Source organism: Triticum urartu, chromosome 7A (genome assembly GCF_056163025.1).
Source record: "Triticum urartu cultivar PI428250 chromosome 7A, HENAU_Tu73, whole genome shotgun sequence".
NCBI lineage: Eukaryota > Viridiplantae > Streptophyta > Magnoliopsida > Poales > Poaceae > Triticum > Triticum urartu.
In genome coordinates this window covers 657516526-657804883 of record NC_141879.1, presented here as the reverse complement: position 1 = coordinate 657804883, position 288358 = coordinate 657516526, and the positions used below count along the sequence as shown (strand labels likewise).

Genomic DNA, 288358 nt, shown 5'->3' with positions numbered 1-288358 from the left:
GTTGCATGTGCCACACTAGCCACGCAAACTGCATGTCTTCTAACTTGCTTGCAACTAGGGCCTTTTTGTGTTGGAGAGGGCGGCGACTAGAGAGAAGGGGCTAGTTGCATGCTCAACTATAGTCATGCAACTGCATGTCTTCCAACATGGTCGCAACTGCATGTCTTCTAACTTGGTTGCAAATAGGGCCTATGTTTTGTCAGAGGAGGAGAGGGGCCAGTTGCATGTCACACTAGCCATGCAATTGCATGTCTTCTAACTTGGTTGCAACTAGAGCCTTTGTTTTGTCAGACGAGGAGAGGGGCAATTGCATGTCCCACACTAGCCACGCAATTGCATGTCTTCTATCTTGCTTGCAACTAGGGCCTTTGTTTGGTCGGACGAGGAGAGGGGCAGTTGCATGTCCCACACTAGCCACGCAACTGCATATCTTCTAACTTGGTCGCAAGTAGGAGCGTTTGTTTGTCGGAGGGGGCAGTGGCACGAGAGAAGGGAGCCAGTTGCATGGTCAACTATAGTCATGCAACTGCGTGTCTTCCAACATGCTCGCAATTGCATGTGCTCTAACTTAGTTGCAACTAGCACCTTTGTTTTGTCGGACGAGGAGAAGGACAGTTGCATGCCCCCACACTAGCCATACAATTGCATGTCTTCCAACTTGGTTGCAGCTGGGGCCTTTGTTTTGCCAGAGCGGGAGGCGGCAAGAGAGATAGGGGCTAGTTGCATGCTCAACCGTAGTCATGCAACTGCATGTCTTCTAGCATGGTCGCAACTTCATGTCTTCTAGCATGGTCGCAACTTCATGTCTTCTAATTTGCTTGCAACTGTGCTTTGATGCTTTTTTCGAAGGGACCGATGAGGGGTGGGGGGGGGGGGGGCGGGGGGCATTTGCATGTCCCACACTAGCCACACAGTTGGACGAGGAGACAACCCTTTGCTTTGTCGAAGGAGCCGGCGGGAAGAGAGAGGGGTCCAATTGCATGTCCCACACTAGGCACACAACTTACATGCCTTCTCAACTTAGTTTGCAACTGAGGGCCATTGTTTTGTCAGAGGGGCGGCGGCAAGAGATAGCGGGGCTAGTTCTCCCAATTCTGAGAGGTAGTTGCAAGTGGAGATGTGGGATTTTTAGGTGCGGTTTCTTTTTGTGCGAAACACGAATCTGAGAGAAGTGAATTAGTGTAGATGGCTCGGAACATGTACTTTTTTGAACGCAATGGGAGAGAATGAGTCGAATAGCCGATGTTGAATGGAGCTAGGTGGCTCGGATCGGAGGGATATCTTCTGTGGGGGGATTTTGGGGACAAGTTTTCATGGCGTCCATGCTTAGAGCTCGAGGTAAATTTGTTTCTTCAAGCATCCGTTCAGGAAGAGAAACAACATCCTCTTTCGCGTGCGGGCATGTATGATGTAGCTAGAGAACTCATGCCAGATTTGAGGCATATATGATGGCCGGTCCATTTCCCTGTTGTATGTAGGTTCTGGTGGCATGAGGATGCCACTGCTGCTTTTTCAATGTTTGAGTTAACTGATGCAAACTGTTGACTATCTTTGTGATAGTCAGAACAAGGCTGTGTTTGATTGATTCAGGTTGGTTTAGTGAGGAGGGTTGATGTTTTTTGTATAGGAATACTTGAAACAGAGGTGATGAAACTGGTGCTTGCTGTGAAATAGAGTTTGTTTATGTATGTACTTTTGTGTATGGATTATTCATCACTGATGGATACGTTTTGCTCTTGTGTGAAACAAATTTAAGCTGGTTTTAAAGCAGAGTACACTTTTGTTAGAGCCTCACATTTCTTTTTGTTTGCTTGACAGCGTCTGTTCATCACGACGCTTTTGCTTGGGCTTAGGCTCTTGTGAACATTTTTTAAATTATCATCATGCCAAAGCCGCTTTGCTTGGGCTTAGTACGTCTCACTCGGCAGGAGCTTTTCAAGCCTGTCGCAGTCACTGAAATCATGTTTGTATGCGTTTTTTGTCAGAACATTTTTTTTGCTTTGTTGAAATTGGGCCTGTTGAAATGCATGGAGTATGGTCATTAGTAAGATCAAACACTGTTATTTGATGTAAATTGGGCAGGAGGATTGGTGAATCTTGTTTGAGTGTGGCCTGCCAAAAAGTGTGCCTCCACTACACTCTCACAGCTTCAACTTCAGTAGCGCTTATGCATAATGGTGCATGTGAATTCAGTTTTTTCTAAAACTACAGATGTACTGTTTGGCATTATCTTTTACTACTAGCAGTTCTGTTTTGAAAATGGGCCCGCTGAAATGCATGGAGCATGGTCTGATTTTTTTTGTACTGTGTTAAATCCATTTGTGGTATATATTTGACATAGGTTAAATCCATTTATGAGCAGGCTCTCATGGATGCCCGCAAGCAGATTGAACGCCAGATCGAAACTAAAACCGAGGCATCCTTGAAACAAGGGTTAGGTCAACAGCCTAAAATTGTACGCACTCGGTCTTTTTCTGTGTTTGATTTAACCACCTTTTTTGCGAAGTTTGTTATGAATCTCATCATCAATTCTTTTTCTCACACAGGATCATATGGAGAAGACTAAAGCTGAAACAAAAGATTGCTTGAACAGTGTGGTACGTTAAATGCAATCACCTTGTATGCTTACAATGTCTGCTGCTTGGCTTTCCGTAAGCATGAGCAAACAAGGAAGTATACCTGCAACATATATGTCGTGTATTGCTGTTTATCTTTTTTGGCCTAGAATATGTTCCAAGAGATATAAGTTTCTTGCAACACTAATGTATCATATACATTTTTATGAATACAGCCGCACACATGTACAGATATTGAAGACAGAGAAAGCAACCCTGGGAGTAACATAAATGAAGAAGGCAGAGACCAGTTTGTTGAAGATACTGATTTAGAATAGAGAGGCCATGATGTTGAGATCGCTGACACTGAAGCATCAGAGGGTTTGCTGTACGAAGAAGTTGCGACACTACTTTTTCTTTTTTTTCATCAGTTGGGGTTCCATTTTTTTTGTAGTTCCGGTTCAAACAAATTCAAACACCTTTTTTACTTTCTATATTTTTTGTGCAGCAGGACCCAACTACAATAAAAGCCATCATTGATGAGATTACAACTAATGCTTACAGCCGGTGCAGGGTTGGGGCATGGTTTTTTTTCCTGGGTTCTAGTAAAAAAGTAGAGCTCATAAAGCATAGCGGGAAGCATCTTTTGTCTCTTTCTATGTTTGTGGGCCCACAAACAAACAAATTGATGGTCCAAACCAACCACAACCGAAAAAGTGAGTAGCCCAGCCCAAAAGTAACAAACAAACAAACAGGAAAAAAGAAATAAGCCCAACTGCTAAGCTGAATTCAACCCAGCAGAAATAGAGCTAGTTAACAGGCTTAATCTACATGTGATGATGACAGCCGATTGAGACTAGTCTCAGTCGACTGATACTTAGACAGACCCTATATAAATTGCACGATGTATTGCTCTTCGTGCATAGGCACGTATATATGATGTACAAAGCTGGGTCACAAACCTCAACTATACGAGAAACTAGGAGGCAGACCCAATACACAATATGCACATAACACATATACTCAACACATCGGACTCTCTGCACCACTATTGTTCTTCGTCGCGTCCTCCACCCCGACACCGTTGTAGCTGTTGCCGTCAGAGAACTGCGGGTAGCCCTTCTCGAAACGGATCTCGAGCACCGTCTTCTGAGCCGGCGCGGCGGCCACCCGCTGGCGGCGGGCAGAAAGATGCGAGGGCGCATATCACTGGCACAGCTCGTCGAACTGCCCGTCGTCTAGCTGCTGCTCGTCGTAATGCTGTGGCTGTGACTCCGTTGGCGCTAACGGGCCGGCTGGCCGCCCCTCGCCTGCCATCTTGGAGGAACTGGTGCGAGTCTGTCCTAGCCGCCGGCTTGCGCGTTCGTGGAGGACTATCGAATCCGCCGAGCAGAGCACACACGTACGTACGTAGGCAAGTCTGTGATCGTGGGTTGAGCAAAGCGGACGGGGTGCTGCGCTATTTGTAGCGCAAAGTCGAGCTACGTAGTGGAGGACTCGGAATCCGGCTCCGGGTCCTGCTTGGCCAAGGCCAGGGCGGCGAGATCTGCACGATTCATAGCAGAGTCCACCTCGGTCCAGGAGAAAATATGCAGAGATCTGGGTAATCAGCGGGAAGCAGCGTCGGCCGCGCATCCGGACGGAGGTGGACCACTCTCGAACCGTATCTTTGAGTGATGCGCGTTGTTCGGTACAAGGAAGAAATGAAATTTTCCTTAGATAGAAGGCTAAAAAAGAACCCGACTAAGAAAACGGCTGATACATAGGATAGTAATCATAGGGAAAATCTGACGGTAAGAAATGTAGGGGAAATGAGCTTGATCTAACGAGGCGCGGTGGATGACACAATGGTTGAAATATGTATTGTTGCCACGATTGCTATAAAAATGCACTTGGGGTGTTTAATGTGTAAGCATTAGTAGTGGCACGATCAACAAAAGTCACAGTGGTAGTGTTCAATATCCAGGAATTGCAACGGCCTAACTATACTGTTTTTTTTTCGGAATAAACTTCCGATCTATTTATTTTCAATCATGGTAATACAACGAACACTAGAAATAATAAAAATTACATCCAGATTCGTAGACCACCTAGCGACGACTACAAGCACTGAAGCGAGCCGAAGGTGCGCCGCTGTCATCGCCCCTCCCTTGCCGGAGCCGCGCAAACATTGTTGTACTAGACAGTTGGGAAGTCGTCGTGCTAAGACCCCATGGAACCAATGCATCAGAACAGCAATCGCCGCAGATGAAGAGTGTAGATCAAAAGAATCCAACCTGAAGACACACGAACTAAGAGGAACGACGAACAGATCCGAGCAAATCCACCAAAGACAGATCTGCCGGAGACGCACCTCCACACGCCCACCGATGATACTAGACGCATCACCGGAACAGGGGCTAGGCGGGAAACCTTTATTCCATCTTCAGGGAGCCGCCGCCGTCTCGCCTTCCTGAGCAGGACACAAACCCTAACAAAGCACAAAAACAGATCTAAAAAACGAAACCCTTTCACCGGCAAGGGCCGAGATCCACTCCGACTCCATGGCCCTAAGGCCACCGGAGACGGGACGGACCGGCACGGGCGCCGACGGGAGGCAAAGAATCTTAGTTTGTTTGGAGGCCGCGGCTTCACGGCAATTGAAATATGTATTGTTGCCACAATTGCTACAAAATGCACTTGGGGTGTTTAATGTGTAAGCATTAGTAGTGGCACGATCAACATAAGTCACAATGGTAGTGCTCAATATCGAGGAATTGTAACGGCCTAACTATACTATTTTTTTTGCGGGATAAACTTTCAATCTATTCATCTTCAATTATGATAATACATCGAACACTAGAAATAATAAAAATTACATCCAGATCCGTAGACCACCTAGCGACGACTACAAACACTGAAGCGAGCCGAAGGCGCGCCGCTGTCATCGCCCCTCCCTTGCCGGAGCCGGGCAAACCTTGTTGTAGTAGAAAGTCGGAAAGTCGTCATGCTAAGGCCCCATAGAACCAACGCACCAGAATAGTAACCACCGCCGATGAAGATTGTAGATAAGAAGGATCCAACCTGAAGACACAAACAAAGACGAAGGACGAACCGATTCGAGCAAATCCACCAAAGACAGATCCACCGAAGACACACCTCCACACACCCACCGATGATGCTAGACGCATTACCGAAATGGGGGCTAGGCGGGGAGACCTTTATTCCATCTTCAGGGAGCCGCCGTCGTCTCGTCTTCCCGAATAGGACACAAACCCTAACAAATATCGAAAAAAGATCTAAAAACGGAGCCCTCCCACCGGCAAGGGCCGGGATCCACTCCGCCCCCATGGCACTAAGGCCACAGGAGACGGGGCGGACCGGCAACAGCGCCGGCAGGAGGCAGAGAAACCCTAGCTTTTTGGGTAGGCGGCGGCTGGCTATGGCGACTTGTTCCTTTTAGTATACACTACGGCCTAACTATACTATTGATAGAGGGGGAATGAGTAGTGGTGGGAGATGTAGGAGAGGAGGAGCACTAGGTGGGACTGGGGGAAGAAAATAGGAAAGGGAATTAGGGACTGATGTATAATTTATGCACACACAAAATTCATATTAATGACATAGTCCCCGCCAATCTTTTTATTACCCACAAACAATTTATTTTCATATTAAGGACAACGACAACCTCGGTAAAAGCACTAATCTTTCATTGATGATTCGTCCATCATATATTGCATGTTCATGCGTTGTTTGGTTCCCCTTGCAGAGGAAGCACTATTTGATCAAATTGAAGTCTTATCATTGCAGTTATAACAATAGCAAAGAGTTTCATCCGGCTTTTCAGTAAAACCGCATGTCCCATTTTGGTACTTATGTTGTATGCAAAAATTCATACATGCTATGCCATGACAAGGATTGGGAAGTTTGTAGCGGTGTTGAGTACACTGAGCTCCTACACCTGTATTAACAGAAATCCATATCAGAACACAAAATATGTTAAGTACAGGTTTGGAATAAAGGTTCCTTACTACATTAGAAGGTGGCCGCTAATATGAACATAGATACAACTACTATTGCCACCTTGCATGCCATGGTGTATACCTGGATTTGTAACTTGAGATGTAGAAGGCCAGAGTTGGATTGATAACTTGAGATGTGTGAGGTAAGAATCGGTTAACAAGTATATTTATAGTGTTAGATTTGTATATGAAAAACTAGAAGTAGGTAATTTTATTTTGTAATATGTTGGCAACCATTAAGTAATAATTAATGAGTTGATAAGGTGGACCTAATCTATCTATCTATATCTATACCTACTAATAAATTGAGGTGGTATTCTTGGTTTCTTCCTGCTTCAGTGATTTTGATGGGTAAAAAAAATTAATTAACCTACTAATAAAGTGAGCTGGCATTCTTACTTTCTTCACAGTGATTTTAATGGGTTAAAAAAATCAATTGGTAGGGCTGTGATAGGAACTCGAGTAAAAATAATAATTTGCCTACTAATGAAGTGAGGTGGTATTCTTGGTTTCTTCCCGCTTTGGTGATTTTGATGGGTTTACCTGGATGTGTAACTTGAGATGTAGAAGGCCAGAGTTGGATTGATAACTTGAGATGTGTGAGGTAAGAATCGGTTAACAAGTATATTTATAGTGTTAGATTTGTATATGAAAGACTAGAAGTAGGTAATTTTATTTTGTAATATGTTGGCAACCATTAAGTAATAATTAATGAGTTGATAAGGTGGACCTAATCTATCTATCTATATCTATACCTACTAATAAATTGAGGTGGTATTCTTGGTTTCTTCCTGCTTCAGTGATTTTGATGGGTAAAAAAAATTAATTAACCTACTAATAAAGTGAGCTGGCATTCTTACTTTCTTCACAGTGATTTTAATGGGTTAAAAAAATCAATTGGTAGGGCTGTGATAGGAACTCGAGTAAAAATAATAATTTGCCTACTAATGAAGTGAGGTGGTATTCTTGGTTTCTTCCCGCTTTGGTGATTTTGATGGGTAAAAAATTTAATTGGCAGGGCTGTGATTGGAACTCAAGACCACACTGTTAATAACACACACAACAACCAACCCACCAGATAGCTCTTTTACTCTTAAGTAGAGATGAAGTCTATATGTAGGTAATAGATGAATGGAGACTATAGGCCGGCCCATCAACGTTGCACGGCTCCTACGTAATACAAAATCCCGCGTTAAGCGTGCTGGCGCCCACTGCAGCGCCTAGTGGGTCAGCCCATGAACGCGCAGCACAGTGCACTGAATTATACGGCGAAAAAACCACGTGAAAAAATTAACAACAGTATGGGGAATCAAACTCGCACCGCACATCCCTGTAATGACTTAGCTATCCACTAGAGCTTTAGAACGCTCTGACCAACTGCAACGCGAATTGTTTTAGAACTAATGCAGCTGCGCTATTTATTACTTGGTCATTTACACAGACATTTTTGAGTTATTTCAAAACAATTTGGAAGAAGTTTAGTTTTTTCTAATGAAAAATAGTTCGTTCAATTTTGAAAAAAGTTCACGTATCTAAAAAATCATCGATTTTGGAAAAAAAGTTCAATTTTTGAAAAAATATACTCCAATTTGAAAAAAGTTCATCGAATTTGAAAAAATATAGGACTTGTCAAAAATCACCATCTTAGAAAAAATTTCATCGAATTGGAAAAAAGTTCACCAATTTTGAAAATAAGTTTATCGGTTTAACAAAAGTTCATTCAATTTTAAAAAAATTCATCAATTCGTAAAAAAGTTCATTGAATTTCAAACAAAGTTCCTCGAAATTGAAAAAAAGTTCATCTAATTTCAAGAAGTTCATTGAATTTCAGAAGAAAAAAAAGTGCATTGATTTGAAGAAAAAGTTCATGTGCGTTACGCAAATATGCGTTAAATTCTTCCTTAATTCCTACTCGATCCATAAAGTCCTCTGAAGGCCATTCACAAGGCCGCACTGGGGCGTCCCTTGGTGGTTCATCATCAGCATCACGCATTGCAAGCCTGAATCCTTGCTTCCTTGAAAGACCACCTTGGTACATTTTCCTAAACATATTTCTTCTTCTGAAAAATTTCTGAAATTTTTAGTAAGTTCAAATAAAAGTGAACCAAGCTCAACAAAATTGGTAGCAACTACTCCTACAAGTGCCTAGGACCTATATCATGCATTAGAACTACTTGGAACCATATAAATTTGACATGCAAGCTCAAGAACATGGTCACGTAGGCAGCACAAATTTACAATGAATAAAGTACTAGAACAAAAACTAATTGGACCAATGGAGGAGTCACATACCAAGGAACAATCCCCCAAAGAAGTTTTGTGAGAGATGCTTTGAGCAAGGAGATCGAAAATCGCAGCAAAATGAGCTAGAACTCGTGCTTGAGCTGGATGGTGATTTTTTTGGGAGGAAGAAGAAGTATGTGGGTGCAAGAATAAGTGGAGGGGAGCCACCATGGGCCCACGAGGCAGGGGGCGCGCCCTGTAGGGGTGGGCACGCCCTAGACCCTCGTGGCCAGGTGCTTGCTCCCCTTGCTGTGTTCTCAGTGCCAGATATTCTCAAATATTCTAAAAAAATCATATTAAATTGGCACGACATTTGGAGAACTTTTATTTTTGGGGTTTTTTTGTATTGCACGGATAATTCAGAAAACTGACAGAAAATACTATTTTTTCTTTATTTCAACTAAATAAAAAAAAGTAAAAGGAGGGTACACAAGGTTGTGCTTTCTAACTTCATCCATCTCATACTCATCAAAAGGAATCCACTAACAAGGTTGATCAAGTCTTGTTAACAAACTCATTTTGAGTAACATGAAACCGGAGAAATTTCGAATGACACTATGTTAGCTCAACGGGGATATGCACATCCCCAATAATAAGAATATCATATTTCTTCTTGACAGTAGGAAGAGGAAATTCAAAACCTCTAAAAATAATCGATGGGAATTTTCCAATAGAATTGATACTATGGACTTGAGGTTGTTTCCTCGGAAAGTGTACCGTATGCTCATTACCACTAACATGAAAAGTGACATTGCCTTTGGTGCAATCAATAACAGCCCCTGCAGTATTCAAAAAGGGTCTTCTAAGAATAATAGACATTCTATCGTCCTTGGGAATATCAAGAATAACAAAGTCCGTTAAAATAGTAACGTTTGCAACCACAACAGGCACATCCTCACAAATACCGACAGGTATAGTAGTTGATTTATCAGCCATTTGTAAAGATATTTCAGTAGGTGTCAACTTATTCAAATCAAGTCTACGATATAAAGAGAGAGGCATAACACTAACATCGGCTCCAAAATCACATAAAGTAGTTTTAACATAGTTTCTTTTAATGGAGCATGGTATAGTGGGTACTCTTGGATCTCCAAGTTTCTTTGGTATTCCACCCTTAAAAAGTGTAATTAGCAAGCATGGTGGAAATTTCAGCTTTCGGTATCTTTCTTTTATTAGTGACGATATCTTTCATATACTTAGCATAAGGATTCATTTTAAGCATATCAGTCAAACACATACGCAAAAATATAGGTCTAATCATTTCAGCAAAGCGCTCAAAATCCTCATCATCCTTTTTCTTGGATAGCTTAGGAGGAAAAGGCATGGGTTTCTGAACCCATGGCTCTCTTTCCTTACCGTGTTTCCTAGCAACAAAGTCTCTCTTATCATAATGTTGATTCTTTGATTGTGGGTTATCAAGATCAACAGCAGGTTCAGCTTCTACATCATTATCATTGCTAGGTTGAGCATCAACATGAACATTATCATTAACATTATCACTAGTTTCATGTTCATTACCAGATTGTGTTTCAGCATCAGAAATAGAGGTATCATTGGGATTCTCAGGTGTGTCAATAATAGGTTCACTAGAAGCATGCAAAGTCCTATCATTTTTCTTTTTCTTCCTCTTAGAAGGACTAGGTGCATCAATATCATTTCTCTGAGAATCTTGCTCAATTCTCTTAGGATGGCCCTCGGGATACAAAGGTTCCTGGGTCATTTTACCACCTCTAGTCATAACTCTAACAACATTATCATTTTTCTTACTATTTAATTCATTGAGCAAATCATTCTGAGCTTTAAGTACTTATTCTACTTGAGTGGTAACCATAGAAGCATGTTTACTAATGAGTTTAAGTTCACCTTTAACTCTAGACATATAATCACCCAAGTGTTCAATCATTTAAGCATTTTGTTTCAATTGTCTACCAAAATAAGCATTGAAGTCTTCTTGCTTAACCATAAAGTTATCAAACTCATCCAAACATTGTCTAGCAAACTTAGTAGGAGGGATTTCAGCCTTATCGTATCTATAGAGAGAATTTACCTTTACTACATGTGTCGGGTTATCAAGACCATGTGTTTCTTCAATAGGTGATGGATTAAAATTATGCATTTCTTCGACAGGCGGTAAATTAAGACCATGTATTTCTTCAATAGGAGGTAAATTCTTAACATCTTCAGCTTTAATACCCTTTTCTTTCATAGATTTCTTTGCCTCTTGCATATCTTCAGGACTGAGAAATAGGACACCTCTTTTCTTCGGAGTTGGTTTAGGAATAGGCTCAGGAGTTGGCTCAGGAGCTGGCTCAGGAAGTGTCTAATTATTTTCATTTTTAAACATATTATTCAATAGAATTTCAGCTTCATCCAGTGTTCTTTCCCTGAAAACAGAACCAGCACAACTATCCAGGTGGTCTCCGGAAGCATCGGTTAGTCTATTATAAAAGATATCAAGTATTTCATTTTTCTTAAGAGGATGATCAGGCAAAGCATTAAGTAATTGGAGAAGCCTCCCCTAAGCTTGTGGGAGACTCTCTTCTTCAATGTGCACAAAATTATATATATCCCTTAAGGCAGCTTGTTTCTTATGAGCAGGGAAATATTTAGCAGAGAAGTAATAAATCATATCCTGGGGACTACGCACACAACCAGGATCAAGAGAATTAAACCATATCTTAGCATCACCCTATAATGAGAACGGAAATATTCTAAGGATATAAAAGTAGCGAGTTCTCTCATCATTAGTGAACAGGGTGGCTATATCATTTAATTTAGTAAGATGTGTCACAACAGTTTCGGATTTATAACCATAAAAAGGATCAGATTTAACCAAAGTAATTATATCAGGATCAATAGAGAATTCATAATCCTTATCAGTAACAAAGATAGGTGAAGTAGCATAAGCAGGATCATATTTCATTCTAGCATTCAGAGTTTTTTGTTTAAGCTTAGCTCATAATTTCTTAAGATCACTTCTATCATTGCATGCAAGAAAGTCTCTTTTAGTTTCTTCATCCATAACATAGCCCTCAGGCACAACATGCAATTCATATTTATTAGGAGAGCCTTCATCATCACTTTCATCAATATTATCTGTTTCAATAATTTCATTCTCTCTAGCCCTAGCAATTTGTTCATCAAGAAATTCACCAAGTGGCACAGTAGTATCAAGCATAGAAGTAGCTTCATCATAAGTATCATGCATAGCAGAAGTGGCATCATCAATAATATGCGACATATCAGAATTAATAGCAGAAGTAGGTTTAGGTGTCGCAAGCTTACTCAAAACAGAAGGTTAATCAAGTGCTGAGCCAGATGGCAGTTCCTTACCTCCCCTCGTAGTTGAGGGATAAATTTTTGTTTTCTCGTCTTTCAAATTCTTCATAATGATAAGCAGATATAAATCCCAAGTGACTCAAAGAATAGAGCTATGCTCCCCGGCAACAGCGTCAGAAAATAGTCTGGATAACCCACAAGTATAGGGGATCGCAACAGTTTTCGAGGGTAGAGTATTCAACCCAAATTTATTGATTCGACACAAGGGGAGCCAAAGAATATTCTCAAGTATTAGCAGCTGAGTTGTCAATTCAACCACACCTGGAAACTTAATATCTGCAGCAAAGTGTTTAGTGGCAAAGTAATGTGATAGTAGTGGTAACGATAGCAAAAGTAACGGTAGCAAAAGTAATATTTTTGGTGTTTTATAGTGATGATAACAATAGCAATGGAAAAGTAAATAAGCGAAGAACAATATATGGAAAGCTCGTAGGCAATGGATCAGTGATGGAGAATTATGCCGGATGTGATTCATCATGTAACAGCCATAACATAGGGTGACACAGAACTAGCTCCAATTCATCAATTTAATGTAGGCATGCATTCCGAATATAGTCATACGTGCTTATGGAAAAGAACTTGCATGACATCTTTCATCCTACCCTCCCGTGGCAGCGGGGTCATAATGGAAACTAAGGGATATTAAGGCCTCCTTTTAATAGAGTACCGGACCAAAGCATTAACACATAGTGAATACATGAACTCCTCAAACTACGGTCATCACCGGGAGTGGTCCCGATTATTGTCACTTCAGGGTTGCCGGATCATAACACATAGTAGGTGACTATAGACTTGCAAGATAGGATCAAGAACTCACATATATTCATGAAAACATAATAGGTTCAGATCTGAAATCATGGCACTCGGGCCCTAGTGACAAGCATTAAGCATAGCAAAGTCATAGCAACACCAATCTCAGAACATAGTGGATACTAGGGATCAAACCCTAACAAAACTAACTCAATTACATGATAAATCACATCCAACCCATCACCGTCCAGCAAGCCTACGATGGAATTACTCACGCACGGCGGTGAGCATCATGAAATTGGTGATGGAGGATGGTTGATGATGACGACGATGGATTCCCCTCTCTGGAGCCCCGAACGGACTCGAGATCAGCCCTCCCGAGAGAGTTTAGGGCTTGGCGGTGGCTCCATATCGTAAAAGGCGATGAATCCTTCTCCCTGATTTTTTTTCTCCCCGAACATGAATATATGGAGTTGGAGTTGATGTCGGTGGAGCTCCAGGGGGCCCACGAGGCAGGGGGCGCGCCCAGGGGGCAGGCGCGCCCCCACCCTCGTGGCTAGGGTGTGTGCCCCCTGGCCTTGATTCTTTGCTAGTATTTTTTATTATTTCCAAAAATAATCTCCGTGGAGTTTTAGGTCGTTCCGAGAACTTTTGTTTCTGCACATAAATAACACCATGGCAATTCTGCTGAAAACAGCGTCAGTCCGGGTTAGTTCCATTCAAATCATGCAAGTTACAGTCCAAAACAAGGGCAAAAGTGTTTGGAAAAGTAGATACGACAGAGACGTATCAAACAAGAGCTTCCTTGTCGTTCTTCTTGAAGTTCCCTTTCTTCCCTTTGCCCTTCTTCTTGAAACTAGTGGTCTTGTTGACCATCAACACTTGATGCTCCTTCTTGATTTCTACCTCGGCAGCATTGCGAAGAGCTCGGGAATTGCCTTATCCATCCCTTGCATATTATAGTTCGTCACGAAGCTTTTGTAGCTTGGTGGCATTGATTGAAGAACTCTATCAATGACACTATCAGCGGGAAGATTAACTCCCAGTTGAGTCAAGTGGTTGTGGTACCCAGACATTCTGAGTATATGTTCACTGACGGAACTATTCTCCTCCATCTTGCAGTTCTAGAACTTATTGGAGACTTCAAAATTTTCAATTTGGGCATTTTCTTGAAATATTAACTTCAACTACTTGAACATCTCATATGCTCCATGACGTTCAAAACGTCGTTTAAGTCCCGATTCTAAGCCGTAAAGCATGGCATACTAAACTATTGAGTAGTCATCAGCTTTGCTCTGCAAGACGTTCATAACATCTACTGTTGCTCCTGCAGCGGGCTTTGCACCTAGCGGTGCTTCCAGGACGTAATTCTTCTGTGCAGCAATGAGGATAACCCTCAAGTTATGGACTCAGTCCGTGTAGTTGCTACCATCATCTCTCAACTTAGCCTTCTCTAGGAACGCATTAAAATTCAACGGAACAACAGCACGGGCCATTTATCTACAACAACATAGACATGCAAAATACTATCAGGTACTACGTTCATGATAAATTAAAGTTCAATTAATCATGTTACTTAAGAACTCCCACTTAGATAGACATCCCTCTTGTCATCTAAATGATCACGTGATCCATATCAACTAAACCATGTCCGATCATCATGTGAGATGGAGAAGTTTTCAATGGTGAATATCACTATGTTGATCATATCTACTATATGATTCACGCTCGACCTTTCGGTCTCAGTGTTCCGAGGCCATATCTGCATATGCTAGGCTCATCAAGTTTAACCTGAGTATTCTACTTGTGGAAAACTGGCTTGCACCCGTTGTATGTGAACGTAGAGCTTATCACACCTGATCATCACGTGGTGTCTCGGCACGACGAACTGTAGCAACGGTGCATACTCAAGGAGAACACTTCTACCTTGAAATTTAGTGAGAGATCATCTTATAATGCTTCCGTCGTACTAAGCAAAATAAGATGCATAAAGGATAAACATCACATGCAATCAATATAAGTGATATGATATGGCCATCATCATCTTGTGCCTTTGATCTCCATCTCCAAAGCACCGTCATGATCACCATCGTCACCGGCTTGACACCTTGATCTCCATCATATCATCGTTGTCATCTCGCCAACTATTGCTTCCACGACTATCGCTACCGCTTAGTGATAAAGTAAAGCAATTACATGGGGATTGCGTTTCATACAATAAAGCGACAACCACATGGCTCATGCCAGTTGCCGATAACTTTGTTACAAAACATGATCATCTCATACAACAATTTATATAATCACGTATGGACCATATCACAACACAACATGCCCTGCAAAAACAAGTTAGACGTCCTCTACTTTGTTGTTGCAAGTTTTACGTGGCTGCTACGGGCTTAGCAAGAACCGTTCTTACCTACGCATCAAAAACCACAACAATTTTACGTCAAGTGTGCTATTTTAACCTTCAACAAGGACCGGGCGTAGTCACACTCGATTCAACTAAAGCTGGAGAAACAGACACCCACTAGCCACCTATGTGCGAAGCACGTCGGTAGAACCAGTCTCATGAACGCGGTCATGTAATGTCGGTCTGGGCTGCTTCATCCAACAATATCGCCGAATCAAAGTATGACGTGCTGGTAAGCATTATGACTATTATCGCCCACAACTCTTTGTGTTCTACTCGTGCATATAACATCTACGCATAGACCTGGCTCGGATGCCACTGTTGGGGAATGTAGTATTTCAAAAAAATTCCTACGATCACGCAAGATCTATCTAGGAGAAGCATAGCAACGAGCGGGGAGAGTGTGTCCACGTACCCTCGTAGACCGAAAGCGGAAGCGTTAAGTAACGCGGTTGATGTAGTCGAACGTCTTCATGATCCAACCGATTAAGTACGGAACGCACGGCACCTGCGTGATCTGCACACGTACAGCTCAGTGACGTCCCTCGAACTCTTGATCCAGCTGAGGCCGAGGGAGAGTTTCGTCAGGACGACGGCATGGTGACGGTGATGATGAAGTTACCGGCGCAGGGCTTCGCCTAAGCACTGCAACGATATGACCGAGGTGTGTTTCTGTGGAGGGGGACACTGCACACGACTAAGAGAAACTTCTTTGTGCCTTTGGGGTGGCCCCCTCCCACGTATATAAAGGGGGGAGGGAGGAGGAGGCCGGCCAAGGTGAGGAGGCACGCCATGGGGGGGGGGGCAATCCTACTCCAAGTAGGATTCGCCCCCCCCCTTTCCTATTCCAACAAGGAGAGGGGGGAGGGAGAGGGAGGAGAGAAGGAAAGGGGGGTCGGCCCCCCTAGTCCAATTCGATTTGGGGTAGGGGGGTGCGCCCCACACTTTGGCCCGCCTGCTCTCTTGCACCAATAGGCCCATGAGGCCCAATAAGCCCCCACGGGGTTCCGGTAACCCCCCCGGTACTCCGGAAAATACCCAATCCACCTCAGAATTATTCCGGTGTCCGAATATAGTCTTCCAATGTATCAATCTTTATGTCTTGACCATTTCGAGACTCCTTGTCATGTCTGTGATCTCATCTGGGACTTCGAACTACCTTCGGCACACCAAAACACATAAACTCGTAATACCGATCGTCATCGAACGTTAAGTGTGCTGACCCTACGGGTTCGAGAACTATGTAGACATGACTGACACTCATCTCTGGTCAATAACCAATAGCGGAACCTGGATGCTCATATTGGCTCCCACATATTCTACGAAGATCTTTATCGGACAAACCGCACAACAACATACGTTGTTCCCTTTGTCATCGGTATGTTACTTGCCTGAGATTCAATTGTCGGTATCACTATACCTAGTTCAATCTCGTTATCGACAAGTATCTTTACTCGTTCCGTAATGCATCATCCTGTAACTAACTCATTAGTTACATTGCTTGCAAGGCTTATAGTGATGTGCATTACCGAGACGGCCCAGAGATACCTCTCCGACAATTGGAGTGAAAAATCCTAATCTCGATCTATGAAAACTCAACAAACACCATTGGAGACACCTATAGAGCATCTTATAATTACCCAGTTACATTATGACGTTTGATATCACACTAAGTGTTCCTCCAGTATTTGGGAGTTACATAATGATACGTCTCCAATGTATCTATAATTTTTGATTGTTCCATGCTATTATATTATCTGCTTTGGATGTTTAATAGGCTTTATTATGTACTTTTACATTATTTTTGGGACTAACCTATTAACCAAAGGCCCAGTGCAAATTGCTTTTTTTGCCTATTTCAGTGTTTCGCAGAAAAGGAATATCAAACGGAATCCAAACGGAATGAAACCTTCGCGAGGATCGCTTTTGGAACAAATGCAATCCAGGAGACTTGGAGTGGACGTCAACAAAGCAGCGAGGAAGCCACGAGGCAGGGAGGCACGCCCCCACCCTCGTGGGCCCTTCGCAGCTCCACCGACCTACTTCTTTCGCCTATATATACTCATATACCCTGAAAACATCCAGGAGCACCAGGAAACCCCATTTCCACCGCCTCAACATTCTGTACCCGTGAGATCCCATCTTGGGGCCTTTTCCGGCGCTCCGCCGAAGGGGGAATCGATCACGGAGGGCTTCTACATCAACACCATAGCCTCTCCGATAATGTGTGAGTAGTTTACCACAGATCTTCGGGTCCATAGTTATTAGCTAGATGGCTTCTCTCTCTTTGGATCTCAATACAAAGTTCTCCTCGGTTCTCTTGGAGATCTATTCGATGTAATTCTTTTTGCGGTGTGTTTCTCGAGATCGATGAATTGTGGGTTTATGATCAAGATTATCTATGAACAATATTTGGTTCTTCTCTGAATTCTTATATGTATGATTTGATATCTTTGCAAGTCTCTTCGAATTATCAGTTTGGTTTGGCGTACTAGATTGATCTTTCTTGCAATGGGAGAACTGCTTAGCTTTGGGTTCAATCTTGCGGTGTCCTTTCCCAGTGACAGCAGGGGCAACAAGGCATGTATTGTATTGTTGCCATCGAGGATAAAAAGATGGGGTTTATATCATATTGCTTGAATTTATCCCTCTACATCATGTCATCTTGCTTAATGCGTTACTCTGTTCTTATGAACTTAATACTCTAGATGCATGCTGGATAGTGGTCGATATGTGTAGTAATAGTAGTAGATGCAGAATCGTTTCGGTCTATTTGCCACGGACATGATGCCTATATACATGATCATGCCTAAATATTCTCATAACTATGCACTTTTCTATCAATTGCTCGACAGTAATTTGTTCACCCATCGTAGATTATACTATCTTGAGAGAAGCCACTAGTGAAACCTATGGCCCCCGGGGTCTATCTTCCATCATATTATTTTGCCATCAATTTGCTATTTCTGCCACCATTTATTTTGCAATCTTTACTTTCCAATCTATATCATAAAAATACCAAAAATATTTATCTTATTATCTCTATCAGATCTCACTTTTGCAAGTGGCCATGAAGGGATTGACAACCCCTTTATCGCGTTGGTTGCAAGGTTCGTATTTGTTTGTGCAGGTACAAGGCGACTTACGTGTAACGTCCTACTGGATTGATACCTTGGTTCTCAAAACTGAGGGAAATACTTATGCTACTTTGTTGCCTCACCCTTTCCTCTTCAAGGGAAAACCAACGCATGCTCAAGAGGTAGCAAGAAGGATTTCTGGCGCCGTTGTCGGGGAGGCTTACGCCAAGTCAAGTCAAGATTTGATCTCCCAGCAACTAGCCATTTCTGGCGCCGTTGCCGGGGAGATCTACGCTCAAGTCAAGACATACCAAGTACCCATCACAAACTCTTATCCCTCGCATTACATTATTTGCCATTTGCCTCTCGCTCCTCTCCCCCACTTCACCTTTCCCGTTTTATTTGCCTCTTCTCCATTCTCCTTTTTGTTCGCCTTCTTCCCGTATGTATCTTTGTTTGTGTTTCCATGTGCCTTCTATTTTCTTGCATCTTTGCTTGCTAAAAATCTATTGATATGGATCCACTTAAAGTGTTCTACTTGGATCATCTTCGATCCTTATGCGCTCGTGCTGAAACCCCAACTAGCCTAGTTGATGGGAAATCTTTAGACGAGCATGCTCATTTTGTGCATCATCGTTTGTCTAAAAAGGGAGACTCTTATGGGATCAAATAAACAGATTGTTGTGTTATGCTTGGAATCTTTGTGAAATTTATGATTTTAGTTGTTGCTCTAAGAACCCTAAAAAACACCTCCCCTACCTATGTGAGTTTAATGATATTGAAATCTTATCTTCTTATGAAAAGGGTGTTTATAGTTACTACGATATCGAACAAATTGAAGAATTTGTTGCTTTTAAGGGTGCTTATGAAGTTGCTTCTTTGATTGAAAACTATGATATTACTCTCTACGAATCTGAAAATTTAGACATACTTAAATATTGCTATGAAAACTATGCTCATAATGTCTATGTCAAAGAATTTATTGAAAGAATGACCATTGCTTTGGAAGAAAATAATGATATGCATGAATCTATAGATAATTATGATTCTGATGATTTGATTGAAATATCTCTTGGTGAACATGATGCTTGCTATTCTTGTGGCCATGATGCCAATATTTATGAAGATGAATTTGCTATAGTTCCTTATGTTAAACATGAGATCATTGCTATCGCACCTATACTTGATAGTTCCTTTGATGTAAAGCATGATTGCAATGATGTTACTATAAATTCTCTTAATGTCAATTGTGTTAATGATATGCAAAACCTCAAGCTTGGGGATGCTAGTTTTGCTATGACTACTATTTTTTTGCAATGATCATGATTGGGGTGATTCTTCTTATGATCTTGAAAATTTATTTAAGTCCCATGATGAATATGAGATTGATAATAATGTTTGCAATAATATTGAAAATGGGTTTGGAAGAGTGTCAACTTTAGATCCCACATATTTGGAGAATGTTCAATCTTATGAAGTTTTTGGTAAAAGTGGGTTCGGAGAGGTCATGACTTTAGTTAATGTTAATCCCACTATTTTGGAAGAGTGTCAACTTCGCATACATGTGGATCGTGTTAAGAATATGTTTTGTGATAGCTATATTGTTGAATTTGCTTATGATCCTACATGTAATTATTATGAGAGAGGAAAATATGGTTGTAGAAATTTTCATGTTACTAAATTACCTCTCGTTATGTTGAGATTGCTATTGTTTCTTTCCGCTTCCTTGCATATGCTAGTCTTTGCTTGCTATGATAGTTTGTTTCCCTATAAGATGCCTATGCATAGGAAGTATGTTCGACTTAGATGTGTTTGTCACGTGTTTCATGATGCTCTCTTTGTGCTTCAATTCTTGTCTTTCGTGTGAGCATCATTGAAATTATCAATGCCTAGCTAGGGGCGTTAAACGATAACGCTTGTTGGGAGGCAACCCAATTTTATTTTTGTTCCTTGCTTTTTGTTTCTATTTAGTAATAAATAATTCATCTATCCTCTGTTATGATTGTGTTTTTTATGTATTAATTAGTGTTTGTGCCAAGTAAAGCCTTTAGGATCTTCTTGGATGATTGTTATTTGATCTTGCGGTAAAAAACAGAAAGTATGTGCTTACGAGAATAATTTTAATTTTTATCAGAGAGAGATAAAATACTGATTCCAATTGTAGTAGATAAATATAAAAAATATTTAGGATTTCCTAATTTCTCAGAATTTTTTGAGTTACAGAAGTATTCGAAACCTATAGATTGCTACAGACTGTTCTGTTTTTGACAGATTCTGTTTTTCGTGTGTTGTTTGCTTATTTTAATGAATTTATGTCCAGTATTGGGGGGGGGGGTACGAACCATAGATAAGTTGGAATACAGTAGGTTTAACACCAATAAAATAAAGAGTTCATTACAATACCTTGAAGTGGTGGTTTGTTTTCTTATACTAACGGAGCTCATGAGATTTTCTGTTGAGTTTTGTGTTGTAAATTTTTCAAGTTTTTGGGTAAAGAGATTTGATGGATTTTGGAATAAGGAGTGGCAAGAGCCTAAGCTTGGGGATTCCCAAGGCACCCCAAGGTAAAATTCAAGGACAACCAAAAGCCTAAGCTTGGGGATTCGTCTTCGTCTATCGGTAACTTTACTTGAGGCTATATTTTTATTCACCACATGATATGTGTTTTGCTTGGATTGTCTTGTATGATTTGAGTCTTTGCTTATTAGTTTACCACAATCATCCTTGCTGTACACACCTTTTGGAGAGACACACATGAGTCATAATTTATTAGAATACTCTATGTTCTTCACTTATATCTTTTGAGCTAGATAATTTTGCTCTGGTGCTTCACTTATATCTTTTAGAGCATGGTGGTGGTTTTATTTTATAGAAATTATTGATTTCTCATGATTCACTTATATTATTTTGAGAGTCCTTTAGAACAGCATGGTACTTTGCTTTGGCTATAAAATTAGTCCTAATATGATAGGCATCCAAGATGGGTATAATAAAAACTTTCATATAGAGTGCATTGAATACTATGAGAAGTTTGATACTTGATGATTGTTTTGAGATATGAAGATGGTAATATTAGAGTCGTGCTAGTTGAGTAGTTGTGAATTTGGGAAATACTTGTGTTGAAGTTTGCAAGTCCCATAGCATGCACGTATGGTAACTGTTGTGTGAAAAATTTGAAACATGAGATGTTCTTTGATTGTCATCCTTATGAGTGGCGGTCGGGGACGGGCGATGGTCTTTCCTACCAATCTATCCCCCTAGGAGCATGCGCGTAATGCTTGGTTTTTGATGACTTGTAGATTTTTGCAATAAGTATGTGAGTTCTTTATGACTAATGTTGAGTCCATGGATTATACGCACTCTCACCTTTCCATCATTGCTAGCCTCTTCGGTGCCGAGCATTGCCCTTTCTCACCTTGAGAGTTGGTGCAAACTTCGCCGGTGCATCCAACCTATGTGATATGATACGCTCTATCACACATAAACCTCCTTATATCTTCCTCAAAACAGCCACCATACCTACCTATTATGGCATTTCCACAGCCATTCCGAGATATATTTCCATGCAACTTTCCACCGTTTCATTTATTATGACACGCTTCATCATTGTCATATTACTTTGCATGATCATGTAGTTGACATCGTATTTGTGGCAAAGCCACCATGCATAATTTATCATACATGTCATTCTTGATTCATCGCCCATCCCGGTACACCGCCGAAGGCACTCATATAGAGTCATATTTTGTTCTAGTATCGAGTTGTAATCATTGAGTTGTAAATAAATAGAAGTGTGATGATCATCATTAATAGAGCATTTTCCTAAAAAAGAGAAAGTCCAAATAAAAAAGGCCCAAAAAAAGAAATAAAAGGGACAATGCTACTATCCTTTTTTCCACACTTGTGCTTCAAAGTAGCACCATGATCTTCATGATAGAGAGTCTCTTATTTTTCACTTTCATATACTAGTGAGAATTTTTCATTATAGAACTTGGCTTGTATATTCCAACAATGGGCTTCCTCAAATGCCCTAGGTCTTCGTGAGCAAGCAAGTTGGATGCACACCCACTTAGTTTCTTTTGTTGAGCTTTCATACATTTATAGCTCTAGTGCATCCGTTGCATGCAGTCCCTACTCCTTGCATTGACATCAATTGATGGGCATCTCCCTAGCCCGTTGATTAGCCGCGTCAATGTGAAACTTTCTCCTTTTTGTCTTCTCCACACAACCCCCACCATTATACTCTATTCCACCCATAGTGCTATGTCCATGGCTCACGCTCATGTATTGCGTGAGAGTTGAAAAAAGTTTGAGATTACTAAAGTATGAAACAATTGCTTGGCTTGTCATCGGGGTTGTGCATGATGAGAGCATTTTTGTGTGACAAAAATGAAGCATAGCCAAACTATATGATTTTGTAGGGATGAGCTTTATTTGGCCATGTTATTTTGAGAAGACATAATTGCTTAGTTAGTATACTTGAAGGATTATTATTTTTATGTCAATATTAAACTTTTATCTTCAATCTTTCGGATCTGAACATTCACGCCACAATAAGAAAATTACATTGAAAATTATGTTAGGTAGCATTCCACATCAAAAATTCTGTTTTCTATAATTTACCTACTCGAGGACGAGCATGAATTAAGCTTGGGGATGCTTGATACGTCTCCAACGTATCTATAATTTTTTATTATTCCATGCTATTATATTATCTGTTTTGGATGTTTAATGGGCTTTATTATGCACTTCTATATTATTCTTGGGACTAACCTATTAACCAAAGGCCCAGTGCAAATTGCTGTTTTTTGTGCCTATTTCAGTGTTTCACAGAAAAGGAATATCAAACGGAATGAAACCTTCGCGAGGATCGTTTTTGGAACAAACGCAATCCAGGAGACTTGGAGTGGACGTCAAGGAAGCAACGAGGAAGCCACGAGGCAGGGAGGCGCGCCCTCCACCCTCGTGGGCCCCTCGCAGCTCCACCGACCTACTTCTTTCGCCTATATATACTCATATACCCTGAAAACATCCAGGAGCACCACGAAACCCTATTTCCACCGCCTCAGCCTTCTGTACCCGTGAGATCCCATCTTGGGGCCTTTTCTAGCGCTCCGCGGGAGGGGGAATCAATCATGGAGGGCTTCTAACACTGGTATAAAAAGGGCTTGTTGTCCCGGTTCTGGAACCGGGACTAAAGGGTCGGTACTAATGCCCTGTCCCTTTATTCCTGGTTCAATTCAGAACCGGGACAGATGGGCCTCCACGTGGCCTGTGCGCGGAGCCCAGGCAGGAGACCCTTTGGTCCCGGTTGGTGGCACCAACCGGGACCAATAGGCATCCACGCGTCAGCATTTCTATGGTTGGGGTTTTTGTTTTTTTTGAAAGGGGGGGGGGGGTTGGGGGGTTTTGGGGGGTTAATTTAGGTGTTTCATATATTATGTTAGCTAGCTATAATTAATAGAGAGAAGTGTCCTCTCTTATGTCCGTGCTTGGTCGACGCTATGTACTATACATACGTATAGAGAGGAATAGACACGCTAGCTAGCTAGTAAGCAAACGAAGGAAACAGAAGATCGTCATGAACATATATGCATACAGAGAGAAGTGATATCGACCACCTCTCCTTCTTCGAGAGATTGGTCGAACAACAAGTTCTCGTATATCTATCCGACACTACCGGCTACATATATTCAATAATTATCTCTTACAAATATAATCATACGGACTCAGGGTCCACATAGTATTCTCCGTCTTCAGGGATCACGTTGTCAAGAAAGAATTCCGCCAATTCCTCTTGAATTGCTCGCATGCGAGCTGGTGCTAGGAGTTCATCCCGCTTCCGAAACATCTAATTTAAAGAAGGGGGTCAATACATATATATATATATATATGAATGAATGAAACTCAACACAAATGATGGTAATAAAATAAAATTGTGAATGTTGTTATTTACGTACTTCATATTGTTCGTCAGTGTAGCCCCGCTCACAGGTCGTGTGGCGGATGGACTCGCAAACGTAGTATCCACAGAAATCATTCCCTTGTTCCTGCCACAACCACTTTACAAGAAATAGAGGTCAATCAAACTGATAAGCAAGAATGTCAAATGGTATTGATGAAACTAGCGCTTGAATGACTAGTAGATGCGCGGAACATGCTACTATAGTACTTACTTTCGGGTGTCTAAATTGCAGCTCCTTCGGCAGTCCCGAAGCTTTTCTGGTGAATTTTCTCCAAACCCTGCCGGACAAAGAAAACAATTACTTGATATATCAGGAAATGAACAAAGTTGCTGATATGGTGGATAATGATCGATTTAACTTACTTCTCGAGTATTTGAGTCATGTCTGCACAGTCCTGGGGATCTTTTCGTCTTGAGTCTAAGACGGTTACTAGTCCCTGCTCAAGCTTAATCTCTAGGAGAATATAGTGGAAACTGCACACGCATGCATAACTCATCAATTACATTACTATAACCTTGACTAATATATAAGGGAAACCGAATACGCACAAGACAGTAACACTCACTTGAAGTTATAAGGAAAGAGTATTATATCTTTGTTTTCATTTATTACCAACGATCATAGCAAGTTGGCCTCGGTAGCCGCGGCATGAAATTTAACCTGAGTTGCATCTATGAGATATGTGTTAATGAACCCAATATCACCGACTTGTCTTTTCTTCAATTCGGTGAGCTTCAATCTGCATAATATAGTGAGGATGATTATAAATACATGCAATGAAAGAGCTGAGCTATATAGAGAGACTTAATGACAGAAGTACTACTACTTACAGACAGTAGCAGGCAACCGTTGTTTTATCGAGGGCCAATTGATTGAAAAACTGATAGAACTCCTCAAATGGAACATGCAACAGTTCAATTCCAATGAGGTCATGCTCCTTTTTTACTTTCACATACAAAGTACTCCTCCCCCCAGAGTCTCTGCAGATTTTCAAGTACCAATCATGCAATCTTCGCATCATCGTTGATAGAGATCTTTCATCTTTGACGAGAGGCTTCCCGTACTCATATCTTTGTATCTGCACCTCCATGGGTTCATAATGTACATCGTCGGGCAGGTAATCTGCAAGATTGCTATAACCGGGCACCATCCTCGGATCATTAGCGACGTTGTGGCTAGGCACCTTGAGCGGGGGGCACGATTGCTTCGCTTGTTCGCCGAGCTGGGAAATTTGTTTCCCAGCTCGTCATTCTTTCAGCCTTTGATCACTCACAGTACTTCCCGACCACTCCGCTTCGACAAATTCCTTTCCAATAATGCGCTCACCTTTCGGCGGAGACTTGGGTGGTTTTGTCAGGGCAGCCAGAGTGCGCTTCGCTTTCACCGGATCTACCTTCTCCTCCGGAAGTGGATGTCTCTTTGCTTTCAACCCTTGAAACCAGTCATCCACTTCGGTTCGTGCGATCTCGGCGTTCTCCTCCGGGGTCCTCTCGTATGGTAACTTCTCTGGAGTCTTCAGAGAAGGACCGAATCTGTATGTCCTCCCGCCTCTGGCTGTACTGCTAGACGCCGGCCGAGCAGACAGAGCGGTTGTCTTCTTTACTTGCTTACGAGGCGGAGGAGAAGGACTACGACGCGCCGGAGTAGCCGGAGCGGCGGCAGGTCTCTTCTGCCCTTGCTGACGAGGCGGAGAAGGAGGAGGCTGGCTGCTCGGGCGCGTCGGCGCAGGCGGAGTGCCGCCACGCGCTGGAGAAGGAGCCGGTCAAGTGCCTTGATCGTCACTCGCCGGAGGAGGAGGCAGTGGAGTAGGCAGAGTGCCCTGACTCGCCGGAGGAGGAGGCGGTGGAGGAGGCGGAGTGCCCTGACTTGCCGGGGGAGGAGGAGGAGGCGGAGGCGTCCAGTTCGGAAGGTTGATGAGCTCCTTCCGCCATAGGCATGGAGTCTTCAGAGCAGACCCCGGCCTAGTCTCCCCTTCACCGGTAGGGTGGTCAAGCTGGAGGTCCTCAAATCCCTCCGTTATTTCATCCACCATCACCCTAGAATATCCTTCTAGAATCGGCCGACAGTAAAAAGTTGCGCCGGGTTCAGTAGGATAAACAGAGCCAACAACCGCCTTGACCTTCAAATTCATCCATTGCGTCATAAGGTGGCAATTTTGAGACTCCGTGATAGCATCCACGGGATAGCTGGCAGGAGCCGTCAAGGCATGCTCCGGCTGAAGCAGCTCGGTGGAAGCCACGCTGCTTCTCCGCTGAGATGGCGGGGTAGCTTCGGGGGAAGCTTCGGCAGTACGTTTGCTACGATTTGCTTCTCGTTCCTCTATCGCTTGTACCCTTGCTTACAGCGCCTGCATTTGGGTCTGCTGCACTTTTTTCCTCCTCTCATGGGATTTGTAACCGCCTGCGTCCGGAAACCCAACCTTCCACGGAATGGAGCCTGGCGTGCCTCGTGTCCGTCCAGGGTGCTCAGGATTCCCGAGGGCCATTGTGAGCTCGTCGTTCTCTCTGTCTGGAAAGAACGTCCCTTGCTGCGCTTTTTCGATATAGTGCTGAAGCTTCCTGACTGGTATGTCCATTTGATCGTTCGTCCAAATGCACTTCCCTGTTACAGGGTCCAAGGTTCCGCCAGCCCCGAAGAACCAAGTCCGGCAATGGTCTGGCCAGTTAATGTCTCTGGTTCGATTCCTTTATCAACCAGATCATTCTCAGTCTTGGCCCACTTAGGCCGGGCTACGAGGTAGCCACCTGACCCCGTGCGATGGTGATGCTTCTTCTTCGCAGCATTTTGCTTGTTTGTCGCCGACATCTTCTTACTCTTTTCCGATGTCTTGTGGGCCACAAATGCGGGCCAGTGATCTCTGATCTTCTTATATCTGCCCTTGAATTCTGGTGTCTCATTATTTTCGACAAACTTATTCAGCTCTTTCTTCCACCTCCTGAATAGTTCTGCCATCCTCTTAAGAGCAAAATACTTGATTAATTGCTCTTTAACTGGCTTCTCTGGATTATCCTCTGGCGGTAGGGTGAAATTTGACTTCAGCTCAGTCCAAAGATCATTTTTCTGCATATCATTGACATAAGACACCTCAGGGTCTTCTGTAGCCGGCTTAAACCATTGCTGGATGCTGATCGGGATCTTGTCCCTAACCAAAACCCCGCACTGAGCAACAAATGCGCTCTTTGTCCGGAGGGGTTCAAACGGTTGGCCGTCGGGCACGATTGCTATGATCTCAAACTTTTCATCCGAGCTCAACTTTTTCTTCGGGCCTCGTCTCTTTACCGAAGTTGTGCTCGATCCGGAGGGCTAGAAAAAAGAACAAAGACTTAATTAATATGTGTACATACCAAAGCAATGAATGCATCAATTAGCTAGTCAGCAGAAGCTTAACTAATATATATACCTGACCGGACTCGGTTCGGTCACCAGAGACGTCATCACGGTCTCCTTCTTGCACCGGCATTGGGTCACCGGAGCCGTCCTCACGGTCTCCTTCTTGCACCGGCATTAGGTCACCGGAGCCATCATAATCAGCTGCTTCCAGACCATCGGTCTCGTTGAGAAACAATGAGCAGATGGCATCACTTCCTCATGCGATTATGTCCCCCAACAACTCTTCTTGTACTTCGTCTCGGGCGGTGTCCATAGTTTCTACAAATATTGACAACATGGCAATTATTATTCAAACATGACAGATGGATATATTAGTGGCAAAAAAGTAGAACTAATATTAATTAGTGGCCTCGACGCTGCTTCTCTAGGGTTTGGGGTGGCCTCGATGCTGTTTCTCTAGGGTTTGGGGTGGCCTCGACAATGCTTCAAGGATAAAAAAAGAAGAGGAAGAAGAAAAAAAGAGGAGAAGAAAGAATAGAGGAGTAAGAACTCCTCTATTCTTTCTTCTCCTCTTTTTTTCTTCTTCTTCCTCTTTTTTTATTGGGAACGAGGGTCGTCGAGGGTCACCGAGCGATAGAGGAAACCCTAAATAGCAAGTATCGTGGGTGTGAGATACATGTGGCCGTCGGTGTCAGACACTACATCCACGTCCCACAAGTGACGTGGGCGTCGAAGCCCGCGCCACTTGTGGGACGTGGATGTAGTGTTTCTATTTAGGGTTTCTCCTCTACCGCTCGGCGACCCTCGACGACCCTCGTTCCCGATAAAATAAACAGGAAGAAGAAGAAAAAAAAGAGGAGAAGAAAGAATAGAGGAGAAGAACTCCTATATTCTTTCTTCTCCTCTTTTTTTCTTCTTCCTCTTCTTTTTTATCCTCTTCTTCCTCTCATGTTCGAGAGGATCGCCGAGGGGTCGGGAGGTTGCCTAGTGTGAAAGAATTCAACAAAACCATGTCTTCATCATTAGGCGAAAGTAACAGGTGCATGATGGTACGAAGCTCTCCAAAGTTATTTTGGAACGGAGTCCCAGATAAGATAATTCGCTTTTTGGTACAAAGTTCAGCAAGAACCTTCCAAATATCGTTATTTGGAAGGCCTTTGCTGAAATTCATACAAAAAGGCAAATTATCCTATCCGGGACACCATTCCAAAATAACTTTGGAGGACTTCGTCATGCCCTGGTTACTTCCGGCTAATGATGAAGCCATGGATTTTTTTAATACTTTGACACTAGGAAACCTCTCTCGACCCCTCGGCGATCCTCGACCCCTCGAACCCTCGATGACCCTGGACCCCTCGAACCCTCGACGACCCTAGACCCCCTCTCGACCCCCTCATGTCAAAGTTATCGGGTAGGGGGTATATCGACAACGACATACCCAATACATGCATACATACATACATATCACATGCATCCATACATATATGAACAAAATTAATATCTACTAATTAACAACCTAAATAAAAAAACTAATACATATAGGAAGAAGAAGAAAAAAGAAGAGAAGAAAGAATAGAGGAGAAGACTTCCTCTTCTTCCTCTCCTCTTCTTCTCCCTCTTCTTCTCCCTCTTCTTCCCCTTCTTCCCTCATCCCCCTAAACTAGTTCTCAACCCTCGACCCCCTAAACTAGTTCTCAACCCTCGACCCCCTAAACTAGTTCTCGACCCCCCTCATGTCGAAGTTATCAGGGAGGGGGTTTATCGACCCCCCCTCATGTCGAAGTTATCGAGGAGGGTTATATCGACCCCCCTCCTGTCGAAGTTAACGGGGAGGGGGTATATCGACAATGACATGCATGCATGGAAAAAATGCTATCCATCTATACATACATAGCCACATACATATATACATGGAAATAATGCTATGAAAAAAAATATGAACAAAAAAATGCTATGAACAAAAAAAATAATACACATAAACAAAAAAATACATATATGAACAAAATATGCTCTGAACAAAAAAAATAATACACATATATGAACATCTATACATACATATAGGCACATACATATATACATTATATATACGTACAAAAAAATGAAAAAATGATAAACAGGTGGCGGCGGCTCACAGCAGCGAGGTTGACTGGCGAGGGCGTCGGCGAGGGCGTCAGATGGCTCGGGGAGGAGGGCGGCGAGGGCGGCACGGGCTCTGGGAGGAGGGCTCGGGGACGACGGCGAGATCGGGGGCGGCGCGGGCTTGGGGACGACGGCGAGCTCGAGGGGCGGCGTGAGCTCGAGGGGCGGTGCGGGCTTGGGGACGACAGCGAGCTCGAGGGGCGGCGCGAGCTCCGGGGCGGTGCGGGCTCGAGGGCGGCGCGGGCTCGTGGGCGGCAAGGGCTCGGGGGCGGCGCGGGCTCGAGGAGCGGGCGGCGGCGGCGACGAGGAGCGGGCGGTGACGGCGACGGTGACCTCGGGGCGGCGACGGCGAGCACGGGCAGCCTGGCGGCGTCGTCGGGGCGGGATCGAAGAAACTGAACCAAAATTTTCACAAGTGTGGCTTATATAGACGGAGCATTGGTCACGGTTCGTGGCACAAACCGTGATCAATGCCCCCCTTTAGTCCCGGTTGGTGCCACCAACCGAGACCAAAGGCCTCTTTTCAGCAGCCCAAAGGGCGGGAAGCGGCGGCCTTTGGTTTCGGTTGGTGGCACCAACCGGGACTAAAGGGGGGCATTCGTCACGATTTGTGCCATGAACCATGACCAGGCATTGGTCACGGTTTGTGCCACGAACAGTGACCAATGGTCCCCTTTAGTCCCGGTTGGTGCCACCAACCGAGACCAAAGGCCTTGTGCGGCTGCTGCGTCGAAAGTTTAGTCCCACCTCGCTAGTTGAGAGGGGTGCGCAGTGGTTTATAAGCCCCACTGCCGCACCCCTCTCGAGCTCCTCTCCATTGCAGGCTTACGGGCCTAATTGTCACTGCTATGCCTGTGGGCCTACTCGGCCTCCTGCGGGCCTGAATCCTGGCCCTTGGATGGGTTTCTAGTCGTATTCAGGACGTGGGAGCCGAGGAGGTGGCATTTTTTTGTTTTTTTGTTGCTTTATTTATTTTCTTTTGTTTTTTGCTTTATTTTTTAATTCTTTATGCTTTTACTTTTAGAAAAATTATAATTTTTTTGTTAATGCCATTAGTTTTCAAATTTGAAAACACTTTTTTTGTTTTTTTGTTTTCTTTGTTGCTTTATTTATTTTATTTTGTTTCTACTTACAACAAAATACTTATTGTTGCTATTTTTTTCCAGTTTTTTTGTTTTGTTTTCTGCATTATTTATTTTCTTTTGTTTTTTGCTTTATTTTTTTATTCTTTTTGCTTTTAGTTTTAGAAAAATTATAAACTTTCTGTTAGTGCCATTAGTTTTCAAATTTGAAAACACTTTTTTAGTTTTTTTTGTTTTCTTTGTTGCTTTATTTATTTTATTTTATGATTAACTTTACTATAAAAATAGTTTTTTCCTGTTTTTTGATTTGTTTTTTGCATTATTTATTTTCTTTTGTTTTTTGCTTTAATTTTTAATTCTGTTTGCTTTTAGGTTAGCAAAATTATAAACTTTCTGTTAGTGCCATTAGTTTTAGAAAAATTATATACTTTCTGTTAGTGCCATTAGTTTTCAAATTTGAATAGTTAAAATTTGAATTCTTTGAAAATTGTTTGAATCACAAGTTTGTGATTAACTTACTAAAAAATGAGAATAGATGTGCTTATAGAGAAAATTCAACCTAAATTCCTAGTAAATTTCTATGAATTTCAGAGAAATTCACTATGAATTTAGGTTAAACTTTTCTCTATTAGGGCATCTATTTTCACTTTGAGAGGAGCTCAACAAGGCAGAGAGGGAAGGGCTTATAAACTGGTGTGAGCCCCCTTCGGTTGGCGAGGTGGGACTAAACTCTGCTCGCAACGAGGACCAACCCTTTAGTCCCGGTTTGTGGCACAAACCGGGACTAATGGTCATGGGCCAGGGGCGAGGAGCAAAATTATAAACTTTCTGTTAGTGCCATTAGTTTTAGAAAGTTGAAAGTTGAAAGTTGGCATGGGCCAGGGACTAATGGTCATGGTATTACGAGGGCCGAACCATAAGACATGAAAGCATTTCAAATGAACTCTGAAAAAGTTGAAAGTTGGCATGGTATCATAATTTCACCCTCATAGCATGTGCATGTACAAAACGGACAATGGTAGCATGTTCGTGTGTTACAAAGTTGGCATGGTATCATCATAATAGTTGCGGGAGAAAGTCTTCACTTTTTCTTCGCTTGTGTCATTTGCTTATTGCGCCGTAACCATGGATAATCTTCATTGTTTATCAGGATGCTTGGGTCAGCCTTGACAATGAAGGGAGGAATTTCATGAAACTTTTCATAATCTTCAGACATGTCTGTCTTGCCGTCCACTCCCAGGATGTCCCTTTTTCCTGAAAGAACTATGTGGCACTTTGGCTCATCGTATGATGTATTCGCTTCCTTATCTTTTCTTTTTCTCGGTTTGGTAGACATGTCCTTCACATAGATAACATGTGCCACATCATTGGCTAGGACGAACGGTTCGTCAGTGTACCCAAGATTTTTCAGATCCACTGTTGTCATTCCGTACTGTGGGTCTACCTGTACCCCGCCGTCTTCCATCATAACCCCTATTTCTCCGTGCCTCATCCAAACATTATAGTGTATCATGAAACCCTTGTAAAGCAGGTGGGAATGAAGGATTTTCCGGTTAGAGTAAGACCTCGTATTCCCACATTCAGTGCATGGACAACACATAAAACCATTCTGCTTGTTTGCCTCAGCTGCATCGAGAAACTCATGCACGCCCTTAATGTACTCGCGGGTGTGTCTGTCACCGTACATCCATTGCCGGTTCATCTGCGTGCATTATATATTATTAAGTGTCCAAATTAATAGAAGTTCATCATCACATTAAAACCAAAGTGCATACATAGTTCTCATCTAACAACATATAGCTCTCCAGAGCATCTAATTAATTAAACCATACATTGAAACTATGTAAAACATTTCAATGCGAAAACAAATGCGATCATAATCGCAACCAAGGTAACAATTGATCCAACGGCATAATGATACCAAGCCTCGGTATGAATGGCATATTTTCTAATCTTTCTAATCTTCAAGCGCATTGCATCCATCTTGATCTTGTGATCATCGACGACATCCGCAACATGCAACTCCAATATCATCTTCTCCTCCTCAATTTATTTTTATTTTTTCCTTCAACAAATTGTTTTCTTCTTCAACTAAATTTAACCTCTCGACAATAGGGTCGGTTGGCATTTCCGATTCACATACATCCTACATAAATAAAATCTATGTCACGTTGGTCGGCATAATTTTCATAAACAATAAATGAACCAATAGTTATAAAGATAATATATATACCACATCCGAATCATAGAGACAGGACGAGGGCCGACGGGGGTGGATACCAAAACCAACGCACTATATAAGATGCGATAATAAAAGTAAGAAAATAATACAAGTATCTATGTAAACATACAAGTAAGAATATTTTTCCTTTCAGAAAGAAGATAAGAACAAGAGGCTCACCACGGTGGTGCCGGCGATGAGCTCGGCGTGGGTGATCGACGGCGGTGAAGACGGGGACGGGGCATGACGGACCGCTCAACCTAGACAAATATTATGGAAAATGGAGCTTGGAGGTCGAGCTTGGAGAGGAGAAAGCTTAAGTAGTGTGGCTCGGGAATTCCATCAAACACCTTGTGTGCATAGGAGGTGAGCTAGAGCACCACCAAGCCCTCTCCCCCTCGGCCAAAGAAAAACAGAGCACTGGGGTGCTCTGCTCGCGAGCGAGGGGTATATATAGGCACCTCATTGGTCCCGGTTGGTGACTTGATCCGGGACTAAAGGGGAGCCTTTGGTCCCGGTTCAAGCCACCAACCGGGACCAATGGTGGTGGGCTAGGAGCGAGGCCCATTGGTCCCGGTTCATCCCACCAACCGGGACCAAAAGGTCCAGATGAACCGGGACCAATGGCCCACGTGGCCCGGCCGGCCCCCTGGGCTCACGAACTGGGACCAATGCCCACATTGGTCCCGGTTCTGGACTGAACCGGGACTAAAGGGCTGACCCGGCCTGGACCAAAGCCCTGTTTTCTACTAGTGTAAATCAACACCATAGCCTCTGATGATGTGTGAGTAGTTTACCACAGACCTTTGGGTCCATAGTTATTAGCTAGATGGCTTCTTCTCTCTCTTTGGATCTCAATACAAAGTTCTCCTTGATTCTCTTGGAGATCTATTCGATGTAATTCTTTTTTGCGGTGTGTTTGTCGAGATCCGATGAATTGTGGGTTTGTGATCAAGATTATCTATGAATAATATTTGGTTCTTCTCTGAATTCTTATATGTATGATTTGATATCTTTGCAAGTCTCTTCGAATTATCAGTTTGGTTTGGCCTACTAGATTGATCTTTCTTGCAATGGGAGAAGTGCTTAGCTTTGGGTTCAATCTTACGGTGTCCTTTCCTAGTGACAACAGGGGCAGCAAGGCACGTATTGTATTGTTGCCATCGAGGATAAAAAAGATGGGGTTTATATCATATTGCTTGAGTTTATCCCTCTACATCATGTCATCTTGCTTAATGTGTTACTCTGTTCTTATGAACTTAATACTCTAGATGCATGTTGGATAGCGGTCGATGTGTGGAGTAATAGTAGGAGATGCAGAATCGTTTCGGTCTACTTGCCGCGGATGTGATGCCTATATACATGATCATGCCTATATATTCTCATAACTATGCTCTTTTCTATGAATTGCTCGACAGTAATTTGTTCACCCGTCGTAGATTATACTATCTTGAGAGAAGCCACAAGTGAAACCTATGGCCCTCGGGTCTATCTTCCATCATATTATTTTGCTATCAATTTGCTATTTCTGCCGCCGTTTATTTTGCAATCTTTACTTTCCAATCTATATCATAAAAATACCAAAAATATTTATCTTGTTATCTCTATCAGATCTCACTTTTGCAAGTGGCAGTGAAGGGATTGACAACCCCTTTATTCGCGTTGGTTGCAAGGTTCTTATTTGTTTGTGCAGGCACAAGGCGACTTGCGTGTAACCTCCTACTGGATTGATACCTTGGTTCTCAAAACTGAGGGAAATACTTACGCTACTTTGTTGCATCACCCTTTCCTCTTCAAGGGAAAACCAACGCATGCTCAAAAGGTAGCACATAATCTCATAGTCATTGGAACATGTATAAGTCATGAAGAAAGCAATAGCAATAAACTAAACGATCATAGTGCTAAGCTAAGCTAACGGATGGGTCATGTCAATCACATCATTCTCTAATGATGTGATCCCGTTCATCAAATGACAACTCATGTCTATGGCTAGAAAACTTAACCATCTTTGATTAACGAGCTAGTCAAATAGAGGCATACTAGTGACACTCTGTTTGTCTATGTATTCACACATGTACTAAGTTTCCGGTTAATGCAATTCTAGCATGAATAATAAAAATTTACCATGATATAAGAAAATATAAATAATAACTTTATTATTGCCTCTCAGGCATATTTACTTCACTCTCCCCCTCGCGCCGCCGCCGGGCCGCTGCCCAAGATTCCGGCGAAAGCAACCGGCAGGAGCTCGCCAAAAGGCCGCCACACGCGCGAGGCCTCCCCTCTCCCTCCCTGCGCCGGCGGGCCGCCGGATTTGCGGACCCGCGAACCTTCATCGCGGGATGCCGGATTTGGCTTTTCCGGCCGCCGGTGGATGCGCCAAGAGATGGAGTAGAGTGGTCGGGGAGCATCTCCCGCAGCCACGGCAAGGGCGCATTGCCGCATGCAGGTACGGGTTCGTTCTCCCGGCGCCGCCGATGATTTGCGGGCATGGATTCCTCCGGCCATCCACCGGGATCGGCGCTCGCGCAGCAGCTCTGTGGCTCGCCGATGCCGCTCATATAGTGCGATGACTGCACGCGGACAGTGCTGCGGCTAACTTCGGGCACGCCGAAGCACCCCAGATGGGTGTTCTTCAAATGCGAAAATGACGGGGTACGTGCACTTGTGGTAGCTCATTTTGATAGCTCATTCTTTGGTTCAATTGCGGTAGCTCATTTCAAACATGCTCATTCATGTGTGTTAGAAGATGGATGCTCATTTTGGTTTTGGGAAGGCGAATACATTGATTTATTGATAGGAAGAAACTTAATAGACGTTGACGCACTCCTTACAAGAATCGAAGGCAATGATGCGACTGCATGTGCAACTAGAGGGGAAGCAACGTCTACTTCTTTCAAACCAAAGATGAAGAAAGAAGAATGCAAAATCAAGAATCTGCAGATAAACAATGAATGTATGGAGAAGATATTAATCCAACTAATGGAAGCAGTTATGGAAGTTAGAAATCTTCTAAAATGTATACTTGTGGTTATTATTTTCTTTGGTCTTACTATTCTATCAAAGATTTGATGATGTCTTATGTATCCAATGTTATTGAAAAAGCAAAGAAATGCATTATGTTGGATCAAATTAAGGTGCAAACTTAGGTTTTCCGGGTTAGGAGGAGCTGCGTCAGATCAGACCCCGCAAAGCCGACCCGTAAAAGAGCATATTCCACGAATATCCTTTTTACGGGTCCGTTATGCGGGGTTTGTAACCGGGGCTGTCCGGCCTTTGCGGCCCGCAAAAACGTTTTTCCGTGATCTACAAACATGTTTTGCGGACCGGCGGGATGCAGAGTCTATTAGAGTTGCTCTAAGCTCTGCCGGTGATAGTGTCTTTGGGTTCCTGCAGCCATTGCATTGTACGAGTACTACATATAGTGGCCCCTGGCCAGGGTGTGGTCTGTGGTGCCGTGGCACGTCGCAGGACGCAAGTTGACGTAGACGTTAACCACTCGGCTTCTTCAGTGCCGTACTACTACTACTACTACTAATGGCCGGCACCACTGAGTGACTAAAGTCATGGAATTCTTCTACTGCCGATCAACAGGCTGTGCGTGAAAATCTTGACAAACTAGGTAGTAGTACAACCATACAAGTCTTTTGGCTCCTCAATGTGCATGTGTGTCTGCATGCGGTCTCGTGATTATGACCTAATGTGTGCGTGCAACACAGCGCGCACGTCTCTTGACATGGGGTCACCTTCCTATGCGTGATCGATCAACAGTGTCATATGGCATAGGATTTCCCAAACTTCACAGGTGTCGGTTCAAGCCCAGTCCTATAGTAACAGCTCCGTCCATGCATGTCTCTCTCTTGCATCGCATGCAGACGTGCCGTGGGAGGCATGGTTGTTTGACAAAACGCGATATTGATCGCTCACTTTCATTAGGAAAACACATTTCTCGTGCGTACCTTTTGGAAGCTAACATGAGTTGTTATTTTTTTGGTTCTAGGCTTCTAGCTAGGTATGTCATTGCATATTATCAATGAAAAAATTTACTACTCCCTACTCATATTGACTACTACGACCCCCTCCGTTTTCTAAATATAAGCATTTTTAGATATTTTAATATAAACTATCCACCTATGTATATAGACATATTTTAGAATATAAATTCACTCATTTTGCCTTGTATGTAGTTCACATTGTAATCTTTAAAAAAACTTATATTTAAGAACGGAGGGAGTACTTTGTTAGCCATGTGTGCACTGAAACAAGGAAATTTTTTTCCCCAAAAACTTGTAGGAGCGTCCACCACGATCTCTCCATCAAGTGATATGTACGTTGCCCCGACGTTCTCTGCATGCATTTCAAACACCGTTTCAACAAACCGGATGAAATTAATGCAAACACAACGGGTTTCATACAAACCGAACAAAAACATTTACATTTGGACATATTTTAACTAAAACAGATAAAACTATATGCACGTCTCGGCCACGCCAAGCTACATTCCCACGACACGGATACACTACGCTAGTCTAGGCCACTGCCCACTGATATCACACACGCACGCACATCACATATAGGTGGTGCTTGGCTAACATTAATTTAGATGTCCTCCGGATCGATTGATCGACTACGCATATAGATAGATAGATAGCATTGGTAAACCTCCTCCATCCCATATTCCCATCCCAGTCGTCAAACTACAATAATCCGGCAGCAATCTCAGCAAGACCTAGGCATTTCTTCTGGAGATTCCAAGCATCCGACTCCGGGTCGGGGCGGTGGCAGTAGACCTTAGGGTCGTAGTCCCCGTACTTGATGGTGGGATACAGAGCCTTCATCTTCTCGACATGGGCGGCGTGGTCTGCCGTGATCCTGGCCATGAACTCGTCATCGTCCCACTCATCGTCTTCGTCCGAGTCCTCCGACGCCACCTTATCGACCTCCTCCGACTTGGCCTTGACGGTGGCGAAAGCTGCCGCCTCCTCCTCCGCGGCCTTCGCCTTGGCCTTGACGGTGACCTCGCCGCCGTCCTCCTCCGCCTTCCTCTTGGAGCCGCACCCCGCCTTGACGATCAACGACGCCTCCTCCGCCAGCACCGCATCCGCCTGTTCCTTGTCCGCCTGGAACGCTGGGACGAGAGGAAAGCCCTCGTAGCCGGCGGCCATCGGCATCTTCTCGACCAACATCTCTCTCGCCGCCTGCTTCGTTAGGATTAGGGTTTGGTGAATTGGATTGGATTGGGGATTTCTCTCTCTCTCTCTCGCTGGATTGGATCTCAAGTTGTTGAAGGGAAACGCGAGGAGGAGGCGGCCGCTGGCGTGGCGTATATATGTCCAGGCCAACCGTAACCAACCTCGGGTCCGACTCGGGCGGGGCTCTTCCATCGTCATACTAGTTCATTGGGCCGGGCTTGGATGGGCTAGGCCCCACCATTTCTTTCTTTCCTTCTGCTAGCCTCTTGGGTAGTAGATAGAAAAAAAGATTCTAAAAAAAAGTAGATACAAGAAAATCTACTGACGCTAAGAAAACCACCCAAGAATTTTCAAAAACTGTGAATCGATAAAATGTTCGTGAATTCAAAATAATGTTCGAAAATTTCAAAAATATATACATGAATTTAAAAAACATTTTTTTAAATATGAATCCAAAAAAACACACATGAATTTCCAAAAAACATTCATGATTTATAAAAATATTTGTGCATCCAAAAAAATGTTCATGATTGAGCTTCAAAAAATATTCATATATTCATGAATTCTAAATTAAAAATAGAACCTATGCTTCAGCCATCGTTGAGTCAGACTCAATGCCCGACCACTGCAGAAGATAGAGGGAAAATGAAAGTCATTCCCTATGCTTCAGCCATAGGCTCTATCATGTATGCAACCAAACCTGATGTGTGTCTTGCTATTAGTTTAGCAGGGAGGTACGGAAGTAATCCAGGAGTGGATCATTGGACAGCGGTCAAGAACATCCTGAAATACCTGAAAAGGACTAAGGATATGTTTCTCATTTATGGAGGTGACAAAGAGCTCGTCGTAAACGATTGTGTCGATGCAAGCTTTGACATTGATCCGGATGACTCTAAGTCACAAACCGGATACGTGTTTATATTGAACGATGGAGTTGTCAGTTGGTGCAGTTCTAAGCAAAGCGTCGTGGCGGGATCTGCGTGCGAAGCGGAGTACATAGTTGCTTCGGAAGCAGCAAATGAAAGAGTCTAGATGAAGGAGTTCATATCCGATCTAGGTGTCATACCTAGTGCATCGGGTCCAATAAAAATCTTTTGTGACAATACTGGTGCAATTGCCTTGGTAAAAGAATCCAGATTTCACAAAAGAACCAAGCACATCAAAAGACGCTTCAATTCCATCCGCGATCAAGTTAAGAAATGAGACATAGAGATTTGCAAGATACATACGGATCTGAGTGTTGCAGACCCGTTGACTAAGCCTCTCTCACGAGCAAAACATGATCAGCACCAAGACTCCATGGGTGTTAGAATCATTACTGTGTAATCTAGATTATTGACTGTAGTGCAAGTGGGAGACTGGAGGAAATATGTCCTAGAGGCAATAATAAAGTTGTTATTTATATTTCCTTATATCGTGATAAATGTTTATTATTCATGCTAGAATTGTATTAACCGGAAACTTAGTTCATATGTGAATATATAGACAAACAAAGTGTCACTAGTATGCCTTTACTTGACTAGCTCGTTGAATCAAAGATGGTTAAGTTTCCTAACCATAGACATGAGTTGTCATTTGATTAACGGGATCACATCATTAGAGAATGATGTGATTGACTTGACCCATTCCGTTATCTTAGCATTCGATCGTTTAGTATATTGCTATTGCTTTCTTCATGACTTATAGATGTTCCTATAACTATGAGATTATGCAACTCCCGAATACCGGAGGAACACTTTCTGTGCTACGAAATGTCACAACGTAACTGGGTGATTATAAAGGTGCTCTACAGGTGTCTCCGATGGTACTTGTTGAGTTGGCATAGATCGTGATTAGGATTTGTCACTTCGATTGTCGGAGAGGTATCTCTGGGCCCTCTCGGGAATGCACATCACTATAAGCCTTGCAAGCAATGCAACTAATGAGTTAGTTGCGGGATGATGTATTACGGAACGAGTAAAGAGACTTGCCGGTAACGAGATTGAACTAGGTATTGAGATACCGACGATCGAATCTCAGGCAAGTAACATACAAATGACAAAGGGAACAACGTATGTTGTTATGCGGTTTGACCGATAAAGATCTTCTTAGAATATGTAGGAACCAATATGAGCATCCAGGTTCCGCTATTGGTTATTGGCCGGAGATGAGTCTCGGTCATGTCTACATAGTTCTCGAACCCGTAGGGTCCGCACGCTTAACGTTCGGTGACGATCGATATTATCAGTTTATGTGTTTTGATGTACCAAAGGTAGTTCAGAGTCCCGGATGTGATCATGGACATGACGAGGAGTCTCGAAATGGCCAAGACATAAAGATTGATATATTGGACGGCTATATTCGGACACCGGAAGGGTTTCGGGTGATCTCGGAGAAAACCGGAGTGCCGGAGGGGTTACCGGAACCCCCCGGGGGCTAATGGGCCTTGATGGGCCCTAGTGGAGAGAGAGAGGGGCCGACCAGGGCAGGCCGCACGCCCCCTCCTCTTGAGTCCAAATAGGACAAGGAAGGGGGGGGGCCCTTGCCTTTCCCCTCTCCCACTCCTTCCTTCCCTCTCCTAGGGGGACTAGGAAAGGGGAGTCCTACTCCCACTAGGAGGATGACTCCTCTTGGCGCGCCCTCCTAGGGCCGGCCGGACTCCCCCCTTGCTCCTTTATATACGGGGGCAGGGGGCACCCCATAGACACACAAGTTGATCATTGATCTTTTAGCCATGTGCGGTGCCCCCCTCCACCATAATCCACATCGGTCATATCGTAGCGGTGCTTAGGCGAAGCCCTATGTCGGTAGCTTCATCAACACCGTCATCACACCGTCGTGCTGACGGAACTCTCCCTCAAAGCTCTACTGGATCGTGAGTTCGTGGGACGTCACCGAGCTGAACATGTGCAGATCGCGGAGGTGCCGTATGTTCGGTACTAGGATCGGTCGATCGTGAAGACGTACGACTACATCAACCGCAGTGTCATAACGCTTCTTCTTACGGTCTACGAGGGTACGTGGACGACACTCTCCCCTCTCGTTGCTATGCATCACCATGATCTTGCGTGTGCGTAGAACTTTTTTTGAAATTACTACGTTCCCCAACTAAACAAACTAGGAGTACTTATGTATCTTCTGATTTTATGAGTACTGTACCGCTTCAGACCATCCACTCGGATGTATGGTGTCCTAGTGGAGTATTATCTCTTAATGGATACTGCTCTTTTGTCACATTCATTGACTATTGCACTAGGACTACTTGGGTCTATGTGTTGAAAAACAAGAGTGATGTATTTGAATGTTTTAAGGATTTTCATGATTTAATCATGACCCAATACAATGCATGCGTGAAAGTACTCCGTACTGACAATGGCACGGAATATGTGAATAAGGAGTTTGACAAATATTTATCAAGCTTTGGAATTATTCATCAAACTACTTGTCCAGGTACCTCTGAACAGAATGGCTTGGCTGAGAGGAAAAATAGGCATCTCTTAGATATTACATGGTGTATCATGATGGCCATGAATGTTCCAAAATTTCTGTGGAGTGAGGCAGTAATGACCGCTGCATACTTGATTAACAGAATGTCGTCTAGAGTTCTTGGTTACAAAACTCCAATAGAGTGTCTGACAGGTAGGACTACATATGTGGTTCCACCAAAGGTGTTTGGGTGTGTGTGTTTTCTGAAAGGTTACATGCCATCTGTTGGAAGGTTAGATCCGAGGGCTATGAAGTGTGTGTTTGTGGGGTATTCTGGGAAGCGGAAAGGCTATAAGTGTTGGTGTCCATCAGAAAAACAAATGTTTGTTAGCATGGATGTAATCTTTAGAGAATAGATACCGTTTTAATGTGAACCTGATGATTTAACTGATGTCTTTCCTGGTCTGTTTTCTGGTGATGTTTCAGTTCTGGGCAGCGAGACAGGGGGAGAAAAAGGAGAAGAGAGCAATTCTACAGCATCAAAGGAAATGGTGGTTGGAGTAATACCATCGGAAGACAGAAATGATGATAGCGATGTGGATCTTATAGAAGGAGAACCAGGGTGAATGCAAGGGGAGAGACAAAATACATCAACTAAAGTTATGCGGTGGGCAAGACCGAATGAAGAACAAAATCTGCACGTGTATATGTAGAGACATCAAATTGAAGAACATGTGCAGGGGACGAAATTAGTCCAGCGGAGGATGATTCAGAAGGTCAAGTTCAATCCGACGGGCATGATTCCGGTTCACAACCATCAGCTTCATATCATACTCCATTACCGGTCTCCACAAGCGATGGTATACCTCCTCTTGCTTATGATGACTTAAATGTTCCCATTGCCCTTAGAAAGCAGCCTCGCACTATTGCTGGAAAATTGCCCTCAGCCCCATATGATGTCTCTAATTATGTTAAGACACTTATAGCTTCCTTGCATTCAACTGTACCTATACCATGTGACTGGCAGGAAGCGAAGCAATACCCAGAATGGAGGGCAGCAATGTTAGAGGAAATGGCAGCACTTGATAAGAACCGAACATGGGTACTTACTTCTCTCCCTGTAGATAAGAAAGTTGTGGGTTGTAAATGGGTATTTATAGTTAAACAAACTCCAGATGGCAAGGTGGAAAGATATAAGGCTAGGCTAGTTGCAAAAGGGTATAGTCAAACTTATGGAGTGGACTATGATGAAACGTTTGCTCTAGTGGCGAAATTGAGTACTGTTAGGACTTTAATCTCGATAGCTGCAAATCAGAAGTGGAAATTGTTCTAGATGGATGTTAAAAATGCTTTTCTCCATGGAGATCTGCAAGAGGAGGTTTACATGGAAATTCCTCCTGGGTTTAGAAGCCGGGAAACAGAGGGTAAAGTGTGTCGGTTAACAAAATCTCTCTATAGACTAAAACAGTCTCCTAGGGCATGGTTTGGATGGTTTCAAATGGAAATCTGTTCCATGGGTTATCGGCAAAGCAATGCAGATCATACCCTGTTCTTTAAATGTTAGTGTGATCACATTACTATACTTCTTGTTTATGTAGATGACATTGTGATTACAGGTAACAATGAAGTGGAGATATCTCAGTTGAAGAAGATGTTAGCAAAGTCGTTTGAAGTCAAGGATATGGGATATCTCCACTACTACTTGGGAATCGAAGTTGCATATGGCCCAAAAGGTATTTATCTCTCACAGAGAAAATATGTGCTTGATTTACTTGAGGAGACAAGGATATTTGGATGCAAACTTGCAGTCACACCAACAGAACAGAATCATCGAATCTCTGCAGATGGTGGTGATCCCTTTGATAGGTACCAATACCAAAGGCTAGTTGGGCGGTTAATCTATATGTCACATAGGAGACCAGATATAGCATATGTTGTTAGTATTGTAAGTAGATACATGCATGACCCTAAAACTAGCCACTTAGATGTTGTGAATAGAATTCTAAGATACTTAAAGAGTTGTCCTAGGAAGGGAATAATGTTCACTTATCATGGACATATGAGAATCAAGGGGTACACCAATGCGGACTGGGCTGGATGCTTAGATGATAGCCGTTTAACTTCAGGCTACTGCATGTTTGTTAGAGGAAATTTGGTTAGTTGGAGAAGTAAGAAGCAGAGTGTGGTAGCTCACTCAACAGCGGAAGCGGAGTTTAGGTCAATGGCTTCAGGGTTGTGTGAACTAATGTGGCTGAAAACATTGCTAACTGAGTTGCAGTTGTGCAGTGGTGCACCTATTCAGGTGTATTGTGATAAGCAGGCCACAATTAACATAGTGAACAACCATGTTTATCATGATAGAACTAAACATATTGAGATAGATAGGCACTTTATCCGAGAGAAATTAGATGAATGGTTATTCCAAATTTCTTATGTTAGATCAGTAGATCAGCTTGCAGATGTATTAACAGAAGGGATAGGTGTTGTATTATTTATGAGGATTTGTAACAACATGGGGCTTATTGACATCTTCCCCCCATCTTGAGGGGGAGTGCCGGTACTTCTTTTGTATAATAGGAAAGCTAGAGGTCTTATGTGTAAAAAAATGGAGCTATGTAAATATCTGTACCTAGGATGAATGGATGAGTTGCCCCGACCAGAAATTACAGAGCCTTCCCCTTCTCCCACCTCCGAATCCTCTCTAGTTAGGTGTGCGCTCTTCAACAAGAAGTGATCTAAATGAATTTTTTACAGATGTAGTACTTTTTTTGGCATGCATGCGCCAAAACTGGGATTTTTTTCCTGGAAAAGAAGTGGGAGCGTCCACCATGATCTCTCCATCAAGTAATAGGTACATTGGTTTTTCCAAAGAAAATTCACTACACCCTCCGTAAACAAAAACAATAAAAAGTAATATAGAATAGAGAGAGTACATAGTATCTTGGTCGGTAAGAACAAAAGTAACATGCATAAATAAAAACCACAACTCATCATATGTCCTGCTAGATGGATGTTCATAACGGATGAAAAAATTCCAAACTATAGTTTCCAAGCGGATGCATTGCTGCCTCCACACGTTATGCCGAGTACTCAATATGAATCTAGTGGGTAGCCCATAAATAAATTTACTTTTTTATGTTGTCAATGAGTATTTACTTTTCACTCGTTGCTTTGCCAAAAAGAATCTAGAGCATTAATATGTATCTTTTCATACCCCTTGAGGTTTTTGAAGGGCATGCACATAAGCATGCTAGTACGAACAACTCAAATGAGCACAAATCATCCCTCATACACACAAATTCTTGTCCTTCGAACCACTACACTTCTCTCTCGAAATGATTGTCACCCCCTTTTCGAAATAAAGGACATTAAGACATATTCTTGTATCTTGAGTGTGTGTCTAGAGATCATATATATATATTTAATGGCTAGAAGATTGTCCGTTGTATGAACATATGTTTTTTACGGAAAAAACATATCTATAAAAGTTCATCGGAAGTACAAAGCATATCAAACATAATAAACAATACATCAAGATACAAATTCCACCGAACGACCGCTATCGCCGCCAGAACGAGCCGCCGACGCGCCGCTGACGCTGCTCCCTTATCAGAGCCAGCTTGACCTTGTAAATGACAACCAGAAAGTATTCGTGCATGTGCCCCTAAGAACCATTTCCATGGAGCCACAGTCGTCACTTTTAACCCTTGCACAGATCTGAAGTTCCTGACACCAAATCTCACCACATGACGAGGAACCCTTACCTCACCGCCCCAAGGAGACATCAGGAATCTACGTCAGAGCTCCGTTGACTGCGTCCAGATGGATGAAATCGAGGAGGGTCGAAGCCCGGAAGATAAATTCAAAGAATAAACGTCGTTATCTGCCCAAGTGCCACACCTACGAGGACAAAATAACCCTATGCTAAACTACTAATCAGAGCGATGTCATTGTGGCTCTCCTCCCCACCACCAGCCGCCGGAGCGGTAGGCAGCGGGGAGGCGAATCTACAGGCTCGTCGATGAAGTATGGAGGGGAGAGTTTGCCCTAGCTGCCTAGGGTTAGGGGAGAAAACAAGAGGAAGATATAAAAACATAGGCTTATTGTGACGCCCCCGATTCAATCATACACTAATCATACACGCAAATGTGTATGATCAAGATCAGGAACTCACGGGAAGATATCACAACACAACTCTAAAAATAAAATAAGTCATACAAGCATCATATTACAAGCCAGGGGCCTCGAGGGCTCGAATATAAGAGCTCGATCATAGACGAGTCAGCGGAATCAACAATATCTGAGTACAAACATAAGTTAAACAAGTTTCCATAAGATGGCTAGCACAAACTAGGACACAGATCGAAAGAGGCGCAGGCCTCCTGCTACCTCTTGAGCACGCGTTGGTTTTCCCTTGAAGAGGAAAGGGTGATGCACTAAAGCATCGTAAGTATTTCCCTCAGTTTTTGAGAACGAAGGTATCAATCCAGTAGGAGATTGATGCGTCTCCGTCGTATTTACTTTTCCAAACACTTTTGCCCTTGTTTTGGACTCTAACTTGCATGATTTGAATGGAACTAACCCGGACTTACGTTGTTTTCAGCAGAATTGCCATGGTGTTATTTTTGTGCAGAAATAAAAGTTCTCGGAATGACCTAAAAATCAACGGAGATTATTTTTGGAATATATAAAAAATACTGGAAGAAGAATCCACGTTAGGGGGCCCACACCCTGTCCACGAGGGTGGGGGCGTGCCTAACCCCCTGGGCGCGCCCCCTGCCTCGTGGGCCCCCTGACGCTCCACCGACCACAACTCCAACTCTATATATTCGTGTTCGGGGAGAAAAAAAAAATCAGAGAGAAGGATTCATCGCATTTTATGATACGAAGCCGCCGCCAAGCCCTAAACTCTCTCGGGAGGGCTGATCCGGAGTCTGTTCGGGGCTCCGGAGAGGGGAATCCGTCGCCATCATCATCGTCATCAACCTTCCTCCATCACCAATTTCATGATGCTCGATACGTCCATTTTGCATCATGCTTTTATATCGATATTTATTGCATTATGGGCTGTTATTACACATTATGTCACAATACTTATGCCTATTCTTTCTTATTTTACAAGGTTTATATGAAGAGGGACAATGTCGGCAGCTGGAATTCTGGGCTGGAAAAGGAGCAAATATTAGAGACCTATTCTGCACAGCTCCAAAAGTCCTAAAACTTCACGGAAGTCATTTTTGGAATTAATAAAAAATACTGAGCGAAGAAAGCACCAGAGGGGGCCCACACCCTGGCCACGAGGGTGGGCGCACCCTACCCCCTGGGCGCGCCCCCTGCCTCGTGGGCCCCTGGCAGGCCTCCGGTGCCCATCTTCTTCTATATGAAGTCTTTTACTCTAGAAAAAAAAATCATAAGAAAGATTTCGGGAAGAAACTCCACTGCCACTAGGTGGAACCTTGGCGGAACCAATCTAGGGCTCCGGCAGTGTTGTTCTGCCGGGGAAACTTCCCTCCGGGAGGGGGAAATCATCACCATCTTCATCACCAACGATCCTCTCATCTGGAGGGGGTCAATTTTCATCAACATCTTCAGCAGCACCATCTCATCTCAAACCCTAGTTCATCTCTTGTATCCAATCTCCATATCCAAATCTCAGATTGGTACCTGTGGGTTGCTGGTAGTGTTGATTACTCCTTGTAGTTGATGCTAGTTGGTTTACTTGGTGGAAGATCATATGTTCAGATCCATTATGCATATTAATACCCCTCTAATTATGAACATGAATATGCTTTGTGAGTAGTTACGTTTGTTCCTGAGGACATGGGAGAAGTCTTGCTATAAGTAGTCATGTGAATTTGGTATTCGTTCGATATTTTGATGAGATGTATGTTGTCATCCCTCTAGTGGTGTCATGTGAACGTCGACTACATGACACTTCACCATTGTTTGGGCCTAGAAGGAGGCATTGGGAAGTAATAAGTAGATGATGGGTTGCTAGAGTGACAGAAGCTTAAACCCTAGTTTATGCTTTGCTTAGTATAGGGGATCGCAACAGTTTTTGAGGGTAGAGTATTCAACCCAAATTTATTGATTCGACACAAGGGGAGCCAAAGAATATTCTCAAGTATTAGCAGCTGAGTTGTCAATTCAACCACACCTGGAAACTTAATCTCTGCAGCAAGGTATTTAGTAGCAAAGTAATATGATAGTAGTGGTAACGGTAGCAAAAGTAATAGTTTTGGGTTTTGTAGTGATTGTAACAGTAGCAACGGAAAAGTAAATAAGTGAAGAACAATATAGGAAAAGCTCATAGGCATTGGATTGGTGATGGAGAATTATGCCGGATGCGATTGATCATGTAACAATTATAACCTAGAGTGACACAGAACTAGCTCCAGTTCATCAATGTAATGTAGGCATGTATTCCGAATATAGTCATACGTGCTTATGGAAAAGAACTTGCATGACATCTTTTGTCCTACCCTCCCGTGGCAGCGGGGTCTTATTGGAAACTAAGGGATATTAAGGCCTCCTATTAATAGAGTACCAGACCAAAACGTTAACACATAGTGAATACATGAACTCCTCAAAATACGGCCATCACACTACAAAAAAATACTCTTCCATGATGATACGTGTTTGTCACAGTAGGTCACGTTTTCTGTCATGCATGTACATCCATGACAAATTTATGACAGAACCAAGATAGTCATACATGTGCTGTCATAGAAGTGTTCCATGACATTACCAAAATTATCATCATGGAAGTGTCCACTTCCATGACGATAAATCACGCATCGCAGAAGTGCTTTCGTCAAGGGTGACCGACACGTGGCATCCACCGTAACGAAACGCCGTTAAGCTATCGGGTCCGGTTTTGGATCCGATAGCCCGTTAACAGCCCCGACCAATGGGGATTTTCCACGTGTAAAATCATCATTGGCTGGAGGAAAAACGTGTCGGCTCACCGTTGGGACAGATGTCATCCACTCATTGGACCCAAAGCGCCTATGATACGTCGACACGTGGCATGGCCCAACAGAGGCCCATTCCTATGAAAAGGCCGGCCCGTTTGACTTGGTCAAAAGGTGGCGGGCCGGCCCACGACAAGCCTGTTACTTAGGCCCAGTAGCGTCATCTGGGTCGTCTAATATAATTCCAGCCTGTTTTAACTTCCGGCCCATGTATGGCCCATGACGTCTTTCGGCCCATATGAGGCCCTTAGTAACCCTCGGCCCCTTAACGGCCCGTGGTAAAACTGGCCCCTAATGAACAGTGTATCACTTTATACCCATTAACGACCCATTATTCCGTTGGGCCGTTTCCAACCCATGATATCTTTCGGCCTTCTCAGGGCCCATTTATTCTTGGGCTCATTTCCAGCATTCGGTTACTTACGGCCCGTTACTGCCATTTTCTGCTTGTGGGCCAAATTCAGCCTGTGGTTACAAACGGCCCGTTTGTGGTCCATTAATATGTTGGGCCGTTTTCATGTCGAAAAAACCCGTTGGACTGTTTTCATAGAGTTATCAAATACGACCAATAAACGGCCCGTTATTGTCCACGAATAGTACGACCCATGATTGGCAAAATGATGATTCGCCCCGTAGAAGGCCCATGGATCCTACGGCCCGTAAAAGGCCCATGGATCGTACGGACCATAGAAGGCCCATGGATCCTACGGCCTGTATAGAAGGCCAATGGATCCTATGGTCCGTAGAAGGCCCATGGATCATACGGCCCGTAGGAGGCCCATGGTTACAACAGTCCGTGTGTTGCCATGATTATTTTGGCCTAGTTTCCAAAAATAGGTTATTGTGGCCACTATAAAAACACAAAAAAAGAACTACTGTGACTACAAGCAAACAACTAAACAAGACAATAAGTAAATAAATAAATAAATAAATACATAAGCAAGCAATTAACGCTAGCCTATTACCGCTATTACACATATTACATCCACTAGGCATCAAAGTTCACCATCAGTGCAAATATAGGGAACAAAGCAGCATATTACATACATTGGCCGTCAAAATTGGCCACCAGTGCAAATAAACGCGATAGCAAAACACGAGCATAACTGAAACAACTTCAGAAGAGCTCAAGAAACATGGTATCCACCATGCTGGCAATAAGCTTAGCAAGCTTATTAGCTTTGTCCTATTTGGCGCTAAAATCCTCCAACGCTTGCTGTTGCACCAGAAAGTATGCATCTGAATGCTCCAGGAACTTCCACAGTCCTTCCACTTCTTGTCGCAGCACAGCTGATCGATGTCTTTCATCTTGTAGTTGAGACTCAAGAAACTGAACTAATTCAGACAGTGAGTTTGAATAGCTTGTGCAAGCGGTAGTGGCCAGTAACTCCAACACTAAACCAAGACATGACTTTGGGGTTGTCTCACTGTCTTCGAGATAGTCTTCCTTAGCTGTTTTATCAGCTTTGTTGGAGATCAACAAGGATGTGTCACTATCCTGAACCTTATCTGCATTACCTCCTTTACCATTGCTTAATAAGGCACTCTTACCCAATATTCTGTCAGCATTCTAAAAGAAGAAACAAGCAGACACATAACAGTTTAGCATGTGTGAAGGCCCTGATTCAATCGTACACTAATCATACACGCAAATGTGTACGATCAAGATCAGAGACTCACGGGAAGATATCACAACACAACTCTACAAATAAAATAAGTCATACAACCATCATATTACAAGCCAGGGGCCTCGAGGGCTCGAATACAAGAGCTCAATCATAGACAAGTCAGCAGAAGCAACAATGTCTGAGTACAGACATAAGTTAAACAAGTTTGCCTTAATAAGCGGAAGCAACTACTCTTGGTCGTCGTCAGCGGGCTGCACGTAGTAGTAGGCACCTCCAGAGTAGTAGTAGTCGTCATCGACAGTGGCGTCTGGCTCCTGGACTCCAACGTCTGGTCGCAACAATCGGGTATAGGAAAGGGGAAAAAGGGGAGCAACGCAACCGTGAGTACTCATCCAAAGTACTCGCAAGCAAGGATCTACACTACATATGTATGCATTGGTATCAAATGGAATAAGGGTATCATATCTGGACTGAACTGCAGAATGCCGGAATAAGAGGGGGATAGCTAGTCCTATCGAAGCCTACGCTTCTGGTAACCTCCATCTTGCAGCAGAAGAAGAGAGTAGATGGTAAGTTCACCAAGCAGCATCGCATAGCATAATCCTAACCGATGATCCTCCCCTCATCGCCCTGTGAGAGAGCGATCACCGGTTGTATCTGGCACTTGGAAGGGTGTGTTTTATTAAGTATCCGGTTCTAGTTGTCATAAGGTCAAGGTACAACTCCAAGTCGTCATGTTACTGAAGATCACGCCTATTCGAATAGATTAACTTCCCTGTAGGGGTGCACCACATTTCCTAACATGCTCGATCCCTTTTGTCCGGACACACTTTCCTGGGTCATGCCTGGCCTCGGAAGATCAACACATCGCAGCCCTACCTAGGCACAACAGAGAGGTCAGCACGCCGGTCTAAATCCTAAGGCGCAGGGGTCTGGGCCCATCGCCCATTGCACACCTGCATGTTGCGAGGGCGGCCGGAAGCAGAACTAGCCCCCTTAATACAAGAGTAGGCTTACGGTCCAATCCGGCGCGCGCCGCTTAGTCGTTGACGTCACGAAGGCTTCGGCTGATACCACGACGTCGAGTGCCCATAACTGTCCCTGCGTAGTTGGTTAGTGCGTATAGGCCCGTGGCCAGAATTAGATCAAATACCAAGATCTCGTTAAACGTGTTATCTTGAAATAACCGCGAACGCCGACCAGGGCCAGGCCCACCTCTCTCCTAGGTGGTCTCAACCTGCCCTGTCGCTTCGTCACAAAGATCCACACAGAGGGCCGTCGGGAAAGTATGTCCTTCTAGCCCCCAATTCGTGAATCAACCGCGGGTACTCCTCGAGCCGACCCGTCTTTAGTCACAACATATATATGTGTAGTAGGTATAGTATATACCCGTGATCAACACTCGACGTGATCACGGCCCGATAGTATAGCATGGCAGACAAACAAGAATGTAGGGCCACTGATGATAATCTAGCATCCTATACTAAGCATTTAGGATTGCAGGTAAGGTATCAACAGTTGTAGCAACAATGACAGGCTATGCATCAGAATATGATTAACGGAAAGCAGTAACATGCTACACTACTCTAATGCAAGAAGTATAGAGGAGAGTAGGCGATATCTGGTGATCAGGGAGGGCTTGCCTGGTTGCTCTGGCAAGAAGGAGGGGTCATCTTCAATGTAGTCGAACCCACGGACATCGGCAGCAGTCTTAGAGTCTACCGGAAAGAAGTAACTAGGGGAACACAATAATTAACAGAGCAATCAAATGTAACACAAAGCAAGACACGGCAATACGTTGTGCTAGGGGTGACCTAACGCAGGGATAGGTGATACTGGCGAAGGGGGGAAACAACCGGGAAGTATTCCCGGTGTTTCGCGTTTTCGGACAGATGAACGGGAGGGGGAAAGTAGTGTGTACGTTATGATAGGGACGTGTGTCGGACGAAAGGGCTACGTATCCGGGTTCGTCTCGTCGTTCTGAGCAACTTTCATGTAGAAAGTTTTTTTATCCGAGTTACGATTATTTTACTATGATTCTCTGAAGTTTTAATAGTAGTTTGGAATTCTTATAATTTGGAAATAAAACAGAAATTAGTTTTGTCACCTAGTGCTATTCTAGCCATAGTTTATCACAGGTGGGGTCAGGGTCAAAGTCAACAGTTGACTAGTCAACATATGAACGGTGTAGGGGCCACATGTCATTGACTTAGACTTTTCTAAAATTTGTTTTTCTTTAAACTAACAATGGGTCCACATGTCATCTACCATTGGACTAATTAACTAGTACTACTAATTTTCCCCTAATAATAAAGCAAATACCGCTTCTGATCGCCCGTCAGAAAAATTGCCCCCGAAGTTCGCATTAATTACCCGTTATGCCACCGGTAAGTGAGAAAAAACATTTCCCGGCCGCATCCACCTTGCATTTGGTTCATATAGCGCAACACTCTCACATATTACAAGAATAGATGCCTAGACTGCTGGTTGCAGCTTGTGACCTGGGTTCGATCCCTGCTCTCTCTTATTTTTTCTTTCTTTTCTTTTGGCTGCACCACAGGTTCGATCCCTTCTCCCCCTTATTTTTTCTTTCTTTTCTTTTGGCTGCACCAGGTAACCGTTGCTCGACCCAATCTGCTTTTTTCTCATTGTTTAATTTCTTTTTTCAAATTCAAATATTTAAAAAATACTGATATTTATCAAATTCTAACTTCAAATCCAACATGCTATATATGAAAAATTCTCAGAAAAATATGTAGATTTTAAATATGCTATTATCTTACATGTTAACCATTTTTAAAATTATGTTTACGATGCATCATAGTTTGATGCTCTCACAAAAGCTATTACAAATGAAACATAATATTCCAAAAAAATGTTAGTCACCACAAAAATGATTCCATTTACAAAATATTCTCAAAAATTAGATAAAACACCTTCTCAAATTAAATATATATTCATGTTTTTCTAAACATCAAAAATAAAAATGATTGAAATATTCTTTCATCGGAGAGCTGAAATGGGTCATGACAGACATTGCTATGATACGTCCAAATTCCATAGGCCAAAAAGAAATACTCAATGTAACTTTATTTTTGATGTTTGCAAAAATTGAATTAAAAATTGTTACATAATTACATTGGAGATTATGATATATTTTTTTTCTCCCGTTGCAACGCACGGGTCCTTTTGCTAGTTACACTAACAAACTAAACTAGTTCCTAAACTAGTATTTGGCCGGCCACACACACAGAACACACACTCACGCACACACACACACAACACACACACGCTGCACGCACACAACACACACCCACGCTGCACGCACACACTCGGCCATGGCCTTTAGCAGCAACTAGCAGCGGCTGGAGTAGAGCAGCGCAGTAGTTGCAGTAAGCAACAGCAGCGACGAAGCAGAGCAGCGCAGTAGCAGGCACGCACAACAGCGGCTACCGGCAGCAGCAAGCAGCGGCCAAGGAGCAAGCAGTGGTGGAAGTAGCAGCGAAGAAACAACGGCGCAAGGAGCAGCTCAGCAGCACGGGAGCTCAGGCGATGACGCGGTCAGGGGCGGCCGAGCGCACGCGGGTGCCAGCGGCAGCGGGTGAGCCTAGCGCAGCCAGCGCGGGGGACCAGGGGCATGGTGCAGGGGAGCGCCCGGGGCAAGGGGAGTGCGGCCATGGGAGGGGCCGGCCGCGACAAGCAGCTGCGGGCGCGGAGGTCCGGCCATGGCGTACAGGGTAGCTACGGCTATCAATTGAAGAAGGGAAAGGAGAGGGATAACGCGTCTGCCTACAGGGAAGTCACGCGGACGGCTCGTGGGCGTCGTGGTGGACGGACGGTGGCGGAGCTCCGGCAGCCGTGGCGAGGAAGACGGTCGCGGGCGTAGTCGTTCGGGCGTCCCGGCTCGATCTGCTGGTTGAAGACGACGAAGCAGTCGACGGCGGAGCCTAAGGACACGACGGCTGGGCGCAGGGTTGTCTGTGGCCACGGGATCTATAGCGGCACGACCATGACGTCTCGAGTGGTTGCTCTGGGCGGAAGAAACGGTGCGGGGGAGGAAGAGAGGGAGGACTAGGGTTCGTCCAGGGGGGTCAATGGGGTCTTGTAGGTGCGCAAGGCGGCTCGGATGCCGACACGTGGCCGGCGGCCATGGAGATGGCGCCACGGCCTCCCCTGCCTCCACTAGCAGTAGAAGGAGACAAGTAGGGGGGTTTGTGGGCTGGTTTTAGTTAGATGGTCCAAGTGGCCCGGTAGGATAGGTTTTATTTTTCTATTTTTAATTTAACTTTCATACTTTGCATTTTATTTGAGCTACTAAAAGAGTTTTATTTAATACAAAACTTGGCACAAAAGTAAAGCACAATATTCTGGGTTGCTACAAAAAGTTTCAAAGCATTTGGGAGTGTTCAACTTTTTTTAGAAATTGAAAAGGTCAAATAATTAGCTATTGGACCAGTGTTATAATTTTCAGGGGTATTTTAAACATCTCCATAATGTTTGTTTAATGCATGGCAATTATGTAATGAAATTTTTCAACCTAAGGAACATTTTTAAATTACTATTTTATAAAAAATATTATTTGACTTGGCATTTGAATCTGGATTTGAGTTTGGTTTGAAACAAAGTGAGGATTAGCAAAATGATTATGATTTCATGGCGTCATTAGGCATGGGATTACTGTAGCAAGATTCTCGTGGTGTTACAAATCTCCTCCACTACAAGAAATCTTGTCCCGAGATTTAAGATGGGAGTAAGGGGAAAGACTAGGTTACGGAATTCTAACGATCCTTCTTGGTCTTGGTTGCTCTTCTCGAAGAGGTCGATCCATTGCACTGACGTATTCATTTTTGTACTTCAGGTCATCATGATGAAGTCGTCATCCTTTCTTCGGGAACTCCATCGTACTTACGAAGGATAAAGGGTGGGTATTCTTGAAGAACGGACCTCTGCAAGGTTGACTATCTGGTCGTTAACATCGAGGAAGGTGGCGGAAAGTAACTCTCGAATTGAAACTTAAGAAGATATCGAGAGCAAATTAAGAAGGTACCATGAGAAGTTTCAAACGGATAGGCAATGGTTCGATGTCTGGAACCAAGTGTGAAAGGGGTCCAAAGCAACGAGATTAAGTATTGCGTCTGTTACGAAAATAGATCACTAGGAAGGTGGCCGTGAATTACATACGAGGCCACGCGCGAGGAACAACCTTGGAAACAAGGGGTATACAGGAGAGTCAGGTTTTGATCCTGTGGAACTGTGGGTTATGGGCCCACCATGTGGGTTAAAACTAGGAAGAGGGGTGACGTCTTGCACGATCATGTAAGCAAGGCATGTCAGAGAATAACCGGTCAGTTATGTTGGCAGCATCGTTGGTACCAAGGGCGAGGGATGAAGAGAACTATTTCCTGCTCGTTAAAACGAGGCGGACCAATAGGCAAAGTTCTCGTCCATCGGTGGTTACCGAAATGTCATCAACAGTAGAAACAAGGTCTCACTGACAAAGTTGTACACATGTGTTTACATAAGCAGTGAATTAGTACTGCTTAGATTATATAGATCACAAGAAAGGTCAAACAAACCAATCGAAAGGAAAAATGTGATCATCAGGTTAAACAGAACAATGGAAAGGAAAATGTGTTTAAACACATATCTCAGGGGGGGTATCCTTCCCAAGGACAAGCAGAGCATGATATCCATGACATGATATAACGTAGAAAACCCTTTAGGAAAGGGGAGAGAAATATCATGACATTACCCATACAACAGTGTTTGGGTAACTAATAAAGAAATTTTAGCATTGTGCTTCAAATGTTCTTATTGAAAATCGGAGTACCACATACATGCTTCGAGATAGCATTGACATGGTCTTTAAGCAAAGGCCAGACTTTGGATACAGAAAGGATCCATCAGGAACCACTCATATAATAAGTATTACAATTTCCTCATCAAAGAATGGATAACCTTGCTAAAAAGGAAACTATAACAATGGTCCCTCCGGCCAGGTGGGCTAGACATGACATCACTTTACCGGGTCTTATAAAGACCAATGTTATCACTTTTGGAAATATGTTCCAACCATCATATCTGACCGAGATTCAGTTCTGATTGGCGTTAGGAGACCTCAGACTTAGGATGCCTGAGAAGAAAAGGTGCAACACAAATTGACGAGATGACATTATAAGATTCTCGGGAGATGAACTATGGAAGCAAGTTCCGAATCATGCATTCATCATTAAACCAAGGAGAGTATGAGGAGGTTGCTGATGATCTCAGCGACAATTCATTGGGATTTCCAAAGATGGATTTACAAAATTATGTGAACAAGGAGATAACATTTGTCGGATCAAATGATATAATGAGGTATGCTCGAGGAAAACATACACAATTAAACATTGGTTGAAAAGTGCACCCAAAATATGGGCTGGGTTGCATGACCAACATCGAAATGGCGATTTAGCAACCAGCACACTAAATTGGAATTATTGTCCATTAACTTTGAAAAAATAGGGTTGCTAGAGATGTTAAATTCTCAGAACATAGTTTACTCAACACGGGTACCAAGAAAAGAATGGTGATGGAAAGAAGCATCATTGTATCAAGAATTTCTTCAGAGGTGGTGAAACTCTCACAACATCCTTGACAAAAAGGCAGTAATACTTCAGGGTAGATCATAATATGAGCTAGATAGCAAGGAACTCAAGGTATAACACAGAACACGAACAAGTTTGTGTTGGAGGGAAGGCAATAAGGTGGCCGATGATAACACCAATCATCGAGGGGCAAGGATGGCATTTCTCATCAAGAATTTAATTGATATCCTAGAAGAGCTCGGAAGGCTGATGATGATCATGACACATTTGTCGAGAGATTTCATGAAGATGTAATCAACCGGTGATGACATCAAGTCAAAGGAATGATGAAGCAAAATGTTATTGGAACCATGGGTAGGACACAAACTCGAAATCAAGTTTGTTGTTCAAGGAGAAATGATATGACGAGGAAGATGGATGCAAGCTTAGCTCATCGTCGAAAATTTTGCTACGGGGAGAAGGGCCATGTAGCACAGTTAAAATTTCGCACGATAATGATATAGCCGATTAGAATAGAATTGACGTGATCAAGTACAAACTCGTAAGTAAAGAAGATTACTAATAGTTGTTTAATCACGATGCGGACTTGATTCAGTTATCAGTGTCCTTGAGCATTTAATGACCCAGAGCCCGTGAAAAAATTGAATCAATGAGAATGTAGAACTTGATGGAGAACTCATAAGAAGTTATGCAATTCCGTGATAATCTCGAGATACCAGTGTGTAATACTCGACGGAAGATCAAAGTAAAGGTTGGACTAGTGTATTGATCCACAGAAGACAAGTGCTTAAACTTTCCTGTGAAATGGGATCAAAGAAGAACATATGGTCGAAACCACGATTGACAAGGATCAATTCACCGATACCAAAGGATATTATATCAAGTAAATAGTTATTATTACAAGAAGCTTCCATGATAGGATCTAGATCGTGTCCATGGGCATGAACACAAAGGTTCAAGGTCGACTCTCACTTCTTCAATGCATAACCTTTCATTTTACTTCTCGCCTTTGATGAAACTGTAGTGTAGAAATTTTATCTGGCGAAACAACAGAAGAGTATGACTCGCGAAAACTTTCGGGTTCATACGGTTTGGGGAAGGCATAAGTTCAACCCATCGGGGCATCTTAGGAGCATATACCACAAATTTCAGGAGCGAATAACTCATGCTCGGGAGCTGAGCATGGTTGACAAAAGCAGGGGATACAATTTACCAAAGGCATTATGTATTCGATGAAAGGCTCACAAGTTTAATGAATATGAAGGACGGTGTTGGACAAAATCCAACAAAGGAGGTGGTGGTCCATAAGGAATCTGATGTGAGTATCTGTACTCAACCAGAGGAATAAAATAATGCAAGGAGTTCAGATTATAGAAACAACTGACTAACTCAAAGCTCAAATGCAAAGGAATTATGAATTCCAAGACAAGGGATCAGAAGCAATGCTCTGATTAGGGATAGATAAGTTGAATAGCCTTAGGGGTACAATCGATGGCAATTTGGTTGGTCGAGATACAACTCATGTTTAAAACGACGTCTGAGCCTGAAGGATAATCCTAGGATTTGACTGATGATTGTGAACGTTTGCAACTTGCTGAATCAATGGACTCAAAAATGATAGTGACCAAGGACGCCACTAAGATTAGTATACTTATGGGATTAACCATAATGCAAGAAAGCAAGAATATCAAGAACAACTGGCGGTTGAGGATTTTCGAAAGATCAAATTGTGTTTTGAAAACCTTTGTGAAACACATGAACAACCGGGGAGAAACAAATCCTTGGTGTATGTGAGGATTAATTAGTAGGTGTATTCAGGTGACAAGGAACTGCAAGGCAGTAGGCACAAGGATTCTCATAACAACAACGAGTATTTCGGGGTATCTTATAATAACAAGAGAAACTAGGGACTAAGGTAAGAATGGCAAGTGCATGTAGTTATCTATAGGGGTTGACGGTGGAAGGGAGTTGCAAACGCAATGAGCACAAGTTCTCGGGATAACATCGGAGAGTATCTTCTGAATCTTCTGGTTCAGCAGGCGATCATCTGTAATAAGAGGCTCTCCGGAAGGAAGTAATTACGAGAACCTAGAGTTAGATTTAGTAAAATCATTTAACCCGAATAGAAGAGAGATCAGAGTCCCAGAGAATAGATCGAGGAGTAAAAGATCCTAATATTACCCAGATGGCGACGTGGGCCCGTAAGGCACACATCCATGTTAGTAAAAGTTTTTGTAATGTCTAGAATCAACTTCGGCCAAGGCTCTGATACCAACTTGTGACGCCCCCGATTCAATCGTACACTAATCATACATGCAAATGTGTATGATCAAGATCAGGGACTAGATACGTCTCCAACGTATCTACTTTTCCAAACACTTTTGCCCTTGTTTTGGACTCTAACTTGCATGATTTGAATGGAACTAACCTAGACTGACGCTGTTTTCAACAGAATTACCATGGTGTTATTTATGTGCAGGAGCAAACGTTCTCGGAATGACCTGAAACTTCACGGAGACACTTTTCAGAAAATAAAAAAATACCTGCCAAAGATGAAGGCCAGGGGGCCACCACTTTGCCACGAGGGTGGGGGGCACGCCTGCCCCCCTAGGGCGCGCCCCCTACCTCGTGGGCCCCCTGTTGCATTAATTACTATTAGTCTACATTGAGTATGACTTGACTGGATCTCTTTTACCATGAATTACAATGTCTAGTCAGTCCTTGGTCTTTAAAGGTGCTTTGCATTTATGTTTTGCGGTCTCAGAAAGGGCTAGCGAGATACCATCCTGTTATATCATATTATCATTGTTTTGAGAAAGTGTTGTCATCCGAGTTTTATTATTATGGCTCGCTAGTTCATTATGCTATTGATATGAGTAAACTTGAGACCTATGCGTTATTGCAAATGTGGTTAGTTATAATCTTTGCTGAAAACTTGAATGCTGGCTTTACATATTTACAACAACAAGAGCAAACAGAGTTTGTAAAAGTTTTTCTTTATCAATTTCAGTTTGTCAACTGAATTGCTTGAGGACGAGCAAAGGTTTAAGCTTGGGGGAGTTGATACGTCTCCAACGTATCTACTTTTCCAAACACTTTTGCCCTTGTTTTGGACTCTAACTTGCATGATTTGAATGGAACTAACCCGGACTGACGATGTTTTCAGCAGAATTACCATGGTGTCGTTTATGTGCAGGAGCAAATGTTCTCGGAATGACCTGAAACTTCATGGAGACACTTTTCAGAAAATAAGAAAAATACCTGCCAAAGATGAAGGCGAGGGGGGCCACCACCTTGCCACGAGGGTGGGGGGCGCGCCTGCCCCCCTAGGGCGCGCCCCTACCTCGTGGGCCCCTTGTTGCCTCTCCGACTCCAACTCCACCTCCATCTACCGAGTTTCGGGGAGAAAAAAATCAGAGAGAAGAAATCATCGCGTTTTATGATACGGAGCCGCCGCCAAGCCCTAAAACCTCTCGGGAGGGCTGATCTAGAGTCCATTCGGGGCTCCGGAGAGGGGAATCCGTCGCCATCGACATCATCAACCATCCTCCATCACCAATTTCATGATGCTCACCGCCGTGCGTGAGTAATTCCATCATAGGCTTGCTGGACGGTGATGGGTTGGATGGGATCTATCATGTAATCGAGTTGGTTTTGTTAGGGTTTGATCCCTAGTGTCCACTATGTTCTGAGATTGATGTTGCTATGACTTTGCTATGCTTAATGCTTGTCACTAGGGCCCGAGTGCCATGATTTCAGATCTGAACCTATTATGTTTTCATCAATATATGAGTGTTCCTAATCCTATCTCGCAAGTCTATTGTCACCTATTATGTGTTATGATCCGTTAACCCCGAAGTGACAATATTTGGGATACTTACCGGTGATGACCGTAGTTTGAGGAGTTCATGTATTCACTATGTGTTAATGCTTTGTTCTGGTTCTCTATTAAAAGGAGACCTTAATATCCCTTAGTTTCCGTAAGGACCCCGCTGCCACGGGAGGGTAGGACAAAAGATGTCATGCAAGTTCTTTTCCATAAGCACGTATGACTATGTTCGAAATACATGCCTACATTATATCAATGAACTGGAGCTAGTTCTGTGTCACCCTAGGTTATGATTGTTACATGATGAACCGCATCCGGCATAATTCTCCATCACCGACCCATTGCCTATGAGCTTTCCATATATTGTTCTTCGCTTATTTACTTTTCCCTTGCTATTGCTATCATCACTACGAAATACAAAAAACATTACTTCTACTACTGTTACCTTTTGCTACCATTATCACCACTATCATATTACTTTGCTATTAAACACTTTGCTGCAGATATTAAGTTTCCAAGTGTGGTTGAATTGACAACTCAGCTGCTAATACTTGAGAATATTCTTTGGCTCCCGTTGTGTCGAATCAATAAATTTGGGTTGAATACTCTACCCTCGAAAACTGTTGCGATCCCCTATACTTGTGGGTTATCAAGACTATTTTCTGGCACCATTGCCAGGGAGCATAGCTCTATTCTTTGAGTCACTTGGGATTTCTTCTTATCATTATGAAGAACTTGAAAGATCAAAGAACCAAGATTTTTCCCTCAACTACGAGGTGAGGTAAGGAACTGCCATCTAGCTCTGCACTCGATTCACCTTCTGTTTTGAGTAAGCTTGCGACACGTACACCTGCTTCTGCTATTCGTTCTGATATGTCGCATGTTATTGATGATGCCACTTCTGCTATGCATGATACTTATGATGAAACTACCTCTATGCCTGATAGTGCTATGCCACTTAGTGCTTTTCTTGATGAACAACTTTCTAGGGCTAGAGAAATTGAAAATATTGAATCTGATGATACTGATGAAAGTGATGATGAAGAACCACTTGCCATTCCTAAGGGCTATGTTTTTGATCAAGATGCTTCTTTAGCTATTTTAGCTTGCAGAAATAGAACTGAACTTAAAAAATTATTAGCTAAATGGAGTAAGCAATCTCTAAATGCTAGAATGAAACCTGAGCCTGCTTTTGCTACTTCACCTATCTTTGTTACTGATAAGGATTATGAATTCTCTATTGATCCTGATATAATTACTTTAGTTGAATCTGATCCTTTTCATGGTTATGAATCTGAAACTGTTGTGGCACATCTTACTAAATTGAATGATATAGCTACCCTGTTTACTAAAGATGAGAGAACTCGTTACTTTTATATCCTCAAAATATTTCCGTTCTCATTAAAGGGTGATGCTAAGATATGGTTTAATTCTCTTGATCCTGGTTGTGTGCGTAGTCCCCAGGATATGATTTATTACTTTTCTGCTAAATATTTCCCTACTCATAAGAAAAAAGCTGCTTTAAGGGATATATATATATATATAATTTTGTGCAAATTGAAGAAGAGAGTCTCCCACAAGCTTGGGGGAGGCTTCTCCAATTACTTAATGCTTTGCCTGATCATCCTCTTAACAAAAATGAAATACTTGATATCTTTTATAATGGACTAATCGATGCCTCGAAAGATTACCTGGATAGTTGTGCTGGTTCTGTTTTCACGGAAAGAACACCGGATGAAGCTGAAATTCTATTGAATAATATGTTGACAAATGAAAATAATTGGGCACCTCCGGAGCCAATTCCTGAGCCTATTCCTAAACCAACTCCGAAGAAGAGGGGTATTCTATTTCTCAGTCCTGAAGATATGCAAGAGGCAAAGAAATCTATGAAAGAAAAGGGTATTAAAGCTAAAGATGTCAAGAATTTACCTCCTATTAAAGAAATACATGGACTTAATTTACCGCCTATTGAAGAAACATATAATCCAAATCCTTTACCTATTGAAGAAACTCATGGTCTTGATAACCCTACACAGGTAGTAAAGGTAAATTCTCTCTACAGATATGATAAAGCTGTAATCCCATTTACTAAAATTGATAGCCCATGCTTAGATGAGTTTGATAAATTTATGGCTAAGAAAGAAGATTTTAATGCTTATTTTGGTAGACAATTAAAATACAATTCAAATATGCTTGGACACTTGGGTGATTATATGGCTAATGTCAAAGGTGAACTTAAACTTATTAGTAAACATGCTTCTATGGTTACCACTCAAGTAGAACAAGTACTTAAAGCTCAAAATGATTTACTCAATGAATTGAATAATAAGAATAATGATAATGTTGTTAGAGTTATGACTAGAGGTGGTAGAATGACTCAGGAACCTTTGTATCCTGAAGGCCATCCTAAGAGAATTGAGCAAGATTCTCAGAGAAATAATTTAGATGCACCTAGTTCTTCTAAAAAGAAGAAAAGGAAAAATGATAGGACTTTGCATGCTTCTAGTGATCCTATTGTTGAAACACCTGAGAATCCAAATGATATTTCTATTTCTGATACTGAAACACAACCTGGTAATGAAACTGAAACTAGTGATACTGTCAATAATAATGTTCATGATGATGCTCAACCTAGTAATGATAATGATATAGAAATTGAACCTGGTGTTGATCTTGATAACCCACAATCAAAGAATCAACGTTATGATAAGAAAGAATTCGTTGCTAGGAAACATGGTAAAGAAAGAGAGCCTTGGGTTCAGAAACCCATGCCGTTTCCTCCCAAACCATCCAAGAAAAAGGATGTCGAGGATTTTGAGCGCTTTGCTGAAATGATTAGACCTATCTTTTTGTGTATGCCGATTAACTGATATGCTCAAAACATATCCTTATGCTAAGTACATGAAAGATATTATTACAAATAAAAGAAAGATACCGGAAGCTGAAATTTCCACCATGCTTGCTAATTATACCTTTAAGGGTGGAATACCAAAGAAACTTGGAGATCCAGGAGTACCCACTATACCATGCTCCATTAAAAGAAACTATGTTAAAACTGCTTTATGTGATCTTGGAGCCGGTGTTAGTGTTATGTGCCTCTCTCTTTATATCGTAGACTTGATTTGAATAAGTTGACACCTACTGAAATATCTTTGCAAATGGCTGATAAATCAACTGCTATACCTGTCGGTATTTGTGAGGATGTGCCTGTTGTAGTTGCAAATGTTACTATTTTAACAGACTTTGTTATTCTTGATATTCCCAAGGACGATAGTATGTCTATTATTCTTGGAAGACCCTTTTTGAATACTGCAAGGGCTGTTATTGATTGCACTAAAGGCAATGTCACTTTTCATGTTAATGGTAATGAGCACACGGTACACTTTCCGAGGAAACAACCTCAAGTTCATAGTATCAACTCTATTGGAAAAATTCCATCGATTATATTTGGAGGTTTTGAATTTCCTCTTCCTACTGTCAAGAAGAAATATGATATTCTTGTCATTGGGGATGTGCATAACCCCGTTGAGGTAACATAGTGTTATTAGAAATTTCTCCGGTTCCATGTTATTCGGAATGAGTTCGTTAACAAGACTTGATCAACCTTGTTAGTGGATTCCTTTTGATGACCATGAGATGGATGAAATTAGAAGGCACACCCTTCTGTACCCCACTTTTACTTTCTATTATTTATGTTAAATAAAATAAAAATAAATATTTGTCTGTCTGTTATGTGATTATCCGTGCAATATAAAAATACCTCGAAAATAAAAGTTCTCCAAATGCCCTGAAAATTAAATATGATTTTTTCTAGAATATTTGAGGATTTATGGAACTGAGAACACACCAGGGGGGCCGGCCACCTGCCCACGAGGGTGGAGGGCGCGCCCCCCTGCCTCGTGGGCCCACGGTGGCCCTCCTCCGCTTATCCCTTCACCCATACACTCCTTCTTCCTCCCCCGAACACGAATAACTAGCTCAAACCCGAGTCCAAGCTCGTTTTGCTGCCATTTTCGATCTCCTTGCTCAAAGCACCTCTCACAAAACTGCTTGGGGAGATTGTTCCTTGGTATGTGACTCCTCCATTGGTCCAATTAATTTTTGTCCTAGTGCTTTATTCTTTGCAAATTTTTGCTGCTTAGGTGACCCTGTTCTTGAGCTTGCATGTCAAATTTATATGGTCAAAAGTAGTTTTGATGCATGATATAGGCCCTAGGCACTTGTAGGAGTAGTTGCTATCAATATTATTGAGTTTGGTTTACTTTTATTTTGAAGTTACTAAAATTTTTAGAATTTTTCAGAAAATGATGAGGAGACTATTGAGGGGCTCATCGAGCCAAAGCTCGAAGGAAAAGGCACCAAAGCCTAAGTATAATTTGCCGTGCACTGTGGAGATTCGGGCGTGTGAATAGCCTTCCGATGAATTCTTGAGAGCAGCTGGGATTTATGAAGATTTTCAAGAATTGGCTCATAATGCAGGCCTCACTGCTTTCCTCCACGACCAATGCGATCAGTATCTCTTGCTCACAAATACCTTTGTGCAAAACTTTCATTTTCATTCTAGGAACTCACCACCTACGGTGGAGTTTCATTTATATGATGAGCATAAGGAGATGTTAGTTTATGATGTTTGTCGAATTTGTCTAGTCCCTTTTGAGGGCAAGACAGAAGAACCACATCGTGATGATGTGGAGGGTTTTATTTATACTATCACTGTAGGGGAAACTAGGAAAGTTTCGAATGCACGAATCACTAGCATACATTTTCCTATTTTACGTTACTTTGCATTATTTGCTAGTCGTTGCTTAATTGGTCGTGGAAACTGTGGAAACCTTAGTATCCCTGATATTATTATTTTTCTTTAAGGTTTATACAGTGATAACACTTTTAGCATGGGCGGTATTATTGCTAAACGGTTAAGTCTGAACCGTACCAAGGGCCCCATCTTTGGAGGCATCTATGCCTCACGCCTAGCTGCACATTTTAACATACCTATTAGGCATGCTGAGAAGGAACAAAAGGTGCTACCCCGTGTTTATCTAGATTATAAAAGTATGGTGGCACATGATTTTATTGTTAAGAATAGGGCAGGAGAGCTTAAATATCAATTGTCTTTAATAAACATCATCCTGAGACTATTACCCTGCCTGCTCCTTCTTTGTTTGATCTATCTTCAGGCACGTACCTTGTTCCGTTGACGACTATTCAAGCCTACCGGAACCCTGCACCAGCAGAGGAGCCAGAGCCGGAACCACAATTTGATCTCTCACGACAGTCTAATTACCAGTGGGATCCGGAGATGATTGCCAGCCAGTGGCAATCGGAGCCCTCTTCTTCCTCATCGCAGTACGACCCCAACTATTATTATGGATATCCGCCAGGCCAGCCGTGGCAATAGACCAACTTAGGCCAAAAGCCTAAGCTTGGGGGAGTACGTATTTCTCACCGACATTACATTTATGTTCACACACTCATTGCTAGATGTCGGTGCTCATACATTTTCATTGCATCATCCATGCTAGTTTATTTTCCTTTTTATGCTTTCTTCTTGTGTGTTTAATAAACCTTAAGAAAAACCAAAAAAATAGTTGTAGCTTTTAATTAGTTTACTTTCTATTCTTGTAGTAGCAATTAAAAAGAAAACCCAAAAATATTTCATGTTCTTCTTTTGCTTGTTGGGAGCTTTCCCGTGTAAATAGTTTTATTTCTTTTCTTTTCTTTGGGGGTTGATAGGAGAAGACCATAATTAAATTGTCAAATAGGCTCTTATATGCATTATTGTTGATCTGACACAAGAGCCCATATTGCCTTGTCTTCTCCTGTTTATTGAATGCTTGCAGATTCCAGCTTAGTCCAATGCACGTGCACTATTATTATTATTCACATCGTTCGGTCGTGCAAGTGAAGGGCAATTATGATGATATATGATGGACTGGCTGAGATGAGAAAAGCTGGTATGAACTCAACCTCTTTTGTTTTTGTAAATATGATTAGTTCATCATTCCTGATTCAGCCTATTATGAATAAACATGTTTGCAATGACAACTAGAGATCATAGTTTCTTGTGCCATGCTTGATTAGCTATGAGTTATAATGGTTTACCTTGCATGCCAATATGCTATTAAAATGGTTATGATGTGGTATGATAGGGTGGTATCCTCCTCTGAATGATTTAAGTGACTTGACTTGGCACATGTTCACACATGTAGTTGAAACAAAATCAACCTAGCCTTCACGATATTTATGTTCATGGTGGATTATATCCTACTCATGCTTGCATTCGGTGTTGATTAATTTTAATGCATGTTCATGATTGTTGTCGCTCTCTAGCTGGTCGCTTCCCAGTCTTTTGCTAGCCTTCACCTGTACTGAGCGGGAATACTGCTTATGCATCCAATCCCTTAAACCCCAAAGTTATTCCACATGAGTCCACTATACCTACCTATATACGGTATCTACCTGCCGTTCCAAGTAAATTTGTATGTGCCAAACTCTAAACCTTCAAATAAATATCTTGTTTTGTATACTCGAATAGCTCATGTATCAACTGGGGCTGTCCGTATCTTCCATGTTAGGCAGGTTATTCTCAAGAGGAGTGGACTCCGCTCCTCACTCACGAGATAAATGGCTGGTCACCAGGATGCCCAGTCCCACGTTTTATGCAAACTAAATCAAAATAATTGCAAACAAAACTCCCCCTGGGACTCTTGTTAGTTGGAGGCACTCGTTGTTTCGAGCAAGCCATGGATTGATGCTTGATTGGTGGAAGGGGGAGTATAAACTTTACCATTCTGTTTGGGAACCGCCTATAATGTGTGTAGCATGGAAGATATCGCCTTCTTGGTTGTTATGTTGACATTGAATGTATACCGCTCAAAATATTATTCACCTCTGTTTCAAAACCGAGCTCTGGCACCTCTACAAAACCCTGCTTCCCTCTGCGAAGGGCCTATCTATTTACTTTTATGCCGAGTCATCATCCTCTTATTAAAAAGCACCAGTTGGAGAGCACCGCTGTCATTTGCATTCATTACTGTTAGTTTACATTGAGTATGACTTGACTGGATCTCTTTTACCATGAATTACAATGTCTAGTCAGTCCTTGGTCTTTAAAGGTGCTCTGCATTAATGTTTTGCGGTCTCAGAAAGGGCTAGCGAGATACCATCTTGTTATATCATATTATGATTGTTTTGAGAAAGTGTTGTCATCCGAGTTTTATTATTATGGCTCGCTAGTTGATTATGCTATTGATATGAGTAAACTTGAGACCTATGCGTTATTGCAAATGTCGTTAGTTATAATCTTTGCTGAAAACTTGAATGCTGGCTTTACATATTTACAACAACAAGAGCAAACAGAGTTTGTAAAAGTTTTTCTTTATCACTTTCAGTTTGTCAACTGAATTGCTTGAGGACAAGCAAAGGTTTAAGCTTGGGGGAGTTGATACGTCTCCAACGTATCTACTTTTCGAAACACTTTTGCCCTTGTTTTGGACTCTAACTTGCATGATTTGAATGGAACTAACCTGGACTGACGCTGTTTTCAGCAGAATTACCATGGTGTTATTTATGTGCAGGAGCAAACGTTCTCGGAATGACCTCAAACTTCACGGAGACACTTTTCAGAAAATAAGAAAAATACCTGCCAAAGATGAAGGCGAGGGGGGCCACCACCTTGCCACGAGGGTCGGGGCGCGCCCCCCTACCTCGTGGGCCCCCTGTTGCCTCTCCGACTCCAACTCTACCTCCATATACTGAGTTTCGGGGAGAAAAAAATCAGAGAGAAGAAATCATCACGTTTTATGATACGGAGCCGCCGCCAAGCCCTAAAACCTCTCGGGAGGGCTGATCTAGAGTCCGTTCGAGGCCTCGGAGAGGGGAATCCGTCGCCATCGACATCATCAACCATCCTCCTTCACCAATTTCATGATGCTCACCGCCGTGCGTGAGTAATTCCATCGTAGGCTTGCTGGACGGTGATGGGTTGGATGGGATCTATCATGTAATCGAGTTAGTTTTATTAGGGTTTGATCCCTAGTGTCCACTATGTTCTGAGATTGATGTTGCTATGACTTTGCTATGCTTAATGCTTGTCACTAGGGCCCGAGTGCCATGATTTCAGATCTGAACCTATTATGTTTTCATCAATATATGAGTGTTCTTGATCCTATCTTGCAAGTCTATAGTCACCTATTATGTGTTATGATCCGTTAACCCCGAAGTGACAATAATCGGGATACTTACCGGTGATGACCGTAGTTTGAGGAGTTCATGTATTCACTATGTGTTAATGCTTTGTTCTGGTTCTCTATTAAAAGGAGACCTTAATATCCCTTAGTTTCCGTAAGGGCCCCGCTGCCACGGGAGGGTAGGACAAAAGATGTCATGCAAGTTATTTTCCATAAGCATGTATGACTATGTTCGGAATACATGGCTACATTATATCAATGAACTGGAGCTAGTTCTGTGTCACCCTAGGTTATGACTGTTACATGATGAACCACATCCGACATAATTCTCCATCACCGATCCATTGCCTACGAGCTTTCCATATATTGTTCTTCGCTTATTTACTTTTCCGTTGCTATTGCTATCATCACTACAAAATACCAAAAACATTACTTCTACTACTGTTACCTTTTGCTACCATTATCACCATTATCATGTTACTTTGCTACTAAACACTTTGCTGAAGATATTAAGTTTCCAGGTGTGGTTGAATTGACAACTCAGCTGCTAATACTTGAGAATATTCTTTGGCTCCCCTTATGTCGAATCAATAAATTTGGGTTGAATACTCTACCCTCGAAAACTGTTGCGATCCCCTATACTTGTGGGTTATCAGGACTCATGGTAAGATATCACAACACAACTCTACAAATAAAATAAGTCATACAAGCATCATATTACAAGCCAGGTGCCTCGAGGGCTCGAATACAAGAGCTCGATCATAGACAAGTCAGCGGAAGCAACAATGTCTGAGTACAGACATAAGTTAAACAAGTTTGCCTTAATAAGCGGAAGCAACTACTCTTGGTCGTCGTCAGCGGGCTGCACGTAGTAGTAGGCACCTCCAGAGTAGTAGTAGTCGTCATCGATAGTGGCGTCTGGCTCCTGGACTCCAACGTCTGGTCGCAGCAATCCGGTATAGGAAAGGGGAAAAGGGGGAGCAACGCAACCGTGAGTACTTATCCAAAGCACTCGCAAGCAAGGATCTACACTACATATGTATGCATTGGTATCAAATGGAATAAGGGTATCATTTGTGGACTGAACTGCAGAATGCCGGAATAAGAGGGGGATAGCTGGTCCTACCGAAGACTACGCTTCTGGTAACCTCCATCTTGCAGCAGAAGAAGAGAGTAGATGGTAAGTTCACCAAGCAGCATCGCATAGCATAATCCTAACCGATGATCCTCCCCTCATCGCCCTGTGAGAGAGCGATCACCGGTTGTATCTGGCACTTAGAAGGGTGTGTTTTATTAAGTATCCGGTTCTAGTTGTCATAAGGTCAAGGTACAACTCCAAGTCGTCCTGTTACCGAAGATCACGGCTATTCGAATAGATTACCTTCCCAGCAGGGGTGCACCACATTTCCCAACACGCTCGATCCCCTTTGTCCAGACACACTTTCCTGGGTCATGCCCGGCCTCGGAAGATCAACACGTCGCAGCTCGACCTAGGCACAACAGAGAGGTCAGCACGCCGGTCTAAATCCTAAGGCGCAGGGGTCTGGGCCCATCGCCCATTGCACACATGCACGTTGCGAGGGCGGCTGGAAGCAGAACGATTCCCCTTAATACAAGAGCAGGCTTATGGTCCAATCAGGCGCGCGCCGCTCAATCACTGACGTCACGAAGGCTTCGGCTGATACCACGACGTCGAGTGCCCATAACTGTCCCCGCGTAGTTGGTTAGTGCATATAGGCCAGTGGCCAGACTTAGATCAAATACCAAGATCTCGTTAAACATGTTATCTTGAAATAAGCGCGAACGCCGACCAGGCCCAGGCCCACTTCTGTCCTAGGTGGTCTCAACCTTCCCTGTCACTTCGCCACAAAGATCCACACAGAGGGCTGTTGGGAAAGTATGTCCTTCCAGCCCCCAATTCGTGAATCAACCGCGGGTACTCCTCGAGCCGGCCCGTCTTTAGTCACAACATATATATGTGTAGTAGGTATAGTATATACCCGTGATCAACACCCGACGTGATCACGGCCCGGTAGTGTAGCATGGCAGACAGACAAGAATGTAGGGCCACTGATGATAATCTAGCATCCTATACTAAGCATTTAGGATTGCAGGTAAGGTATCAACAGTTGCAACAACAATGATAGGCTATGCATCAGGATAGGATTAATGGAAAGCAGTAACATGCCACACTACTCTAATGCAAGCAGTATAGAAGAGAGTAGGCAATATCTGGTGATCAAGGGGGGGGGGCTTGCCTTGTTGCTCTGGCAAGAAGGAGGGGTCATCTTCAATGTAGTCGAACACACGGACATCGGCAGCAGTCTCGGAGTCTACCGGAAAGAAGTAACGGGGGAACACAATAATTAACAGATCAATCAAATGTAACACAAAGCAAGACGCGGCAATACATTGTGCTAGGGGTGATCTAACGTAGGGATAGGTGATACCGACGAAGGGGGGAAACATCCGGGAAGTATTCCCGGTGTTTCGCGTTTTCGGACAGATGAAAGGGAGGGGGAAAGTTGCGTGTACGCTATGCTAGGGATGTGTGGCGGATGAACGGGCTGCATATCCGGATTTGTCTCGTCGTTCTGAGCAACTTTCATGTAGAAAGTTTTTTTATCCGAGTTACGGTTATTTTACTATGATTTTCTGAAGTCTTAATAGTAGTTTGGAATTCTTATAATTTGGAAATAAAACAGAAATTAGTTTTGTCACCTAGTGCTATTCTAGCCATAGTTTATCACAGGTGGGGTCAGGGTCAAAGTCAATAGTTGACTATTCAACATATGAACGGTGTAGGGCAACATGTCATTGACTTAGACTTTTCTAAAATTTGTTTTTCTTTAAACTAACAGTGGGTCCACATGTCATCTACCATTGGACTAATTAACTAGTACTACTAATTACACTAACAAACTAAACTAGTCCCTAAACTAGTATTTGGCCGGCCACACACACAGAACACACACTCAAGCACACACACACAACACACACACACTGCATGCACACAACACACACACACACACACACGCTACACGCACACACTCGGCCATGGCCTTTAGCAGCAACTAGCAACGGCTGGAGTAGAGCAGCGCAGTAGTTGCAGTAAGCAACAACAGCGACGAAGCAGAGCAGCACAGTAGCAGGCACGCACAACAGCGGCTACTGACAGCAGCAAGTAGCAGCCAAGGAGCAAGCAGTGGCGGAAGTAGCAGCGAAGAAACAACGGCGCAAGGAGTAGCTCAGCAGCACGGGAGCTCAGGCGATGACGCGGTCGGGGCGGCCGAGCGCACGCGGGTGCCAGCGGCAGCGGGCAAGCCGAGCGCGGCCAGTGTGCGCGGCCAGGGGCATGGTGCAGGGGAGCGCCCGGGGCAAGGGGAGTGCGGCCATGGGAGGGGCCGGCCGCGGTAAGCAGCTGCGGGCGCGGAGGTCCGGCCATGGCGTATAGGGTAGCTACGACTATCAATTGAAGAAGGGAAAGGAGAGGGATAGCTCGTCTGTTCACAGGGAAGTCACGCGGACGGCTCGTAGGCGTCGTGGTGGACGGACGGTGGCGGATCGAGCGGCGGAGCTCCGGTAGCCATGGCGAGGAAGACGGTCGCGGGCGTAGTCGTTTGGGCATCCTAGCTCAATCTGGTGGTTGAAGACGACGAAGCAGTCGACGGCGGAGCCTAAGGACACGACTGCTGGGCGCGGGGTTGTCTGTGGCCACGAGATCTATAGCGGCACGACCATGATGTCTCAGGTGGTTGCTCTGGGCGGAAGAAATGGTGCAGGGGAGGAAGAGAGGGAGGACTAGGGTTCGTCCAGGGGGTCAAGGGGGTCTTGTAGGTGGGCAAGGTGGCTCGGATGCCGACGCGTGGCCGGCGGCCATGGAGATGGCACCACGGCCTCCCCTGCCTCCACTAGCAGCAGAAGGAGACAAGTAGGGGGGTTTGTGGGCTGGTTTTAGTTAGATGGTCCAAGTGGCCCGGTAGGATAGGTTTTATTTTTCTATTTTTATTTTAACTTTCATAGTTTGCATTTTATTTGAGCTACTAAAAGAGTTTTATTTAATACAAAACTTGGCACAAAAGTAAAGCGCAATATTCCGGGTTGCTACAAAAAGTTTCAAAGCATTTGGGAGTGTTCAACTTTTTTTAGAAATTGAAAAGGTCAAATAATTAGCTATTGGACCAGTGTTATAATTTTCAGGGGTATTTTAAACATCTCCATAATGTTTGTTTAATGCATGGAAATTATGTAATGAAAGTTTTCAACCTAAGGAACATTTTTAAATTACTATTTTATAAAAAATATTATTTGACTTGGCATTTGAATCTGGATTTGAGTTTGGTTTGAAACAAAGTGAGGATTAGCAAAATGATTATGATTTCATGGCGTCATTAGGCATGGGATTACTGTAGCAAGATTATCGGGGTGTTACAACATGTAGAAGTGAAATCATATCAGTTCAAGACAAAGTAGCAGTGAAAGAATACAAAGCGTGGGAAACTACACGTCACAACAAGATTTCAGATGGGTACCACGGGTCTACATGTACAACAACACTATTCGCTCTGTTGTGATGCTAGTAATGTGCATGATATGAGAAGTCAACTGTATACACAATTGAAATTGAAATCAACTGAGCTATTGATAAGAGCAAGCCTCTTAAAGAAACATGCATGAACATACCTGTTGTGCCATTGAAGTTTCGATTGGATCCTTCAATTTAAAAATAAGTTTGTATGAGTAAATACAGTGATACAAGAGCAAAGCAGTATGCACGATAGCAATCATAGTTAAAAAAAGGCGCGCCTAAGCGAGTGCTTAAGCACGCCTAGGCTCTAGGCGTTGGCGAAACACATTGCGCATAACTACGCTTAATCTGTGCATAACTGCGCATAAGCATGCGCTTTGGTCAGTAAAGCACAAGGCGGTGGCAAAACACACAATTAACACCTATCGCTTTTTTCAACTATGATAGCAATGGAATCTTAAATTAGAACAATTGTTCTTCATGTTTAGGCACTTGTTCTACATGAACAAAGTACAGTAAGACATAAGAATATAGTACTTAAAAATAGAAAATGAGCTCATAGACCTTACCACATTATTGGTTCGGGACGAGTACAGAACAAGGCGTTCCCAATCATCGTCCAGTAAATGTGTCTCAGGAGAACGTAAGGGAATTGGATGATTTTCTTTGCCGGTGAAGTACGTTTTCTTCAGGTAATTCCGATACTGCCACCAAGCATTCTTGAAGATAGCAGAGGTATTAGCACAGGTTACCTCATCCTGAGTTTCCAAATCGGTCCTTCTCTATAGAGAAAAATGGGAAAATTTGCGGTATTATAACCATCATGGAGGTAGGATGTATGGGACAAAGCAAAGTAATTGCCATGAATAACATTACTTACACATAACTCCTCGACAAACACCTGCAACTAGAATTTTCCTTCATCTTCAGTATAATATTTCCAAGATGGGAAGATACGCACATACAATTTAACAACATCAAATGCGATAGATGCTAAACTACGAGTAGCTGGTTGTGCTTCCTCCACAGGAATAGGCGTACTAACTGGTGGAGTTGGGGTTCGCCGTGGTAGTACTGGCCCTTTGGGCTCTGGAGCTGCCTTACTAACTGCTCTTGTTTGGGAGCTCTGTGGTGGAGATGGTGCTGTGTCAACATGAACTGGGTTACTATTGCTGGGGTTGGGGTTAGATTGGGTGAAGCTGGTTCTCTGTCCATCGTAGTAGGGGTACAATCTGCGAGAGTTTGGGTTATGTGTGGTAGGGCTGGTTCTCATGCATGTACAACCGGGGTGCTATCTCCACCAAGAGGTAGCACTGTTTTATTTGAAGACCGTGTTTTTAGTCCGCTAGATGCTGTCATCACCCGCTCTAATTCAAATGGCTGATAAACAGGAAACATAGTTGAATGTACAGACATTGTATGAGAGACAGATGCAATATATAGTGTGGAAAAAAGAGGGCATGAAATAGTTGACATGTATATTGTTTAACTAAAATGGATAGCATGACGTAATTTCACATATATGATGTCTATCTAAACTGGATAGCGTAGCACAACATAAATCAAAGATATGATGAATAACTAAATAGGATCGCATAACATAATTCACCTACATGTTATCTAAGTAATCAAGATCACATCATTTAATTCACATATGTGATTTATATGCTAAACAGAGGGCATTAGATATGATGTGTGAACTAAGAACATGGTGTATATGATGTCTAATCTATGCAATGAAAGACACCATATGCATGATATGAGCAGTATAACCGTGCCAAGTTAGAGCATACACCTCGGTGGGGGAATAGGACTGGTCATCTGTTTCTGAATCCATCTCTGAGGAGCTATCGGGACCCAACAAGAGATCTGCTTCGACAGGTAGCACTGTCTGCGCTGAAGGCCTTGTTTTCACTCCAGATTTTTCAATCTCCCACCCAAATGGTTGATTCACAGGAAGAGTAGTTTAATGTACAAACATTATCGACAAATGGAAATGTAATGAAGAAAAGGATGGGTAAGATATCATTCAAATATATGATTCCTGGTTAAACAGGATGGCATTGCACATTTCACGTATATTATGGCTGGCTAAAAGACATGAGACTGCACAATTCCCATATATGATATAGAAACTAAACAGGTGGCATTACAGAACATGTCTAAACTAAGCATATGACATATATAATGTCAAAAGTAGGCACTGCAAGGCAACATATGCATGATATGACTAACATCATCATGCCGAGGTAGAGCAAACACCTTGGGGGGTAAATAGGAGTGGTCAGCGGCGTCTGAATCCGCCTCAGAATAGATATCTTCTTCTGGATTGCAATCTGGAGAGGGGTGGGGAGGGTTTGCCATTGAACCCACCATGGAGCGATGTCTGCATGACATTGTATTGCCGCGCAAAACTCTTCTTTTTTCTCTACATGTTCAACATGACTGTGTACAATATCTGACATGCATACGAAAAAATATGGTGAGATTATGTAAGGAGAGCATGCAGAAATTTAGAGTGATGGTAACAACCAGTGGATGGATCCAAAAATAATGATAGTATGCTGATGATTGCTTTAATTTAATAAAAAGACAAATGATGATTACTTTACTATTTGTTTCCCACCCAAGATGAACAACATAGGCATACCCTAGGTGAACCAGATATTAGACAGAGATACTATTCATTGCTTCCACGATATGTGCCCCACAACTAATTTAGAACTCAATTTTGAACATTAATTTGGACCTGACTTGGAGTCCAAGAGGTGAACAGGACCATAAAGTAGCAGGTAATTTTAAGCAATGCATAACATAAGCAGAAACAAAAGAGTGCGACCTCTATTGTGGACCCGTGTACTCCTCAGGTTCATTTGCTGAGTTGATGATGGTGATGCCGTTGCGGTGGGTGCCGGCGGCAGGGAAGGAGATCCGAGGCGGCGAAAGACGGTCAGGAGTCGTGATGTCTGGTTTGGTGGACGTTTCTGTCGATGGAGCAGCTCAGTTGAGGTGGACGACGTCACGGCAGGAGCGGGACAAACCACACAAAGTTCCCTTCGACACCTACCTGTAACTGAAGTAATTCTGTAAGGGATCATTTGGCTTGCATGATTCTAAAAATGCAGGGATAGGAAAAACACCGGAATAGGATAGGAATGCACATGGTAAATAGAGCATTTGTAAACACAGGATTTCTATCAACTTGAGTGTTTGGTTTACAGGAATTGGAAGAGCAGAGGAATGCAAAGAAACATGGCCAAAATAAAGTGAAACCATATGAAAGCGTGTATAGTTAGAATGTTGTTCTGCCACTAATGCACTTTGTCTTGTTTTCATGCATAGGATTTTGAAAAGTAGGTCCAAGTGGATGTTTTGCTTCATTCCTTTCAACGAAATGCATGAATAATTGAATAGTAGAGTGCCATTGGAAAATTCCCTATTGCTATGTTTTTCCGTTGAACCAAAATAGCCCTAATGGATCGAAATGAATGTATAGTAATAAGTGATGCAACAAGTGTACAACCTATTTGCCGTAGCCGTGTCGACCTCAGCATCATTGGGTTGGTCGCTGAAGCAGTTGAGGCAGAGATGGTTGTCGGAGGTGTGGAGGAAGATTTGAGGCATCTGTAGATGGCGTCCAGGGCACTGCTCTGTTGTGATGCATCGTTCTATCATTGGAGTAGCCCTGGTGAGCCGTAAGACGTCAAGGCTGAAGCAGCACAAGACAGACATCGTCAATCTCAAGTGGGATTCTAATAGCATCTCCAATAGATGATATAAAATAGATGGAAAATTTACATCACCAAAAACCACCTGACTACAACAGATGAGGTAAAAATTGTTGACTCTGAACTTAACTGTCGAGACTGAAATTTACTGTGGAATCTGAATGTTACTGTCGAAACTGAATGCAATGGTAGCAGAGAGGCACTTGACATGTAGTTTAGGGAGGGCCTGCAGTTCATCTTCAACCTGCACCCCCCTGAGCCGCCAGTCACCACCGGCCGAACCGCCGGCCCCAGCGCCGCCTCGCCGCCTCGAAACAACTCCCCACCGCCGGTCTGCCGCCGCCCCGACCAGCCCTATAGCCCCCCTGCCCCTACCCTGAGCCCCCGTCCCCGCTGCGGGTGGTTCTTCCTTAACTCCGGCGAGCCCCCCACCCCCTGAAAATCGACTGATCAAAAAGTCGATTCAGTCGACTGAAGTGTAGCTAAATCGGAACAGAGCAGCAGCATGAGCGAGGGGGAGAGCACCAGCAGCGCGAGAGAGCGAGAGCCAGAGTAGCAGCAGCAGCGCGAGCGAGCGAGAGCCAGAGCAGCAGCAGCAGATCCGGTTGGTATGGACGCTGCCGCTAAAGGGGCCTCGCACTATGGGAGAGCCGCCGTGGAGATGTCGCCCGCGGCGCCGGCTTCAAGGTAGCCGCTCCATGGGGTGCGGGATGGAGCACCGTCGGCACTGGGAGGTCGAGCTAAGGAGAAGGTGCGATGCGATGAGTGTACAACCTCTTTGGTGGCGCCAAGTAGGCCTCGGCTTCGTCCGAGGAGTCGGTGAGGATGTTGTGGTTTCGGTGGAGCAGGTTAAGGCGGCGCTGTGGGGATGGAGCAGCCGCGATAGACGAGGCGATCATCGGAGAAGCTCCTTGGAGGTGGAGGACGGGGCGGCTGAACCGGCGGGACGATGGGATGGACGATGGATCCTCATCCGGCGAGGTGGATGAGGGACGTCGAGCTGTTGCGGTGGACGACGTCGTCCGGGAAGAGGCTCCGGCTGGGCAGCGGTGAGGTGGCGAACGGAGGTGGGTGGGGTTTCGCGGCTGGAGCGGAGAGGTTATGGCGGCCTGGGATTTCAAATGGCAAAAAGGAGGCGATGGGAGAGGGGGTGAACCATGACTTAGGGACGCGCTTGTCCAAAATGTAGGGTGTGTTACAAAAGTACACCGCACCGATTTGAACTAGCGTCCCTTTCGGCTCATGGTTAGAAGGGGGATTTCGTGTGTCGGGATTTGGCAGCTGGAGGGAGTTTTCGCGCGCGTTGTAATTTCGGGATAGAAAGGCGTGGGTTGTGAAGGCGCCAGTTTTGGGAGCATGATATCTGAATTTTCGGGATATAACAAGGCGCAGGTTGAATTTTAGGGACAAGCCTAACGTGTAATATTGTACTTGTACGTACCAAATCAATTCGCACTTCCCTCAACCAAAAAGAAAACAAAAAAAAATAAAACTATTCACACCACACAAAGAGAGAGTCTTGCCCCGTTTTACTATAAAAATGCTATTTAAAGCTACTCATACCAACAATTTAGTGCAATTAAATGCTATTCGGTAGTATGAATCCATGTTATGTCCAATTAATTTTTTTTGCTTGCTGTATAATGCATGTAACCTACTCATACCAACATTTTAGTGCATTCCAATTGTCTATACTACCACTGCAATTCGAACTGAATTTGAATTTGTTTCTCTATTTCAATAACAATCTACAATCATGATTGTTGCCAACTTCAACCATCATTCATGTATTACCTTAATAACACACCACATGATTACTATAGAGATAGATATGAACTATGTGTACTACATGAACTCGAATTCTATTTTTTGAATACACTTGATGTTGATTCCAAATAATAGTACATTTGATGTACTAACTATATATTCATAATCTAAACCATGTTCCATACGTGTGCACCGTGTTTATCACACATAGTATAGTGCCCCGCCCCTACATTATGATAAGTATTTAGACCTGAGCTGCAAAAGCCACACATTAGCCCAAATTATGATCAATGTTCTATATGTTATACATAGTACTAGCAAGATGCCCATGCGTTCCACAGAACATCAACATGATCAAGGGGAGGCCTAATTTGCAAATATGGAGAGGGGTATGGGTATCTTTTTTCAAAATTGCCATAGTTTCCTTCCTATCCGTCAGATTTAAATCGAACGGCCTATATTGCAGGATGGCACCATCATCAACAATTCCTTTTTATAAGAGTAGAGATAAAATATATTATATGTAGTAGAACATGTTCATAACCACACCATGTGTATCACCGTTATATATATTCACACATGCGTCGGTTTAAAACACTATGATAAATTCTTCAAATATCTGAATTCGCTTTTTGTAATGAAGTATGATGCTCTATTTGTCCTTTACACCCACACAATCCTCTTATCTTTGTAGCTAGCTAGGGGTAACTTTCTCTCGTGCATGCAGACGCCCTCATCCCTCTAACCCTCCCTCCGTATTCTCTAGCTCCATCGCGCAAATTCGTCTTTTCACTTTAGGTCATTCACCCATGGTGTGTGTAGGCCCCTTAGCTCCTTCTTTACGACATACATCGATTGATATGCCTCTCTAACCAGGTGTGCCTAGCACAAAACACAAGCTTGCCCTCTTCTCTTATCACCATCCATGCCTCATTCCCACCACTCTTTTCATCGATCTCGTACTCGCACACTTCTCCCCCCTCGATATAGTATGACTCTCGCACCACCTCCTAGATGCATCCCTCTCTCTCTATCCTTCTCCACGTGCCTCATTTTCTTCTAACACACACATGCATGTATACCGATCGATCTCCCAACATATACCTAGGTCGACTATAACTATTCCCCCCCATCGATCGACGTACCTCACAAGTTATGTCTCTCCTTTCTCTGACAAAGGACGATTGATCTTCCTATGTAGTTATGTCTGCTTACCACATCCATATCGCCCCCCGCTCATCATTCGTGCATGCCTCCTGACCCATCTCTCACACGCACGTGCACAGACAGGCAGCCATCCCCTCTCTTATTGATATTGCAGGCGCGCCCTCCGGTTGCCTAGCAAGCCTATCCCACCATTTGTTAGAAGCAACTCCACTGCCACCCCCTCCAACACTCTAGCTCTGTCTCTCTCCCAACCTTAATCCTCTCCTACACATATGCATGGATGCCGATCGATCTCCCTTAATACATGAGGTAGATCGATCTCCCTTAATACATGAGGTAGGCCTCTCTCCTCCTCCACACATATACCAGCCACTGTACCTCTATAGTAAATTAGGCCTCCCTCCCCCCACCACACAGCGATGTAGGTAGGTATCCATGCCACAGAGACAAACTGCACCTGTCCCCTCTCATGTTCCAGTAGGCCAACCACTCTATATCTTTGACGTGGGCACACACAAATTCGATGGCACTCTTTATCGATCACGCGCGCGCACACACACACATCATCCCTCTCTTCGATTCTATGGACACCTCAAGCCGATGATACCTCCACTCTCTTCTCGTGGATCGCCCCCTCTATATATATGATATATCCAGGACTCTATTTCACACACATTGCATATGTTACATTTTTTATTGACCCCACCCCAAAAAAACTCTCACGAACCCACACACTATATCTCTCTACATTTGTATCTCTCTCACAGAACCCCACGTAGGTGGTGTACGTATACAAGAAGAGAATAGGTGCACTGTGCACGTACTCACGCTTCGTGCCCAGCCACACCCGCGCGGGTACATGGTGGAGCTCATTTCTGTATGAAATGGCAATCCACATGCTAATTTGAATGCGTGTAGCGGTTGTTTACCTATGGAGGTCGTGTACCACGCGTGGTTTGTCTCTCTTTAGAGTATCTCACAATGGAGCCTGCCTGCCTGGTTTGTCTCTCTTCAGAGTATCTCACACAAGGCTACGGTGGCCTCTCTCTCTCTCTCACCGATGGTCACTGATTCGGCCGCATCCCGTCCGCCGGCGGAAAGGGAGGACGTCCATCGTTTCTCCGTTCGACGGCGCCGAGGCAGCACGTCCCGATTTGCGGTACACATCGTTCTCTCTGACCAAGCTCCGGTGTGGTAGGGCCTACGCCACCTGCTCGCTGCCGCGGTATGGCCAGATTCCGCCCGCCGCCGCTCACCTAGTATCCCCTCCGTCCTTGCTCCATTGCTCGTCTTCCCACGTCACTGCATGTGGATCTTCCATAGTTCTTTGCCCAAAACGTAGCTCGTCCGGTGTACTTTGCATATTGCAATCTCGTCCTCACACCGTTTTAGACAAACACAACCGTGTTGTTATCTTCCCTTAGGATAAGGAATATGCTTATTTTTTGTCGTCGCATGTGTTATCCACTGTTATTGGCCAGTAATAGTTTCCTTTCTACCTCTTTTTTGCAAACAAGGCTATCCATTTCACCTCATTGCTATTGCGACCTTTTGGTGAACTGCACAAATCACTTTTTTCTTAAGAGTGTTTTGTGCAGTTCTGCCAAAATGTCACACGGGCAACGTCTCTACATTTCATTGCGACTGCACAAAGGGGGATTGGTTTTGCTCTATCCTCCTCATCCAACTCCGAGCCTAATCTTCTCCAACTAGTTAGTCTTAAGAGAGACTGCAAAGGTGACCGGCTTCTATTTGTGTGTTTATTGTTTCATCAGTAGTCCTCTATTATCGTAATCACACTTAATATCTTTGGAACAGGGACGCTCAGCTCTATTTTAGTGGAACTACACAAAATAATCGGAATGTTGCATGCTCCAGACAGCTACTTTTTTCCCAACATGCCTTGTTGATTTAGACAGAGCTGGGGGGGGGGATGTTGCTGCCAATGAAAGCATGGATAAATTTTTATTTAACACCTTCTCACAACTTTGTTTTCAGTTGTGATGTAAATATTAGCTCTAATTAGCAAGGAAGTTAGTTTTTTATTGTTTCCGAAAGAGCATCGATGGCAAGACACACGAAACAAAAGCTGAAAGCTCACACCATTGTACAATTTCATGTCGCTGGAAAATTATTTGTATAGTACGTCAATTATGTAAACAAATGCTGGAAGCTTGATAGCATTGCCAGAAGCCTCTTCGGCATCCGGGTCCATGTGCCATGCACAAAATTATACTCCTTCGTTCCTAAATATTTTTCTTTTTACAAATTTCAAATGGGCATATTTTAGAGTGTAGATTCACTCATTTTGCTTCGTATGTGTACTCCTTCCATTCCTAAATATTGGTCTTTCTAGAGATTTCAACAAGTGACTACATACAGAGCAAAATGAGTGAATCTACACTCTAAAATATGTCTATATACTTTCGTATGTAGTAGTCCATTTGAATCTCTAAAAAGACAAATATTTGAGTAGTCACTCGTTGAAATCTCTAGAAAGACAAATACTCCAGAGTATATTTAAGAACCGAGGGGGTAGTGCACAGCCACATGGGAGACTCAGACCGGTCGTTGCGCCGCATTAATAGTGAGTAATTTGCAGTAAAATCATAAGCCCCACCTTTCCCACTATAAGTTGCTCGGAAGAAGCAACCATCAATACGCTCTTCTTTGAATCCGCTCATACTACTCCATCCGTCACTGTTTATAGAGCGCGCTTCAGAAAAAGAGAAAATCTCTGGGACCAAGGCGACTAGTGATCGGCCTGAAAAATAGCATTGGTAGTTATAGCACGACGTCTATTACTAGAGGAAATAATGCGTACACACATGCATCCAGTGCTTCCACCCTGGGTACACCCATGCATGCACTTACTCCACTCCGTAGTACTACATCGAGAGAAAATTGCGGTTACCACGCCCTAATTAATTAAGCATTAAACAAAACACGTCTAAAGTCTCTCTGGTGGTGGAAATGCATTGAGAGAAATGCATCATAATGAAGTGCGCCCTGTAAACTGTGACGGAGGGAGGAGTAGTATGAAGGTGCAAAACCAAGTACGCGTATGGCCAGTCGGTCAACGCACCTCCTCTTGGCATATCACTGACATGTGGGACGGGAGTGTGAGCAAACCGATCTCAATTGACGGCAAAATGGCCAACCCGCCGTTCCTTGCGAGAGACGAGGAGTGAGAACACACAGACGGGCTCGCACGGAGGCCAAGATATATTCGAGCATGGTTGAACGATATCATCATTACATGTTGGGCTGCCGTTTTCCGCCCTTCTCCGGAATAAATGTGTACTTTATTATATATTTAAAAAATAAGAGTACAGAGGCTCCACCATGCGGTTCTAGTAGTAGTACTACTCGTACTACTAAACCTTGCGCTTGGCTCTTCGCCTCTTTGTGAAGTCGAACAATGATGGTACTCCGCATGTTCGGTACTACAGTGTATGCCTCTGGCAATCTGACACCGAATGAACTGATGCATGTCCACCGCCTGGGCGAGGGTACGTTGCATTAGTCAAAAGTTGTAAGTGAGCTTCACCTTGTCCTGCAGGCTTCTCCTCATTGTGCGAGTTGACGGGACACACCAACAAGTAGTGCTAGTCCATACTCTCTCCTTTCTGGTTAATATGGCTTAATCTTTTTTGCGGGTAAATGAGAGAGCTTTATTCATATATAAGCATTCTTAGGACGATCAGCCAAGACACTGGTCACTAGGAAGCGAGGTACGCCGCAAAAAAAGAAGTAGGAAGCGAGGTGTTTCATCAAGCCAGCTCTTGGCCACATTCAAAGTGCAGCAAGCACGGTTCGCACAAAGATGCGCCGCAAGATTTGCTGACCTGTTTACATGCTGGATAACAAAAAAAGAGAGGAAATATTACTAAGAGCTCCTATTTTTAACAGGATATGAGCCAGAATTAAGCGAGAATTGTGGCCAGTGTTCCATGCAATCAACTTCCATTATCACATGCGAGAACCCTCGAAGATAACCAAATGTGTTGAAGATTGCTTTATCACATTTTAAAAATATAATAAGAGTGCAGACGCTCCTCCATCCGGTTCCGAGTACTACCTCTATAGACTATAGTAGTAGTACTAGTACTAGTAAACTTTGCGCTTGGCTGTTCGCCTCTTTGGGAAGTGCAACAATAATAGTACTACTAGTATAGTGTATGCTTCTGGAAATCTAACACCGAATTAACTATTGCACGTCCACCACCTGAGCGAAGGACAGCTTGCATTAGTCAAAAGTTTCTCCTTGTCCTGTGAGCCACCGCGCGCAAGCTTCTCCCGTCCTGCAAGCTTCCCCTCGTTCGGCAAGTTGACGGGACACAACAAAGTAATGCTAGTCCATACTGCCTCCTCTCCGGTTAATATGGCTTAATTTGAAATGAGATAAATACACTGTCTGTCACTGTATATTTGTAAAAATACAGTCAGTGGACTTCATAATACGCTCATTGCGCTCAATATATACATTTTCCGATGTTTATACAGTGACTAGCTCACCCTGGCTGAGTATGTGTGTGCATGCACGTGTAGGTTGAGCACTTGAGCGTGACCGTGTGTGTTCCGTCGTGTGCTCGGACATGCATGCATTAGGGCGTCGCGCGTGTTTTTGCATCCATGTGTACGTGTGACTATTGCATACACGTAGGGGGAGTACGTGTAGGGGCCACTAAAGGAGCAGTCAAATCACACAGTAAGTTAGTCGGAAGAAGCAACCATCATTTCACTCTTCAATGACACGTACACAATATAAAATGGTTGATATGGAGAGAAAAAGAAAACCACTATATATACACTAGCAGGAGCGTAAGCTACAAGCCTGCTTGCTTGGGTTGCTCTCTTCACAAGCATAGAACGACGGTGGCCACACCGCTGGTCACATATCCGACCTGATCCCGCAGCTGGGGGAAGGGAACAATGTTGTGCATAGACGCGGTCTACATCGGCGAGGGAGAAAATCCACAGTCGGTGCATCCCAGTCGGGGGTCATCGCGGTATGGGCCGATGTCGCGTCCCAACCGCCCTTCTAGCTACAGTCCGACGTCCCAGGTAGTCCATCTTCCTTTTGGAGCCGGCGTGCTCCACTGCCGCGTCTCCACACGTAGCTCCATCTCCATGTCACTTTGTTGGTCGAAAAGGAATGAAAATGGAGTGGAAAGTTTCCGTTTTTCCGGAGAAAAAATGGAAACGGAGAGAAACCAACATTTCGTTTCGTTGGATCGCGCCATCGAGCAAAACCAAGGTTTAAATCATGTATGTCGCGTTCGTGTCTCACCCTCCTCCAGGGTTCGACCCCGCACGGTCGCTCGGCATGCCACTCACCGCAAACCGAGTATACGATAACTTTCCCGCCTGCTTGTCGATGGATCGCGCCATGGAGTACTAGTACTACTGGAAGAGATTGACGAGTTGGGGAGGACAGCTAGCTGTAGCACGGACTCCCAAGAACTCTTTAATGCATGTTGTGGCCAGCTATTGCGACCTTTGAACACGGAGCAGTCGCGTGCACCAGGAAGCGGCACGGGCGACACTCTCTCGACCGACACGCCACTTCAATGCCGGCGCCAGTGAGAGGTCGCGTCCGCTCTGGCCGGGCATGAATGCGGCACTGACCGTTTCGGGCGAGAAGCACACGCGGGTGATGAAGAGGGTTCGGGTTGGTCAGGAACGGCCGTGGCAGCGGTCCGGACGCCCGCAAACAAGAGATGATGTACGTTAATATTGCTGCGTAGATAATTAACAACGTAAATAATGTGCCAGTTGGACAAATATGATTGGAGATGGAGATGGAAATGGAATTTTACGTAAACACGGATATTCTTGTCTATGTCTATGTGTGTGTCCGCGATGACTCTTGCGACCTAGAAGCGGGGGAGTGTTTTTGATCGAGTTTTCGTTCTTGGTACGTTAAAAAATTGTCCGCCAGTTTTCATTTCTTTTTTCCGGGAACGCGCGTATTCTATTTAAAACCACTGCTATGGAGAGATTGTTTTACTCCATTATAGCCTCTTGTTTGATAGAATTTCTCGCGTCTCGCTCTCTCACCCTCTCCATATCAAAACAAGATGACAGTGTCCACACTATCTCCCTCCTCACCGGTGGTCACAGATCCGCCCGAATCCCGTCTGATGCGGGAGGTGAGGAGGTCCAGCGTTGACGTTGTCGCCGTTGGCGATGGAGGAAGCCGATGCGCACCGTCCTATCGAGCCAGCGGTGGTGCAGACGAAGGTCCTCCGTGCCCTTGTTCGCTATCATTGTGTGGGCAGATCCCGCCCGCCCGCCTAAGCGACATCTTGCCCACCTGAGGTATAACTTCTTGTACTTGTCCAGCTCCCCAGATCGCTGCATGCGGGTTTTCTTCTATGCGACTACTCCCCAGCTCCCCATGTATAGTTGCTAGGGTTTGTCGGCTGGTCCAACATCACCTACTATTATAGAGGAAATGCCACTCAAAAAGTTTTCTTGATTTATGCCTCGGTGGAGGTATACATTTTGTTTCGACAAAAAGTGTGGTTGTGCGGTCATTGTCCATGTGCTCCTATTGCTGCTGCTAATCTAATACTATCACTGGTTAAATGAAGAAATGCTTTTTTTCTCGGGTATCCTAGTTTAGTTCCCATTAAGATAATCATGATGCTTCTGTTTGTTGGTGTACTTTTCATAATTTTTATTGACAATTGAGATGTCGTTCTTAATCTTGTAAAACAAAGTAACAACACTATATCCTTTTTTATATTTTTGGAAACATCGGTGCGTATCTCCATACCTGGGCATGTCTTCCTCAATTTTAGTGGAACTGCACAAAATTGGATGGCCATTGTTGTTCCGCCTCACTGTCCTCTGCCACATGGTTCTTCCTTCCTCGAGCTTGACTACTGAGAAGAAAAAGACCAGAGTGAGGATTTGTCGAACTTCATAGGTGCCTCACCCAAACTTGATGCCAAATGGATGATGCATCACCACGATGACCTATCGATGCTCATGGTTGCGTCGGCTGGTGAAGCTGATCGATTTTCAATGAAAAACAAGCTGTCTTCCATCAGTGCTCTTTGCTTGTTACCCACAAACATGATATCCTTCGTCAGTTCACCTTGGTTGCAATCCACTCCCGGTTGCTTTTCTCTTTCACCCAACGCCTGTGCGGGAGGGCCACCGACCCCTTCTTCCCCGCTGTCGTACGTAGTGTGGGCAGATCCAACCTCCCGCCGCATGCCTTGCCACATCCCGACGACCCTAAGGTATAAGTTTCTTTGAAACCATCATTGGTCTAGCTGCATGCCGATATTTTTTGATTCTGTAGTCGAATTTAGGTCTTGGTTCAAAGAGGAAAGAAGGGTGCGGTGGGGTGGAGCATGAATCTAGGACGTGGTTCAATGAGGAAATGAGGGAGGGAAAGTAGTATAGACTAGCTATCCAGCCGCTTTGTTGGTCGAAAAGGGAAAAAGGGGGTAACCCAGTACACACATCTGTAAGGAACCCAACTCTTTGTTAAAAAGGGAAAGAAACTGGGGTGTCGGGTAGTTTCTGCAGGACTAGATTTGCCGCCCACACATCGGAAAAAGTTTCAAAGAGAACAAATATGGGACCAACACAGGTATGCTGCTTGGCTACATACTCTGCATCACCCATTTATACGTGTGGACGCACATGGTGCTGGCATGTCCCATGTCCCATCCACATGATCGTGCAGTGTGTTTTGAGATGTTGTGCTACTTGTATTGGTACTATTTTAAATAAATGTTGAATTGAAGCTATTGTATTTTAAGCAATGCCACTCTCAGAATTAACTACCGAACTATTTTAACAGAATTTCTCTGTTAATATGAATCAATGCAACCGTTTTAGAAATGCTACTGTCCTATACTTTGTTTTCCATCAAGATAAGGTAGAGGATTCTTTTTGTGGCTGTATGTTTCATCCTCCTTTATTGGTTGTCGGGTGGTAGGTGCGACATATGCCAACGGGTGGCTTATCTTTGTTGGAACCAGTAAGACATCGCCGGTGCCTGGAAGCGGGATGAGGCGAAGACATGCACGCCGGCGGATCTTACCCAGCTTCGGGGCTCTCCGAGGAGATAACACCCCTACTGCTGCTCTGCGGGGTCTCCGCATGTTCACTAGATGAATCAAGTGGCTACACAACGCTCCTTGAGCTGGTTGGGGGGAAGGAGGAAGAAGGGCACGGCTAGCCTGCTTCTTCTCCTTGTGTGGTGTATAGAACTAGCCAGGGGTCGAACCCTTTGCATGGGTGCTCCGGGGGGTTTATATAGGCCTACCCCCCGGGGGTACAATGGTAATCCGGCTAGGCGCGGGGCCCAACCGTCTGTGACTGTGCTCGCCGGCTTCCGCGCCAGCTGCTGGGGCCCGCCGACTGGTGGGTCCCGCCGGCTGCCGGTCCCTTGGCCGACAGGCAGGCCCCACTGTCCAGGGCCTGGTCGGCGGCTGGTTACTGTGGCTTCATCTTGTTGGCGTGAGCTTCATCGTGGTAAACGTGGCTACAGTACCGCCGCCTGTCAGGCGATCGCTGTAGCCTTACCGCGTCTTGTCTCCTTAACGGGGCGTCTTCTTCGAGGGAGGTGGCAAGCCGGCTGCGGGGAGCCGGCCCTGTCTTGGGCCGACTGGTGGGAGGTGTGGCCGCCTTCGGGCGTCTCTCTGCTCAAAGGGGCCCACTGCCTGTGGGCCGCGCTGGCGGTCCAGCGTGGGTGACGCCAGGGTCAACATGGCAACAGTGCCGCGCCGGGCGGGTCGTGCCTAGCCCGTACGGCGCACCATGCCAGGCGTGCTCCGGGATTCGGGGGTGGCAGGCTTTACTGTAGCCACGCCCCGTCGCACCGCCGTTAGGTGGGTGCAAACTTTGTGGGTACGGCCTTGACCGCTTTATGGGGAGCCGGCTTCTTAGAGTCGGGCTTCTCACGGCCGGCTCCTTGGAGTCGGCCTTCTCATGAGGGCGGAAGTCGGGCCGCCTTCCGAAAGCCGGCCTGGGTCGCAGCCAGGTAGGGGAAGGCGGCCCCATGTCCTGGATTCTTGAGAGCCAGGCAGGCTCGTAACTTTTTCAGAAGGGCCAGGGGAAGCCGGCTAGGCTACCCATGGCTATTTACTCCGACAGTAGTCCCCGAAGCTGATCGAGCTCCGAGGTGAGCAGGGGGACGAGAAGCTTGGTCAGCTTCCTATCCTGGAGAGCCGGCTTTGCGAGCGTACGCCGACTTTAGAGAGCCCGCGTAGGCGGGAGGAGAGGGGACCTGCATGCTGACCACGGGCCCTTTCGCGGCCACGTGGCGGCAGGATCCTGTGAGCGCACGCGCGCGACGGGACGCCGCCGCAGGCCCGGGCCCGCCACTCGCGAGCCTTGGTCTGGGCGCGGATCTTCCGTGGCCCACAGGGGCCGCTCGCCTCCCCGAGGCGGTTTCGTTTCGCCGTTAAGGCTCGATAATCGCGGGACATGGGGAGTGGGCACGATCGATCCCCACGCTTCCCCACGCCGCGCCTCCTCGGCTCCGCCAGGTGAGCCTATAAGTAGGGGGAGGAGGGAGAGCGACAGAAGTTCGCGCGCTTCTTCCCGCTCCGTCCCTCCTAACCCTCGTCTTCTTCCTTTCGCTGCCGCCGTAGCTTCCCATCTCGGCGCCGTCGCGTCCCCACGCCACCTCGCTCCCATGGCGTTGTCAAGCTCCTGGGACGGCTCCAACGTCCATGAAGACCACGTGGAGTTCCTTCGCCAGACCCGGCGCCTGCCCGGCGCCGACCGCGTACAGGTCCGCCTGGCGCCCGCGAAGGAGATCTCGCCGGCGCCGGAGGAGGGCGAGCGGGTCGTCTTCCGCTCGCACTGCCTGCGCGGCTTCGGCCTTCCGGCGAGCGGGTTTCTGTGCTCTTTCCTGGAGTTCTACAACCTCCAGCCGCATCACCTCACGCCCAATGCGGTGATGCTGCTGTCGGCCTTCGTCTCCCTCTGTGAAGGCTTCTTGGGGCTGCTCCCCACGCTGGAGCTCTGGGGAGAGTTGTTCCAGAGCAAGCTCGGCACGGTCGTCGCCGGCGTGCCCGCCCCCTGCGGAGCCTTCATCGCCATGAGGAGGGCGAGCGAGAACAATCCATTCCCGCACATCCCCCTGATCCAGTCGGTGAAGGTTTGGCAAAGATCTTATTTCTACGTGAAGAACATCGCCGAGCAAGGAGACTACATCAACCTGCCGGATTACGTAGCCGGCCCGCCGGCTGGGAGGCAGCCCTCGTGGAGCTTTCGGTCCCGGTCATTTTCTCCGGCTGGGAACGCTGCCATCTCCCGGCTTCGGGTGTTGATTCAGTCGGAGGGCTTGCGCGGGGCCAACTTGGTGGCCGCCTTCGTGGAGCGCCGGATCCTTCCTCTCCAAATCCGGCCCCATATGATGTGTCAGATGAGTGGACGCTTCGACCCATGCCGGCTGAGCACATGGGAAATGCCCCACGCGGAGGTGGCGCTCATGGTTAACTACATCGCCAACTGCAAGCTCGCCGGGGACTGGCAATACAGCATGTCGCCGTATTCCCGCGCCAATCCTCCGCCCGTGGTAAGCTTCTCTTTCTATCCTCTTTTTGTCGTCGGCCGGCTTCATGATGGCCGGCTTCTGACCAGTCGGTTCTTTTGAGCAGAACCCTCTTCTTGCGCCGCCGGCTGGGGCGGCGGGAATTGAACGCCAGTATACCCCCGACCGCATGGTGGATGATGTTGACGACCCGGACTTGGGGGCGGCCGCCATGGAGGATGCTATTGTGGGGGACAGTGCCGAGCCCAGAGGCTCAAGGTTCACCGCGAGCTTCGAGGACTGGCCGGACGAATTCAAAGCCGAAGTCGCCCCGCGTCGTCAGCCGGCGGCCGACCAACAGGGCGCGGGCTCGTCTGTCGCGCCGGCTGCCGGCGGCGCGCAGAAGCGCCGGGCCGCTCTAGGCCTCTTCGGCAGTCGGCCGAAGAAGTCCAAGCCTTCCGCCGCGGCGACAAAGCGAGATGAGGCGGCCGCGAAGGCGGCCCGCTTCCGCAAGGCTATGAAACAGCCCCAGGCGGTCTCGGCGTAAGTCTTCAATTACCTTGCCGCATTCTCGTTACTGTTCTCTTTTTCTTCGAATGTCTTCTGATCTTTCCCTCGCTTGCTGGACAGGGCGCCGCTTTCCCTTGAGCGGGGCCCAGGCGGCTTCGTCGTGGGGCCGGCTGGAGGGTCTTCGAGCTCCCGCCGCGTGGACCCCCGCGCCGATCTTAGGGAGGCCACAGAGCGGAACGCCCGCGAAGCGTGGGAGGAGCGCGAGGCGGCGGAGAAGGCGGCCGCCCAGGCGGCGAAGGAGCAGGCCGAGGCGGTAGCCAAGGCCCAGAGGGAGGCGGCTACCGCGGAGACGGAGGCGGAAAGCTCGCGCAGCCAGCCTCCGCTGCTCGCCGTTCCTCTCCGAGCCGTAGCCCCCGACACCCTGTTGCCCTTGGCGGAGGAGATCATCCAAGACCTGCCGCTGTTGGAGAGGGAGGAGGACCCCGTGGCCTTGGCGGGGAGAGCGCTGCCTGCGGTGCCAACCGGAGCGGGCCAAGGCGGTCAATCGTCAGCGGCTCCAGAGGAGCCGGCCGGAGGTAAGCCGGAGAGCAGAGCCGTCCTCGAGGTGCAGCTGGCGACGGGCCGGCGTGCTGGGGGAGGCGCCGCCCCGCCGGAGTTGCGCCGAGCCGCGGGCGCAGGCCAGCCGGCAGGAGATCTGGAGGCGGCCAGCACCACCGTGTCCGAGTGGACTCCCAGCGGGGGGACTGGCGAGCTGGATGCGGCGGCTCAAGGGGTCCGGAGCCGGCTACAAGCTCAAGCCGCCCTGCTGCAACAGCTCAACCAAGAGTTCTTGTCAATGCGAACCACTATCCGGGTGAGTCCTTCGCTGTTGGCTGCTTTGCTTTCTTCATTTCTTCCGTGGGGGCGCGTCAGCGCACCCACTGGGTGTAGTCCCCGAGATTCGGGCCGACTGCTGCGCAGTTGGGTCGGATCTTTCTCGACGGCTATCTTACTTTGCTTTTTTCTGAATTTTCAGGAATACCACAACCTTCGTGCTGCCGCCTTCGACTCCCAGGCTCGAGAGTTGAGCCGGCGGACCGACGACCTGGCCGACAGCCGAAGTAAGTACTTGGTTTTTTCTGTCTCCTGTGGGGGCGCGTCAGCGCACCCACTGGGTGGAGTCCCCGAGATTCGGGCCGACTGCTGCGCAGTCGGGTCGGATCTTTCTTGACGACTCTTTCCTTATTGATTTTTCTTTTTCTTTGTCTTCAGGGGCCAACGCCGACTTGAGGAAGGAGCTTGGCGAAGCGAAGGCCGCCCTTCATGCCAAGGAGGCTGAGTGCGCCGCCTTGGTCCAGGAAAGGGATCGCCTAGCCCAGAAGCTGGCCGACCAAGAGGAGAGCCACAAAGCGGCCCTGCAGGCGGCGCGGGAAAGCGAAGACGCCTTGATGGCGGAGTATGAGATGGCGGCGGCGACCTGGTCTGAGACCCGGCGAGGCCTAGACGAGGGCTTCGGCCGGATCGAGGACTTGATCGACGGTAAGCTGCCTTCCTCGGCCCTCCCCTGCCCCTTGCCGCTTGGGTTTTTTGACTTATCTTGAGCTGTTGCAGATTACTTCCCGGGCTACTCCGCCTTTGCCGCCCAAAGCATTGAGGCCCATCGCGAGGCGCGCCGTCAAGCGGGGGCCGACATTGCGCCGGATGCAAACCGGACCCTTGAGGAGCAGCTCCTGGCTGTCCAGGCACGGTTGCAGCCGGCTCATCGGATGCTTCGCCGGTTCCAACGTGCCGGGGCGCAAGTGTTGGCCGCCCTCTGGCCCGGCGAGACGATCCCCCGCTCCCCAAGCCGAACTGCCTACTGGCTGGAAGTCGCGGTTGGTCGCTTCGAGGCTTGGAAAGCGTCAGCGGCCCGCCTCGGAGCTGGGCGGGCGTTGGAATTCGTTCGGGCTTGGTACCCAGGGCTGAGCCTGGACCAGCTGCGCACTTCGCGGATGGAGGCCGACGCGGAGCTGGAGGAGGTGAGGCCGGCTATCGCTCAGCGAGCTTCGACAATCGCCGAGTGCACCGACATCAGCGTTTTCGCACCCGAAATCGATGATGACGGTGTTGCTCAGCCGGAAGAGTGGTTCGGGCTGAACCCGGCTGTGGGCGAGGACTCGGCGGAGGAGATTGCCTCCAGCGACGAGGGCGAAGAAGACTAAGACGAGGACGGCGAAGATGTCGAGCCGGCTGGTGGAACAACCAGCCGACCTCAGGCCAACCGTGCCTCCAGCAACGAGGTGCGTGGAAGCGCGCCCTCTGCGGGAGGCGGCGACCAAGCCGAAGTTCGTCAGCCGGCCGCTCCTTCAGCCGGCACGACCGTCTCCGCCAACCAGTCTGGCTCGTTGGCCGCTCCGCCAGCTTGACCTGCCGTCTTTATCTTTCCTGCTTTGTTGTCTTTGAACAATCTTTGTTAAGTTTTCGCAGTTCCATCCACTGGGGGTGTATCCAAACTATGTTGAATGCTGGCCTCTTGGAGGTCTTTTTATGTAAATATTATCATGTGCATGTTTGGTTTCCATTCGCGTATGCTTGTTTATCCTTAGGCTTTTTCCTTTGCCGCCTTCCCTCTTTGGGGAGGCAAGTACTTGAGCTTTCTTGGATTAAAGTAAAGTAAATGGAAACCGGCCGGCCGGCTACTCTAGTAGCCAGTCGGCGGTGTGAGAAAAACCGGCTTTTGTTATATCAGTCCGTTAGTCCCTAGCCATTTTTCGTGTGGGCGGTCGTTCCTACCTTTAACTCTTGCCAGCCGCACAGCCGGTTCTTCGAACTGCGACTTTTGGCAAGAGAAGGCTTGAGAGCCGGCACACTACTTGTCTGACTGCGGGTAGGACTTCTAACATAACTTCAGTCGGCCAGTCCCCGAGCCGACTAGTCGAACTTGGTGCCGGACAGAATAAGTAAATGATACGACAAGGTCATAAGCATGATACTTTTCATTCATAAATAAGGGATGGCAGTCCCCGAGCCCTCCTCGGGGAGCCTATTGTCTTGTACTTAATACAAAAGTTAGCGTGATACATACTGCCTTTCAACTGTAAAATCTTCGAAGGAGGTTGGCGTTCCATGGCCGTTCCGACTCCTTGCCGGAGTCGTCTCTCTTGCGTGCCTTCGGCTTCTGTGCGTCGATCAGGTAGTAGGATTCGTTGCCTAGAGCTCTGCTGATGATGAAAGGGCCTTCCCAAGGGGCTGAGAGCTTGTGCTGGCCGGCTGTTCGCTGGATCAGCCGGAGCACAAGATCGCCCTCTTGGAAAGATCTTGGCCTGACCTTCCGGCTGTGGTAGCGGCGCAAACCCTGCTGGTAGATGGCAGACCGGCTGAGTGCTAACAGCCGGCTTTCTTCCAGCAGGTCGACGCCGTCCTCGCGTGCTTCCTTGGCCTCCGCTTCCGTGTACATGGTTACTCGAGGCGAGTCGAATTCGATGTCAGTTGGGATGACCGCCTCGGCACCATACACAAGGAAGAAATGGGTGAAGCCGGTTGACTTGTTTGGTGTAGTGCGCAGACTCCAGAGGACAGCCGGCAGCTCGTCGAGCCAACAGCCGGCTGAGCGCTCCGGAGGTACCACCAGTCGGGGCTTGATGCCGGAGAGGATGAGGCCGTTGGCTCGCTCGACCTGGCCGTTTGACTGCGGGTGGGCGACGGATGCTAAGTCTAGCCGGATACCTTGGGCTGCGCAGAAACGTGCCAAGGCTCCTTTGGCGAAATTCGTGCCATTGTCGGTGATGATGCTGTGCGGCACGCTGTACCGAGTTGTTATGTCCGCGATGAACGTCACGGCAGTCAGCCCATTCAGCTGCTTGATCGGCTTTGCCTCAACCCACTTGGTGAATTTGTCCACGGCGACGAGTAAATGCGTCATGCCGCCGCGCGCCGTCTTGAATGGGCCCACCATGTCCAGTCCCCAAACGGCAAAGGGCCAAGTGAGGGGAATGGTCTTGAGTGCCGAAGCCGGCATGTGTTGCTTGGAGCTGAAGAGCTGGCATCCCTTGCAATGCTTGACTAATTCTTTGCCGTCATCCAAAGCAGTCGGCCAGAAGAAACCATGGCGGAAGGCTTTGGCGACAAGTGATCTTGAGGCCGCATGGTGGCCGCATTCACCTTGGTGAATGTCTGTGAGGATTGCAATGCCCTTCTCTTGCTCGACGCACCGTTGGAGGATTCCAGTGACACTACGCTTGAGTAGTTCTCTGTTGACGATTGTGTATGCTCCGGCTCGACGTTGGACTTGTCTTGCTTCTGTTTCGTCAGCCGGCAGGTCTTGGTTTACTAGGAAGTTGAGGATGGAATGAGCCCATGATGGAGCCGCGACTTCTCCTACCGCCAATGTGGCTACTACTACCAGGGTGCGGGCTGGGCGGTGAGGTGCTGGAGTCGACCGCCGGCTGTAGAGCTGGTGCAGTCCCCGGGCCGGCTACCGCAGTCCCCGAGCCGGCTGCCGAAGTCCCCGGGCCGGTTGCCGAAGTCCCCGAGCCGGTTGCCGAAGTCCCCGAGCCGGCCGCCGAAGTCCCCGAGCCGGCTACGGGGGTCTTGGGGTCGCCTACTCGGTTCTTCGAGCCGGACCCAGCCGCATCGGGGTCAGGCGGCACGAAGATGGAATCGGACTCTGGGGATGGCTTGATGGACGGCTTGAGGAGGCGTTGTAGAGCGACGCTGGTTGGAATTGCTTGCCGAGTGGAGCCTATTCGAGCCAGGGCATCGGCTTTCTCGTTGTCGGCTCGTGGTACGTGGAGGAACTCGCATCCTTCAAAGTATCCGCTGAGTTGTTGGACCAGGAAATGGTAGCTCGCATTCGCGTCCTTGGCGTCCCAGTCGCCGGATGATTGCTGGACCACCAGGTCCGAGTCGCCATAACATAGGATCCGGCGAATGCCAAGTTCTTTGGCAAGCCGGAGCCCATGTATGAGCGCCTCGTACTCGGCCACATTGTTGGAGGCGGCAAAGTGGATCTGTAGCGTGTATCTGAGCTTGTCGCCTTTGGGAGAGGTAAGGACGATGTCGGCTCCCAAGCCGGTGCGCATCTTGGACCCGTCGAAGTGCATGCGCCAATGGGTGGAGTCGGGAGCCGGCGGCAGGTACTGGGTCTCGGCCTAGTCGACGAGGAAGTCGGCCAGTGCTTGGGACTTGATGGCAGTGCGGGGCTGGTAGAAGATCGTGTACGGGGCCAGCTTGATGGCCCATTTCGCCACCCGGCCGGATGCGTCCCGGCTGCCTATGATCTCGGCTAGCGGGGCAGTGCATACGACCGTGACGGGATGCTCTTGAAAGTAGGGCTTCAGCTTCTTGGCGGTGAAGTACACGCCATAACACATCTTTTGGTAGTGCGGGTAGTTCTGCTTTGAGGCGGACAGCACCTCGCTCAAATAGTACACCGGCCTCTGGACCGGCTGGGCTCGGCCTTCTTCCGGGCGCTGGACTACGATGACGGTGCTGACCACCCGGCTGGTTGCAGCGATGTAGAGGAGCATGGGCTCTTTCTCAGTCACCGCCGCGAGGATAGGCGGCGTGGTCAGCATCTTCTTCAGCTCGTGAAAAGCTTGGTCGGCCTGGTCGTTCCACTCGAAGTGAGTGCTCTTCTTCATGAGGCGGTAGAGAGGGAGAGCTTTCTCTCCGAGCCGGCTGATGAAACGGTTCAAGGAGGCTAAGCACCCGGTGAACTTCTGAATGTCTCGAAGCTTGGTGGGGACCGCCATTCTCTCGATGGCCTTGATCTTCACCGGGTTGCACTCGATGCCGCGTTCGGAGACCAGGAAACCTAGGAGCTGGCCGGCTGGCACCCCGAACACGCATTTCTCGGGGTTAAGCTTGATTTGGAACCGGCGCAGGTTCTCAAATGTTTCCTTGAGGTCTCCCAGCAAGGTGCCACGCTTCTCCGTCTTCACCACGATGTCGTCCACGTATACGTGAGCGTTTCTACCGAGTTGCTTGAGGAGGCACTTCTGCATGCAACGCTGAAAAGTGGCATCGGCATTTCTCAAGCCGAATGTCATAGTCAGGTAGCAGAAGGCTCCAAATGGCGTGATGAAGGCGGTCTTCAGGCGGTCGTCCGGGTCTAGCTTTATCTGATGGTATCCGGAGTAAGCATCCAAAAAACTCAATAGCTCGCATCCGGCTGTGGAGTCTATCACTTGGTCAATCCTGGGCAGGGCAAAAGGATCTTTGGGGCAGGCCTTGTTGAGGCTCTTGTAGTCTATACACATGCGCCACTTGTTGTTCTTCTTTAGCACAAGGACCGGGTTGGCGAGCCACTCTGGAAAGAAAACTTCCATGATGAAGCCGGCCGCCAAGAGCCGGGCTATCTCCTCCCCTACAATCCTGCGCTTCTCCTCCGACAATCGGCGAAGGGGTTGCCTGACTGGCTTTGCGTCTTCTCGAACGTGTAGTTTGTGCTCGGCGAATTTCCTCGGAACACCCGGCATGTCCTTGGGGGACGATGCAAAGATGTCCCGATTCTCACAGAGGAAATCGGCGAGCTCGCCTTCCTATTTGCTGTTCAGGTTTGCCCCGATGACGGCAAACCTCTCTGGATGCTCGGGGTCAAGAGGTATCTTCTTCGTCTCCTTGGACGGCTGGAAAGATCCTTGAGCATCATGCTCCTTGGGGTCGGGGGACACGGCCGACTGCTTGCCGGCTATGGCCACGACTCGGTCCAGCATCTTCTTCTCTTCGGCAATCACAAGGGACTCGGCCAGCCGGCTGCTGGCCGCTGCGCACTCGGAGGACTTCTTGTAGTCACCGGCTATGGTGATGATGCCTTTGGTGCTTGGTATCTTCATTTTGAGGTATGCATAGTGGGGAACCGCCATGAATTTGGCCAAGGTAGGTCGGCCAAGCAAGGCATGGTAAGGGCTCTCCAGGTCCACCACTTCAAACCAGATCGCTTCCCGGCGGAAATGCTCCTTGTCCCCAAAAAGTACATCAATCTTGATTTTGCCAATGGGGGCGCAGGACAGGCCGGGTACGATGCCATGGAACACTGTCCGCGTAGGCATGAGCTGCTTCGTCTTGACATTTAGCTTCTCCAGGGTGTCACGGTACAGGATGTTGATGCTGCTCCCGCCGTCTATCAACACACGGGAGAAGCGGGCGGCGCATCTGTCTGTTGCAAGGGTGGCTTCCAGGACCAAAGCATAAGAGCCGGGAGACGGCATCACCTCCGGATGGTCGGCCCGGCTCCAGCTGATGGGCTTTTCTGACCAATGCATGTGTCCGGCGGGGTTGGCAGCGACCACGCTGACTTCCTGGTGTTCTCGGCGTTTGCTGCGCCGGTCTTCGGGCTGGCTGGTAAAGACGATATAGGTGGCTTGCTCGTCAGGGAACTCGTCATGCACGGCTCCGACTGTGGGCCGAGCGGCCGGAGGCGGCGGGCCGGCAGGCGGAGGCGGCAAGAGACGCTCGCCCTTAGAGATTCGGGTGAGCCAATTGCACTTCCGGGTCGTGTGGTTGGACGGCTTCGCGCCGCTGTGGAACTTGCAAGGGGCGTCGAGAGTTTGCTCGTAGGAGAAAGCCGGCTGCCAAGCCGGCCTGCCGCCCTTGGGTTTCTTGGGCGCCGGTCGTTCTTCAGGCGGCGCATCTTCGACTGTGGCCACCTGCCGACTGGCGGGAGGCGGCGCGGGGCCCTTGCGCTTGTGGTTGTTCGAGTTGGGGTGTCGGCCGGAATCCCCAGCCGGCGTCTTGGGCGCCGGGTTGAGTACCTTTCCGGACGCGTCTACCCGAAGCTCGGTCTTCATCGAGGAATCGGCGGTGGCGTACTTGTCCGCTATGTCCAGAAGCTCGTCGAGGGTAGCCGGCTCGTCGCAGAGGAGCTTGTGCTTGAGGAGGGTGCCTTCTCGGCATCCGACTGTGAAGTATTCTATGGCTTGCACCTCGTGCACCCCTTCACAGGAGTTGCGGAGCTCGGCCCAATGTGTGAGGTAATCGCGAGTGGACTCGGCGGGGCCTTGTACGCACAAGGAGAGCTGTGTGGGCTTGGGAGCCCGCTTGTAGGTGCTGGTGAAGTTGCGGATGAAGGCTTCCGTGAAATCTAGCCAGCTGTTGATGCTGCGCGGCTTGAGGCTGTTGAGCCAGGTCCGCGCCGTGCCTTGCAGCATGAGGGGCACGTACTTCACGGCAACGCGCCGGTTGCCGTTGGCTATGCTAACCGCCGTGGAGTAGTCGATCAACCAATCTTCCGGCTTCACGGAGCCGTTGTACTTGGGCGTGTCTCTTGGGAGCGAGAACCCTTTGGGAAAGGGCTCGTCGCGGATGCGGGGGCCGAAACAAGGCGGGTCGACATCGTCTTCTTCTTCCAACGCCAGGGATCGCGCCAGGCGGTCGATCCGGTGGCGGGCGTCGTTCTCGCCGATTCCTTCGCGGCGGCCTAGCCGGCCGTTGAGGGTCGGGTGCGCCACTGGCGGCGAGGCGGGATATCTCTCTCCGCGGGGCGGAGGCGGAGGCGGGTCGCCCCGCCATTCCATGGCTCGGGGACGACCGTCCGCATCTCGCTCGATGGAGATCCGGGTCCGGCTGCGGCTGGTAGCCGGCTCCTTCTCGCGTCGCGTGCGGGTATTGCTCGTAGTAGGCGTCCGGGACGTCGCGCCGTGATCTCGGCGCGGGGGAGGGTTTCCCGCGCGGGCGTCTGCTTCGTGCCGCTGCGCGGCTGCGTCGATCAGTTGCTGGATGCGCCGGGTCATGTGGGGGAGGTCTTCAGCCTCCAAGCCGTCCAACTCGTCTACGGCCGCCTGGGCGGCACGCAAGTTCTCGAGCGGCATGGCATAGACCGGGCGGTCGACTCCCAGCGTGTCGGCGATGACGGCGCCGCGTTGCTTGACAAGGCCGGCCCGGCTTGGCCCGCCCGGGGCCAGTGTGCCGAAGGCGGCGCGGTCAGCTTTGCGCTGGTAGGCCTCAGTGAGGCGTCTTACGGAGGCCAGCCTCCAGCCCTCTACGAGGAGGGCGAGGCGGCGTGCTTCCAGTGCTTCGTCACCGGCATCAGCCGGGAGGGGAACGGACAAGTCGTGGGCCGCCGCGCGCGAGGCGTCGCGGGCGCTCTCGTCGGTCAGGCCGCCGTGGCCGACAACCATCACTTCAGTGGTGACAGCATCGCAGCCGTCGGCTCGAGGAAGCGGGTCGTTGTAGATCGCGACGTTGGTGGGGAAGGTGTCGTAGGAGGCCGTGTCGGAGTCGACAGGCATCGGGTCGGTGGGGCCAACCGACTCCAGGTCCGCAGCGGGCTCGCTGGAGACATGGAGCTGGCCGAGAAGGTTAGCGAGGCGGTCGGTGCCCGCATCGGAGGCGAGCTCGTCGGAGATGAGAGTTTTGTCGAGGAGATCGGCGAGGCCGCTTGCCGCGCAGATGCTGGTGACGCCTTGCAGCACGTCGTGGCAAGCGCCATCGGGCGTGCCGGGCTGGCTACGCTCGCTGGCGAGGAAGAGGGTTCCCGTCCAGAACAGGTATCCGGACGACGGTGCGCCTGGCCCCACGGTGGGCGCCAAATGTCGGGTGGTAGGTGTGACATATGCCAACGGGTGGCTTATCTTTGTGGGAACCAGTAAGACATCGCCGGTGCCTGGAAGCGGGATGAGGCGAAGACATGCACACCGGCGGATCTTACCCAGCTTCGGGGCTCTCCGAGGAGAGAACACCCCTACTGCTGCTCTGCGGGATCTCCGCATGTTCACTAGATGAATCAAGTGGCTACACAACGCTCCTTGAGCTGGTTGGGGGGAAGGAGGAAGAAGGGCACGGCTAGCCTGCTTCTTCTCCTTGTGTGGTGTCTAGAACTAGCCAGGGGTCGAACCCTTTGCATGGGTGCTCCGGGGGGTTTATATAGGCCTACCCCCCGGGGGTACAATGGTAATTCGGCTAGGTGCAGGGCCCAGCCGTCTGTGACTACGCTCGCCGGCTTCCGCGCTGGCTGCTGGGGCCCGCCGACTGGTGGGTCCTACCGGCTGCCGGTCCCTTGGCCGACAGGCAGGCCCCACTGTCCAGGGCCTGGTCGGCGGCTGGTTACTGTGGCTTCATCTTGTTGGCGTGAGCTTCATCGTGGTAAACGTGGTTACAGTACCGCCGCCTGTCAGGCGATCGCTGTAGCCTTACCGCGTCTTGTCTCCTTAACGGGGCGTCTTCTTCGAGGGAGGCGGCAAGCCGGCTGCGGGGAGCCGACCCTGTCTTGGGCCGACTGGTGGGAGGTGTGGCCGCCTTCGGGCGTCTCTCTGCTCAAAGGGGCCCACCGCCTGTGGGCTGCGCTGGCGGTCCGTCGTGGGTGACGCCAGGGTCAACATGGCAACAGTGCCGCGCCGGACGGGTCGTGCCTAGCCCGTACGGCGCACCATGCCAGGCGTGCTCCGGGATTCGGGGGTGGCAGGCTTTACTGTAGCCACGCCCCGTCGCACCGCCGTTAGGTGGGTGCAAACTTTGTGGGTACGGCCTTGACCGCTTTATGGGGAGCCGGCTTCTTGGAGTCGGCCTTCTCACGGCCGGCTCCTTGGAGTCGGCCTTCTCATGAGGGCGGAAGTCGGGCCGCCTTCCGAAAGCCGGCCTGGGTCGCAGCCAGCTAGGGGAAGGCGGCCCCATGTCTTGGATTCTTGAGAGCCAGGCAGGCTCGTAACTTTTTCAGAAGGGCCAGGGGAAGCCGGCTAGGCTACCCATGGCTATTTACTCCGACATTGGTAGTAATTGTTTCCTTTTTTGCCTCTATTAAATCAGGGATATCTATTCAACTTGTTGCTATAGCAAACTTAAATGTCTCACCAGCGACTTTACTTGATTTTAGAGTAATTGCACAAAACAAGATTGGATTTCCTATTCGTGTTGGCAGATTCATACGTGATCTTGTGTGCGTCATGACAGGTTGGTACTTGCCTTCATCCACATGATCATGCAGTGTGTTTTGAGATGCTGTGTTACTTGTATTGGTACTGTTTTAAATAAATGTTGAATTGAAGCTATTGTATTGTTGTCTTTTCCCATTAAGTAGTGAACAAAAATGGGACCAACCCAGATATTATGCGTGTTGCTTTGTTACAACAAACTCTGCATCACCCCCTTTATAAGTAGATGGAAGCACATGTTGTTGTTGCGCCCACTCTCCCCTGGAACTGTTTATGATTTTTGTTAATATAATGCTGCTGGTAAAATTAAGCAATGCCACTTTCAGAATTAACTACTGAATCTTATTTCAAAACTGCAACACTTGTTAGGGATTGGCGGGATTACCATTTTTGTGGCCGCATGTTTCATCCTCCTTTATTGGCCAGTAATTGATTCCTTTTTTGCCTCTGTTAAAACAGGGATATCTATTCAACTTGTTGCTATTGCGACATTTTGCTTCGCTTAATTTTGGTGGAACTGCACAAAATGAGACCAGATTTCCATATATGTGTTGAGATCTCTTTTAGATCCACCTCAGGCGTTGTTTCAAATCTTGGTCTTGAAAGGCCAGTACCTACTTTCCTCAGAATTAACTACTGAATCTTAGTTCAAAACTGGAACACTTGTTAGGGATCGGCGGGAGTACCATTTCTGTTAGGGATCGGCCAGAGTACATGTTTAAGAAATGTATTGCTCAGATAATGTCTTTGTTATTATATATCAGTTACATTGTTTTACAAATGGTACTATCCTGCTTTGTAGTTCTTTCTACATGTTTAACCAAGGTATTGTTCAGATAATGTCTCTATTAAAATGAATCAGTCGCATTGTTTTAGGAATGATACTTTTCTGCTTTGTCGTTCTTTATACATGTTGAAACAAGGCATTGTTAAGATAATGTCTCGGTTTATATGAATGAATCACACTGATTGAGAATTGCTACTCTCCTTCTTTGTTTCCCATTAAGATAAGGTAGATCAGTAGATGTTTTTCTTCTAGGAGTACAAGTCATGAACCGTTATTTCTCGGTAATTGTTTCCATTATACCTTTTGCTGCTTATAGGGATATCAAAATTAAAGCTCAGTTTTATTCCGACTTTGATTTTACTTGAACTGCACAAAAGGAGCCAATGTGTCTAAGGCAAACTGCTGCATTAGTGGGTCCAGTTGGTCTTACCACTTTGTAGAAAGAAGCAGTCGCTGTTTGCGCTACATTACACAAGGAATGATCGAGAAGCTTTACAGAGTATTAGTAGACGCTGGTGACATGACTAGTCTTCAGAGATGGCTGCTTTACTTGTGGTTCAGAGGAACACTGGGCAAACAAGTGCCCACACAAGTACCAAGAAGCCAGGACAGGACTCCAAGTCTGTCAATGTCACTCTAAGCAACAATGATGGGGCATCTGGGTATGGTAATCTGTTTACCGTACTTTCAGTTTGTTAGTCCACCGATTGGTGGGTTGACACTGGGGCCAATATTCATGTGTGTGCTGATGTGTCTTTGTTTTCTGGCAGCATAGAAATACGAAATCCACAGGGATGCTCAGCTTGATTTTAGTGGAACTGCACAAAATGTTCAGATGGTTCGTGTCCTCCATAATAATACTTCATCATGCACAATACATCGAATGGTTCTCTAATCATTCGTCGTCACCTTGAGCCACCGGACTATCAGATGACAAACTGATGACAAACCCTGCCTGTTCCACAATCATAGGCATTACATATTTTGAATGGGAAAAGCTTGTCAAAGTTGACAGTAGTTTAATATATTGGAATTGGAAAACCTTGTCAATTTTTGCTGATTGATGTTAGCCAGAAGACATGCATTTGATATTTTTGAGTGGGACGCCCTTTGTTGTGAGCAACGTCGATTGTTTTTCCCTATTCCTGTCTTCAGTTCAGAAGTAAATATTTACTCTGCTGAGATGCATAGTCACATGAATCTTGACTTATGTAAGATATTTTAAGAGTTTGTTCTGAATATTGTCTATGTAATGCCAGGCCTTGTGTTTGATTGCAAAGTTGAGCTTGGAATGTTGTGGCATGCGGCATCACGCGCTGTTCACCGTGCCTCCTGAGAATAACGCTTCGTATTGTTTTGCATGTCGATCTAATGCCGGTGATTTGCTGTTAGGAAGATCATCCTCTTCTGTTGTTTCCGTGCTTAAGAAGGTCATTGTCTTATGTTTCATTCATGGCCTATACAACAAATCGGGTAGGTTAGATGTGAAACCATATGATCTTCCGACCAACTCACCATCTTAGGCCGTGATTGGATCGTCGTTTTCCAACCAAAACCGCTTGTAAAACTGACGCTTGTAAATAAAAGCAGATGGTCTTGGGCGAATGCTTGGTTGGTCGATTTCGACTAGTAAAATATACACCGGTCTCTCAAATTACACGCGTAACCTGCCGGTTTCACTTACAGACCTCGGGCCCTCGGTTTCATTACGCCTGTATTTTACGCGTTGTTTCCAATGACGAGTAAATTAAACTTGTATCTTAATACAGTTGTGAAATAAACTAGAGCTCCCAAGCGCGGCCTTACCATTTCATGCAGTCTCAGTATCTCGAAGGTGCTCATAGGTGTCTGATGATCCTGGCTTCCTGAATGAGCAGCGGGCACTGTATCAGACCATCCGTAGGGCCCGCGAAGCCCTCTCCGTCGTCCTTCGAGTTGTTGCACTCGTCGTGGCGTCGAGCATTGTTAACATGGTCAATGAACATGAGGATTCAGGAGATGACTTTATTTTGACTGGATGACACTAGGGACCCACTAGGGCCATAGCCGTACATACGTAAGTGCCTCCTTATTATGTACAACTATATTTTTTTTGCTTTCTCCTGGTTTCTTGACATCACGGTCCCACACCATTGTCAACCTATGTAGTCAATATAAACGAGAGAATTGCACAAGGTGCGGCCGACAGCTGGGACCAAGCAGCTCGAGCAGTATTTGTGTTTTTGAGGCGTGAGCACTGCAGAGTTTTTCTTAGCGATGATTTTGTTGTTGTTCAGAGGAGAGCAGGGTATTAACTGGGCGGGCTGTGGCCCGTCTAGCCCAGGACAGATATCCAGCCCAGATATTAATTTTTTTCAAGATATTAATTTTTTAAGCCCTAAAAAACAAGATATTAATTTTTTTCAAGATGAAAATGGCTAGCCCAACTATACGTTTTTTTGAGGAATGCCCAGGCAAGGTCAACTTGTTATTCTCCGCCCCGCTGGGCTGCAAATTTTTCCTAGGAGGGATGCATTAGGCTTAACAGGAAAATGGTCTTTAAAAAATAATAAATGGGATGTAATTATAAAAAGTGGGCAGTAACTATAAAAAATACACCAAGCACGGAATTAGTTTATAAAATATTTTTTATGGATTTTGAAAATCTTAATTTTTAATTGTTGCACGCGCAATGTTTCGTTAGATTTTTACGTAATACAAATTTATATTTAATTTGACTAGAAATTTTGGGATAAAAATATTTCGGATCCCATCAAAATGTGGGAAATTTTATTGAGTTCTGTCTTGAACGGTTGGTTGAAATTATTAATCATTGTCCTAGCTATAAAATGGGTTGTACTTTTAACAAACTGAAAATGGGCTGTAGTAAATTCCATTAGAATTCAAAAATGGGCTGTACATTCTTACAAATCGCAAATGGGCTATAAGTTCTCTCCCACACACTTGTGGGCCTACTAAGTTGACGCGTCCCCTAAAAAAGTTGACGCGTATGCAAGTCTTTGTGAACTTATTATAGTGAACACACGGTTCTTGAAGTAGTGGCCGTTGGTTGTCCATCCAACGGATGCCGTGCTTCTTCTTCAATCTCGGATATTCTAGCTTCACATGTCCAAAAAATGATTCCTCCCCCTGACATCTGGGCGCACTGATACATCTCCGTCGTATCTATAATTTTTGATTGTTCCATGCCAATATTTTACAACTTTCATATACTTTTGGCAATTTTTTATATTCTTTTTGGGACTAACATATTGATCCAGTGCCCAGTGCCAGTTCCTGTATGTTGCATGTTTTATGTTTCGCAGAATATCCATATCAAACGGAATCCAAACGGGATAAAAACAGACGGAGCTTATTTTTGGAATATTTGGAAAATCTGGGAGAAAGATCAACGCGAAACGGTGTCCGAGGTGGGCACGAGGTAGGGGGGGGGGCGCCCCACCCCCTGGGCGCGCCCATGACCCTTGTGGTCCACCCGTAAGGTGGTTGATGCCCTTCTTCGGCCGCAAGAAAGCTAATTTTTGGTACAAAAATCACGGCGAAGGTTTCGGTCCAATCGGAGTTACGGATCTCCATATATATACGAAACGGTGAAAGGGCAGCAGGACAAAACGCAGAAACAGAGAGAGACAGATAGAAAGATTCAACCTCAGAGGGGCTCTCGCCCCTACCATGCCATGGAGGCCAAGGACCAGAGGGGAAACCCTTCTCCCATCTAGGGAGGAGGTTAAGGAAGAAGAAGACGAAGGGGCCCCCTCTCCCCTTCTCTTCTGGTGGCGCCGGAATGCTGCCGTGGCCATCATCATCATCACCGCGATCTACACCAACACCTGCTCCATCTTCACCAACATCTCCATCACCTTCCCCCCTCTATCTACAGCGGTCCACTCTCCCGCAACCCGCTGTACCCTCTACTTGAACATGGTGCTTTATGCTTCATATTATTATCCAATGATGTGTTTCCATGCTATGATGTCTGAGTAGATTTTAGTTGTCCTAGCGGTGGTTGATGAATTGCTATGATTGATTTAATTTGCTTGTGGTTATGTTGCTGTCCTTTGGTGCCATCATATGAGTGCGCACGTGGATCACACCATAGGGTTAGTTGTATGTTGATAGGACTATGTATTGGAGGGCAAGAGTGACAGAAGCTTCAACCTAGAATAGAAATTGATGCATACGGGACTGAAGGGGGGCAATATATCTAATGCTATGGTTCGGTTTTGCCTTAATGAATGTTAGTAGTTGCAGATGCTTGCTAATAGTTCCAATCATAAGTGCATAGAATTCCAAGTCAGGGATGACATGCTAGCAGTGGCCTCTCCCACATAAAACTTGCTATCAGTCTAGTAAAGTAGTCAATTGCTTAGGGACAATTTCGCAACTCCTACCACCACTTTTCCACACTCGCTATATTTACTTTATTGCTTCTTTACCTAAACAGCCCCTACTTTTTATTTACGTAATCTTTATTATCTTGCAAACCTATCCAACAACACCTACAAAGTACTTCTAGCTTCATACTTGTTCTAGGTATAGCGAACGTCAAGCGTGCGTAGAGTTGTATATGTGGATGATAGAACTTGAGGGAATATTTGTTCTACCTTTAGCTCCTCGTTGGGTTCGACACTCTTACTTATCGAAAACTATTGCGATCCCCTATACTTGTGGGTTATCAAGACCTTTTTCTGGCGCCGTTGCCGGGGAGCAATAGCGTGGGGTGAATATTCTCGTGTGTGCTTGTTTGCTTTATCACTAATAATTTTTATTTGATGTTCTTAGTTGTTCTCTATCTTTATTTATGGATATGGAACACGAAATACCAAAAAAATTAGGTGTACTTGCTACTCATGGAGATGAGGAACGCCCTAAAACCGTCAATGCTCGTTATGTGACAGAAATTTTGTACTACTTTGATAATCCTGAGAAAACCCCATTCAATCTGGTAATGGGAGTAACGTTGGATCAACGTGAATACTTTAGGGATTATCGCTTGACACAAAAAGGGAAACTATTATGGGATCAAATTTATATATTGAAGTGGTATGCTCGGCAAGTATGCTTGAGTTATGATTATACCTGTTGCTCTAGGATGAAGGCTCCACACCTTCCCTTTTCATGCAAATTTAATGATAATGAAACCTTAGCTTCTTATGCTAATGGTATATATGATTGCTATGATGTGGAACAAATAGAAGAATTTGTTGCTTTTAAGGGTGCTTATGAAATTGAATCTTTGTTTGAAAAGCATGAAACTTATGATGATGATGTTTATAGGCCTGAAAATTTAGCTATCTTAAAATATTGCTATTATAATTATGAATATAATTCGCATATTAATTCTCTTATTGAGAAAGTCTCCGCTGTCCAAGAAGAGACTAATATTTTGCAGGAATCTATGGAAGAAGAAGTTGATGAAATTGTGAGCTCATTGGATGAAAAAGATGAGGAAGAGAGCGAAGAACAAAAGGAGGAAGAGCGGATTTATCACCCATGCCCACCTTCTAATGAGAGTAACTCTTCAACTCATACATTGTTTAATTCCCCTTCGTGCTTACCGAAGGATGGATGCTATGATAATTGCTATGATCCTGTTGATTCTTTTGAAATATCCCTTTTTGAAGATGCTTGCTATGCTTGTGGCCAAGATGCCAATATGAATTATGCTTATGGAGATGAACTTTCTATAGTTCCTTATGTTAAACATGAAATTGTTGCTATTGCACCCATGCATGATAGCCCTATTATCTTTTTGAATTCTCCCGACTACACTATATCGGAGAAGTTTGCACTTATTAAGGATTACATTGATGGGTTGCGTTTTACTATTACACATGATGATTTTGATAGATATAATATGCATGTGCTTGCTTCTCCTACTTGCAATTATTATGAGAGAGGAACTATATCTCCACCTCTCTATGTTTCCCACATGATAAAATTGCAAGAAATTGTTTATACTATGCATTGGCCTTTACTTTGTGTGCATGAATTATTCTTTTATGACATGACGATGCATAGGAAGAGAGTTAGACTTAGTTGTTGCATGATATATGTTACTTTGTGCTCACTACTAAATTATAAATCATTGTTAATTAAAATTGGCTTTGATATACCTTGGGATCCGGGTGGATTCACTACTTGAGCACTATATGCCTAGCTTAATGGCTTTAAAGGAAGCGCTGCCAGAGAGACAACACGGAAGTTTTAGAGAGTCATTTATTTATATTGAGTACTTTCATATAGTTTAAAAACAACAAAAATAAAGAGGGGAACCCAAAACTTTTTCAAAAAGGAAAGTGAAAGTGAGAAAGACAAGCATTGTTGAAGTAGGAGAGCTCCTTGAACTTTGTTCATGCTCACGAAAACTTTGTGAATCTTGATTACAGAAACTTTTCAACAAAAATAATTATCCCCTTGTACAATTCCGTTGTATTATAAAAATAATGTGCCAAGGTTTGCCTTTAGGATGTTTACATTTGCTTGATGGTTTGTACGGTGCAGCACAGAAACTTTGGCTGTAGTGCGTGATTTTACATTTTTTACTGGAACGTCAAACGGTTATGATTATTTTTGAGCTGTATTTATATACAAATTGTTTATTTTTCCGAATTTTGGCAGAATTTTTCAGGTATCAGAAGTATAGTGAATGTTCAGATTATTACAGACTCTTCTGTTTTAGACAGATTCTGTTTTTGATGCATAGTTTGCTTGTTTTGATGAAACTATCGATTCATATCAGTGGATTAAGCCATGAAAAATTTATATTACAGTAGAAACAATGCAAAAACAAAATATGAATTGGTTTGCAACAGTACTTAGAGTAGTGATTTTCTTTATTGTACTAACGGATCTTACCGAGTTTTCTGTTGAAGTTTTGTGTGGATGAAGTGTTCGATGATCGAGAAGGTCTCGATGTGAGAAGAAGGAAGAGAGGCAAGAGCTCAAGCTTGGGGATGCGCAAGGCACCCCAAGTAAATATTCAAGGGTACTCAAGCTTCTAAGCTTGGGGATGCCCCAGAAGGTATCCCCTCTTTCTTCAACAAGTATCGGTATGTTTTCATATTCGTTTCGTTCATGTGATATGTGCAATCTTGGAGCGTCTTTTGCATTTAGTTTTCATTTTTATTTTATGCACCATGCTGGTATGAGGTAGTCCTTGGTTGATTTATAGAATGCTCTATGCACTTCACTTATATCTTTTGAGTATGGCTTTATAGAATGCTTCATGTGCTTCACTTATATCATTTGAAGTTTGGATTGCATGTTTCTCTTCACTTAGAAAACCGCCATTTGTAGAGTGCTCTTTTGGTTCACTTAGATTTGTTAGAGGGTGGGCATATCTTTTTTAGAAAGAATTCAACTCTCTTGCATCACTTATATCTATTTAGAGAGATGACAGGAATTGGTCATTCACATGGTTAGTCATAATATCCTACATAAAACTTGTAGATCACTGAATATGATGTGTTTGATTCCTTGCAATAGTTTTACGATATAAAGATGGTGATATTAGAGTCATGCTAGTGGGTAGTTGTGGATTAGTAGAAATACTTGTGTTGAGGTTTGTAATTCCCATAGCATGCACGTATGGTGAACCGTTATGTAACGAAGTCGGAGCATGAGGTATTTATTGATTGTCTTCCTTATGAGTGGCGGTCGGGGTTGAGCGATGGTCTTTTCCTACCAATATATCCCCCTAGGGGCATGCGTAGTAGTGCTTTGCTTTGAGGGCTAATAAACTTTCGCTGGTACCATAAACCCACCATATACCTTCCTCAAAACAGCCACCATACCTACCTATCATGGCATTTCCATACCATTCCGAGATATATTGCCATGCAACTTCCATCATCATCATCATATACATGACTTGAGCATTCATTGCCATATTGCTTTGCATGATCGTAAGATAGCTAGCATGATATTTTCATGGCTTGTGCGTTTTTTGATTTCATTGCTATGCTAGATCATTGCACATCCCGGTACACCGTCGGAGGCATTCATATAGAGTCATATCTTTGTTCTAGTATCGAGTTGTAATATTGATTTGTAAGTAAATAAAAGTGTGATGATCATCATTATTAGAGCATTGCCCCAAGAAAAAAAGGAGAGGCCAAAGAAGCCTAAATAAAAAAGGGGGGCCAAAGAAGCCCACAAAAAAGGAAAAGGGGGCAATGTTACTATCCTTTTACCGCACTTGTGCTTCAAAGTAGCACCATGTTCTTCATATAGAGAGTCTCTTGAGTTATCACTTTCATATACTAGTGGGAATTTTCATTATAGAACTTGGCTTGTATATTCCAATGATGGGATTCCTCAAATGCCCTAGGTCTTCATGAGCAAGCAAGTTGGATGCACACCCACTTAGTTTCAGTTTGAGCTTTCATATACTTATAGCTCTAGTGCATCCGTTGCATGGCAATCCCTACTCACTCACATTGATATCTATTGATGGGCATCTCCATAGCCCGTTGATACGCCTAGTTGATGTGAGACTATCTTCTCCTTTTTGTCTTCTCCACAACCACCATTCTATTCCACCTATAGTGCTATATCCATGGCTCACGCTCATGTATTGCGTGAGGGTTGAAAATGTTGAAGCGCGTTAAAAAGTATGAACGAATTACTCGTCTTGTCATCGGGGTTGTGCATGCTGTGAATATTTTGTGTGGTGAAGATGGAGCATAGCCAGACTATATGATTTTGTAGGGATAACTTTCTTTGGCCTTGTTATTTTGAAAATGCATGATTGCTGTATTAGTGGGCTTGAAGTATTATTGTTTTATGTCAAATGATAGAATATTGCTTTGAATTACTCGTGTCTTGATATTCATGCCATGATTAGATATGTGATCAAGATTATGCTAGGTAGCATTCCACATCAAAAATTATCTTTTTATCATTTACCTACTCGAGGACGAGCAGGAATTAAGCTTGGGGATGCTGATACGTCTCCGTCGTATCTATAATTTTTGATTCTTCCATGCCAATATTCTACAACTTTCATATACTTTTGGCAACTTTTTAAATTATTTTTGGGACTAACATATTGATCCAGTGCCCAGTGCCAGTTCCTGTCTGTTGCATGTTTTATGTTTTGCAGAATATCCATATCAAACAGAATCCAAACGGGATAAAAACAGACGGAGCTTATTTTTGGAATATTTGGAAAATCTGGGAGAAAGATCAATGCGAAACGGTGTCCGACGTTGGCACGAGGTAGGAGGGCACGCCCCTGACCCTCGTGGTCCACCCGTAAGGCGGTTTATGCCCTTCTTCGGCTGCAAGAAATCTAATTTTTGGTTAAAAAAATCACAGCGAAGGTTTCGGTCCAATCGGAGTTACGGATCTCCATATATATACGAAACGGTGAAAGGGCAGCAGGACAGAACGCAGAAACAGAGAGAGACAGAGAGACAGATCCAATGTTGGAGGGGCTCTCGCCCCTCCCATGCCATGGAGGCCAAGGACCAGAGGGGAAATCCTTCTCCTATCTAGGGAGGAGGTCAAGGAAGAAGAAGACGAAGGGGCCCTGTCGATGTCAAAACCGGCGGATCTCGGGTAGGGGGTCCCGAACTATGCGTCTAGGCCGGATGGTAACAGGAGGCAAGGAACACGATGTTTTATCCAGGTTCGGGCCCTCTTGATGGAGGTAAAACCCTACGTCCTGCTTGATTAATATTGATGATATGGGTAGTACAAGAGTAGATCTACCACGAGATCAAGGAGGCTAAACCCTAGAAGCTAGCCTATGGTATGATTGTTGTATATGAAGTTGTCCTATGGACTAAAACCCTTCGGTTTATATAGACACCGGAGAGGGTTAGGGTTACACAAAGTCGGTTACAATGGTAGGAGATCTTGACTATCCGCATCGCCAAGCTTGCCTTCCACGCCAAGGAAAGTCCCATCCAGACACGGGACGAAGTCTTCAATCTTGTATCTTTATAGTCCTGGAGTCCGGCTGAAGGTATAGTCCGGCTACCCGAACACCCCCTAATCCAGGACTCCCTCAGTAGCCCCTGAACTAGGCTTCAATGACGACGAGTCCGGCGCGTAGATTGTCTTCGACATTGCAAGGCGGGTTCCTCCTCCAAATTCTTCATAAAAGTTTGTAAACACCAAGAGTAGTGTCCGGCTCTGCAAAATAAGTTTCCTCGTATTGCCACAGAGAGAATAATATTAACACAAATCTAATCCACTAACATATTCCGCAGCATGAGATCAAACTACGGCCAAGCCTTTATTCGAATCATTTTCACTTTTCCACCTCAGCGTGTTTTGCGAGGCGGTTTCCTTGGCACGTCTTGTCAAAGCAGAGATCGCGTCCCCTTTATTTACGGGATTCTCATCAATACGGATGTGGGTAACCCAATCGTGCCCATTAGCATGTCTTCTCGATTAAAGGCGAGTCCCAAACGGTTACGGCGAGGGCTCCTGGTATTCAACCTATTATAAAGAGACCAAGGCCTTACTCCTTTTCTCCAATCTCAAAACAAGTTCACCCGTCGCCTCGAGTTCCAACACCCTAGGCTCCAGATTCCAGGCGCTTCAGACCTTCGACAATGTCCGGTTCCGACCTTCAAGGCCGATGGATGCCATGGAGGAGGACGTGCTAAAGTTGAGAGAGGCTAAGTTCTTGACCGCCGAAATTTTGCATAGGTTGCCTGCTCAAAGGTAGGCTATTCCCAGTCCCCAGCCCGGTGAGAGCGTAGTGTTCATGTCTCACTTCCTTCGGGGGTTAGGCTTCCCGATGGATCCCTTTGTGAGTGGGCTGATGTTCTATTATGGGCTGGAATTTCATGACTTAGCTCCGAAGTCCATCCTCCACATTTCCTCATTCATCGTTGTGTGCGAAGCGTTCCTCCGTGTTACTCCTCACTTCGGATTATGGCTCAAGACTTTTGGAGTGGAGCCGAAGATGATCGAGGGACGGCACGCAGAGTGCAGAGGCGCCGTCATAAGTAAGAATGCTGATGCTCCATGGCCCGAGAGCTCCTTTCAAGAGGAGCTCGGCTTGTGGCAACGAGAGTGGTTCTATATCACCGCTCCCAGGAGCACCAAGTGGGTGGCGCCTCCTGGCTTTCGCTCGGGTCCCCCACCACGGCTAGCGTCATGGGTCAACAAAGGATTAGATTGGGGGTTATCCAAAGACGTGCCCTTGTTGCAGGGCCACATTAGGGATCTCTTAGAAAGAGACCTCAACCTGGTCAAGGTGACGCAGGTCATGCTGATTCGCCGAACACTGCCCGGCAAACGTCGCTCCCTTCGTCTGTGGGAGTTTAATCCGGAGGGACCACGAGCTCTCCAGCATTTTATGGGCGCAACGCCCGTGGAGATGTATGAAATGTTCTTCGGATCATAAGCAATGTGTCCGGATTTGACCGAGGATGCAGGTTTAAGCTGCAATCGCCCGGATACTCAAGTAAGTAACCTTGTGCCCGGACTCGCTATCCGTAAAATTGTCATAAATTCGCCCCTAAAAGAGCTGTCCTTTTAAACAGGAGTGGATAGCGAAGGCAAAGCTGATCAGGTGTCCGGCTCCCCTTCCTGAGACCAGGCCGGATCCCGTGCTAGTCAGGATGTTGAAGATCGTGCCTTTGGAGGGAAGTGAGGGGGAGGACAAGGAAACTATGGCCTCCTTGAAGGAGGCTGCTCCGAAGGGAAGAACCGACAATTCCTCTCCTAAGGGGAAGAAGAGGGCCACCTCTGACGACCCGGAGACCATGGCCTCAAAGCGGGGGGAAAAGTCCTCGTCAGAGGGTCCGACGCCGGGGAGATCCTCGGCCGAACTACGCCCTCAAAGGGATCATCCCTCTAGCGAGCCGTAAGTAGAGAAAGATTTTCCTTTAGAGGGATGAGAGAAATCCTTGCTTTTTATCTGAGAAGATTAACCGAATTTTTACTTTGTAGCTCGGACCTCAGCCCTTCTCAGCAGAGCTCGTCTTCGGGGGATCTTCTTCCGGAGATGATGGAGAGTGGAATGCCTCCCCCTGCCGTACCACCTGGCGAGGCGGGCGACCCTGAGGTGTCGTCGCGGAGGGTTTCTCCGAATCCGGCAGGGGTGGAAGGTAGCCATATGTCCCCCAAGGTTCTCCGCGTCCGGCCTTCGATGGAGGTCATAGGACGAGTCCGGCACCGTCTGATGCGCGGTCGGAGGAGCTGATGATTCTGCTGGGGCGAGCTTCTATCTCAGAGGAGCACCGTGCATTGATGGGTACGGTGATTGGAAGGATTTCGTCCGCGGAAAGCGGATTGCATGAGGCCATCAGAAGTTTGCTGACGGGTTTTGAGGTATGTTTGAAAATGTACTTTTTTGTCAGTTGCGCATAAACAAGATGCGCCCTGTGTAGATAGTAGCCCCTGAGACTCTGTGCGTTGTCAAAATTGACGCGCACAGAGGATCATAATCCCAGGTCTAAAATGTCGCCTTTGTATACATGTGGCAAAGTGTCCGGAATCGAGCCGAACTAATGATTTTGCCGAACTAAAGAGGCAACTTGACGTGGTAGATGCCGACATCGTGCTCGTCAACGAGCGGCTTGGTGAGGCGCAAGGTATGCAATTCCTCGGGCAGCATCTGGTAAGAGGAGATTTATGCCAGTATCTTACAATGTGTGTGCTTGACGCAAATGGTGCGGCCGCCGTGGAGAGTCTACGGGCGGAACTTGCCTGAGCTAAACAACAAGCCAGGAAAAGTGCTGCGGCTGCCGAGAAGGCCCTTGAAGAGCTGAGAGCCGAACAGGCTGCTCACTGCCGAAGCAAGAAGGAGATGGCCGTGATGGCCGTGAAGTTAAAAGTGCTGCTGACCGTTGCAAGTTTCTTGAGAAAGAAGACCGGGCGAGACAGACGGACTTAGAGAAGGCCGTTGCTGATGCCAAGGACGCTCACTCTGCGATGAGAGCTGCGAAGGAGGAGCTGTGTCAGGCCGGACAGAGTACGGCTGGAAAGCCCTTTATGCTGCGGAGGAAGTTTTGTGATCCGAAGTTTGCTCCATTGGACCGGATGTGGAGTGCGGAGGACACCTATCTGGATTTGGCAGCGAGTGCTGTTGATGCGACCGAATACTTTCGAGATCAAGAAGATCGCGAAGTGGAAAGGCTTTTCTTTTCGCAGTTCCAGAATCCAGAGCGTCCACTGGCAGTGGACGATCGTCTGGCTCAATGGGCCGAACTGAATAGATTGTCCAGACTCGCCATGAAGTACGTCATGGGTCATCTGTGGCCGGGGAGATCGGAGCCGAAGAGTTATTTCAGCTTGGTGCAGCAATTCCTTGACGCGGTGCCACATATCAATGCGATGAAGAGGTCAGCATGCATAGAGGGCACATGGATGGCTCTTTCCCGTGTCAAGACATACTGGGCAGAGATGGAGACCACCATTGTTGCATCCCGAGATTCGGACAAAAGCCGAGTACCCTCCGAGCACTATTTTCAGGAAGTCCTTGAAGGCGCTCGTGTAATAGAGATGCAGTGCTCGAAGGATGCTATGTTCTGATAGCATATGTAATTATAAAGCAATATTTTGATGAATTGTAGTAGCTTTTTATACTTGTGCCTTCAAGTATTTGGAACACCTCCTGTGCGGCCGTTTTAAGATATATATACAAAATCTGAAAGATTGCAGTCGTTGGCTTCAACCCCCATGCACATAGTGCGGGGGTGCTCGCAGAAGGCGCATTTTCACACTTAATCCAACGTCTTGGTCCTACAAAGGATGTGATAGTGCAGCGAGCTAGGCAACCGGACTATAATGCTTTAACACTTTCACTTAGCCATAGGAGCTTGACAATGGGACTATTTAGGTAGCCCCTAGTGGAGACTGCGCTCGCCCGAATTTGGGACGCGTATGTGCTGGGCCGGGAAACGGCCCTTCGTTAATGCGGAGGAATCCTACAGATTCCGGAGAGTCATCGAGTGGTTGACCAGTCTCACGCCATATCATGACAGTCGGTTTTCGGCTTTCTCTACTGAGGTGCTCGCCTGGCCGAACCAGGGCACAATCGCAGTAGTTCTCCTGGTGCCGCCTTAGCCGACAGAGCGGAACGTAAGGCGGCCGAACACAGGAGCCGGGCAACCCAACATTTGACCAAAATCATGACTCGGAGCTGATGCATATAAGGCCAAACTCGCGACGCCGAACACTCCCTAAGGTATTCGGTCTTTATGAGAGCGGGCGAGGTAACGCTCTGAGGTATAAGCCCCTAGTGTCCAGGTACGCGCAAGAATTCTGACGTGGCCACATGCCAAGACGCCAGCCTCCTCCTTGGTCATAGAACCAGGGGATGTGTATCAACAAGAGACAGTAAAAAAGGTTTACGCAGGGTCTTAATCTGAAAAGAATCCTTGGAACGGGTCCCTACTGCACGTCTGCGCCTGTGTCTCCGTTGTGCCGTATCCTGGACGGGCGCAGCACGACGTTCATCTATAAAAAGAGAGCAACTAAGTTGAAAAAGGGGCGTGCCGAACAAAAGTTAAATGAAATAAACAAAGTGTAAAGTAAAATATGAAAAATTGAGCTTTATTGTCTCTTATTTTATACGTGTGAAGCCCCTAGTGCAGGGGTATATGGCCACTAAGCCTTTATCAATGATACTTTTGTGCCGGACTCGTCTATCCGTGTCCGTGGTCTTAATGACCTGTTCCGATGTTCTGGCTGGTGAAGCCATTGTATTGTGGGGCTGTTAAAGCGGCCGCACAATCCTCCGCTTGGGGGAGGTGTTCTCACTGCTTCCCCTTTAAGGAGATGATGCCGCGTGGACCGGGCATCTTAAGCGTAAGAGATGAATAATGCGGTATTGCATTAAAGCGGGCGAAAGCTTCACGTCCCAGTAGTGCTTGATAGTGACTTGAGAATGGGACGATGTGGAAAGTCAGCTTTTCGCGACGGAAGTTATTGGCAGAGCCGAAAATAACCTCGAGCCGGAGAAAACCCATGCAATGGGTGTTCAGACCTGGCGTTACTCATTGAAAGGAGGTTTTGCTGTGGCGAATTCTTTTTGGGTCGATCCCCATGTGGCGGATTGAGTCCTGATATATCAGGTTGAGTCTGCTGCCACCGTCCATAAGGACATTTGAAAACTGGAGTCCGCCAATTATTGGATCGAGTACCAGGGCAATCCAGCCTGGGTTCCTGACACTTCTAGAATAATCCAGATGATCTAAGATGATTGGTTTTGACAACCAGTGGTGGGATTCCTTTGGGATAGGCCATGGGGCGCGTACCTTTATGGGCGCTGCACGTTTTGTTATGTGGAGTAAGTTTACTGTTTTTACTTCTTGTGGGAAATTCTTTTGTTTCCTGGTACTCTGCTTTTGGGGTTCGTCCTCGTCTTCGCTTGGTGTGTCGAGCCCCTTGTGTTCGGTGTTGAGTCTGCCGGATTGTTTGAAAACCCAACAATCTCTGGGGTATGGTTAGCAGGCTTTCCGGGAGTGCTGTGTATTTGACATATCCTATCCAAGATTTTGTTTAGGTTGGATAGGTCGTCCATGTTATATTGGAGGGGCGGCTTTTTCTGATTCTGTCATGAGCTTTTGAATCCGGCGTTGACTGCCATGCTCTTCGGACTTTTTTCCTTAGTCCGGCGAGGGTCCTTATTGCGTCGCGGTTTTCCGTTTCCATCCCTAGTTTCGGATGTACTTGGGTCACTGGTGCTGCATCTTGCCAACCAGCTGTCCTCTCCTGCGCAAAAGTGGGTCATGAGGCTTGTTAGTGCGGCCATTGTTCTTGGATTTTCTTGGCCGAGGTGTCTGGCGAGCCATTCATCTCGGACATTATGCCTGAAAGCCGCTAAGGCTTCAGCGTCCGAACAGTCGACTATCTGATTCTTTTTAGTAAGAAATCTATTCCAAAATTGCCAAGCTGACTCTCCGGGTTGTTGATTTATGTGACTAAGATCGTCTGCATCCGGAGGGCGGACATAGGTCCCTTGAAAATTTGCTCGAAAAGCGTCCTCGAGCTCTTCCCAACTTCTGATTGTGTTTTCAGGAAGGCTTTTGAGCCAATGCCAGGCTGGCCCTTTAAGCTTGAGGGGTAAGTATTTTATGGCGTGGAGGTCATCTCCTCTAGCCATATGTATGTGGAGGATATAATCCTCGATCAAGACTCCAGGGTCTGTTGTTCCATCATATGCCTCTATGTTTACGGGTTTGAATCCCGCTGGAAATTCATAATCCAGGACCTCATCGGTGAAACATAGGGGGTGTGCGGCACCCCTGTATTTGGGTGTGCCAGATTCTGATAATGGCTTTATTGCATTGCTTACAAGAGCTTGCTTTCTTGGCCCGTAAATGGACCTGGCTGGGCCATGATGCGAATCCTTAAGTGGGTCGCATGCCGGCTTAAGTGCGGCGCTGCTTGCCGCTTTACGCTGGCCATGGGGTCGTCTATCCGAGCGTGTGGCTTTCTCATTTTTGGAATGCGAGGGCTCTAAGGCCTCCTCGTCGAATTCGGGCAGTAGCTTTCTCTTCGGATAGCGTTTAGTGCGGCGACTGTCGCCGTATTTGTCTGTGGTATTGATTACTTTACTCCATCTGATCCTGAGTGCATCTTCCGCAGTTTTTAGCTTCCGCTTCTGCTTTTTCAGGCTGCGTGCAGTTGCAACGAGCCGTTTGTGGAGGTTCTTCTGCTTCGTGGGCTTGTCCGGCGTAGGTTCGTCCGGAATGCCATTTTCGCTGGGGGAGGGATGTTCGGTTTCTCTATCCGGGTTGTCCTGTTGGGACGGTTGCTCTAAGGCATGCTCATCGTCTACCAGCTCATCCTGCTCTATGGCTGGGTCTTTATCGAGGCGGGGCTTGGGTCGGCGTTTACGCTGACGCTTTGATTGTTTTTCGAGAGATCGATCCCTCTTTCCATCCCCGTTTTCCTCGTTGTTGCTTCCTTTAGGGGTATCCACCATGTACACATCGTGAGATGAGGTGGCTGTCCAATGCCCTATAGGCGTTGGTTCTTGGTTTTCTCCTGCATCGTCGTCCATACCGTCGATGTCTTCGGAGTCGAAGTCGAGCATGTCGGTTAAGCCGCCGAAGACGAAGATCTGTCCGGGGAGAAAAATCTCACCCTGGACTGCATCGTTGTTGATGATCGAAGGAGCCATCGGGCCTAAAAGCGACGACACAGAGGAACTCTCAATGAAAGCACCAATCTCGGTGTCAAAACCGGCGGATCTTGGGTAGGGGGTCCCGAACTGTGCGTCTAGGCCGGATGGTAACAGGAGGCAAGGAACACGATGTTTTACCTAGGTTCGAGCCCTCTTGATGGAGGTAAAACCCTACGTCCTGCTTGATTAATATTGATGATATGGGTAGTACAAGAGTAGATCTACCACGAGATCAAGGAGGCTAAACCCTAGAAGCTAGCCTATGGTATGATTGTTGTATATGAAGTTGTCCTACAGACTAAAACCCTCCGGTTTATATAGACACCGGAGAGGGTTAGGGTTACACAAAGTCGGTTACAATGGTAGGAGATCTTGACTATCCGCATCGCCAAGCTTTCCTTCCACGCCAAGGAAAGTCCCATCCGAACACGGGACGAAGTCTTCAATCTTGTATCTTTATAGTCCTGGAGTCCGGCTGAAGGTATAGTCCGGCTACCCGAACACCCCCTAATCCAGGACTCCCTCAGGCCCCCTCTCCCCTTCTCTTCCGGTGCCATCGAAACGCTATCGTGGCCATCATCATCATCACCGCGATCTAGACCAACACCTCCGCCATCTTCACGAACATCTCCATCACCTTCCCCCCTCTATCTACAACGGTCCACTCTCCCGCAACCCACTGTACACTCTACTTGAACATGGTGCTTTATGCTTCATATTATTATCCAATGATGTGTTGTCATCCTATGATGTCTGAGTAGATTTTCGTTGTCTTAGCGGTGGTTGATGAATTGCTATGATTGATTTAATTTGCTTGTGGTAATGTTGCTGTCCTTTGGTGCCCATCATATGAGTTCGCGCGTGGATCACACCATAGGGTTAGTTGTATGTTGATAGGACTATGTATTGGAGGGCAAGAGTGACAGAAGCTTCAACCTAGCATAGAAATTGATGCATACGGGGTTGAAGGGGGACCAATATATCTAATGCTATGGTTGGGTTTTACCTTAATGAACGTTAGTAGTTGCAGATGCTTGCTAATAGTTCCAACCATAAGTGCATAGAATTCCAAGTTAGGGGTGACATGCTAGTAGTGGCCTCTCCCACATAAAACTTGCTATCGGTCTAGTAAAGTAGTCAATTTCTTAGGGACAATTTCGCAACTCCTACCACCACTTTTCCACACTCGCTATATTTACTTTATTGCTTCTTTACCTAAACAGCCCCTACTTTTTATTTACGTAATCTTTATTATCTTGCAAACCTATCCAACAACACCTACAAAGAACTTATAGCCCAAAGCAGCACCGGTCGTGCCGCATGCTCCTGCCTCCCGTGGCCGGCTGTGCTGCCGCGGAAGCCTCACCACCCCCTACTATTCCCACCGCTGGCCAGGCCATCCCTCTACTCACCCACACCCCCTGTTATTCTATGGCATGGCAGCCTCACACCGCAGCGAACCAGTGAACCCTCGTACTCCTCTACGCGTGGGAATCCACTGCCGCGTCTTCCCTGGCTCCGCGTCGTCCCCTTCCTAGGCCTCGCCATCGTCCACGGCCCTGGTGCTCTCGGCGCGGCATGGTCAATGTGGTCAAGGAACGGCTTCCATCGGACGTGGACTGTACGTGGAGAGGCTGACAGCTAGGTCCATGGCCGCAGCAAGGAAGTGCCTACTTATTACGCATAAATTAATTATTCCTCCACCTGGTAGTGGGGACCCACCGGACGGGCCACCGTATTTCGCGAAAAAAACATTTCCCCTGACTGCTGGGACCCACCAGCTACATCTTCGCACGCAAGGAAGTGCCCGGCCAAAAAAAACGATTCGCCCCCTGACTGCTGGGACCCACCAACTACATCTTCATTCATGGCCTATACGACAAGTCGGGTAGGTTAGACGTGAAACCATATGATCTTCCGACCAACTCATCATCTTAGGCCGTGATTGGATCGTCGTTTTCCAACCAAAACCACTTGTAAAACTGACGCTTGTAAATAAAAGTAGATGGTCTCAGGCGAAGTGCTTGGTTGGTCAATTTTGACTAGTAAAATATACACGGGTCTCTCAAATTACACGCGTAACCCATCGGTTTTACTTATAGACCTCGGGCCCTCGGTTTCATTACGCCTGTATTTTACGCGTTGTTTCCAATGATGAGTAAATTACACTTGTATCTTAATACAGTTGTGAAATAAACCAGAGCTCCCAAGCGCGGCCTTACCATTTCATGCAGTCTTAGTCTCTCGAAGGTGCTCATAGGTGTCTGATGATCCTGGCTTCCTGAATGAGCAACGGGCACTGTATCAGACCATCTGTAGGGCCCGCGAAGCCCTCTCCGTCGTCCTTCGAGTTGTTGCACTCGTCGTGGCGTCGAGCATTGTTAACATGGTCAATGAACATGAGGATTCAGGAGATGACTTTATTTTGACTGGATGACACTAGGGACCCACTAGGGCCATAGCCGTACGTACGCAGGTGCCTCCTTATTATGTACAACTATATTTTTTTGCTTTCTCCTGGTTTCCTGACATCACGGTCCCACACCATTGTCAACCTATGTAGTAAATATAAACGAGAGAATTGCACAAGGTGCGGCCGACAGCTGGGACCAAGCAGCTCGAGCAGTATTTGTGTTTTTGAGGCGTGAGCACTGCAGAGTTTTTCTTAGCGATGATTTCATTGTTGTTCAGAGGAGAGCAGGGTATTAACTGGGCGGGCTGTGGCCCGTCTAGCCCAGGACAGATATCCAGCCCAGATATTAATTTTTTCAAGATATTAATTTTTTAAGCCCTAAAAACAAGATATTAATTTTTTTCAAGATGAAAATGGCTAGCCCAGCTATACGTTTTTTTTGAGGAATACCTAGGCAAGGTCAACTCTTATTCTCCGCCCTGCTGGGCTGCAAATTTTTCCTAGGAGGGATGCATTAGGCTTAACAAGAAAATGGTCTTTAAAAATAATAAATGGGATGTAATTATAAAAACAGGGCAGTAACTATAAAAAATACACCAAGCATGGAATTAGTTTATAAAATATTTTTTATGGATTTTGAAAATCTTAATTTTTAATTGATGTGCGCGCAATGTTTCGTTAGATTTTTACGTAATACAAATTTATATTTAATTTGACTAGAAATTTCGGGATAAAAATATTTCGGATCCCATCAAAATGTGGGAAATTTTATTGAGTTCTGTCTTGAACGGTTGGTTGAAATTATTAATCGTTGTCCTAGCTAGAAAATGGGTTGTACTTTTAAGAAACTATAAATGGGCTGTAGTAAATTCCATTAGAATTCAAAAATGGGTTGTACATTCTTACAAATTGCAAATGGGCTATAAGTTCTCTCCCACACACGTGTGGGCCTACTAAGTTGACGCGTCCCCTAAAAAAAGAAGTTGATGCGTATGCAAGGCTTTGTGAACTTATTATAGTCAACACACGGTTCTAGAAGCAGTGGCCGTTGGCTGTCCATCCAACGGATGCCGTGCTTCTTCTTCAATCTCGGATATTCTAGCTTCACCCGTCCAAAAAATGATTCCTCCCACTGACATCTGGGGTGCACTGATACATCTCCATCGTATATATAATTTTTGATTGTTCCATGCCAATATTCTACAACTTTCATATACTTTTGGCAATTTTTTACATTATTTTTGGGACTAACATATTGATCCAGTGCCCAGTGCCAGTTCCTGTATGTTGCATGTTTTATGTTTCGTAGAATATCCATATCAAGCGGAATCCAAACGGGATAAAAACGGACACAGCTTATTTTTAGAATATTTGGAAAATCTGGGAGAAAGATCAATGCGAAACGGTGTCCGAGGTGGGCACGAGGTAGGGTGGCGCGCCCCACCCCCTGGGCGCGCCCCTGACCCTTGTGGTCCACCCGTAAGGTGGTTGATGCCCTTCTTCGGCCGCAAGAAAGCTAATTTTTGGTAAAAAAATCACGGCGAAGGTTTCGGTCCAATCGGAGTTATGAATCTCCATATATATACGAAATGGTGAAAGGGCAGCAGGACAAAACGCAGAAACGGAGAGAGACAGAGAGACAGATTCAACCTTGGAGGGGCTCTCGCCCCTCCCATGCCATGGAGGCCAAGGACCAGAGGGGAAACCCTTCTCCCATCTAGGGAGGAGGTCTAGGAAGAAGAAGACGAAGGGGGCCCCTCTCCCCTTCTCTTCTGGTGGCGCCAGAACGTTGCCGTGGCCATCATCATCATCACCGCGATCTACACCAACACCTCCGCCATCTTCACCAACATCTCCATCACCTTCCCCCCTCTATCTACAGCAGTCCACTCTCCCGCAACCCGCTGTACCCTCTACTTGAACATGGTGCTTTATGCTTCATATTATTATCCAATGATGTGTTTCCATCCTATGATGTCTGAGTAGATTTTCGTTGTCCTAGAGGTGTTTGATGAATTGCTATGATTGATTTAATTTTCTTGTGGTTATGTTGCTGTCCTTTGGTGCCCATCATATGAGTGCGCGCGTGGATCACACCATAGGGTTAGTTGCATATTGATAGGACTATGTATTGGAGGGCAAGAGTGACAGAAGCTTCAACCTAGAATAGAAATTGATGCATGCGGGATTGAAGGGGGCCAATATATCTAATGCTATGGTTGGGTTTTGCCTTAATGAACGTTAGTAGTTGCAGATGCTTGCTAATAGTTCCAATCATAAGTGCATAGAATTCCAAGTCAGGGATGACATGCTAGCAGTGGCCTCTCCCACATAAAACTTGCTATCGGTCTAGTAAAGTAGTCAATTGCTTAGGGACAATTTCGCAACTCCTACCACCACTTTTGCACACTCGCTATATTTACTTTATTGCTTCTTTACCTAAACAGCCCCTACTTTTTATTTACGTAATCTTTATTATCTTGCAAACCTATCCAACAACACCTACAAAGTACTTCTAGCTTCATACTTGTTCTAGGTAAAGCGAACGTCAAGCGTGCGTAGAGTTGTATATGTGGACGATAGAACTTGAGGGAATATTTGTTCTACCTTTAGCTCCTCGTTGGGTTCGACACTCTTACTTATCGAAAACTGTTGCGATCCCCTATACTTGTGGGTTATCAAGACCTTTTTCTGGCGTCGTTGCCGGGGAGCAATAGCGTGGGGTGAATATTCTCGTGTGTGCTTGTTTGCTTTATCACTAATAATTTTTATTTGATGTTCTTAGTTGTTCTCTATCTTTATTTATGGATATGGAACACGAAATACCAAAAAAATTAGGTGTACTTGCTACTCACGGAGATGAGGAACGTCCTAAAACCCTCGATGCTCGTTATGTGACAAAAATTTTGTACTACTTTGATAATCCTGAGAAAACCCCATTCTATCTGGTAATGGGAGTAATGCTGGATCAACGTGAATACTTTTGGGATTATCGCTTGACACAAAAAGGGAAACTATTATGGGATCAAATTTATATATTGAAGTGGTATGCTCGGCAAGTATGCTTGAGTTATGATTATACCTGTTGCTCTAGGATGAAGGCTCCACACCTTCCCTTTTCATGCAAATTTAATGATAATGAAACCTTAGCTTCTTATGCTAATGGTATATATGATTACTATGATGTGGAACAAATAGAAGAATTTGTTGCTTTTAAGGGTGCTTATGAAATTGAATCTTTGTTTGAAAAGCATGAAACTTATGATGATGATGTTTATAGGCCTGAAAATTTAGCTATCTTAAAATATTGCTATGATAATTATGAGTATAATTCCTATATTAATGCGCTTATTGAGAAAGTCTCCGCTGTCCAAGAAGAGACTAATATTTTGCAGGAATCTATGGAAGAAGAAGTTGATGAAACTGTGAGCTCATTGGATGAAAAAGATGAGGAGGAGAGCGAAGAACAAAAGGAGGAAGAGCGGATTTATCACCCATGCCCACCTTATAATGAGAGTAACTCTTCAACTCATACATTGTTTAATTCCCCTTCGTGCTTACCGAAGGATGAATGTTATGATAATTGCTATGATCTCGTTGATTCTTTTGAAATATCCCTTTTTGATGATGCTTGCTATGCTTGTGGCCAAGATGCCAATATGAATTATGCCTATGGAGATGAACTTGCTATAGTTCCTTATGTTAAACATGAAATTGTTGCTATTGCACCCATGCATGATAGCCCTATTATCTTTTTGAATTCTCCCGACTACACTATATCGGAGAAGTTTGCACTTATTAAGGATATCATTGATGGGTTGCGTTTTACTATTACACATGATGATTTTGATAGATATAATATGCATGTGCTTGCTGCTCCTACTTGAAATTATTATGAGAGAGGAACTATATCTCCACCTCTCTATGTTTCCCACATGATAAAATTGCAAGAAATTGTTTATACTATGCATTGGCCTTTACTTTGTGTGCATGAATTGTTCTTTTATGACATGACGATGCATAGGAAGAGAGTTAGACTTCGTTGTTGCATGATATATGTTACTTTGTGCTCACTACTAAATTATAAATCATTGTTAATTAAAATTGGCTTTGATATACCTTGGGATCCGGGTGGATTCACTACTTGAGCACTATATGCCTAGCTTAATGGCTTTAAAGGAAGCGCTGCCAGGGAGACAACCCGGAAGTTTTAGAGAGTCATTTATTTCTATTGAGTGCTTTCATATAGTTTAAAAACAACAAAAATAAAGAGGGGAACCCAAAACTTTTTCAAAAAGGAAAGTGAAAGTGAGAAAGACAAGCATTGTTGAAGTAGGAGAGCTCCTTGAACTTTGTTCATGCTCACGGAAACTTTGTGAATCTTGATTACAGAAACTTTTCAACAAAAATAATTATCCCCTTGTACAATTCCATTGTATTATATTAATAATGTGCCAAGGTTTGCCTTTAGGATGTTTACATTTGCTTGATGGTTTGTACGGTGCAGGACAGAAACTTTGGCTGTAGTGCGCGATTTGACATTTTTTACTGGAACGTCAAATGGTTATGCTTCTTTTTGCACTGTATTTATATACAAATTTATTATTTTTACTAATTTTGGAAGAATTTTTCAAGTACCAGAAGTATGGTGAATGTTCAGATTATTACAGACTGTTCTGTTTTAGACAGATTCTGTTTTTTATGCATAGTTTGCTTGTTTTGATGAAACTATCGATTCATATCAGTGGATTAAGCCATGAAAAAGTTATATTAAAGTAGACACAATGCAAAAACAAAATATGAATTAGTTTGCAACCGTACTTAGAGAAGTGATTTGCTTTATTGTACTAACGAATCTTACCGAGTTTTCTGTTGAAGTTTTGTGTGGATGAAGTGTTCGATGATCGAGAAGGTCTCGATGTGAGAAGAAGGAAGAGAGGCAAGAGCTCAAGCTTGGGGATGCGCAAGGCACCCCAAGTAAATATTCAAGGATACTCAAGCTTCTAAGCTTGGGGATGCCCCGGAAGGTATCCCCACTTTCTTCAACAAGTATCGGTATGTTTTCAGATTCGTTTCGTTCATGTGATATGTGCAATCTTGGAGCGTCTTTTGCATTTAGTTTTCATTTTTATTTTATGCACCATGCTGGTATGAGGTAGTCCTTGGTTGATTTATAGAATGCTCTATGCACTTCACTTATATCTTTTGAGTATGGCTTTATAGAATGCTTCATGTGCTTCACTTAGATCATTTGATGTTTGGATTGCATGTTTCTCTTCACTTAGACAACCGCCATTTGTAGAATGCTCTTTTGCTTCACTTAGATTTTTTAGAGCGTGGGCATATATTTTGTAGAAAGAATTCAACTCTCTTGCTTCACTTATATCTATTTAGAGAGATGACAAGAATTGGTCATACACATGGTTAGTCATAAAATCCTACATAAAACTTGTAGATCACTGAATATGATGTGTTTGATTCCTTGCAATAGTTTTGCGATATAAAGATGGTGATATTAGAGTCATGCTAGTGGGTAGTTGTGGATTAGTATAAATACTTGTGTTGAGGTTTGTAATTCCCGTAGCATGCACGTATGGTGAACCGTTATGTAATGAAGTCGGAGCATGAGGTATTTATTGATTGTCTTTCTTATGAGTGGCGGTCGGAGTTGAGCGATGGTCTTTTCCTACCAATCTATCCCCCTAGGGGCATGCGTAGTAGTGCTTTGCTTCGAGGGCTAATAAACTTTTGCAATAAGTATGTGAGTTCTTTATCACTAATGTTGAGTCCATGGATTATACGCACTCTCACCCTTCCACCATTGCTAGCCTCTCTAGTACCGCACAACTTTCGCCGGTACCGTAAATCCACCATATACCTTCCTCAAAACAACCACCATATCTACCTATCATGGCATTTCCATAGCCATTCCGAGATATATTGCCATGCAACTTCCATCATCATCATATACATGACTTGAGCATTCATTGCGATATTGCTTTGCATGATCGTAAGATAGCTAGCATGATATTTTCATGGCTTGTGCATTTTTTGATTTCATTGCTATGCTAGATCATTGCACATCCCGGTACACCGACGGAGGCATTCATATAGAGTCATATCTTTATTCTAGTATCGAGTTGTAATATTGATTTGTAAGTAAATAAAAGTGTGATGATCATCATTATTAGAGCATTGCCCCAAGAAAAAAAAGGAGAGGCCAAAGAAGCCTAAATAAAAAAAGGGGGGCCAAAGAAGCCCACAAAAAAGGAAAAGGAGGCAATGTTACTATCCTTTTACCGCACTTGTGCTTCAAAGTAGCACCATGTTCTTCATATAGAGAGTCGCTTGAGTTATCACTTTCATATACTAGTGGGAATTTTCATTATAGAACTTGGCTTGTATATTCCAACGACGGGATTCCTAAAATGCCCTAGGTCTTCATGAGCAAGCAAGTTGGATGCACACCCACTTAGTTTCATTTTGAGCTTTCATATACTTATAGCTCTTGTGCATCTGTTGCATGGCAATCCCTACTCACTCACATTGATATCTATTGATGGGCATCTCCATAGCCCGTTGATACGCCTAGTTGATGTGAGACTATCTTCTCCTTTTTGTCTTCTCCACAACCACCATTCTATTCCACCTATAGTGCTATATCCATGGCTCACGCTCATGTATTGCGTGAGGGTTGAAAATGCTTAAGCGCGTTAAAAAGTATGAACCAATTACTCGTCTTGTCATCGGGGTTGTGCATGATGTGAATATTTTGTGCGGTGAAGATGGAGCATAGCCAGACTATATGATTTTGTAGGGATAACTTTCTTTGGCCTTGTTATTTTGAAAATACATGATTGCTTTATTAGTGGGCTTGAAGTATTATTGTTTTTATGTCAAATGATAGACTATTGCTTTGAATTACTCGTGTCTTAATATTCATGCCATGATTAGATATGTGATCAAGATTATGCTAGGTAGCATTCCACATCAAAAAAATATCTTTTTATCATTTACCTACTCGAGGATGAGCAGGAATTAAGCTTGGGGATGCTGATACGTCTCCGTCGTATCTATAATTTTTGATTCTTCCATGCCAATATTCTACAACTTTCATATACTTTTGGCAACTTTTTATATTATTTTTGGGACTAACATATTGATCCAGTGCCCAGTGCCAGTTCCTGTATGTTGTATGTTTTATGTTTTGCAGAATATCCATACCAAACGGAATCCAAACGGGATAAAAACAAACAGAGCTTATTTTTGGAATATTTGGAAAATCTGGGAGAAAGATCAATGCGAAACGGTGTCCGACGTGGGCACGAGGCAGGGGGCGCGCCCCTGACCCTCGTGGTCCACCCGTAAGGCGGTTGATGCCCTTCTTTGGCCGCAAGAAATCTAATATTTTGTAAAAAAATCACGGCGAAGGTTTAAGTTCAATCGGAGTTACGGATCTCCATATATATACGAAACGGTGAAAGGGAAGCAGGACAGAACGCAGAAATAGAGAGAGACAGAGAGACAGATCCAATCTCGGAGGGGCTCTCGCCCCTCCCATTCCATGGAGGCCAAGGACCAGAGGGGAAACCCTTGTCCCATCTAGGGAGGAGGTCAAGGAAGAAGAAGACGAAGGTCCCCCCTCTCCCCTTCTCTTCCGGTGGCACCGGAACGCTACCGTGGCCATCATCATCATCACCGCGATCTACACCAACACCTCCGCCATCTTCACCAACATCTCCATCACCTTCCCCCTCTATCTATAGCGGTCCACTCTCCCGCAACCCACTGTACACTCTACTTGAACATGGTGCTTTATGCTTCATATTATTATCCTATGATGTGTTGTCATCCTATGATGTCTGAGTAGATTTTCGTTGCCTTAGTGGTGGTTGATGAATTGCTATGATTGATTTAATTTGCTTGTGGTTATGTTGTTGTCCTTTGGTGCCCATCATATGAGTGCACGCGTGGATCACACCATAGGGTTAGTTGTACGTTGATAGGACTATGTATTGGAGGGCAAGAGTGACAGAAGCTTCAACCTAACATAGAAGTTGATGCATACGGGATTGAAGGGGACCAATATATCTAATGCTATGGTTGGGTTTTACCTTAATGAATGTTAGTAGTTGCAGATGCTTGCTAATAGTTCCAACCATAAGTGCATAGAATTCCATGTTAGGGGTGACATGCTAGTAGTGGCCTCTCCCACATAAAACTTGCTATCGGTCTAGTAAAGTAGTCAATTTCTTAGGGACAATTTCGCAACTCCTACCACCACTTTTCCACACTCGCTATATTTAATTTATTGCTTCTTTACCTAAACAGCCCCTACTTTTTATTTACGTAATCTTTATTATCTTGCAAACCTATCCATCAACACCTACAAAGAACTTATAGCTTCATACTTGTTCTAGGTAAAGCGAACGCCAAGCGTGCGTAGAGTCGTATCGGTGGACGATAGAACTTGAGGGAATATTTGTTCTACCTTTAGCTCCTCGTTGGGTTCGACACGCTTACTTATCGAAAACTGTTGCGATCCCCTATACTTGTGGGTTATCATGCACCGTTTCGGAAGCTGACCTGTGGGCCTACTAAGTTGACGCGTACCAAGGGCTTTGTCAACCTAGTCAATATGGACGATTCTAGCTGCAGTGACCGTACGATGTCCATCCAACAGCCGTAGGGCTTCTTCAACCTCTGGTCTTCTTGCTCTAGCCGCCCAAAGCAGCGCCGGTTGTGCCGCGTGGTCCTACCTCCCATGGCCGGCTATTATGTCGTGGAGGCCTCACCGCCCCCTATTACTCCCACCGCTGGCCAGGCCATCCCTCTACTCACCCACACCCCTGTTATTCCGCGGCGACGGCAGCCTCACACCGCAGCCGAACCAGTGAACCCTCGTACTCCTCTCCGCGCGGGCTTCCACCGCCGCGTCTTCCTAGGCCTCGCCGTCGTCCACCGCCCTGGTGCTCTCGGTGCGGCGTGGTCAACGTGGTCAAGGAATGGATTCCATCGGACGTGGACTATACGTGGAGAGGCTGACAGCTGGGTCCACGACGGTAGCAAGGAAGTGCCTCCTTATTACACGGAAAATAATGATTCCTCCACCTGACAGCAGGGACCCACCGGATGAGCCACCGTATTTCGTGAAAACACTTTTGCCCCCTGACTGCTGGGACCCACCGGACGGGCCACCGTATTGCACGAAAAAACATCCCCCCCGCTGTCAGCTTGGACCCACCGGAAGTGCCTCCTTATTACGCACAAAAAAAATGAATACTCCCCCTGCTGGTTGGGACCCACCTTGGTGGGAGGCTGACTTGTGGGCCTACTAAGTTGATGGGGACGGAGTGCTTTGTCAACTTAGTCAATATGAACGATTCTAGCTCCAGTGATCATACGATGTCCATCCAACGGCCGTAGTGCTTCTTCAACCTCTGGTCTTGTTGCTCCAGCCGCCCAAAGCAGCACCGATCGTGCCGCATGCTCCTGCCTCCCATGGCCGGCTGTGCTGCCGCGGATGCCTCACCGCCCCCTACTATTCCCACCGCTGGCCAGGCCATCCCTCTACTCACCCAAACCCCCTGTTATTCTATGGCGATGGCAGCCTCACACCGCAGCGAACCAGTGAACCCTCGTACTCCTCTACGCATGGGAATCCACTGCTGCGTCTTCCCTGGCTCCGCGTCGTCCCCTTCCTAGGCCTCGCCGTCGTCCACTGCCCTGGTGCTCTCGGCGCGGCGTGGTCAATGTGGTCAAGGAACGACTTCCATCGAACGTGGACTGTACGTGGAGAGGCTGACAGCTAGGTCCACGGCCGCGGCAAGGAAGTGCCTACTTATTACGCGCAAAATAATTATCCCTCCACCTGATAGCGGGGACCCATCGGATGGGCCACCGTATTTCGTGAAAAAAACATTTCCCCTGACTGCTGGGACCCACCAGCTACATCTTTGCACGCAAGGAAGTGCGTCCGGGCAAAAAAATGATTCGCCCCCCTGACTGCTGGGACCTACCAGCTACATCTTCGCACGCAAGGAAGTGCCTGACAGTCGGGACCCACCTGGTCGAAGCGTACATAGCATTGTCATTCTGGTCACGAACGTGTACGTAGATACTGGTCGATGTAGAGGTGCGCACGTGTCGTAGTAGGGGCGCACATGTAGCATGTACACGTACGTACAGCGGCCAGTGTGCAAGAAAGAAAATACGGCCACGTACATACATACGGGCGGGGTCTCGAACGCCTACTCGCGCGTACGTACGGCCAGGGCTCGTGTACATGGCTGGGTCCGAACGGAGAAACAGCGTCGTCGTCGTGTTCATGGGGAGCCAACCGGCTGGGTCGGAATGGAAAGCGTCGTCGTGTTCATCGGGAGGGCTTGGACGGAACAGCCGATGGAAAGCGTCGTCGTGTTCATCGGGAGGGCCTGGCATACCGCAGAACGGAGGAAACGGCCTTGTGTTCGACCGGCCACGTTCGAAATGGCATCCTGTTCATCGGATGGGGTCTGGCGTACCGCAAAACGGAGGAAACGGACCTCCTACGGTCCAAACGGGGGTCCTGTTGATCGGGAGGGGTGTGGCATACCGCAAAACGAAGGAAACAGACTTGTGTTGGAGCGCTACGATCGAAATGGGGTGTTGTTAATAGGGAGGGGTGTGGCATACCGCAAAACGGGACTCCACGGGATACTGTTCATCTCCACCGTCGACCCCCTCCAGCCTCCACGGCTACTGTTCATCCACCGTCGACCTCCTCCAGCCTCCACCTATGACTGTTCATCCATGGGCTCCTGTTCATCCAGCCTCCACCACACACTACTCCACCGGCTACTGTTCAACCAGCCCTCTCCACGGGCTCCTGTTCAACCACCCCTCCACGGGCTACTGTTCATCCTGCCCTCCACCGTCTATTGTTCATCCTACCCTCCACGGGGTGGTCCTGTTCATCCTGCCCTCCACGGGCTCCTGTTCATCCAGCCCCAACCGGCTCGATCGATCGGGGTACTGTTCATCCAAAGGCAACACCACGGGGTCCTGTTCATCCACCCCCACTAGGAACTATTCATCCAACCCCCCCCCTCGCAACGCTCACTGTTCATCCAGAGGCATCATTGATCGGCTTCATTTAGCAGCAGTAGCGAAGGAATCGCTCGATCGGGTTCAGTTAACAACCATCGATCGATCGCTCGGGTTTAGTAATGCGTAGCCTGCAGTGCAATCGCTCGGGTTTAGTTAGAGCCCAACGCCTCTCTCGGGTTCAGTTAGAGCCCAACGCCTCGCACCCACGCACGTACATACAAGAGAAACGCGCATCGCTCGGCCCCCGACCACCCACCGTAACCGAGGACTCCCCGATATTTTCCGCGCCCTCGCTTCTACCACAGTTTTTTCCGTCATGGACGGCCCAAAGAATGTCATGCAGCTGCGTCTCCGGCCCGCCCAGGACGAAAAGCCCATTTTCTGTCATGATTTTTTGTCATAGAAGTAGGATCCCGCCACATCTATTATGATACCGGGTTTTGTCACAATTATCGTCATAGAAGTGTCATAAGTATGACAAAAAAATTTCATTCGGCCCAAAATGTCACGGATGTGTCTTCTTTTTGTAGTGTCATCGGTAAGTATCCCGATTATTGTCACTTCGGGGTTAACGGATCATAACACATAATAGGTGACTATAGACTTGCAAGATAGGATTAAGAACTCTCATATATTGATGAAAATATAATAGGTTCAGATCTGAAATCATGGCACTCGGGCCCTAGTGACAAGCATTAAGCATAGGAAAGTCATAGCAACATCAATCTCAGAACATAGTGGATACTAGGGATCAAACCCTAACAAAACTAACTCGGTTACATGATAAATCTCATCCAACCCATCACCGTCTAGCAAGCCTACGATGGAATTACTCACGCACGGCGGTGAGCATCATGAAATTGGTGATGGAGGAAGGTTGATGATGATGATGGCGATGGATTCCCCTCTCCGGAGCCCCGAACGGACTCCAGATCAGCCCTCCCGAGAGAGTTTAGGGCTTGGCGGCGGCTCCGTATCGTAAAACGGGATGAATCCTTCTCCCTGATTTTTTTCTCCCCGAAAGTGAATATATGGAGTCAAGGTTGAGGTCGGTGGAGCATCAGGGGGGCCACGAGGTAGAGCTGCGCATCCACGGGGGTAGGGCGCACCCCGACCCTCGTGGACAGGGTGTGGGCCCCCTGACATGGATCTTTCTTCCAGTATTTTTTATATATTCCAAAATAATCTCCATTGATTTTCAGGTCATTACGAGAACTTTTATTTCTGCACAAAAATAACACCATGGTAATTCTGCTCAAAACAGCGCCAGTCCGGGTTAGTTCCATTCAAATCATGCAAGTTAGAGTCCAAAACAAGGGAAAAGTGTTTGGAAAAGTAGATACGACGGGGACGTATCATGCCACTAGGTGAATTTCTTTATGAGCAACTTGCTAGGGCTAGAGAGAATGAAATTTTTGAATCGGATAATATTGATGAAAGTGATGATGAAGATTCTCCACCAAGATATGAATTGCCTGTTTTGCCTGAGGGTTATGTTATGGATGAAGAAACTGCTAGAGACTTCTTACCTTGCAATGATAGATCGGATCTAAAGAAATTATTAGCTAAGCTTAAAGAAAAGTCTTTAAATGCTAGAATGAAATATGACCCTGCTTTTGCTACTTCACCTATCTTTATTACTGATAAGGATTATGATTTATCTGTTGATCCTGAGTTAATTACTTAGGTAGAATCTGATCCTTTCTATGGCTATGAATCTGAAACTGTTGTGGCACATCTTACTAAATTAAATGATATAGCCACCCTGATTACACATTATGAGAAAACTCGCTATTACTTTATCCTTAAGTTGTTTCCGTTCTCATTAAAGGGTGATGCTAAAACATGGTTTAATTCTCTTGATCCTGGTTCTGTGCGTAGTCCTCGGGATATGATTTATTACTTCTCTGCTAAATATTTCCCCGCTCATAAGAAACAAGCTGCTTTAAGGGAAATATATAATTTTGTGCAAATTGAAGAAGAGAGTCTCCCACAAGCTTGGGGGAGGCTTCTCCAATTACTTTATGCTTTGCCTGATCATCCTCTCAACAAAAATGAAATACTTGATATCTTTTATAATGGACTAACCGATACTTCCAGAGACCACATGGATAATTGTGCTGGTTGTGTTTTCAGGGAAAGAACTGTTGATCAAGCTGAATTGCTATTGAATAATATGTTAACTAATGAAAATAATTGGACACTTCCTGTACCAATTCCTAAGCCAACTCCAAAGAAAAGTGGTATTCTATTTCTGAGTCCTGAAGATATGCAAGAGGCAAAGAAATCTATGAAATAAAAAGGTATTAAAGCTGAAGATGTTAAGAATTTACCACCTATTGAAGAAATACATGGTCTTGATAACCCGACACAGGCAGTAAAGGTAAATTCTCTCTATAGATTTGATGAAGGTGATATTCCTTGTAATAAGTCCGCTAGCCAATGCTTAGATGAGTTTCATAATTTTATTGTTAAACAAGAAAACTTTAATGCTTATGTTGGTAGACAATTGAAATACAATGCTGATATGCTTGAACACTTGAGTGATTAGATGTCTAAAGTTAAAGGTGTACTTAAACTTATTAGTAAACATGCTTATATGGTTACCAATCAAGTAGAACAAGTACTTAAGGCTCAGAATGATTTTCTCAATGAATTAAACAATAAGAAAAATTATAATGCTGTTAGAGTTATGACTAGAGGGGGTAAAATGACTCAGGAACCTTTGTATCCTAAAGGCCACCCCAAGAGAATTGAGCAAGATTCACAAAGAACTAATGTTGATGCACCTAGTCCTTCTAAAAGGAAGAAAAAGAAAAATGGCAGGACTTTGCATGCTTCTAGTGAACCTGTTGGTGACACACCCGAGAATCCCAATGATATTTCTATTTCTGATGCTGAAACACAATCTGGTAATGAACATGAACCTAGTGATAATGTTAATGACGATGTTCATGTTGATGCTCAACCTAGCAATGATAATGATGTAGAGATTGAACCTGTTGTTGATCTTGATAACCCAAAATCAAAGAATCAACATTATGATAAGAGACACTTTGTTGCTAGGAAGGACAGTAAAGAAAGAGAACCATGGGTTCAGAAACCTATGTCTTTTCCTCCTAAACCATCCAAGAAAAAGGATGATGAGGATTTTGAGCGCTTTGCTGAAATGATTAGACCCATCTTTTTGCGTATGCATTTGATTAATATGCTTAAAATGAATCCTTATGCCAAGTATATGAAGGATATTGTTACTAATAAAAGAAAGATACCGGAAGCTGAAATTTCCACCATGCTTGGTAATTACACTTTCAAGGGTGGAATACCAAAGAAACTAGGAGATCCAGGAGTACCGACTATACCATGCTCCATTAAAAGAAACTATGTTAAAACTGCTTTATGTGATCTTGGAGCCGGTGTTAGTGTTATGCCTCTCTCTTTATATCGTAGACTTGATTTGAATAAGTTGACACCTACTGAAATATCTTTGCAAATGGCTGATAAATCAACTGCTATACCTGTCGGTATTTGTGAGGATGTGCCTGTTGTGGTTGCAAACGTTACTATTTTAACGGACTTTGTTATTCTTGATATTCCCGAGGACGATATTATGTCTATTATCCTTGGAAGACCCTTTTTGAATACTGCAGGGGCTATTATTGATTGCAATAAAGGCAATGTCACTTTTCATGTTAATGGTAATGAGCATACGGTACACTTTCCAAGGAAACAACCTCAAGTCCACAGTATCAATTCTATTGGAAAAATTTCAACAATCACTATTGGAGGTTTTGAATTTCATCTCCCTACTATCAAGAACAAATATGATATTATTATTGTTGGGGATGTGCATATCCCCGTTGAGGTAACCTAGTGTTATTCGAAATTTCTCCGGTTTCATGTTATTCGAAATGAGTTTGTTAACAAGACCTGATCAACCTTGTTAGCGGATTCATTTTGATGAGCATGAGATGGATGAAGTTAGAAGTCACAACCTTCTGTACCCTCCTTTTACTTTCTGATATTTATATTAAATAAAAATAATATTATTTTCTGTCTGTTTTTTGAATTATCCATGCAATAAAAAATACCCTGAAAATAAAAGTTCTCCAAATGCCCTAAAAATTAAATATGATTTTTTCTAGAATATTTGAGAATATCTGGCACTGAGAACACAACAAGGGAGCAACCACGTGCCCACGAGGGTGGAGGGCGCGCCCACCCCCTGGGCACGCCCCCTACCTCGTGGACCCCACGTGGGTCCCCTCCACTTATCCTTTCACCCACACACTTCGTCTTGCTCCAAAAAAATCACTAGCCAGCTCAAACCCGAGTTCTTGCTCATCTTACTGCCATTTTCGATCTCCTTGCTCAAAGCTCCTCTCACAAAACTGCTTTGGGGGATTGTTCTTTGGTATGTGACTCCTCCAATGGTCTAATTAGTTTTTGTTCAAGTGCTTTATTTGTTGCAAAATTTCGCTGCTTAGGTGACCCTGTTCTTGTGCTTGCATGTCAAATTTATGTGGTCAAAAGTAGTTTTAATGCATGATTTAGCCTATAGGCACTTGTAGGAGTAGTTGCTATCAATTTTGTTGAGTTTGGTTCACTTTTATTTTAAGTTACTAAAAATTTCAGAAATTTTTAGAAAAAGATGAAGAGATTTTTGAGGGGCTCATCGAGCCGAAGCTCGAAGGATAAGCAAAGTGAAGAGAACAAGAAGCCCAAGTATAATCTCCCTCATACTGCGGAGGTTCGGCCATGTGAATGGCCTTGTGATGAGTTCTTGAGAGAAGCTAGGATTCATGAAGATTTTTATCATTTGGCTGAGAATGCAGGCCTCACCGCCTTCCTCCACGACCAGCGTGAATAGTACCTCTTACTCACCAATATCTTTGTGCAAAATTTTCATTTCCATTCTAGGAGATCACCACCTTTGGTGGAATTTTATTTATATGATGAGCATAAGGAGATGTCACTTTATGATTTTTGCCGGGTATGTTTGATACCCTTTGAGGGCATCATAGAGGAACCACATCATATTGATGTGGAGGTATTTATTGATATGATTGTTGTAGGGGAAACGAGGAAAGTTTCTGATGCGAGAATCACTCGCATACATTTTCCTGTTCTACGTTACTTCGCAATATTTGCTAGTAGATTCTTAATTGGTCGCGGGAACTGTGGAAACCTTAGTGCTCCTGATATTGTTATTTTGCGCCATGCCTTGTTTCATGACACTACTTTCAGTTTAGGCGCTATTGTTGCTAAACGGTTAAATCTTAACCGTACTAAGGGCCCCGTCCTCAGAGGCATCTTTGCCTCACGCCTTGCTGCACACTTTAACATACCTATCAGGCATTATGAGAAAGAGGAAAAGTTGTTGCCTTCTATTGCTCTAGGTTATAAGAGTATGGTAGCACATGAGTTTATTGTTAAGGATAAGAATAAGACACTCAAATATAAATTGATATTTAACAAAAAATATTGTGAGTTTATTACCTTCCCTGCACCCTCTTTGTTCAACATATTTTTAGGCATATACCTTGTTTTGCCGGAGGCCATTCATGCCTACCGGAGCCAGATGTCAGACGCAGAGCCGGAGCCACCATCTGACCCTCACCGTCAGTCTGTTTATAAGTGGAATCCGGAGGATATCGCCAGCCAGTGGCAATCTGAGAACCCTTCTCAGTATGACCCCAACTATAGTTTTGATCCATGGGCATAGACCAACTTAGGCCAAAATCCTAAGCTTGGGGGAGTACGTATCTCTCATTGACATTACATTCATGTTCACACACTCATGCCAGTTGTCGGTGCTCATATTTTTTCATTGTATCATCCATGCTAGTTTATTTTCTTTTTAAGCTTTCTTCTTGTGTGTTTGAAAAACCTTAAGAAAAACCAAAAAAATTAGTTGTAGCTTTTAGCTAGTTTACTTTTCATGCCTGTAGTAGTAGTAATTAAAAAGGAAAACCCAAAAAGATTTATCGTTCTTCTTTTGCTTGTTGGGAGCTTTCCCGTGTAAATAGTTTAGTTTTATTTCTTTTCTTTGGGCGTCGAGAGGAGAAGACCATAATGAAAATGTTGAGTGGCTCTTATATGCATTATTGTTGATCTAACAGAGAACCCATATCACCTTGTCTTCTCCTTTGAATTGAATGCTTGCATATTCCAGCTTAGTCCAATGCACGTGCACTATTATTATTATCCACATTATTCGGTCGTGCAAGTGAAAGGCAATAATGACGATATATAATGAACTGATTGAGATGAGAAAAGCTGGTATGAACTTGACAGTTCTTGTTTTTGCAAATATGATTAGGTCATCATTCCTGATTCAGCCTATTATGAAAGAAACATGTTTGCAATGACAATTAGAGATTATAGTTGCTTATGCCATGCTTAATTAGCTAGGAGTTTATAATGGTTTACCTTGCGTGCCAACAAGCTATTAAAATGGTTGTGATGTGGTATGATAGGGTGGTATCCTCCTTTGAACGATTCGAGTGGCTTGACTTGGCACATGTTCACGCATGTAGTTGAAACAAAATCAACATAGCCTCTACGATATTTATGTTCATGGTGCATTATATCCTACTCATGCTTGCATTCGGCATTGATTAATTTTAATGCATGTTCATGACTGTTGTCGCTCTCTAGCTGGTCGCTTCCCAGTCTTTTTCTAGCCTTCACCTGTACTAAGCAGGAATACTGCTTGTGCATCCAATTCCATAAACCCCAAAGTTATTCCATATGAGTCCACCATACCTTCCTATTTACGGTATCTACATGCCGTTCCAAGTAAATTTGTATGTGCCAAACTCTAAACCTTCAAATAAACATTCTGTTTTGTATGCTCGAATAGCTCATGTATCAACGAGGGCTGTCTGTATCCTCCATGCTAGGCGGGTTATTCTCAAGGGAAGTGGACTCCTCTCCTCATTCACGAGAAAATAGCTGGTCACCGGGATGCCCAGTCCCATGCTCAAATCAAATCAAAATAATTGCAAATAAAACTCCCCCAGGATTGTTGTTAGTTGGAGGCACCCGTTGTTTCGGGCAAGCCATGGATTGATGCTTGTTGGTGGTGGGGGAGTATAAACTTTACCATTCTGCTTGGGAACCGCCTATAATGTGTGTAGCATGGAAGATATCGAGATCTCTCGGTTGTTATGTTGACAATGAAAGTATACCACTCAAAATATTATTCATCTCTATTTCAAAACCGAGCTCGGGCACCTCTACAAATCCCTGCTCCCCTCTACGAAGGGCTTATCCATTTACTTTTATGTTGAGTAATCATCGTCTTATTAAAAAGCACCAGTTGGAGAGCACCACTGTCATTTGCATCCATTACTGTTAGTTTACCTTGAATATAACTTGACTGGATCTCTTTTACCATGAATTACAATGTCTAGTCAGTCCTTGATCTTTAAAGGTGCTCTGCATTTATGTTTTGCAGTCTCAGAAAGGGCTAGCGAGACACCACCTTGTTATATCATATCATGATTGTTTTGAGAAAGTGTTGTCATCCGAGATTTGTTATTATTGCTCGCTAGTTGATTATGCCATTGATATGAGTAAACATGAGACCTAAATGTTATTGTGAATATGGTTAGTTCATAATCTTTGCTAAAAACCTGAATGCTGGCTTTACGTATTTACAACAACAAGAGCAAACAGAGTTTGTAAAAGTTTTTCTTTATCACTTTCAGTTGATCAACTAAATTGCTTGAGGACAAGCAAAGGTTTAAGGTTGGGGGAGTTGATACGTCTTCGTCGTATCTACTTTTCCAAACACTTTTGCCCTTGTTTTGGACTCTAACTTGCATGATTTGAATGGAACTAACCCGGACTTACGCTGTTTTTAGCAGAATTGCCATGGTGTTATTTTTGTGCAGAAATAAAAGGACCAGAAAATCAACGGAGATTATTTTTGGGATATATAAAAAAATATTGGAAGAAGAATCCACGTCAGGGGCCCACACCCTGTCCACGAGGGTGGGGGCGCGCCTACCACCCTGGGCGTGCCCCCTGCCTCCTGGGCCCCCCGACTCTCCACCGACATCAACTCCAACTCCATATATTCGTGTTCGGGGAGAAAAAAATCAGAGAGAAGGATTCATTGCGTTTTACGATACGGAGCCGCCGCCAAGCCCTAAACTCTCTCGGGAGGGCTGATCTGGAGTCCGTTCGGGGCTCCGGAGAGGGGAATCCATCGCCATCGTCATCATCAACCTTCCTCCATCACCAATTTCATGATGCTCACCGCCATTCGTGAGTAATTCCATCATAGGCTTGCTGGACGGTGATGGGTTGGATGAGATTTATCATGTAATTGAGTTAGTTTTGTTAGAGTTTAATCCCTAGTATCCACTATGTTCTGAGATTGATGTTGCTATGACTTTGCTATGCATAATGCTTGTCACTAGGGCCCGAGTGCCATGATTTCAGATCTGAACCTATTATGTTTTCATGAATATATGTGAGTTCTTGATCCTATCTTGCAAGTCTATAGTCACCTATTATGTGTTATGATTCGTTAATCCCGAAGTGACAATAATCGGGATACTTACCGGTGATGACTGTAGTTTGAGGAGTTCATGTATTCACTATGTGTTAATGCTTTGGTCCGGTACGCTATTAAAAGGAGGCCTTAATATCCATTTGTTTCCAATAGGACCCCGCTGCCACGGGAGGGTAGGACAAAAGATGTCATGGAAGTTCTTTTCCATAAGCACGCATGACTATATTCGGAATACATGCCTACATTAGTGATGAACTGGAGCTAGTTCTGTGTCACCCTATGTTATAACTGTTGCATGATTGATCGCATCCGACATAATTCTCCATCGCCGATCCATTGCCTATGAGCTTTTCATATATTGTTTTTCGCTTATTTACTTTCCCACTGCTACTGTTACAATCACTATAAAACCAAAAATATTACTTTTGCTACCGTTACCACTACTATCATATTACTTTGCTACTAAATACTTTGCTACAAATATTAAGTTTCCAGGTGTGGTTGAATTGATAACTCAGCTGCTAATACTTGAGAATATTCTTTGGCTCCCCTTGTGTCGAATCAATAAATTTGGGTTGAATACTCTACCCTCGAAAACTGTTGCGATCCCCTATACTTGTGGGTTATCAGAGATCACACACAAGTCGCCTCGTACCTACACAAACAAATAAGAACCTTGCAACCAACGCGATAAAGGGGTTGTCAATCCCTTCACGGACACTTGCAAAAGTGAGATCTAATAGAGATAATATGATACATATTTTTGGTATTTTTATGATATAGATTGGAAAGTAAAGATTGCAAAATAAAAGGTAGATTGAAATAGCAAATTGATATGAAAATAATATGATGGAAGATAGACCCGAGGGGCATAGGTTTCACTAGTGGCTTCTCTCAAGATAGCATAATTTACGGTGGGTGAACGAATTACTGTCGAGCAATTGCTAGAAAAGTGCATAGTTATGAGAATATCTAGGCAGGATCATGTATATAGGCATCACATCCGCAAAAATTAGACCGAAACGATTCTGCATCTACTATTATTACTCCACACATCGACCGACTCCTGCCTGCATCTAGAGTATTAAGTTCATAAGAATAGAGTAACACATTAAGCAAGATGACATGATGTAGAGGGATAAACTCAAGCAATATGATATAAACCCCATCTTTTTATCCTCGATGGCAACAATACAATACGTGCCTTGCTGCCCCTCTTGTCACTCGGAAAGGACACCACAGGATTGAACCTAAAGCTAAGAACTTCTCCCATTGCAAGAAAGATCAATCTAGTAGGCCAAATCAAACCGATAATTTGAAGAGACTTGTAAAGATATTAAATCATACATATAAGAATTCGGAGAAGAACCAAATATTGTTCATAGATAATCTTGATCATAAACCCACAATTCATCGGATCTCGACAAACACACCGCAAAAAGAATTACATTGAATACATCTCTAAGAAGATCGAGGAGAACTTTGTATTGAGATCCAAAGAGAGATAAGAAGACATCTAAATAATAACTATGGACCCGAAGGGCTGTGGTAAACTACTCACACATCATCGGAGAGGCTATGGTGTTGATGTAGAAGCCCTCCGTGATCGATTCCCTCTCCGGCGGAGCTCCGAAAAGGCCCCAAGATGGGATCTCTTGGGTACAGAAAGTTGCGGCGGTGGAAATAGGGTTTCGTGCTGCTCCTGGATGTTTTGGGGGAAGTGGCGAATCCATGAGGGAGGCTTCGATAGGCTCCAGCCTACCCTCCAAATTCGCTAAATTTATTTTTACTACTAGGCTTCAACATATTTGTTAGGCCCAGCAGGAAAACTAACACAGCCAGCCCATCTAAGGAAATTCGGTGACTAACCAGCACGCTCACGAGGCCACGAGCAGGTCGCCACCAGCAGGCCACGACCAGGCGGCCCGGTCGACCGGCACAGGTTGTTTTATTACGTAGCTCAAAAAGAAAAGCTCTGTCTAATTTGTGCGGTTCTGTCTAATTTCTTACGCTCTCCGTTCCTAAATATAAGTCGTTCTAGAGATTTTGAATATGAACTGCATATGACTAAATATAGAAGTATTTTAGAGTGTAGAATTGCTCATTTTCCTCCATATCTAGTCCATATTTTAGAATATCTATAAAAAGACTTATATTTAGAAACGGAGGGAGTAGTTCAGTAGCTATAACCTTACAACTCAATTGCCATTTATAGTCAACAGATTCAAGGTTTCATCTTATTTTGACGAATGTATTTGAAGATAATGGCTATTATAGTCAACAGATCAAAATTTGGTTCAAAATTTTATATTTTTCAAAAAATACAGAAAAATTCTAGCAAATAGTACATGTTTCCATAGTAATTTGGGAAACTTTGAGCTTATTTGGATGAGTGGATTTGAAGATAATGGCTATCTCGCTAAACAAATCCATTTTTTAATTTATTAATTTTTCAAAAACTCCAAAAAAATTCTAGTAAATACTACATGTTTCCAGTAGTGATATGGGACAATTTTACTTCCTTTGCACAAAAGGATTTGTCAAAAACCAATTTTTGTTCTTTAAAAGAGTGTTTAATTTTCTTGGCGTAAACTTTGAGCCCACCCTCCATTTCCTTTCTAGATTCGCCACTGTTTTGGGGTATATGGGTATATATAGGAGGAAGAAGTACGTAGGTGGAGCTGCGAGGGGCCCATGAGGGTGGGGGCGCGCCCAAGGGGCAGGCGTGCCCTCCTGCCTCGTGGCCTCCTCGCTTCTTTCTTGACATCCACTCCAAGTCCTCTGGATCACGTTTGTTCCAAAAATTACTCCCCCGAAGGTTTCATTCCGTTTGATATTCCTTTTCTACGGAACACTGAAATAGGCAAAAAAAACAGCAATTTGCACTGGGCCTTGGGTTAGTAGGTTAGTCCCAAAAATAATATAAAAGTGCTAGTAAAGCCCATTAACCATCCAAAACAGATAATATAATAGCATGGAAGAATAAAAAATTATAGATACGTTGGAGACGTATCAAGCATCCCCAAGCTTAATTCCTGCTTGTCCTCGAGTAGGTAAATGATAAAAATAGATTTTTTTGATGTGGAATGCTACCTAGCATAATTCTCAATGTAATATTCTTTATTGTGGCATGAATGTTCAGATCCGAAAGAATCAAGATAAAAGTTTAATATTGATATAAAATAATAATACTTCAAGCATACTAATCAAAGCAATCATGTCTTCTCAAAATAACATGGCCAAAGAAAGTTATCCCTACAAAATCATATGGTTTGGCTATGCTCTATCTTCATCACATAAAATATTTAAATCATTCACAAGCCCGATGACAAGCCAAGCGATTGTTTCATACTTTTGGTGTTCTCAAACTTTTTTAACTTTCACGCAATACATGAGCGTGAGCCATGGACATAGCACTATAGGTGGAATAGAATGGTGGTTGTGGAGAAGACAAAAAGGGAGAAGATAGTGTCACATAAACTAGGCGTATTAGCGGGCTATGGCGATGCCCATCAATAGATATCAATGTGAGTGAGTAGGGATTGCCAGGCAACGGATGCACTAGAGCTATAAGTGTATGAAAGCTCAACAAAAGAAACTAAGTGGGTGTGCATCCAACTCGCTTGCTCACGAAGACCTAGGGCATTTTGAGGAAGCCCATCATTGGAATATACAAGGAAAGTTATATAATGTAAAATTCCCACTAGTATATGAAAGTGACAACATAGGAGACTCTCTATCATGAAGATCATGGTGCTACTTTGAAGAACAAGTATGGTAAAAGGATACTAACATTGTCCCTTCTCTCTTTTTCTCTCATTTTTTTATTTTTTTATTTGGGCCTTTTCTCTTTTTTATGGCCTCTTTTTTTCTTTTTTCTTTTTTTCGTCCGGAATCTCATCCCGACTTGTGGGGGAATCATAGTCTCCATCATCCTTTCCTCACTTGGACAATGCTCTAATAATGATGATCATCACACTTCTATTTACTTACAACTCAAGAATTACAACTCAATACTTAGAAAAAAAATATGACTCTATGTGAATGCCTCAGGCGGCGTACCGGGATATGCAATGAATCAACAGTGACATGTATGAAAAAATTATGAACGGTGGCTTTGCCACAAATACGATGTCAACCACATGATCATGCAAGGCAGTATGACAATGATGGAGCGTGTCATAATAAACGGAATGGTGGAAAGTTGCATGGCAATATATCTCGGAATGGCTATGGAAATGCCATAATAGTTAGGTATGGTAGCTGTTTTAAGGAAGGTATAAGGTGGGTGTATGATACCGGCGAAAGGTGTGCGGTATTAGAGAGGCTAGCAATGGTGGAAGGGTGAGAGTGCGTATAATCCATGGACTCAACATTATTCATAAAGAACTCACATACTTATTGCAAAAATATATTAGTTATCGAAATGAAGTACCACGCGCATGCTCCTAGGGGGGTAGATTGGTAGGAAAATACCATCGCTCGTCCCCGATCGCCACTCATAAGGAAGACAATCAATACATAAATCATGCTCCAACTTCATCACATAACGGTTCACCATACATACATGCTACGGGAATCACAAACTTTAGCACAAGTATTTCTCAAATTCACAACTACTCAACTAGCATGACTCTAATATCACCATCTCCATATCTCAAAACAATCATCAAGTATCAGAATTATTATAGTATTCAATGCACTTTTTATGAAAGTTTTTATTATACCCTTCTTGGATGCCTATCATATTAGGACTAATTTTATAACCCAAGCAAATTACCATGCTGTTCTAAAGGACTCTCAAAATAATATAAGTGAAGCATGAGAGATCAATAATTTCTATAAAATAAAACCACCACCATGCTCTAAAAGATATAAGTGAAGCACTAGAGCAAAACTATCTAGCTCAAAAGATATAAGTGAAGCACATAGACTATTCTAATAAATTCCAATTCATGTGTGTGTCTCCCAAAGGTGTGTACAGCAAGGATGATTGTGCTAAACTATAAAGCAAAGACTTAAATCATACAAGACGCTCCAAGCAAAACACATATCATGTGGTGAATAAAAATATAGCCTCAAGTAAAGTTACCGATGGATGAAGACAAAAGAGGGGATGCCTTCCGGGGCATCCCCAAGATTAGGCTTTTGGTTGTCCTTGAATTTTACCTTGGGGTGCCTTGGGCATCCCCAATCTTAGGCTCTTGCCACTCCTTATTCCGTAATCCATCAAAGCTTTACCCAAAACTTGAAAACTTCACAACACAAAACTCAACAGAAAATCTCATGAGCTCCGTTAGTATAAGAAAACAAACCACCAGTTTAGGTACTGTAATGAACTCATTATTTATTTATATTGGTGTTAAACCTACTGTATTCCAACTTCTATATGGTTCATACCCTCCGATACTAGCCATAGATTCATCCAAATAAGCAAACAACACACGAAAAACATTATCTGTCAAAAAAAGAACAGTCTGTAGTAATCTGTAGGTTCCAAATACTTCTGTAACTCAAAAATTCTACCAAATTAGGAAGACCTAAAAATTTTGTATATTGATCTACTTCAATTGGAATCAGTATTTTATCGCTCTCTGGTAAAAAACTAAAATTATTCTCGTGAGCGCAAACTTTCTGTTTTTAATAGCAAGATCAAACAACAATCATCCAAGAAGATCCTAAAGGCTTTACTTGGCCCAAACACTAATTGAAACATAAAAAACACAATCATAACAGAAGGTAGATGAATTATTTATTACTAATCAGGAACAAAAAGCAAAAAACAAAAATAAAATTGGGTTGCCTCCCAACAAGCGCTATCGTTTAACGCCCCTAGCTAGGCACAAAGGCAAGATTAGATCTAGGTATTGCCATGATAATGATAAGGTAAATTGCGAAAACTCATCTCATACTCCCTATGTTTAGCAGCAAGCTTTCTTTGTGGAAAGCAAAAGTAATCAAAAGGGATAAATTTAATGGGACAAAATTCCCCAAGATCAAGCTCGGGAGGTATTGGTTCCTCCTTTGGCGCCTCATATTGCACAACCAATTCATCATTATAAGCATTCTATTGATAAAAAGTCATGAGCCTTTGTTCAAGGGAAAAACCTAACCCGTTGTTCTGGATAGAAAAATTATCATTAAGTTCAGAGATCCTGTCAACAAGAACATCGGTAGGAACCTTTTTTCTAAGGTTTTCATTAAAAGCAACATGATCTAAAGATCGTCAGCGCATTATGTCCTCTTGATAAAAAAGGATTGCTTCTATGGGAGGACGGCCGGCATCCACCCTATAATGCGCAAAAATTTCATTGGCCTCTTTTATTATAAATCTGAACTCATGAGCTAAAAAGATGGCAGCTGCTCGATAACAGAAGAATGCTCAATATTAGAAAATTCTAGAAAAATCCTCTGAATGCAAGGATGCATATGGATACATTTTCTTTCAAGTTCAACCACGAGCAAAGATATAGCATCCGCAAGACTACTAGTTTTATGAATAATAGACCCGCTCATGGTGGGCAAAGCACTAGCACAAGTAAAGAAATCTTGAATAACTCCTTTTTCAATAATATTACCACTACCAATCTGAAACTTTTTAGTGTGTATAATAGTAGGATCTTTAAGAGGAACATCAAAAGCATCAAAATTTTCCATATTATTATCCTTAACAACGATAACCTCCCCAGTTTCAGACATGATGCCAGCAAATTGCACAAAGAACGAGCACACAAAAGGCAAGCAAAAAGAGACAGACAGAAAAAGGGCGAATAAAACGGCAAGGGTGAAGTGGGGGAGAGGAAAATGAGAGGGAAATGGCAAATAATGTAATGCGAGGGATAAGAGTTTGTGATGGGTACTCGGTATATCTTGACTTGGCGTAGTTCTTCCCGGCAACGGCGCCAGAAATGGCTAGTTGCTGGGAGATCAAATCTTGACTTGACTTGGCGGAAGCCTCCTCGGCAACGGCGCCAGAAATCCTTCTTGCTAACTCTTGAGCATGCGTTGGTTTTCCCGTGAAGAGGAAAGGGTGATGCAACAAAGCAGCGTAAGTATTTCCCGCAGTTTTTGAGAACCAAGGTATCAATCATGTAGGAGATCACACACAAGTCGCCCCGTACCTACACAAACAAATAAGAACCTTAGAACCAACGCGATAAAGGGGTTGCCAATCCCTTCACAGCCACTTGCAAAAGTGAGATCTGATAGAGATAATAAGATAAATATTTTTGGTATTTTTATGGTATAGATTGGAAAGTAAAGATTGCAAAATAAAAGATAGATTGAAATAGAAAATTGATATGAAAATAATATGATGGAAGATAGATCCGGGGGCCATCGGTTTCACTAGAGGCTTCTCTCAAGATAGCATAATTTACGGTGGGTGAATGAATTACCGTCGAGCAATTGATAGAAAAGTGCATAGTTATGAGAATATCTAGGCATGATCATGTATATAGGCATCACGTCCGCAACAAGTAGACCGAAATGTTTCTGCATCTACTACTATTACTCCACACATCGACTGACTCCTGCCTGCATCTAGAGTATTAAGTTCATAAGAACAGAGTAACGCATTAAGCAAGATGACATGATGTAGAGGGATAAACTCAAGCAATATGATATAAACCCCATCTTTTTATCCTCGAGGGAAACAATACAATACATGCCTTGCTGCCCCTGCTGTCACTCGGAAAGGACACCACAAGATTGAACCCAAAGCTAAGCACTTCTCCCATTGCAAGAAAGATCAATCTAGTGGGCCAAACCAAACTGATAATTCGAAGAGACCTGCAAAGATATGAAATCATACATATAAGAATTCAGAGAAGAACCAAATATTGTTCATAGATAATTTTGATCATAAACCCATAATTCATTGGATCTCGATGCTACCTCTTGAGCACTGCATTGGTTTCCCCTTGAAGGGGAAAGGGTGATGCAGCAAAGTAGCGTAAGTATTTCCCTCAGTTTTTGAGAACCAAGGTATCAATCCAGTAGGAGGCCACACGCAAGTCCCTCGTACCTACACAAACAATTAAGAACCTCGCAACCAACGCGATAAAGGGGTTGTCAATCCCTTCACAGTCACTTAGGAGAGTGAGATTTGATAGAGATAATAATAATAAGCTAAATATTTTTGGTATTTTTAAGATATAGATGGAAAGTAAAGATTGCAAAGTAAAATATATTGGAAACTTATATGATGGAAAATAGACCCGGGGGCCATAGGTTTCACTAGTGGCTTCTCTCAAGATAGCATAAGTATTACGGTGGGTCAACAAATTACTGTCGAGCAATTGATAGAAAAGAGAATAATTATGAGAATATCTACTACTATTACTCCACACATCGACCGCTATCCATCATGCATCTAGAGTATTAAGTTCATAAGAACAGAGTAACGCATTAGGTAAGATGACATGATGTAGAGGGATAAACTCAAGCAATATGATATAAACCCCATCCTTTTATCCTCGATGGCAACAATACAATACGTGTCGTTTCCCTTTCTGTCACTGGGATCGAGCACCGCAAGATTGAACCCAAAGCTAAGCACTTCTCCCATTGCAAGAAAGATCAATCTAGTAGGCCAAACCAAACTGATAATTTGAAGAGACTTGCAAAGATAACCAATCATGCATAAAAGATTTCAGAGAAGAATCAAATATTGTTCATAGATAGACTTGATCATAAACCCACAATTTATCGGATCTCGACAAACACACCGCAAAAAGAGTTACATCGAATAGATCTCCAAGAAGATCGAGGAGAACATTGTATTGAGATTCAAAGGTAGAGAAGAAGCCATCTAGCTAATAATTATGGACCCGAAGGTCTGAAGTAAACTACTCACACATCATCGGAGGGGCCATGGAGTTGATGTAGAGGCCCTCCGTGATCGATGCCCCCTCCGTCAGAGCTCCGGAAAAGGCCCCAAGATGGGATCTCTTGGGTATAGAAGGTTGCGGCGGTGGAAATTGGGTTTCATGGCGCTCCTAGATGTTTTCGGGGTATGTGAACATATATAGGAGGAAGAAGTAGGTCGGTTGAGCCATGAGGGGCCCACAAGGGGGAGGGCGCCAGGGGGTAGGCGCGCCCCCTGCCTCGTGGACACCTCGTTCATTTCCTGACGTCCGCTCCAAGTCCTCTGGATCACGTTTGTTCCAAAAATCTCGCTCCCGAAGGTTTCATTCCGTTTGGACTCCGTTTGATATTCCTTTTCTGCGAAACACTGAAATAGGCAAAAAATAGCAATTTGCACTGGGCCTTGGGTTAATAGGTTAGACCCAAAAATAATATAAAAGTGTAAAATAAAGCACATTAACATCCAAAACAGATAATATAATAGCATGGAACAATCAAAAATTATAGATACGTTGAAGACGTATCAAGCATCCCCAAGCTTAATTCCTGCTCGTCCTCGAGTAGTTAAATGATAAAAACAGAAGTTTTGATGTGGAATGTTTTCTAGCATGTTCTTGAATGTATTTTTCTCTATTGTGGCATGAATGTTCAGATCCAAAAGATTGAAGATACAAATTTATTGTTGACATAAAAATAGTAATACTCCAAGTATGCTAATAAAGCAATTATGTCTTATCAAAATACCATAGCCAAAGAAAACTTATCCCTACAAAATCATATAGTTTGGCCATGCTTCATTTTCATCACACAAAATGCGCTCATCATGCACAACCCCAATGACAAGCCAAGCAATTGTTTCATACTTAGCCTTTTCAAACTGTTTCAATTTTTATGCAATATATGAGCGCGAGCCATGGACATAGCACTATGGGTGGAATAGAATATGATGATTGAGGTTGTGTGAGAAGACAAAAAGGAGGAAAGTCTCGCCTTGACGTGGCTAATCAATGGGCTATGGAGATGCCCACCGATTGATGTCAATGCGAGGAGTAGGGATTGCCATGCAACGGATACACTAGAGCTATAAATATATGAAAGCTCATCAAAGAAACTAAGTGGGTGTGCATCCAACTTGCTTGCTCACAAAGACCTAGGGCATTTGAGGAAGCCCATCATTGGACTATACAAGCCAAGTTCTATAATGAAAAATTCCCACTAGTATATGAAAGTGACAAAATAAGAGACTCTCTATCATGAAGATCATGGTGCTACTTTGAAGCACAAGTGTGGAAAAAGGATAGTAACATTGTCCCTTCTCTCTTTTTCTCTCATTTTTTGGGCCTTTTTTATGGCCTCTTTTTTTATTTATTTTTCGTCCGGAGTCTCATGACGACTTGTGGGGGAATCATAGTCTACATCATCCTTTCCTCACATGGGACAATGCTCTAATGATGATCATGCCACTTTTATTTACTTACAACTCAAGAATTACAACTCGATACTTAGAACAAAATATGACTCTATGTGAATGCCTCCGGCGGTGTACCGGGATTGCGATGAATCAAGAGTGACATGTATGAAAAATTAAGCATGGTGGCTTTGCCACAAATACGATGTCAACTACATGATCATGCAAAGCAATATGACAATGATGATGCGTGTCATAATAAATGGAACGGTGGAAAGTTGCATGGCAATATATCTTGGAATGGCTATGGAAATGCCATAATAGTAGGTATGGTGGCTGTTTTGAGGAAGATATAAGGAGGCTTATGTTTGATAGAGCATATCATATCACGGGGTTTGGATGCACTGGCGAAGTTTGCACCAACTCTCAAGGTGAGAAAGGGCAATGCACGGTACCGAAGAGGCTAGCAATGATGGAAGGGTGAGAGTGTGTATAATCCATGGACTCAACATTAATCATAAAGAACTCACATACTTATTGCAAAAATCTACAAGTCATCAAAACCAAGCACTACGCGCATGCTCCTAGGGGGATAGATTGGTAGGAAAAGACCATCGCCCAACCGCCACTCATAAGGAAAGCAATCAAAGAACACCCCATGCTTCAAATTTGTCACACAACGTTTACCATACGTGCATGCTACGGGACTTGCCAACTTCAACACAAGTATTCGTCAATTTCACAATTACTCAACTAGCACACCTCTAATATTACCACCTTTATATCTCAAAACAACTATCAAGCATCCAAATTCTCTTAGCACTTAAAATTTATAACCAAAGCAAATTACCATGCTGTTCTAAAGGACTCTCAAAATGATATAAGTGAAGCATGAGAGATCAATTATTTCTATAAAATACAACCACCGCCATGCTCTAAAAGATATAAGCGAAGTACTAGAGCAAAAATTATTCAAGTCAAAAGATATAAGTGAAGCACATAGAGTATTCTAATAAATTCCAATTCATGTGTGTCTCTCCCAAAAGGTGTGTACAGCAAGGATGATTGTGGTAAACTAAAAATCAAAGACTCAAATCATACAAGACGCTCCAAGAAAAACACATATCATGTGGCACATAAAAATATAGCTCCAAGTAAAGTTACCGATGGACGAAGACGAAGGAGGGGATGCCTTCCGGGGCATCCCCAAGCTTAGGCTTTTGGTTGTCCTTGGATTTTTACCTTGGGGTGCCTTGGGCATCCCCAAGCTTAGGCTCTTGCCACTCCTTGTTCCATAACCCATCAAATGTTTACCCAAAACATGAAAACTTCACAACACAAAAATTGGTATGTCTTGACTTGTGCATAGACTCCCCGGCAACGGCGCCAGAAATCCTTCTTGCTACCTCTTGAGCACTGCGTTGGTTTTCCCTTGAAGAGGAAAGGGTGATGCAGCAAAGTAGTGTAAGTATTTCCTTCAGTTTTTGAGAACCAAGGTATCAATCCAGTAGGAGGTTGAGGGAGTCCTGGACTAAGGGGTCCTCGGGCGTCCGGCCTGTTATCCATGGGCCGGACTGATGGGCTGTGAAGACATGAAGGCCGAAGACTGTACCTGTGTCCGGATTGGACTCTCCTTGGCATGGAAGGCAAGCTTGGTGACCGACTATGAAGATTCCTTCTTATGTAACCGACTCTATTTAACCCTAGATTCCCCCCCGGTGTCTGTATAAACCGGAGGGATTAGTCCGGAAAGGATATATTCATTATCATAGTCATACAAGTTAGACTTCTAGGGTTTAGCCATTACGATCTCGTGGTAGATCAACTCTTGTAACACTCATATTGATCAAGATCAATCAAGCATGACATAGGGTATTACCTCCATAGAGAGGGCCCGAACCTGGGTAAACATCATTTCCCCCGTCTCCTGTTACCATCGATCCTAGACGCATAGTTTGGGACCCCCTACCCGAGATCCGCCGGTTTTGACACCGGCATTGGTGCTTTCATTGAGAGTTCCACTGTGCCGTCGACGAAAGGTTCGATGGCCCCTTCAATCGTCTATAGCGACGTTGTCCAAGGAGAAACCTTCCTCCCCGGACAGATTTTCGTGTTCGACGGCTTCGTACGGCGGGTCAACTCGCTTGGCCATCTGGAGCAGATCGATAGCTACGCACCTGGCCACCAGGTCAGATTTGGAAGCTTGAACTACGTCACGGATATCCGAGGAGACTTGATCTTCAATGTATTTGAGACCGCAGCGATCACTCCCCCTCGCCCCGATGAACATGACTTAAATCTGTCGTCGGATCACATCCAGGAGATGGTCCCCGTTGCTGCAACGGCCTTAGAACCAGAGCAGATCGTGCCATCCGAGGCCACAGAGTCCGCGGCATTGAAGCCGCACACAGACTCGGCACCCCGCAATATTTACGTCAATGGAACTCCGGACTCGTCTCCGGCTATAAGTCCCGGACCGGGTACGCCTGCGGACACCGAGCTGGATCGGTTATCGATTTTTGAGTTTAGTGCCGCAGACATCTTCCAGCAATCACCTTTGGGTGATGTGCTAAACTCTTTAAAGAACTTGTCCTTGGAGAAGGACTCACAACCGAACTATGTTCGGTTCAAGCGAGAGGCTGATGATGGGAAATTTTTCTTCCCACCTGCCACCCACTTCATAGCTACCGTCGAGGCCTTAATCGATGTGCTAGATTATGACTCCGAAGACATCGATGGCATGGACGACGATGCTGATAAGGAGCAAGGCCAAGACCCGCAATTCACGGGATGTTGGACGGCCACCTCTTCATACGATGTGTACATGGTTGATACACCTAAAGAATCTAGCGTCGATGACAAAGAAGACCCAGATGTGAATAAACCTTCTGAGACACAGTCCAAGCATCGGCACCCTAAATGCCGCTCTAAGCCATGCCACTCAAAAGATGGCAACACTGGCACCGGAGAAAATAGCACTTCGGACGACGCCGAAAACAACGAAGACCCTGTTGGAGCAGCATCCGAACAGGAGGAACAAGACAATGAGCAAGCTAACCCTGATAAACAGGACATGCCGAGTAACCCAGATGACGATAGTTATCGTCCACCCTCCGAGGATGAGGAGAGCCTCGGCAGCGAGGATTTCATCGTGCCTGAGACACCCCTAGAGCAGGAGCGCTTCAAGCGCCAACTAATAGCTACTGCAAGAAGCCTAAAGAAAAAGCAGCAGCAGCTCCAAGTCGATCAAGACCCACTCATTGATAGATGGACCGATGTCCTGGCAGCCGAAGAAAACAGCCTCAAGCGCCCAGCCAAGAGTTACCCAAAGTGTAGACTGCTACCTCAGTTCGATGAGGAGGCACCAAATCCCATACTTCCCTCGCGTAATGTGGAACGACCACCATGTGGTCGGGATAGTGCGGCAGACTGACCACCCCGTGGTCGGGATAAAACGGCAACTCAGGCCAAACAACAAGCGGCCCCACCGCCTTGCAAAAACAGGGACAGTAGAGCAGGACACACCAGATCAATCTACGGATCGCGAGGACGCTTCCCCACTCGGGATGATAGCCACCTACTCGGACGTAAAAACTTAATTACACCCAGGCCGATAACCGCAGCCGGACTTCATTGGAGGTGTGTCATGACACGACCTACTATAGAGGCCACTACTAGGAAAAGTCCTACTAATGGCGCACCAGTTTTGCCTACTTATGGCGCATCACTGGTGCGCCATTAGTATCACGCCACTAGTATTTATTACTAATGGCGCACCACTGGTGCGCCATTAGTATCTGGTATACTAATGGCGCACCACGCAGTGTGCCATTAGTATATAACACCATGCGCCATTAGTATGCCTCCCAGGGGCCATATTTAACCATGTGCTTTGGCACACTAATGGCGCACTCCGGATGGATGCGCCATTAGTATACTTGGCATACTAATGGCGCACTGTTTGGTGATGCGCCATTAGTATACTTTGGCATACTAATGGCGCACTCTGTAGTGATGCGCCATTAGTATGAATATTAGGGTTTTTTTTACTTTTTTGATTTTTGCACAGGTTACAAAATATATTATTTGACAGAATATAGACAGTAGCACACAGCAACGGCAGATTCATCGAATACAATAGAAGATTAGTCTCCGAATACAATTCATCATATTAGTCTCCGAATTCAAAAGACCGAACAAAGATAAAACATTACAAGTCCCGAGACCACGAGTATCGAGTTTGTCTTCACATTACAAGTCGATATCGATCATCTAAACTACCATCACATATAAGAGAGTTGCGGTCATCACGATGAGCATCATCGCGATGAAACTGGTCTTCATCCGGTTCCTCCAACGCTCCCTCCTCTCTCCCGCTAGATAGCGGGCGTATCTAGATTCCACCTCTGCCCTAGTGGTGTACCCTTTGTAAATGTTACCGCTGAAACGGTGAACCTGTCTCCGACACTCCTCCCAGTCGTCGTAGACTCCGGGAACCTTACCCTTGTACACGACATACGACGGCATCTCTATGCACAAGCCAATCAACAGACAATACATACATAAGCAATATATAAGTATGCAACAAAAGGATCGGAAGAGAAAAGCAAGACATTAATAGCATGATTCATGGTCCTACTAATAAATAGCATCGATTACATCTAAGTTGAACGACTGTCCAAACCAAAGAGACATACAATTCATTAAAGTTTAATTACAACATGAGCCAATCAATGTTTCAGAACTACACATCACTACTTTCGACTCGACTCATGGACAGGAGCGTGGATGAAGCCGCCGTCTGTCGTGATGGTCATGAAATCGCGGGCGTTGTCAGCCTGCATTTGTAGGATTCCGTCTATCTCAATGTTGGACGGTTGATATCTGAGGAAGAACTGCCCCGAGGTATGAAGGATATCTTGATGGATGATGTCCTCAAACTCTGACTGGATGCGAAAGAATTCTTGTCTGATGTCTGCGTCCTGGATTGCTGACAAGCTCGCGGCCCAATCTTTGAGATTATTTGGTAGCAGAAGGTGATGATGGTCCCTGACGATCGCCCGCATGTGATGGAGGGCGTAGTAGGCATCCTTCTAACCGCCAGGCGGCTGCTTGACGCAGCAGAACGTCGTATTGTGGGCGAACACGTGCTTGCCGTACTTCCGAACTACCCTGGTGAGGGTGCCTCCAGATTTGGCATAGCCGGGGAGAACATCATCAAGAACTTTCTTGATATTTGTGTAGTCTATCTTGGAGTTACGGTTCAGGTCAAAATACGTGGCCATGGAATATTTCGGGCTTAAGAGGATGAGTGTGCAATGTGTGTCACTGCACAGAACACGGAATGTTAGAAGAAAAAGAACGGTCGAAATCTAAGAAATCATATGTTACGGGGTGGTTAAGGGATGACTTACTCGGGAAAGTAAGCCACAAGGAAGTTATCCTTATCTGGGTTTGCCAGAATGACGTCTTCGAGGTGTGAACTCGCGACTTGGTGGTCCCCAGCGCTGCTCAAGAGCTTGGCACACATGTAGAAGGGGTCGATGATCATGATGTCTGGGGTCTTGTCTCTAATGATCCGCATCTCCATACTCAGCGAAAACAGCCGAACGAAGGTGTAGTGCAGCGGATGAAGGTTAAACATAGCAAAGATGTCATCAAACCGCAAGACGATCGTACCCCCGATGTCGCCATCCACAAAGCCCTTGCCCTCTAGCACCTTGGCCACGAAAACCGGGTATGCCACATCATTCTCTTTGAGACGCCGCTTCTCCAAAGAAAGAACACTGTCGTGCAGACTCCGCATAGCACCGGTTGCAGCATTGAGCATATTTGTCGGTAGCATCGCCCTACCCGCCACATGCACCCTCCTCGAGATATCCTTAGGTGAAGGTGGCCCGTCCTTAGCACGGATCGTGCTCGGTGCCGGCTGGCTTGCACCGACGCCCTTTTTAGTCTGTCGTTCCCGGCCCTTCTTCTTGATCTGCTGTAATGGGACCGAGTTCTGCTCACAGACCGCCTTCTTGAGCGTGTTGGGGCTGATAATATTTGGCACCTCCGCTATCTGAGGCTCGGTGAAGGCGGCAGCTAGAGGCGTCTCCTGAGAAGTGAACGCCAGACGACGCCTGTTGTAATTGGTTTTCTCCGCCGTACCAGCTAGATCGCGGTCGTCTTGTTTGGGTTCTTGAGAAGGAGGTCCGCAGAACTCGTCACCGTAACCATGTTCGGCAAAGTACTTATCGATGTTGGTAAATGTACCATCGTCGTTGTCGTCGTCGACCGGATCCTATGCCATATGCATGTCCGGATCCTATGCCATGGGGATGTCCGACATGTCCGGTAGCGTTGCGGCGTTCTTGCCATGGCTTGACGCTGGCACGACTGGTGGTCTTGTCTGTGGGGTGGTGTCCCCCGCCCCCAAACGAATCTGGCTCTTCGGCCAAAGCAGGGGCCAGCTTACGCAGGCGCTGAGGGTCATCTCATCTTCTTCATCGGCCCCAGCGGGTCGAATCGGAGGTAACAGCTCGTCGCAGCCTGGCAGCACCCGAACCACTTCAACCCTATACATTGTGGGTGGCATCAGATTACCGTGGAACACGAGGTTGCCCGGTTGAACAATTCTGCCCTTGGCGACATCGACCAACTCGCCACCCACGAAGTGCAGGAGAGTGCAAGGAACGTCGGCGGCGCCCTGCGAAAACATGTAGGGCGTCAGGGATGCCCAGTCAAAGGCAAGGAGATGAAGTCCTCGGCCGAGAGGCTTAGTTACCGTGATGCCGTCGAGCTCGGCTAATGTCGAGGCACCGCCAACGGCGGGCGTGCAACTGACAGAGGGGCCGCTTGCTGGCGAGGTGCCGGCCGGCGTACACCCGGGTGCATTAAGCTCCAATGCCGGCGTCGGAGACAGTAATACCGCCGCCGCCGGAGACACCAATGGCTCCGCCGCCATAGACACCAATACCGCCGCCAGAGACACCAATGGCGCCACCTGCGCGTTGTGCGAGTTGCTGGCCGTGAAGCTGGGAATTGGGGGCGGCCCCTGTTGGCCACCCGCAATCCACGTCGTTATCCCAAGAATCAAGGTAGGCATAATGCCGGTGAGCGTCGATCCCAGTTGTTGTTGCACTTGCTCTTGGACCATCTCCGGAATCCGCGCCACTTGCGCCTTGAGTGCTTCAACCTCGCGCAACTGGCTTTCCGAGCTGGTCTTTTTCTCCTTTCGCCCACCAGCGGCATAGTATGACGACCATTTTTTGGACAAGCCTTTGCCGGCCACACGACCAGCTGACGTCGGCTTATTGAGCTTATCCCTGTTTTTCATTACGTTCAACGCCCTATTCAAAGGGGTGTCGAAAGGGGAGCTCTGAGACGACCCCGCGCTACTGCTTTCTTTGTCCTGCGGAAGGAACGTGAACCATTTAGAAATATTGGGGATTAATTAGAATGCAACCATATGGAGCTAATTACGCGGGGGTGTATTCCTTACCAGAACAAGCTCAAGCTCCTTGGTCTTTGGATCCGTGGTAAGCTCTTTTGTTACCGGGTCCTCCTTGTACTGGGCCCTGAGAAAGTTCCTGGTCTGCTTGTCATTGTATTTCTCGAAGCGGGGCGCTAGGCCTTGCTCGGCACGCTCCGCGTCCTCCTTGTACCATACAGGCTCCGCCACTCTGTAACCGCCGGGACCGAGTTGGTGGACCCCTATGTTCAAGTGCCGCATTTCTTTCCCCCACTGACTTGATTCGGAGGTTGCGGGGCTCTTGCACTTGATCTTGAACTCCTTGTAGTCATCTTCGCTAATCAAAGGATATTTCTCCTTGACCTTCTCATAACTATCACCTTTGTCAATCATTGCCTTCACCGTGCTTTTCCAAGTAGACAGGGCCATGCTCATCCTCGTGAGGGCGGCACCGTTCACTTTATTACCAGAGAGGCGTGTTTTTGTGAACTCAGTGGGGAACTTGTATCGTTCGTGCAGGTTCGTGAAGAGGAGGTTGCGCAAATTCCCTCGGTCCTTATGCCTTAGGTTCACAGTGTTGATCGAGGCGGTGCTCCGGAGAATGCACCCGAGCTGAATCGAGTACCCCTTGACTACGTGTTTGGGCGCCGTCGGATGCCCGTCGGAGTTCACTTTAGTAAATTCCTCCCTGACGGTGTCGAGCACGTTCGGGCACCAGTCCTTCCGTTGCCTCTTCGGTTGGCTGCCATCTGTGCGTGCGCCGCCATCATCAGTGGTGGCATCCGCGACGCCATCATCAGTGGTGTCATCCCCGACGCCACTAGGGGTTGTGTAGTCAGGATCGGTGTCTTCCGTGGTGTCCTCATAGCGGTGAGGTTCTTCCTCCAACTCCTGGGACAGCTCCCAGAATTGCTTGCCGCCCGAACCGCCGGCCTCATCGTTGTGGGCCATGTTTCGCTCTAAATAGGAAAAAAGTTTGGTCAAAAAGTCGGTTATTGTCAAGGAACAAGATCATGGTCTCATCATTTAGGGTTTGTCGACACCGAGGCATCCTAAAAGCTAAGCTTTTATCATTTAGGGTTTGTCGACGCCGAGGCACCCTAAAAGCCTAAGCGTACATCATTTAGGTTCTCATCGACACCGAGGCACCCTATAGAAGCCAAGTTAAGTTTTCATCATTTAGGGTTTATCGATGCCGGGGCACCCTAGGTTGGGCCTAATCACTTGGCACTAATCACTTGGCTCTATTGCCACCTATGTTGGGTTTATCATCTAGGGTTTATCGATGCTAAGGAGAATTCTAAGTTGGGCCTAATCACTTGGCTCTATTGCCACCTATGGTTTAATGCAGCAAGAATGGCGGGGCAGTTGATCCTACTTAACTAAGTACCAAGATACCCTGGCCCATGCATTAGTCGCAAGTACCCCATATGTCCTATTTTTAGCAAAGTCATGCTAAAATTCACGGAAAATTTCAGCATGACCTTTGCTAAAAATAGGACATATGGAGTACCCGAATTTGTCGGAACGGAAGTTAATCGACATTCCGGCAAACTCAAGGGCCTCTCGGGGTACCTGCAAATTCATCACGACACAATGGTCGGAGATAAAACCCAGCAACTTTACAAGTCTTTCACAGATTTGTTTGCAAGTTCTGATATGTAATAAAGATGAGCCTCAAGATACAAGACATCAAGCATGGAAAACAAGTCAAACGTTTGAGATATCGAGTTTCAAGACATTATACTGCAATTCACTCATAAAGCCATGATTAAATGTGCATAACTACCACTGAGAAAATAATAGGTCTCATCTTCTCATGCATAAACTGCATATCTAGAAGGCACATAGCTAGAAAGGGTGAAAATTACATGGACATTAACCTGTCCAGTTTTTCATTATGGGATTGCTAAACATCACACATAACAGTACCACCCAAACTTTGAGCTAGCATACAGAGATCAATGCCATTTTTGCAACATGAAAACTGAAAAATCAATACACTTTCTAGCATAAGACTAATCTTTTCACCAATGAGCCAAGAGAAAAAGGAATTAGCCTGTTGTTCTCAGACCTAGATTCTAGATGAATTCTATAAGAAAGTGAATCCAGGAATAAAATCATGTATTCTTTACCTTTGACTACCAAGGTCGAGACTTTCCACAACAAAGGGAGGAGTAGGTCTGGACAAAAGGAGACACGATGCCCAGATGAAGAACAAACCCACGACATGATGGCCAATTGACCCTGCGAAATGAGGTGAACAGAGCAGCAACAGCAGGTCAGCAAGATTTCTACAAGTAGGCAACCTGGAATGACCAAAGAAAAGACTAGCAATTAGTCTGAAACTTTTATGCACAGGGAAGACTACCCTTAGTCTGAAACTGTGAGGAGCAAGAGCAAGTAAATTAAACAGTACTGAAACATGGTCATCTCTCGTACAGAGGTGAATCTAGATATGCGATCTCCCTGTACAGATGTAGAACTTTCTTTCTTTCTCTCATTTACGCCCAGCTTAAGGCCAGCAGTAGCAAGGAACAGCGGCAAGCAGCAGCAAGCGGCAAAGCAATCAGCCTCAGCCAGCAGCGGCAACAAGAGCAAACAACAAAGCATGTTCTGGTTATGTGGGGCTTCTAGGCACATCACTGAGTTTGTTCTAGCAAGCGACAGTTTTATGTGAGCTATATGTGGTTCATAGCTGAATGTGATCATACTTCAAACTTTTAACTGTATGGGTGGGAAATCTGATGGTTGAACAGCGATTGACTTTGGCAAAAATCAGCGACTAGTTGAATTGCTTAATTTTAGAATTGAAGCTAATCTCTCGGCTAACCGAATTGCTTACTGCTACTGTGGATGAAAGATTGCAGCAAGAGAGCAAGCAAGCAACTCAGCACAAAACAGATGCAACCTAACTAGTCTCATGGCAAGTACTTAGTACCAAGCAGCAACAACAAACAGGCACGGCGCAGGGTACAAATTACTACAACAAATTTCCATGAACTGTACTGTCAGCAAAGAAACCCTGCTAGAATTACAACAACTACACTAAACCTATTTCAAAAAGATAGAAAATGAACACATAAAAAGAACACTACATATACTCATCTATTTTCCTCAGTTTTTTTAAAAAAGGGACCAAAAAATGGACAAACATGAATTGCAGCTACTGATATGGTCTACTACCAAACATAAACTGCAGAAAAAAGAAAAAGGAGAGGGAAGTGGTTAGGGTTCAAACCCAATACATTAGGTGTACCTAATGCACATGGAGTACTAATTCTTCATGTTTGCTAGGCACGACTCCCACAATTTTTTGGACCTAATTTGACCTAAATTCGAGAGGGACTTGACCTAAACCTAGCAAAAGAGAGAAGAAGAGGGCATGGCCGGGAGGGAGGAGAGGAGGAAGAGAGGAGAAGAGAGGTAGAGGGAGGAGGGTTACCTGACCACGATGAGGTGGTGGCCGGAGCGGAGACGACGGAGGGCAGAGACGGCGAGCTTGGGGGAGGCGGGGATAGACGGCGGGGATGTCGCAGGCCTCCTCTCCTGGTGGACGTGGGGCCTCCTCTCCTGGTGGACATGGGGCGGCTCCAAGGCGAGGGAGGCGGCGCTCGGGGGCGAGGCGGGGCTCAGGGGGGAGGCGGCGAAGGGGAGAGGGAGGCGGCGGGGGCGCGTGGGCGGCTGCGGCGAGGTTAGGTCGAGTGGGGGATCTGGCGAGGGAGGGGGACAGGCCAGAGGGGAATAGGTGGAGTGGGGGATGGTTAGCAATGGCGCACCTCCCCCTAGTGCGCCATAAGTACGACGACAGCAATGGCGCACCTCCCCCCGGTGCGCCATTAGTAATTTTTTTATTACAGTTCGAGCACTCAGGTTATATTCCACCTAACCGTATCCAAAACAGAACACATACACTAGCCCGACTGGTCAGCACGCAGCACACACATTGGGAGGTCCTGGGTTCGATTCCCAGGCTCCCCAATTTTTGTTTTTATACATTTTTTTCTTTGCACATATCTTTTTATGCATGCATCCAAATATAACATATCACATATGCTAGATGCTCAGAATTTCATGTAGAAAAATAATATGCAGTTTGTTGCCATGTTAACAACACTTAAAATGCGGTTTGATATTTATTTGTGTTTAAATATGTTCAAACTTGTTTAAATCATAAATAAATATCCATAGCTCCAAATTTGACAAACTTTATATGCTTTTGGGAGTAACATATATGTGGTGGGTCGGCGGCAGCGGTGGAGCGGGGGAGGGTGCGGTGGGTGCTCGGCGGCGGTGGAGCGGGTCGGGGATCGAGATCGAGATGGAGGGGGATAGCGATCGAGATTTAAAAATATTCATCAAATTTGAAAAAAAATATTCATGAATTCAAAAAGTGCCCATGAAATTCAAAAATATTCATGAGTTCAAAAATATCTAGCTGGTCCCAGGTTACTAATGGCGCCACCACACAGACATGCGCCATTAGTATTTTTGCAAAAAAGTAAAAAAAATTATACTAATGGTGCACCGTTGCACAGTGCGCCATTACTAGTTTAAACTAGTAATGGCGCACTATGCAACGGTGCGCCATTAGTAGTTTTGCAAAAAAGTAAAAAAAATACAGTAGTGGCGCACTCTATGGCTGGTGCGCCATTAGTAGTTCTAACTACTAATGGCGCACTCTTCCCGGATGTGCCATTAGTATGTTTGAAAAGATGAAAAAAACATTTTGTTACTAGTGGCGCACTGTGTGCCTGGTGCGCCATTAGTGTCTTCCACACTAATGGCGCACCAACACATGGTGCGCCATTAGTATATAGTAGTGGCGCACCACTTCTCTGGTGCGCCATTAGTGTCAATTTCATCTTTAGCCCTTTTCCTAGTAGTGGGCGCCGCACATCCTCTTTGCTTCACAGATGAGGTGCTAGATCATGAATTCCCTGAGGGGTTCAAGCCCGTCAATATTGAATCATGCGATGGAACAACCGATCCCGCAGTGTGGATCAAAGATTTTATTCTCCACATCCACATGGCCTGAGGAGATGGCCTCCACGCTATCAAATACATCCCATTAAAGCTCAAAGGACCAGCTCGACACTGGCTGAACAGCCTGCCTGAAAATTCCATCGACAGCTGGGAGAATCTGGAAGAAGCTTTTCTTGAAAACTTCCAAGGAACTTATGTCCGGCCACCTTACACCGATGACTTAAGTCACATAGTTCAACAACTTGGAGAGTCCGCCAGAAATTCTGGACTAGGTTCCTAATCAAAAAGAACCAGATCGTCGACTGTCCGGATGCCGAAGCCCTAGCGGCCTTTAAACATAGCATCGGCGACGAATGGCTCGCCCTCCACCTCGGCCAAGAAAAGCCAAGGTCCATGGCAGCCCTCATGGCACTTATGACCCGCTTTTGCGCGGGAGAGGATAGTTGGCTAGCTTGCAGTACAAACACAACCAATGACGCAGGCTCCTCCGAGGCCAAAAACAGCATCGGCAAGCTCCGGTGCAACACACACAAACGCCGAAGCAATGGCGATGACACCGATGACACCACAGTTCACGCCAGATTCAGTGGCTCCAAGTCCGGCCAGGGAAAGAAGCCCTATAAAAGGTACGGCGGAGTACCATCCAGCTTGGACCGCATACTCGATCGTCCGTGCCAGATACATGGCACCCCAGACAAACCGGCCAACCATACTAATAGAGATTGTCGGGTCTTTAAACAAGCCAGCAAGGTGAATAGCAGAAATAAGGAAGGGGAATCATAGAGCGAGGACGATGATGAGGAGCCCCAGCAGCCGAACACTGGGGGGTAGAAGAAATTCCCGCATCAAGTCAAAACGGTGAACATGGTATATGCTACACACATCCCCAAAAGGGAGCGCAAGCGCGCACTCAGGGACGTTTATGCGGTAGAGCCATTCGCCCCAAAATTCAACCCATGGTCGTCATTCCCGATCACCTTTGATCGTCATGATCATCCAACTAGTATCCATCATGGCAGTTCAGCCGCATTGGTACTCGACCCAATCATCGATGAATTTCACATGACACGAGTCCTAATGGACGGTGGTAGCAGCCTCAACCTGCTCTATCAGGATACAGTACGCAAAATGGGCATTAAACCCTCACGAATCAAGCCCATGATAACTACCTTTAAAGGAGTTATACCAGGCGTAGAGGCCTGTTGTATGGGCTCGATCACGCTGGAGGTGGTCTTCGGTTCCCCGGATAACTTCCGAAGCGAAGAGCTAATCATCGATATCGTCCCCTTCTGCAACGGCTACCATGCACTGCTCGGATGAAACGCGTTTTCTAGATCCAACGCAGTGCCACATTATGATTATCTCAAGCTCAAGATGCCCGGTCCATGCGGCGTCATTACAGTAAATGGAAACAGGGAATGTTCCCCCCATACAGAGGAGCACACTATAGCCCTAGCAGCAGAAGTACAGAGCGGCCTTCTCAAGCGGCACCATAATTTGGCGCCGAGCCCCTGGACATCGATAAGAAGGTCCGGACTACACTACAACAGGGCAGCTTGATTCGTCAAGAGCTAAATTAGTAAATTCGGCCTCCGTCCCAGCCCCGATGAGGAAATGGCATCCATACCGGGCGTACATAACTACGCACTCAAAACCCCATGGGTACTGAGGGAGGCATAACTCGCTCGCGATCCATAGTGCGGCTTGACCGACCCTGGGATTCGCACGCCTTTATTTTTTCTTTTTATTAGGGGTTTTTTCTCTTTTCGAGGTCTATGCGGACGACCTGTTTGCAGAACACACCAAGGAGGCAAGGAGCTCTGGCATACAAGGGAATCCACAGGTGGTCTCTATTAACCGATTGCCATACTTGTTTTACATACCTGCACGCAGCTCACCCTTGGTTGGGGCATGTTAAATAACCTTACTAACTTATTACATTACTTGCACAAAGTACACCTCAACGTACTAATTACATCACAATGGTGAATAAATGGTGGCGTCAGCTTATTACTTAATTTTCATGTTTCCTCACCTTTGTATATATCACTTATTACACACATACACATGGTACGTATTATTGTGCCAGGGGCTTTATTACACCCCGCATTATGGCAATTAAAGTCCGAATACTTTTCCAGTATAGTTCGGCACCCCGAACATATAGTATTATATGCATCGGCTCCGAATCATGTCTTTGGTCAATAGTTGGGTTACCCGGCTCCTATGCTTACTACCTTACATTATGCTATATCAGCTAAGGTAGTAAAGGGAGAACTACTACGATTGTGTCCTGGTTCTTCCGGACGAGCACCTCAGTAGAGAAAGCCGAAAACTGACTGTCATGATGCGGCGAGAGCTGGTCAGTTGTTCGAGAGGTTCCAAATCGTTAGAGATTTTCCCGCTTCTTGCGAAAAATCGGTTCCTCCGATTAGGCGTGTACAACGCTCCTAGTTCGTCCTTCCGAATACCAGGGGCTTCGCCAACTTTCTTAATTGTCAAACTCCTATGGCTAAGTGAGGGCGGTGAAGGCCGCATAGTCTGATTGCCTTGTTCGTTGTGCTAAACACCTCCTTTAAGGACCAGAATATGGAGTAAAGAGTGTTTAGATTTATCCCGAAGACCCCCGTACTATCTACGTGGGGGCAGAAGCCAACGACTGGTGAACCCACAGATTTCATAAACGGCCGCACAAGAGGTAAAATGTAAATCGCAAGCATTATAATACATAACATAATTGTTCCATATTACAGGACAGGATAATACAAATGTTCTCATGGGAATATGACATCCTTCAAACATTGCTCCGCCACAAGGCGGGACCCCTCCAGGACGCCATCAAAATAGAGCTCGGGTCGACGATGCTCCTTGCCCTCCGGCGGCCCCTCGATCATCAGCTTCTTGGCATCCAGCTTTGCTCAATGCATCTTGACGCGGGCAAAGGCCATACACGCACCTTCAATACAGACCGACCGCTTCACGGCTTCGAGCCGCGGACAGGCACTTACAAGCCTCTTAACAAGTCCGAAGTAGCTACTAGGTATAGGCTCGGCAGGCCACAACCAGACTATCAGGTCCTTCATGGCTATCTCTGTCGATCTGTGTAGCTCGACCAACTGCTTTAGCTGGTCGCTGAAGGGCAACGGATTTTCGGGTCGAAGATATTGGGACCAGAATAGCTTCTCCGTAGACATCCCTTCTTCGGCTCTATAATGCTCGGCAACATCTGATATACTGCGCTGCAGATCCGTAAACGCCCCTGGAAAACCCAAATTTGGATAAGTACAAGGAATGTTTCTTCTACATACTTGCCTTGCATGGTGAAAGAATTACCCGCCGCAATCTCCTTGGCTGCCTGAATTTCCTGGAGGGCGTTCTGGGCTTCGGCTCGTGCATCCTGTGCGCTCTGGCGGGCCTTCACCAGTTCGGACTCTTGCGCCTTACAATCGCGCTCCAAGGACTCAAATCTCTCGATCGCGCCCTAGAGCTGTTGCTGCGCCTCACCAACCTGGGCCTCGTGCTTCTCGCACGCGGCGCGTTCCTTGGCCGCTTTGTCCCCGGCCTCGGCTAACGCCTTCTTGAGGGTTGCCACCTCGGTCGTGGCCCCTAATAAAGTTTACGACACCTCAGTCCGGACGGACTATTCATTTTTTCTTAAAACGTACCCACACGTTACTGCATTCCTTGGCTATCCTCCAGCTGCTTCTTCATGGGGCCGAGCTCTTCCTCGACCCGCTCCAGTTTCCGCTTCAGTCCGGAGACCTCCACAGCATGAGCGGTGGCAGCCTGCAGCAATACCTGCTTATTCACACAGACAACTTATGTTAGACTCCTGCGATATTTCTTCTTGATCCTCTGTTCGGCTTTTTCTTTCCGAACACCAAACAGAGCATCAGGGGCTACTGTCTATACTGTGATATTCTTCCTACAAACGCATTACTTACCTCAAAGCCTGATAGAAGGCTAGCGCAGGCTTCGGTCAGTCCGCTTTTTACAAACTAGACCTTCTCTATTACCGTGCCCATAAGGGCGCGGTGTTCATCCACAATAGAGGCGCCTCAGGAGATTATCCGGTGCCTCTGGTTGGATAGAGTTCACCGACGGAACGAGCACATTCCCTCCTTCTGGGGAATGCTTTTCGCTGGACTCCGGTGCCGCGTAGATCTCCGGAATGGTATCCGGCTCAGGTCCGAAGGGAACTCGGCCCCCGTCACCAGTCCCCATAGGGGATTTTTTCCCCATGTGTCCGGCGATTGAGGAATCGTCTTGGGGTGCCACCCCGACAATCTTCAGAAGCCCCCCCCCCCCCTGGTCAGGGAAGGTCTTTTGCGACACCACCTCGTCGTCACCCTTGGGTGAGACGGAATGAGCAGGTGGCGGAGACATGCTAGCCATCTCCTTTGAGTCTAGCGACCCATTTGTCGAGGATCGCGGGGAGCCATCGCGTGCTGGACTACAATAACAAGGTTTAAGGTATATCAATATTACAAACTGGGAAGGCCAGATGTTTTCGGATTCTGGTACTTACGAGGCGGCCCGAGGCTTGGTCCCGCAAGGTCGCTCCAGACTCCTATCAACATCCCACACGGAGTTATCCGCGAGGGAGCCTCTAACCCTCTTAGGCGCTTTCCCCTTCGGATTTGTGGAGGCCGCTCTCTTCTTCCTCCCCACTTCAGGTGGGGAGTCGCTTTCTTCTTCCTCTTCGTCATCATCGTCAGCAGACGAAGAGGAAGTCTCGTCTTCGGACATCACGTCCGGAGCACCTTTTTGGCGAGGGCCCTTCTTGGCCCCTTTGGCCACTTTCTTGGCCGTCTTCTTTGGCACCTCATAAGGTGCTGGAAAGATCATTTTCGTCAGTAACGGGAATTATTGGTCTTCGGGAAGCGGAGCCGGACAGTTAATCTCCTCGACTATCTTGATCCAGGCCTCAAAACACGGGTAGGAAAGCTTAGGCTTTTTCTCAAAATATGCTAGTAAAGGGTACGCCTTGAAAACATTAAAAGAACTTACCGGGTTAGCCTGGCGTTTTAAGCTAAGCCCGTGATCTTCGGTCGTGGGCGGTGGCATCTCGCTGGCCTTGAAGAGCACTTTCTAGATTTCTTCGTGCGTCATGCCGAAGAGCTCTAGTACCGTCTGGTGCTTGGCCGGATCGTACTCCCACAGATAGCAAGTCCGGCATTGGCACAGAAGGACCTGACGATTGAGCATGACCTAGACCACATTGACAAGCTTGATCTTCCTATCTATCATGTTCTGGATGCACGTCTGGAGCCCAGTCAGCTCGTCCAAGGGATGCCAGGTTAGGCCCCTCTCTTGCGAGGAGGTGAGCCGCATCGGGATTTCGGATCAGAATTTGGGGGCCGCCACCCAGTTGGCATCACGCGGCTCGGTGATATAGAACCACCCCAATTGCCACCCTTTCACCGTCTCTGCGAATGAGCCTTCGGGCCAGGTAATGTTGGGCATCTTGCCCACCATGGTGCCTCCGCACTCTGCTTGTTGGCCGCTCACCACCTTCGGCTTCACATTGAAGGTCTTCAGCCATAGGCCGAAATGAGGCGGGATGCGGAGAAAGGCCTCGCACACGACAATGAATGTTGTGATGTTGAGGATGAAGTTGGGGGCTAGGTCATGGAAGTCTAGCCCATAGTAAAACATCAGCCCACGGACGAAGGGGTGAAGAGGGAAGCCCATCCCATGGACGAAATGTGTGAGAAACACAACCCTCTCGTGGGGCTCTGGAGTAGGGACGATCTGTCCCTTGGCCGGGAGTCGGTGAGCGATCTCCTTGGCCAGATATCCGGCCTCCCGGAGCACCTTGATATCCCTCTTCTTGATGGAAGAGGCCATCCACTTACCCCCAGCTCCGGATCCGGACATCTTTGGAGTGCTTTCTCAGATGAGGGAAAAAGCGAAAAGCTTGGGCGCTGGAGCTTAGGGACGGAAGGACTAAGGAGGAGTCGAGGTGTGGGTGAAGAAAGGGAATCCTTATCCCCTTATAAAGGCCATGAATATCAAGTGTCTCCCCACTCGCCTTAAATTCTCCTATTCCCAAGGGCCGTGAAAGCGGCACGGTTGGGTCACCCATGCCCGTATTGATGAGAATCCCGTAATAAGGGGACACGATCTCTGCTTCGACAGGACGTGCCAATGGCAACCGCGTCTCGAAACATGGAGCGGCAGGCAAAAAATGGTTCGAAATTATGACCGGATAGATGTGAGGTCATCAGAAGATTAGACTCGTATAAAAATATATTCTCTCTGCGGTTATGTATGGTGTGTGTGTGTGTGTGACAGGTCCAGATACTATCATCACATACAAAGACTATCTTGAAGTTTGGATAGAAGGGAACCCGCCTTGCAATGCCGAAGATAGTCTGCGCGCCGGACTCCTCGTAATTGAAGCCAAGTTCAGGGGCTACTGAGGGAGTCCTGGACTAAGGGGTCCTCGGGCGTCCGGCCTGTTATCCATGGGCCGGACTAATGGGCTGTGAAGACATGAAGGCCGAAGACTGTACCTGTGTCCATATTGGACTCTCCTTGGCGTGGAAGGCAAGCATGGCAACCGACTATAAAGGTTCCTTCTTATGTAACCGACTCTATGTAACCCTAGATTCCCCCCTCCCCGGTGTCTATATAAACCGGAGGGGTTAGTCCGGAAAGGATATATTCATTATCATAGTCATATAGGTTAGACTTATAGGGTTTAGCCATTACGATCTCGTGGTAGATCAACTCTTGTAACACTCATATTCATCAAGATCAATCAAGCAGGACATAGGGTATTACCTCCATAGAGAGGGCCCGAACCTGGGTAAACATCGTGTTCCCCGTCTCCTGTTACCATCGATCCTACACGCATAGTTCGGGACCCCCTACCCGAGATCCGCCGGTTTTGACACCGACAAAGGCCACACGCAAGTACTCGTACCTACACAAACAAATAAGAACCTCGCAACCAACGCGATAAAGGGGTTGTCAATCCCTTCACGGTCACTTACGAGAGTGAGATCTGATAGAGATAATAACAATAAGATAAATATTTTTGGTATTTTTATGATATAGATTGAAAGTAAAGATTTCAAAGTAAAATAGATTGGAAAATTATATGATGGAAAATAGACCCGGGGGCCATAGGTTTCACTAGTGGCTTCTCTCAAGATAGCATAAGTATTACGGTGGGTGAACAAATTACTGTCAAGAAATTTATAGAAAAAGCAATAATTATGAGAATCTCTAGGCATGATCATGTATATAGGCATCACATCCGTGACAAGTAGACCGACTCCTGCCTGCATCTACTACTACTACTCCACATATCGACCGCTATCTAGCATGCATCTAGAGTATTAAGTTCATAAGAATAGAGTCACCGCATTAGGTAAGATGACATGATGTAGAGGGATAAACACAAGCAATATGATATAAACTATTGGGTAACATAGTAATTTCAAAAATTTCCTACGCACACGCAAGATCATGGTGATGCCTAGCAACAAGAGGGGAAGAGTGTTGTCCACGTACCCTCATAGACCATAAGCCGAAGTGTTATGAAAACGCGGTTTATATAGTCGTACGTCTTCCCGGTCGACCGATCCTAGTACCGAAAGTACGGCACCTCCGCGATCTGCACACGTTCGGCTCGGGGGCGTCCCACGAACTCTCGATCCAGCTGAGTGTAGAGGGAGAGCTTCGTCAGCACGACAGCGTGATGACGGTGAGGATGATGCTACCGTCGCAGGGCTTCGCCTAAGCACTACGATGATATTACCGAGGTGGATTATGGTGGAGGGGGGCACCGCACATGGCTAAGGGATCAATGATCAACTTGTGTGTTCTAGGGTGCCCCCTGCCCCCGTATATAAAGGAGCAAGAGGGGGAGGCCGGCCGCCCTTGTAGGGCACGCCAGGAGGAGGAGTCCTCCGCCTAGTAGGAGTAGGACTCTCCTTTCCTAGTCCTACTAGGAGGAGGAAAGGAAGGAGGAGAGGCAGAAGGAAGGAGAGGGAGGAAAGGAGGAAAGGGGGGCCGGCCCCCTTGTCCAATTCGATTTGGGCTAGGGGGGCCGCGCGCCCTTCCTTGTCTTGCCTCCTCTCTTCCACCACTTGGCCCATAAGGCCCAATACTTCTTCCCCCGTATTCCCGTAACTCCCCGGTACTCCGAAAAATACCCGAATCACTCAGAACCTTTTCGATGTCCGAATATAGTCGTCCAATATATCGATCTTTATGTCTCTACCATTTCAAGACTCCTCGTCATGTCCCCGATTTCATCCGGGACTCCGAACTACCTTCGGTACATCAAATCACATAAACTCATAATACCAATTGTCACCGAACGTTAAGTGTCCGGACCCTATGGGTTCGAGAACTATGTAGACATGACCGAGACACATCTCCAGTCAATAACCAATAATGGAACCTGGATGCTCATATTGGTTCCTACATATTCTATAAAGATCTTTATCGGTGAAACCGCATAACAACATACGTTGTTCCCTTTGTCATCGGTATGTTACTTGCCCGAGATTCGATCGTCGGTATCTCAATACCTAGCTCAATCTCGTTACTAGCAAGTCTCTTTACTCGTTCCATAATGCATCATCTCGCAACTAACTCATTAGTTGCATTGCTTGCAAGGCTTATAGTGATGTGCATTACCAAGAGGGCCCAGAGATACCTCTCTGACAATCGGAGTGACAAATCCTAATCTTGATCTATGCCAACTCAACAAGCACCATCGGAGACACCTGTAGAGCACCGTTATAATCACCCAGTTACGTGTGACGTTTGGTAGCACACAAAGTGTTCCTCCGGTACTCGGGAGTTGCATAAGCTCATAGTCATAGGAACATGTCTAAGTCATGAAGAAAGCAATAGCAACAAACTAAATGATCATGGTGCTAAGCTAACGGATGGGTCAAGTCAATCACATCATTCTCTAATGATGTGATCCCGTTAATCAAATGACAACTCATGTATATGGTTAGGAAACATAACCATCATTGATTCAACGAGCTGGTCAAGTAGAGGCATACTAGTGACACTTTGTTTGTCTATGTATTCACACATGTACTAAGTTTCCGGTTAATACAATTCTAGCATGAATAATAAACATTTATCATGATATAAGGAAATATAAATAACAACTTTATTATTGCCTCTAGGGCATATTTCCTTCAGTCTCCCAATTGCACTAGAGTCAATAATCTCATTCACATCATCATGCGATTTAACATCAATAGTTCACATCTTTATGTGATTAGTTCACATCTCCATGTGACTAACACCCAAAGGGTTTACTAGAGTCAATAATATAGTTCACGTCGCTATGTGATTAACACCCAAAGAGTGATCATGTTTTGCTTGTGAGAAATTTAGTCAATGGGTCTACCACATTCAGAGCCGTATGTATTTTGCAAATTTTCTATGTCTACAATGCTTTGCACGGAGCTACTCTAGCTAATTGCTCCCACTTTTAATATGTATCTAGATCAAGACTTAGAGTCATCTAGATCGGTGTCAAAAGCTTGCATCGACGTAACTCTTTACGATGAACTCTTTTATCACCTCCATGACCGGTAAATATTTCCTTAGTCCTCTAAGGATAATTTTGACCATTGTCCAGTGATCTATTCCTAGATCACTATTGTACTCCCTTGCCAGAATCATGCTAAGGTATACAATAGGACTTGTAAACATCATAGCATAGTTTATAGAACCTATGACTGATGCACATGGAATGACTTTTCATTCTCTTTCTATTTTCTGCTGTGGTCGGGTTTTGAGTCTTTACTCAACTTCACACCTTGCAACACAGGCAAGAACTCTTTCTCTGACTGTTCCATTTTGAACTACTTCAAAATCTTGTCAAGGTATGTAATCATTGAAAATATATCAAGCGTATTGATCTATCTCTATAGATCTTGATGCTCAATATGTAAGTAGCTTTATCGAGGTATTTCTTTGAAAAACTCTTTTCAAACACTCCTTTATGCTTTCCAGAAAATTCTACATTATTTCCAATCAAAAATATGTCATTCACATATACTTATCAGAAATGTTGTAGTGCGCCCACTCACTTTCTTGTAAATACAGGCTTCACCGCAAGTCTGTATAAAACCATATGCTTTGATCACTTTATCAAACCATATATTCCAACTCCGAGATGCTTGCACCAGTCCATAGATGGATCGCTGGAGCGTGCTCACTTTGTTAGCACCTTTAGTATTGACAAAACCTTCTGGTTGCATCATATACAACTTCTTCTTTAAGAAATCCATTAAGGAATGCAGTTTTGACATCTATTTGCCAAATTTAATAAAATGCGGCAACTACTAACATGATTTGGACAGACTTTTAAGCATTGATACGAGTGAGAAAATCTCATCGTAGTTAACTCCTTGAACTTTTCGAAAACATTTTGCGACAATTCAAGCTTTGTAGATAGTAACACTACTATCAGTGTTCGTCTTCCTCTTGAAGATCCATTTATTCTCAATGACTCATCGGTCATCGGGCAAGTCAATCAAAGTCCATACTTTGTTCTCATACATGGATCCCATCTCAGATTTCATGGCCTCAAGTCATTCCGTGGAATCTGGGCTCATCATCGCTTCCTCATAGTTCATAGGTTTATCATGGTCTAGTAACATGATTTCCAGAAAGGATTACCGTACCACTTTGGTGCGGACCATACTCTGGTTGTCCTACGAGTTTCGGTAGTAACTTGATCTGAAGTTTTATGATCATCATCATTAGCTTCCTCACTAATTGGTGTAGAGATCACTAGAACTGATTTCTATGATGAACTACTTTCCAATTCGGGAGAAGGTACAATTACCTCACCAAGTTCTACATTCCTCCCACTCACTTCTTTCGAGAGAAACTTCTTCTCTAGAAAGGATCCACTCTTTATCAACAAACATATTGCCTTTCGGATCTGTGATAGAAGGTGTACCCAACAGTTTCTTTTGGGTATCCTATGAAGACGCACTTTTTCGATTTAGGTTTGTGCTTATCAGGCTGAAACTTTTTCACATAAGCGTCACAACCCTAAACTCTAAGAAATGACAGCTTAGGTTTCTTGCTAAACCGTAGTTCATACGGTGTCGTCTCAATGGATTTAGATAGTGCCCCTTTTAACATGAATGCAGTTGTCTCTAATGCATAACCCTAAAAACGATAGTGGTAAATCGGTAAGAGACATCATAGATTGCACTATATCCAATAAAGTATGGTTATGATGTTCGGACACACCATTATGGTGTGGTGTTCTAGGTGGCACGAATTTGCGAAACTATTCCACATTGTTTTAATTGAAGACCAAACTCGTAACTCAAATATTCGTCTCCATGATTAGATCATTCAAAATTTATTTTTCGTCACGATGATTTTCCACTTCACTCTGAAATTCTTTGAACTTTTCAAATGTTTCAGACTTATGTTTCATCAAGTAGATATACCCATATCTGCTCAAATCATCTGTGAAGGTTAGAAAATAACGATACCCGCCGCGAGCCTCAACACTCATCGGACTGCATACATCAGTATGTATTATTTCCAACAAGTTTGTTGCTCGCTCCATTGTTCCGGAGAACGGAGTCTTAGTCATCTTTCCCATGAGGCATGGTTCGCAAGCATCAACTGATTCATAATCAAGTGATTCCAAAAGCCCATCAACATGGAGTTTCTTCATGCGCTTTACACCAATATGACCCAAACGGCAGTGCCACAAATAAGTTGCACTATCATTATTAACTTTGCATCTTTTGGCTTCAATATTATGAATATGTGTATCACTACGATCGAGATCCAACAAACCAATTTCATTGGGTGTATAACCATAGAAGGTTTTATTCATGTAAACAGAACAACAATTATTCTCTAACTTAAATGAATAATAGTATTGCAATAAACATGATCAAATCATATGCATGCTCAATGCAAACAACAAATAACATTTATTTAGGTTCAACACTAATCCCGAAAGTATAGGGAGTGTGCGATGACGATCATATCATTCTTGGAACCACTTCCAACACACATCATCACTTCACCCTTTAACTAGTCTCTGTTCATTCTGCAACTCTCGTTTCAGGTTACTACTCTTAGCGATTGAATTAGTATCAAATACCGAGGGGTTGCTATAAACACTAGTAAAGTACACATTAATAACATGTACATCAAATATACCTTTGCTCATGTTTCCATCCTTCTTATCCGCCAAGTATCTAGGGGTAGTTCTGCTTCCAGTGACCAGTCCCTTTGTAGTAGAAGCACTTAGTCTCAGGCTTAGGTCTAGACTTGGGCTTCTTCACTTGAGCAGCAACTTGCTTGCCATTTTTCTTGAAGTTTCCCTTTCTTCCCTTTGCCCTTTTCTTGAAACTAGTGTTCTTGTCAACCATCAACAGTTGATGTTTTTCTTGATTTCTACCTTCGTCGATTTCAGCATCACGAAGAGCATGGGAATCGTTTTCGTTATCCCTTGCATATTATAGTTCATCACAAAGTTCTAGTAACTTGGTGATAGTGCCTAGAGAACTCTGTCAATCACTATCTTATTTGGAAGATTAACTCCCACTAAATTCAAGTGATTGTAGTACTCAGACATTCTGAGCACATGCTCACTAGCTGAGCTATTCTCCTCCATCTTGTAGGTAAAGTACCGTCAGAGGTCTCATACCTCTTGACACGGGCTGATACGTCCATTTTGCATCATGTTTTTATATCGATATTTATTGCATTATGGGCTGTTATTACACATTATGTCACAATACTTATGCCTATTCTCTCTTATTTTACAAGGTTTACATAAAGAGGGAGAATGCCGGCAGCTGGGATTCTGGGCTAGAAAAGGAGCAAATATTAGAGACCTATTCTGCATAGCTCCAAAAGTCCTGAAACTTCACGGAAGACGTTTTCAGAATATATAAAAAATACTGAGCGCAGGAAGTTCACCAGGGGGCCATGCCCCGCCCACGAGGGTGGGGCGCGCCCTACCCCCTGGGCGCGCCCCCTACCTCGTGGGCCCCCTGGTGGCCCTCCGATAGCCATCTTCTGCTATATGGAGTCTTTCGATGAGGAAAAATCATAAGCCATCTTTCCGGACGAGACTCCGCCGCCACGAGGCGGAACCTTGGCGGAACCAATCTAGGGCTCTGGCGGAGCTGTTCTGCCGAGGAAACTTCCCTCCGGGAGGGGGAAATCATCGCCATCGTCATCACCAACGCTCCTCTCATCGGGAGAGGGCAATCTTCATCAACATCTTCACCAGCACCATCTCCTCTCAAAACCCTAGTTCATCTCTTGTATCCAATTCTTGTCTCCAAGTCTGGGATTGGTACCTGTGGGTTGCTAGTAGTGTTAATTACTCCTTGTAGTTGATGCTAGTTGGTTTACTTGGTGGAAGATCATATGTTCTGATCCTATATGCATATTAATAGCCCTCTGATTATGAACATGAATATGCTTTGTGGGTAGTTACATTTGTTCCTGAGGACATGAGAGAAGTCTTGCTATTAGTACTCATGTGAATTTGGTATTCGTTCGATATTTTGATGAGATGTGTGTTGTCTCTCCTCTAGTGGTGTTATGTGAACATCGACTACATGACACTTCACCATTATTTGGGCCTAGAGGAAGGCATTGGGAACTAATAAGTAGATGATGAGTTGCTAGAGTGACAGAAGCTTAAACCCTAGTTTATGCATTGCTTCGTAAGGGGCTGATTTGGATCCATATGTTTCATGCTATGGTTAGGTTTACCTTAATACTTTTGTTGTAGTTGCGGATGCTTGCAATAGAGGTTAATCATAAGTGGGATGCTTGTCCAAGTAAGGGCAGCACCCAAGCACCGGTCCACCCACATACCAAATTATCAAAGTACCGAACGTAAATCATATGAACATGATGAAAACTAGCTTGACGATATTCCCATGTGTCCTCAGGAGCGCTTTCCATCATATAAGAGTTTGTCCAGGCTTGTCCTTTGCTACAAAAAGGATTGGGCCACCTTGCTGCACTTTATTTACTTTTTTTACTTGTTTCCCGTTACAAATTATCCTATCACAAAACTATCTGTTACCTATTATTTCAGTGCTTGCAGAGAATACCTTGCTGAAAATAGCTTATCATTTCCTTCTGCTCCTCGTTGGGTTTGACACTCTTACTTATCCAAAGGACTACGATAGATCCCCTATACTTGTGGGTCATCAAGACTCTTTTCTGGCACCGTTGCTGGGGAGTGAAGCGCCTTTGGTAGGTGGAATTTGGTAAGGAAAATTTATATAGTGTGCTGAAATTTACTGTCACTTGTTACTATGGAAAGTAATCCTCTGAGGGGCTTGTTCGGGGTATCTTCACCCTGACCAGTAGAGCAAAGAGTTGCTCCTCAACCTACTGAACCTACTGAAAATGAAAATGTCTGCTTTGAAATTCCTTCAGGTATGATAGAAAAACTGCTAGCTAATCCTTTTGCAGGAGACGGAACAGTGCATCCTGATGAGCACCAAATATATGTGGATGAAGTTTGTGGATTAGATGTACCTGGAGATGTTATTAAGAAGAAGGTCTTCCCTTTATCTTTGAAGGAAGATGCATTGACATGGTATAGGCTATGTGATGATACGGGGTCATGGAACTACAAACGATTGAAATTGGAATTTCATCAGAAGTTTTATCCTATGCATCTTGTTCATCGTGATCGTAATTATATATATAATTTCTGGCCTCGAGAAGGAGAAAGCATCGCTCAAGCTTGGGGGAGGCTTAAATCAATGTTATATTCATGCCCCAATCATGAGCTCTCAAGAGAAATGATTATTCAAAATTTATATGCTCGGCTTTTTGATAACAATCGCACCATGATCGATACTTCTTGTGCTGGCTCTTTTATGACGAAGACTATTGAATTCAAATGGGGTTTATTGGAAAGAATTAAACGCAACTCTGAAGATTGGGACCTCGACGAAGGTAAGGAGTCAGGTATGACACCTAAGTTTGATTGTGTTAAATCTTTTATGGATACCGGTGTTTTCCGTAAATTTAGCACTAAATATGGACTTGACTCTGAGATAGTAGCTTCTTTCTGTGAATCTTTTGCTACTCGTGTTGATCTCCCTAGGGAGGTGGTTTAAATATCATCCTCCTATAGAAGTAAAAGTAGCTGCACCTATTAAAGTTGAAGAAAAGACTATCACTTATAATGATCCTATTATTCCTACTTCTTATGTTGAGAAACCATCTTTTCTTGTTAGGATAAAGGATCATGCCAAAGCTTCAACTGTGGTTCGTAAAAGCAATATTAGAACTTATACACCTGCTGAGCAAATTAAAGTTGAACCTAATATTGCTATTGTTAAAGATCTCATGTCTGATAATAGTGATGGGCATGTTATTTATTTCTGTAAAGAAACTGCTAGAATTGCTAAACCATGTGCTAAAGATAAGCCTAGATCTTTGGTAGGCATGCCTGTTATTTCTGTTAAAATAGGAGATCATTGTCATCATGGCTTATGTGATATGGGTGCTAGTGCTAGTGCAATACCTTTTGACTTATACAAAGAAATTATGCATGATATTGCACCTGCTGAGATAGAAGATATTGATGTCACAATTAAACTTGCCAATAGGATGCTATTTCGCCAATGGGAATTGTTAGAGATGTTGAAGTATTGTGTGGGAAAACTAAATATCCTGCTGATTTTCTTGTTCTTGGTTCCCTACAAGATAGCTTCTGTCCCATTATATTTGGTAGACCCTTCTTGAACACTGTTAATGCTAAGATAGATTGCAAAAGGATGTTGTTACTATTGGTTTAGGTGATATGTCTCATGAATTTAATTTCTCTAAATTTCGTAGACAACACTATGAAGAGGAATTGCCTAGTAAAGATGAAATTATTGGTCTTGCTTCTATTACCGTGAAGCATGGTCAACTAAAATATTAAGTAGTCATCATACCGAGCTTTGTCAAACGTTCATAATGTGTGCATCTTCTCCTACAATAGGTATGTCACCTAGCGGTGCATCAAGGACATAATTCTTCTGTGCAGCAATGAGGATAATCCTCAGATCACGGATCCAATCCACATCCTTGCTACTAACATCTTTCAACTTTATTTTCTCTAGGAACATATCAAAAATAAATGGGTAGCTACATCGCAAGATATTGATCTACAACATAGATATGCAAATACTATCAGGACTAAGTTCATGATAAATTAAAGTTCAATTAATCATATTACTTAAGAACTCCCACTTAGACAGACATCCATCTAATCATCTAAGTGATCACGTGATCCAAATCAACTATACCATGACCAATCATCACGTGAAATGGAGTGGTTTTCAATGGTGAACATCACTATGTTGATCATATCTACTATATGATTCACGCTCGACCCTTCGGTCTCAGTGTTCCGAGGCCATATCTGCATATGCTAGGCTCGTCAAGTTTAACCTGAGTATTCTGCGTGTGCAAAAACTGTCTTACACCCGTTGTAGATGAACGTTGAGCTTATCACACCCGATCATCACGTGGTGTATCGGCACGACGAACTTTGGAAATGGTGCATACTCAGGGAGAACACTTTTACCTTGAAATTTAGTCAAAGATCATCTTATGATGCTACCGCCGAACTATGCAAAATAAGATGCATAAAGGATAAACATCACATGCAATCAAAATATGTGACATGATATAGCCATGATCATCTTGCGCCTTTGATCTCCATCTCCAAAGTCCAGTCATGATTTCTATCGTCACCGGCATGACACCATGATCTCCATCATCTTGATCTCTATCAACGTGTCATCACATGGTCGTCTCGCCAACTATTGCTATCGCATAGCGATAAAGTAAGCAATTATTTGGCGCTTGCATCTTATGCAATAAAGAGACAACCATAAGGCTCCTACCAGTTGCCGATAACTTTAGCAAAACATGATCATCTCATACAACAATTTATATCTCATCACGTCTTGACCATATCACATCACAACAAGTCCTGCAAAAACAAGTTAGACGTCCTCTACTTTGTTGTTGCAAGTTTTACGTGGCTGCTATGGGTTGAGCAAGAACCGTTCTTACCTATGCATCAAAACAACAACGATAGTTTTTCAAGTTAGTGTTGTTTTAACCTTCTCAAGGATCGGGCGTAGCCGCACTCGGTTCAACTAAAGTTGGAGCAACTGACACCTGCCAGCCACCTGTGTGCAAAGCACATCGGTAGAACCAGTCTCGCGTAAGCGTACGCGTAATGTTGCTCCGGGCCGCTTCATCCAACAATACCGCCGAACCAAAGTAAGACATGTTGGTAAGCAGTATGACTTGTATCGCCCACAACTCACTTGTGTTCTACTCGTGCATATAACATCTACGCATAAACCTGGCTCGGATACCACTATTGGGTAACGTAGTAATTTCAAAATTTTCCTACGCACACGCAAGATCATGGTGATACCTAGCAACGAGAGGGGAAGAGTGTTGTCCACATACCCTCGTAGACCATAAGAGGAAGCGTTATGACAACACGGACGATGTAGTCGTACGTCTTCACGATTGACCGATCCTAGTACCGAAAGTACGGCACCTCCGCGATCTGCACACGTTCGGCTTGGTAACATCCCACGAACTCTCGATCCAGCTGAGTGTCGAGGGAGAGCTTCATCAGCATGATGGCGTGATGACGGTGACGATGATGCTACCGTCGCAGGGCTTCGCCTAAGCACTACGATGATATGACCGAGGTGGATTATGGTGGAGGGGGGCACCGCACACGGCTAAGGGATCAATGATCAACTTGTGTGTTCTAGGGTGCCCCCTGCCCCCGTATATAAAGGAGCAAGAGGGGGAGGCCGGCCGGCCCTGTAGGGCGCGCCAAGAGGAGGAGTCCTACTCCTAGTAGGAGTAGGACTCCCCTTTCCTACTCCTACTAGGAGGAGGAAAGGAAGGAGGAGAGGAAGAAGGAAGAAGGAAGGAGAAGGAGGAAAGGAGGAAAGGTGGGCCGGCCCCCTAATCCAATTCGGTTTGGGCTAGTGGGCCGCGCGCCCTTCCTTGCCTTGCCTCCTCTCTTCCACCACTTGGCCCACGAGGCCCAATACTTCTTCCCCCATATGCCCATAACTCCCCGGTATTCCGAAAAATACCCGAATCACTCAGAACCTTTCCGATGTCCGAATACAGTCGTCCAATATATCGATCTTTACATATCGACCATTTCGAGACTCCTCGACATGTCCCCGATCTTATATGGGACTCCGAACTACCTTCGGTACATCAAATCACATAAACTCATAATACCGATCGTCACCGAACGTTAAGCGTGCGGACCCTAGGGGTTCAAGAACTATGTAGACATGACCGAGACACGTCTCCGGTCAATAACCAATAGCGGAACCTGGATGCTCATATTGGTTCCCACATATTCTACGAAGATCTTTATCGGTCAAACCTCATAACAACATACGTTGTTCCCTTTGTCATCGCTATGCCCGAGATTTGATCGTCGGTATCTCCATACCTAGCTCAATCTCGTTATCGGCAAGTCTCATTACTCGTTCCATAATGCATCATCTCGCAACTAACTCATTATTTGCATTGCTTGCAAGGCTTATAGTGATGTGCATTACCGAGAGGGCCCAGAGATACATCTCCGACAATCGGAGTGACAAATCCTAATCTTGATCTATGCCAACTCAACAAGCACCATCGGAGACACCTGTAGAGCACCTTTATAATCACCCATTTACGTTGTGACGTTTGGTAGCACACAAAGTGTTCCTCTGGTACTCGGGAGTTGCATAATCTCATAGTCATAGGAACATGTATAAGTCATGAAGAAAGCAATAGCAACAAACTAAACGATCATCGTGCTAAGCTAACGAATGGGTCATGTCAATCACATCAATCTCTAATGATGTGATTCCATTAATCAAATGACAACTCATGTCTATGGTTAGGAAACATAACCATCATTGATTCAACGAGCTAGTCAAGTAGAGGCATACTAGTGACACTTTGTTTGTCTATGTATTCACACATGTACTAAGTTTCCGGTTAATACAATTCTGGCATGAATAATAAACATTTATCATGATATAAGGAAATATAAATAACAACTTTATTATTGCCTCTAGGGCATATTTCCTTCATAAACCCCATCTTCTTATCCTCGATGGCAACAATACAATACGTGGTGTTTCCCTTTCTGTCACTAGGATCGAGCACCGCAAGATTGAACCCAAAGCTAAGCACTTCTCCCATTGCAAAAAAGATCAATCTAGTAGGCCAAACCAAACTGATAATTCAAAGAGACTTGCAAAGATAACCAATCATGCATAAAAGATTTCAGATAAGAATCAAATATTGTTCATAGATAGACTTGATCATAAACCCACAATTCATCGGATCTTGACAAACACACCGCAAAAAGAGTTACATCGAATAGATCTCCAAAAGATCGAGGAGAACTTTGTATTGAGATTCAAAGAGAGAGAAGAAGCCATCTAGCTAATAACTATGGACCCGAAGGTCTGAAGTAAACTACTCACACATCATCGGAGGGGCCATGGAGTTGATGTAGAGGCCCTCCGTGATCGATGCCCCCTTCGGCGGAGCTCCGGAAAAGGCCCCAAGATGGGATCTCCTGGGTACAGAAGGTTGCAGCAGGGAAATAGGGTTTCGTGGTGCTCCTGGATGTTTTCAGGGTATGTGAACATATATAGGAGGAAGAAGTAGGTCGGTTGAGCCACGAGGGGGGAGGGCGTGCCCCCTGCCTCGTGGACACCTCGTTCGTTTCTTGACGTCCACTCCAAGTCCTCTGGATCACGTTTGTTCCAAAAATCACGCTCCTGAAGGTTTCATTCCATTTGGACTCCGTTTGATATTCCACTTCTACGGAACACTGAAATAAGCAAAAAAACATCAATTTGCACTGGGCCTTGGGTTAATAGGTTAGTCCCAAAAATAATATAAAAGTGTAAAATAAAGCCCATTAACATCCAAAACAGATAATATAATAGCATGGAACAATCGAAAAATTATAGATACGTTGGAGACGTATCACTCGACAAACACACCGCAAAAAGAATTACATCGAATAGATGCCCAAGAAGTGTTGGGGATCATTGCAGAAATTAAAAAAAATATCTACGCATCACCAAGATCAATCTATGGAGAAACTAGCAATGAGAGAGAGAGGAGTGCATCTTCATACCCTTGAAGATCGCGACACGGAAGTGTTACAAGAACGCGGATGAGGGAGTCATACTCGTGGCGATTCAGATCGCGGTTGATTCTGATCCAAGTGCCGAACAACTGCGCCTCCGCGTTCAACACACGTGCAGCCCGATGACGTCTCCCACACCTCAATCCAGCAAGGAGAGAGGGAGAGGTTGGGGAAGACAACTCCAGCAGCAGCACGATGGCATGGTGGTGTTGGAGCAGAGTGGTACTCCGGCAGGGCTTCGCCAAGCGTCGCGGGAGGAGGAGGTGTTGGGGATGGGGAGGGCTGCGCCTTGGATGTGGTGCGGCTGCCCTCCCACCTCCCCTCTATTTATAGGGGCAAGGGAGAGGGGGCTGGCCCCCTCCAGATCGGTCTAGAGGGGGGGGGCGGCCAAGGGGAGAGGCTTGCCGCCCAAGCCAAGGGGGCGCCCCCTTTAGGGTTCCCCTAAACCCTAGGCGCATGGGCCCTAGGGGGTTTGGCGCCCAGCCCACCTAGGGGCAGGTTCCCCCTCCATATTCAGCCCATAGGGCCCTCCGGGGCAGGTGGACCCTCCCGGTGGACCCCCGGAACCCTTTCGGTGGTCCCGGTACAATACTAATAAACCCCCGAACACTTCCGGCGACCGAATAAGGACTTCCCATATATAAATCTTTGTCTCCGGACCATTCCGGAACTCCTCGTTGCATCCTGGATCTCATCCAGGACTCCAAACAACATTCGGTAACCATGTACAAACTTTCCCTATAACCCTAGCTTCATCGAACCTTAAGTGTGTAGACCCTACGGGTTCGGGAATCATGCAGACATGACCGAGACATCTCTCTAGCCAATAACAAACAGCGGGATCTGGATACCCATGTTGGCTCCCACATGTTCCATGATGATCTCATCGGATGAACCACGATGTCTAGGATTCAGTCAATCTCGTATACAATTCCCTTTGTCAATCGGTGCATGATACGACTCCGTCGTATCTACTTTTCCAAACACTTTTGCCCTTGTTTTGGACTCTAGCTTGCATGATTTGAATGGAACTAACCCGGACTGACGCTGTTTTCAGCAGAATTACCATGGTGTTATTTATGTGCAGAAACAAAAGTTCTTGGAATGACCTGAAACTTCACGGAGCAAATTTTTGGAAAATATAAAAAATACCTGCAAAAGATGAAGGCCAGGGGGCCCACCACCTGTCCAATAGGGTGGGGGATGCGCCTGCCCCCCTAGGGCGCTCCCCCCTACCTCGTGGGCCCCCTGGAGCTCCTCCGACTCCAACTCCAACTCCATATATTGTGTTTCGGGGAGAGAAAAATCAGAGAGAAGAATTCATCGCGTTTTACGATACGGAGCTGCCGCCAAGCCCTAAAACCTCTCGGGAGGGCTGATCTGGAGTCTGTTCGGGGCTCCGGAGAGGGGAATCCGTCGCCATTGTCATCATCAACCATTCTCCATCACCAATTTCATGATGCTCATCGCCGTGCGTGAGTAATTCCATCGTAGCCTTACTGGACGGTGATGGGTTGGATGGGATCTATCATGTAATCGAGTTAGTTTTGTTAGGGTTTGATCCCTAGTATCCACTATGTTCTGAGATTGATGTTGCTATGACTTTGCTATGCTTAATGCTTGTCACTAGGGCCCGAGTGCCATGATTTCATATCTGAACCTATTATGTTTTCATCAATATATGAGAGTTCTTGATCCTATCTTGCAAGTCTATAGTCACCTATTATGTGTTATGATCCGTTAACCCTGAAGTGACAATAATCGGGATACTTACCGGTGATGACCGTAGTTTGAGGAGTTCATGTATTCACTATGTGTTAATGCTTTGTTCCGGTACTGTATTAAAAGGATGCCTTAATATCCCTTAGTTTCCGTAAGGACCCCGCTGCCACGGGAGGGTAGGACAAAAGATGTCATGCAAGTTCTTTTCCATAAGCACGTATGACTATATTCGGAATACATGCCTACATTATACCAATGAACTGGAGCTAGTTCTGTGTCACCCTAGGTTATGATTGTTACATGATGAACCGCATCCGGCATAATTCTCCATCACTGATCCATTGCCTACGAGCTTTCCATATATTGTTCTTCGCTTATTTACTTTTCCATTGCTATTGCTATCATCACTACAAAATACCAAAAACACTACTTTTGCTACCGTTACCTTTTGCTACCGTTACCACTACTATCATATTACTTTGCTACTAAACACTTTACTGCAGATATTAAGTTTCCAGGTGTGGTTGAATTGACAACTAAGCTACTAATACTTGAGAATATTCTTTGGCTCCCCTTCTGTCGAATCAATAAATTTGGGTTGAATACTCTACCCTCGAAAACTATTGCGATCCCCTATACTTGTGGGTTATCAAGACTATTTTCTGGCGCCGTTGCCAGGGAGCATAGCTCTATTTTTTGAGTCACGTGGGATTCATATCTGCTTATCATTATGAAGAACTTGAGAGATCCAAAAACCAAGATTTATCCCTCAACTACGAGGGGGGGTAAGGAACTGCCATCTAGCTCTGCACTTGATTCACCTTCTGTTATGAGTAAGCTTGCGACACCTAAACATGCTTCTGCTATTCGTTCTGATATGTCGCATGTTATTGATGATGCCACTTTTGCTATGCTTGATACTTATGATGAAACTACTTATATGCTTGATACTACTGTGCCACTTAGTGAATTTCTTGATGAACAACTTGCTAGGGCTAGAGAGAATGAAAATACTGATGAAATTGATGATGAAGACTTGCCTGTTATTCCTGAGGGTTATGTTTTTGATAAAGAAGCTTCTTTAGCTATTTTAGCTTGCAAAGATAGATACGAACTTAAGATGTTATTAGCTAAATGGAATCAGCAATCACTAAATGACAGAATGAAACCTGACCCTACTTTTGCTACTTCACCTATATGTGTTACCGATAAGGACTATGAATTCTCTGTTGATCCTGATATAATTACTTTGGTTGAATCTGATCCTTTTCATGGCTATGAATCAGAAACTGTTGTGGCACATCTTACTAAATTAAATGATATAGCTACCCTGTTTACTAAAGATGAGAGAACTCGCTACTTTTATATCCTTAAAATATTTTCGTTCTCATTAAAGGGTGATGCTAAGATATGGTTTAATTCTCTTGATCCTAGTTGTGTGTGTAGTCCCCAGGATATGATTTATTACTTCTCTGCTAAATATTTCCCTGCTCATAAGAAACAAGCTGCTTTGAGGGATATATATATATATATATATATAATTTTGGGCAAATTAAAGAAGAGAGTCTCCCACAAGCTTGGGGGAGTCTTCTCAAGTTACTTAATGCTTTGCCTGATCATCCTCTTAAGAAAAATGAAATACTTGATATCTTTTATAATGGACTAACTGATGCTTCCAGAGATTACCTGGATAGTTGTGTTGGTTCTGTTTTTAGGGAAAGAACACCAGATGAAGCTGAAATCCTATTGAATAATATGTTGACAAATTAAAATAATTGGACACCTCCTGAGCCAGTTCCTGAGCCTATTCCTAAACCAACTCCAAAGAAAAGGGGTATTCTATTTCTCAGTCCTGAAGATATGCAAGAGGCAAAGAAATCTATGAAAGAAAAAGGTATTAAAGCTGAAGATGTTAAGAATTTACCTCCTATTGAATAAATACATGGTCTTAATTTACCGCATGTTGAAGAAACATATGATCTTAATCCATTACCTATTGAAGAAACTCGTGGTCTTGATAACCCGACACAGGCAGTAAAGGTAAATTCTCTCTATAGATATGATAAAGCTGAAATCCCATTTACTAAGTTTGCTAGCCCATGTTTAGATGAGTTTGATAAATTTATGGCTAAGCAAGAAGATTTTAATGCTTATTTTGGTAGACAATTGAAATACAATTCAAATATGCTTGAGCACTTGGGTGATTATATGGCTAACGTCAAAGGTGAACTTAAACTTATCAGCAAACATGCTTCTATGGTTACCACTCAAGTAGAACAAGTACTTAAAGCTCAAAATGATTTGCTCAATGAATTGAATAGTAAGAATAATGACAATGTTGTTAGAGTTATGACTAGAGGTGGTAAAATGACTCAGGAACCTTTATATCCTGAAGGCCACCCTAAGAGAATTGAGCAAGATTCTTAGAGAAATAATGTAGATGCACCTAGTCCTTCTAAAAGGAAGAAAAAGAAAAATGATAGGACTTTGCATGCTTCTAGCGAACCTGTTACTGAAACACCTGAGAATCCAAATGATATTTATATTTATGATGCTGAAACACAATCTGGTAATGAACCTGAAACTAGTGATAATGTTAATGATAATGTTCATGATGATGCTCAACCTAGTAATGATAATGATATAGAAATTGAACTTGCTATTGATCTTGATAACCCACAATCAAAGAATCAACGCTATGATAAGAAATACTTTGTTGCTAGGAAACATGGTAAAGAAAGAGAGCCTTGGGTTCAGAAACCCATGCCTTTTCCTCCCAAACCATCCAAGAAAAAGGATGATGAGGATTTTGAGCGCTTTGCTGAAATGATTAGACCTATCTTTTTGTGTATGCGATTAACTGATATGCTCAAAATGAATCATTATGCTAATTATATGAAAGATATTTTTACAAATAAAAGAAAGATACCAGAAGGTGAAATTTCCACCATGCTTGCTAATTATACTTTTAAGGGTGGAATACCTAAGAAACTAGGAGATCCCGGTGTACCAACTATACCATGCTCCATTAAAAGAAACTATGTTAAAACTGCTTTATGTGATCTTGGAGCCGGTGTTAGTGTTATGCCTCTCTCTTTATATCGTAGACTTGATTTGAATAAGTTGATACCTACTGAAATATCTTTGCAAATGGTCGATAAATCAACTGTATACTTGTCGGTATTTGTGAGGATGTGCCTGTTGTAGTTGCAAACGTTACTATTTTAATGGACTTTGTTATTCTTGATATTCCCGAGGACGATAGTATGTGTATTATTCTTGGAAGACCCTTTTTGAATACTGCAGGGGCTGTTATTGATTGCACTAAAGGCAATGTCACTTTTCATGTTAATGGTGATGAGCATACGGTACACTTTCCGAGGAAACAACCTCAAGTCCACAGTATCAATTCTATTGGAAAAATTCCATCGATTATATTTGGAGGTTTTGAATTTCCTCTTCCTACTGTCAAGAAGAAATATGATATTCTTATTATTGGGGATGTGCATATCCCCGTTGAGGTAACATAGTGTTATTCGAAATTTCTCCGGTTCCATGTTATTCGGAATGAGTTCGTTAACAAGACATGATCAAACATTGTTAGTGGATTCCTTTTGATGAGCATGAGATGGATGAAACTAGAAGGCACAACCTTCTGTACCCCACTTTTACTTTCTGTTAGTTATATTAAATAAAATAAAAATAAGTATTTTCTGTCTGTTATCTGATTATCCGTGCAATATAAAAATACCCCGAAAATAAAAGTTCTCTAAATGCCCTGAAATTTAAATATGATTTTTTCTAGAATATTTGAGAATATTTGGCACTGAGAACACAGCAGGGGGGTCACCCACCTGCCCACGAGGGTGGAGGGCGCGCCCCCTGCCTCGTGGGCCCACGGTGGCCCTCCTCCACTTATCCTTTCACCCACACACTTCTTCTTCCTCCCATAAACACGAATATCCAGTTCATACCCGAGTCCAAGCTCATTTTGCTGCCATTTTTGATCTCCTTGCTCAAAGCACCTCTCACAAAAGTGCTTGGGGAGATTGTTCCTTGGTATGTGACTCCTCCATTGGTCCAATTAGTTTTTGTTCTAGTGCTTTATTCATTGCAAATTTGTGCTGCCTAGGTGACCATGTTCTTGAGCTTGCATGTCAAATTTATATGGTTCCAAGTAGTTTTGATGCATGATATAAGCCCTAGGCACTTGTAGGAGTAGTTGCTATCAATATTATTGAGTTTGGTTTACTTTTATTTTGAAGTTACTAAAAAATTCAGAATTTTTCAGAGGAAGAAATATGCTTAGGAAAATATTCCAAGGTGGTTCTTCAAGGAAGCAAGGACCCAGGCTTGCAATGCATGATGCTGATGATGAGCCACCAAGAGACGCTCCAGTGCGTCCTTGTGAATGGCCTTCTGAGAACTTTATGGATCGAGCGGGAATTAAGGAAGAAGTTAACGCATTTTTGCGTAACACTGATCTTGTGAGCTTCGAGAAAGAGAAGTGCAGCCAGTATCACTAGCTCACTAGTTCCTTTGTGAGGAGGTTTGAATTTTCATCTTCACGTAATTCTCCAACTGTCCTGTTTGATCTCTATGAAAAGTCTTACACTATGGACTTAGAAGATTTTACCACTGCTTGCAAACTTCCACAATGGGGTAGTATCAGGGATCCTTGCAAATCTGAATTTAGAGATTTTCTTTCTAGTATAACTATGGGAGAATCTAGAGATATAACACAAGCTACCATTGGGAGCATTCACTTTCCTGCTATACATTATTTTGCTCTCTTCATAGGTAGATGCATTAATGGTAAAGATGAGGCGTGTCACATGTGTGTCCCCGACCTCAGTATTCTTAGGAGTGCTGAGTTAGGAGACAAATCTTATAATTTGGGTGCCATTGTTGCACATAGGTTGCATCTTAATAGATTTAATGGAGATTTCTTTGGTGGAATTTATGCAACCCGCATAGCTAATTTTCTTGGTGTAGCGATATTGAATTACCTCCTGCTTACCTAGACTTTAATGCTATGGTTCATCACTAGTTTGTTGAGAGGAATGAATCACCTCTCCAGTACCGACTAATCTTTGACAGACGGCGTGTTGTCCATATTACTCTCCCTGCTCCTGCCTTCTTTGATCATCAGGCAAAAGGAAGATATATTATTACCAGAGAGGAGGCAGTTGAGTACAAGAGGAGAGCGGAGGCCACTCATCACCACGCTGCATCTCAGGAGGCGATAGCCGCTGCATCGTAGTACGACCCCAACTACTATTATGGTTATCCGCCAGGCCAGCCGTGGCCATAGACCAACTTAGGCCAAAAGCCTAAGCTTGGGGGAGTACGTATTTCCCACCGACATTACATGTATGTTCACACACTCATTGCTAGATGTCGGTGCTCATACTTTTTCATTGTATCATCCATGCTAGTTTATTTTTCTTTTTATGCTTTCTTCTTGTGTGTTTAATAAACCTTAAGAAAAACCAAAAAAATTAGTTGTAGCTTTTAATTAGTTTACTTTCCATGCTTGTAGCAGTAATTAAAAAGAAAACCCAAAAAGATTTCCTGTTCTTCTTTTTGCTTGTTGGGAGCTTTCCTGTGTAAATAGTTTTTTATTTACTTTTCTTTGGGGGTCGATAGGAAAAGACCATGATAAAATTGTTGAAGTGGCTCTTATATGCATAAATGTTGATCTGACAAAAGAGCCCATATTGCCTTGTCTTCTCCTGTTTATTGAATGCTTGCAGATTCCAGCTTAGTCCAATGCACATGCACAATTATTATTATTCACATCGTTTGGTCGTGCAAGTGAAAGGCAATTATGACGATATATGATGGACTGACTGAGATGAGAAAGGCTGGTATGAACTTGACCTCTTTTGTTTTTGTAAATATGATTAGTTCATCATTCCTGATTCGGCCTATTATGAATAAACATGTTTGCAATGACAACTAGAGATCATAGTTCTTGTGCCATGCTTGATTAGCTATGAGTTATAATGGTTTACCTTGCGTGCCAACATGCTATTAAAATGGTTATGATGTGGTATGATAGGGTGGTATCCTCCTCTGAATGATTTAAGTGAGTTGACTTGGTGCATGTTCACGCATGTAGTTGAAACAAATGAACATAGCCTTCACGATATTTATGTTCATGGTGTATTATATCCTACTCACGCTTGCATTCGGTGTTGATTAATTTTAATGCATGTTCATGACTGTTGTCGCTCTCTAGCTGGTCGCTTCCCAGTATTTTGCTAGCCTTCACCTGTACTAAGAGGGAATACTGCTTGTGCATCCAACTCCATAAACTCCAAAGTTATTCCATAAGAGTCCACCATACCTACCTATTTACGGTATCTACCTGCCGTTCCAAGTAAATTTGTATGTGCCAAACTCTAAACCTTCAAATAAATATCATGTTTTGTATGCTCGAATAGCTCATGTATCAACTAGGGTTGTCCGTATCTTCCATGTTAGGTGGGTTATTCTCAAGAGGAGTGGACTCCGCTCCTCACTCACGAGAAAGTGGCTGGTCACCGGGATGCCCAGTCCCATGCTTTATGCAAATCAAATCAAAATAGTTGCAAACAAAACTCCCCCTGGGACTCTTGTTAGTTGGAGCCACTCGTTGTTTCGAGAAATCCATGGATTGATGCTTGTTGGTGGAGGGGGAGTATAAACTTTACCATTCTGTTTGGGGACCACCTATAATGTGTGTAGCATGGAAGATATCGCCATCTCTTGGTTGTTATGTTGACAATGAAAGTATACCGCTCAAAATATTTTTCACCTCTATTTCAAAACCGAGCTCTAGCACCTCTACCAATCCCTGCTTCCCTCTGCGAAAGGCCTATCTATTTACTTTTATGCTGAGTCATCATCCTCTTATTAAAAAGCACCAGTTGGAGAGCACCGATGTCATTTGCATTCATTATTGTTAGTTTACATTGGGTATGACTTGACTGGATCTCTTTTACCATGAATTACAATGTCTAGTTGGTCATTGATCTTTAAAGGTGCTCTGCATTTATGTTTTGCGGTCTCAGAAAGGGCTAGCGAGATACCATCTTGTTATATCATATTATGATTGTTTTGAGAAAGTGTAGTCATCCGAGATTTATTATTATTGCTCGCTAGTTGATTATGCCATTGATATGAGTAAACTTGAGACCTAAGCGTTATTGAGAATGTGGTTAATTATAATCTTTGCTGAAAACTTGAATGCTAGCTTTACATATTTACAACAACAAGAGCAAACAGAGTTTGTAAAAGTTTTTCTTTATCACTTTCAGTTTGTCAACTGAATTGCTTGAGGACAAGCAAAGGTTTAAGCTTGGGGGAGTTGATACGTCTCCGTCGTATCTACTTTTCCAAACACTTTTGCCCTTGTTTTGGACTCTAACTTGCATGATTTGAATGGAACTAACCCGGACTAACGATGTTTTCAGCAGAATTACCATGGTGTTATTTATGTGCAGAAACAAAAGTTCTCGGAATGACCTGAAACTTCATGGAGCAACTTTTTGGAAAATATAAAAAATACCTGCAAAAGATGAAGGCCAGGGGGCCCACCACCTGTTCACGTCGGTGGGGGCGCGCCTGCCCCCCTAAGGCGCGTCCCCTACCTCGTGGGCCCCCTGGAGCTCCTCCAACTCCAACTCCAACTCTATATATTGTGTTTCGGGGAGAAAAAAATCAGAGAGAAGAATTCATCGCGTTTTACGATACGGAGCCGCCGCCAAGCACTAAAACCTCTCGGGAGGGCTGATCTGGAGTCCGTTCGGGGCTCCGGAGAGGGGAATCCGTCGCCATCGTCATCATCAACCATCCTCCATCACCAATTTCATGATGCTCACCGCCGTGCATGAGTAATTCCATCGTAGGCTTGCTGGACGGTGATGGGTTCGATGGGATCTATCATGTAATCGAGTTAGTTTTGTTAGGGTTTGATCCCTAGTATCCACTATGTTCTGAGATTGATGTTGCTATGACTTTGCTATGCTTAATGCTTGTCACTAGGGCCCGAGTGCCATGATTTCATATCTGAACCTATTATGTTTTCATCAATATATGAGAGTTCTTGATCCTATCTTGCAAGTCTATAGTCACCTATTATGTGTTATGATCCGTTAACCCCGAAGTGAAAATAATCGGGATACTTACCGGTGATGACCGTAGTTTGAGGAGTTCATGTATTCACTATGTGTTAATGCTTTGTTCCGGTACTCTATTAAAAGGAGGCCTTAATATCCCTTAGTTTCCGTAATGACCCCCTGCCACGGGAGGGTAGGACAAAAGATGTCATGCAAGTTCTTTTCCATAAGCATGTATGACTATACTCGGAATACATGACTACATTATATCAATGAACTGGAGCTAGTTCTGTGTCACCCTAGGTTATGATTGTTACATGATGAACCGCATCCGGCATAATTCTCCATCACTGATCCATTGCCTACGAGCTTTCCATATATTGTTCTTCGCTTATTATTTTTCCGTTGGTATTGCTATCATCACTACAAAATACCAAAAACACTACTTTTGCTACTGTTACCACTACTATCATATTACTTTGCTACTAAACACTTTGCTGCAGATATTAAGTTTCCAGGTGTGGTTGAATTGACAACTCAGCTACTAATACTTGAGAATATTCTTTGGCTCCCCTTGTGTCGAATCAATAAATTTGGGTTGAATACTCTACCCCCGAAAACTATTGCGATCCCCTATACTTGTGGGTTATCAGTGCGTTACTTGCCCGAGATTCGATCGTCGGTGTCTCGATACCTTGTTCAATCTCGTTACTGGCACGTCACTTTACTCGTTCCGTAACACATCATCCCGTGACCAACCCCTTAGTCACATTGAGCTCATTATGATGATGTCTTACCGAGTGGGCCCAGAGATACCTCTCCGTCATACGGAGTGACAAATCCCAGTCTCGATTCATGCCAACCCAACAGATACTTTCGGAGATACCCGTAGTGCACCTTTATAGCCACCTAGTTACGTTGTGATGTTTGGCACACCCAAAGCATTCCTACGATATCCGGGAGTTACACAATCTCATGGTCTAAGGAAAAGATACTTGACATTAGAAAAGCTTTAGTATACGAACTACACGATCTTGCGCTATGCTTAGGATTGGGTCTTGTCCATCACATCATTCTCCTAATGATGTGATCCTGTTATCAATGACATCCAATGCCCATGGTTAGGAAACTGTAACCATCTATTGATCAACGAGCTAGTCAACTAGAGGCACACTAGGGACATGTTGTGGTCTATGTATTCACACATGTATTACAATTTTCGGATAACACAATTATAGCATGAACAATAGACAATTATCATGAACAAGGAAATATAATCATAACCATTTTATTATTGTATCTAGGGCATATTTCCAACAGTCTCCCACTTGCACTAGAGTCAATAATCTAGTTACATTGTGATGAATCGAACACCCATAGAGTTCTGGTGTTGATCATGTTTTGCTCGTGGAAGAGGTTTAGTCAACGGATCTGCGACATTCAGGTTCGTATGCACTTTACAAATATCTATGTCTCCATCTTGAACATTTTCACGAATGGAGTTGAAGCGACGCTTGATATGCCTGGTCTTCTTGTGAAACCTGGGCTCCTTGGCAAGGGCAATGGCTCGAGTGTTGTCACAGAAGAGAGTCATTGGGCCCGACGCATTGGGAATAACTCTTAGGTTGGTAATGAACTCCTTCATCCAGATTGCTTCATGTGCTGCCTCCGAGGTTGCCATGTACTCCGCTTCACATGTAGATCCCGCCACGACGCTTTGCTTGCAACTACACCAGTTGACTGCCCCACCATTCAAAATATACACGTACCGGTTTGTGACTTGGAGTCATCTAGATCTGTGTTGAAGCTAGCATCGACGTAACCCTTTATGACGAGCTCTTTGTCACCTCCATAAATGAGAAACATATCCTTAGTCCTTTTTAGGTACTTCAGGATATTCTTGACCGTTGTCCAGTGTTCCATGCCGGGATTACTTTGGTACCTTTCTACCAAACTTACGACAAGGTTTACATCAGGTCTGGTACACAGCATGGCATACATAATAGACCCTATGGCCGAGGCGTAGGGGATGACACTCATCTTTTCTCTATCTTTTTCCGTGGTCGGGCATTGAGCCGTGCTCAATCGCACACCTTGCAATACAGGCAAGAACCCCTTCTTGAACTGATCCATATTGAACTTCTTCAATATCTTGTCAAGGTACGTGCTTTGTGAAAGACCAATGAGGCGTCTCGATCTATCTCTATTGATCTTGATGCCTAATATATAAGCAGCTTCTCCAAGGCCCTTCATTGAAAAACACTTATTCAAGTAGGCCTTCATGCTTTCCAAGAATTCTATATCATTTCCCATCAATAGTATGTCATCCACATATAATATGAGAAATGTTACAGAGCTCCCACTCACTTTCTTGTAAACACGGGCTTCTCCATAAGTCTGCGTAAACCCAAACGCTTTCATCATCTCATCAAATCAATGTTCCAACTCCGAGATGCTTGCACCAGCCCATAGATTGAGCGTTGGAGCTTGCACACCTTGTCAGCATTCTTAGGATCGACAAATCCTTATAGCTGCATCATATACAATTCGTCCTTAAGGAAACCATTATGGAATGCCGTTTTGACGTCCATTTGCCATATCTCATAATCATAGAATGCGGTAATTGCTAACATGATTCGGACGGACTTCAGCTTCGCTAAAGGTGAGGAAGTCTCATCGTAGTCAACCCCTTGAACTTGTCGATAACCCTTAGCGACAAGCCGAGCCTTATAGACGGTCACATTACCATCCGCGTCTGTCTTCTTCTTAAAGATCCATTTATTTTCTATGGCTCCACGATCATCGGGCAAGTCAGTCAAAGTCCATACTTCGTTTTCATACATGGATCCTGAGGGAGTCCTGGATTAGGGGGTGTTCGGATAGCCGGACTATACCTTCAGCCGGACTCCTGGACTATGAAGATACAAGATTGAAAACTTCGTCCCGTGTCTGGGAGGGACTTTCCTTGGCGTGGAAGGCAAGCTTGGCGATATGGATATGTAGATCTCCTACCATTGTAACCGACTCTATGTAACCCTAACCCCATCCGGTGTCTATATAAACTGGAGGGTTTTGGTCCGTAGGACAACATACACATCAACAATCATACCATAGGCTAGCTTCTAGGGTTTAGCCTTTTTGATCTCGTGGTAGATCCACTCTTGTACTACCCATATCATCAATATTAATCAAGCAGGACGTAGGGTTTTATCTCCATCGAGAGGGCCCGAACCTGGGTAAAACTTCGTGTCCCTTGCCTCATGTTACCATCCGGCCTAGACGCACAGTTCGGGACCCCCTACCCGAGATCCACCGGTTTTGACACCGACATTGGTGCTTTTATTGAGAGTTCCTGTGTGTCGTCGCCGTCAGGCTCGATGGCTCCTACGATCATCGATAGCGATGTAGTCCAGGGTGAGACCTTCCTCCCTGGACAGATCTTCGTCTTCGGCGGCTTCGCACTGCAGGCCAATTCGCTTGGCCGTCTGGAGCAGATCGAAAGCTACGCCCCTGGCTATGAGGTCAGATTTGGAAGTTTAAACTACACGGCTGACATCCGCAGGGACTTGATATTCGACGGATTCGAGCCACTGTCGAGCGCGCCACACTGTCATGACGAGCATGATCTAGCTCTGCCGCCGAACAGTGCCCTGGAGACCGACCCTTAATTCGGAGCCAACTGCGCTGATCGAGGATGGGTGGTTGGACGCCGCCTCGAGGGCTGCGATCCCAACGGCGATTGAGCCGAACACCAGCCCCGCACTCCGCGAGACTCGTGACTCCAAGGAGCCGGACTCCTCTCCGGACCCCGAACCCTCCGCGCCCCTGCCGATCGAATCCGATTGGGCGCCGATCATGGAGTTTACTACCGTGAACATCTTCCAGCACTTGCCTTTCGGCGATATTCTGAAGACACTAAAGTCTCTCTCTTTATCAGGAGAGCCCTGGCCGAACTACGGTCAGCAAGGTTGGAGTACGGACGATGAAGAAATTTAAAGCCCACCCACCACCCACTTTGTAGCCACTGTCGACGATTTAACCGACATGCTCGACCTCGACTCTGAAGACATCGACGGTATGGGCGCCGATGAAGGAGACGATGAAGAACTAGCGCCTATTGGGCCCTGGAACGCCACCTCGTTATATGACGTATACATGGTGGACGCACCAAAAGATGACGACGAGGAGCGGAAGGACGCACCGAAGGCTTGTTCCCTCGAAAAGCAGTCAAAGCGGCGACGCAAGCGCCGCCCCAAATCCCGCCTCAACAGAAATAGCGATCACACAGACCCAGCGCTGGAGCAGGGCGAACCACTGCCGCACAACGGCAAGCCGGATAATCAAACCGATCAAACAAATCCTATCAAGGATAATGGTACGGACGACATAATGCCAGACAGGTACCCGGAGCAGCAGACTGCCCGTAAAAGGCTTGTTGCCACCGCGAGGAGTCTGAAAAAACAGAAGCAAAGGCTCAAGGCCATGCAAGACACACTCCAAATCTGATGGAGTAAAATACTCAACACAGCAGCAAGGTACGGCGACAATCGCCCCTACAAGAGCTACCCAAAGCGGAAGCTGCTACCCGAATTCGATGAGGAGGCCTCACACCCCCCACAACCAAATATCAAAGCAGCCATCTGGTCGGATAGACGACCCCTCTACCAACACAGAGCGGCATACAATGCCGCTCACCATACAACACGCAACCAATGCGAGGGCTCGCACCCAAAGGACGGTGCAACAAGATCCATCTATGGACCACGCAAGCGCGCCCCAGCATACAATGCAACACAACAAACATCCGAATAACGTGGTACACCCAGCTACAGGGGGGCTGCACACCCCCTATGTTTCACCGATGAGGTGCTGGACCATGAATTTCCAGAGGGATTCAAGCCCGTAAACGTAGAGGCATACGACGGAACAACAGACCCTGGGGTCTGGATTGAGGACTACATCCTTCATATCCATATGGCTCGAGGAGATGATCTCCACGCCATCAAGTACCTACCCCTCAAGCTCAAAGGGCCAGCTCGTCACTGGCTCAAAGGCCTCCCCGAAACCTCCATTGGAAGTTGGGAAGAGCTCGAAGACGCCTTTCGGGCAAATTTTCAAGGGACGTATGTCCGACCTCCGGATGCGGACGATTTGAGTCATATAACTCAACAGCCCGGAGAGTCAGCCCGAAAGCTTTGGAACAGGTTTCTTACTAAAAAGAACCAGATTGTCGACTGTCCGGACGCTGAAGCCTTAGCAGCTTTCAAGCATAGCGTCCGTGACGAATGGCTCGCCAGACACCTCGGCCAAAATAAGCCGAGAACGATGGCCGCATTAACAAACCTCATGACCCGCTTTTGCGTGGGGGAGGACAGCTGGCTAGCCAGATGCAGCACCAGCGACCCCAGTACATCTGAAGTTAGAGATGGAAACGGGAAATCACGGCGCAACAGCAATAGCAAACGCCGGAATAAAGAAGACAACACGAAGGGCACGGCAGTAAATGCCGGATTCAAAAGCTCTCGGCCAGGCCAAAAGCCGCCCCCTAAAGGCACCAGGGACGAACTGTCCAGCCTCAATAAAATTCTGGACCAAGTATGTCAGATTCATAGTACCCCTGGTAAACCTGCAAATCATACCCACAAAGAATGTTGGGTCTTCAAGCAGTCCGGCAAGCTCAACGCCATACACAAGGGGGAGGATACACCAAGTGAAGACGAGGACGAGCCCCCCAAGCAAGACACGGGGGAACAAAAGCAATTTCCACCAGAAGTCAAAATAGTAAACGTTTTACACGTATCAAGGGAAAAAACAATGCGGCACTCCTAGGAAAGTATACCCAAGTGCCTATCACCACGAAGTCCTGCCACTGGTCATCTCAACCGATCACTTTCGACCATGGCGATTACTCAGCAAGTATCCGACATGCAGGATGGGCCACCCTGGTGTTAGACCCAGTAATTGGCGGATATCACTTCACAACGGTCATGATGGACGGCGGCAGTAGCCTAAACCTAATATATCAGGATACAATCCGCGGGATGGGGCTAGACCCAACACAAATTCGCCATAGCAATACTACCTTTAAAGGAGTAACGCCAGGCCCAGGGGCTCGTTGTACGGGCTCCCTCCTACTACAATTTACATTCGGCTCCCCCGATAACTTCCGTCGCGAGCATTTAACTTTCCACATCACTCCGTTTCAAAGTGGCTATCAAGCACTGCTCGGACGCGAAGCTTTCGCTCGCTTTAATGCAATACCACACTACGCCTCCCTCACACTCAAGATGCCCGGTCCACGTGGCATCATTACAGTGCACGGAAATATCAAGCGATCTCTGCGCGCCGAAGAGATTGAGGCAGCCTTGGCCGCCGCACACTAAAGGCGCCCGGACAAACGAAAGCATCCAATAGGTCGTCAAGACCTCAGATACAACTAATCAAGTCCGGCGCCGCTATTTATACGGAAATAAGTGGTCACACCCCTATTTGTCAATACAAGGGGCTCAATGCGCGCAGACAAGTGGCAATTTCTTATCATCTTGAATTATACATGGTTTCTTTAAAAACTATCCTTTTGCACGACAACTTTTTCACTTAACTTCCTCTCTTTTACAGACGATCTTCGTGCTACACCCATCCAGGATACGGCACAACGGAGACACAGGCGCAGACGTGCAGCAGGGACCCGCTCCAAGGATTCTTTTTATTTTAAGACCCTGCGTAAACCTTTTTTACTGTCTCTTGTTCATACATATCCACCGTTGAGAAGGATGCTGACGTCTTGGCATGTGGCCACGCCAGAACAATGCACGTACCTGGACACACGGGGCTTCTTACAAAGGCCACTATTTAGGCCCGGTTTATACCACAAAGACCGAATACCTTAGGGAGTATTCGGCGTCGCGAGTTTGGCCCTATATGCATCAGCTCCGAATCATTGTCTTTGGTCAAATGTTGGGTTTGCCTGGCTCATGTGTTTTGGTGCCTTACGTTCCGCCTTACCGGCTAAGGAAGCACCAGGAGAACTACTGCGATTGTGCCCTGGTTCAGCCAGACGAGCACCTCAGTAGAGAAAGTCGAAAACTGACTGTCATGATATAGCGTGAGACTGGTCAACCACTCGATGACCTGTGGGAATGTTAGAATTCCTCTGCCTTAATGAAGGGTCGTTTCCCGGCTAGGCATGTACGCACCCCGAGATCAGGAGAGTGCGGAGCCACCAGGGGCTATCTAGTAGCCCCACTGTCAAACTCCTATGGCTAAGTGAAAGTGCTAAAGCATTATAGTCCGGTTGCCTCACTCGCTCCGCTATCACCTCCTTAATAGGACCAAGACATTGGGTTAAGTGTGAATGTGTGTTTTTGCGATCACCTCCGCATTATATGCATGAGGGTTAAAGCCGACGTCTGCAATCTTTCAGGTTATACACATGTATACATAAACGGCCGCCCAGGAAGCATCATATTACTTTCAGGAAAAAGTATAAAAATAGCCTTATAAAAATTTATAAAAGCATTTCGCTTACAATGAGATTACATATCACTCAAGCATAATATTTTTTTAGCACTGGGTCTCTATCAAACGGGCACCCTCAAGAACTTCTTCAAAGTAGTGCTCGGCAGCCTTTCGACCTATAGCCGAATCCCGCGTTGCAACAATGGTAGCATCCATCTCCGCCCAATATGCCTTAACACGGGCAAAGGCCATCCATGCGCCCTCTATGCACGCCGACCTCCTCATCGCATTAATGCGCGGCACCACATCAAGGACCTGCTGCACCAAGCTGAAATAGCTGTTCGGTTTTGACCTTCCCAGCCATAGCTGATCCACAACAAACCTCGTAGAGAGTCCGGACAACCTATTTAGTTTGGCCCATTCGGCTAATTGGTCAGTCAATGAAAGTGGCCGCTCGGGAGAATGGAATTGTCTCCAAAACAGCTGGTCTACTCCACGGTCTGTCTGACCCTGGAAGTACTTGGCCGCATTGGCAGCGCTCGCCGCCAAATCCATATACACATCCTCCGAACTCCACAGCCGATCTAGAGGGGCATACCGTGGATCTTTGAATTTTCTCCGCAACATAAAGGATTTCCCAACTACAATATCCCTGGCTTCCCGCAGCTCCTCCTTCTTTGCCCTCATAGCAGACCGGAGATCCTTTTTCGTCGCAGCAGCCTTTTCAAGGTCCGATGCCTTCGCTTGGTTTTTTTTTCAAGAACCCGGCAACGGTCGGCGGTGGCTTTTAATTCTGTAGCCATCTTGGCCATCTTGTCTCGGGTCTCGCCATGCGCGGCCTTCTCGGCTTGCAACTCTTCGGCCGCCTTCACAGCAGCCGCATTACCCAACCTCGCTTGTTCCTTGGCTCAGGCAAGTTCTGCCCACAAGGCTTCAACAGTGGCAGCTCCATCTGCAGTCACAACATATTAAAGATACTGGCATCATGCTGCTCTTCCTATGTGGCATTTACCAGATATTCACACTTACCCTGTGCCTCGTCAAGCCTTTTGTTCACAAGCTCGATGTCGGCGTGTGCCGCATCCAACTGCCGCTCTAAATGGGCAAACTCGCTTGTCCGGCTAGCCACCGGAGCTTCCATCACCTGCACATAGAGGCAGTATGGTTATTTCCTGGGAATATGATCCTCCGTTCGTCGTCGTTTCCGACAACAACCAGAGTCTCAGGGGCTACTATCTACAGAGGGCACACCTAGCATGTGCAGGATTTTTATACATTCTTTTACGTACCTCAAAGCCTGTCAGTAGACTCATAAAAGCTTCATGCAATCCACTTTTGGCGGAAGATATTCTCTCCATCACCGTATTCATTATCACACGGTGTTCATCTGAGATGGCCGCTCGCCCCACCAACTCCCTCAACTTCTTGATGTCTTCTTCCGGGACGGAGGAAGGCATCCATCGGCCTTGAAGGCTAGATCCGGACATGACTGGAGGTTCGGAGCACCTGACCTGAACTTCGGGCGTTTGAGCTTGAGGTGGGGGAAGGATTCGATTGAGCACGGGAGGGAAAAATAAAAGCCTTGTCCCCTTTATAAAGAGGGTGAATATCAAGCGTCCTCTCCGTGTCCATTTGGACTTGCCTATAATCTAGGAGTCCTAGAAGCGGTTGGGTTACCCACGCCCGTATTGACGAGAATCCCAGGATAAGGGGACATGATCTCTGCTTTAACAAGACGTGCCAAGGAAACCTCCTCGCATAACGCGCTGAGGTGGGATAATGAAACGACTCGGATAAAGGCTTGGCCGTGGTGTGTCACGCTACGGAATACGTCAGCAGATTAGATTGGTGTAAATATTATTCTCTCTATGGCAATATGTGGAAACTTATTTTGCAGAGCCGGGCACTATATTTGTGTTCCAAATATTCTACGGAGTACTTGGAGGAGGAACCCGCCTTACAATGCCGAAGACAATCTGCGCGCCGGACTCGTCATCATTGAAGCCTGGTTCAGGGGCTACTGAGGGAGTCCTGGATTAGGGGGTGTTCGGATAGCCGGACTATACCTTCAGCCGGACTCCTGGACTATGAAGATACAAGATTGAAAACTTTGTCCCGTGTCCGGGAGGGACTTTCCTTGGCGTGGAAGGCAAGCTTGGCGATACGGATATGTAGATCTCCTACCATTGTAACCAATTCTATGTAACCCTAACCCCATCCGGTGTCTATATAAACCGGAGGGTTTTGGTCCGAAGGACATCATACACATCAATAATCATACCATAGGCTAGCTTCTAGGGTTTAGCCTCTTCGATCTCGTGGTAGATCCACTCTTGTACTACCCATATCGTCAATATTAATCAAGCAGGACGTAGGGTTTTACCTCCATCGAGAGGGCCCGAACCTGGGTAAAATTTCGTGTCCCTTACCTCTTGTTACCATCCGACCTAGACGCACAGTTCGGGACCCCCTACCCGAGATCCGCCGGTTTTGACACTGACAGATCCTATCTCGGATTTCATGGCTTCAAGCCATTTGTCGGAATCCGGGCCCGCAATCGCTTCTTCATAGTTTGAAGGTTAACCATTGTCCAACAACATGATTTCCAGGACAGGGTTACCGTACCACTCTGGTGCGGAACATGTCCTTGTGGACCTATGAAATTCAGTAGTAACTTGATCCGAAGTTCCTTGATCATTATCATTAACTTCCTCTCTAGTTGGTGCAGGCACCGCAGAAACATTTTCTTGCGCTGTGCTACTCTCCAGTTCGAGAGGCGGTACTTCATCAAGTTCCACTTTCCTCCCACTTACTTCTTTCGAGAGAAACTCTTTCTCTAGAAAGGATCCATTCTTGGCAACAAAGATCTTGCCTTCGGATCTGAGGTAGAAGGTATACCCAATAGTTTCCTTAGGGTATCCTATGAAGACGCATTTTTCTGACTTGGGTTCAAACTTTTCAGGTTGAAGTTTCTTGACATAAGCATCGCATCCCCAAACTTTTAGAAACGACAGCTTAGGTTTCTTCCCATATCATAATTCATACGGTGTCGTCTCAACGGATTTCGGTGGAGCCCTATTTAAAGTGAATGCAGAAGTCTCTAAAGCATGTCCCCAAAATGATAGCGGTAGGTTGGTAAGAGACATCATAGATCGCACCATGTCCAACAGAGTGTGATTACGACGTTCGGACACACCATTACGCTGAGGTGTTCCAGGCGGCGTGAGTTGTGAAACAATTCCACATTTCCTTAAGTGTGTGCCAAATTCGTGACTCAAATATTCTCCCCCACGATCTGATCGTAAGAACTTTATTTTCCTGTCACGTTGATTCTCAACCTCGCTCTGAAATTCCTTGATCTTTTCAAAGGTCTCAGACTTGTGTTTCATCAAGTAGACATACCCATATCTACTTAAGTCATCAGTGAGGGTGAGAACAAAATGATAACCACCGCGAGCCTCAACGCTCATTGGACCGCACACATCAGTATGTATGATTTCCAATAAGTTGGTTGCTCGCTCCATTGTTCTGGGGAACGGAGTCTTAGTCATTTTGCCCATGAGGCATGGTTCGCACGTGTCAAATGATTCATAATCAAGAGACTCCAAAAGTCCATCTGCATGGAGTTTCTTCATGTGTTTGACACCAATGTGACCAAGGCGGCAGTGCCACAAGTATGTGGGACTATCATTATCAACCTTACATCTTTTGGCATTCACACTATGAATATGTGTACCATCATGTTCGAGATTAAATAAGAATAAACCATTGACCAGTGGGGCATGAGCATAAAACATATCTCTCATATAAATAGAACAACCATTATTCTTAGATTTAAATGAGTAGCCATCTCGCATTAAGTGAGATCCAGATACAATGTTCATGCTCAAAGCTGGCACTAAATAACAATTATTGAGGTTTAAAACTAATCCCGTAGGTAAATGTAGAGGTAGCGTGCCAACGGCGATCACATTGACCTTGGAACCATTCCCCACGCGCATTGTCACCTCGTCTTTCGCTAGTCTCCGCTTATTCCGCAGCTCCTGTTTTGAGTTACAAATATGAGAAACTGCACTGGTATCAAATACCCAGGAGCTACTACGAGCGCTGGTTAGGTACACATCAATAACATGTATATCACATATACCTTTGGTATTGCCGGCCTTCTTATCCGCTAAGTACTTGGGGCAGTTCCGCTTCCAGTGACTGTTTCCCTTGCAATAAAAGCACTCGGTCTTAGGCTTGGGTCCATTCTTTGGCTTCTTCCCGGCAGCTTGCTTACCGGGTGCGGCAACTCCCTTGCCGTCCTTCTAGAAGTTCTTTTTACCCTTGCCTTTCTTGAACTTAGTGGTTTTATTCACCATCAACACTTGATGTTCCTTTCTGATCTCCACCTCCGTTGATTTCAACATTGAATATACCTCAGGAATGGTCTTTTCCATCCCCTGCATATTGAAGTTCATCACAAAGCTCTTGTAGCTAGGTGGAAGTGACTGAAGGATTCTGTCAACGACCGCGTCATCCGGGAGATTGACTCCCAGCTGAGACAAGCGGTTATGCAACCCAGACATTTTGAGTATGTGGTCGCTGACAGAACTGTTCTCCTCCATCTTAAAATTGTAGAACTTTTCAGAGACTTCATAGCTCTCGACTCGGGCATGAGCTTGGAAAACCATTTTCAGCTCTTGGAACATCTCATATGCTCCGTGTTGCTCAAAACGCTTTTGGAGCCCTGGTTCTTAGCTGTAAAGCATGCCGCACTGAACCAGGGAGTAATCATCACTACACGACTGCCAGGCGTTCATAACGTCTTGAGTTGCTGGGAAAACAGGTGCGTCACCTAGCGATGCTTCAAGGACATATGCTTTCTTGGCAGCTATGAGGATAATCCTCAGGTTATGGACCCAGTCCGTGTAGTTGCTACCATTGTCTTTCAGCTTGGTTTTCTCTAGGAACGCGTTGAAGTTGAGGGCAACATTAGCATGGGCCATTTGATCTACAAGACATATTGCAAAGTTTTAGACTATGTTCATGATAATTAAATTCATCTAATCAAATTATTTAATGAACTCCCACTCAGATTGACATCCCTCTAGTCATCTAAGTGATACATGATCCGAGTCATCTAGGCCATGTCTGATCATCATGTGAGACGGACTAGTCATCATCGGTGAACATCTTCATGTTGATCGTATCTTCTATACGACTCATGTTCGACATTTCGGTCTTCCGTGTTCCGAGGCCATGTTTGTACATGCTAGGCTCGTCAAGTCAACCTAAGTGTATTGCGTGTGTAAATCTGGCTTACACCCATTGTATGCAAACGTTAGAACCTATCATACCCGATCATCACGTGGTGCTTCGGAACAATGGACCTTAGCAACGGTGCACAGTTAGGGGGGAACACTTTCTTGAAATTATTGCGAGGGATCATCTTATTTATGCTACCGTCGTTCTAAGAAAATAAGATGTAAAACATGATAAACATCACATGCAATCAAATAGTGACATGATATGGCCAATATCATTTTTCTCCTTTTGATCTCCATCTTCGGGGCACCATGATCATCATCGTCACCGGCATGACACCATGATCTCCATCATCGTGTCTTCATGAAGTTGTCTCGCAAACTATTACTTCTACTACTATGGCTAACGGTTAGCAATAAAGTAAAGTAATTACAAGGCGTTTTCTATGACACGCAGGTCATAAATAATTTTGACAACTCCTATGGCTCCTGCCGGTTGTCATACTCATCGAAATGCAAGTCGTGATTCCTATTACAAGAGCATGATCAATCTCATACATCACATATATCATTCATAACATTCTTTTGTCATATCACATCACATAGCATACCCTGCAAAAACAAGTTAGACGTCCTCTAACTGTTGTTGCATGTTTTTACGTGGCTGCTATGGGTTTCTAGAAAGAACGTTTCTTACCTACACAAAAAACACAACATGATATGCCAATTTCTATTTACCCTTCATAAGGACCCTTTTCATCGAATCCGACCCGACTAAAGTGGGAGAGACAGACACCCACTAGCCACCTTATGCAACTAGTGCATGTCAGTCGGTGGAACCTGTCTCACGTAAGCGTACGTGTAAGATCGGTCCGGGCCGCTTCATCCCACGATGCTGCCGAATCAAGATAAGACTAGTAACGGCAAGTAAATTGACAAAATCAACGCCCACAACAACTTGTGTTCTACTCGTGCATAGAAACTACGCATAAACCTGGCTCATGATGCCACTGTTGGGGATCGTTGCAGAAATTAAAAAAATTCTACGCATCACCAAGATCAATCTATGGAGAAACTAGCAACGAGAGAGAGAGGAGTGCATCTTCATACCCTTGAAGATCGCGACACGGAAGCGTTACAAGAACGCGGATGAGGGAGTCGTACTCGTGGCGATTCAGATCGCGGTAGATTCCCATCCAAGCGCAGAACAACGGCGCCTCCGCGTTCAACACACGTGCAGCCCGATGATGTTTCCCACACCTTGATCCAGCAAGGAGAGAGGGGTAGGTTGTGGAAGACAACTCCAGCAGCAGCACGACGGCGTGGTGGTGTTGGAGCAGCGTGGTACTCCGGCAGGGCTTCGCCAAGCGTCGCGGGAGGAGGAGGAGGTGTTGGGGACGCGGAGGGCTGCGCATTGGATGTGGTGCGGCTGCCCTCCCGCCTCCCCTCTATTTATAGGGGCAAGGGAGAGGGGGCCGGCCCCCTCCAGATGGATCCAGAGGGGGCGGCGGGCAAGGGGGGAGGCTTGCCCCCCATGACAAGGGGGGGCGCCCCCTTTAGGGTTCCCCCAAACCCTAGGCGCATGGGCCCTAGGGGGTTTGGTGCCCAGCCCACCTAGGGGCTTGTTCCCCCTCCATATTCAGCCCATAGGGCCCTCCGGGGCAGGTGGACCCTCCCGATGGACCCCCGGAACCCTTTCGGTGGTCTCGGTACAATACCGATAAACCCCCGAACAATTCCGGCGACCGAATAAGGACTTCCCATATATAAATATTTGTCTCTGGACCATTACGGAACTCCTCGTTATGTCCGGGATCTCATCCGGGACTCCGAACAACATTCAGTAACCACGTACAAACTTTCCCTATAACCCTAGCGTCATCAAACCTTAAGTGTGTAGACCCTACGGGTTCGGGAATCATGCAGACATGACCAAGACATCTCTCCAGCCAATAACCAACAGCGGGATTTGGATACCCATGTTAGCTCCCACATGTTCCACGATGATCTCATCGGATGAACCACGATGTCGAGGATTCAATCAATCCCAGATACAATTCCCTTTGTCAATCGGTGCATTACTTCCCGAGATTCGATCATCGGTATCCCGATACCTCGTTTAATCTTGTTACCGGCATGTCACTTTACTCGTTCTATAACACATCATCCCGTGACCAACCCCTTAGTCACATTGAGCTCATTACGATGATGTCTTACCGAGTGGGCCCAGAGATACCTCCCCGTCATACAGAGTGACAAATCCCAGTCTCGATTCGTGCCAACCCAACAGATACTTTTGGAGATACCCGTAGTTACGTTGTGACGTTTGGCACACCGAAAGCATTCCTACGGTATCCGGGAGTTGCACAATCTCATGGTCTAAGGAAAAGATACTTGACATTAGAAAAGCTTTAGCAGACGAACTACACGATCTTGCGCTATGCTTAGGATTGGGTCTTGTCCATCACATCATTCTCCTAATGATCTGATCCCGTTATGAATGACATCCAATGCCCATGGTTAGGAATCCGTAACCATCTATTGATCAACGAGCTAGTCAACTAGAGGCTCATCGGGGACATGTTGTGGTCTATGTATTCACACATGTATTACGATTTTCGGATAACACAATTATAGCATGAACAATAGACAATCATCATGAATAAGGAAATATAATAATAACCATTTTATTATTGTCTCTAGGGCATACACTACAAAAAAATACACTTTCGTGATGATACGTGTTTGTCACAGTAGGTCGCATTTTTTGTCATGCATGTACATCCATGACAAATTTATGACAGAATCAAGATAGTCATACATGTGCTGTCGTAGAAGTGTTCCATGACATTACCAAAATTATCATCACGGAAGTGTCCACTTCCATGACGATAAATCACGCGTCACAGAAGTGCTTTCGTCAAGGGAGACCGACACGTGGCATCCACCGTAACGGAACGCCGCTAAGCTATCGGGTCGGTTTTGGATCCGATAACCTGTTAACATCCCCGACCAATGGGAAATTTCCACGTGTAAAATTCTTATTGGCCGGACGAAACACGTGTCAGCTCGTCAGTGGGTCAGATAGGAGCCTATGATACGTCGACACGTGGCACGGCCCAACAGAGGCCCATTCCGATGAAAAGGCCGGCCCGTTTGACTTGGTCAAAAGGTGGCGAGCCGGCCCATGGAAAGCCTGTTAACGGCCTGTTCGCATATAGCCCATTTACAACCCGCTAACCCAAGGCCCGTTACGCCCTATCCGAATTAGGCCCAGTAGCGTCATCTGGGCCATCCAATATGATTCCAGCCCGTTTTCACTTCTTGCCCATGTATGGCCCATGACGTCTTTCGGCCCATATGAGGCCCTATGTAACTCTTGGCCTATTAACGGACCGTGGTGAAACTGGCCCGTAATGAACAGTGTATCACTTTACACCCATTAACGGCCTGTGGTGAAACTGGCCCGTAATGAACAGTGTATCACTTTATACCCATTAACGGCCCGTTATCCTTTGGGCCGTTTCCAGCCCATGTTATCTTTCAGCCTTCTCAGAGCCCATTTATTCTTGGGCTCATTTCCAGCATTCGTTTACTTACGGCCCATTACTGTCATTTTCTACTTCTGGGCCAAATTCAGCCCGTGGTTACAGTCGGCCCATTTGTGGTCCGTTAATACGTTGGGCAGTTTTCATAACATCATCAAATACGGCCTATTAATGATGGCCCGTTACGGTCGGCCCATGAACGGACGATTCCAACTCTAGCCCGTTTACGGCCATAATGTGGCCTGTTATTGGCCCATGTTTGGCCAATCGATCATATGGCCCGTATAAGGCCCATTGATGATACGGCCCGTAGAAGGCCTACTATTTCTACGGCCCGTAGAAGGCCCACTATTTCTACGGCCCGTAGGAGGCCCAGTATCACTACAGTAAATATTAGCCCATGGTTATTGTGGCCTAGTTTTAAAAAATAGGTTATTGCAGCCACTAGTTAACCGCGGAAAAAGAACTGCAATGACTACAAGCAAACAAATAAACAAGACAACGAGGAAATAAATAAGCAAGCAACTAACGCTAGGCTATCACGACTATTACACATATTACATCCACTGGGCATCAAAGTTCGCCACCAGTGCAAATATAGGGAACAAAGCAGCATATCATATACACTGGCCGTCAAAATTGGCCACCAGTGCAAATAAACGCGGCAGCAAAACAAGAGCATAACTGAAACAACTTCAAAAGAGCTCAAGAAACGTTATCCTGGGTATCCACCATGCTGGCAATAAGCTTAGCAAGCTGATTAGCTGTGTCCTGTTTGGCACTAAAATCCTCCAACGCTTGTTGTTGCACTAGAAAGTATGCATCTGAATGCTCCAGGGACTTCCGCAGTCCTTCCGCTTCTTGTCGCAGCACAGCTGATCGATGTCTTTCAGCTTGTAGTTGAGACTCAAGAAACCAAACTGATTCAGACAGTGAGTTTGAATAGCTTGTGCAAGCGGTAGTGGCCAGTAACTCCAACACTAAACCAAGACAGGATGTCTCACTATCATGAACCTTATCTGCATTACTTCCTTTACCGTTGCTTAATAAGGCACTCTTCCCCAATATTCTGTCAGCATTCTAAAAGAAGAAACAAGCAGACACATAACAAGTTTAGCATGTACTAGTATATGAAACTCATTTCGGTGAACCAGTTCATTAGTAAGGTGGACAGGATTAAACTACCAAGTCTTCTATTGCCAAGTACTAGTACATAATAAAAGCATCAAACAAACATATATCTATGTCCTATGGTAGCAATGGAATCTTAAATTAGAACAGTTGTTCTTCAGGTTTAGGCACTTGTTCTACATGAACAGAGTACAGTAAGACGCAAGAATATAATACTTAAAAATAGAAATGAGCTCATAGACCTTACCACATTCTTGGTTCGGGACCAGTACAGAACAAGGCGTTCCCAGTCATCGTCCAGTAAATGTGTCTCAGGAGAACGTAAGGGAATTTGATGAGTTTCTTTGCCGGTGAAGTACGTTTTCTTCAGGTAATTCCGATACTGCCACCAAGCATTCTTGAAGATAGCAGAGGTATTAGCACAGGTTACCTCATCTTGAGTTTCCAAATCGGTCCTTCTCTATAGAGAAAAATGGGAAAATTTGCTGTATTATAACCATCATGGAGGTAGGATGTATGGGACGAAGCAAAGTAATTGCCATGAATAACATTACTTACACATAACTCTTGGACATACACCTGCAACTGGCATTTTCCTTCATCTTTAGTATAATATTTCCAAGATGGGAAGATACGTGCATATGATTTAACAACATCAAATGCGATAGATGCTAAACTACGACTATCTGGTTGTGCTTCCTCCATAGGAATAGGTGTACTAACTAGTGGAGTTGGGGGTTCGCCTTGATAGTACTGGCCCTTTGGGCACTGGAGCTACCTTACTAACTGCTCTTGTTTGGGAGCTCTGTGGTGGAGATGGTGCTGTGTCAACAGGAACTGGGTTACTATCGGCTGGGGTTGGGGTTAGATTGGGTGAAGCTGGTTCTCTGTCCATCGTAGTAGGGGTACAATTTGCGGGAGTTTGGGTCATGTGTGGTAGGGCTGGTTCTTGTGCATGTACAACCGGGGTGCTATCTCCACCAAGAGGTAGCACTGTTTTATTTGAAGACCGTGTTTTTAGTCCGCTAGATACTGGCATCACCCGCTCCAATTCAAATGGCTGATAAACAGGAAACATCGTTGAATGTACAGACATTGTATGAGAGACAGATGCAATAGATAGTGTGGAAAAAAGAGGGCATGAAATAGTTGACATGTATATTGTTTAACTAAAACGGATAGCATGACATAATTTCACATATATGATGTCTATCTAAACTGGATAACATAGCATAACATAATTCAAAGATATGATGAATAACTAAATAGGATCGCATGACATAATTCACCTACATGTTATCTAAGTAATCAGGATCGCATCATTTAATTCACATATGTGATTTATATGCTAAACAGAGGGCATTCGATATGATGTCTGAACTAAGAACATGGTGTTGAATATTGTGTATATGATGTCTAAACTATGCAATGCAAGACACCGTATGCATGATATGAGCAGTATAACCGTGCCAAGTTAGAGCATACACCTCAGTGGGGGAATAGGACTGGTCATCTGTCTCTGAATCCATCTCTGAGGAGCTACCCGGACCCAACAAGAGATCTGCTTCGACAGGTAGCACTGTCTGCTCTGAAGGCCTTGTTTTCACTCTAGATTTTTCCATCTCCCACCCAAATGGCTGATTCACAGGAAGAGTAGTTTAATGTACAAACATTGTCGACAAATGGAAATGTAATGAAGAAAAGGATGGGCAAGATATCATTCAAGTATATGGTGCCTGGTTAAACAGGATGGCATTGCACATTTCACATATATTATGGCTGGCTAAAATACATGAGACTGCATAATTCCCATATATGATATAGAAACTAAACATGTGGCATTACAGAACATGTCTAAACTAAGCAGATGACATATATGATGTCAAAAGTAGGCACTGCAAGGCAACATATGCATGATATGACTAACATCATCATGCCAAGGTAGAGCAAACACCTTGGGGGTAAATAGGAGTGGTCAGCGGCGTCCGAATCCGCCTCAAAACAGATATCTTCCTATGGATTACAATCTGGAGAGGGGTGGGGAGGGTTTTCCATTGAACCCACCATGGAGCGATGTCTACATGACATTGTATTGTCGTGCAAAACTCTTCTCTTTTTCTCTACATGTTCAGCATGACTGTGTACAATATCTGACATGCATACAAAAAAATATGGTGAGATTATGTAAGGAGAGCATGCAGAAATTTAGAGTGATGGTAACAACCAGGGGATCGATGTTTTTCCATTGAACCAAAATAGCCCTAATGGATCGACGTGAATGTATAGTAATAAGTGATGCAACAAGTGTACAACCTCTTTGTCGTAGCCGTGTCGACCTCAGCATCATTGGGTTGGTCGCTGAAGCAGTTGAGACAGAGGTGGCTGTTGGAGATGTGGAGGAAGATCCGAGGAATCTGTAGACGGCGTCCAGGGCACTACTCTGTTGTGATGGATCGTTCTGTCGTTGGAGCAGCTATGGTGAGCCGTAAGACGTCAAGGCTGAAGCAGCACAAGACAGACATCGTCAATCTCAAGTGGGATTCTAATAGCATCTGCAATAGATGATGTAAAATGGATGTAAAATTAACATCACCAAAAACCACCTGACTACAACAGATGAGGTAAAAACTGTTGACTCTGAACGTAACTGTCGAAACGGAAATTTACTGTGGAATTTGAATGCTACTGTCGAAACTGAACGCAATGGTAGCAGAGAGGCACTTGACATGTCGTTTAGGGAGGGCCCGCAGTTCATCTTCAACCTGCACCCCCCTGAGCCGCCAGCCACCACCGGCCGAACCGCCGGCCCCAGCACCGCCTCGCCGCCCTGAAACAACTCGCCACCGCCGCCCCGGCCAGCCCTCTAGGCCCCCCCCCACCCTGAACCCTAAGATATATTGTGGGGTACCTCTCCGGCGAGCCCTTGTCCCTGCTGCGGGTGGTTCTTCCTTAACTCCGACAAGCCCCCCCCCCCAACCCCTGAAAATCGACTGACCCAAAAGTCGATTCAGTCGACTGAAGTGTGGCTTAATCGGAGCAGAGCAGTAGCACGAGCGAGGGGGAGAGCAGCAGCAGCAGCTGGGCGAGCGAGCGATCGAGCGAGAGCCGGAGCAGCAGCACGAGCGAGGGGGAGAGCAGCAGCAGCAGCTGGGCAGGCGAGCGATCGAGCGAGAGCCGGAGCAGCAGCAGCAGATCCGGCTGGTATGGACGCCGCCGCCGAAGGGGCCTCGCACTGGGGGAGAGCCGCCGTGGAGATGTCGCCCGCGGCGCCGGCTTCAAGGTAGCCGCTCCATGGGGGGTGCGGGATGGAGCACCGTCGGCACCGGGAGGTCGAGTTAAGGAGAAGGTGCAATGTGATGAGTGTACAACCTCTTTGGTGGCGCCGAGTAGGCCTCGGCTTCGTCCGAGGAGTCGGTGAGGATGTTGCGGTTCCGGTGGAGCAGGTTAAGGCGGCGCTGTGGGGATGGAGCAGCCGCGATAGACGAGGCAATCGTCGGAGCAACTCCTTGGAGGTGGAGGACGGGGCGGCTGAACCGGCGGGACAGCGAGATGGAAGACGGATCCTCATCCGGGGAGGTGGACGAGGGACGTCGAGCTGTTGCGGTGGACGACATCGTCGGGGAAGAGGCTCCAGCTGGGCAGCGGTGACGTGGCGGACAGAGGAGGGTGGGGTTTCGCGGCTGGAGCGGAGAGGTTATGGCGGCCTGGGATTTCGGATGGCGAAAAGGGGGCGATGGGAGGGGGTGAAGCATGACTTAGGAACGCGCTTGTCCAAAATGTAGGGTGTGTTACAAAAGTACCCCCCACCGATTTGAACTAGCGGCCCTTTCGGCTCAGGGTTAGAAGGGGGATTTCGCGTGTCGGGATTTGGCAGCTGGAGGGAGTATTCGCGTGCGTTGTAATTTCGGGATAGCAAGGCGCGGGTTGTGAAGGCACTAGTTTTGGGAGCACGATATCTGAATTTTCGGGATATAACAAGACGCGGGTTGAATTTTAGGGACAAGCCTAATGTGTAGTAATATTGTACGTGTACATACCAAATCAATTCGCACTTCCCTCAACCAAAAAGAAAACAAAAAAATAAAAGTATTCACACCACACAAAGAGAGAGTCTTGCCCCGTTTTACTATACAAATGCTATTCAAAGCTAGTACTTCCTCCTTCCATCTATATAGGGCGTAATGCGTTTTTCGATGCTAACTTTGACCAAATATTAGAGCAATGATATATGACATGCAACTTACACAAAGCACACCGTTAAATTCGTCTGTGAAAGGTTCTTTCAATGATATAATTTTCACATTGTGCATGTCATGTACTATTAATCTTGTCAATAGTCAAAGGCGGTCTTAAAAATCTCATTACGCCCTATATAGATGGAAGGAGGGAGTATGAATCCATGTTATGTCCGATTAAATTTTTTTGCTTGCTGTATAATGCATGTAACCTACTCATACCAACATTTTAGTGCATTCCAAATGTCTATACTACCGCTGCAATTCAAACTAAATTTGAATTCGTTTCTCTATTTCAATAAGAATCTACAATCATGATTGTTGCCAACTTCAACCATCATAGTTTCCTTGCTATCCGCCAGATATAAATCAGATGGCCTATAATGCAGGATGGCAGGCACACCATCATCAACAACTCCGTTTTTTTATAAGAGTAGAGATAAAATATATTAAATGTAGTATACCATGTTCATAACCACACCATGTGTATCACCGTTATATATATTCACACATCCGTCGGTTTGAAACACTATGATAAATTCTTCAAATATCCGAATTCGCTTTTTATAATGAAGTATATATGATCTATATTCGTCTTTTACACCCACACAACCCTCTTATCTTTGTAGCTAGCGCTAACTTTCTCTTGTGCATGCACACGCCCGCATCCCTCTCACCCTCCCTCACATTCTGTAGCTCCATCGCGCAAATTTGTCTTTTCACTTTAGGTCCTTCACCCACGGTGTGTGTAGGCCCCCAGCTCCTTCTTTACGGCACACATCGATCGATATGCCTCTCTAGCTAGGTGTGCCTAGCACAAACACAAGCTTCCCCTCTTCTCTTGTCACCGTCGATGCCTCACTCCCACCACTCTTTTCATCGTTCTCGTACTCTCACACTCCTCCCCCTCGATATAGTATGCCTCTCGTACCACCTCCTACATGCATCCCTCTCTCTATCCTTCTCCTCGTGCCTCATTTGCTTCTAACACACACATGCATGTATACCGATCGATCTCCCAACATATACCTAGATCGACTTTAACTATCCCCCCCATCGATCGACGTACCTCACAAGTTATGTCTCTCCTTTCTCTTACAAAGGGCGATTGATCTTCCTATGTAGTTACCTCTGCTTACCACAGCCACATCGTCCCCCCTCATCATTCGTGCATGCCTCCTGACCCGTCTCTCACACGCACGTGCACAGACAACAAGTAGCCATCTCCTCTCTTATTGATATTGCGGGCGTGCCCTCCGTTTGTCTAGCAAGCCTATCCCACCATTTGTTAGAAGCAACTCCACTACCACCCCCTCCAACACTCTAGCTCTTTCTATCTCCCAACCTTATTCATCTCCTGCACATATGCATGGATGCCGATCGATCTCCCTTAATACATGAGGCAGATCGATCTCCTTAATACATGAGGTAGGCCTCTCTCCTCCTCCACACATATACCAGCCATTGTACCTCTATAGTTAATTGGGCCTCCCTCTTCCCCCACCACACACCGATAGTCGAGCGCTGCAGGTAGGTATCCATGCCACAGAGACAAATTGCACATGTCCCATCTCACGTTCCAGTAGGCCAGCCACTCTATATCTTTGTTGTGGGCACACACAAATTCGATGGCACTCTTTATCGATCGCGCGCGCACACACACACATCATCCCTCTCTTCGATTCTATGGACACCTCAAGCCGATGATACCTCCACTCTCTTCTCGTGGATCGCCCCCTCTATATATATGTTATATCCAGGACTCTATTTCACACACATTGCATATGTTAAATTTTTTGATTGACCCCCCACACAAAAAAACTCTCAAGAACCCACACACTATATCTCTCTAGGTTTGTATCTCTCTCACACAACCCCACATAGGTGGTGTACGTATACAAGAATAGAATAGGTGCACCGTGCACATACTCACGCTTCGTGCCCAGCCACACCCGCGCGGGTACACGGTGGAGCTCATTTCTCCGCAGAAGCTGAATTTGTTTTTGAAACATCAAGTGGCCAGAGACTCGAAAACTTATTTGCCCATTAGTGACTTGTCAGGGCGGTGGATTTTAGTTTGTACGATAATGTTGCATCCACCTAAAGTAACGAAAGTTCTTACGTAAACTTCCTAGTAATTCCCTCTTCGTAGGTGCAGCATTACTCCTAACATTTGTAATATCAGTTTGAAACTTGTAATATTGCCGTGTCCTATTCCTGCATTTTCAAAACCCTGCGAATCAAACAGGTCCTGAGTTGGTGATGATGTTCTACCTCCCATCTTTCACCAATAGCCATTGGATCTAGATCTGACGCATACAAACCAAGCTTCTCCATTTTTGCTAAAAGATGCCCGCACTTGTTCCCTATTTACAAACAACTCCTTGTCTCTCATAATCAGCCTCATCTCCTCCCCACCACATCTAGGAGTAGAAGGCCGTGGAAAAATCTGGCGCGATGGCCGCTGCCGGAGCCGTCCACCCCCAATCTTGGTGTTCCGTGCAATGCACGGGCATCTACGCACGGGAAATTATGTCGAACAGGGCTAGTTGTAAGCAGGCTAGCTCTACAGCCATGATGATAGTGACTGCAGACGGTGAGGCTGACTATGGTATGCCGAACACGGCGCCAATACTCAGGTGTCATCTCCGGCGCAGGGTCTTGTCACTTCACTGTGTCAGCACGTAATAATTTGACCAACGGGTAGTACAGTGCTAGTACTCCTACTACTACATTGGTAGTACTACTACTAGTACTAGTAGCACCATCGTCTGGATTTAGGAGTACTACCACGTCCATCTGGATTTTAGTATTTGACTAGCAATATCTAGTAATGCATGTCACCAAAAATGTACTACTCCCTCTGTAAATAAATACATGGTGTTTTATTCCTATCGGCGAGAGAACTTAGTGTTTTTTTGCTACTCCTAACTAGAGTACTAATAGGATTACATGCAATGAACTAAACACTACATGTCATGTTTGGTAGTCTCAAGTCATTGAAAGCATGCACGGCCCACATCTCTCATTGGTTGATATGTCACGAAATAAGAAACAAGGAGGGAGTTAATGCACCGTGCCTAAGTATTTTGGGATTATTTGGTTTTCATAAGGTGACTTACACAAAATTTTGTTTACATGCATTAACATTTTATTAGTTAAATCAAAGGTCAAAACTTGGCACAAAATGCAAAGGGGACCAATAAACCAGTAAACATCAAACTTCTCTCGTTTGGCCCCAACTAGAGGTCCAGTGAGATGACTATACTGCACCGGCACAAAGGGGGGCGCAGCCTCATTGACTTACGTCAACTGCCTTTGGGTGAATGACACGTGGCCCCAGGGGTGGCTAGCCCACCTATCATATAGCCAAAGGCAGGTGCAGTAGAGGGCCAAGGAGTAGTACGAAATCCTACGCACCTACGCATGCTAACCAAGGGCTGAGTGATCACTCGAATCGCAAGATCAGTTGACTAGAAGCTACGCTAGACCCATGGAGGCGATGAGCGCGAGCATCAGCCGGCTGTGCCAGATGGTCCACGACGCCGGCCTGCGGCCCGGCACCAAGGAACGTCTCCAGGTAGTATTGCTTGAGGCCGCCAGGGCGAGGGCCGCTTGGACGACAGCTTCGTCTCGTTGTTCGACGAGGTCCTCGTCGGTTTCCTCGACAAGTTCACCATCGTCAAGAAGCTTGCGGATGACTTTGACGTAAGCCTCCAGCCGACGCTCCCAGGCTCTGCGATGCCCACCACCCTCAACGGCCACTATGGTAACAACCTCTTCGACGCACTGGTGGCCCTGCGACTGCCCGCTCTCGCGCCGGAGAATGTCCACCTCGAGGTCGCGCTTGCCGCGCAGCGCCTGGCGCAGCAAAACACCATCGACATAATCACCCACGTCTACGCGCAAATTATCCACAAGGACTACTACATGCAAGAGGAGGAAGATAGGACGCTGGCCTTCTTGGAGCGTAGGGCAACCTTGGACGACACTGTTCAGAAGCACGTTGAGCTCGCCGCCAACGCCGATGCTCCTCACACGTCGGTTGGTGACCCGATGCACTAGGGCGTGAGGATGTCGTTGAACGTTGATGGATTTGTAAGTATTTTTATCTTTCCGTCAAATCCATGTAGTAGTATATGATACTATAGTAATTATCTTACCTTTCGCATCAACTTCATAATTTTCATACGTACTCCATGCATGAACGGCGCCAGAACCAAACTTCTCATTACTCTAGGCAAAATCGTTATTTTCTATCTATCAGTCGCGCCATCGAGCAGAACCAAATTTTACAAGTTACGAGTTCAAAAGGAAAAGCCTGCCATGTTCACGTCGCACCCCCACACGGTTGGTCCGGCACGCCGCTCAAGCGAGAATGCGTGCGGTGTTGCATTTTCACTTACAAGTGGGACCGCAGTTGAGCAAACCGACTATCGGCAAACCCCCAACCCGCCCAGCACGCGATGGCTGAGAAAACAGGAGGGAGAAGAGATGGTTGTAGCATGGACTCCAAGAAAATAGGTGTCGGATGGGACTCGTGTGGGTGGCGTGTGTCGTACTGCTAGACGTGAATGCTAGTTATGGCCCATGCCACCCCACTATATCGAGCCTATATCAAGGTACGTAGAACAAATTTCCTGCAGTCCATGCTCAGCCCTCCTCTATCTCTCTTCTCAGCCAGCAAGCGGACGCGCGGAGCCCATCGTCTGTTTGCTCACATGCGGCCCCACATGTCCGCTTTTGGAGTTACTCAAGAGTAGTAAGATCCTATTTATAGTTTAACCTAAGATGCACATCTCGTGGCTTCAACTACCACTCTATTTTCTTTCATGACACGACCTGGATGCTGGATGTCCCACGTGTCAGCAAAAGGAGGAAGAACCCGACCAAATCTTCGGTTCTGCTCCCGGATTAGACTAGTTGTGCTAACTTAAAAATTTTATTGTGTACTCCCTCCGTTCCAAAATACTTGACTTCCATTTGTCCAAAAATGGATGTACCTATATACTAAGACATGTCTAGATACATATATATTTTGACAAATAGACGGGATGTATTGTGCAACGGAGGGAGTAGAATGGATGCAAGTTTTTGTATTAGGAAGAAGAGTACATCCATATATTGATAGAGCGCAATTTAGTAGATGTTCTATCACTTTTAGCTAGCATAGACGCAAGATCGAGCCTCCGCAGATCAACAATGAATGCATCGAGAAGGCACTAATCCAACTTACAGGAGTAGTAAAATGTATTCTTGTGATTCTTGTTTTCTTTGGTCTTGCTTTTCTAGTCAAAATTATCGTCGGAGTTCGTGCAAAACGGAGGTGCGTTTGGGGTTGTGCATTGGAGTTGGCCTTACAAGTGGGACCGCAGTTAAGGAAACCGACTATCGGCAAACCCCCACCTTGCCCGCCGCGCGATGGTTGAAGTTAGAGAAACGACGAGGTTGAAGAGATTGCTCTAGCACGGACTCCAAGAAATAATATGGTGTCAGATGGATGTCGTGGTGGTGGCGTGTGCCGTACTCCTGGACGTGAATGCTTGTTCTGGCCCATGCCACCCTACTACTCCTACTACTTACTCCTACTATATAGTACTAGTATCGAGGATTCGAGGTGCTGGTTACGTACAGCGAACACATTATCATATGGCTAGAGTAAAAACACCCGCCCGACGCGCGAAGCATGTGAAGCTAGTACAAATAGTGTACTACTATTGTTGATTGGCCTCATCCGATAACCTGTTGCAATGCACGTACAATTATGTATTCGGAAAATATTTTTTTACCTCGTCGCACCACTCACTCAGAGAAGCGACTCGAAAGCCATTCATAAATTTAGTAAGTTTATCACAGGCATATCATTTTATTACATACAACAGGTCATCAACCCACATCGACAATGAGGATACATTATAAATACTAAAGTTTTCACCACACAACAAATAACAAGCCATGAAATGAACTTCAACTCAACCATTCCGTGGCGTTGGAAACGCTTGCTTTGAACCACAAGTGATTCTCTAGGACGGGCCATCCGTTGTCGATCTGGAGACCAACGCAGGACTGATCATCCAGGCTGAAGCGGCCTACTATATCAGTACCAGGGTAGGGAACCACCCAAATGTCCGAGGTATAGACACAGTTGCTTCTCATAAATGTGTCAACAGCAGTTGGATCGCCTTTCACCATCATTAGATAGTTTTGTCCAAGGAAGAGCGAGTTTTCTCCAAGACTATCAATTCTGTGCCAGGGAGAAGGAGTTGGCGCTAGCACACTAGTACCCATCCCAAATACCATGCAACGGGTGTTGGAATAGGTCCGGAGAGTGCGACCATGGGAGACACCTGCTTCCTTAGCAGTAACATCATCAGTGGGCTGTATACACACAAGAAGAGGTGATCCATCGGAATTAGTTGCCAGGCGCCACAGAGTATATGGGCGCTGCTCGTGATCATCACCATCGGCATCTCCCTCTTGGTTAATTTTTTTTTCTAAGTATAGGTGGTGGGATGTTCACAGGACCTTGGAAACACAAGAAGAAGGTTAATTAGTAAAGGGAAACTTGCTAACCCGCATGCATGTGGATGAAACAATTATAATTACGGTGGAAGACAAACGTACCAAAACTACTAGGATGCCATGCAAAAACAGTGCCACAAGTGGTGGCAGCAAACACAAGGCCCTCGTATTGAATTGCATCACAGTACTCATCCGTGTACAGAAACTGATTTTTGAGCAATATCCATCGAGTCGAACCATGAAGGACGGCAACAAGCTTGTCGAAGATAGCAACAACTTGATAGTTGTTGTAATTCCAAGAGCGGTTGGGAACTCGACAAATTGCTATATTCCGTAGAAGAAAGTCACCATGATCGTATTTGAACGTGCGTACATTACTGGTGTGCTCAACCTCTGGGCAGTGTGCTGAGATTTTTGGAAGTGGAACCCGGTGACGAGTGTACACATTCACAAGTTCCCACTCGTAGTTGGACCCAATGTAAACAACCCAATCTCCATTTGCGCCCGCCCAAGCCTTGCGCTCAAGCGATGGCATCTTAACATCATACATATCATTATCAAGCGGCATCAACTGGCACAGGGCGAGGCCTCCGTCGTGCCGGCGCCAGTCATCAGGGTCACGGCGAAGAAGATAGGGGAGATTAAACCGCTCCTTGACTCTTGGGTTGTTTGTAATGATGTTATTAGTTGAGTCAAGAATGGGCTTGAACGAACCTGCCATGCTAGCCGAGGTGATGACGTCACACCGATCAATGAGTTCCTCCACCACGTCATCTTTCAGATCGGGGCAAGAATACCGCGCCTGTTCCCTCCATGGAGAAGACGATCGAAAATGGCAGAAGAAAGGGTGAAGGGCTGAAGGAAAATGGAGGAGGGAGAGGAAGAGCATGCGACAGCAGTTCCAAATCGAGAGGGAAAGGTGAAGAGTCGGTGGACGGTTGCAAGTTTGCCACGGTTCACGAAGAGGCGCCCCGGCCTACACGTCTGTTTGGAAATACTCCTACTACTCGCCGTCGTCTCACTGATATGTTGGAACGGGACCACATGTCAATGAAACATGGTGTGTAATTTCTCGTGCAAAATGCGATCTGGCCGCGTTGGCCCGAGGTGCCGCATTTGTTATCGACCTTTATTTTTTTAATGGCGTGCCGATCAGTTTTGAAGCACGACTAACTGGTACTGTACATGGAGAGGATGACAACAGGGACCCGCCAAGGTCATGGCAGTACACAAGCAAGTGCCTCCTTATTTCAAGCCAATAAAAAAATGGCTCCTCCTAGTGGATTTCTGACATCTGGGTCCCATGCCATTGTCAACGTAGTCAATAAACGAGACAATTGCACAACGAGCGGCTGACACCAGGAACCCAGCAGCTTGCCCAGTTATTTTTGTTTTAGGTTAATTTGATAAATGCCACTCTAAATCTGGTGTATCCGAGAAATGCCACTGCAATTTCCAAACTTTGAAAAATGCCATTTCTAGTGGCATTTTTCGAAGTTTGGAGTGGCGTTTTTCAAAGTTTGCAAACTGCAGTGGCATTTTTGAAAGTTTGCAAAAATTGTAGTGGCATTTTTCAAAGTTTGGAAATTGCAGTGGCATTTTTATGAATCGCCATAATTGGAGTGGCATTTATCTAATTTGTTTTTGAGATGGAAGCAGGGTGTCAACTGGGCTGTGCCGGACACTCTGGCCTGTCTAGACAGCCTTTTCTTTTATGTTTACCATAGACCAACCCAGTAGTTTTTTTTCTTTCTGAAAATGGCTAGCCCAGTTCTTTTATGATTTGTCAAGTAAGTCGCTTTATCAGGCCTGTTGGGCTGCAAATATTTCAAGACGAGGAGAGCTTCATTCGGCTGGCCGAGAAAATGGCCTATCAGTAATGAGAAATGGGCTGTACATTTTTAAAACACATCAAACCGGCAATTATTTTCAAATATCTTTTTTTTCATTTCGAGATTTTAAATTGCATTGATTTTTATGCGTGGACAATTTATTGGATTTTATATTGATATACATTTATTTTTAAAATCAGTCTGAATGTGACTCGAAATTTCGGGATTAAAAACAGTTCAGACCGCACCGACATATGCAAAATTTCGTATAATTTTTTAACCGTGGCCACAATATGGGCTGTAATGCTAACATAAAGAATATGGGCTCCAAAAAACCCGTAAGAATTAGCAAATGGGCTGTAAATTATTTGAAATAATGGCAGATGGGATGTATGCTGTTTTCCACATATTTGAGGCTTTCCACAGATGGCCTGTATACTGTTGGATGTCCATCCAACGGCCGTCATGCTTCTTCAATCTCTGCTCTTCCTGCTCCAACCGCTCAAACAAGCGCCGGAGGGACTGCCTACTCCCTCCTCCCCGCAGCCGGCTGTGCTGCCACGCAGGCCTCACCGCCCCACCGTACTCCCATCGCTGGACTAGCCATCCCTCTACTCACCCACACCTGCTGTTATTCTCCGGCGACGGTAGACGAACCAGTAAACCCTCGTACAGTCATACTCCCCTCCGCATGGGAAACGAAAACAATGGCCGAGTCTTCCCTGCCTCCGTGTCGTTCCCTTCCTAGGCCTCGCCGTCGTCCACCGCCCTGGTGCTCTCGGCGTGGCATGGTCAGCGTGCTCGACGACCGACATGCATCTGAAGTGGACTGTACGTGGAGAGGCTGACAGCTGGGTCCACGGCCGCACGCAAGGAAATGCCTCCTTATTACGTGCAAAATAATGATTTCCTCCACCGAACATCTGGGACCCACCGAAACGGCCTCTGCATTTCGCGAAAAAAACGTTACCGCCGCTGAGAGCTCGGACCCACCAGCTATATCTTCGCACGCAAGGAAGTGCCTCCTTATTACGCACAAAAAATGAATACTCCCCCTGCTAGCTGGGACCTAGTATAGTGGGCCTACTAAGTTGACGGGGATGAAGGGCTTTGTCAACTTAGTCAATATGCATGATTCTAGCTCAACTGACCATACGATGTCCATCCAACGGCCGTAGTGCTTCTTCAACCTCTGGTCTTTTTGCTCCAGCCGCCCAAAGCAGCGCCGGTCGTGCCGCCTGCTCCTGCCTCCCGTGGCCGGCTATGCTACCGCGGAGGCCTCACCGCCCCATACTACTCCCACCGCTGGCCAGGCCATCCCTCCACTCCACTCACCCACACCCCCTATTATTCTACGGCGACGGCAGCGCAGCCGAACCAGTGAACCCTCGTACTCCTCTCCGCGTGGGCAACCACTGCCGCGTCTTCCCCGGCTCCGCGTCGTCCCCTTCCTAGGCCTCGCCGTCATCCACCGCTGTGGTGTTGTCGGCGCGGCGTGGTCAGTGTGGTCAACGACCGAATTCCGTCAGAAGAATACTGTATGTGGAGAGGCTGACAGCTGGGTCCACATCAGCCGCAAGGAAGTGCCTCCTTATTACGCGGAAAATAATTATTCCTCCACCTGACAGCAAGGACCCACCGGACGCCCACTAGTATATCGCAAAAAAAACGTTTGCCCCTGACTGCTGGGACCCAACCGACGGGCCACCGTATTTCGCGAAAAAAACGTTCCCCCTGCTGTCAGCTCGGACCCACCGAAAGTGCCTCCTTATTACGCACAAAAAAATGAATACCCCCCTGCTAGCTGGGACCCACCTTGGTGGGAGGCTGACTTGTGGGCCTACTAAGTTGACGGGGACGGAGGGCTTTGTCAACTTAGTCAATATGCACGATTCAAGCTCCAGTGACCGTACGATGTCCATCCAACGGCCGTAGTGCTTCTTCAACCTCTGGTCTTCTTGCTCCAGCCGCCCAAACCAGCGCCGGTCGTGCCTCGTGCTCCTGCCTCCCGTGGCCGGCTGCGATGCGGCGCAGGCCTCACCGCCCCCTACTACTCCCACCGCTGGCCAGGCCATCCTCTACTCACCCACGCCCCCTGTTATTCTACGGCGACGGCAGCCTCACACCGCAGCGAAGCAGTGAACCTCGTACTTCTCTACGCGTGGGCATCCACTGCCGCGTCTTCCCCGGCTCCACGTCATCCCCTTCCTAGGCCTCGCCGTCGTCCACTGCCCTGGTGCTCTCGGCGCGGCGTGGTTAACATGGTCAAGGAACAGCTTCCATCAGACATGGACTGTACGTGGAGAGGCTGACAGCTGGGTCTACGGCCGCAGCAAGGAATTGCCTCCTTATTACGTGCAAAATAATTATTCTTCCACCTGCCAGTGGGGACCCACCAGACGGGCCACCATATTTCGCGAAAAAAACGTTTGCCCCTGACTGCTGGGACCCACCAGCTACATCTTCGCATGCAAGGAAGTGCCTGACAGTCGGGACCCACCTGGTCGAAGCATACGTAGCGTTGTCATTCTGGTCGCGAACGTGTACGTACATATATACTGGTGGATGTAGAGGCGCGCACGTAGCATGTACACGTACGTACAGCGGCCAGGGTGCAAGAAAGAAAATACGGCCACGTATGTGTACATACGGGCGGGGTCTCGAATGCCTACTCGCGCATACGTACGGCCAGGGCTCATGTACATGGCTGGGTCGGAACGGAGAAACAGCATCGTCATCGTGTTCATGCGCAACGGAATGCGTCGTGTTCATGGGGAGGCAATGGAACGTGTGGGAGCCAACCGGCTGGGTCGGATCGGAATGCGTCGTCGTGTTCATCGGGAGGGCTTGGACGGAGCAGGCGATGGAAACGAGGCCTGGCGTACCGCAAAACGGAGGAAACGGCCTTGTGTTCGACCGGCCACGTTCGAAATGGGGTCCTGTTCATCGGGAGGGGTCTGGCATAAAGCAAAACGGAGGAAACGGACCTCCTACGGTCGAAACGGGGGTCCTGTCGATCGGGAGGGGTATGGCGTACCGCAAAACGGACGAAACAGACTTGTGTTGGAGCGCTACGGTCGAAACGGGGGTCCTGTTCATCGGGAGGAATGTGGCGTACCGCAAAACGGGACTCCATGGGATACTGTTCATCTCCACCGTCGACCCCCTCCAGCCTCCACGAGCTATTGTTCATCCACCGTCGACCTCCTCCGGCCTCCACCTGTGACTGTTCATCCACGGGCTCCTGTTCATCCAGCCTCCACCGCGCGCTACTCCACCGGCTACTGTTCAACCAGCCCTCTCCACGGGCTCCTGTTCAACCACCCCTCCACGGGCTACTGTTCATCCTGCCCTCCACCATCTACTGTTCATCCTGCCCTCCACGGGGTGGTCCTATTCATCCAGCCCTCCACGGGGTCCTGTTCATCCAGCCCCAACCAGCTCGATCGATCGGGGTCCTGTTCATCCAGAGGCAACACCACGAGGTCCTGTTCATCCACCCCCACCGGGAACTGTTCATCCACCCCCCCCCCCCAGCAACGCTCACTGTTCATCCAGAGGCAGCATCGAAAGGCTTCAGTTAGCAGTAGTAACGAAGTAATCGCTCGATCGAGTTCAGTTAACAGCCATCGATCGATCGCTCGGGTTCAGTAACGCGTAGCCTGCAGTGCAATCGCTCGGGTTCAGTTAGAGCCCAACGCCTTGCTCGGGTTCAGTTAGAGCCAACGCCTCGCACACAAGCGCGTATGTGTACGAGAGAAGCATGCATCGCTCGTCCCCCGACCTCCCACCGTAACCGGGAACTCCCCGAAATTTTCCTCCCCCTCGCTTCTACCACGGTTTTTTCCATCATGGACGGCCCAAAGAATGTCATTAAGCTGCGTTCTGGCCCGCCCAGGACGAAAAGCCCATTTCCTGTCATGATTTTTTGTCATAGAAGTATGAGTCCACCACATCTATGATGATACCGGGTTTTGTCACAATTATCGTCATAGAAGTGTCATATGTATGACAGAAAAAAATTCCTTCGGCCCAAAATGTCACGGATGTGTCTTTTTTGTAGTGATATTTCCAACAAGAAGATCGAGTAGAACTTTGTATTGAGATCCAAAGAGAGAGAAGAAGCCATCTAACTAATAACTACGGACCCGAAGGTCTGTGGTAAACTACTCACACATCATCGGAGAGGCTATGCTGTTGATGTAGAAGCCCTCCGTTATAGATTCCCCCTCCGGCGGAGCTCCGGAAAAGGCCCCAAGATGGGATCTCTTGGGTATAGAAGGTTGCGGCGGTGGAAATAGGGTTTCGTGCTGCTCCTGGATGTATTTGGGGTATATGGGTATATATAGGAGGAAGAAGTACGTCGGTGGAGCTGCGAGGGGCCCACGAGGGTGGGGGCGCCCTGATATGTCTCCAACGTATCTATAATTTTTGATTGTTCCATGATATTATATTATCTATTTTGGATATTAATGGGCTTTATTTTTACACATTTATATTATTTTTGGGACTAACCTATTAACCGGAGGCACAGCCCATTGATGTTTTTTTGCCTATTTTAGTGTTTCGCCGAAAAGGAATATCAAACGTAGTCCAAACGGAATGAAACCTTCGGGAGCGTTATTTTTGGAACAAACGTGATCCAGGGGACTTGGAGTGGACGTCAAGAAACAACCGAGGAGGCCACGAGGCAGGGGCGCGCCTACCCCCTGGGCGCGTCCTCCACCCTCGTGGGCCCCTCGTTTCTCTGCCGACCTAGTTCTTCCTCCTATATATATATCCATATATATATCCATATACCCCGAGAACATCCGGGAGCACCACAAAACCCTATTTCCACCGCCGCGACCTTCTGTACCCAAGAGATCCCATCTTGGGGACTTTTCCGGAGCTCCGCCGGAGGGGGCATTGATCACGAAGGGCCTCTACATCAACTCCATGGCCCCTCCAATGATGTGTGAGTAGTTTACTTCAGACCTTCGGGTCCATAGCTAGTAGCTAGATGGCTTCTTCTCTCTCTCTCTTTGGATCTCAATACAAAGTTCTCCTCAATTCTCTTGGAGATCTATTCGATGTAATCTTCTTTTGCGGTGTGTTTTTCGAGATCCGATGAATTGTGGGTTTACGATCAAGTCTATCTATGAATAATGTTTTAATCTTCTCTGAATTCTTTTATGTATGATTGGTTTATCTTTGCAAGTCTCTTCGAATTATCAGTTTGGTTTGGCCTACTAGATTGATCTTTCTTGCAATGGGAGAAGTGCTTAGCTTTGGGTTCAATCTTGCGGTGCTCGATCCCAGTGACAGAAAGGGAAACGACACGTATTGTATTGTTTCCATCGAGGATAAAACGATGGGGTTTACATCATATTGCATGAGTTTATCCCTCTACATCATGTCATCTTGCTTAAGGCGTTACTCTGTTCCTATGAACTTAATACTCTAGATGCATGCTGGATAGCGGTCGATGTGTGGAGTAATAGTAGTAGATGCAGGCAGGAGTCGGTCTACTTGTCACGGACGTGATGCCTATATACATGATCATAACTAGATGTTCTCATAATTATTCGCTTTTCTATCAATTGCTCGAAAGTAATTTGTTCACCCACTGTAATACTTATGCTATCTTGAGAGAAGCCACTAGTGAAACCTATGGCCCCGGGTCTATTTTCTGTCATACAAGTTTCCAATCTATTTTATTTTGCAATCTTTACTTTCAATCTATATCATAAAAATACCAAAAATATTTATCTTATTATTATCATCTCCATCAGATCTCACTCTTGCAAGTGGCCGTGGAGGGATTGATAACCCCTTTATCGCGTTGGTTTCGAGGTTCTTATTTGTTTGTGTAGTTACGAGGTGACTTGCGCGTGGTCTCCTACTGGATTGATACCTTGGTTCTCAAAAACCGAGTGAAATACTTCCACTGCTTTACTACATCACCCTTTCCTCTTCAAGGGAAAACCAACGCAGTGCTCAAGAGGTAGCAAGAAGGATTTCTGGCGTCGTTGCCGGGGAGATCTACGCCAAGTCAAGACATACCAAGTACCCATCACAACTCTTATCCTTCGCATTACATTATTTTCCATTTGCCTCTCGTTTTCCTCTCCCACACTTCACCCTTGCCGTTTTATTCGCCCTCTCTTTTCCGTTCGCCTCTTTTTCGCTTGCTTCTTGTTGCTTGTTGCCCTTATGGCTTTACCAAAAGGAGTTGATCCTCACCTTAGAAGGGTGGAAGAAATCAAAAACAACGTTAGAAGTTTTATGTCCTTGCAGTTTGAGCATAATAATTTCTTTAGAAACGAGCTTAAAGAACAAAAATGTTTTATTGGTTTCATCAATAAAGAGCTTGATGATATGTCTAGAAATTTTATGGTTTGAAATCTCAGCTTGCTCATCTTCAAAAATTAATTGCTGAAATCTCAGATAAGCAGGCCACCTTAGTTAATAAGATGGCCGCTAAACCGGAAAGTTTTTATGAGAATAAAGATGAAGATATAAAAGTGATTGATGTGTCTCCTATTAAATCTTTGTTTTGCAATATGAATCTTGATAATTATGGGACTGGAGATGAGTCAACTCTAGTTAGAAGGCATCCCAAAAATTCGGAGTTTTTAGATCTTGATGCAAAAATTGATAAAAGTGGGATTGAAGAGGTTAAAACTTTAGATAGCAATGAACCCACTATCTTGGATTTCAAGGAATTTTATTATGATAATTTCTATTTGATAGATTGTATTTCCTTGTTGCAATCCGTGCTAAATTCTCCTCATTCTTATAGTCAAAATAAAGCTTTTACTAAACATATCGTTGATTCTTTGATGCAATCTTACGAAGAAAAACTTGAGTTGGAAGTTTCTATCCCTAGAAAACTTTATGATGAGTGGGAACCTACAATTAAAATTAAAATTAAAGATCATGAATGCTATGCTCTGTGTGATTTGGGTGCTAGTGTTTCCACGATCCCAAAAAACTTTGTGTGATTTGCTAGGTTTCCGTGAATTTGATGATTGTTCTCTAAACTTGCACCTTGTGGATTCCAGTATTAAGAAACCTATGGGAAAGATTAATGATGTTCTTATTGTTGCAAATAGGAATTATGTGCGCATAGATTTCATTGTTCTTGATATAGATTGCAATCCTTCATGTCCTATTATTCTTGATAGACCTTTCCTTAGAACGATTGGTGCACTTATTGATATGAAGGAAGGGAATATTAGATTCCAATTTCCGTTAAGGAAAGGCATGGAACACTTCCCTAGAAATAAAATTAAATTACCATATGAATCTATTATGAGAGCCACTTATGGATTGCCCACCAAAGCTGGCAATACCTAGATCTATCTTCGCTTTTATGCCTAGCTAGGGACGTTAAATGATAGCGCTTGTTGGGAGGCAACCCAATTTTATTTTTATTCCTTACTTTTTGCTCCTGTTTAGTAATAAATAATTTATATAGCCTCTGTTTTTGTCGTGTTTTTTGTGTTTAATTAGTGTTTCTGCCAAGTAGAACCGTTGGGAAGACTTGGGGAAAGTCTTTTTGATCTTGTTATAAAAGACAGAAACTTTAGCGCTCACGAGAATTGCTGCCATTTTTTATTGGAGGTGCTATTTAGTTAATTCTTTTTGCAGATGATAAATATATAAATTCCTCACGTCCAGAAATGTATTTTAGAATTTTGGGGGTTCCTGAAGTTTGTGTTAGTCACAGATTACTACAGACTGTTATGTTTTTGACAGATTATGTTTTCTTGTGTTGTTTTCTTATTTTGATGAATCTATGGCTAGTAAAAGAGTTTATAAACCATAGAGAAGTTGGAATACAGTAGGTTTAACACCAATATAAATAAATAATTAGTTCATTATAGTACCTTGAAGTGGTGTTTTGTTTTCTTTTGTTAACGGAGCTCACGAGATATTCTGTTAAGTTTTGTGTTGTGAAGTTTTCAAGTTTTGGGTAAAGATTTGATGGATTATGGAACAAGGAGTGGCAAGAGCCTAAGCTTGGGGATGCCCAAGGCACCCCAAGGTAAAATCCAAGGACACCAAAAAGCCTAAGCTTGGGGATGCCCCGGAAGGTATCCCCTCTTTTGTCTTCGTTCATCGGTAACTTTACTTGGAGCTATATTTTTATTCACCACATGATATGTGCTTTGCTTGGAGCGTCTTGTATGATTTGAGTCTTTGCTTTTTAGTTTACCACAATCATCCTTGTTGTACACACCTTTTGAGAGAGACACACATGAATCAGAATTTATTAGAATACTCTATGTGCTTCACTTATATCTTTTGAGCTATATAGTTTTTGCTCTAGTGCTTCACTTATATCTTTTAGAGCATGGTGGTGGTTTTATTTTATAGAAATTATTGATCTCTCATGCTTCACTTATATTGTTTTGAGTCCTTTAGAACAACATGGCAATTTTCTTTTAGGCATAATAAAAACTTTCATATAAGTGCATTGAATACTATGAGAAGTTTGATACTTGATAATTGTTTTGAGATATGGAGATGGTGATATTAGAGTCATGCTAGTTGAGTAGTTGTGAATTTGAGAAATACTTGTGTTGAAGTTTGTGATTCCCGTAGCATGCACGTATGGTGAACCGTTATGTGATGAAGTCGGAGCATGATTTATTTATTGATTGCCTTCCTTATGAGTGGCGGTCGGGGACGAGCGATGGACTTTTCCTACCAATCTATCCCCCTAGGAGCATGCATGTAGTACTTTGTTTCGATAACTAATAGATTTTTGCAATAAGTATGTGAGTTCTTTATGACTAATGTTGAGTCCATGGATTATACGCACCCTCACCCTTCCACATTTGCTAGCCTCTCTAGTACCGCGCAACTTTCGCCGGTACCATAAACCCACCATATACCTTCCTCAAAACAGCCACCATACCTACCTATTATGGCATTTCCATAGCCATTCCGGGATATATTTCCATGAAACTTTCCACTGTTCCATTTGTTATGACACGCTTCACCATTGTCATATTGCCATGCATGATCATGTACTTGACATCGTATTTGTGGCAAAGCCACCGTTCATAATAGTTCCATACATGTCACTCTTGATTCATTGCATATCCTGGTACACCGCTGAAGGCATTCACCTAGAGTCATATTTTGTTCTAAGTATTGAGTTGTAATTCTTCAGTTGTAAGTAAAAAGGAGTGTGATGATCATCATTATTAGAGCATTGTCCCAGTGAGGAAAGGATGATGGAGACTATGATTCCCCCACAAGTCAGGATGAGACTCCGGACGAAAAAAAAGAGGCCAAAAAGGAAAAAACAAAGAAGGACCAAATAAAAAAATGAGCGAAGAAGAGAGAAGGTACAATGTTACTATAATTTTTCCACACTTGTGCTTCAAAGTAGCACCATGATCTTCATGATAGAGAGTCTCCTATGTTATCACTTTCATAAACTAGTGGGAATTTTACATTATAGAACTTGTCTTGTATATTCCAATGATGGGCTTCCTCAAATTGCCCTAGGTCTTCGTGAGCAAGCAAGTTGCATGCACACCCACTTAGTTTCTTTTGTTGAGCTTTCATACACTTATAGCTCTAGTGCATCTGTTGCATGGCAATCCCTACTCACTCACATTGATATCTATTGATGGGCATCTCCATAGCCCATTGATACGCCTGGTTGATGTGAGACTATCTTCTCCTTTTTGTCTTCTCCACAACCACCATTCTATTCCACCTATAGTTCTATATCCATGGCTCACGCTCATGTATTGCGTGAAAATTGAAAAAGTTAGAGAACATCAAAAGTATGAAACAATTGCTTGGCTTGTCATCGGGGTTGTGCATGATTTAATATTTTGTGTGATGAAGATAGAGCATAGCCAGACTATATGATTTTGTAGGGATAACTTTCTTTAGCCATGTTATTTTGAGAAGATGTGATTGCTTAGTTAGTATGCTTGAAGTATTATTATTTCTATGTCAATACTAAACTTTTATCTTGAATCTTTCGGATCTGAACATTCATGCCACAATGAAGAAAAATTACATTTAGAAATATGTTAGGAAGCATTCCACATCAAAAATTCTGTTTTTATCATTTACCTACTCGAGGACGAGCAGGAATTAAGCTTGGGGATACTTGATACGTCTCCAACGTATCTATAATTTTTTATTATTCCATGCTATTATATTATTTGTTTTGGATGTTAATGGGCTTTATTTTTACACTTTTATATTATTTTTGGGACTAACCTATTAACTGGAGGCCCAGCCCAAATTGTTGTTTTTTTTGCCTATTTCAGTGTTTCGCCAAAAAGGAATACCAAACGGAGTCCAAATGGAATGAAACCTTTGGGAGCGAGATTTTTGGAACAAACGTGATCCAGCGGACTTGGAGTGGACGTCAAGAAACAATCAAGGAGGCCACGAGGCAGGGGGCGCGCCTACCCCCTGGGCGCGCCCTCCACCCTCGTGAGCCCCTCGTTGCTCCACCGACCAACTTCTTCCTCCTATATATATCCATATACCCCGAGAACATCCGGGAGCACCACGAAACCCTATTTCCACCGCCGCAACCTTCTGTACCCATGAGATCCCATCTTGGGGCCTTTTCTGGAGCTCCGCTGGAGGGGGCATTGATCACGGAGGGCCTCTACATCAACTCCATGGCCCCTCCGGTGATGTGTGAGTAGTTTACTTCAGACCTTCGGGTCCATAGCTAGTAGCTAGATGGCTTCTTCTCTCTCTTTGGATCTCAATACAAAGTTCTCCTCGATTCTCTTGGAGATCTATTCGATGTAATCTTCTTTTGTGGTGTGTTTGTCGAGATCTGATGAATTGTAGGTTTATGATCAAATCTATCTATGAATAATATTTGAATCTTCTTTGAATTCTTTTATGTATGATTGGTTTATCTTTGCAAGTATCCTCGAATTATCGGTTTGGTTTGGCCTACTAGATTGATCTTTCTTGCAATGGGAGAAGTGATTAGCTTTGGGTTCAATCCTGCGGTGCTCGATCCCAGTGACAGAAAGGGAAACGACACGTATTGTATTGTTGCCATCGAGGATAAAAAGATGGGGTTTACATCATATTGCATGAGTTTATCCCTCTACATCATGTCATCTTGCTTAAGGCGTTACTCTGTTCCTATGAACTTAATACTCTAGATGCATGCTGGATAGCGGTCGATGTGTGGAGTAATAGTAGTAGATGCAGGCAAGAGTCGGTCTACTTGTCACGGATGTGATGCCTATATACATGATCATAACTAGATATTCTCATAATTATTCGCTTTTCTATCAATTGCTCGACAGTAATTTGTTCACCCACCATAATACTTATGCTATCTTGAGAGAAGCCACTAGTGAAACCTATGGCCCCTAGGTCTATTCTCCATCATACAAGTTTCCAATCCATTTTATTTTGCAATCTTTACTTTCAATCTATATCATAAAAATACCAAAAATATTTATCTTATTATTATCATATCTATCAGATCTCACTCTTGCAAGTGGACGTGGAGGGATTGACAACCCCTTTATCGCGTTGATTGTGGGGTTCTTATTTGTTTGTGTAGGTGCGAGGTGACTCGCGCGTGGTCTCCTACTGGATTGATACCTTGGTTCTCAAAAACTGAGGGAAATACTTGCGCTGCTTTACTGCATCACCCTTTTCTCTTCAAGGGAAAACCAACGGAGTACTCAAGAGGTAGCATGCCCAGGGGGCAGGCGCGCCCTCCTGTCTCATGGCCTCCTCGCTTCTTTCTTGACGTCCACTCCAAGTCATCTGGATCACGTTTGTTCCAAAAATAACTCTCCCGAAGGTTTCATCCCATTTGGATTCCGTTTGATATTCCTTTTCTGCGAAACACTAAAATAGAAAAAAAAAACAATTTGCACTAGGTCTTGGGTTAGTAGGTTAGTCCCAAAAATAATATAAAAGTGCTAATAAAGCCCATTAAACATCCAAAACAGATAATATAATAGCATGGAACAATCAAAAATTATAGATACGTTGGAGACGTATTACCTCCTGCCTGGGATCCTCCTAAGCTACTCCTGGTCGTCGGCGGCGGCCTGCACGTAGTAGTAGGCACCTCCGGTGTAGTAGGAGTCGTTGTCGACAGTGGCGTCTGGCTCCTGGGCTCTAGCAACTGGTTGCGACAACTGAGATGAATGGAAAGGGGGAAAAGAGGGAGCAAAGCAACCGTGAGTACTCATCCAAAGTACTCGCAAGAAAGCATCTACACTACATATGCATTGGTATCAATAAAATGGGTAGTATCCGTGGACTGAACTGCAGAATGCCAGAATAAGAGGGGGATAGCTAGTCCTATCAAAGACTACGCTTCTGGCTACCTTCATCTTGCAGCATGTAGAAGAGAGTAGAAGGTAAGTTCACCAAGTAGCATCGTGTAGCATAATCCTACCCGACGATCCTCCCCTCGTCGCCCTGTGAGAGAGAGATCACTGGTTGTATCTGGCACTTGGAAGGGTGTGTTTTATTAAGTATCTGGTTTTAGTTGTCATAAGGTCAAGGTACAACTCCAAGTTGTCCTGTTACCGAAGATCACGGCTATTCGAATAGATCAACTTCCCTGCAGGGGTGCACCACATTTCCCAACACGCTCGATCCCCTTTGTCCGGACACACTTTCCTGGGTCATGTCCGGCCTCGGAAGATCAACACATCGCAGCCCTACCTAGGCACAACAGAGAGGTCAGCACGTGATACGTCCATTTTGCATCATGCTTTTATATCGATATTTATTGCATTATGGGCTGTTATTACACATTATGTCACAATAATTATGCTTATTCTCTCTTATTTTACAAGGTTTCCATAAAGAGGGAGAGTGCCGGTAGCTGGGATTCTGGGCTGGAAAAGGAGCAAATATTAGAGACCTATTCTGCACAGCTCCAAAAGTCCTGAAACTTCACGGAAGACGTTTTCGGAATATATAAAAAATACTCAGCAGAAGAAGTTCACCAGGGGGGCCACACCCTGCCCACGAGGGTGGGGGGGCCCTACCCCCCTGGGCACGCCCCCAACCTCGTGGGCCCCCTGGTGGCCCTCCGACGTCCATCTTCTGCTATATGAGGTCTTTCGATGAGGAAAAAATAATAAGCCAACTTCCCGGACAAAACTCCGCCGCCACGAGGTGGAACCTTGGCGGAACAAATATAGGGCTCTGGCAGAGCTGTTCTGCCGGGGAAACTTCCCTTCGGGAGGGGAAATCATCGCCATCGTCATCACCAACGCTCCTCTCATCGGGAGAGGGCAATCTCCATCAACATCTTCACCAGCACCATCTCCTCTCAAAACCCTAGTTCATCTCTTGTATCCAATTCTTGTCTCCAAGTTCGGGATTGGTACATGTGGGTTGCTAGTAGTGTTAATTACTCCTTGTAGTTGATGCTAGTTGGTTTATTTGGTGGAAGATCATATGTTCAAATCCTATATGCATATTGATACCCCTCTGATTATGAACATGAATATGCTTTGTGAGTAGTTACGTTTGTTCCTGAGGACATGGGAGAAGTCTTGCTATTAGTAGTCATGTGAATTTGGTCTTCGTTCGATATTTTGATGAGATGTATGTTGTCATCCCTCTAGTGGTGTCATGTGAACGTCGACTACATGACACTTCACCATTATTTGGGCCTAGAGGAAGGCATTGGGGAGTAATAAGTAGATGATGGGTTGCTAGAGTGACAGAAGCTTAAACCCTTGTTTATATGTTGCTTCGTAAGGGGCTGATTTGGATCCATATGTTTCATGCTATGGTTAGGTTACCTTAATACTTTTGTTGTAGTTGCGGATGCTTGCAATAGAGTTTAATCATAAGTGGGATGCTTGTCCAAGTAAGGACAGTAACCAAGCACCGGTCCACCCACATATCAGATTATCAAAGTACCGAACGCGAATCTTATGAACGTGATGAAAACTAGCTTGACAATATTCCCATGTGTCCTCGGGAGCGCTTTTCTCTATATAAGAGTTTGTCCAGGCTTGTCCTTTGCTACAAAAAGGATTGGGCCACCTTTCTGCACTTTATTTACTTTTGTTACTTGTTTCTTGTTACAAATTATCCTATCACAAAACTATCTGTTACCACTTATTTCAGTACTTGGAGAGAATACCTTGCTGGAAACCGCTTATCATTTCCTTCTGCTCCTCGTTGGGTTCGACACTCTTACTTATCAAAAGGACTACGATAGATCCCCTATACTTGTGGGTCATCAAGACTCTTTTCTGGTGCCGTTGCCGGGGAGTGAAGCGCCTTTGGTAGGCGGAATTTGGTAAGGAAAATTTTATATAGTGTGCTGAAATTTACTGTCACTTGTTACTATGGAAAGTAATCCGCTAAGGGGCTTGTTCGGGGTATCTTCACCCCGACCAGTAGAGCAAAGAGTTGCTCCTCAACCTACTGAACCTACTGAAAATGAAAATCTCTGCTTTGAAATTCCTTCTGGTATGATAGAAAAACTGCTAGCTAATCCTTTTGTAGGAGATGGAACAAAGCATCCTGATGAGCATCTAATATATGTGGATGAAGTTTGTGGATTATTTAAGCTTGCAGGTGTACCTGGATATGTTGTTAAGAATAAGGTCTTCCCTTTATCTTTTAAGGGAGATGCATCGACATGGTACAGGCTATGTGATGATATGGGGTCATGGAACTACAAACGATTGAAATTGGAATTTCATCAGAAGTTTTATCCTATGCATTTTGTTCATCGTGATCGCAATTATATATATATATTGGCCTCGCGAAGGAGAAAGCATCACTGAAGCTTGGGGGAGGCTTAAATCAATGTTATATTCATGCCCCAATCATGAGCTCTCAAGAGAAATGATTATTCAAAATTTATATGCTCGGCTTTCTGATAACAATTGCACCATGCTTGATACTTCTTATGCTGGCTCTTTTATGATGAAGACTATTGAATTCAAATGGGATTTATTGGAAAGAATTAAACGCAACTCTGAAGATTGGGACCTCGACGAAGGTAAGGAGTCAGGTATGACACCTAAGTTCGATTGTATTAAATCTTTTATGGATACCGATGTTTTTCGTAAATTTAGCACTAAATATGGACTTGACTCTGAGATAGTAGCTTCTTACTGTGAATCTTTTGCTACTTATGTTGATCTCCCCAAGGAGAAGTGGTTTAAATATCATCCTCCCATAGAAGTAAAAGTAGTTGCACCTATTAAAGTTGAAGAAAATATTATCACTTATAATGATCCTATTGTTCCTACTTCTTATGTTGAGAAGCCACCTTTCCCTGTTAGGATAAAGGATCATGCTGAAGCTTCAACATAAAACCAGTATTGAAATTTATACACCTCCTGAGCAAGTTAAAGTTGAACGTAATATTTCTATTGTTAAAGATCTCTTGTCTGATAATATTGATGGGGATGTTATTTATTTCTGTGATGAAACTGCTAGAATTGCTAAACCATGTGCTAAAGATAAACCTGGACCTGTGGTAGGCATGCCTATTATTTCTCTTAAAATAGGAGATCATTGTTATCATGGCTTATGTGATATGGGTGCCAGTGCTAGTGCAATACCTATTAGCCTATATAGAGAAATTATGCATGATATTGCACCTGTTGAGTTAGAAGATATTGATGTGACAATTAAACTTGCCAATAGAGATTCTATTTCACCAATGGGAATTGTTAGAGATGTTGAAGTCTTGTGTGGGAAAACTAAATATCCTGCTGATTTTCTTGTTCTTGGTTCCCCACAAGACAGCTTTTGTCCCATTATATTTGGTAGACCCTTCTTAAACACTGTTAATGCTACCATAGATTGCAAAAGGGATGTTGTTACTATCGGTTTAGATGATATGTCCCATGAATTTAATTTCTCTAAATTTAGTAGACAACACCGTGAAGAAGAATTACCTAGTAAGGATGAAATAATTGGTCTTGCTTCTATTGCCGTACCTCCTAGTGATCCTTTAGAACAATATTTGCTAGACCATGAAAATGATATGTTTATGAATGAAAGAAGGGAAATATATGAAGTATTCTTTAAATAGGAACCTATTCTGAAAAAAAATTTACCTGTTGAAATCCTAGGGGATCCTCCTCCACCCAAGGGTGATCCCGTGTTTGAGCTTAAACCGTTGCCTGATACTCTTAAATATGCTTATCTTGATGAGAAAAAGATATATCATGTTATTATTAGTGCTAACCTTTCAGAGCATGAGGAAGAGAGATTATTGAAAACTTTGAAGAAGCACCGTGCTGCTATTGGGTATACTCTTGATGATCTTAAGGGCATTAGTCCCACTCTATGTCAACATAAAATAAATTTGGAAGAAGATGCTAAACCAGTTCGTGATCATCAACAACAGCTGAATCCTAAAATGAAAGAATTGGTAAGAAAGGAAATACTAAAGCTCCTTGAGGCAGGTATAATCTATCCCATTGCTGATAGTCAGTGGGTAAGCCCTGTCCATTGTGTCCCTAAGAAGGGAGGTATTACTGTCGTCCCTAATGATAAAGATGAATTGCTTCCTCAAAGAATTATTACAGGTTATAGGATGGTAATTGATTTCCGCAAATTAAATAAGGCCACTAAAAAGGATCATTACCCCTTACCTTTTATCGATCAAATGTTAGAAAGATTATCTAAACATACACATTTTTGCTTTCTAGATGGTTATTCTGGTTTCTCTCAAATACCTGTGTCAACCAAAGATCAATCAAAGACTACTTTTACTTGTCCTTTTGGTACTTTTGCTTATAGACGTATGCCTTTTGGTTTATGTAATGCACCTGCTACCTTTCAAAGATGCATGATGGCTATATTTTTTGACTTTTGTGAAAAGATTTGTGAGGTTTTCATGGACGATTTTTCCATCTATGGATCTTCTTTTGATGATTGCTTGAGCAACCTTGATCAAGTTTTGCAGAGATGTGAAGAAACTAATCTTGTCTTGAATTGGGAAAAGTGCCACTTTATGGTTAATGAAGGTATTGTCTTGGGGCATAAAGTTTCCGAAACAGGTATTGAGGTTGATAAAGCCAAGGACATCAAAGGTATAAGAAGTTTCCTTGGTCACGCGGGTTTTTATAGGAGGTTCATTAGGGACTTCTCAAAAATTTCTCGGCCTCTAACTAATTTATTACAAAAAGATATACCATTTGTCTTTGATGATGATTGTGTAGAAGCATTTGAAATACTGAAGAAAGCATTGATCTCTGCACCTATTGTTCAGCCACCTGATTGGAATTTACCCTTTGAAATTATGTGTGATGCTAGTGATTATGCTGTAGGTGTTGTTCTAGGGCAAAGAGTTGATAAGAAATTAAATGTTATTCAATATTCTAGTAAAACCCTATACAATGCTCAAAGAAATTATGCTACTACTGAAAAAGAATTCTTACCAGTTGTATTTGCTTGTGATAAGTTCAGACCTTATATTGTTGATTCTAAAGTAACTATTCACACTAATCATGCTGCTATTAAATATCTTATGGAAAAGAAAGATGCTAAACCTAGACTTATTAGATGGGTTCTCTTGCGACAAGAATTTGATTTACATATTGTTGATAGAAAGGGAGCTGAGAACCCCGTTGCGGACAACTTGTCTAGGTTAGAAAATGTGCTTGATGACCCACTACCTATTGATGATAGCTTTCCTGATGAGCAATTAAATGTCATAAATGCTTCTCATACTGCTCCATGGTATGCTAATTATGCCAATTACATTGTTGTCAAATTCATACCACCTAGTTTCACATACCAGCAAAAGAAAAAGTTCTTTTATGATTTGAGGCATTACTATTGGGATGACCCACATCTTTATAAAGGAGTAGATGGTGTTATTAGATGTTGTGTACCTGAGCGTGAACAGGAACAGATCCTATGCAAGTGTCACTCCGAAGCTTATGGAGGACACCATGCTGGAGATAGGACTGCACATAAGGTATTGCAATCTGGTTTTTATTGGCCTACTCTCTTCAAGGATGCACGTAAGTTTGTTTTATCTTGTGATGAATGTCAAAGAATTGGTAATATTAGTAGACGTCAAGAAATGCCTATGGACTATTCACTCATTATTGAACCATTTGATGTTTGGGGCTTTGATTATATGGGACCTTTTCCTTCCTCTAATGGGTATACACATATTTTAGTTGCTGTTGATTACGTTACTAAGTGGGTAGAAGCTATTCCAACTAGTAGTGTTGATCATAACACCTCTATTAAAATGCTTAAACAAGTTATTTTTCCAAGATTTGGAGTCCCTAGATATTTAATGACTGATGGTGGTTCACATTTTATTCATGGTGCTTTCTGTAAAATGCTTGCTAAGTATGATGTTAATCACAGAATTGCATCTCCTTATCACCCACAGTCTAGTGGTCAAGTAGAATTGAGTAATAGAGAACTCAAATTAATTTTGCAAAAGACTGTTAATAGATCTAGAAAGAATTGGTCCAAGAAACTTGATGATGCATTATGGGCCTATAGAACTGCATATAAAAATCCTATGGGTATGTATCCGTATAAAATGGTTTATGGAAAAGCATGTCACTTACCTCTCGAACTAGAACACAAGGCATATTGGGCTATTAAAGAGCTCAATTATGATTTTAAACTTGCCGGTGAGAAGAGGTTATTTGATATTAGCTCACTCGATGAATGGAGAACCCAAGCCTACGAAAATGCCAAGTTGTTTAAAGAAAAAGTTAAAAGATGGCATGATAAAAGGATACAAAAGCAGGAGTTTAATGTAGGTGATTATGTATTGCTATACAACTCTCGTTTAAGATTTTTTTGCAGGAAAACTTCTCTCTAAATGGGAAGGTCCTTACGTTATCGAGGAGGTCTATCGTTCCGGTGCCATAAAAATCAACAACTTCGAAGGCACAAATCCGAAGGTGGTGAACGGTCAAAGAATCAAACATTATATCTTAGGTAATCCCATAAATGTTGAAACCAATGTTATTGAAACCGTAACCCCGGAGGAATACATACGGGACACTTTCCGGAACATTTCAGACTCCGAAAAGGAATAGGTATGTGGTACGGTAAGTAAACCGACTCCAAAACAGTTTTTAAGGCAATATTTCTCCATTTTGGAATATTTAGAAAAATAGAAAATAAGTAGCAGTCCGGGAAGGACACGAGGCCTCCACGAGGGTGGAGAGCGTGCCCTACCCCCTGGGCGCGCCCCCTACCTCATGGGCACCTCGTGTGCTCTCTGGACTCTGTTTTCTTACACGTTACGTATTTTGGTCGGTAAAAATTCCTTATATAATCTCCCGGGGGTTTTGACTCCCATGTCATGCAAAAATCTCCTATTTTTGTTTCGAGATGTTTTTCTGACAGATCCAGGTCGTCTTCAAGCGCCCCCAAGGACCAGTTCTTCGACAAGGTCATCAACCCCTACCTCGCAGAAGTGCTGCAACACCCTCAAACCATTGAGATGCGTGAGGGGTTGTTGCACATCCGCGATGCTGAGGGACCAAGGAAGACCGGAAGCACGGAGGCAAGGCTCGAGGCATTAGAGCAAGAAGTTTTCAAGTGTCAGGAGATGGTGGAGCGTGGACTCGATTCCAATCACATTATGATCACGGAGTTCACCAACAACCACAAGCTGGACGTCAAGGACATTGGGGATGCCATATTCAAGCTTCATGAGAAAAACGAGCACCTCCAAGCCCAGATCTATGACCTGCAAAATCAAAACTATGAGTATGAATATAGATTCAAGAGGATGAGTTTGGCTGCAGATTTGAGGTTTCAGGAGACTCGGTCATCCTTCTATGATGGTGAGCCTATGCCTTGGAAGAAGGACGACAAGCCTACGCCATTAACAAAATCACCACCGTCTCCACCAACAAAGAAGAATTGAGTATCTAGTATGGGCACTCCCCTTGGCAACTGCCAATCTTGGGGGAGTGCCCCGGTATCGTATCACCATCACTTTTATCTTTACCGTTTCTTTTTCTTAGTTCGACCCTTTTGGTAATATCTTGATCTAGTAGAATAAAAGTTCTTAGTATGATCTAGTTGTGAGTTTTGCTTTATAATCCTTCTATGTAATCGAGTCCGTGAGCTATATATATAATAAAGATTAGTGTTGAGTCAAGGGCTTGATTATTTTGCCATGATCCTAAGTGAATAAAAGAAAAGAGAAAGAAATAAAAAGAAACAAAGAGATCATATGGATCTCATGGAGAGTAATGAGCTCACATAGAAAAAGTATGATGAATAAAAGTGGTTGAGAGTTGACAAACATAGTTTTGGTCATCGTTGCAATTACTAGGAAGTAATAAAGAAAGAGAGGTCTTCATATATAGATATACTATCTTGGACATCTTGTATGATTGTGAGCACTCATTAAAATATGACATGCTAAAGAGTTGATGTTGGACAAGGAAGACAACGTAATGGGTTATGTTTTCTTACATCTGAGATAAATTATATTGTCATGGATCATCCAACATGGTTGAGCTTGCCTTTCCCTCTCATGCTAGCCAAATTCATCGCACCAAGTAGAGATACTACTTCTGCTTCCAAATACCCTTAAACCAGTTTTGCCATGAGAGTCCACCATACCTACCTATGGATTCAGTAAGATCCTCCAAGTAAGTTGTCATCGGTGCAAAGCAATAAAATTGCTCTCTAAATATGTATGACTTATTAGTGTGGGAGAAAATAAACTTTATACGATCGTGTGATATGGAAGAAATAAAAGCGACTGGCTGCATAATAAAGGTCCATATCACAAGTGGCAATATAAAGTGACTTTCTTTCGCACTAAGATTTTGTGCATCAAACCATAAAAGCGCATGACAACCTCTGCTCCCCTCTGCGAAGGGCCTATCTTTTACTTTTATCTCCTACCTTGCATAGGAGTCATGGAGATGTTCACCCTTCCTTTTTACATTTTATCCTTTGGCAAGCACAGTATGTTAGAAAGATCCTGGTATATATGGCTAATTGGATGTGAGTTCTCATGAACTATTATTGTTGACATTACCCTTGAGGTAAAACGTTGGGAGGCAAAACTATAAGCCCCTATCTTTCTCAGTGTTCGATTAAAACTCCATACCCATAAGTATTGCGTGAGTGTCAACAATTGTGAAAGACTATATGATAGTTGAGTATGTGGACTTGCTGAAAAGCTCTTATATGTTGACTCTTTCCTATGTTATGATAAATTGCAATTGCTCCAATGACTGAGATTATAGTTTGTTAGTTGTCAATGAAGTTTACAATTCATACTTGAAATTGTGATTGAATTATTACTCTAGCATAAGAAATTATATGACAAGAATTATATAAGTTGTTGTTCTAAGAATGATCATGATGCCCTCATGTTCGTATTTTATTTTCGTCCACACCTCTATCTCTAAACATGTGGACATATTTTTCAATTTCGGCTTTCGCTTGAGGACAAGCGAGGTCTAAGCTTGGGGGAGTTGATACGTCCATTTTGCATCATACTTTTGTATCGATATTTATAGGATTATGGGCTGTTATTACACATTATGTCACAATACTTATGCCTATTCTCTCTTATTTTACAAGGTTTCCATAAAGAGGGATAATGCCGGCAGCTGGGATTTTGGGCTGGAAAAGGAGCAAATATTAGAGACCTATTCTACACAGCTCCAAAAGTCCTGAAACTTCACGGAAGACGTTTTCGGAATATATAAAAAATACTCAGCGGAAGAAGTTCACCAGGGGGGCCACACCCTGCCCACGAGGGTGGGGGCGCGCCCTACCCCCCTGGGCGCGCTCCCTACCTCGTGGGCCCCCTGGTGGCCCTCCGACGTCCATCTTCTGCTATATGAGGTCTTTCGATGAGGAAAAAATAATAATCCATCTTCTCGGGGCTCTGGAGGAACCTTGGTGGAACCAATCTAGGGCTCTAGCGGAGCTGTTCTGCCGGGGAAACTTCCCTCCGGGAGGGGGAAATCATCGCCATCGTCATCACCAATGCTCCTCTCATCGGGAGAGGGCAATCTCCATCAACATCTTCACCAAGACCATCTCCTCTCAAAACCCTAGTTCATCTCTTGTATCCAATTCTTGTCTCCAAGTCCGGGATTGGTACCTGTGGGTTGCTAGTAGTGTTAATTACTCCTTGTAGTTGATGCTAGTTGGTTTATTTGGTGGAAGATCATATGTTCAGATCCTATATGCATATTAATACCCCTCTGATTATGAACATGAATATGCTTTGTGAGTAGTTACGTTTGTTCCTGAGGACATGGGAGAAGTCTTACTATTAGTATTCATGTGAATTTGGTCTTCGTTCAATATTTTGATGAGATGTATGTTGTCATCCCTCTAGTGGTGTCATGTGAACGTCGACTACATGACACTTCACCATTATTTGGGCCTAGAGGAAGGCATTGGGGAGTAATAAGTAGATGATGGGTTGCTAGAGTGACAAAAGCTTAAACCCTAGTTTATGCGTTGCTTCGTAAGGGGCTAATTTGGATCCATATGTTTCATGCTATGGTTAGGTTTACCTTAATACTTTTGTTGTAGTTGCGGATGCTTGCAATAGAGGTTAATCATAAGTGGGATGCTTGTCCAAGTAAGGACAGTAACCAAGCACCGGTCCACCCACATATCAGATTATCAAAGTACCGAATGCGAATCTTATGAACGTGATGAAAACTAGCTTGACAATATTCCCATGTGTCCTCGGGAGCGCTTTTCTCTATATAAGAGTTTGTCTAGGCTTGTCCTTTGCTACAAAAAGGATTGGGCCACCTTGCTGCACTTTATTTACTTTTGTTACTTGTTGCTTGTTACAAATTATCCTATCACAAAACTATCTGTTACAACTTATTTCAGTACTTGGAGAGAATACCTTGCTGGAAACCGCTTGTCATTTCCTTCTGCTCCTTGTTGGGTTCAACACTCTTACTTATCGAAAGGACTACGATAGATCCCTTATACTTGTGGGTCATCAGCACGCCGGTCTAATCCTATGGCGCAGGGGTCTGGGCCCATCGCCCATTACACACCTGCACATTGCGTACGCGTCCGGCGAGTGATACGTCTCCAACGTATCTACTTTTCCAAACACTTTTGCCCTTGTTTTGGACTCTAACTTGCATGATTTGAATGGAACTAACCCGGACTGATGCTGTTTTCAGCAGAATTACCATGGTGTTATTTATGTGCAGGAGCAAACGTTCTCAGAATGACCTGAAACTTCACGGAGCCACTTTTCAGAAAATAAGAAAAATACCTGTAAAAGATGAAAGCCAGGGGCCCACCACCTCTCCACGAGGGTGGGGGCGCGCCCCCTACCTCGTGGGCCCCATGTTGCCTCTCCGACTCCAACTCCAACTCCATATATTGAGTTTCGGGGAGAAAAAAATTAGAGAGAAGAAATCATCGCGTTTTACGATACGGAGCCGCCGCCAAGCCCTAAAACCTCTCGGGAGGGCTGATCTGGAGTTCGTTCGTTGCTCGGAGAGGGGAATCTGTCACCATCGTCATCATCAACCATCCTCCATCACCAATTTCATCATGCTCACCGCCGTGCGTGGGTAATTCCATCGTAGGCTTACTGGACGGTGATGGGTTGGATGGGATCTATCATGTAATCGAGTTAGTTTTGTTAGGGTTTGATCCCTAGTATCCACTATGTTCTGAGATTGATGTTGCTATGACTTTGTTATGCTTAATGCTTGTCACTAGGGCTCGAGTGCCATGATTTCAGATCTGAACCTATTATGTTTTCATTAATATAGGAGAGTTCTTGATCCTATCTTGCAAGTGTATAGTCACCTATTATGTGTTATGATCCGTTAACCCCGAAGTGGCAATAATCGGGATACTTACCGGTGATGCCCGTAGTTTGAGGAGTTCATGTATTCACTATGTGTTAATGCTTTGTTCCGGTTCTCTATTAAAAGGAGGCCTTAATATCCCTTAGTTTCCCTAAGGACCCCGCTGCCACGGGAGGGTAGGACAAAAGATGTCATGCAAGTTCTTTTCCATATGCACGTATGACTATGTTCAGAATACATGCCTACATTATATCAATGAACTGGAGCTAGTTCTGTGTCACCCTAGGTTATGACTGTTACATGATGAACCGCATCCGGCATAATTCTCCATCACTGATCCATTGCCTACGAGCTTTCCATATATTATTCTTCGCTTATTTACTTTCCCGTTGCTATTGCTATCATCACTACAAAATACCAAAAACATTACTTTTGCTATTGTTACCTTTTGCTACCGTTACCACTACTATCATATTACTTTGCTACTAAACACTTTGCTGCAGATATTAAGTTTCCAGGTGTGGTTGAATTGACAACTCAGCTGCTAATACTTGAGAATATTCTTTGGCTCCCCTTGTGTCGAATCAATAAATTTGGGTTGAATACTTTACCCTCGAAAACTGTTGTGATCCCCTATACTTGTGGGTTATCAAGACTATTTTTTGGCGCCGTTGCCGGGGAGCATAGCTCTATTCTTTGAGTCACTTGGGATATATATCTTCTTATCATTATGAAGAACTTAAGAGATCCAAAAACCAAGATCTATCCCTCAACTCGAGGGGAGGTAAGGAACTGCCATCTAGCTCTGCACTTGATTCACCTTCTGTTATGAGTAAGTTTGCGACACCTACACCTGCTTCTGCTATTCGTTTTGATATGTCGCATCTTATTGATGATGCCACTTCTGCTATGCATGATACTTATGATGAAACTACCTCTATGCCTGATACTACTATGCCACTTAGTGATTTTCTTGATGAACAAATTGCTAGGGCTAGAGAAATTGAAAATATTGAATCTAATGATACTGATGAAAGTGATGATGAAAAATCACTTGTTATTCCTAAGGGTTATGTCTTTGATCAAGAAGCTTCTTTCGCTATTTTAGCTTGCAAAAATAGAAATGAACTAAAAAGGTTATTAGCTAAATGAGTAAGCAATCTCTAAGTGCTAGAATGAAACCTGACCCTGCTTTTGCTACTTCACCTATCTGTGTTACTGATAAGGACTATGAATTCTCTGTTGATCCTGATATAATTACTTTGGTTGAATCTGATCCTTTTCATGGTTATGAATCTGAAACTGTTGTGGCACATCTTACTAAATTGAATGATATAGCTACCCTATTTACTAAAGATGAGAGAACTCACTACTTTTATATCCTTAAAATATTTCCATTCTCATTAAAGGGTGATGCTAAGATATGGTTTAATTCTCTTGATCCTGGTTGTGTGCATAGTCCCTAGGATATGATTTATTACTTCTCTGGTAAATATTTCCCTGCTCATAAGAAACAAGCTGCTTTAAGGGATATATATAATTTTGTGCAAATTGAAGAAGAGAGTCTCCCACAAGCTTGGGGGAGGCTTCTCCAATTACTTAATGCTTTGCCTGATCATCCTCTTAAGAAAAATGAAATACTTGATATCTTTTATAATGGACTAACCGATGCCTCCAGAGATTACCTGGATAGTTGTGTTGGTTCTGTTTTCAGGGAAAGAACACCGGATGAAGCTGAAATACTATTGAATAATATGTTAACAAATGAAAATATTTGGACAGCTCCGGAGCCAATTCCTGAGCCTATTCCTAAACCAACTCCGAAGAAGAGGGGTATTCTATTTCTCAGTCCTGAAGATATGCAAGAGGCAAAGAAATCTATGAAAGAAAAAGGTATTAAAGCTGAAGATGTTAAGAATTTACCTCCTATTGAAGAAATACATGGTCTTAATTTACCGCCTGTTGAAGAAATATATAATCTTAATCCATTACCTATTGAAGAAACTCATGGTCTTGATAACCCGGCATAGGTAGTAAAGGTAAATTCTCTCTATAGATATGATAAAGCTGAAATCCCATTTACTAAGTTTGCTAGCCCATGCTTAGATGAGTTCGATAAATTTATGGCTAAGCAAGAAGACTTTAATGCTTATTTTGGTAGACAATTGAAATACAAATCAAATATGCTTGAACACTTGGGTGATTATATGGCTAATGTCAAAGGTGAACTTAAACTTCTTAGTAAACATGCTTCTATGGTTAACACTCAAGTAGAACAAGTACTTAAAGCTCAAAATGATTTGCTCAATGAATTGAATAATAAGAATAATGATAATGATGTTAGAGTGGCTACTAGAACTTGTAGAATGACTCAAGAACCTTTGTATCCTGAAGGCCATCCTAAGAGAATTGAGCAAGATTCTTAGAGAAATAATATAGATGCACCTAGTCCTTCTAAAAGGAAGAAAAAGAAAAATGATAGGACTTTGCATGCTTCTAGTGATCCTATTGTTGAAACACCTGAGAATCCAAATGATATTTCTATTTCTAATGCTGAAACACAATCCGGTAATGAACCTGAAACTAGTGGTAATGTTAATGATAATGTTCATAATGATGCTCAACCTAATAATGATAATGATGTAGAAACTGAACATGTTGCTGATCTTGATAACCCACAATCAAAGAGTCAACGTTATGATAAGAAAGACTTTGTTGCTAGGAAACATGGTAAAGAAAGAGAGCCTTGGGTTCAGAAACCCATGCCTTTTCCTCCCAAACCATCCAAGAAAAAGGATAATGAGGATTTTGAGCACTTCGCTGAAATGATTAGACCTATCTTTTTGCGTATGCGATTAACTGATATGCCCAAAACCAACCCTTATGCTAAGTACATGAAAGATATTATTATAAATAAAAGAAAGATACCGGAAGCTGAAATTTCCACCATGCTTGCTAATTATACTTTTAAGGGTGGAATACCTAAGAAACTTGGAGATCCCGGTGTACTCATTATACCATGCTCTATTAAAAGAAACTATGTTAAAACTGCTTTATGTGATCTTGGAGCCGGTGTTAGTGTTATGCCTCTCTCTTTATATCATAGACTTGATTTGAATAAGTTGACACCTACTGAAATATCTTTGCAAATGGCTGATAAATCAACTACTATACCTGTCGGTATTTGTGAGGATGTGTCTGTTGTAGTTGCAAACGTTACTATTTTAACGGACTTTGTTATTCTTGATATTCCTGAGGATGATAGTATGTCTATTATTCTTGGAAGACCCTTTTTTAATACTGCAGGGGCTGTTATTGATTGCACTAAAGGCAATGTCACTTTTCATGTTAATGGTAATGAGCATACGGTACACTTTCCGAGGAAACAACCTCAAGTTCATAGTATCAACTCTATTGTAAAAATCCCATCGATTATATTTGGAGGTTTTGAATTTCCTCTCCCTACTGTCAAGAAGAAATATGATATTCTTATTATTGGGGATGTGCATATCCCCGTTGAGGTAACATAGTGTTATTCGAAATTTCTCCGGTTTCATGTTATTCGGAATGAGTTCGTTAACAAGAATTCATCAACCTTGTTAGTGGATTCCTTTTGATGATCATGAGATGGATTGAACTAGAAGGCACAACCTTCTGTACCCTAATTTTACTTTCTGTTATTTATATTAAATAAAATAAAAATAAATATTTTTCTATCTGTTATTTGATTATCCGTGCAATATAAAAATACCTCGAAAATAAAAGTTCTCCAAATTCCCTGAAATTTAAATATGATTTTTTCTAGAATATTTGAGAATATTTGGCACTGAGAACACAGCAAGGGGGCCAACCACCTGCCCACAAGGGTGGAGGGCACGCCCTACCCCCCTGAACGCGCCCCCTTGCCTCGTGGGCCCACGGTGGCCCTCCTCCACTTATTCTTTCACCCATACACTTCTTCTTCCTCCCCCAAACATGAATATCCAGTTCAAACCCGAGTCCAAGCTCGTTCTGCTGCCATTTTCGATCTCCTTGCTCAAAGCACCTCTAAGAAAACTGCTTGGGGAGATTGTTCATTGGTATGTGACTCCTCCATTGGTCCAATTAGTTTTTGTTATAGTGCTTTATTCATTGCAAATTTTTGCTACTTAGGTGACCCTGTTCTTGAGCTTGCATGTCAAATTTATATGGTCACAAGTAGTTTTGATGCTTGATATAGGCCCTAGGCACTTGTAGGAGTAGTTGCTACCAATATTATTGAGTTTGGTTTACTTTTATTTTAAAGTTACTAAAAATTTCAGAATTTTTCAGAAAATGATGAGGAGACTATTGAGGGGCTCATCGAGCCAAAGCTCGAAGGAAAAGGCACCAAAGCCTAAGTATAATCTGCCTCGCACCGCGGAGGTTCAGGCGTGTGAATGGCTTCTGATGAATTCTTGAGAGCAGCCGGTATTTATGAAGATTTTCATGAACTGGCTAGGAATGCAGGCCTCACCGCTTTCCTCCACGACTAATGCGGTCAGTATCTCTTACTTACAAATACCTTTGTGCAAAACTTTCATTTCCATTATAGGAACTCGCCACCTACGGTGGAGTTTCATTTATATGATGAGCATAAGGAGATGTCACTTTATGATTTTTGTCGGATTTGTTTAGTCCCTTTTGAGGGCAAGACAGAAGAACCACATCGTGATGATGTGGAGGGGTTTATTGATACAATCACTGTAGGGGAAACAAGGAAGGTTTCCGATGCACGAATCACTAGCATACATTTTCCTGTTTTACGTTACTTTGCATTATTTGCTAGTCGTTGCTTAATTGGTTGCGGAAACTGTGGAAACCTTAGTATCCCTGACATTATTATTCTGCTCCACGGTTTATACAGTGATAACACTTTTAGTATGGGCGGCATTATTGCTAAACGGTTAAGTCTGAACCGTACCAAAGGCCATATCTTTGGAGGCATCTATGCTTCACGCCTAGCTGCACATTTTAACATACCTATTAGGCATTTTGAGAAGGAAGAAAACGTGCTGCCTCGTGTTTATCTAGATTATAAAAGTATGGTGGCACATGATTTTATTGTTAAGAATAGGGAAGGAGAGCTTAAATATCAATTGTTCTTTAATAAACATCATCCTGAGACTATTACCTTGCCTGCTCCTTCTTTGTTTGATTTATCTTCAGGCACGTACCTTATTCCGTTGAAGGCTATTCTTGCCAACCGGAACCCTGCACCAGTCGAGGAGCCAGAGCCGAAACCACAAGTTGATCCTTCACGACAGTCTAATTACCAGTGGGATCCGGAGATGATTGTCAGCCAGTGGCAATCGGAGTCTTCCTCTTCTTCTTCTCAGTACGACCCCAACTACTATTATGGATATCCGCCACGCCAGCCGTGGCCATAGACCAGCTTAGGCCAAAAGCCTAAGCTTGGGGGAGTACGTATTTCCCACCGACATTACATTTATGTTCACACACTCAATGCTAGATGTCGGTGCTCATACTTTTTCATTGTATCATCCATGCTAGTTTATTTTCCTTTTTATGCTTTCTTCTTGTGTGTTTGATAAACCTTAAGAAAAACCAAAAAAAATAGTTGTAGCTTTTAATCAGTTTAATTTCCATGCTTGTAGTAGTAATTAAAAAGAAAACCCAAAAATATTTCATGTTCTTCTTTTGCTTGTTGGCAGCTTTCTCGGGTAAATAGTTTTATTTCTTTTCTTTGGGGGTCGATAGGAGAAGACCATGATTAAATTGTTGAAGTGGCTCTTATATGCATTATTGTTTATCTGACAAAAGAGCCCATATTTCCTTGTCTTCTCCTGTTTATTGAATGCTTGCAGATTCCAGCTTAGTCCAATGCACGTGCACTATTATTATTATTCACATCGTTCGGTCGTGCAAGTGAAAGGCAATTATGACGATATACGATGGACTGCCTGAGATGAGAAAAGCTGGTATGAACTCGACCTCTTTTGTTTTTGTAAATATGATTAGTTCATCGCTCCTGATTCAGCCTATTATGAATAAACATGTTTGCAATGACAACTAGAGATCATAGTTTCTTGTGCCATGCTTGATTAGCTATGAGTTATAATGGTTTACCTTGCGTGCCAACATGCTATTAAAATGGTTATGATGTGGTATGATAGGGTGGTATCCTCCTCTGAATGATTTAAGTGACTTGACTTGGCGCATGTTCACGCATGTAGTTGAAACAAAATCAACATAGCCTTCACGATATTTATGTTCATGGTGGATTATATCCTACTCATGCTTGCATTCGGTGTTGATTAATTTTAATGCATGTTCATGACTGTTGTCGCTCTCTAGCTGGTCGCTTCCCAGTCTTTTGCTAGCCTTCACCTGTACTAAGCAAGAATACTGCTTGTGCATCCAAACTCCTTAAACCCCAAAGTTATTCCACATGAGTCCACTATACCTACCTATATACGGTATCTACCTGCCGTTCCAAGTAAATTTGTATGTGCCAAACTCTAAACCTTCAAATAAATATCATGTTTTGTATGCTCTAATAGCTCATGTATCAACTAGGGTTGTCCGTATCTTCCATCTTAGGCGGGTTATTCTCAATAGGAGTGGACTCCGCTCCTCACTCACGAGATAAATGGCTGGTCACCGGGATGCCCAGTCCCATTCTTTATGCAAACTAAATCAAAATAATTGCAAACAAAACTCCCCCTGGGACTCTTGTTAGTTGGGCACTCGTTGTTTCAAGCAAGCCATGGATTGATGCTTGTTGGTGGAAGGGGGAGTATAAACTTTACCATTCTGTTTGGGAACCGCCTATAAGGTGTGTAGCATGGAAGATATCACCATCTCTTGGTTGTTATGTTGACAATGAAAGTATACCGCCCAAAATATTATTCACCTCTGTTTCAAAACTGAGCTCTGGCACCTCTACAAATCCCTGCTTCCCTCTGCGAAGGGCCTATCTATTTACTTTTATGCTGGGTCATCATCCTTTTATTAAAAAGCACCAGTTGGAGAGCACCGCTGTCATTTGCATTCATTGCTGTTAGTTTACATTGAGTATGACCTGACTGGATCTCTTTTACCATGAATTACAATGTCTAGTCAGTCCTTGGTCTTTAAAGGTGCTCTGCATTTATGTTTTGCAGTCTCAGAAAGGGCTAGCGAGATACCATCTTGTTATATCATATTATGATTGTTTTGAGAAAGTGTTGTCATACGAGATTTATTATTATGGCTCGCTAGTTCATTATGCTATTGATATGAGTAAACTTGAGACCTAAGCGTTATTGCGAATGTCGTTAGTTATAATATTTGCTGAAAACTTGAATGCTGGCTTTACATATTTACAACAACAAGAGCAAACAGAGTTTGTAGAAGTTTTTCTTTATCACTTTCAGTTTGTCAACTGAATTGCTTGAGGACAAGCAAAGGTTTAAGCTTGGGGGAGTTGATACGTCTCCAACGTATCTACTTTTCCAAACACTTTTTCCCTTGTTTTGGACTCTAACTTGCATGATTTGACTGACGCTGTTTTCAGCAGAATTACCATGGTGTTATTTATGTGCAGGAGCAAATGTTCTCGGAATGACCTGAAACTTCACGGAGCCACTTTTCAGAAAATAAGAAAAATACCTGCAAAAGATGAAAGTCAGGGGGCCCACCACCTCTCCACGAGGGTGGGGACGCACCTGCCCCCCTAGGGCGCGCCCCCTACCTCGTGGGCCCCCTATTGCCTCTCCGACTCCAACTCCAACTCCATATATTGAGTTTCGGGGAGAAAAAAATTAGAGAGAAGAAATCATCATGTTTTACGATACGGAGCCGCCGCCAAGCCCTAAAACCTCTCGGGAGGGCTGATCTGGAGTCCGTGGGGCTCCGGAGAGGGGAATCCGTCGCCATCGTCATCATCAACCATCCTCCATCACCAATTTCATCATGCTCACCGCCATGCGTGAGTAATTCCATCGTAGGCTTGCTGGACGGTGATGGGTTGGATGGGATCTATCATGTAACCGAGTTAGTTTTGTTAGGGTTTGATCCCTAGTATCCACTATGTTCTGAGATTGATGTTGCTATGACTTTGCTATGCTTAATGCTTGTCACTAGGGCCCGAGTGCCATGATTTCAGATCTGAACCTATTATGTTTTCATTAATATACGAGAGTTCTTGATCCTATCTTGCAAGTCTATAGTCACCTATTATGTGTTATGATCCGTTAACCCCGAAGTGACAATAATCGGGATACTTACTGGTGATGCCCGTAGTTTGAGTAGTTCATGTATTCACTATGTGTTAATGCTTTGTTCCGGTTCTCTATTAAAAGGAGGCCTTAATATCCCTTAGTTTCCGTAAGGACCCCGCTGCCACGGGAGGGTAGGACAAAATATGTCATGCAAGTTCTTTTCCATAAGCATGTATGACTATGTTCGGAATACATGCCTACATTATATCAATGAACTGGAGCTAGTTCTGTGTCACCCTAGGTTATGACTGTTACATGATGAACCGCATCGGCATAATTCTCCATCACTGATCCATTGCCTACGAGCTTTCCATATATTGTTCTTCACTTATTTACTTTCCCGTTGCTATTGCTATCATCACTACAAAATACCAAAAACATTACTTTTACTGATGTTACCTTTTGCTACCGTTACCACTACTATCATATTACTTTGCTACTAAACACTTTGTTGCAGATATTAAGTTTCCAGGTGTGGTTGAATTGACAACTCAGCTGCTAATACTTGAGAATATTATTTGGCTCCCCTTGTGTCGAATCAATAAATTTGGGTTGAATACTTGTGGGTTATCAGCGAGCAGACCTAGCCTCCCTTATACAAGAGCAGGTGTTCCTGTCCAACCCGGGGCGCGCTGCTCAGTCGCAGACATCAAGAAGGCTTCGGCTGATACCATGACGTCGAGTGCCCATAACTGTTCCCGCGTAGTTGGTTAGTGCATATAGGCAAGTGGCCAGACTCAGATCAAATACTAAGATCTCGCTAAGCGTGTTATTTTGAAGTAACCGCAGACGCCGACCAGGGCCAGGCCCACCTCTCACCTAGGTGGTATCAACCTACCCTGTCGCTCCGCCACAAAGTAACAGTCGGGGTCCGTCAGGAACCCAGGCCCACCACTACTGGGATGGAGCCACCTGTCCTTTCAGCCCCCACATCACAATCACTTGCGGGTACTCTATGAGCCGACCCGAATTTAGTCACCACATCTATCATATAATATGTATGTAAGTATATATCCATGATCACCTCCCAAGTGATCACGGCCCGATAGTATAGCATGGCAGACGAATAATGATGTAGGGCCACTGATGATAAACTAGCATCCTATACTAAGCATTTAGGATTGCAGGTAAAGGTAACAACAGTAGTAGCAAGGACACACTATGCATCAGAATAGGATTAACGGAAAGCAGTAGCATGCTACACTACTCTAATGCAAGCAGTGGAGACGAGGAATAGGCGATATCGGGTGATCAAGGGGGGGGGGCTTGCCTGGTTGCTCTGGCAAGAAGGAGGGGTCGTCAACAACGTAGTCGATCGGGGCACCAGCAGCGGCGTCAGTCTCGTAGTTTACCAGAGAGAAAGAGGGGGAAGAAACAATGAATACAATGCAAATAGATGCATATCGATGCATGATGACCCACAAGTATAGGGGATCTCTCGTAGTCCTTTCGATAAGTAAGAGTGTCGAACCCAACGAGGAGCAGAAGGAAATGATAAGTGGTTTCCAGCAAGGTATTCTCTGCAAGTACTGAAATAAGTGGTAATAGATAGTTTTGTGATAGGATAATTTGTAACGAGCAACAAGTAACAAAAGTAAATAAAGTGCTGCAAGGTGGCACAATCCTTTTTGTAGCAAAGGACAAGCCTGTACAAACTCTTATATAGAGAAAAGCGCTCTCGAGGACACATGGGAATATCGTCAAGCTAGTTTTCATCACGTTCATCAGATTCGCGTTCGGTACTTTGATAATCTGATATGTGGGTGGACCGGTGCTTGGGTACTGTCCTTACTTGGACAAGCATCCCACTTATGATTAACCTCTATTGCAAGCATTCGCAACTACACCAAAAGTATTAAGGTAAACCTAACCATAGCATGAAACATATGGATCCAAATCAGCCCCTTACGAAGCAACGCATAAACTAGGGTTTAAGCTTGTGTCACTCTAGCAACCCATCATCTACTTATTACTTCCCAATGCCTTCCTCTAGGCCCAAATAATGGTGAAGTGTCATGTAGTCGACGTTCACATAACACCACTAGAGGAGAGACAACATACATCTCATCAAAATATCGAACGAATACCAAATTCACATGACTACTAATAGCAACACTTCTCCCATGTCCTCAGGAACAAACGTAACTACTCACAAAGCATAAACATGTTCATAATCTGTCGTGGTATTCTCACGGGGGGTGTGCAAGACGACATATGCCACAAGGTGGCTTCGTGTGAGGGCAAGACTGCTGCTAGAATATCCAGGGACGAGTATGCGAGTAGCACGCGCTAGTTTACCCAGGTTCGGGGCTCTCTGGAGAGATAATACCCCTACTCCTGCATGTCTGAGTATATCTAGTATATCTGGTACAGAGTGCTCCTGGAGCTATATCTGAAAGCAGTGCCACAGGCATCTGGTTTCATATATGCATGTATGTGGCATGCTCTAGTGGCCGGCCATGCTCATGGCTCATGGCCGTGAGCATGTGTATGCTCATGTGTGTGTGCATGTGAGGGTGTGGGAGTGTGAGTCCATCCTGGATGGATGGATGCTCATATATATAGTGTGGCTAGCTTATCATCTAAGCTAAGTGGTGGCATGGGCAAGGCATGGTGGGGTGTCATGCTTGTCCCCTGTGTCACTTCATAAATAGTGCCAGGGGACAAGTGACACTATACATGATGGCTGGGGTGACACGTGAATAGTGCTCGGGTACGGCCGTCCCGTCGGTGTCGGGTCGGGCTGCAGTCGGCAGCCGGCTGGTTGGCGCAGTCGGCAGCCGGCTGGTTGGCGTAGTCAGCAGCTGGCTGGTTGGCGTAGTCAGCAGCCAGCAGTCGGACTGAGGGGCTTTGCTAGCCCCGATGTCATGAAATATCATCTTGCCGTCTTCGGGGTATCCGTGTCCAATTACTCCGACAGTAGCCCCCAAGCCTCCGGGCAAACTGGCAAAGTTGGGCATAGGTTTTCTGGCAAGTGTTCATGGAAATAATCATGAAAAAGACAAAGTTATTCCACGCAGATATATCAAATGTTTGCTTTTAGCATTGCAAGTTTTATGCGGAGGGTGCCGACTCGGTTTCGTCCGACCCCCCTTAATCTTTTTCGTGTTCCCTCCGCCTTTTGGCTTGTGCTCTCGCTCGCTTGACAGCCGCTCTGCGGTCTGTGGCTGAGAGTGGGCCGCGAAGTGGAGTGTACAGTACTCAGAGTCTGGGAGCAGATTCAACCGAGTAGATACTTGTAAAGGAAATGGTCGGATTGCCCTATCCGTTTTTCTTCCCGGACGTTTTTCGCGTGGGTGACCTCCAGCGTTCACTCTTGCTAGTCGGACAGCCGCTCTGCGGTCTGTGACTAAGAGTGGGCCTTTGATACCGTGCACGGTACTAAGCCGTCTGCGGGAACTAACGTCTGGGGCCAAGCGGCCAGCCCTCGGGCCAACTCTGGCTGGCGCCGGGGCGAACAGTGATGCTACTGTAATAAAACACGGAGACAGCCCACGTGCTTCGCTCGGGGTTATCCGTGCTTGCCTGGTGCAAAAAATATGCGGGTGAGGAGCTCACATTGGTTTTCTCATAGCCAAGGCGGAGTTTTCTGAAGACAGCCGGCGCGGCTCAACGCTTGTTGAGCACGCCGGCGCACCCGCTGGGTGTAGACTTCGGGCCTCCGGGCGTTCGAGGAGGGTCCAGCCGGTGAGCGGAACATGGCCGAGCCGTCTTGGCACAGCCGGCCAGGCGGCGAGGCGTCTGGCAGCGCCCTTTTCTTCTTTTTTCTCTTTTGTCAGCTACTGGCAGCCGGATAAAACTCTTCTTTTGTCTCTTGTTTTTGTTTCTTGCAATCCTCTGTGGGGACGCGCCAGCGCACCCACTGGGTGTAGCCCCCGAGATTCGGGTCGACTGCTAAGCAGTCGGGCCGGATCTCCCGGCAACTACTTTGTCTTCTTCTCTTTTCCTCGTCAGCCGGCTGTGCTCAGACGGACCGACACCTCGGTCGGGCAGGCGGTGAAGCAGGCAGACGAACCAGCCGGCCCAGCGGCAACACGGGTTGTTGACCGGAGCAGTCGGCTGGACAGCAGTCTGCAAAGTCGGATCCTCTCTTTTTTAGTCAGCCGGCTGGGCACCCAGCGTGACTTTTCTCTGCCAGTCGGCTATGGGCACCCGGCCTTTTCTTCACCCAGCTCTGGGCAGCCGGATGCACACACGTATATTTTTTTATCTCCGCATGAAGCAGCCCACTGTTGACTTTTCTCTCTTTTACTAGTCGACAAGGGATAATCAGCCGGCCTCTTCTAGGCTCTAGCCGGCCCCCCTCTTTGCCCTCTGGGCAGCCGGCCAGCGAAGGCCACCGCCCACGGCCTAGGCGGGAAGCGGCTGACGCAAGCGCGAGCCAGCGTGGGGCGCAGCCGGCCACGGGGCGCGCAGGCGGAGGAGGCCGCGAGGCGGGGCAGGCGCCAAGGCGCGGACGGAACCGACCCGGAGGCGGGGGCGCTCGGGCCGGAGGTCGGCGGGGCGGAGGCTGGCACGAGGCGGCGCGAGGGAGTGGAGGCCAGCACGGGATGGCCGGCCCTGGGGCTGGATGCAGGCGCGCGGGACCGGAGCCGGCCTCGGCCAGCCGGCATGCGAGCGGAGAAGAGCGGAGGTCTGGCCGTTGCCTAACCAATGTCCGACCATTATATATCTGACTAACGCACACATGCATTAGGTGGCTATTTTCTGAGGTTTATACGGCTTTGTACGGGCGTTCAACAGACGGGCTGCCGTAGGAAAGTCGGACGATGGAGCTGGTCGTGAGGTAGATGGACGGTGCGGCCAGACGGACTTGCCGGCCAGAGCGACGGCGAGGCTCACACAGCTGGGCTCATGTACGGACACGGGCTAAGCTAGCTAGCTAGCTAAACTAGCAGGTACACAGCTGAATCAATTGGCCATGTAGCCATGCACAAGAGTGTGCACGCCCAGGAACGAGCGCGAGGCGTGGCCATAACTGCAGCTACAGCAAAATGATGCATGGCAACGGCAGCTACAGCGATGCGGGCATGCAGCTATAGCTACAGCGAGCGGCAGGCAAGCTCACTGTGGAGGCATGAAAAAAGCCATGGGAGTGGAGGAGGTAGTGAGCGCAGCCGCGGAGGCCGGAGCGGCGCAGGAGGGAGCTCAACGGCAGCAGCGAACGATGCCCGAGGAGCTCGGAGAGGCCTGGCCAGGCGCGAGCAGCGCGCACACAGGCATGGGCGCCTCTCGGAGAAGAAAACGAGGCGGCGCCGCAGCCGACGGCACAGATGCGTGGCTCCGCACGGGCGTCCCAGGGGCGTATTGGTGTCGAACCCCCGAGCGCTACCGGAGAGACGGTGGCAACGCCGCGCCGATGATGACAAAGATGGCGAGGCCGACGACGAGGACGCGCCGCTCCGTGTGGCCGCCTCGGGGGCGAGTTGATGTCGAGCCCTCGAGCGCGGTCGGAGTGACGGCGCGATGCCGCGGCGGTGGAGACGAAGATGGTCCCGCCCGGACTGCGAAACCAGCAGGAGCATGGTAGCATAGTATCGCCCCACGGTGGGCACCAAATGTCATGGTATTCTCACGGTGGGTGTGCAAGACGACATATGCCACAAGGTGGCTTCGTGTGAGGGCAAGACTGCTGCTAGAATATCCAGGGACGAGTATGCGAGTAGCACACGCTAGTTTACCCAGGTTCGGGGCTCACCGGAGAGATAATACCCCTACTCCTGCATGTCTGAGTATATCTAGTATATCTGGTACAGAGTGCTCCTGGAGCTATATCTGAAAGCAGTGCCACAGGCATCTGGTTTCATATATGCATGTATGTGGCATGCTCTAGTGGCCGGCCATGCTCATGGCTCATGGCCGTGAGCATGTGTATGCTCATGCGTGTGTGCATGTGAGGGTGTGGGAGTGTGAGTCCATCCTGGATGGATGGATGGATGCTCATATATATAGCGTGGCTAGCTTATCATCTAAGCTAAGTGGTGGCATGGGCAAGGCATGGTGGGGTGTCAAGCTTGTCCCCTGTGTCACTTCATAAATAGTGCCAGGGGACAAGTGACACTATACATGATGGCTGGTTGGCGTAGTAGGCAGCCGGCAGTCGGACTGAGGGGCTTTGCTAGCCCCTATGTCTTGAAATATTGTCTTGCCGTCTTCGGGGTATCCGTGTCCAATTACTCCGACATAATCAGAGGGCTATTAATATGCATATAGGATCTGAACATATGATCTTCCACCAAATAAACCAACTAGCATCAACTACAAGGAGTAATTAACACGACTAGCAACCTACTAGCACCAATCCCGGACTTGGAGACAAGAATTGGATACAAGAGATGAACTAGGGTTTTGAGAGGAGATGGTGCTAATGAAGATGTTGATGGAGATTGCCCTCTCCCGATGAGAGGAGCGTTGGTGATGACAATGGCCATGATTTCTCCCTCCGGGAGGGAAGTTTCCCCGGCAGAACAGCTCCGCCAGAGCCCTAAATTGGTTCCGCCAAGGTTCCACCTCGTGGCGGCGGAGTTTCGTCCGAGAAGATGGCTTTTTATTTTTTTCCCATAGAAAGACTTCATATAGCAGAAGATGGCCACCGGAGAGCCACCAGGGGGCCCACGAGGTAGGGGGGGCGCGCCCCCCACCCTCGTGGGCAGGGTGTGGCCCCCCTGGTGAACTTCTTCCGCTGAGTATTTTTCATATATTCTGAAAAAGTCTTCCATGAAGTTTCAGGACTTTTGGAGCTGTGCAGAATAGGTCTCTAATATTTCCTCCTTTTCCAGCCTAGAATCCCAGCTGCCGGCATTCTCCCTCTTTACGTAAACCTTGTAAAATAAGAGAGAATAGGCATAAGTATTGTGACATAATGTGTAATAACAGCCCATAATGCAATAAATATCGATATAAAAGCAAGATGCAAAATGGACGTATCAACTCCCCCAAGCTTAGACCTCGCTTGTCCTCAAGCGAAAGCCGAAATTGAAAAATATGTCCACATGTTTAGAGATAGAGGTGTCGATAAAAATAAAATACGGGCATGAGGGCATCATGATCATTCTTAGAACAACAACTTATATAATTCTTGCCATATGATTTCTTATGCTAGAGTAATAATTCAATCACAATTTCAAGTATGAATTGTAAACTTCATTGAAAACCAACAAACTATAATCTCAGTCATTGGAGCAATTGCAATTTATCATAACATAGGAAAGAGTCGATGTATAAGAGCTTTTCAGCAAGTCGACATACTCAACTATCATATAGTCTTTCACAATTGCTGACACACACACAATACTTATGGGTATGGAGTTTTAATCGAACACAGAGAAAGATAGGGGCTTATAGTTTTGCCTCCCAACGTTTTACCTCAAGGGTAATGTCAACAATAATTGTTCATGAAAACTCACATCCAATTAGCCATATATACCAGGATCTTTCCAACATAATGTGCTTGCCAAAGGATAAAATGTAAAAAGGAAGGGTGAAGATCACCATGACTCTTATGCAAGGTAGGAGATAAAAGTAAAAGATGGGCCCTTCGCAGAGGGAAGCAAAGGTTGTCATGCGCTTTTATGGTTGGATGCATAAAATCTTAATGCGAAAGAACGTCACTTTATATTGGCACTTGTGATATGGACCTTTATTATGCAATCTGTCGCTTTTATTTCTTCCATATCACACGATCGTATAAAGCTTATTTTCTCCCACGCTAATAAGTCATACATATTTAGAGAGCAATTTTTATTGCTTGCACCGATGACAACTTACTTAGAGGATCTTACTCAATCCATAGGTAGGTATAGTGGACTCTCATGGCAAAACTGGTTTAAGGGTATTTGGAAGCACAAGTAGTATCTCTACTTGGTGCGATGAATTTGGGTAGCATGAGGGGGAAAGGCAAGCTCAACCATGTTGGATGATCCATGACAATATAATTTATCTCAGATGTAAGAAAACATAACCCATTACGTTGTCTTCCTTGTCCAACGTCAACTCTTTAGCATGTCATATTTTAATGAGTGCTCACAATCATAAAAGATGTCCAAGATAGTATATTTATATGTGAAGACATCTCTTTCTTTATTACTTCCTATTAATTGCAACGATGACCAAAACTATGTTTGTCAACTCTCAACAACTTTTATTCATCATACTTTTTCTATGTGAGCTCATTACTCTCCATAAGATCCATATGATCTCTTTGTTTCCTTTTTATTTATTTCTCTTTTCTTTTATTCACTTAGGATCATGGCAAAATAATCAAGCCCTTGACTCAACACTAATCTTTATTATATAGCTCACAGACTTGATTACATAGTGGAATTATAAAGCAAAACTCAAAACTGGATCATGCCATAAACTTTATTCTACTAGATCAAGATAATACCAAAAGGATCGAACTAAGGAAAACGGTAAAGATAAAAGTGATGGTGATACGATACCGGGGCACTCCCCCAAGCTTGGCAGTTTGCCAAGGGGAGTGCCCATACCAGATACTCAATTCTTCTTTGTTGGTGGAGACGGTGGTGATTTTGTTGATGGCGTAGGCTTGTCGTCCTTCTTCCAAGGCATAGGCTCACCATCATAGAAGGATGACCGAGTCTCCTGAAACCTCAAATCTACAGCCAAACTCATCCTCTTGAATCTATATTCATACTCATAGTTTTGATTTTGCAGGTCATAGATCTGGGCTTGGAGGTGCTCGTTTTTCTCATGAAGCTTGAAGATGGCCTCCCCAATGTCCTTGACGTCCAGCTTGTGGTTGTTGGTGAACTCCGTGATCATAATGTGATTGGAATCGAGTCCATGCTCCACCATCTCCTGACACTTGAAAACTTCTCGCTCCAATGCCTCGAGCCTTGCCTCCGTGCTTCTGGTCTTCCTTGGTCCCTCAGCATCGCGGATGTGCAACAACCCGTCATGCATCTCAATGGTTTGAGGGTGTAGCAGCACTTGTGCGAGGTAGGGGTTGATGACCTTCTCGAAGAACTGGTCCTTGGGGGCGCTTGAAGACGACATGACAACCTGGATCTGTCAGAAAACAGCCCGAAACAAAAATAGGGGATTTTTGCGTGATATGGGAGTCGAAACCCCCCGGGAGATTATATAATGAATTTTTACCGACCAAAATACGTGTCGTGTAAGAAAACGGAGTCTGGAAAGCGCACGAGGTGCCCACGACGTAGGGGGCGCGCCCAGGGGGTAGGGCGCGCCCTCCACCCTCGTGGAGCCCTCGTGTCCTTCCCGGACTGCTTCTTATTTTCCTATTTTTCTAAATATTCTAAAACGGAGAAATATTGCCTTAAAATTGTTTTGGAGTCGGTTTACTTACCGTACCACATACCTATTCCCTTTCGGAGTCTGAAACGTTCCAAAAAGTGTCCCTTATGTATTCCTCCGGGGTTACGGTTTCAATAACATTGGTTTCAACAACATTGGTTTCAACATTTATGGGATTACCTGAGATATAATGTTTGATTCTTTAACCGTTCACCACCTTCGGATTTGTGCCTTCGAAGTTGTTGATTTTTATGGCACCGAAACGATAGACCTCCTCGATAACGTAAGGACCTTCCCATTTAGAGAGAAGTTTTCCTGCAAAAAATCTTAAACGAGAGTTGTATAGCAATACATAATCACCTACATTAAACTCACGCTTTTGTGTCCTTTTATCATGCCATCTTTTAACTTTTTCTTTAAACAACTTGGCATTTTCATAGGCTTGGGTTCTCCATTCATCGAGTGAGCTACTATCAAATAACCTCTTCTCACCGGCAAGTTTGAAATCATAATCGAGTTCTTTAATAGCCCAATATGCCTTATGTTCTAGTTCGAGAGGTAAGTGGCATGCTTTTCCATAAACCATTTTATACGGGGACATACCCATAGGATTTTTATATGCAGTTCTATAGGCCCATAATGCATCATCAAGTTTCTTGGACCAATTTTTTCTAGATCTATTAACAATCTTTTGCAAAATTAACTTGATCTCTCTATTACTCAATTCTATTTGACTACTAGACTGTGGGTGATAAGGAGATGCAATTCTATGATTAACATCATATTTAGCAAGCATTTTACGGAAAGCACCATAAATAAAATGTGAACCACCATCAGTCATTAAATATCTAGGGACTCCAAATCTTGGAAAAATAACTTCTTTAAGCATTTTAATAGAAGTGTTATGATCAGCACTACTAGTTGGAATAGCTTCTACCCACTTAGTAACGTAATCAACAGCAACTAAAATATGTGTATATCCATTAGAGGAAGGAAAATGTCCCATATAGTCAAAGTCCCAAACATCAAATGGTTCAATAATGAGTGAATAGTTTAGAGGCATTTCTTGACGTCTACTAATATTACCAATTCTTTGACATTCATCACAAGATAAGACAAACTTACAGGCATCCTTGAAGAGAGTAGGCCAATAAAAACTAGACTGCAATACCTTATGTGCAGTTCTATCTCTAGCATGGTGTCCTCCATAAGCTTTGGAGTGACACTTGCGTAGGATTTGTTCCTGTTCATGCTCAGGTACACAACATCTAATAACACCATCTACTCCTTCTTTATAAAGATGTGGGTCATCCCAAAAGTAATGCCTCAAATCATAGAAGAACTTTTCTTTTGTTGGTATGTGAAACTAGGTGGTATAAACTTAGCAACAATGTAATTAGCATAATTAGCATACCATGGAGCAGTATGAGAAGCATTTATAACATTTAATTGCTCATCAGGAAAGCTATCATCAATAGGAAGTGGGTCATCAAGCACATTTTCTAACCTAGAGAAGTTGTCTGCAACGGGGTTCTCAGCTCCCTTTCTATCAACAATATGTAAGTCAAATTCTTGTAGCAAGAGAACCCATCTAATAAGTCTAGGTTTAGCATATTTCTTTTCCATGAGATATTTAATGGCGGCATGATCAGTGTGAATAGTTACTTTAGAATCAACAATATAAGGTCTGAACTTATCACAAGCAAATACAACTGCTAAGAATTCTTTTTCAGTGGTAGCATAATTTCTTTGAGCATTGTCTAGGGTTTTACTAGCATATTGAATAACGTTTAATTTCTTATCAACTCTTTGCCCTAGAACAGCACCTACAGCATAATCACTAGCATCACACATAATTTCAAAGGGTAAATTCCAATCAGGTGGCTGAACAATAGGTGCAGAGATCAATGCTTTCTTAAGAATTTCAAATGCTTCTACACAATCATCATCAAAAGCAAATGGTATATCTTTTTGTAATAAATTAGTTAGAGGCCGAGAAATTTTTGAGAAGTCCTTAATGAACCTCCTATAAAATCCGGCGTGACCAAGGAAACTTCTTATACCTTCGATGTCCTTGGGGCATGGCATCTTTTCAATAGCATCAACCTTGGCTTTATCAACTTCAATACCTCTTTCAGAAACTTTATGCCCCAAGACAATACCTTCATTAACCATAAAGTGGCACTTTTCCCAATTCAAGACAAGATTAGTTTCTTCACATCTCTGCAAAACTCGATCAAGGTTGCTCAAGCAATCATCAAAAGAAGATCCATAGACGGAGAAATCGTCCATGAAAACCTCACAAATCTTTTCACAAAAGTTAGAGAATATAGCCATCATGCATCTTTTAAAGGTAGCAGGTGCACTACATAGACCAAAAGGCATACATCTATAAGCAAAAGTACCAAAAGGGCAAGTAAAAGTAGTCTTTGATTGATCTTTGGTTGACACAGGTATTTGAGAGAAACCAGAATAACCATCTAGAAAGCAAAAATGTGTATGTTTGGATAGTCTTTCTAGCATTTGATCGATAAAAGGTAAGGGGTAATGATCCTTTTTAGTTGCCTTATTTAATTTGCGGAAATCAATTACCATCCTATAACCTGTAATAATTCTTTGAGGAATCAATTAATCTTTATCATTAGGAATGATAGTAATACCTCCCTTCTTAGGGACACAATGGACAGGACTTACCCACTGACTATCAGCAACGGGATAGATTATACCTGCCTCAAGGAGCTTTAGTATTTCCTTTCTTACCACTTCTTTCATTTTAGGATTCAGCCGTCGTTGATGATCACGAACTGGTTTAGCATCTTCTTCCAAATTAATTTTTTGTTGACATAGAGTGGGACTAATGCCCTTAAGATCATCAAGAGTATACCCAATAGCAGCATGGTGCTTCCTCAGAGTTTTCAATAATCTCTCTTCCTCATGCTCTGAAAGGTTAGCACTAATAATAACAGGATATATCTTTTTCTCATCAAGACAAGCATATTTAAGAGTATCAGGTAACGGTTTAAGCTCAAACACGGGATCACCCTTGGGTGGAGGAGGATCCCCTAGGATTTCAACAGGTAAATTGTTTTCAGAATAGGTTCCTGTTTAAAGAATACTTCATCTATTTCCCTTCTTTCATTCATAAACATGTCATTTTCATGGTCTAGCAAATATTGTTCTAAAGGATCACTAGGAGGTACGGCAATAGAAGCAAGACCAATAATTTCATCCTTACTAGGTAATTCTTCTTCACGGTGTTGTCTACTAAATTTAGAGAAATTAAATTCATGAGTCATATCATCTAAACCGATAGTAACAACACCCTTTTGCAATCTATGGTAGCATTAACAGTGTTCAGGAAGGGTCTACCAAATATAATGGGACAAAAGCTATCTTGTGGGGAACCAAGAACAAGAAAATCAGCAGGATATTTAGTTTTCCCACACAAGCCTTCAACATCTCTAACAATTCCCATTGGTGAAATAGTATCTCTATTGGCTAGTTTAATTGTGACAACAATAACTTCTATCTCAGCAGGTGCAATATCATGCATAATTTCTTTGTATAAGGAATAAGGTATTGCGCTAGCACTAGCACCCATATCACATAAGCCATGATAACAATGATCTCCTATTTTAACAGAAATAACAGGCATGCCTACTGATACGTCTCCAACGTATCTATAATTTTTGATTGCTCCATGCTATATTATCTACTGTTTTGGACATTATTGGGCTTTATTACCCACTTTTATATTATTTTTGGGACTAACCTATTAATCGGAGGCCCAGCCCAGAATTGCTATTTTTTGCCTGTTTTAGGGTTTCGAAGAAATGGAATATCAAACGGAGTCCAAACGGAATGAAACCTTCGGGAACGTGATTTTCTCAACGAACAAGACCCGGGAGACTTGGACCCTACGTCAAGACACAAAAGAGGAGGCCACGAGGTAGGGGGCGCGCCTACCCCCCCCCCCCCCCCCCCGGCACGCCCTCCACCCTCGTGGGCCCCCTGTTGCTCCATCGACGTACTCCTTCCTCCTATATATACCTACGTACCCCCAAACGATCAGATACGGAGCCAAAAACCTAATTCCACCGCCGCAACTTTCTGTATCCACGAGATCCCATCTTGGGGCCTGTTCTGGAGCTCCGTCGGAGGGGGCATCGATCACGGAGGGCTTCTACATCAACACCATAGCCTCTCCGATGAAGTGTGAGTAGTTCACCTCAGACCTACGGGTCCATAGTTATTAGCTAGATGGCTTCTTCTCTCTTTTTGGATCTCAATACAATGTTCTCCCCCTCTCTTGTGAAGAACTATTCGATGTAATCTTCTTTTTGCAGCGTGTTTATTGAGACCGATGAATTGTGGGTTTATGATCAAGTCTATCTATGAATAATATTTGAATCTTCTCTGAATTCTTTCATGTATGATTGGTTATCTTTGCAAGTCTCTTTGAATTATCGGTTTGGTTTGGCCTACTAGATTGATCTTTCTTGCAATGGGAGAAGTGCTTAGCATTGGGTTCAATCTTGCGGTGTCCTTTCCCAGTGACAGTAGGGGCAGCAAGGCATGTATTGTATTGTTTCCATCGAGGATAAAAAGATGGGGTTTTCATCATATTGCATGAGTCTATCCCTCTACATCATGTCATCTTGCTTAAGGCGTTACTCTGTTTTTAACTTAATACTCTAGCACTACAAAAAAAAGACACATCCGTGACATTTTGGGCCGAACGAAATTTTTTTCTGTCATGCATATGACACTTCTATGACGATAATTGTGACAAAACCCGGTATCATCATAGATGTGGTGGGCTCCTACTTCTATGACAAAAAATCATGATAGAAAATGGGCTTTTCGTCCTGGGCGGGCCGGAGACGCAGCTGCATGACATTCTTTGGGTCGTCCATGAAGGAAAAAACCGTGGTAGAAGCGAGGGGGAGGAAAATTTCGTGGAGTTCCCGGTTACGGTGGGAGGTCGGGGGCCGAGCAATGCGCGTTTCTCTCGTACACGTACGCGCGTGTGTGCGAGGCGTTGGCTCTAACTGAACCCGAGCGATTGCACTGCAGGCTACGCGTTACTGAACCCGAGCGATCGATCGAGCGATTCCTTCGCTACTACTGCTAACTGAAGCCGATCGATTGGATGAATAGTGAGCGTTGTGGGGGGTTGGATGAACAGTGAGCGGTGGCGTTGCCTTTGGATGAATGGGACCCCGTGGTGTGGTGGAGGGCTGGATGAACAGTAGGCGGTGGAGGGGTGCCCGTGGAGGGGTGGTTGAACAGGACCCCGTGGTGTAGAGGGCAGGATGAACAGTAGACGGTGGAGTAGCGCGCGGTGGAGGCTGGATGAACAGGAGCCCGTGGAGGCTAGAGGAGGTCGACGGTACCCCGTGGAGGCTGGAGGAGGTCGACGGTGGAGATGAACAGTATCCCGTGGAGTCCCGTTTTGCTGTACGCCACACTCCTCTCGATGAACAGGACCCCCGTTTCGACCGTAGGAGGTCCATTTCGTCCGCTTTGCGATACGCCACACCCCTCCCGATCAACAGGACCCCTGTTTCGACCGTAGGAGGTCCGTTTCCTCCGTTCTGCGGTACGCCACACCCCTCCCGATCAACAGGACCCCCTTTTCGACCGTAGGAGGTCCGTTTCCTCCGTTCTGCGGTACGCCAGGCCTCGTTCCAAGCCCTCCCGATGAACACGACCACGCATTCCGTTCCGACCCAGCCGGTTGGCTCCCACGCGTTTCGTTGCCTCCCGATGAGCACGACGCATTCCGTTGCCTCCCGATGAACACGACGCATTCTGTTGCCTCCCCATGAACATGACGCATTCCGTTGCCTCCTCATGAACACGACAACGACGATGTTTCTCCGTTCTGACCCAGCCATGTACACGAGCCCTGGCCGTACATATGCGCGAGTAGGCGTTCGAGACCCCGCCCGTATGTACACATACGTGGCCGTATTTTCTTTCTTGCACCCTGGCCGTTGTATGTACGTGTACATGCTACGTGCATGCCTCTACATCGACCAGTATGTACGTACACGTTCGCGACCAGAATGACAACGCTACGTATGCTTCGACCAGGTGGGTCCCGGCTGTCAGGCACTTCCTTGCGTGCGAAGATGTAGCTGGTGCGTCCCAGTAGCCAGGGGGGCGAATCGTTTTTTTTTCCCCGGACGCACTTCCTTGCGTGCGAAGGTGTAGCTGGTGGGTCCCAGCAGTCAGGGGGAAATGTTTTTTTCACGAAATACGGTGGCCCGTCCAGTGGGTCCCCACTGTCAGGTGGAGGAATAATTATTTTGCACGTAATAAGGAGGCACTTCCTTGCTGCGGCTGTGGACCCAGCTATCAGCCTCTCCACGTACAGTACACGTCCAATGGAAGCCGTTCCTTGACCACGTTGACCATGCCGCGCCGAGAGCACCAGGGTGGTGGACGATGGCGAGGCCTAGGAAGGGGATGACGCAGAGCCGGGGAAGACGCGGCAGTGGATGCCCATGCGTAGAGGAGTACGAGGGTTCACTGGTTCACTGTGGTGTGAGGCTGCCGTCGCCGCAGAATAACAGGGGGTGTGGGTGAGTAGAGGGATGGCCTGGCCGGCGGTGGGAGTAGTAGGGGGCGGTGAGGCCTCCGCCGCATCGCAACCGGCCACGGGAGGCAGGAGCACGAGGCACGACCGGCGCTGGTTTGGGCGGCTGGAGCAAGAAAACCAGAGGTTGAAGAAGTTGACAAAGCCCTCCGTCCCCATCAACTTAGTAGGCCCACAAGTCCGCCTGCCACTATACTGGGTCCCAGCTAACAGGGGGAGTATTCATTTTTTTGTGCGTAATAAGGAGGCACTTCCTTGCGTGCGAAGATATAGCTGGTGGGTCCGAGCTGTCAGCGGTGGTAACGTTTTTTTCGCGAAATACAGAGGCCCTTTCGGTGGGTCCCTGATGTCAGGTGGAGAAATCATTATTTTGCGCATAATAAGGAGGCATTTCCTTGCGTGCGGTCGTGGACCCAGCTGTCGGCCTCTCCACGTACAGTCCACTTCAGATGCATGTCGGTCGTTGTCGGTGTCAAAACCGGCGGATCTCGGGTAGGGGGTCCTGAACTGTGCGTCTAAGGCGGATGGTAACAGGAGGCAGGGAACACGATGTTTTACCCAGATTCGGGCCCTCTTGATGGAGGTAAAACCCTAAGTCCTACTTGATTAATATTGATGATATGGGTAGTACAAGAGTAGATCTACCACGAGATCAGAGAGGCTAAACCCTAGAAGCTATCCTATGGTATGATTGTATGTTGTAGTTGTTGTGTCCTACGGACTAAAACTCTCTGGTTTATATAGACACCGGAGAGGCTTAGGGTTACACAAGGTCGGTTACAAAGGAGGAGATATCCATATCCGTATTGCCTAGCTTGCCTTCCACACCAAGTAGAGTCCCATCCGGACATGAGACAAAGTCTTCAATCTTGTATCTTCATAGTCCAACAGTCCGGCCAAAGGATATAATACGGCTGTCCGGAGACCCCCTAATCCAGGACTCCCTCATTAGCCCCTGAACCAGGCTTCAATGACGATGAGTCCGGCGCACAGTATTGTCTTTGGCATTGCAAGGCGGGTTCCTTCTCCGAATACATCACAGAAGAATTTGAATACAAGGATAGTGTCCGACCCTGCAAAATAAGTTCCACATACCACCGTAGAGAGAATAATATTTTCACAAATCTAATTTGCTGACTTTTTTTGGCAACACGGCATTACGCCATGGCCCGGTGATTATTCGAACCGTTTCCTTTAACTAGCCCCGCACATAACGCGAGGCAGTTTTTTGACATGTCTCGTCAAAGCAGAGATCATGTCCCCTTATTACGGGATTCTCATCAATACGGGTGTGGGTAACCCAACCGTGTCTAGGACTCCTAGATTATAGGCAAGTCCCAAACGGCTACGGAGAGGACGCTTGATATTCACCCTCTTTATAAAGGGATAAGGCTTTTACTTTTTCCCTCCCGTGCTCAATCGAATCCTTCCCCCGCCTCGAGTTCTAACACCCAAAGCCCAGGTCAGGTGCTCTGGATCTTCAATCATGTCCGGATCTAGCCTTCAAGGCCGATGGATGCCCTCCTCCATTACGGAACAAGACATCAAGAAGTTGAGGGAGGGCAGATACCTGACCGCCGAGGTTTTGCATCGGCTGCCTGCCCGAGGGCAGGTCATCTCTACTCCTGAACCCAACGAAGATGTTGTGTTCATCTCCCACTTCCTCCGAGGACTAGGCCTCACTCTGGATCCCTTCGTTAGGGGGTTGATGTTTTATTACGGGCTAGATTTCCACGATCTAGCCCCGGACTCCTTTCTCCACACCTCGACATTCATTGTCGTGTGTGAGGCCTTCCTCCGCATTACCCCTCACTTCGGACTGTGGCTCAAGACCTTTGAAGTGAAGCCGAAGACGGTCGAGGGGCAGTATGCAGCGTGCGGAGGCGCATTAATAAGAAAGATAGCAGGAGCTCCGTGGCCCAATGGTTCCTTTCCAGAGGTGTCCGGATTATGGCAACAGGAGTGGTTTTACATCACAGCTCCCAGAAGTGCCAAGTGGGTGGCTGCCCCTGCTCTCCGCTCAGCCCCTCCACCACAACTGATGTCATGGATTAACAGAGGGCTGAGCTAGGGTCCTGCCAAGGATGTGCCTGTACTGCAAAGCCGCATCCAAAATCTCTTCGAAGGAGATTTCAGTTTGATTATGGTGGCGCAAGTTATGCTGGTTCGTCAAGTCCAGCCTTGCAAACGCCGGCCCCTCCGCATGTGGGAGTTCAACCCAGAAGGGTCGCGTACTATTCAGAATTTCCTCGGCCTAACACACGAGGATATGTACAAATCATTCTTCGGACCCCAAATAGAGTGTCCGGATACTACCGAGGACGTGGGCCTGAGCAGCAACCGTACCGCCGACCAAGTAAGTAATCCTTTAGCCGAACACACCATCTCTTATTTACCACGACGTCATTCTGAGAAATCGCTCTTTGACCAAGACTGGATAACAAAGGCAAAGATGATTCGGTGTTTGGCCCCCCTTCCTGAGGGTTTGGAAAATCCGGTACTGGAAAAGATGCTCGAGCTAGCACCTTGCCTGGAGCCCTCAAAGGAAGACAAAGGGGGGAATAATGAGGGCGAAAGCGGGCCTCCATCGCTACCCATTCCGACCGAGGGAACGAGCGCCTCTGTGAGGGAGGATAACCGAGGGGAGGAATCGGACATTCTCTCACACCGGGGAAGGAAGAGGACTACCTCTGAAGATCCAGAAACCAAGGTTTCCAAGCGGGAGAAGAAATCTCCACCAGAGGGTCCTGCCTTGGAGGGTGCTCTTGCCGCACAAAGTCCGCACGGGGATCAGCCCTCCAACGAGATGTAAGTAATCAAAAAAGTACTTTAATAGTGGAGATATACTACCTTACCTCTGAGGAAAATAACCGAAGTATTTATTGCAGTTCGGATCTTAGCCCTTCTTAGCAGAGCTCGTCTTCGGGGGATCTTCTTCCAGAGATGATGGAGAGCGAAACGCCTCCCCCGGACTCCTCCGCTCAAGAAGCGGGTGACCTTGAAGTGTCATCACGGAGGGCCTCTCCGGATCCGGTGGGGCCAGAAGATAATCCTATAGTCACCCGAAGTCCCCAGCGTCCGGCTCTCGGAGAGAGCAAACAGAAGAGTCCGGCACCGTCTGGTATGCGGTCGGACATACTGAGAGAGCTGTTGGAGTGAGCGGCCATCTCAGAAGAACACCGTATATTGATGAGTACGGTGATGGAAAGGATCTCATCTGCCGAAAGCGGGTTGCTTGATGCCTTTATGAGTCTACTGACGGACTTTGAGGTACGTAAAATGATATACATTTGTGATGGAACCGCACATTTTTAGGTGTGGCCTGTGTAGATAGTAGCCCCTGAGACTCTGGTTGTCGCCGAGAATGGCGGCAGATAGAGGATCATAGTCCCAGGTAATAACCATACCGCTTTAATGTGCAGGTAGTGGGAGCTCCGGTGGTTAGCCGGACTCAAGAATTTGCCGAACTGACGCGGCAACTGGATGCGGCGGATGCCGACATCGAGCTTGTTAACAAGAGGCTTGACGAGGCATAGGGTAAGTGTTATTTTCTTGTGAATGTCACATAGTAAGAGCAGCATGATGCCAGTATCTTTAATATGTTGTGACTGCAGATGGAGCTGCCACCGTGGAAACCTTGCGGGCGGAACTTTCCCGAGCCAAAGAACAAGCAAGGATTAGTAATGCGGCTGCTTTGAAGGCGGCCGAAGAGTTGAAAGCCGAGAAGGCCGCGCATTGCGAGAGCAAAGAGAAGATGGCCAAGATGGCCGTAGAATTAAAAGACTCTACCGACCGTTGCCAGGTCCCTGAAAAAGAGAACCGATTGAAGGCAGCAAACCTTGAAAAGGCCACGATGGCGAACAAAGACACCCGCTCTGCTATGAGAGCAAAGAAGGAGGAGCTACGTGAAGCCGGGGATATTGCGGCTGGGAAGCCATTCATGCTACGGAGATCCATCCATGGTATGCCCCTCTGGATTGGCTGTGGAGTTCGGCAGACGCATATATGGACTTGGCGGCGAGCGCTGCCGATGCAGCCAAATACTTCCAAGGTCAAACAGATCGTGAAGTGGACAAGCTGTTCTGGTCGCAATTCAACGTTCCAGAGCGTCCGCTTCCATTGACTTCAGCTAGCCGAATGGGCCGAAATGAATAGGTTGTCCAGACTCGCCATGAGGTCTCTCATGGATCAGCTGTTTCTGGAAAAGCCGAAACCGAACAGCTATTTCAGCTTAGTGCAGCAGTTCCTTGGTGCGGTGTCGCGCATCAATGCAATGAAGAGGTCGGCGTGCATAAAAGGCTCGCGGATGGCCCTTGCCTGTGTTAAAGCATACTGGGCGGAGATGGATGCTACCACTGTTGCGGTGCAGGGTTCGGCCATAGGCCGAGTGGCTGCCGAGCACTATTTCGAAGAGGTTCTCGAGGGTGCTCGTTTGATAGAGGCCCAGTGCTCGAAGAATATTATGTTTGAGTGACATGTATTCACAATGTTTTTATGAAATTTATTAAGGCTGTGTTTATACTTTTGCCTGAAAGTAATATGATGCCTCCTGTGCGGCCGTTTATGTATACATGTGTATAACCTGAAAGATTGCAGTCGTTAGCTTTAGCCCCCACGCATATAATGCGGAGGTGTTCGCAGAAGACGCGTGTTCACACTTAACCCAACGTCTTGGTCCTATTAAGGAGGTGATAGCGCAGCGAATGAGGCAACCGGACTATAATGCTTTAACACTTTCACTTAGCCATAGGAGTTTGACGGTGGGGCTACTATATAGCCCCCGTTGGCTTCGCACTCTCCCGAATTCGGGGTGCGTACATGCCTGGCTGGGAAATGGCCCTTCATTAAGGCGGAGGAATTCTAACATTCTGATAGGTCATCGAGTGGTTGACCAGTCTCACGCTATATCATGATAGTCAGTTTTCGGCTTTCTCTATTGAGGTGCTTGTCCGGATGACCCGGGGCACAATCGCACTAGTTCTCCTAGTGCTACCTTAGCCGATAGAGCGGAACGTAAGGTACCAAAACATAGGAGCCGGGCAAACCCAACATTTGACCAAAGACATGATTCAGAGCTGATGCATATAAGGCCAAACTCGCAACGCCGAACACTCCCTAAGGTATTCGGTCTTTATGGTATAAACAAGGCCTAAATAGTGCCCTTTGTAAGAAGCCCCTGGTGTCCAGGTACGTGCATTATTCTGACGTGGCCACATGCCAAGACGCCAGCATCCTTCTCAATTGTACTGAGAATCTGAGGGATGTGTATCAACAAGAGACAGTAAAAAAGGTTGACGCAGGGTCTTAATCTGAAAAGAATCCTTGGGGCGGGTCCCTGCTACACGTATGCGCCTGTGTCTCCTTTGTGCCGTATCCTGGATGGGTGTAGCACGATGGTCATCTGTAAAACAGAGAAACTTAGTTGAAAAGTTGTCGTGCAAAAAGGTAGGTTTGAAGAAACCATGTATAATTCAAGATGAGTAAAAATTGCCACTTGTCTGCACGCGTTGAGCCCCTTGTATTTGTAATAGGGGTGTGGCTTATCAAACCTGTGTGAGTTACATATGGCTGCGCCGGACTCGTCTAACCGTGTTCGTGGTCTTGACGATCTATCAAATGCTTTAGCTGGTGAGGCCCTTTTTAGTGTGCGGCTACCAAGGCAGTCGCACTCTCTTCGGCGCGCAGGGATCGCTTAATATTTCCATTTACTATAATGATGCCATGTGGACCGGGCATCTTAAGCGTAAGGGAAGCATAGTGCGGTATTGCATTAAAGCGAGCGAAAGCTTCACGTCCAAGTAGTGCTTGATAGCCACTTTGGAACGGAGCAATGTGGAATGTTAAATGTTCGCTACGGAAGTTATCGGGGAAGCCGAATATAACCTCTAGTAGCAGGGAGCCCATGCAATGAGCCCCTGGGCCTGGCGTTACTCCTTTAAGGGTAGTATTGCTTAGGCAAATTTTCGTTGGGTCTATCCCCATTTTGCGGATTGTATCCTGGTATATCAGGTTTAAACTGCTGCCACCGTCCATCAAGACTCGTGTAAAGTGGTATCCCTCAATTATTGGGTCTAATACCAGGGCAGCCCATCCTGCACGCCAGATACTTGCTGAGTAATCCCGATGGTCAAAAGTGATCGGTTGAAATGACCAGTGGCAGGACTCCGCGGTGATAGGCCCTTGGGCATATTTATCTGGGAGTGCCGCTTTGTTTCTCCCCTTTATCACGTGTAACACGTTTACTATTTTGACTTCTGGTGGAAATATTCTTTGTTCCCCAGTGTCTTGCTTGAGAGGCTCATCCTCGTCTTCGCTTGGTGTATCTTCCCCCTTGTGTACGGTGTTGAGCTTGTCAGACTGCTTGAAGACCCAACATTCTCTATGGGTATGATTAGCAGGTTTACCGGGGGTGCTATGGATCTGACATACTTGGTCCAGAATTTTGTTTAGGCTGGATAGTTCGTCTCTGGCGCCTTTAGAGGGCGGCTTTTGCTGACTTGGCCGAGAGCTTTTGAATCTGGCGTTTACTGCCGTGCTCTTCGTGTTGTCTTCTTTATTCCGGCGTTTATTATTGTTGTTGCGCCATGATTTCCCGTTTCCATCTCTAACTTCGGATGTACTAGGGTCGCTGGTGCTGCATCTGGCTAGCCAGCTATCCTCACCCACGCAAAAACGGGTCATGAGGCTTGTTAATGCTGCCATTGTTCTCGGCTTTTCTTGGCCGAGGTGTCTGGCAAGCCATTCGTCACGGACGCTATGCTTAAAAGCTGCCAAGGCTTCGGCGTCTGGACAGTCGACTATTTGGTTCTTTTCAGTAAGGAACATGTTCCAAAGCTTTCGGGCTGACTCTCCGGGCTGTTGAGTTATATGACTCAAATCGTCCGCGTCCAGAGGTCGGACATAAGTGCCTTGAAAATTTGCCCAAAAAGCGTCTTCGAGCTCTTCCCAGCTTCCAATGGAGCTTTCGGGGAGGCTTTTGAGCCAGTGCCGAGCTGGCCCTTTGAGCTTGAGGGGTAAGTACTTGATGGCGTGGAGATCATCTCCTCGAGCCATATGGATATGGAGGATATAGTCCTCAATCCAGACCCTAGGGTCTGTTGTCCGTCGTATGCCTCTATGTTTACGGGCTTGAATCCCTCTGGAAATTCATGGTCCAGAACCTCATCGGTGAAACATAGGGGGTGTGCGGCACCCCTGTATCTGGGTGTACCGCGTTGTTCGGATGTTTGTTGTGTTGCATCATATGCTGGAGCGCGTTTGCGTGGTCCATAGATGGATCTGGTTGTGCCGTCCTTTTGATGCGAGCCCTCACGTGGATCGCGCATTGTCTTGTGTGCGGCATTGCTTACCGCTCTATGTTGGCTGTGAGGTGGTCTATCCGGCTAGGTGGCCGTTTTAATTTTTGGTTCCGGGGGATCTAAGGCCTCCTCATCGAATTCAGGTAGCAACTTCCGCTTCGGGTAGCTCTTGGTGGGGCGATTACCGCCATAATTTGCTGCTGTGTTGAGTACTTTGCTCCATCTAATTTGGAGTGTGTCTTGCGCAGCCTTGAGCCTTTGCTTCTGCTTTTTTTAGACTCCTCGCGGTGGCAACAAGCCTTTGATGGGCATTCTATTGCTCCGAGTGTCTGTCCGATGTTATGTCATCCAGACTATTATCTTTGACAGAATCGGGTTGTTCGGTTTGATTCTCCGTGTTGCCGTGGTCCGGCAATGGTTCACCCTGCTCTAACATTGCGTCTGTATGATCATTGTTTCTACCGAGGCAGGATTTGGGGTGGCGCTTACGCCGCCGCCTTGACTGCTTCTCGAGGGGACAACCCTTCGTTGCGTCCTTCCGTTCCTCGTCGTTGTTTTCTTTTGGTGTGTTCACCATGTATACGTCATGTGGTGAAGTGGGCGTCCAGTGCCCTGTGGGCAGTGGTTCCTCTTTGTTTCACGCATCGTCGTCCATACCGTTGATGTCTTCGGAGTCGAAGTCGAGCATGTCGGTTAAGTCGTCGACAGTGGCTACTAAGTGGGTGGTGGGTGGGCCGCGAATTTCTTCGTCGTCCGCATCCCAGTCCTGCCGGACATAGTTCGGCCAGGATCCTCCTGACAAGGAGAGAGACCTTAATGAGTTCAGTATGTCGCCAAAGGGCGAGTGCTAAAAAATATCCGCGGAGGAAAACTCCATGATCGGCGCCCAATCGGATTCGATAGGAACGGGCGTAGGAGGCTCGGAGTCCGTGGCCGGAGAAGGGTCCAGCAGTTTGACAACACGGCTCTCGTGCAAGGTAAGGTCGATGTTCAGCTCAATCGCCGCTAAAGGTAAGGCTTCCGTGGCGGGGTCCATCCACCCGTCCATGGACGGCGCAACTGGCTCCGAATTGAGGGTCAGAGCGGCTGCATGTGTGATCTCCTGGACACTGTCCGATGGTAGAGCTAAATCGTACTCATCGTGACCGTGTGACGCACAAGGCAGAGGCTCGAATCCGTCGAAGATCAAGTCTCCACGGATATCGGCCGTGTAGTTTAAGCTTCCAAACCTGACCTGGCGGCCAGGGGCGTAACTTTCAATCTGCTCCAGATGGCCAAGCGAATTGGCCCGCAGTGCAAAGCCCCCGAACGCGAAGATCTGTCCGGGGAGGAAAGTCTCACCCTGGACTGCATCGCTATCGATGATAGTAGGAGCCATAAAGCCTAACGGATATAGACACCGGAGAGGGTTAGGGTTACACAAGGTCGGTTACAAATGGGGACATATCCATATCCGTATTGCCTAGCTTGCCTTCCACGCCAAGTAGAGTCCCATTCGGACATGAGACGAAGTCTTCAATCTTGTATCTTCATAGTCCAACAGTCCGGCCAAAGGATATAATCCAGCTGTTCGGAGACCCCCTAATCCAGGACTCCCTCAGTCGTTGACCACGTTGACCAGGCCGCGCCGAGAGCACCAGAGCGGTGGACGACGGCGAGGCCTAGGAAGGGAACGACACGGAGGCAGGGAAGACTCGGCAGTTGTTTCCCACGCGGAGGGGAGTACGACTGTACGAGGGTTTACTAGTTCGTCTGCCGTCGCCAGAGAATAACAGCAGGTGTGGGTGAGTAGAGGGATGGCTAGGCCAGCGATGGGAGTACGGTGGGGCGGTGAGGCCTGCGCGGTAGCACAGCCGGCTGCGGGGAGGAGGGAGCAGGCAGTCCCGCCGGCGCTTGTTTGAGCGGCTGGAGCAGGAAGAGCAGAGATTGAAGAAGCATGACGGCCGTTCGATGGACATCGTACGGTCACTGGAGCTAGAATCGTTCATATTGACTAAGTTGACAAAGCCCTCCGTCCCAGTCAACTTAGTAGGCCCACAAGTCAGCCTCCCACCATGGTGGGTCCCAGCTAGCAGGGGTATTCATTTTTCTGTGCATAATAAGGAGGCACTTTCGGTGGGTCCGAGCTGACAGCGGGGGGAACGTTTTTTCGCGAAATACGATGGTCCGTCCTGTGGGTCCCAGCAGTCAGGGGCAAACGTTTTTTTCACGAAATACGGTGGCCCATCCGGTGGGTCCCAGCAGTCAGGGGGGAATGTTTTTTCTGCCAAATACTGGTGGCCCATCTGGTGGGTCCCTGCTGTCAGGTGGAGGAATAATTATTTTGCGCGTAATAGGGAGGCACTTCCTTGCAACTGCCGTGGACCCAGCTGTCAGCCTCTCCACGTACAGTACTCTTCCGATGGAAGTCAGTCGTTGACCACATTGACCACACCGCGTCGAGAGCACCACGGCGGTGGACGACGGCGAGGCCTTGGAAGGGGACGACGCGGAGCCGGGGAAGACGCGGCAGTGGATGCCCACGCAGAGAGGAGTACGAGGGTTCACTGGTTCAGCTGCGGTGTGAGGCTGCCATCACCGCAGAATAACAGGGGGAGTGGGTGAGTGGAGGGATGGCCTGGCCAGCTGTGGGAGTAGTATGGGGACGGTGAGGCCTCCGCGGCAGCACAGCCGGGCATGGGAGGCAGGAGCATGCGGCACGACCGGCGCTACTTTGGGCGGCTGGGGCAAGAAGACCAGAGGTTGAAGAAGCACTACGGCCGTTGGATGGACATCGTTGACCATGCCGCGCCGAGAGCACCAGGACGGTAGACGACGGCGAGGCCTACGAAGGGAACGACACGGAGCTGGGGAAGACACGGCAGTGGCTGCCCACGCGGTGGAGAGTACGAGGGTTGACTGGTTCGGCTGTCGTTGCCGGAAAATAACAGGAGGTGTGGGTGAGTAGAGGGATAGACAGGCCAGGGATGCAAGTATGATGGGGCCGTGAGGCCTGCCTGGCAGCACTGCCGGCCACGGGAGGCGGGAGCAGGCGATTCCGACGGCGCTGGTTTGGGCGGCTGGGGCAGGAAGATCAGAGACTGAAGAAGCACGATTGCCGTTAGATTGACATCTAACGGTCTGACGCTGGTAGAGTCGATTGTTGACTAAGTTTCTTTTTTGAGAAACCTTGTGTACGCATGAACTTAGTAGGCCCACAAGTTAGCCTCCAAATCTGTGGCAGACAACATAAAGCCCATTTGCTATTTTTTATAATTTGCAGCCCATTTGCTAATTCTTAAGTAATTTTATGTGTTTATGTGTTTTCAATATAATGATACGTGTATATGAACTAGTAAAACTATAGGTGGAGATTAGAAAATGGATGTAGGACATGCGTTTCAAGAGGATAATAGAACTGGGTTGTGTGTTTGATTCAGTAATAAAACTGCCTGCGGATGTTGTAAGACAAAATATAACTAACGCTGGCGGGCCAGAGGCCAGTAGATACCTGCTGGATCTTTGTGCCCCGTTGTCGTCATGGGCTGGGCCAGTTAAAAACAAAACCAACCCTGGGCAGTCTACAGCCCAGTTGAAACTTGCTTGACCTGAAAAAACAATATACGTGCTCAATAAACGAGAGAATTCTGCAAGTACAGACTGATAACTGGGATGCAGCACGGATATTGTTTTTTATCGTGATAATAAGTGCATGCACTTGTTCCGAAAAAATTGGAGAACTGGGAATTCGAACGGCGGGTGCTTATGCTACCCATCAAATAAAAATCAGGTGCGTGAAAATTCGTTTCGAAACAAATGATTCAGCTTTATATCCACGTCGACCCTCGGCATGATGGTTGGAAGCAAATGCAAGTTCATGCCAAAAGATCATTAACAACAATACCAACTTGCGGACGACAAGGTAGTACAACTACCAATACGAAACTAACTTATAATCTTTTTACTCCTGGCCCTAGTGTTCGTCTGGTAGAAAATCTTGCAGAGGACCAGCTCCTGCTCCTTCTCTTGCTCTAGGTCCCCGAGGTGGTACTGGTGCATCACCCAGTTGGTCCTTTGCTGGTCGAAGTTCTTGTTGGTGTGCAGCACTAGAACCTTTTTTGTTGCCTGTCTGCCGGCCGTTGACCATCACCGGGAATGTATTGCCGGTCTTGTGCCACATCGCATGCATGTCGCACTCCGATTGTATCTTGCGACGTGTCTACGTGCCCCTTTTGAACGCCCTGGAATTGCGCTAGAAGAAATGCTTCCTTAGGCCACTCAGTGTGATACCTGCAGTATTGTGGAATAAAGGTTTTAGTGTACCTAGTTGGCATTTTCATAACATATTTGGCATGTTGCATTCACTTGTTTCACTTTTATTAACTGTCAAATTGTAATTGCTTCACCAGGTCTGCGTCTAAAAAGAAAAATAGAGCTACAAACAAAGGAATATGTTTGTGCAAGTAGACGGCCGATCGGTGTCTTACTTGGAAGTTTCTCAGGTTGGGTGTAGCATATGCCGTGCTCGCTGTTGATGGTTGGTATGAACAAATCGATGAGAGACTGAAATCTCGCGCTGCCAGCACTCACTTTGGCCTCAAGGTGCTCGATCAGCTCCTGATCCGTGGGATCGAACTTGACGCCAGCCGGCAGCACCGGCCAATCCTTCTTCGACTTGCATCGGTAATTCCAGTTATATGGTACTCAATGTATGATCAATCGACTATTTTAAGTGAATGATGAAAGATTTCGACAGATAAGTGGTACTCCAAATCTGAAGTCCAGAATACCCGAACACGCCGCCAGGATTCTTGTGTCACCTCACGCGCAGTGTGTTGTCACGTCAATTCAATGTGTGGACATGATGAATAATTTGACCGACGTATACTAGTACTGCTACTGTACTGGAGTACTTGTCGTATTTAGTGTCACAATTTATACATAGGTTTAACTAACAAGTACGCACTTGAAGCCTAACTGATATATATATGGCTTCTGCACAGCATCTCCATCATCATTATCAGTACATCCTAAGCAGGTGAGTTAGGATGCACTTGATCCCAGGAAGGTATCTATCCTTCAAACCAGAGGAGTGCTTCAAACTAACAACAGTACATAATATCCAACAAAAGAGGGTCGTGCTACAGCAGCAGAATACATGGCTCAGTCTAGATAGCAGCACGAATCAAGTTGTGCATATTTGCTGTTGGCATGAACCACATCGCCGCATGTCGGGTTTGCAAAAGTCATCCATCGCATGGAAGCTTGATGCCTTTCACACACTGAAGATTATCTGGCAACAAGTTGTGTCGATGAATCTCTGGATATGGTGATTCATGAAACCCATGGTATGATGTGTAAACACAGCCCCCGCCTCGCAAATGGAAGTTGCATAGCATAGTAATCATCGCCGGTGATATGATCGATGATTGGTTGGATGATCGGATAATTGAGCCCGAGGAACAAGGAGTGGTTGCCGAGGCTGTAAACCCGCCTCCAGTTGAATACGCCTGGCCCAACGGAGCTGGGGTCTTTCTCGAACACGAAGCAGCCATAGCCATCAATGTCACGAAAGCCCCATGCATTGTACTGCATGTGGTTTGATGTAATGGTTTGGTCAATTTGGTACGTGCGAATGAGCATCAAATGATCGCCGTCAGCTGAACGAGCGATAAACCACCACCCATCGGCTGGTATGATTCCAGGTCCTGGAATAATGAAGGCCAGCGCATTTGCGTCTGCTACGACAATTCAAACTGGAGACCAAAAGGACAAAAATAAACAATCATGTTCAGAGTATGTGTGGAATTAAGATTATTATAACAATGACACATATCATAGATAGAGAATTGCAATGCCATGGTCATAATCATACGCCAAGTTAAAAAATAAGCCAATGGCTTCCATATTCTAGCAATATGTCATGGTTCAAACATCATGTAACAATGAGAGGAAAACAGCTATGATAGTGCCTACTCATATTCTACCATAGCACTTACTACTACTGTTCTCATATCAACTCTAAGCAATAACATGCGTTGTTATAAAAATCTTGTAAATGAGAGTAACATATAGCAATCATGATGTTATGCTCATAATATGTATTCTAACAATCATTAGATGCCAATTGTTCTCATATCAAGTCTAACAATAACATGTGTGGTCATAAAAATCTAGGAGATGAGAGGAACATACAGCAATGATGTGGTTATAGAAATGCTATGCATTCTAAATTTGTAACAGATGAACAGGCAGTCGTATTCATAAGGTAAAGATGAGATGAGATAGAACAATTACACGACGATAGATTCCACCAGTATAGGCAGCCAAACTGTGCGTCGACCGCGTAAACGATGCCATCGTGCACTGTAGCATCAGATAGAAATGTTGCCTCAACAGCATTGATGATGAACCATAACCATGTATGGCGACCGGATTCCAGATAGACTAATCCCATGTTGAACAAGGCAATGAGCTTGTAATCCATGTAGTATTCTGATGGTGTGGGCACTTCACAGATTAGAACTTTCTGCAAACAGAGGTCGAGCCAAAATCTTGACACGTCTCGTGCGTAGTAGGAAGGAGTGTACGGCGGGCCGCGAGGCTCGATGGCGGCGGTATCCAACGATGGAAGGGTGATCTCTCGCTGGGTGTAGATATCCATGAGACGCCATGGACTACCGGTGTGGTGGATGAGGACGATCCAGTTGGCCTTCATGCCCGCCCAGTAGTGGCCGCGCATGAAGGACAGGTGGATGGGTAGTGGTAGCATGTCGAGGGGCACCAGGGCAACCTCCGTAGGATCATCAAGTCGGTGTCTGGGCCACCTGCGAGGATCGGGCATCAGCAAGCAGGGTGTCTTGAAAAGAGCCAGCCGGTTGCAGACGAGTAGACGGTACAAAGACATCGAGCATGCGGCCAGACGAATGGTGCTGAGTAGGTCCATACGACTACAGATCTGCTCCAAGAGAACATCGGGGAGGGAATTCCAATCGCGGCTCTGCGTGTCAGTCGGTTCTGCCATTGGGGTTTTCGGTGCCTGCGAGCCAGCGGGGAAGTGGATTCGGGCGGGCGAGCGAAGAAGCTTCTCCTCGTGTGGCCGAGCAGTGAACGGGGGGATATGGTACGCGCGAGCTACCAAGGAAGATGGCGCGGGCGGGCAAGCAGTGAGTGGGGCTAAATGGTGTGCGGCCGACGATGGGGGAGAGAGGAGGAAGAAGAAGAGAGGAGGCAGAAGAAGAGATGGTAGTACTGGGTAAGGCTGATTTAGTAACACCAACACGCTGGTTCAGCTTATTAATTACGTGTCCCATCTGCTGCAGTGTGTATTGTCACTTCACTACGAAGACTAGTTGAATAGTTCTCCCTGACCGAGATGGGGAATAATGGATCGCGAGGACTTCCTTTCTACAGTATCCCTATGCCTCTACGCTCACTTCACTCATTTTGCTCCGTACCTAGTCACTTGTTGAAATATGTAGAAAGACAAATACTCCGTATTTGGGAACAGAGGGAGGCTTTTACTCCGTACTATTTGGGAACGGAGGGAGTATCACCATATGGAGGGAACAGAGGAAGCTTGAAATATGAACATGTCAATGGGAGGGAGTAAGCCCCATGCATTCATGCAACATGCAACACTCACACGTACACATGGACGCACGCAACACTCACGCACCCATGCGGCGCACAGCACACGACGCAACACACACGCTCACGCTCAAGTGCTCAACCTACTCCCTACGTCCGTGAAAGAATGTATATTTAGAGATTTACACATTAACCAGGGCATAATTAACGCCCAAAAGTAGCAGACTTATGTGTGCATGCTACCATTGAGATAAGAAGATTAAATGAAGGTCATTGCATGCTGTAATTAAGGATAGACATGTAGCCTATACCTACAGCACAAGTTGGTGCATTAGTCAATCAATATCGATTTAGATTAAAGGCTAAATGCATTGGAAGTGTAGATGTACATCATGTATTACACTCTTTGTTTTATAGCTGATGTACACTCTTTGTTGGAAGACCGAGGGAGGACACGTGCATGCACTCACATACACAGCCAGGGCGGTTCGCGCGCAAGGGTTGGACTCGTGCCGCGCCTGCTAAAGTTTTGTTTTACTGATTTCTTTGCTCTACCAACTGACAGGTGGGACCCAGAAACCAGGTGACAATTTAACTAGTAAACAAAGTGCCACGTCGACTATGTGGCCGGTCAGTAGGGTGCAATACGGTGCTCTACGATGACCTAGTGATCGTATAATCGCCGCAAAACTATATATAGTGACCGTAAAGAGCGTATTGTTACATACGTTGACCGCCAGCGTATTTTTATCGTTTCAAATTAAGCCATATTAATCGGAAAGGACGCAGTATGGACTACTACTACTAGTACTAGTACTACTTTGATGTGTCTCGTCAACTCGCCGGACGAGGAGAAGCTTGCTTACTACGCCTCTCCCTCGCCCATGTGCGCGGTGGTTCGCAGGACGAGGAGAGGGTTTTGACTA

General features: G+C 45.2%; 1 protein-coding gene across 1 annotated transcript; it reads right to left on the bottom strand.

The window, feature by feature from the left end:
• Positions 1-37520: 37520 nt before the first annotated feature.
• On the bottom strand, positions 37521-38477 carry LOC147961148 (uncharacterized). The gene has a single exon (XM_087536872.1). It carries the CDS (start codon positions 38337-38339, stop codon positions 37851-37853), a length of 489 nt encoding a protein of 162 aa, XP_087392998.1. The 5' UTR covers positions 38340-38477; the 3' UTR covers positions 37521-37850.
• Positions 38478-288358: the final 249881 nt, after the last annotated feature.

What these genes read in the sequence shown, in the direction of transcription:
- LOC147961148 (XM_087536872.1), bottom strand. Translation starts at nt 38,339, where the DNA reads ATGTTGGTCGAGAAGATGCCGATGGCCGCCGGCTACGAGGGCTTTCCT.